Genomic DNA, 283,518 nt, shown 5'->3' on the forward strand with positions numbered 1-283,518 from the left:
CCCTGAGAGAAGTTGGCTCAAAATGAAGGAATGCCGACTATCTACTGCTAGTGAGTATGAAAGCCAAGGCATGAAGGGTTTTTGAAGGTCTACATTGGGATGTCTTGTTAGACCTTCAAAATAGACCAGACTTGGAAACCAGTGCTGTGTAGATCAGTACTACTTTTATTATAGAGTTATTGTAACATAATCTTGCAAGTCTGAATTCGCTTCTCCCCTCCCTCCCTTTATCTTCATGTGAACTAGGGAAGATCTTGTCTGAGATGCTTCCTCAGGTTCCAGTACTGGCCCTGATTCAGATTTCTTTTATCTGACCATTGTCTTGGTAGTGGCTCTTCCTCCTGTCCTTCAAGACCATTTCTCCTTCCCTCTACACTTCTCCACCTTGGAACACACCTGTCCATCTTGTCACATTGGTTCTCTCTTTGGAATCCAGGACAGGTTGAAGGGAAGCAATTGGAATTGGGACGTTTGGACCCCCCCCCCAGCTCATCAGACCTGAATTTGAGAACATTTCTCAGATCTGGTGTCTCTGGAACCTCACCTGAACTTTATCGGTGACTGTCAACCTTACGAGGTAGACCAAACAGGAAACACAACCAGATGAGCTAATTCTATTTTATTCTAAAACTACATTAACAGAATCTTGCAAGTCTAAAAGTATAGTTCTCCCCCCATCTCCTTTACAGCCCAGGTGTGATGGAATGGTATGGCGAAGGCCGCGCTCGGGGAGATAAGCATTTCCTTAGCCCCCAGAATGAGTGTGGGAAGGTGAAGAGGATGAGACTGGCACCACCCTAAGGAATTTGCAGCGTTTGCTTGCTGGCTTGCTGGGAAGTTTAGATTCAGTCTGGCGAGATTGATGTCAGGTTCAGCCCAAAGAACTCCACGAGACAGTACAGTTACAGTTCCATTGCATTTATTAGCTTCCACCTACAAGACAGAATCTCGCCAGACTGAATCTGAACTTCCCAAGCCAGCAAGCAAACGCTGCAAATTCCTTAGGGTGGTGCCAGCCTCATCCTCTTCACCTTCCCGCACTCATTCTGGGGGCTAAGGAAATGCTTATCTCCCCGAGCATGGCCTTCGCTATACCATTCCATCACACCAAGAAACTAGGGAGGGTCCCTTCTGAGCCTCTTGCCCTGCCCATGTTCCTGCTGAGGGCTCAGCAGCCTTTTATCTGACCATTCCCTGCTTGCATCTCTTTGCCCTGTCTCCCAAGGTCATTCCCACATCCCATGACACTGTTTCCTGTTTTATTTCTTTCTTTTTCATCAGGACAGAAGCACCACCAGCAACTCTGCTACCGTTGCATGGCTGACCGGCAGAGTTACAGCTGCAGAAGGAAACCCTGAGATCATAACTTCCCATATTCAGGAAGCAAGACCAATGTTCTCTCTTCTCCTTCTTAACATTTCCTAACTTCCTTTTTCCTTGTCCTCCCTGAAACCACCCAGACATTGGTTTTGAAGCATTTTTTTTAAAAAAAAAAAAAGTCAAAGCAAAGAGCAACCTGATAATGCTTTAAAAAGAAAAAAGAGAAAAAGGAAGAGGGGGGTCTTTTTGGGGGGGGGAGGCTGTTTGGGTGGCAGATTTGATAGATTATTGAACATGCAATGAGGCAATATTTTCCTTTTTAAGGTTTTCCTTTTTATTCGATGCTTTGTTATTAGATGCATCGCATGAAAGGTTGGGTTATGACAGTAAATAAATCAATCTGTTTAGGTGGCTGTGTGCGCAGCGTATCATGTTCTCCTTTAATCACAGAGCAAACGCCGGACGTATTTTCCATCGGCTTGTTCAGACTTGCTTCCCAATGCAAATACTCGGGATCAAGTTACCTGATTATTATCGTTGGGGTTGTGCTCTTCAGAACAATATCGAAAACAAAGTCTTCTATAATTAATCCCCATTCGTTGATAGATTCCTTCCCTGTTTGGATATTTTTCAGTAAATGTGCAAATTGCTTTGCGGTTTCTCTGTGTGGGTGGTTGGCTGTTTAGAAGGTTTACATTTTTTGTATTTATATTTCTTGGGGGCTTGGGGGACTGTCGCCCAAGAAACTATTAAAATATATATGACCTCTGGGAGAGGCCAAAAAGGGGGAAGTGAGAAGGCAGACCCCTTTTTTCCCCTTCTACTTTTTCTTTGTGTCCGTTTTATTTTTGTTTCTTTTTCTTTCTTTTTTTAATGTGCACAAACAATAATTAATAACCATACAGTGGTGATCTTAGTATTAAGTATGAAGCTTCAAGATAGAAAGCTGTCTTGTATAACAAATTCAATGGGTTTTGCAATGGTTTATGAATGCCACACGGAGCTCTAGACGTGAAATTTAAACAACCTGATGCTGAACAACGTTAACATTTTAGAAATCATAAAATCAAAATCATTTATAACAATCTTGGACAAGAAGTGTTCTTTTTTTCTTTCTCTTTAAAGGTTGGAGTTCACACTAACATCAGAGTGTTTACTGTATAAATAGCACTAAACCCAAATAATATTATAAAATCCAAGCAATACGTTGTCCTTCCAGATTTGCAAGATTCTGTCACTGTAGCCTTACAATAAAGTAGAATTAGCATGGCAATTCTACCTCTGGGAAGGTGGCAGAAAAGGGACATTGGCCTCTTATACACCTACTTGTCATGCAACTGTGGAATCTGTAGAAGCACCACCAGCAGGGAGGGGCAAAAAATCCCAACATAGAATTAAATCTTTGAAAGTAAAGGAAGTCCAAGTGCTTTCTCACTAGTATGTTCATCTGTGGAAGAAGAGATGATAGCAGCCTTCAGATACCAAAAAGACTAGCACAGAGAGGAGGGAGTGGACTTGTTCCTTGTCACCCCAGAGGGCTGGACCAGAACCATGGGGTTGAAACTGCAAGGAAATAGAGTCAGCTTAGATATTAGGAGGCTCTTCCTGGTGGTGAGAACTATCAACCAGCAGAACAGGATGCTTTGTCAGGTAGTGCATCCCCAACTCTGGAGATCTTCAGAAGCTGGATAGTCATCTGTCTGAAATGCCTTTGAAGATCTGCATCAAGATGATGGCCTCTGACCTCCCTGCCGATTCTGTGATTCACCAAAGTAGGTGCCCATCAGTTGGGAAATAGGTCTGAGATCTTCCAGGTGAGGTGGGTGAACTAAGGTCACCACCCACCTTGCCTGGCTTCTGGAAGGAGTCAGCTGCTTAGCTGCAGAAACCCTACTCAGAATCAACGGGGAGCGCTGCCGATCATTACTGGCTGGTGTGTGTTTTTAGAAGAAAAAAAAAGATGACGAGAAAGCCAAATCGAGTTTCGAGTCTTCTAAGTTTGGGTTCTGAGTTTGGACCGTTGCCTGAGATGCAGTCTCGCCAGCTCTGCCAAGGAGCAGATGAAAATCCTATATGGAATGAATGATTCACTGGACTAAAAAAGAAAACATCAGCAAACCTGTGAGCGGATGTGGAAGAGAAAGGCAGGTTTAATCTTTTTGGGGGGGGGAGGGTGTCGCCAACGTGCAATGGATTAATTTGAGAATATGAAAGGGTGAGGACCCACCAAGGGCAAAGGAGCTAGATCCATTTCTGCAGCGGTGTACAATAAAACATCTTGTCCAAGAAAGGGTGCTTACAACAACTCACCCTACTAGTGCAAGGAATATAGGAATTCTATGCCTTGAGCATTTAATTAAGAGTGAACGCATATTTCTTCCTTGTTTATCTTTAAGAAAGACTTTAGTGAAGTTCTCCCAATTCTTCCACCTCCTGTGTCCATGGCCTTCCAGCCCTGGACTTAATCAATACTAAATTAATTTCCCACAATCCCCTGAGGTGGCCTCCATAACTGTCATGTTCCACATGACATTCTTGTCCTTTTCAAGTCTTTGGGCAGGACTGGGGATTATCTGTGAGTTTCTTTCAAAACGAATGAACAAGCCGCCTTTTTAAAATGTCACCAGGATGATTGATCAAAGTGTAAACCCAGCTAAGATGCTGAAACATAGACTTTGTCAAAGCCAATGGATGGATTTGGAACTAACCATGGTTCTGAAGTTCTTTCTTCTCTCTGTCCCTTGATTATACAATTGTTCACCCTCCAGGTTCTTCCTCCCTTGTCACCCGGTTCTCTTTTGAGAAAGGTTTAGAAGATCTAGATATGGGAGCCAAACTTTCATCTGAATTTCTCCTGCTTTCCCTGTTGTCAATTTCAGTGAATCACCTTTCCATTAAAATATATATATATATTGGGTCTGAACCAACCACTCCCAGCCAAATCTCTCTCTCTATGTGGGACTGTTTCTCCTATCCCTTTCCACCAGATGTACCATCTCCCTGCTGGTTGTGGCATGAAAAGATGGTAGAAGAACAGGGAAGGTTGGCATACCCTAAATCTTTGCCTGATAATACTTGATGTTAGTGGGGTTCTGTATTTGGATCTGGATTCCCACAAGCCACCTGGGAAAGCTGGTGTAGAAATTGAAAATGTATTCGTTCAATGGCACCCATAACTAAGCTTGCAAGAATATTAGACTTGAGCACAGGGCATTATGTGATTAACTAGTTTAAATGGGACAGAGTCTTTGTAAGATGCCAAGGAAGCTAAAATCTCCTTTCTCCACCACTCTCCTCTGCTCCTCATCAGCATTCCTTTCAAACTTCACCAGGGTAATGATGTTCATATCATTAAACTTGGTTTTCACGACAAGCTTTCCTTCCCCCGCTCTCCCCCCGCCCCCCACTTCTCTTTTTTTTACTGATTTTCCCATCTTTTCCTGACACTCTGCGATTTCTTAATCCATCCGCATCGTTTGCTTCCTCAAGTTCAGCCTTGGGGGTCAGTGATAACGATATGGTGATGAGGACTAGCTAATCAATTGCGCTTCCCCCCCTTTAATCAGGCAATCAATCAACCCTGATCCCCCATCTCCAAAGCAACATTCGGTTTAATGCAAGGCATTCTTTTGAACCGACCCAGCGGATGCCAGAGGGCTGAGTTTAGAGTGACAGCTTGGGGGGTGGTGGGGTGGGGAAGGGAGTTGAGTTTGAATACACACTCCTGCTGACAAATCAAATATCTGCATTGTGAACAAAACATACAAGTGAATAGGGAGAGGTGTGGATCAGACCCAGTTTAATCCAGACGACTGATCTGATCCAACTCAAGTTGAATTGGGAAAGCACTTTCCATTTAATTCAACCATTCAGGAGCAGCCAAGTGGAATATGTTGCTCGATTTTGCCAGTATGGAAAGTTGATTGTGTTGGCTTGGAATATAATTACACAGTTGATTCTTTCCTCAGTCCTAGTGGCTTTAAAGTCTTGCAGTGACAAGAAGGTTACTTTTAACCTTGGATTTATTTATTTTTTTAATTTTCCTTAGCGGCTGAGCATTGGGTACCAGCCCAGCCCATTTGGAAAGTGCATGATTCAGAGCCTCCAAAATGAATTCATTTGCTAAGTAGATTCAACAACGTGCAAAGCCAACTGTAAGATAATTTCTAAAATCTAGAACTACCATTCCACAATGGTTGAAACATCTCAGTTTAGCAGAAAAATGGATGTGTGGATTGTAAGAAAATACTCAGAATCTATAATCTGGGTTAGGGTTAGTGGATCCACGAGCTGGTAAAATTAACAGCAGAACCGTTCATACCCTGAAAGGGGAGATTAAAAACATTGGGACGGCCCAATTCTAAAGCTATCTTTCAAAGAGACGTCACCTTGCCGACAAAGATCCGCATAGTCAAAGCTATGGTTTTTCCAGTAATAATGTATGGCTGTGAGAGCTGGACCATAAAGAAGGCTGAGCACCGAAGAATTGATGCCTTTGAACTGTGGTGCTGGAGAAGACTCTTGAGAGTCCCCTGGACTGCTAGGAGGTCAAACCAGTCAGTCTTAAAGGAAATCAACCCTGATTGCTCATTGGAAGGATCGATAATGAAGCTCAAGCTCAGATACTTTGGCCACCTAATGCGAAGAGAGATCTCTTTGGAGAAGACCCTGATGCTGGGAAAGATGGAAGGCCAAGAAGGGGACGGCAGAGGATGAGATGGTTCGATAGCATCACTGAAGCAATGAGCATGAAACTGAGCAAACTCAGGGAGGCAGTGAAGGACAGGAAGGCCTGGCGCGATGTGGCTCATGGGGTCACGAAGAGTCGGACACGACTTAACGACTGAACAACTCCTCATTGAAAACCCAACTTTTCTTTGAAAATTGGCCAACAGCCCTGCTTCCTTCTATCCACAAGGTGGAGCTACGCTATCACACTAACAGGATTTTTCAGGGTTGTAATAAAACCACTTTCTATACTGCGTTGGCCTTGTGAAAATGCCATACAGGATTATACAATAATAAAGTATAATAAAGGATTAACGTCTCCTGAATTAGAGAGTCATTAGATCTGTGTCAACCCCTTGAAATCTGGGGATGTTGCCCTCCTGAAGCCGTTTCAGCTCTTTAAAATGGTAGCACGCGCCCCCCTCTACACCACAACCCATCTTCCCCAACTGTTTACTGATCCCTTTAGTTTGCCTCTGAAGGTTGCTTCTTCGATACGCACGCTGAAATTTCTCCGACAAAAATTCACACTTCCTCAAAGTTTGCAGCGCAGTTTGCCAACCAGAATTTTAAAAATGTGTTAGGGAAAAGCCTGCACAGAAATAAAAATGGCAGTATTTATTTATTTATTTATTTATTAGATTGATCTCTTACCTTTCATTCATCTATAACATACCTCCTCCTATTTTTCCCCACAATAACAACAACCCTGTGAGGTAGCTTGAGCTGAGACCAGAAACCAGGTTTCCATGGTTGAGAGTGGATCAGACCCTCATTTTCCCACTCCTGTATATTTATACACAACTGTCTTATATTGGGGAATCTTTGGTTATTTTTCTTTGTTCCTCTGTTTTTATTCTACTTTAACTGTTAGCTGCCCAGAGTTATGTATATGAGATAGGCAGCCATATAAATATATGAAATAAACAAATAAATTGTTTTTGAAAACAGGGTACACTGAGAGAAATTGCAACTCAAATGTCTATGTCTGGAGAAATACACCTCTCCAAAGCCTATAAATAATGCAAACTTTAAAAAAAAGTCAAGTCCAGCATTGATCATTAGAATGAGAACTCAATGAAACAGTTTCACTCAATGAAATGGCACTCTAGAAGAACAGATCCAATATTCATTCTATCTATCTATCTATCTATCTATCTATCTATCTATCTATCTATCTATCTATCATAATATGTAATTCAATTTTGGAATTTGCTACCACGAGATGTGAGGCTGGTGACCAGCTTGGCTGGCTTCAAACAAGGTTGGACCAAGTCATGGAAGTCCTGGGCATCAGTGGCTCTTAATCTTGATGGTGGTGGGACTGCCTCTGAAGGAGATCTGCTGGAAGCCTGGTGGGCTTCCTTGTGTAGTTGATGGGCCACTGGGAGAACAGACTGCTGGACTAAACGGGCCAGGGGTCTGATTCAGCACAGCACAGCTCTTCTTCTGCTTCTGCTTCTTCTGCTTCTTCTGCTTCTTCTGCTTCTTCTCTTTCTCCTCCTTCTCCTTCTCCTCCCCCTCCTCCTCCCCCTCCTCCGAAGACCATCTGCTGGGAGACTGGTGGGCTTCCTTGTGTAGTTGGTGGGCCAATATGGGAACAGACTGCTGGACTAGGGAGGCCAACAGTCCAATCCAGCCGGGCACAGCTTATGTTCTTAATATGGGTAATGCAAGACTGGTTTCCATCAAGTAATCCCTTTGATTTACCAAAACTTTCAAAAATCCCTGTCTCCCAGTCCGAATGCACATTTGCCTGTTATCTACACCTTTCCCCCTTTGTGCAAGTCACTTAACAAGTCAGTGTACTTCTAGCTCCCTTATTTAATAACCTGCTTTGCAGCCAATGGTCTGTTTAAATTACACTGCACGTTGGAAGGCAGTGCTAATTCAATACAGGAGGTCTGCCTTCCCATCATTAGCGGATCTAATTGTAACAAAGGGCAAGTGTTAATCAGACTGGGGACGGAAACCGTTCTCGGCTTCTTAATGAGGTTGTCCCAGCCCTACCGGCAGACGGGATGAAGCAGCCCTCCTTCAGTGGTGGATATGGGCACCCCTGAAGGTGGAAGACATGGGTCAACACCTCTAGAAAAGCTATCAGTGCTGAGGCTGGGGAAATAAAAAGAAGATCAGATTTCTAAAGCTAGGAGGTTTAAGTTGGAGGAGCCATTTAGAGCTCTGGTTTTCTGACAAGACTAAAACGAAGCAATAGGTCTCCCTGGTATTTCCAGGCCTTCTAAGCAACGTTGGGGAGCAACCAGAATTTAGCGCTGCTAAAACTCTAGGGCTGAAGATGAAGATCTCGGGACCTGCTTTTGACAACAAAACAGAGGTTTAGGTGAGGTTCAGATTCACAAAAATGGAATGACTGCATTCATATAGCATTCATGCCCACTGAAATAAACCAGTTTTGGCTCGATATGATGGCCTGTTTCATAGCAAGCTGGCTTCCTCCAACAGGCTGAATCCCAAAGCACTCAACTTCATTTTAACCTAGTTGAGTGGATTGTGTGAACCCGGCCAATAATCTCTTGGGGACTATTTATGAGGTTATAAACTGGTAAGAGAAAGCTATTATCTGCCATGGGGCAGTCACAAGAAATGTTTCTCATATGCTAAAGGACAGATGTGTTTTTTTTTAAACGTGTTAGGTGCTACTGGTATTTCAGCCATTGACCAACCTACAGGACAAAATCAAGTACAATATTAAAACATTTAGTTTTTAGTTATAAATTGTACATAGAATAACTTTAGTATTAAATGCTAGCAGCTATACACACCCCCATATCCCCATCCAGAGTAACTACAAGACTAAAATCTGTAAAATGCTATAGAGGAGAAGAAAACGAAAGAAATTCCTAATCAGAGAAAAAGTCTGTTTTCTTGACAAATTATTTAAAATTGTCATGTGCTACTAAGTAGCTAACGGTTAAAATTTGACCAGGAGTTATGGGGTAGTTCCAATTTTATCACATGTCAATGGGCAGTGGGGGAACAAAATGATTTTCCAAGAAAGCCAGCTCGTTTACCAGAAGGTTACTCCAGTTAGTTACTCCTTTGTAATGATCTGCTGTGACTTTTGTGGCAGCTTGAGGCTGGAGAAATGGAGAAGAGGAAGCTGTGTCTGAGGGTTGTTACTTCGGTTTCATTTGTGTGCGTGCACAACATTTATGTGTGTTTTGCCTGCTAAGCACTTTTGTTCCCCTGGAGTAGCTGCGTGTTGTGAGTTCACAGACTCATCAGAAAGTTTATGGGCAGGAATTAATCATGAGCCCTCAGGACAAATTGGTTGAGTTTAGAGGTGGAGGCATGGTGGAAGGAAGGGAATGATAATGGAGAAATGTTCACATCAGCAAACAGCCAAAATACAGACTTGTACATATGGGTGGAGTGAATTCCAATTGCTTTCTTTTTTTTCCTCCAAGTGGATGCAACCGAAATCCAAGGTAAAGTGATACAAGAATTCCATGAAAGAGGTAGAAAACAGGCTAGCAATTTTTTTTTTCATTCTCTCACTTGATTGCATTTCTCCTATCAGGTCCTCCTCGCACACATCCCAGTTAACTTATTCACACAACCACCTTTGGAACAGATGACCTGGGAGACAAAGAAGGTTAGGGATTGAAAGATGGGGTTGTCCTGGTCCAAAATGCTAAGACTCTTCTTTATTTATTAGATAGATCTTGCCAAATCTTAATTGATCGGTTTGAAGATGAAAGTCAGCAGTTCTCCACCGATGTTAGACGTTACATAGCATTAGTTTGGGTTGAAGCGCTGAATATGCTGATCAGATAATGGTTGCATTTAATGTATGAGCACATCTCCTTCCATTTTTAAAAAAACCTTCTTAGAGTTGATAGTTAAAGGATGGAGAAGAGTTTTTTTATGCTTTTCCTGGGTTGGGTGCCCTGTTTCAGCTGCAGTCAGCAGGTCTGGCGTATTTCTGAGCAGCTTCAGAACAGCGTGAAGCTGGTTTGATCGAGCTGAGAAGGGGAAAAGCCTGTGGGATCTCTTTCAATTCTCAAAAATATCTCAGCAACTTAGCAACCCTGGTTGAAATCCTTCTGGGAATGGAATTTATCTCTCTGAGCTTGATGATAAATGGCAGAATGGGAATATCACCTCCTCAGGTGTCCAATGGCCAGACCTTGGGATAAAGTCCTAAAGTAGGGTTCAACAACTTTTCTAAGTGTTTCATCAGTGCACAATCTTACCCAACTGTTCTTCCTTCCCCCAATTTTAAAGCCACACAAAGGTCTCATGAGATTTCCCCAATCTTGTGCTCCTGAGTTCATGCCAACCTTGGACAAAAATGCTGAAGCCTTGTCTGATTTTTGCACGTCATCCCGTTGGGGCCGAACTCTTCCATGTGTCAATGCTGGCATCTCATAAGGTGGCCATCTCGCAAGAAACAGGGCCTTTTTTAAATCTCTCCCCCGCCCCCCAGTTTGTATTTAATTTGGCAGAGTTAATTGCCATCTCCTGCCCTCTGGAGTTGTGCCTTTTCCCTTCTTTTCTATAGGGAAACGTGTGACTTCCACAACAGCCTTCCTAATTGCTCCTGAACTGCCACGCTTGTTCAAGACACGCTTCCATCCTCCAACCGAACTGAACCAGGGGCTCTTCTTTCAGAAAAATATCAGTTTTGCCAGTCAAGGAATTCCAACTCTCAAGCGACTTCATTAGCAGAAGCACCTCCAGTCAGAAGTCCGGTGTTTAATTATCCTAAAACTCCCTGATTTCTCTCTCCAATCTTAACTGTAGAAACCTCATTATCTAAGACAATGTAGTCCATTAAGTGGCTTCTGTTAGCTCCAGCGTTTCAACACTCACATGAGTTTTGCAATGCGGAAGGTGTCTCCTTTAACCAGGTCAGGCTAGAGGAGAAAAATTGGGAGGAAAAGGGGAAATCAAACTTTTTCATAATTGCATAGCCTCCATGACCCCTCCCAAAGTCAAGTCCCCAAAGGGGAAACTTCCTGTAACTTTTTTCCAGTTTCAGAATTTCCAGGGCGTTTTTCAAAATACTCTTCTGCAAGAAGGAAATGTTACAGGAGGTTATGGGCCAACTAACCTTCCAGCAATGGATGCTTCCACTAAAGTGCCCAGAGATGTGTCTTCCATAGAATCATGGAGTTGAAAGAGATCTTTTTAAAGAAGAAGAGAGCCTCTCCTTTAAAAAACATCAGATATGAGAAGCTACCATAGATAGACTCTTCCCCTCCTGTACAGATCTTGCCCTCTGGAAGTTTTCCTTACATTTCCACAAAAATCTAGGTAGCTGCAACTTAAACACAAATGGTAGTAGAAGGTCTGGAAAAAGAAAAACTTATGGGGAGGACACATTCACAAGAACATCTGTGCAACAACTGATCCTTAAGATGGCACCTGGCTTGTTTGAAATGGGAAAGTCAAAATCAAAGCAGATGCTCCTGTCTCATTTCCAAATGTTCCCCTGGATGAGATGGTGAACTTTCCCTACTTCCCAAAATAGGTGTCCTTCCAAAAAGGTTGGACTTCAACTTGCATCGTTCCTAGTGAGTGGGGAATATGGGATCTGGAGTCCAACCGATCTGGAGAGCGCTCTATTCAGAAAGGGTGTTCTCATCTCCCGATGATCAAAGTCCCACTTTCCAATGTTTGTCTCCCAGTCCTTGATTTTCCTTCCTGCCCCAAGGCTGTTCACCTTGATCTTTTCCAGAGGTCGCCAAGGGTGACCATGCAGACGACTCGCCTGCTAATGTGTCGCGTAACCACTTTGCATCAATCTCATCACGTCCTCCCAGGCCGGGAATGACTCCTGCTCGATTGTGGGCCAGCGGCTATTGAATCTGAAAGATCAGCTAATCATCTTTGAGACTGGGTAACTGTTTATTATTCCTAGCCGGTCCTCATTGCCCTTTCCACACCAGAAAGCTATGGATGGCAGGCAGTAATTTTAAAAGAAACTGTTTTCTGGCCTGTTCAGGCATTCAGATTTGCAAGCTCGCTGCTGCAAAGCCACTTGTGGTCTTTCTCAGCAAGCTTCGAGGCTCCCACTATAAAGGGGTGTGGGAAAGACCTTGGGAGACTGGGACAAGAGATGCTGCTAGGGAACAGTCAGATAAGAGGGAGCGTAGCCCTCAGCTGGATAGCAGGAGTGGCAAGAGGCTCAGAAGGGACCCTCCCTAATTTCTTGGGCTGTAAAGGAGACGGTGGGGGGGAATTGTACTTTCAGACTTGCAAGATTCTGTCAACGTAGCTTTATGATAAAGTAGAATTTGCTCATCTGGTTGTGTCTCCTGTCTGGTCTACCTGGGAAGGCTGACACCCACTTAGAGAAGCCAATTTTTAAAAAATCCAGGGCAGGTTCCCTCCCAACTGGGAGGTACAGTATCTGTATCCTGTATCCACCTCCTTGACCCTGGTCACCCAGGGTGGGGCTCTGACCCACAGCTGGAATAGGTACAATTAGCTAAGGATGTCCTAGCCCAGGACTGACCACTGAATGCCCTCTGGATGTTTTGGGCTCTCGAGGCCATCAGCCCCACCTGATTCTGGGCAGTGGTGCAGCCAGGGTTCGGGCCCTAGACAAGAGGATTTCTTTTCAGCACCCTCTTCCCTGCCTCCACCCATATTTCTTTTCCTGCCAGTTCCTTTCCCCAAACATCCTTCCTTTATTCCTCTGTCTTTTTTACTTTCTATCGTTTTTCTTTTTCTCTGTCTCTACCTCAGTCTATCATCTATCTGTCTAGTGTATCTATCTCCCTATCTGACTGTCTAATCTATTATCTGTAATCTATTTGTCTGCCTACCTATTTTTCATCCACCTATCCATCCATTCATCCCCCTCATCTATTTATCTATCCATGCTGTCCATCCATTCATCTATCCATCCATCCATCCATCCATCCACCCATCCCCCTCCCTCCCTCCCTCCCTCCCTCATCTTCCTTCCTTCCTTCCTTCCTTCCTTCCTTCCTTCTTCTATCATTCTATTGTTTATCTACCTTCAATGTTTCTTTGATCCACATCTTCCTCTCTTCCTTCCTTCTTATCTTTCCCTCCATGCTGCTCCCTTATTTTTTGAAGCTGCACCCCAGATCTTGATTTTTTTTCCTCCAGGGCCTCCAGTGCAGAGGGGAGGAGAATGAGGTAGGGTGAGGGTGGTGCTTAATTTGGAGGCCAGGGGGTTACAGAGCGGCCCCTTTCATCTGTCCCTCCTGGCCTTCGCTGTCCTATTGGCTGGGACCATCTATCTGCAGGGCAACTTTTGACTGGTCAATACATTCTATCATTCTTTTCAGCCAAACTTGAAAGAATTTGGACAGCACCTAAGTGATCGTTTGTATTACTGTAAGTTTTTTTGAACAAACCACAGTTGGCTGGGTTCATATGATACACTAAACCCCAAACTATGATACAGACCCCAGCAGCTGGGTTCAACAGCATGCTAACCCCAACAAGCCACGGTATGCATCATGTATGAACCATTAGATCTGGTCTCCACTGGATCTTACATTAAGTTTAAGCAAACCATAAACACTTCATTCAGCAATCTGTCTATTTGCCAGGTTATATGTATGATGGGGAAAAACATGCTGGCTCAGGGGTCCGGAGGAAATTAGCCCCTGTCATTTAAAACCCAGATTACATGCAAATGGGTGTCTGTCTGTCTCTCAGCTGATTTGCAGACAGCATGTTAGGCTTGTCAACTGCTATCCTGAGGCACTTTTGGTATTTTCTGAAAAATTTACTGCAAACTTGGTTAAATTGAACATTGAGGGGGCAAATGAGTGTTCTGGGGCTGGACAGGAGGAGGAAATACTTATTCAATTCCAGCCCTTTCTATTCCTGCTGTTAAATAATGTATTGATTGCTGTCTTGGTATTGCTTTTCCAAATTTGCCTTGCAGATTGAGCGCCTAAGTCCTCACCCCATGGCAGATGGATGGGTCAGGTCTCCAACAGGACGTTCTCTCTCCCTCTATGATTTCTGAGTGTCACCCCCACCAGTGACTGTGAACGTTAGTCCTAAAATGGAGTGGACAGGGCCCTTCCTGGAATCCCCTTTTTTTCCAACCTCTATAAAGATGTTGAGGGATTAGCCTTCAAAGCAAATGTTGACAGGGAAATCCCATCTCAAGGGCAGAAATATCAGTAATCTAACAGCAGGGGATGATGGGCTTTGTTTTAGAGCTACCATCTCCAACCCAGAAGTCTCCAGGTGGGTTGGACTACAGGTCCCAAAAGACCCAAAAGATGAACTCTGTAAAACCAGAAAGGAAGGATCTCAGCATGGCCCGGTGGAATGAAAGTATCTCAACCAGTGTTCTTCTCACTTGGTGCCCACCAAGGATGGGATGGGAAGATCTGAAAGATCTTAGGATGACTCTGGTGGTGGGAAATGTATTCATTTATTTATTTGGGAAGCCCCTTTCATTATGAAATGTATTTCATAAATAGATGTAGATTTGAATGAGATAAAGGGGAACAAACAAGGAGAAGTCATCATAACCAATATTTGAGTAAATTAAATTAGAATTACTTTGGACCTTGCCCTGCCCACTGTTTGTTCAGGCCACACCCACCGGCCATGTTGCCCCACCCACCTCTGCAGCACCCCGTATTCAAGAATGGTAGAACTCCCAATGTAAGTCAGAGGAACAAGTGGGTTGCCACTCTCAAAAGCTGAAACATTGAAAGTCTGACCTTTTCAGCTCTCTTGGACCATTGAATACGTGTGTCGCATTTGCTTCAGATTTTTCCACACTTCGGAGGCATCACTTATGCACCGCAAAATGAATTTGCAACCGAAGGTGAAAATGGATGATCCATTTAGTTGACGTCCTTCGAAGATGCACAGCTCCCAACGAGGAAGAGGTCAAAACGCCCTTTGATAAATAGCATTGGGGGCAATTGTGTTAGCAAGCTATTTTGGTGCCTTGATTTTATTTTTCATTACTTCAAGTATTTATAGTTTAGCAAACTTGCCTCCTGCCCCAAACGTTTAGGCCTGTGCACCCGAGGTTATTTTATTTATTATTTATTTGAAGCACACCCCTTCACCCAACCTTTCCGCTCCTGCTTTTGAGTTAATGTTGTAACGGCAGAAGACAAAAGGAAAATATGATTATAAAAGAGAAAGGAAAAAATAGCAATGTCCTACATCTACCATCTTGTCCTCCACCCCCCAAAAAATCCTTGAGCTCAACATTCAAAGGATCATTACACCACCGGGTTGGCTTTCCTTTTCACAGGAATAATTGTGGTTTGTTTTAACTGTGGCTTGTTTAAGCCACAATGAGTTGGGTTCACGCAACCCAACTGTGGCCTGCACCTCCCAATGGCTGGATTCCTACAAATGCAAAGTCCAGATGAGATGATGGATTATCTTGATGCACAAATCCAATCTCTGCCTTGCCTACAGCCTTGAAATTCACCTGTACATTTGAAATGCTCCCCAAACAGACCTGGAAACCTCACCCTGCAGTTTGCCGGATGCAAGAAAAATTCTAGCCATGCCGGACGAACGATCGACTTTATTCGGACAATAGCCTTTGTGGCCGTGAGTCCACTTGGTCACACGCAATGCAGGATTTATTGTCTGTAAATGTCAGCGGGCAATCTCCCATAGGATTCCCTTTTCTGATGGATAATACAAATTCTAGCCAGTCCTTCGGAGGTTCAATGAAGTTATCAGCTGGGACAGAAAAAGGTCTTCCTGGGGTTTCTCTGTAGGGGTTCTCCAAGAATACAGTTGAATCCCTTGGACAACAAATGAATTTTTCAGAGCCTGAAGTTCACCGGAAAAAAAAATCCCAAATCTCTTTGTCTGCCTGGGTGACCATTTTCTTTGTCTGGGGAGAAAAGGAATTGTGAGCTGAGAAAGTGTCATGATGAATGGAGCCTCCCCCCTGCTGCTAACTCTGAGCTGGCCCCAGACCTTCTAGCTTCCTTTCCCCCCACCTGAACAAGACCGAAATCAGAAGGTCAGCCTTGCAAAAGGAGAAGAAAACAAGAGGGCAGAAAAGCCATCATGAAGATGACCAAAGGCGGTGGGCTGAGAAATAAGGGTTGGGGGCGCCTCATCTCATTATCTGGATAATGTGCTCCACATTTTAAAGAGAGAGAGAGAGAGAGAGATAGTAGGTAGGTAGGTAGGTAGGTAGGTAGATGATAGCTAGATATGGATGGATGGATGGACAGATGGATGGACAGACAAATGATAGCTAGATATGGATGGATGGATGGATGGATGGATGGATGGATGGATGGATGGATGGACAGATGATAGCTAGATATGGATGGATGGATGGACGGACGGACAGATGATAGCTAGATATGGATGGATGGATGGATGGATGGACGGACGGACAGATGATAGCTAGATATGGATAGATGGGTGGATGGATGGACGGACAGATGATAGCTAGATATGGATAGATGGATGGATGGATGAATGGACAGACAGATGATAGCTAGATATGGATGGATGGATGGATGGATGGATGGATGGATGGATGGATGGATGGATGGAGAGATAGTTTATTGATTAGTCTTACAACCATATCAACAAATAAAATAAAGGTAAAATACAAGATCTATTTCCAAGATAAAATAGGTCAAAGGAAATACAATAATAAAATGCATATGTGCTAAATACAAAGATATGAAATACATATATATGGCAATATATATTCTTCCCCCCCCCCCTTATTTTTTCCTTCGAGTGCTCATAAATAACAATACAGTAGATAAATAATCTAGGAGGATCACCTCAAGCTACATAGTTCCTGGACTTCCACAAACAGATGCTCTGCAGGTGTGTCGGGACTATGTTTCCCAAAACTCTTGGCCAACATGGGGCATACATGCATCCTGACTCATATAAACTGATGACACAGTCATCTGAAAGAACTTCTTGTCTGGGAGATAGGAAGTTCTACACCCGCAAAAGCATGAAGACTGGCAATCATGATCTGTCATTAAACTACCATCCCACTTTTGAGAATGTAAGGTCTTGTTGCTTCCTGACACAACCCAAGATCTACTAGATGTCCTAATAGACTTTTCTTCCTTATACAGTACAAAGATTTATATAAAAATATAAAGATATATTGAGATAGCCAGTAAGACCATGGTAGGAAGAATCATGCTAACGTTGAAGTTCTGATTAGGTAGAAGATTTAGGTCACTGCAATGATTGGAATGGGGGAGAGGTTAGTCGAGTTAGGCATCCATTCCAACTGTAATATTTCAAAGCAAGTTGATGGATGTAACTTTTTTTCCTGCATACTAACAGGGTTCGCTGGATTCAGAACACGGAATTTATCTCCCCATCCTTCTAGCATTCAGTTTCTCTAGACAAGGTTGCCCTCTAGAGTTTCATTCTAGAAAAAATGGTTTCCAGGTTGGAAAAAAGTTGTTTCCATATCTGTGCCTGGTGATAGATCTAGAATTGCGTGAAGTTCGGTCATCCACAGAAAGCCCACTGAAGGCTCGGTAGATTCAACGTATATATTTATATTTATATTTATATTTCAGATTTGGTCACTGCCCATCTCACTCACATGAAACAGACTGATTTTTTAAAAAGAATATTTGGAATTATGAATAACTTAGCGATGCGTCCGGGAAAATGTGTCCCACCGATTTTAGCAATGCTTGCTTGTAAATAGGATTTCATCTGGATTATGTTTTTCCAAGGCTATAATTTTATGATTCTAAGACGGATGGGGGAGAAAGCTGGTCGTGAGACCATAGGATTGTATTAGGAAGGTTGAGAGACAGATCTACAGTTTTCCAAGTCACTTACGTGAGGTTGGGGAGGCAACTGTAGTTAGATCTCTTCTGATGAAGATCCTGGGCCATGTTGGAAGGCATTTTCTTGTACTCAGCACCCAACATGCCAAGCCATCATGGTCTGCATGCCATGGTTAGCTTTTCCACACTGGGCTAAGCCGTAAGCCATGGTTTGCCCACAGCAAATGGCTGAGTTTTCATGCTAAACCAAGCTCAGGCAAACCATGGAAAGGTTTTGTGAAAAGGTCAGCCTAGTTTCTACCTTGCTCCTTCAGCAGCTAATCCAGCTGGGTGCCCCAAACCACCTCATGTGACTCCAGAAGGGTCAGAAGCTGCAAACTTTGACCAGCTTATGTCCTAACAAAAATGTTAGCCGTGAAGGAGCTACAAAATACTTGATTCCTTCCAATTTTTTCTGCGAAGAGGACAACGTTTGGTGGTTTTTCAAGAAGGCCCAGTTTTGTTTGCTCTGCTAAAAATAAATAAATTTTAAAAAGCTATCCTACTGGCAAGCAAAGCACTAAACACATTTTTTAAAAAAATGCAATTTGGGTTTTAGAAAGCAGTACTGTAGACCTATTAAAGCAAAAATGGTTTCCTTTTGGCTTAATGTGTTGCAAGAACACAGTTTGCCTACTGAGTTTACAATTAAGGTATTCTGTGAAACCAGAAAACGGGTTAATTCAATCATTCAGGTTCGGCATGCGGTCTCAATGCAAGTGTTTTCTCACTGTTGCCGTGACGTGAATATATCTGACGTGCAAATGGTAACACCTGTTTCTCCACTAGAGAGCAGACTTGCTCTTTGTACAACTTTGGAGTGTTTTTCTCTCATCTCGGTACACTAGACTATAAAAAGGGCAGCAAATGGAAAGGCCCTGAACTTGAAACTTTAATGCCTTCTCGAAACATCTTGATCAGTTTGGTTATTTGGGAATGAAAACAGAACCTATAAGAAACCTTGCCGTTTGGAGGGCTAATCAATTCATGGGTTTAGTCACCCAGCCCTGCCTTTCTGCAGGATATTCCATTACGTTCTCATGCATGGGGGGGGGGGGTCTCTTCTCACCAACCAACTCAACAGGCAGGCAATGTTTCCCTGGGATGGGGTGGGGAGCATGGGTTAACTTGCAAGAGGGCACACATGGATGGTGGGTTGGAAACAACCCAGCTGTGCCACCTGCCAGTTTGTGTCCTCGTGGCAGGTCCAATGTTGAAATGCTTCATCTTTTTTGACAAAGAATTATTCCTACTTAATGCATTAAAAACTAGCACTGATACTATTATTCTTAAGACCAGAAATAGATTGGAAGCTATCTATTTTTCATGTCTTTTTTTCTTTTTCTCTTATTTTATCTCACCTTTTCTTTTCCTTCCCTTTATAATTTGTATTTCCAATTTTCTTTTTCATTTCTAACTTTTAACTTTGTAATTTTAAAATCTTAATAAAATATTATTTAAAAAAAGAGAAATGCTTCATCTTTCAATCTGAGCTTTCTGGTGCGCAGGAGAGAAAAAATGTCCAATTTACCGGACATTCATAGCAGCAAGCACAGGATTTCCTTTTCATAGACAGTATTTATTGAAAACACAACTCTGGACAGCGCTTTATTTTAGCAGAAAGGATTCTTTACCCATTGAAAGGAGGCCGTTCCATCATCACCACCATCATCATCGTCATCATTTTAAATAAAGGCTCATTCACATAGCAATGCCCTCCACCCTTGGCATTTTCTCACCCAGCAGCAATTCCTCATCATTTTCATCCCTTCCTCCCTATTTTGGGTTCTTCCCTGGATTTGGCCTGGTCAATTTCACTCCTGCTTCTGGAGGGCGAAATTGACCAGACAACTCAGAGCAGCTTTGACAGAGAAGATCTCAGACCTGAGGGAGACCTTCTAAAGGAGATCTGAGGATGATGTTCTCTTGATCAACCACACATACAGTACAAACAGCGGCTGGGTGAGAGTTCCTGGAGGCCGAAGGCCAGCAGCCAGGAGACCCAACGTTTAGGGGCCAAATGAGAGGAAGTGGTCTTCCCATGGGTCAGTTAGAGCCCAACAGCCACCTCCTGATGTCAGGGTAGGCCAGATATAGGGTTACAATAACACAATCTTGCAAGTCTGAATGTGCTTCCCCCCTCCCTCCCTTTATCTTCACGAGAACTAGGAGGGTCTTGTCTGAGACGCTTTCTCAGGTTACAGTTCTGGCCTGGACTCCAGTTTCTTTTATCTGTTTTCTTGGTTGCAGCTCTTCCTCCTGTTCCTCAAGGTTATTCCTGCTTCCCATTATATCTTCATGCAACATAGAAGTTTTCTTTCACTTTTCCAGGGAAAACACCATGGTCCACTGGAGCTTCAGTGAGATGAAGGCTCTGTTGTGTGAACATGAACTTGGCGAAAAGGAACAGGGATCCAAGGCAGGGCAAGGGAACGAAACTCAATATCCAAGCTCTGAGCAGGAAAGGAAGTTCAACCTGGAGCCGCTAGAGGTCGCCCAATTTCTGCCTCTTACATTTTGGCCACCCACATTTTTAGGGGTAAATAAATATTCAGTTTAGGAAGGGGGGGGGCGGGGCTGAAAAATTCCAAAAAAGAGGCAAAGTCTTGAAAGTTAAAACTTGACATTAAAATGAGCAAGGACCAGCATTATTAAACAGGCAGTGATTCGTATGAAAGATGGATCATTTAAGAGCACCCGAAATGTTAAGAGTCACCTATTTGTAGCAGCAAAGAGAGATTTTCTTTTTTTAATCAAAATCTTTTGAGATTTCAAAGATTTCCTTGAAGAATAAAGGTGAGTTTTGACAGGCATTTGCTTTGCCCTGAGAAAAGGTGGTTTTGAAGGCCGCCTCTTCATTTAAAGCTAACATTTTGTTGAATTCTTCCCTCAAATAGATTTTTAAGAGGGGGGCGGGGATCTCATTGAGTCACAAAACGGACCAAAAAAATAGCCTGGTTTAATGATGGTTTGGGTCACTCTCTGCATTTGGCTGAGGACGTTGCGTGAACCCCACAACTCCTGTGATAAACCATGGTTAAAAGAAACTATGATTGGAGGGGATGGACGAACCTGGCTATTCCCATCTTCCACTTGTACTAATTCACCTTCCATGTTTGTCGGTCGGTTTTAAGAGCTCGGTTGCTTTTTTCCAACAAGAGGGGGGTCCCAACGGCGGCCTCCTCTATCCTCCGTCGCCGTGGGTCACCAAATGCCGTGCAGAAATTTTCTGCCAAGAGGAAAGCAGGAAGCTTGCAACGGAGGAAGATTGCATAATATTCCCCCAACAGAAAGCCTTGAAAATGGTCCCTCGCCATGGTCAGCGTGTAAGGAAACCAAATATCTGGATTCCGAAATATTCCTGGAATGAGGAAAGCAGTAAACGCCCCCAGCCCTCAAAAAAAAAAAAAACCAGCAATCTGCTACAGGAGCAAAGTCAGAAGGATTGCCTGAAATCAGGCCCCAGGAGCCCCTCAGAGACGCCCCATTGCAACCCCACCCTGTGGCTGTCGGCCAGGATGGTTGGGGAATGATGGGAGGTGTAGTCCGAGCTTCAGGTCGGGGCAAGCTGAGCCTAGCCCCCTAACATCAGAGCCCCCCAAGGGGGAGGAGGGAGATTACACTTCGTACTTCTGCAATCCCCCCTCCCCGTTCCCGCATGGCCACAATGGGGAGCCCTGTCCCCTGTCCCGGGAGATGGGGCCTGGAGTCCCTCCCTGGCTGGGCGTGATGGGAGGTCAGCGCCTTCCAGGGAGGGAGCACCCTTCTCCTCTGCCGTGGGAGATGGGGCCTGGCGCCTCTCCCTGGGTGGGCACGATGGCGCTTGGGCTCAGAGGGCACGGAGCGCGCCCGGCCCAGAACGACGGGCCTTGCCCGCCCCCCGCAGCCGGCGGAGGAAGGCAGAGGGACCTGGCTGCATCCGGCGGGGCGGGCGCCAGCCTCCCCCCTCGCCCGGGCTCGGCGGCGGCAGGAGCGCCAGGCGGGCGGCAGGGCGCGCTGTGGGCCGGACTGGCCCTGCTTGGCGGCGGCGGCGGCGGCGGCAGCACCGGCGCGGAGGGCTGGAGCAGCAGCGGGAGCCGCGCGGAGCTCGCCGGCCGCCTGCGCGTCCTCCGCCCGGGGACCTGCGAGCGCCGAGCCCGGCGGCGGCGGCGGCGGCGGCGGCTGAGCAAGCGGAGGCGCCCGGCGCGGCCGCGCCATGTCCGGCAGGGTCGAGAAAGCAGGTGGGTGGCGCGCCGGGCCGGGCCGAGCCGAGCCGAGCCAGGCAGGCCTCGCCCGCCGGGGGACGATCCGGAAGGCCGGCCGGCCGCGGGAGAGGCGCCGGCGGCCGCGGATGATGGGCAGCGGGCGGCATAGCGCTCCGGCCTCCTGGAGGAAGCCCTTCTCGGCCGGGGCGTCGGGAAGGAGGCAGCCTCGCTCCCCCCGAAGCCCAGGACGAGCGTGCAAGGCGCCGGGTGTGCTTTGCACGCGCAGCGGTGCGCTTAGAGCCCCGCGCCTTCGAGGGAGGGGGGCTTGGAGGGTCGGCGGCGGGGGGAGGCCTCCCGTGCACGTGCGGAGCGGGGCCGCGAGCCTGCTGCCTGCGTGTCCCCGTGCGCGCGCCCGCGCGTGTGTGAGTGTGAGCGTGTGCTGCGCCTAAGGTGGGGGTCGCCGGCAGGGGAGATGCCCCGCCCGCGTGCCCCGGCGGGGCAGAGGTCTCAGGGGCCCACTCGTGTCTCGGGCGCGCGTGTGCCGTGCCCGGCTCTGTAGATGCGCGCGCGGGAGGCGCGCCAGCCCCGGGCCGTGCAAGCCGCCCGCGATTGTGTCTCGTGGGTTTGCGTGTTGCATTGTGGCCGACGCCGGCGTTTGTGTATACGGGAGTTTGACTCCGTTGATCGATGTGGGCGTGGAAGGTGCGTGGAGGCAACAACTGGGTTACATCTCAGCCTTTTTCGTTTCCTGTTTGGGCGCCTTCCCCAAACATCGGCGTTAACATTTGAAACATTATTTCCCTCGTGGCAACAAAGTAACCCCGAGATCAATGCGAAATGCGGCCGGAAAGCCTTCGAGAAAAGATGGTTATGGGTCCTTTGTGGACAGCTGTTCAAGTGCAGAAGTTTAATAGATAACACTGTGTTTTATCGCTAAGGCGTGCAAATGTGCATTTACACGAACGCCTGCCTGGGTGTAACTGTGGAGAGAGTGTTCTGTATATTTGTAGGCCCCGGTTATAACATCTGTGTTCTACGCCTCTTTACCAACTGGATACCTACTTACGGGTGAAATGCACATCTGTGTGTGTGTGTGTGGGTGGGTGGGTGGTGTGTATTTAGCGTAGGAAGTGTAAGTGTATATAATGCCCGAGCCACACATTTCTGTAGGTAAGTGCATTATGTATCGACATGCGCACCTCTCAGATGAAGACGGTGGCTTCTTGGAAGAACGTGTGCATATTTGCATGGAAGTTGAATATCAGGAGCTTGGCACTTATCTGTGCTTTTTTTACATTTCTGGTTCATTGTTTTAACTGTTTTGAATTTTATGAGAGTTTGTTTTCGTAAGCCGCCCAGAGTCGTGTATGTGACATGGGCACATATAAATAATAATATTTATTTTTATTTATTATTATTATTATTATATAATTGTTAGTATATATTATATTTATTATATTATTATAATTATATAATAATAATTATTATTATTATTATTTACATGGATTGGCCACCCAAATCCGGTGGACTCTGGTGATGGATCGAAACGGAATGAAATAAAAAACTGAAAAAGATAAACCTTATCTGTGGAGGCATCTGTGTACATAATCTCTCTGTATCTATGTATCTATTGATAGACAGACAGACAGACATATACATACCTTCTGGAACATTTTACCACCGGACACCAGTTTGGCTCCAACCTGGAAGACATTAAAAACGTGCCTGTTTGTTTAGGCATGAGGATCCTGAAGTTAGTGAAGCCTGGGTGGGATTATATTATATTATGATATGATATGATATTTTTTGCTCTGGCTGCTGTTCGTTTTTGGAATTATATGTTGTGATTTGTGCCCTTCAATTTTTTTTCTTTTATTGTGGTTTTTGCTTCAGTTTTGTTCGCCGCCCAGAGTCCCTGTGGTGCGAGGGATGATCCTATAAATTGAAATAAATAATTAAAATACTTACATGCATGCATTAGTATTGTATCTGTATACATAGGTATTTACAGACATTGTTACACACCTTAATGCATGCAATTATTGTATTCATTAATCATTTTATTGGTTATTATTTATTGATTGTACATTATTGTATCTGTATACATTATATAGTATACATATGTTATACACATTAATATATGTTGTCTATACATATGTATTATTATTATTATGCCTCTAAGTCAGTCTTAACTCTTGCAGACTGCCTGGGCAAGTCCCTGTCATTGCTTTGGCAACATTTTTGGAAATGCTTTGCCCTGGCCTCCTCCTTCCTGGGGCCGAGAGAGAGGGACTGGCCCAAAGTCACCTAGTTGGCTTCATGCCTAAGGCAGGACTAGAACTCATGGCTTCCCGGTTTCGAGCCTGGTGCCTCAAACCACTACACCAAACAGGCTCTCTTGATAGACGTAGATGATTGATTGATAATATGCCGTCAAGTTGGGGTCAACGCTTAGGGGTTGGAAGACCTGAAGGACCAAGTGAAAGACAGAGAGTCATCTGTCAAAATCTATCTGTGGGGTTGCTAAAAGTCAACCCCGCTGTACAATCAATCAATGCACCTCTTTATAACGGGTTATAAATCTGTACAATTCATTCACGCTTGGCACCGTCCTGCTTCGACTGGGAAGAACTGTTTGCACCTCCCTTCTGCCCCGCCATCCATGAAGTCTTCCTCTTGGGCATGGAATAACAATTCTATCCATCTCCATAGCCCTAGGGCCTTTCGCTATGGATGAGATGAAGCGCTTTCCCTCGGTCGCTGAATCAGCAGAAAATTATACCAACATGGCATTTGGGCTGCCTGTTGCTTACTCCTCCCTTGTTCCTGGCCCTGCCTATCCCATCTTCCCTCCAGGCTAACGGATGACCAAGCCCAATGCATTTTACACGCCTTGAGCTGCGCTCAGATGGTGTCAGAGGATGATGAAAAGACAGCTTTAACTCTGATACAGCGGAAGGACAATTTAAGCCTGTCTCAGTCATGGGCTGGGGATGAGATGATGATCATGCTGTGGGGACCGTGCCGAAGAAAAGAGGATGACAGGTTTCTATTTGGTTAGTTGCAAGTGGGGAAGGCCTTGTCTTGTGGGAGAAGAGAGTTACTACCCAAATCTTATGTTATGGACTTCTGTGGTGGGTCACCTAAATCATTCAGGCTTAATAAAACTTTAAGTGTTCTTGGCCAGTTTTGACAAATGGTCTCCCATCCCTGGAGCAGGGAGTGGAGGAGGAATTATACGACACATTCAGTAACCCAATAGGCTGAGGGTTCACACAACCCCTAAGCCACTGAAAAAGCTAATCCATGTTGTGTAAATCCACCCACTCGTCAGATACGTGTTCAGATATTTGTGGGTAGTGTGTAGCAAGGGAAGGAGAGGAGTCTTGTGTTTTGGCTCAAAGTTTATATAGAATTTACTATTATAGAAGGATCACAACTGAAGGATTTCTAAGTTTTTCCACTGTTTTCAGTCTGCAGCCTGAATGGAGACATGCTTCAAGGATGGGTCGTATCTCAAGCAAATTGGGGGGAAATTATTTTTCCAGCTTTTGAAATGAAAACATGGAACAGATTTTTCCCCAACAGGAGGGGGGGAAAGTATTTCTCAGGTGCAGATCCACTGTAGTTTCTGACTTCCTCTCTTGTGGATTGAGGAAAGGAATAGATTCTAAGTGTGAACTATGCAAATTTTCACTTTTTTTTTTTTTTTTGCAAACTAAGCTTTGCAAAACCCCTGCCTGAAATCTGTTTTTGCTGGGCCTGAGAACGTTTCGATTTGTGGCACTTATTAAACAACAGGAAGCAAAGCTGCTAATGAGCGTTTTGGACAGTAAATGAAGGTTGATTTTATATATGCAAATTCATTTCGGAACAGAATAGATTCTGCTGGAATTCCACGTTTGGGTTCCTTGTTCCCCAGAGGGCGGGATCTGGTTGAGTTTTTTTGTCTACATCCTGGGGGGGAAAAGGGTTAAAAAGATGCTGTATTCCTGAACTGATTAATAATAATTAATAATCCAGTTCAATAATTGAGTTCACTGCTCCTTTTTGATGCACCCGGGGTGTTATATTTAGAGATTCAATTAGTGTTTTGCTAATCAAGCAGCACATTTATTTGGGTTCATTATGCAGCTTTTTATTGGCAGGGGGAAATCAATGTGGTGTTGTCTTCTGTGGGGCAAGGACTCGCTAGATACCTTCTTGGGGAAATGTTCGGCAATGGTGTGGTACCACACATGGCTTCTTCTCAGTTGACCAGCTGTGGCTTAGACCATTTCAGATCCATCATGGGGTTTGGAAGAATTAGATGCCCACTTTAGATGGTGTTAGGAAGTTGGGATTTCTGCAACGGCTTTGGAAATGGTCTGTGAGCTTCGGAAGGCATTCGCCAGCTTGGACAACACAGTGGAAAGCAAAACCAGGTGGAATAATCTCTTTTTTCTTTTTCTTTTTCTTTCTTTTTCTTTTTTTTCTCTTTGTTCCCCTCCCTTCCTCCCTTCCTCCCTCCCTTCTCTCCTTCCTTCCTTCCTTCCTTCCCTCCTTCCTTCCTTCCTTCCTTCCTTCCCTCCCTCGCTCCCTTCCTTCCTTCCTTCCTTCCTCTCCTTCCTTCCCTCCCTCCCTCCCTCCCTTCCTTCCTTCTCTCCTTCCTTCCCTCCCTCCCTCAAATACAAGAAGAAGGTAGAATTCCTTCCAGGTTTTTCATTCTGTTCTTTCAAGGCGGAAGGACAGAATACCCAAATCTTCAAAGCCTGTCCAAGTTTTGTTTTGTATAAAACAAAAAGACTTAATGATCAGGGATAATAGAAGTTGCTGTCCACCAGCCACTGGTGTGGATTCCATTAGAACAAGGCGGACCCATAGTGATTAGGCACTATGGGGACCGAATGAAAGTAAGGAGAGGCAGAACAGTACATCATGCAGAGCGGTGGCAGGCCGCCTCTTCTGCGATTGAGCTTTTTAATTTATTTCCTGGTTCTTGCTTGGGGGTTGCAGATCAACACGTTTGCTCTGACTTTGCTATCTCCATGTAGCAAGAGGTGCAGCGCTCAGTTCCCATGAATGTGGATGAATGTGTGATCCATTCAAAGGGCAGCAAGTTAATGAGTGATTATCTAATTTCCGCTCTCGGCCCATCCTCTACTTTTGCTCAGCCTATGCAGGAAAGCCAGAAATGATTTAGTTCTGGCGGACACTGAATGCTGGCATTTTGTGTGAGCGAACGAGGTCAGCCGGTGCTGAAAATCCTGTGGATTTAATCTAGAAACATGGCATCAGTGTGCTTTCCTCTGCATAGGTTAGGGGCCCAAGGAGGTGATGTTTAAATGGTATGACAAGGGAAGGGCAATTTTGAGCTGGTGGGGAGGGGAAGCAGGGCAAGAAGACAGCTGGAGCTCGCTGGAATGCAAAACAGCTGAGCAAAGCTTTAAGCAAAAAGCTGAAATTGGAAACAATTTCTAAATTTATTATCTGGGTGTGGACTGTCCTTTGGTTTCTGGGTCACAGAGAAGAGAGACTTGGCTCTCTTTCCAAAAAAAAATAGAGAGAGTGGTATGTCCTGAGTGGAGAAAGTTTTTGTGACCCCGAACCTGTAATTTATTTTTGCTAGAATGCTGCTTTCTGGATTTTTCACTGCTTGGAAAGATGACCGGTCCTTTTTCACCGGTGAAGCAATCCACTAACTGGGTGGTTGAGTTTATTTAGCACTTGGTTTGCATTTTTAAACGTTGAGTGGTGGAATTTACGTTCTGTCCTGTGGGCACCACGTCTAGACGGAAATTTGTGCCCTTGCTGAAGTAGCTGCTTCAGTGGTAGAAGGGGGATCTCTTTGGAATGAAGATGGTAACACACGCTTAGGGAGGGCGGGATCTCAGCTCTTCCCCAAAAAATGCTTCAGATTTTTCTTCCTCTGATACTTACTGACCCCCAAATGATCAGAAAACAATTTTTTGGAAGAGCTGAGATGATACTTCAGTTGGATGGGCCTGGGAGGGTCTCAGTTCACCCCTCCCCTTGTGCTTATGTTGATGCCTACAGAAATTTGAACACCTTCCATCTCAAGTTCTTCTTCACTTTTATTGGTGGTGTCCTGGCATTTTGGATAATGCAAGGGCAAATGGCTTGCCCTACTACCTTCTTTCTCTAATTGCTGGCACCCCCCTGGAGCTGTAAGAAATGCTCCAGGGTTCTTCCAGGTCTCCCAGGATGGGTCAACTTCAATAGAAAGTTGAGTTTCCCAACAAGGCATCTGTCTGATGACCAAGTGAAATGTCAAAAATTGGAGAGGGAAAGAAAGGTGTGAATTCTTCTCCTTCCTTGCTCCATGCCAGAAGAACCCAAAACTATAAAGTGGGAGAAGAAGGTCCCTATGAATAGGTGGGTGACAGAGAAGAAAGAAGACTTGTTACTCTGGATAAATTAATATTTGAACTGGGGGTTACCTTCTGCTGATATGATGGTCAATATATATGTTGAGTTCTGCTGTTCTATAATAGCTAGATTCTCAGTTTGCCAAATAACCCACAGTTGGCTGGTTTATTCATAGATCCTACTAAGCTCTGATTTGTTTAACTGTGGCTTGATGTCTAAGCCAGCTTGCCTGAATGGCTTGCAAACTGCATATCGCACTTGGCCCTGAACAAGTGAATCCCATCCGTCTTAGCATGATGTGGGAAGTTAAGATGGGATCAGAGATGCTGGCTCAGTCAGTTGGGGGGGGGGGGCAGGGGAGAAGATTCAGAGGCTCAGACAAGAGCTAAGTGTCCCAAACCCCAGATTCTCACATAGCTTGGATTAAAATCCCAAGGTAAGGTGTCCTGGTTTAATTTGTCTTCTGAAGAACTGAACTGGGAAAATAGAGAACAAGGGAGGAACTTATCTGGGGAGCTTTTATCTCCCAGGATTATTCCTGGGGCGGGAGGTATTCCTAGTCCTTGTTTCCCCCCAAGAAATCTTTAGAAATTGATAGCCAGCAAAACAACAGAGAAGTCATTCTGTTATTTGCAACCATTTTGAAGAATTGGAAAGATCTGTGTAGTAACTGGGGAAAAAAAAACCTCCCATTTTGGGGGGGACTTTCTTAATCTAGGGTTGACTTATTTAGTTAAACCAAGAATGGACAACATGAGCTCACATGGATATTTCCAACCACTCAACCTGTTTTGTGGTGTCGCTTGTCACCTTTGAGGGTCACGATGTCATCATCACTGTCATCATCATGGTCATCATCAGCGTGTGTTCTCTCTATCTTGAGATGGAAATCAAACCAAAACTGAGTTGAGACCTCAAGTCGGCTTGGTGTAGGTAGTCTGACCTCGGAAGCAACACAGGCTTGGGCCTGATTGGAGATGACTAGGATTTCCCCAACCTGTAAGCTGGATGGGAAAGTTGAAAAAAACCACCCTAAAACGAGTGAGTGGGCAGTCACTTCCATTTTGCTGCCAAGAAGACAAGATAGACATGTCCATGTAGCCACCAGAAGTTGACCTTTAGTTAAGAAGAAACTCAATTAACTAAACCGCATCCCTTCTCTTCCCCTCTTCACCCCATCCTGTCCCTTCCCTCCTTAAAGAAAATTGAGAAAATCCTGCCTGCCCCCTTTGCTACACTCCAAATAATCTGTGCATCCTTCTTCCAAATGCTGTGATGTGCAAACATTTTAGAAATTGCTTGGCTGTTCGCTCTCTGCAGCTCTAGCTCCTTTTAAGACAGCTAACAATTGCAATTCTTTTTGGGGGGGGCGGGGGGGGAGACTGAAAGAACAGAACAGGCTAAGAGCATTTCATGCAAAAAGAGGATAGAAAGGTCTCCAGTTGGCGCTTGCCCTCCAGGGCGGACCGTTTCCAGGTGTGTAATGTGCGTTTTCTAGCCTTGCCAATTGCTTGCAAACTTGGTCCGAAGAAGATGCACTCTGTATTTTGAATTGTTGTTTGAAGTTGCTGGCTTGACCTGCAATAAAAGTGGGAATCAATCGTTTGAAAGTGGAACTCAAGACGTTATCTTCTGCGCTTACTAGACAGGGAGATACATTTGGCCCAACGGTATGGCTCAAATACTTCGATAACAAAAACATTGAGTTTTGTTTTTAGAAATGAAGAAGGGAAATCAGCCAGCCTTCTGGTTTTCCTTTGTTTCAATTTTTTTTTAGATTTCCAAAGAATTCCTTCGCTTAGAAGTAGAGCATCTTAGAGATTGACTCATGCAGAGAGACCATGGGCAGATAGATCTTGGATTACAGTTTTGGGATTGTTCGGTGACAAACCCTTTTATCTTTGTAGTCTTCCTTTCCTCTCTGTTGGGGAGGGCAGGCTGTTAATCCCAGAGTCTATGGGTAACTCATGCAGAGATACAGCAGGCAACCTCAGGTTGAATTTAGGAATCGTTGCACTGGGTTATAGCTGGCTACTGTCATTCTAGCTCAAGCTTCTTGATGTTCTCTTTTGTTGGATGGGCAGGCTACACTGGGAGTGTTTCCATATGACTCATCCAGAGTTGCGGTAGGTAGCCTCCTCCATGGAACAGAATTTAGAAATTGCTTTGTTCGATGATAGTCTTCTCCAACTTTCTGCTTGAGGTGGAGGGAAGTGTCTTCTCTTTGGCTAGGGTGATCAATAAACCATCTCACCAAGATGTTGGAAATTAAGAAATGTACCCCGACACCCTGGAATCGGCCACCGTGGAAGAAAACAGTGTTGACACGCACAGGGGACTGTCTTCTCCAACCTTACCTGTGCTTCATTAGCTTCAGCCATAAATGCAGATCATCTGTTAAGAGCTGGAGATCCTGCCTTTCCATTTTGCCCCTGGTTTGATGGGCAGGGACAGATTTGTGCCACGCCGTCAGAGGTGATGCGAAGATCTAACGCGGGAGATCCGGATTGATTGGCTGGATCAAAGGCGTGACTGATATAAAGCTCACTGATTGGTCTCGGCCGAGTCGCTGCTTAATCTTCATCCAGGTAAGCCGCCCTCTTTCCAGCCGAGCCTCATCTTCCAAGGGGCCCCTTTGGCCTCCAACTTTGAGTTCATTTTCTGGGGCAAAAAAACCGACCATTTCTACTTTCCCCCAAAATTGTTTCTTGGTCATGATTGCTTCTCTTCAGTCTAGTCTTCCATTCCTTTTTGGTGGTGGTGTTTTGCTTCCATGTTTCCCACCCTGCCTGGCCTCACTTCTCTCATTCTGGCCTTTCCAAATTGGTATCTTCTAGATGCCTGCTGGGCTGGAGAATATGGGAGTTGTAGTCAGTCATATCCCCGAAGCACAAGGAAGGCTGCTTGCCTCATTCCCTTAACCAACCTTCCTTCCTTCCCTTCCCTCCCTCCCTCCTTCCCTTCCTTCCTCCTCTCTTTCCTTCCTTCCTCCTCTCCTTCCTTCCTTCCTTCCATCCATCCATCCATCCATCCATCCATCCATCCATCCATCCTTCCTTCCTTCTGGTTTCCTTCCTTTCTCCCCCCTCCCTCCCTTCCTTCCTTCCTTCCTTCCTTCCTTCCTTCCTTCCTTCCTTCCTTCCTTCCTCCCTCCCTCCCTCCCTCCCTCCTTCCTTCCTTCCTTCCTTCCTTCCTTCCTTCCTTCCTCCCTCCCTCCCTCCCTCCCATCCATCCATCCATCCATCCATCCATCCATCCATCCTTCTGGTTTCCTTCCTTTCTCCCCCCTCCCTCTCCCCTTCCTTCCTTCCTTCCTTCCTCTCTCCCACCCTCCCTCCCTCCCTCCCTCCCTCCCTTCCTTTCTTCCTTCCTCCTTTCGCCCCATTTTTTTCTTTTGGCCAGTTCTCATCTTAATCCTTCCCCATCCTTTCCACTTTCTGTCTCTTTTAATTCATCCAAAATTGCTTTGCCTTCATTTTGCAGCCCAATCAAAAGAATTTGGTTGGGTTCCCCCCTCTGAATTTCTCCTGGATCTTCATTGTAGCTGGCCACCTCCCTCGGCTTCTGCCTCTTCATTTTTTAGATTTTTCCAGCCGGCAGCCTTGTAGCATCAGCGCTCTGGTAGCCCCTTTAAAGGTTTCTATTAATGGTTCTTCCTCTTCCTCTTTTCCTCCTTTCTTTTCTGGTGCTTCTCTTTCCTTTTATTCCTTTAGCCTCCCCTATCGTGTCACAACAATGATTTACAACAGTATTGTTTGCCCGGCATTCTTTCTGGTGAATGGGTATCCGCTTTCTGAAACCACCCTGCTGAAGCGAAAGCATTGTTCATGGCTCTTGGGTGTGGGTTGTAAACAATTGATCTCCTCCAGTTTTTTTTTAAACTCCTTCCATTGATAAATCCTGCTATCTTCATTAAGCATGTAAACAAAACGGGCTGTTTTCTTCCTCCCAGAATGCTTCCACAGTTGTGGGGCTCGGCCATACGGCTTGGGAGTCAAAGCTAAACTGTTTTACGACTTCCTTTCGTGCCCCCAAGATGTCGTTGACAGTCTGGCTTCTCCAAGAAGAGAAAGCAAGAGAGCCTCCTTCAAAAACCAAAAGGAAAAGACAAAATAAATCTGAGCTGAACTCCAGCATTATGCATATTTGCAGCCCTTCAGGGTGGGCACTCCAAGAAATACTAGAACTCTACTTTATTGTTAAAGGATATAATAACAGAACCTTGAAAGCTGGACAGGGTTCCCCCTTCCGTCCCTCTTATACCAAAGAGAATCAAGGTGGGAAAATCTTGAGTTTCTTTCTCACACTTCCCATTTTTCCAGACTAAGCTCATATTTGGTTAAGAGTCTCTGCTGCTTTTCTGTCATTGTTGCGTTCCTCTGCACCTTACATGGACCCTTTACTATTATTTGCATTGCAACCATTTTTCTTGTTGCTCTCCCAGTTTTTTTGCTTCTTCCTTCTGTGTGTGGAACTATAGTGTCATTTATTTATGATTTATGGTTATTCGAACTCTCTCCCACCTCTTCTTCAGGAGCTCAAGCCTGTGCATTCTTTCCTCTATTATTCCCCATAATGGCTTTGCAAGTTAGGTTCAGTATGGGGATTTAGGTTCTCCCTTTCTGTTTAGGCTTCTGACTTGCTTTCTGCCTTGTTTGTATATGGATTGCATCTTTTAATCCTCTCTCCAGAACTTCTAATATTCTAGAATGCTTAATCTTGCACATAGTGTTCCTGGTCCAGACTTAGAAGCTAAGTAGGATCAGGACTGGTTAGTAATTGGATGGGAGACCACCAAAAGAATCCCAAGGAGGCAGGAGAAGGAAGTAAAAAAAAATTTTTTTAGAACAAAACAATAGCAAACCAGGTCTGTATTTTCCCAAGAAAACTCCATGGGGCTTCCGAGGAAGTTACTAAAAACCAAGTTGGTGAAGAAAGATGGAAGGAGGTGGATGGGTTTAGCCTTAATAACAGATGACCAAGGAACATTCTTCAGTACTTGGAAGGGTGTCACCTAGAAGTCATTTTCCACATGTAGAAGAATGGATTTAAGTTATAGGAAGGTAAATTCTAATGGAATGCTTGAAAAAGAAGTTGCTAATAGGAAGAGCAGTTGGGTAGCAGAACCAATGACTCAGAGAATGACTCCCATTCAGTCAAGGGACTGTAAATTTTCCCCCAGCTCAGTCAAGCATCTTCGTAGCCAGATCCCACTGGCTTTTGAATTGGAAAGTTCATTGTGGATCTTTCTCCTCCTCCTCTTCTTCCTCCCCTCCATATAATAATTCCGTCTTCTCCTTCTCCTTCTCCTTCTCCTTCTCCTTCTCCTTCTCCTTCTCCTTCTCCTCCTCCTCCTCCTCCTCCTCCTCCTCCTCGTTTTTCTAATTCAGGGTAGGGTCAAGTGACCAGAAAACCTCTCATTCTGAGAATGCATTGGGGTTTATTGAATAAATTAGTTAAACAATGGAAATCCTTGGAGGAACATTTGATACCTGATTGGGTTGCTCAAGGAGACCTTCCAGCTGCGAGTCCTTCTGCCACTCCTGAGGGACAACACCTTATCTTGAGATACCTGGGGAAGGAGCAAGGGACAATACATGTATGTCCATCTCTTGTGTGTATTCATGGAGAACCAACGAGGTTGCTTAAGGTATTGTCTCCAGCCTTACATCATGATTGCAGCTTCATTTCTGGTGGAAAGGGCCAACAACTCGCAAGACACAGCCCATCTGGGACACCTTTCCTGAAAAACCACCCAAAGTATTGTGACAACTTAACAACCACAGTCATGTATTATCCCAAAAGTCTGGGTTGACACAGCCTACCAAAGTACATACAAAGCTAACCAAGATGAAAATGAAAGAATGTAACTCTGTAGTGTGAAGGTAGCACTTAATGGCCATTTCTGAGAAAATTCACACATAAAATCACATGTGTGCTGTGTTGTTTTCCATTCCTTGTTCTTGAACCCTTTGACTTTCCCAAACCCTGGAAACCATTTTCTTGTCCAATTTGCATGGAAAGCACTCTGCTTTTAGGAGCACCAGCAAATGAACGGTGTCTTGAAGTCATCATTCCTAGAATTTCTCTTTCTGGTTGGGGGAGCAAGGAAGCCCGATTTTCTAGTACTGGCCAAATTCCATACATGAATTTAGAAAGTGTTTAGTTGTTGGATCACCAGTGGGGCCAAGCAAACATTCCAGAAAGCAGCCAGATTGTGTTAAGTGTCTTTCTTGGGAAACACCAACGTGTTTTATTTATCTGAGTCATATCTATACTTCTACACACACACACACAACTCGGGTATGTGTGTTTGTATGTGTATGTTTGGAAACATTCTGGAACCTTATAAGAAAACTGCGAGGAAGGGAAACAGATGACTAAGCAATCAGCAGTTAATGAGGTTTGCAAGGAATGCTTGGAAAATTAAGCACATTTATCATCCGAGGCGCTAATGTGAGTAGGTAGACTTGTAGGAAACAGATTTCAGTTCTGTCCTTCCATTGTTGTACTGTTCGAGAAGAAACACACGTTGCACCTTTGTGTGCGTGCTGATGGGTGGGGTTAGGTTCAGCATGGATTGTTGCAATTGTTGCATCTGTAGCTTTGCAAAAAAATGTGAGCTGCGCTATTAAGGTGACCTAGGACAGAGATTGTGGCAAACGTTTAGAGCAGAATGCAAATATTTTAAGTGAATGTATAAATATATGTGTGATTGTTTGATTTCTTTCTAAGCAAGAGAAGCTTTCTTGGTGGTGGTGGTGGCAACGGCGGTGGTGGTGACAACAGCATGCTTAGGTGATTCTTCCTTGCAGCTTCTAGTCCTTGTTTGGTAGCTCCGTAGATGATGTTTAGGAAGATGGGCTTGGTTAAGGACAAGTAGTGACAGACGTTTTACCAGTGACTGTCCCAAGAGCAGCTGAAGACTCACCCAGAAAATGCCTTTGGCAAAGAAGGTTGGGAGCAGGTATGCAGTAGGACATGTCCTAACTTATTTTAGCCCACCACTCAGCAGCTGTTTACCATTTCCATCCATGGAAGTCCCTCCTAGCTGGAGAGGATGGGAGGTGGGGTCCTGATGCCTCAGAAGAAAATCAAGTTGTGGAAATCTGATTTGTGCAATCTGTTTTGATCGCTTTCCTCAGTTTCCTGCCCCCCAATGTTGACTCTCTGGATCCTATCTATTTGCAACCAAAACCTAGGTGGTTGACCTGTGAAGATGATCTAGAGCTAAACAAACACTTTTTGGAAGACATGCTGTTTGGACTCCTTCACTTGAGTCTTTGAGGTCCATCAGGTTTGACCTGACCTGCTCTGCTGTGCAGTGAAGGATCTTCATTGCTTCCTGGACCTTCTCAGCTGAGAACATGGAACTTTTGACATGGTCCTAAGCACTGATCCCTCAAACAAACAGTTGTGGGAAGTCTTCACAAAGGACAGGTATCTTTTAGAAGATTCCTGTCCTCTTTCAGCCAAGATCAACAGCCCTCAGAAGACTGAGGGACCTGTCGACTTCCAGGTATTGCTGAACTCCACGTCTTTCCTCGTTGGCCTGGCTGGCTGAACCTTGTAGTTTAGTGATCGTGCAGAGTGCTACTGCTTTCCCACCCAATTAGGGCCTTGAATATGAGACAGGAGAACAAGCAAACAACTGACTGGTATTTGAAACAAAAGGAAATATTGCAGGTGGATTATTTTAAAAAGACTTCCAAAGAAATACTTTTACCACTAGGTGTCAAGTATGGAATATTTCCTCCATCACTATAATCTTTCTCTCAAGGTATCATGAAGCTCACTGCTTAGAAACTAACCCTCAAACAAATAAAGCAATAAAACCCTCAAACATTGATGAGATCCCGTGTCAGCTTCTGTGAGTTCCACGCTGGTTGGAAAGAATGAAAAGTGTGATCTTGATGTCTCAGAAGGACATCAAGTTGAGGAAAGCTGGTTCATCCAACCTGTTTTGATCCCTTTTCTCATCCCCTTCCCACAACATTTAAAAATCAGTGGATATTGGATTAGATGAACCTCAAGATCCCTTGGATCTAAGATTCTATGTAGCCTCTTCTATGATTGTATGACTTTTTAGATACACAAATGAGTTGGAAACTCTGCTCATCTGTAGTTACATGTAGTAGCTAACCAAAGGAACATTCGAAGAATTCATATTCACACAACCTATCTTACCCAAATACTTCATGAAGTCATTGAGTTTGCTCAATACATTGGCCAGTAAACTAACCAAGTGCCCTGTGTTCACACCTTCACATGCCTTGGGGAAAAGCAATTATCAAAATCAACATTAACCAAATTTAGCATTATGAAGGCAGCTTCAGAGTCTGAAACTTCCCTTGTTAGATGGGTTGTGTGAAGAGACTAAGAAGGTCGACTCTGACTAAGCAAAGCCAGATTTGTAACTACTATGTCCAAATCTTGATTGCTATAACAAATGCTATAATATTAATATCTCATCCAAAAGTGAAAGGAACAGAGACTTAAAAGAGCGTATATGAAGGAAGCCAGGTAAAGATTCTGAAATGCTTGGTAGCGTCTAAAAATTATACATTTGCATCTAAAAATAAGTGTGTGTTTTGCACTGAAGGGTGGAAGCATTAATAAAGTATTTCCTGCATTGTGAAGGTGTAAAGGTGATATGAACCAAATGAATAACCCAAAAGATGTTTTCCTGCAAATGGATGGTGCACAAATTCTGTGGGCAAGTGTGTGAACTGTGGGCAAGTGTGTGAACGTGCCTGGAGAAAGAATCAACCAGCATCCAGGCATGGATGACAGTGTCGTGACTCTGTGTGAGTCCCTGTTCTGGCTTTCTAAGGGCAGCTAAGCCAAATCCTGTTTCAAAGGTCTGATGCAACCAGAACATTTAGCTGGTCCTGAAAGAGGCTCAAAAGGATTAAAGTCCTCCAAAGATGTTGGATGTCTCATTGCAAAGGGACATGTAGTCTGGGTTTCTCTGAACATGGATAATATTTGCTCACAGAGGGGCAACGGCTATCAGAGAAGATTGTGCTTTATCAATTCCATGCTTCCCTCCAGATTTACAGGGCCAAAGGCAGCTTGGAGACTCTACAGAGTATTCCTGGCATAGGGACAAAGTTTGAGATCTATTTTTGTACAAAATCGGTGCATCCTTTTTCCCCACTTGGATGGTTATAGGAAATATAATAATGAAAGCAAACACTTCTGGTTTACCTTTCCACTGTCCCGTCCTGAAATCATTTTATTTATAGTGGTGAGTGGGACGTTCCTGGAATGTTGTTCCTTTATTTTTAAAACGACACCTTCGCAATTGGGGGCAAGGCTGGTTTAGTGGGTGAATCTCTGTTTTCTGGCTTTGCAGTTGGTCGAGATGTTCCTTGGAGCCCAGATAGGAAGTTTCTGGAGTTGCAGGCAAGTTTTTAAAAAATCGCCGCCGGCCACTAGATCTGATCCTGGGGCGAAAACGGGTTTTGACTTCAGCTTCTGCATAGCACAGTTTTTACGTACTGGGCGCACGTGAAGCAGAGGAGGTGGCTGTGAAAAGCAGCCCCCAAAAAGGGTCAGATGGATTTCATTGCAGAAGTGTGGCAGCTGGGTTTGCAAAAGCTCAAAAATAGAATAGATGAGGGGCCAGCTGATGAAAGTTGGAACAGATGTCTGTGAGTTGGAGGAATCGACAAATAAATAACCGTTTCGCGCTAGGAAAACACCAAAGCGACATTGTCTCATTGATTGAAGCGAGACACGACCTGAGCAAATGCGTATCGTGTTTATGACTTTGTGTCACTTTTTGGGGGTTACCGCCAGAAACACTTTACGGTGTGAAGGAACACCCTTTTCTGGGTTGTTGCTGTTGCAACGTGAGACGAGGTCTTCTCGCCGGTTGCACCATTCTGGTGGAAAGTTTGCTTGCTAAAGTGCAGGTGGGCCCTCTCTTGAAACGTCTTGGCTGGTCTTCTGCTCAGTTTACACCTTTGCACCAGTCTGCAGTGTTGATCACTTTGGGCTTTGTCAGATGTATACACACAGGTGTTTTGGTGTTACTTTAGCTAGTAACACAAGAAGGCTGCTCAGTGCTTCACATTTGAAGGCAAAAAGATGCTTCGGGCTGCACGTGGCATAAGTATAGCCTTTGTCAGCAACTCTTTAAAGCAGCCAAGTCTTTCCTTGGGATTATGCTCCAATGCAAATGTTTGCCTTCAAATCTGGAGCACTGCACAACCCTATGATAGCTTGCAAGCCATGGTTGATAATTTTAATGTAATCTGTGAATCTGTCTAGTTGTGGCTTGTTCAACAAGTTAAGGTTAAAGCAAATTGTGGTTCCCTGTGAAGTATGAACTCAGTCTCAATCTCAATATGCTTCTCATGCCACAGAGTCTTTCCTAACCACACAAGATGGGAATGGCTGATCTCCTCTCAAGAGAATAGCTTGTTCATGATCTGTTGGATTCCATGGACAGCTTCTCCATCTCAAGGATATTTTTATATCACATCCCCCAATTGTGGTTCCAAGGATTGGGAGGGTCCTTTCCCTGCTGACTTATGAGCCAAACTTTCTAGAAAGCCCCTTTTCAGGACAGTTGATTCAACCCACATTGCTGAATGCCATAATGTTTGTGCTGGTAACTCTCAAAGACTGTAGCCTCATTGTTAGTTCTTGGCCCCATAACAGCTGCTTGTACTTTGCGCACCCACTAGTTCTCACTCAGTCCACATCGTTGTTGGCATCTGGGGGTGCTATGGGCTGTAACTTTCCATCCTGAACACAGAAGAACACATCTGGGCAAGCATTTCAGATGCACATGTGTCACGGACCAGGAATCCTTTCCATCAGTGGTGATGGTAGATGGTCTAGAACTCTTTCCCTTGCTGTATGGCCAGAAATACTGGATATAAGTTGTGGCGACCTCAACTTCATTTAAAGATAAGGAGAACATTTCTGACAGCAAGAGCCCACCTATGGAGGTGGTGGCTTCTCATCTCTGGAGGTTTTCAAGAAAAGGCTGGATGGCTACTTCTTGAAGTGGTTTCATTAGTTGTCCTGCACATAGCAAAAGGTTCACCTAGATGATCCTTGAGGTCCTTTCCAACTTTCCAATTCTATCATTATTTTTTATATATAGTGGAGGACCCTGGTTTGAGAGGCAAAAGACCATGTTTGAGAGGGGCCCTGAAACCCACAAGAGGGATCATATTATACAGTAAATGTGAGTGGGGCGGGGATTTTTGGAATAGAGTTGGGGGTCTTTGTTTTTCAGCTGTGATGTCTAATGTTGGTGTGTTTCTCATTTCAGAAACTGTAGTATCCATTTTCTTGATTGGAGGGGGTATTAAGTTTCTCTAAAAGAGGATTCAGTGGCCACATGTAACTCTGGAGCAAAGTTCATCCAATTCTGTTATTGAAGGTGGGGGTTTCTCATATAAATCGGGAAGAGCAGGAAAAACATGAGTTTTATTGTGGGTGGAGTTGTAGCTTTTCTTCTCCGAAAAAATACCGGTCTGGTCCGAGAAATTTCAGGATGCCTTCTTATCCTGGGAAATCTTTCTAAAACATTTCCCTTCCTTTATTCTTCTGTTGCTGTTTATTGCAATCCCCAGATGTATCAAGGGTGTGACGGTCGTTCAAAGGGAGGGCCGGTGGGAGACCTCTAAGCTGTGTGGCTGAATTGTTTGAAGGTCAGGGTGTAGACTTCCCAAATCTCCGCTGGGCGAGATGCAATGCTTTATTTTTAAGCCAAGAAGTTGGAAACTCTTTCGGACGGTTGCCCAAACAGCTGGTTTCTATGAGTTGAACTGAATGGAGGAGAAGGGGAAAAAAATCCTTAGCATCAAACGGAAGTGGTCCCCATCTTGACTGTCTGGCAATGAAGCACAACAGCTGTCTCCTTTTGGATGGCTTTGTGTATTCGAGGCGAGGAATTCCTTAAGAATAAGCTGTGCAGTTTTTTAACCGGTCTTTGGAGTTTAGTGAGGAACCTTCCTTGCTGGCTTTAACCAACTTTTTAAAAATTTAACTGGAGTTGGGAGAGTTCCCTACAGCTACCGTGCGCCTCTCTGAAGTGTCAACCCCTTTCAGAGTCCTGGTGGCGGAAATTTTATCTGACGAAAGAATATTCTTTTACATCCTCTTTCTAGGGTGTCCCTCCTTCCTTCCAATGAAAGCTGAGAAACTTTGACTGCTCTGGAATGAGGAGATCTGGTGTGGTTTCTTGTCTTCTCTAAACCCATGTTATGACCACCAGGTCCCTAATGAAGATGGTTCCTGTTGAGGGCTGGAGTAGGGGGGGCTTTGAATGTCTACAGAAGCTGCCTGAATATGACCTTCTTTCACAGGGTCAAAAAAGCAGAAGCGAAGAACCAAACAGGAGGAGCAAGGAACAAAGTTAAACTCTGGGTAGCAAGGGACCTTATGATTAATGGATGTGGGAGCTGGCTAGAGTCTGTCTATTGCACCACCCCGTGGTGAAACCATTCTGTTGAGTCTTGCTATGATATTTAGAACAAGGTCCTTCATGGCTGTTGTATTTATGCAACCTTCTGCTGATGCATCAGTAGAGATATTTCTGGCTCTAATTTGTGGTGGAACGCTTTGTGATGACCAGTTGTTTTGAAAGAGATCAACCTCAGTGGTGACCTTTAAGTCTATTTCTAGTGCCTTTACTTCCTGAACTACAGCTTTTTTTGAGAAGTGCCTTCTCAAGAAGTCTTCTCTAAAGACATCTCGTTGGGGAAGTGTAGGTTCCTCAACTTTCTCTGTCTCTCTTCTTCTCTCCTTGCTATCCCCCAAATAAATCTACAGATGGGTCTCCATAATATGAGAGAGGTAGTAGAGAACTACTCTGACAAAATCTTGATAACTTTACAATGTTTGGTTTCCAATTCTCCTGGGATTAAGTCAACCTCTTCTACTTGTTTTACAAAATCACTTCCTTTGTTTACTGGGGTAGACAGTACACCAGTAAGAGCAGATAGAGATAAGGCAACTGAATAGGAAAAATGAAGAGGAATTGATTTCTCAAAAATCAATTCTCATTTGGCTGTGAGAGCAGAATGAACCCAATGACAGATAAATATGTGAGTAATTTATGCAGTGTATGCAGATTTCAGGTTAACCCTTTCATTCACTCAAAAGATCAATGACCATGGAGAGTGTGTTTATCTTTTCATTCATTCGTTCATCCCATTTATAGAGCCGCCCATCTCACGAACGTGTTTCTGGGCAGCATGCAATAAAAAACAAAATGGAAAAGCTGATTGATGTTTGCAATCGAAAAAGAGATCGTCACTTTGGGCAGCTGGGAAAAACTTAATTTTCCTTTGGAAGCAAGTAGAACAGAACGCATTGGCATCTAGGAGCCTGGATGGATTTTTATGACCACAGAAAACAGATCCCTTGGTATTTCTGACCTGATGCCCGAACAGTGAACTCGGTTTAAACCTGTAGAAGCAAACCTCTAATTCCATTTTCTTTTCTGCCCAGCTTTTGAACAGCTGAGAGTTAACTGCATGTCCGTTGTTGGCAGATTGAATGAAAATGGTGTCTTGATGTATTGATACTTTTAACCTGAGGACACTTTATGGAGTGTTATGGAGTTCTTCCCACTTCATTTAATAGCTTGTGACTTATTTCTGTGTTTTATTTTAGTTACTGACTGTTTGACTCAATTTCCAAAGAAAGCATTACTCGGTATGTTACTGCTAATGTTACTGCTGGACCGTCTGGGGATCACAAGATTGCCACGGGCGATCTTGTTTTTTTTAAGCCTATGAAACAGAGAACCTGGACAAAAATATAACTTTGGAAGAATCATAGGATGGAAGGGTTGGAAAAGAGCTTGGAGCTGTCTAGTCTAGCATGCTGGCTGGGGAATTCTGGGAGTTGAAGTCCATACCTACTGGCTGGGGAATTCTGGGCATTGAAGTCCACACATCTTAAAGTTGCCAAGTTAGAAAAACACTGGGCTAGTCCAGTTCCTTGCCAGGTTCAGGAATTGACGATTACAGCATCACTGACAGATGGCCGCCCAGCGTCTGTTGAAATGCCTCTAGCAAAGGAGAGTCCACCACCTTCTGGAATAGCCTGTTCTGTTGTCGAACAGCTCTTACCATTCAGAAACTCCTCCAGATGTCCCACCAAAATCCACTTCCTTGTAATTTAAGCTCCTCCTTTCTTTTCTTCTCCCATCTTCGGCAATGACATTGAACAATTCGGCCCTGTCTTCTCCACGACAGCCCTTCAGATGATTGAAGACAGCTATTGTGTCTTCCTGCATTCTTCTCTTCTCCACTTGTTGCCAGAAGCACGCTTATTGTTAGTTGTGTATTCATGGTGAGGACTTCTCCTGGTTTTCTTATTTGAGTGTCTCACTTTGGCAGCGGACATCGGGCTACTAGAAAAGTGTACTTACAGGCTGTAGAAGAGGCAGAGTTACTAACCGACCCCTCCTCCCAATGTTTCTGAATCTCTCACCATTCTAGGCATGGCTTCCAAATATGGAAAGGAGCTACAGCCGCGGCAGGGACCACAGAGAGCCTCCTTAGATGGTGAGTTATGTTGTGTTCCATCAGGAGTGATTTAATGTCCAGTCACACTCAGTGTAGAGAGAAGGGCAGAACTTCTCTGTAACAGAGCAGTAAATCATAGGCTGCATTCTGTACAGTGGGTTAAACTCAGTCTTAACCATGGCTAGTTTGTTCTAGCTTACAGGGAGTGCCAGCTCCGCCTCCCAATCAAGGTCAGTGGGTTTTGTGAATGGAGTCCTGTGGAGGTTGGTCTTAATTTGAACTTTCCTTCACATATGAATTGTCCGTTCTGTTAATTGTGGTTCGTTGGTATCAGAAGGGCCACTGGTGTCCAGCAGGAGCTATGATGACATCATATTCGTCATGACATAATTGGTGCAGTGACATCACTTGCCTCTTTACAACACCAGTGTGCATTGCTTTCTCCCTTCTGCTCTTGTTTTGATCTTCATGCCACTCCTAGGTCTACCCAGCCCGGTCTCTGAAAATGGAGGATTTTAGAGAAGCAGGTAGAATCCTATTGGCTCCCTTTGTGTGACCGGATCCTCTTGTTCAAGGATTCTGATTTGTGCAAGAGTTTTGAAAAAGGCTTGTTTACATGGTTGTATTACCACTGAATTAAAGGAAGAGCCCTTTCTAGATCCACAGGCCCATCAATTGCAGCATCCTGTTTCCCACAGTAACTGGTCCAGACATCTCTTGGGAAGCTTGCAAGCCGGATGTGAAGGAAATGTCTCCTTTCCTGTTGTTAACTCCCCGGCAGTGCGTTTTCAATGGTAGCAAATTCCATAAATGCATTTTATCTGAATCAGGGAGCCCTAAAAATAGGATGTGGCTGATAGTTGTCTACCCCATCAAGGTGCTCCAGAAGAGGGACCTTCAAGTCCTAGAGTTTCCCAGCCATCATGGCCATTGCAGAGAATTCCCAAAGTTGACATGCACCCATTTATCCATCGGGGGGGGGGGTAAGATTGAGGAAGGCTGATCTAGTCCAAATCGCTAATATTCACCATATCTTCTATTTTGGTTGGGATACCTACTTCCATCACTGAACTGCTTCTACCATTCTGATATTTTTCCTAAAATTTAGGCAAAATCTAACCTAAGCCCAGTTGATCTGGTCTTACAATCAAAGACAAAGCTTTAGTCTCCTTGGGTGTGGTATCCTGCATGGGTATTATAGACCTTCTGAGAGGTCCATTTCTCTTTGATAGGTCTTCTCCAGATGACACATTTGCAGTCCTTCCAACTGTTATTATATTGTTCTTCCTCCAAAAGAAAGTTCCTTAGATGGCATTGTAGCCATGCCTCCCATTCCCACCCTTGGCCATGATCCAACTGGTTGATTTCTAACAATCCAAGACTGTGTCTGTGGTGTGATAACTACCTTGGAACTCTATAGCCATCAAATCTGTGCCACACCTAGATGTTAGACTGGGGCATTGTGGGGGAGAGAAATTGCCACCCCCTAGCCCACACCATCTGGCCCAGAGAAGGGTGGCAAGAGAGGATTGAAACCGAAATGAATTTAATCAAGGTGGATAAATGTCAAGTCCTTGATTGGAGAAATCTTATTGAATTGAATATACGACTTCAACAGAAACTGGATTGAGTAGATTTGCACATAGGAATAAAACAATGGTTTCATTTGCACCTTGTTTTTAAGTGGGGTTATGACCCCGTTTCCCTGCAGAGAGGCTAGGAATGTGGTTGTAGTTGGATAGGGTTGGAACAGATCTCAGCAAATCAAATCAAAATCAAATCAAATCTTTATTACAAAGACCAGCATAGATCTCCACAGATCTCTTACGGTTTCTAAGTGAGGAACCTCACCGATGCATGGATGCAGTTTCTCCTGCCTTTGCTACCACGCTAATTTTTTTCCAAGCTTTGGGCATTGCTTTCGTGCAGTTGTTTGGAGACAGAATATCAATAAGAGTTTTTTGGAAGTCTTAAGGCTATTTCTGATCAATTTCAGACTTAGATGACTCTGATGGCTAGTAAAATATTACCTGAAGTTGCTTCTTGCATGATCACTCAGTGAACTGATGTTACTGCTTTCAACGCTACCCTATCTTGAAATGCAAGCTTCTTTCAGCCAGATGATCTTTCATAATCCATCTTTCCAAGTTTATACGAGCCTAGCTTTGGTTCTCATATGGTGCCCACCTCTATCTATTCAATAAACCACCATTGCATGGATTTGCTTGACACGCTGAGCCATTGTTTACAAAACATGGTTAGTTTGTATGCACTCCAGATTGGAATGGAGGCAAATGAGGGGTGCAGGAACTGGAAAGGAATATAAACCTTTTGCATAGCAATTATTTTATTGGATATTGGACTTAAGAGATGCGGTTGGTTGAGGACTGACCTCCCTTGAGCCGTGCAAAGGGTGTTGGGACCGAAAGGTCGTGCTCGGTACTAGGACCAAAAAGCTAACAATAATAATACTAAATTTGATTTCTTTCACTGGGAGCAGTCATAGTCATCGTATATTAAATTTGTATGCCACCTGACTTTCAACTTCTCTGAGTGACTCACAACAAACAAAAAAATTACAACAAAATCAATAAAACATAAAAGGTAAAGGTAAAAGATGGCAGACGTGATGAAGCTTAATTAAATTAAATTATTTGATTTAAATCAATAAAGTTCAGAAGACATGGCCACTTTGCGTCATTTGGGTTCCTCTCCTTCTGCAGGTGATTCCATCTCACCTTCTCCATTCCCTCTTTTGCCTTCCAGGGTTTAGAGGTTATTAAACCATGCTTAGTGTTGGTTTTGATGGCTGGTTCTGAAGTTCTGCAGATGGTGGGGACGCCAGCCTTACAACCTTCTTCCCTGGCCCCAGGTTGGCTCCCGTTTCCATTTGCTGCTTGAGATGAATGCTGACGTAGCAGCACATTTTGGAGTAAGCTGGTGCTTCTTTAAACATAACAATCATAATTAAATCCCTGGAGGGCTTGGCATCTGAGCTCATGGACCACTTGGGTGAGAGGCTGATTGCTGTTCCCCAAAGCCACTCTTCCCCCTCCCCACAGTTGTGTGTTTTTCTGGTGAAAGGGACCGATGACATCACCCCCGTTGCCTGGACGACAGGTAAACAGCCCCTGGCAACAGGGGGCTTCATTATAGAATCCCAGACCACGAGATGCGTTGAAATCCAAACCCAGGCTATCAGACTTGCTTTCCAAGAAGGAGATAGACAAAGGAGTCCCAAGAGGAGAATGAGACGCAGCCTCAAAAAGGCAATGGAGCCCAGATAGTCCTTTCTTCTCTTCCCTTACCCCCATCTCTGGTTTGAAGCAGATGATTCTAAGAAAGGATCAACTCCAGGCATCCTTTTCTTGTTTCTGGAGGGTGTGACTTTCCAAGCTGGTTCTTGTCCTGCAAACCCCTTCAGGCACTTCATTTTTAAGTGCCTGTGTCATCTCTGTGGTTGCCTTTTCTCGTCAGCCAGACTTCTCAACAGAATGCCCTTGAGATGTGTTCAGTTTTAAAGCCTGTCAGTCTGGTTTCTCTCCTATCTGGTGATAGCCCTTCAGATATTGTCACCATGATCACATCTCCTGTCCATCTTCATTTCTCCAGGCAAAGCATTCCTCCTGTCATTTGCTTTGCTTGACTTCTATGCCACATCTCAAGCCATCTCCCTTCCTTGAACTTGTTTCAAGAGATCCAAAAGGTCAAGTTTCTTTCAAGTTCATCTTGACTTCTGGTGATTTGATGGACAAAGTAGCCCGTGGTTGCCTTCTCTGAGGATTTCTTTTCCTGTCTTCTCAGACTAGCTTGCAGCTTCAGAAATCAAAGCAGGACTTCCGAGGCTGGTCCCATTCTCTCAAGCAGAGACAATTTTGAACTTGTTGTCCAACCCTTTCTAAAAGGCTAAGATGGACAATCCAATTGACCTTTCTACGCTCTCCAGAACCTTATTCTACTCAATGTCCTCATTTGACAGTATAAATCCCTATTAATTCAAGGCAGCAAATCCATACAATCTATACTGTAAACCCTAAAGCTAATTTTTTTAAAGTTTTTTTTTAAAGCCACCAACCTTCTCGCCACAAAAGAGGAAGAATGAAAACTCTTGCCAGAATGTTCTGAATGACTATTGTCCTTTTTTGATATGGTGATCTGTTAAGCTATCGAGTGGTTCTGGAGTCAGCACAGCCCTAGAAATAGGTTTTATGAATCAATAAATATAAATTGTGTGAAATAGCCCAGCTGATCATGGCTGCCATTTTGCTGTTATGGCCTTCTTCAAATATTAGGTGTTTCCTGTCCTTGCCTCCCAACAGAACATTGTCCCTGTTTGGCCAAAGAGGTTAAAATCACTGCATTATTTTGCCAAATTTTCATTTCGGATTCCAGGTCCTCCTCATGAGCAACAGTTTGGGGCTGTTTGTCCACTTTCTTCATTAAAAGAGCTCATGCGCCTTTTGAAATGGGAGCCCTCTATAAATTTCAGAAATCAATTAAATTGCTAGCCCAATTTATTATTAATTCAAACTTTAACCCCTATTGGGGAAGCTGAATTAGACTTACCCATATTTTTTCACTGCCCTTTTTATGGGCAAAGATTTCATAACCTCTTTAATCATCAAACGATTACGGAAGTTCAGAAGAAGAAAATGATTTTTCTCTTCTTAGCCAACAGATCAACTGCGATTTTTGAAAGGGAGGCGAAACTGCACATTTTTCCTTGTTGTCCACTCCAGTATTACAGTTTTGTGTCTCACCCCACTTCAGTTCCTTTTTTCTTTGTCTGTGTCAGTGAATGTATTTGATCCCTGGCTGTCGATAAAAAATCAGAGGAAAAATACAACAGAATCCTTCCCTTTGGTCGCCCATCCAAATCAAAAACCCGTTCTGAACGCTTTGCTTTCTGCAAACTTTGGGTATATTTTTCTCCACTTTCCCTTTGTGCAATTTCCATTGCTTTTTTCAATCCTGCTTTGTGGTCTTTTTCAACCCATCCAAGTCACCTCCCTTACAAGATTATCAGAGGCATTTCTGGGGGAGCTTTGGAGGCGCGACATAGACTTGCGTCGTTGTGCGTAGATGGTGAAAACGTGTAAGCGGAGAAACAGAGAACCCTGTTGTGTGTTTCTGTTGTTTCAGTTGGGTTGAACGTTTCATGGGGGGGGGGGGGAGATGACAGATCTAGTCCTTGTTCCTGATTAAACTCACCCCTCCATCTCATCTTCCCTTCTTGTCTAACCGTCCCACAGGGGATGGGGCTGGTCCGTTGTTGCTGCTTAAGGGGAGGAACCGGATCCAGAGGACCAGGTTCTTCTGCTACAAATAGACACGTCTCACTCGCTCCCTTGGCCTGCCCCAATGGACAGCACGCATGAAATCTCTGAGTCATCCCACCTTGCCCTGACCAGCTCGCTCCCTTCCTTCCTGGTTAGTTAGTTTCCACGTCCGAGCCAAGTAGAGTACAGCTGTGGCTTGTCCCTCTGGAAGGATGACAGCATGAGGCATAATGTCTCTCTTGTCTTGGCACCCTCTCCGAGTTCCACCCGCCTCGCCCCCTCCACCCTCTTCCTCTGGATCCCTGTCTGTTTTCCAAATAACCCCATTCCCTGGAGAGGATCTGGGGACGGCTCCACCCGAGCTACAAAGGTTCGGGGTGGCGGGTTTCCAGGATGTTTGGTGGGGACCGCTCTTCTGCTTCAAAAGAAAATCAGCCAGGCGTTGTCCAGTGGGAGCCAAGCACGGCGGCCTCCCATTGCAAGGGTGTGTCGTTTGAGACCTCCCGTCCCCGAGGTGCAAGTAATCCATTAAATCGCTCCTAGGTCCTTGTTCAAGTAGCCGTGAGCCGCTAAGTCCCTGGGGTTGGGTTTATCTACTGCGGGCTGATTTTTTTAATCCATGGTTTGTTTGCTGAAGCTCCGGTGACAGGCTTCCCCCTTTACAGCCTTGTACTTAAGCACGACCCCGTTCACCACGGGCAACCAGAAATTCCACGCAGGCGAGCGCATGGAATTCCGTCAAAGTGGTAGCGAACACGGACTGGTTCTGTGTCTGTGCGCGTGGTCCCGAGTCTGCGCCCAGCAAAGAAATGGAGCAAGTAGCTTGTGCAAGAAAGCCGTTTCCTCCCCGCTTCATGAATACTGGGTGAAAAACCAACGTGTTGGTGTTTCCTTAAAATTGGAGTTTGGCTCCTTTGCAGCCAACTGTCACTTAGAAGACTCTGTGAAGCGCTATGCAGGCTGGATTAACAATGATTTTCCTCCCCTCCCTCACCAAAGTCTCTAAATTTTCCTTTAAACCAGGGGTGGCAAGTATTTTGCATTGAGTCGGTCACTGTTTGTGGTCACTCACAAAAAGGACTTTGGGGTTTGTTTTCCTGAACTTTGAATATTATTTAGATTTATAAGGCCATCTTGAGTTTTGGTTTGGTGGCCTGATGAATCTCCTTCTCCTTCTCCTTCTCCTTCTCCTTCTCCTTCTCCTTCTCCTTCTCCTTCTCCTTCTCCTTCTCCTTCTCCTTCTCCTTCTCCTCCTCGTCCTGCTGCTGCTCCTCCTTCTTCCTCCTCCTCCTCCTTCTTCCTTCTCCTTCTTCTCCTCTTCCTCCTCCTCGTCCTGCTCCTCCTCCTTCTTCCTTCTCCTCCTCCTCCTCCTCCGTCTTCCTTCTCCTTCTTTTCCTCTTCCTCCTCCTCCTCCTGCTCCTCCTCCTCCTGCTCCTCCTCCTCCTTCCTTCTCCTCCTCCTCCTCCTTCTCCCTTCTCCTTCTTCTCCTCTTCCTCCTCCTCCTCCTCCCTTCTCCTTCTCCTCCTTCTGCCATCTTGAGTTTTGATTTGGCAGCCTCATGCATCTAATAAATTATTATTATTTAGATAAGCTTATCTTGGGTTTTGGTTTGTTGGCCTTATAAATAATGATAATAATAGTAGCAGTAGTAATTATTACCACCATCGTATTAAAAAGTTATTAGTATTGGCTGCTTGGGGTGGAATGAGTAGGGTATGAAGGAATATTTCTGTCTCCGTAATGCTTAATACATAGATTTTATATTTTATATATTAGCTTTTAACTTTCGTATTCCGATATTGGTTGGTTGTTGTTAGTTTTTGTGTTATTATTCCTTTTGTTGTTGTGTGTTTATGTCGTACACCACCCAGAGTCACATGGTTTGATTTCGGCGGCATTATAAATTATAAATTATATAGGGTAGAGTAGATCAGAGGGTGAAAAGATGAGTTGAGGTTGCAGTTACATAGACTTTATTTAAATATATGGAAAAACTTTGTGGCAGTAAAATCTACCAAACAGTAAAAGAGTCTACTTAACGGAGGTGGTGGGTTCTCCATTTCTGGAGATTTTTAAGATGCCTTCATTCGTTTGGCTGAAGAAGTGGTACTAAGTACTGGGCCCAACCTTTATGGCCACCTTCCACTTCTATGATTTTATGACTGCCCTGAACATTCCTGAGAAATCCCACCAGTTTGGCCCCTCTGACCCGTGGGTCACCCTCCCATGCTTGACCCGCCATCTCCTTCCTCCTCTGCTGCTCCCCTCCCTTCACGCCTGGCTGGCCTTGAACTCACTCCTCGGCCTCTGCTGTTCCTCCAGGGATGGTGAGGCAGAAGGACAGAGGAAAATGTGGATTGAACGGGCAGAGTTGCGTAACCTGGATGTAAGTCTCCTCTGTAGCCCCTGGTGCAACTCTTCGAATCATAGCAGGCTGGGACTTGTTGCTGAAAGAGAATGGCTCCTGAAATATCGGTTGCCCCTCGCATACAACCCCAAAAAGAACTTTGGGAATTATTACTTTTCCTGAGTTGGAAAGATTCTGGGGGCTTCCAGCCTGTAAAAAGTTTTGACTGACCTGCATCACCCTTCCTTCCTTCCTTCCTTCCTTCCTTCCTTCCTTCCTTCCTTCCTTCCTTCCTTCCTTCCTTCCTTCCTTCCTTCCTTCCTTCCTTCCCTCCCTCCCTCCCTCCCTCCCTGATCTCTCTCTTCCCTTCCTTCCTTCTCTTTCCTTTTCTCCTTTTCCTCCCTCCCTCCCTCTCTTTCTCTTGTACTGTTAAATCCATCCTGTGACTTCCCCGCACTCCAACCTTCCTCCAATAGGCGTAATGTTCTGGCGTCGCTTACTGGAAGGGCTGCGAAGGTTTGTACCCAACCATATGTCAAACTGTTAGCCAGGAATGATGGATTGAGGAGGTTAGAGAGGAATTGCTTTGACTTCCTTCTCCTCCCCCGCCCCCAATGCTCTTGTCTGGAAGTCGCCAGCTGATACTCCCCCCCGCCCCCCGTAGTCAGAAGTCAAGCGCGTGCTGGGTTGCGGCAAAGCAAACTTTAAAGCCGGGGAAGGCCGTGACTCAGCCGTTGGAGCTTGTTCAAACGCAGCCAGGCAAGGCATGCACCCTTTAGCCAAACAGACGCAATGAGCAAGGTTTCCATCCGTGTGGACCCCAAGCACGCCTCTGTGTTTGAAACTTATTTTTGGAAACGAGAAGAGCCGAAGCCGTAGCCTCCAGGTGAAAATTATCTGCCAAACCAGATCCCGCTTGGTGCCTCCTTTTCTCTCCTCCTTCCTTCCTTCTTTCCTTCCTTCTTTCTCGACTTCCAGTCTGGCCTGCGTGGTTCTCCTTTTCTGGCCAGCTTTTGAACCAGGCTTAGCACAGCCCATCCCCTTGTCCAGTTTAGAAGAGAGAGAGCAAGTTAAAATTGAGCTTCTGCATAATGACTTCACTCATCCCTCACTCAGAAAGGTGGCAGATAATAAGTTTTGGGGAGCTTTTTAAGATCAAGGAGACTGAAATGGCCTTTCTAGTTATCTTAAGAAGAGACCTGAACCAGGGAATCAAGCTGTCCCATTTTGGGGAATCGAAGGGGCTTTGGGGTGATATCAAAGGCAGAGCCACGCTATCTTTCTTCTTCTCCTTTTCTCCTTTCCATCCCTTTTGCTTTTTTTCTTCATCTCTAGCTCTTTCTTTCTATTCTCTTTCCTGATTATTGGTTTGTGTTCGTTTTTATCCTTCTGCTTTTTGAAATTTAATAAAGTTGTGATAAAAAAAAGGCAGACCCACACTGCATAAACACCACTGTATCATTTTTTTTCAAAATGTTGAAGTTTTAAATCCATCCTCAGGATAAGGAAGGCAAGGCAGCTTGTAACATTTGCAAACCGAATTTCGTCGCCTTGAAAGCGTCATCCCCAAACTGTAGAAAGGGAACTACAGAAACCGGAGGGTAAACACGAAAAAAGAAAAGAGGAAGGAAAAAAGTGGGGAGGGGAAATGCTTCTGATCCTATTGGTCAGGATTTTGATTTTTTTTTTAACAACAAGAGACTTATTTCACCATAGTTTTAATCCAAGTTGATTGTTCAGTAGAGTCCATCTTGCAGGGGGCTGAAGAATCTTACATTGTGATTTTGTGTGTTCACTGTTGAACCCGACCCTAAATTTTCAGGTTCAGGTGGGCTACAAAAATGGTCAATAGAAGCCATAGAAAACCACCACGCAAGTTGCCATTGGAGTCCTAATTGGCATAGAAGTTGGAGAGGGTGACCACCATCAAATCTTACATTAAGTGCCTTCTGTACACTTTCATCAAGGCTATCTCTACATTCCTCCATCCAAGGAGACAAAAGAAGTGTTTGAGCTTCCTAAGAAAAAAACATTTCACCAAGTTGGGAACGACTACAAGAAAAATCCTGCGGATAGGGATGGAGGGGAAAAAAATCAGTACAGGGTTATAGCGGATTGATTTTTTTTTATTAACATTTTTCAATGTAGTTTTTCCATTTTTTCCATTTTTTTCAAATTTTTCAATGTCGTTTCAATGTAATTTTTCAATGTTAATTCAGTGAAAATTAACCTATTTTCGATGTACATAAAACAAACAGAAGCAAAGATAGAAAGTAGGAAGTACATAGAAAAGAAAGAAATAAGGGGGAAAAAACCCATACTTTTATGCCTTCTACCCTTCTTTCTATCCAGGAATTATTATCTAAATCTTTTCCCCAACCTCTTTGTCCCTTTTTAATCCCCAGATCATCAATCCAGTTTTTCCTCCTTTCAGCAAAAAGTCTATATAAGGTTTCCAGTCATTTAAAAAAGTCTTTATTGTTTTTTCTCTGGCCAAACGGGTCAGCTTTGCCATTTCCGCAGGTTCGGTTAATGTTATAATCCAGTCTTCCACTGGACTGTAGGTATTTCATTGCTCTTCCAACTTTTTGCATCCAATAATCTTGCCACAGTTGCCATATACCATATGAATTTCCCGTATTTTTTTTCTAATTCCTTGTCCATAAAACCCAATAGGAATAATTCTGGTGGGTTACACCTGGTTGATCTTAAATTTCAGGTTAAGAAGATTAAGGGCCTTTAAATTTGGGCTTTTCCCAGAGGGGAGAGCTGGCCTTTTCTTTCTAAATAAATGGTAAATACATGAGAAAAGCAGATAGAGATTGCTATTCAGGTGGCAGACAGATTGCAGACTTTGCCATGAAAATACAGCTTCCTTTCCCCCCACAAAGGTGGAGGAGTTTTCTAGGGTGGTGAGAATAGTCTGCAGGTATGAATGGTCACTCTGTTGTGTCACCAAGCCTGGGATGAAACACAAGTGCCAGAGTGTGCAGTTGGTGTGTTTCTGGGTGTGCGGTGGCCACTTTGAGTGTGACTCAGCAACATCTGCTGGAATTTTGCTCAAGTTTTCCCCCTGCTCCTTTGTCATCTGGTGCCTCTGACCACACAAGGTCATGGTTTGTTCTCTGCCTTTTTCTGAGTAAGTTGGCTTGTCCTTTTCAGTTGGCCAAGAATCTGGGCCTCAGAGCAGCAGGGAGAATTGGGAAGATAGGTCGTGCGAAGGTCTTGTCATCTGCAAGGAGAAAGAATTGGCCCAACGCAATCATCCTTGTTGTCACTTTGTCTGGCTATTTAAATAAAATAAAATAAAAAAACCCAGAAAACTTGGAATTCAGGTATATTTTTCCACAAATAGGAAGTGACTTATTCATCACAAAAGTCACTCTGGGTGGTGTACGACAAGGTTCTAAAACAATTCACACACAAGAACAATTATGTTCCCATTTATTTACTGTGTTCTACTGTCCTTCTTTTCCTAGATTCTCAGCGTTCCCATCTCTCTTCTTTCACCATGAAGTTAAAAGACAAGTTCCATTCGCCCAAAATAAAAAGGACCCCATCTAAGAAAGGGAAACAGCCTGATCTAGTGGTGAAATCGCCCGAGAAGGTAGTGAACAAGGTAAGCTGGTGGGCCTCATGCCTTTGGAAGCAGAAGCCAGGGGAAGCAGACTGTATCACCGCTACTCCTGAGTTGGTTGAAGAGTACTTGGAAGGGTAGGTAAGTATCAAGGTCAGAATGAAAGCTTCTGAGTATTGTGAGACATGGGTGTCCAAGCCAAATGAGGAAATGTGTGTCAGCCCTACTAGGTAAACCAGACCAGGAAATCAATTCCACAGGAAGGCTAAAACTACTTTGATTGAGTTTGGCTATCATAACAATCTTGCACGTCTGTGCTGGACCTCCTTCTTATATTCCAGTGAATTGGGGAGGTGTCTGTCTGAGTCACTTCTGAATGTTATCTCGTGGCTCTGGATTCAAAAAAATGTTTCAGCCTCTTTGTTCTAGGGAACAGATCTTATGTGTTTCCATCAAGGTCATCTTCCTGACACTCTACAGTATGCCTGATGTCATCCCATGAATGGTGCATGTCTTTGTATCAGACGTTGAATGCAAGTTCATAATTGTGACAGTTACGTGAGGATGTCTCCATGGTTTTCTGCAGATCCTCACCCAGCCTGGATGCCCTCTATAAGTTTTGGGTTTCAACTCATCAATGGCCACATAGACTGAGGAATTCTGGAGTTGCCATCTGCCCGTTATCCAAAGAGGACCTTAGATTTCAGGACCTTGGAGACTTCCAACTTTTTATAGCCTTCCTCATCTATGGCTCCACCCACAATACCCCACCCAGATGAGGACTGAAAGTCCTTAAAGGGACAGACCTCACTTTTGTCATTAAGGCCACAATCTGTTTCCTCTTGGCTAGTCCAGCTGTACCGATAAGTGGATTCCCTTTGGAAGGGGGGTTTCCCGTTGAAACAAACTTGATAGCAAAGAGAACTTAAAACTGCTTTGGTGTTGGTTTTCTTTTTTGTTGAATGAAGCTATTCCAAAAAGTTGCTGCCAAATTGCCATTTTCAAGGTGATTCCATGATTGAGTATAAGCAGGGAAGGGAGCCATTGTATTAACTGTATTTAATGCATTTTATTTTAATTAAATTCAGACATAAATTGGATGAAATCAGATTTTTTGAGTCTTCACCCCCCCCACTTTTTCTTGGCCCTCCCCATTTTCTGGAGGACACAGCCTATAAGGGCCTTGCTAACGACGGTGGCAATTTGCCAGATGGAGTGATTTTATTTACCAAGCAAGCATTTCCGCAGGCTGGTTTTTGCAAGATCCATCTCTGAGGAGTTGGAACCCTAATCCCTTTTAACAACCTGATTTGTCCCTTGAATCAGTGGGAGGGGATGATTAACAACAGGCCGGGTGTTGCATGGTTAGCCCAGGACAAAAGCTTCAAACTAGCTTAAACACGCAAGCAGGTTGTATCAACGACTTCCTTGCATTTATTTTCAGAACCCTGGCCTGATCAACCTTGGTGCCACCTAAGGTGGAAATGGGAATCCTCAAAGCTAGTGTTGAAATGCACAATTATGCATTTGGGCATTTGGTCAAAGCTACGACACATTGACAGGCATGCTAAGCTTGTCTTCTTTAGAAGATCTGGTTCCCCGGTGCTTTCCCCTGCTGGGCCCAAAATGTGACACTTGTTCACATTTGACAGTGACCTCTGTGCGTTGGCCATTTCTCACGCACGATCTGCTTCAGAGGATTGCCGGAGGAAAACGGCGTTCCTGGAAACTCAGTGCAGCGGACGCAGCTCAGTGATGGCTTTTTCTCCAGTTTCGTAAGTCCAACTGGAGCGATGCAGAAAACACGAGAACAGCCTCAGTCTATATACTCACCTGGTGCAGACCTCTGAAAGGAGCGTCCTGCTATTAAAGGCGTTGGTGGCACACCGACACACCTCTTTATTCTGTCAGTGACCAGCAAATTTAAGAGAACCGTGACGGAGTGAAACAAATCGATACAGCAACATACCAGACCTTGCACAATCTACTGTGCATGTTTTCTAGGCATTAAATGCCCCTGGTGCCCCCAGGCCCATTCCATGACTCGCATACACCGATCAAGAGGACCCACCAAACATCTGTTGTTATCATTTGATGTAAAGTGCAAACCCTCACCAAGCATGGGGGCTGGCTGAGTGCAGAAGGAATGTGTATCAGCAGGGCAGATGCACAACATAACAGCATTCCTCTGCGTTGCTCACACAAGTCCAGGTTCCTCCAAACGGGCCCTGGAGAGCACTCATTTCCTTTTTCATGATAATTTGCAAGGAGGAAGTTTTCAGATTTCATACCGAGGCAGCTGCCCTGGGTGGTTTTGTGGGCTATAGAAGGTGTAATGGTATGTGGAAATGACCTTGGGAGTCTGGACCAAGAGACCCTGCCAAGGGAACAGTCAGATAAGAGGAAGCATAGCCCTCAGCTGCATAATGGGTGGAGAAAGGCTCAGAAGGGACCCTCCCTAGTTTCTCAGGCTGTAAAGGAGACGGGGGGAGAGATGTACTTTCAGTCTTGCAGGATTCTGTTAATGTCACCTTACAATAAAGTAGAATTAGCTCATCTAGTCATGTTTCCTGTCTAGTTTACCTTGTAAGGCTGACAGAAGGGAAGACTGTTTTGTCAACATTTCTTGGCACCTGCGTCTCTGTTGAACATGAGGCCAGAAATCAAATCATTCTTTGCAATTTCCTCTATCCATCTTTCCTGGACTGGGGGGTGTATTCGAACAATACAACTAGTACTCCCTTCCCAACCAGGTTGGTGCTGATGGAACAAAGGGGACCACTTTTGTACAATTTATTTTTGGCCTATTATTTGCATAATAATACAGTATTGTGATCTCTTTTCTTCACCTGAAAAACAGCATGGGTTGTAAAGGATAGTTGAGATCATTGCAAGCTGCTGATCTACTGGGAAACTGAGTTTGGTATTGCTTTCCGTAAAAATATACACTAACCGTATTCAAATCATTAAACATTTGAATCACCTATTTTGAAATGGCCTGTGTTCAGTGCAAAACTGTTTCTGGGTATGGTTTTACATTTGAAACGGTCTGTTTTGACCATTTGGGAACTGTGAGCTCAAAACTGCCAGGTTTCAGACATCTCAAAACATGATGGAAACTGCCTTTTGTGGGTTCAGAATGGGTTGACTTCAAATCGGTTTGCATGTCTTTACTATTCGCTCTATTAAATAGGAACCTTTGTAAAAATGCTCTTTCTGTCTCTCAGAACTTGACAAGGCTGGAAGAGAAGGAGAAGGATGTAGTGAGCGCCCTACGCTACTTTAAGACCATCGTGGACAAAATGGCAATCGATAACAAGGTGTTGGAAATGTTGCCCGGATCTGCAAGTAAGGTTCTGGAAGCCATTTTGCCCCTGGTGCAGACGGACCCACGGATTCAGCAGAGGTGAGTCATGATGTGGCATCCTGACTAAGAAGGTTGGAGAGTTTGGGTTGTCACTTTCCCCAGAATCTGCAACAGAGATTGGGGTGATCATTTCTACCTAATTCTTCCCCTCTGGATGCTTTAGGTCATCTTCAGTGTCTTACGTTGCTAAGCAGTTTCCTTAAACCACATCATATATTTGCACCAGCAAGTCTAGTTGAATTTCCACGGGTTGTGTTCATACCATACTTTACACCAAGTTGCAGCCACGTTTACAGAACTTGTAAAACTATTGTTAATCTTGCTGAGGTTTGTGGGGGGAATGTTAATCTAGAATTTTGCCTGAACTTGTCCCATTTTATTCACTTGATGTATCATGACATCACCAGGTGTTTTCTGGCCATTCCCTCATTCTTTGGGGTCATTATTCTTAGATTCTCCCATCCTGCTTCTGCTGGCCCATTGCCACCTTCCTTAAAAAGGAGAAAGCCCTTTGGGCATCTCACCAGGTTGTCCACTGATAGCCATCTCTGATGGCTGTGGTCTGCTCTGAGATCAGAGACAGCTCCATCAATCATCACCAGAGTTCTAACATCACAGAAGTCTTGTCCTTCTCCATTGAGAAGAAGGATTTGCACTGATGTGGCTTGCTTCTGGTGGGGCAACCAAGGTGATCATAGTTCCAGCCTGTCTTTACTCATGCAGGCTTATCTATTGGGGGAAGCAACCTGTGGCTCTCTCTGTGTGGCTTGGATTACGGCTCTGGATTCTTCCCATTAGACAGGCTGGCCAGATGCAGGGAATAGTCATTCAACAACATCTGGAGCACCCCAGGGAGTCTTTACCTAGTCAGTCAAGTCTCCCTTGAATTAAGCTCAACTCTAGGTGACTTCATGGACATGATGTTTTCTTGGCAATAATAAGTGGTTTGCCCTTGTCTTCTCCCTAGATGTTTCTTCAGCTTGCCAGTCTAGCTTTTATCCCTTGGGTTTCCTAGTAGATGCCCACCCAAGGACTAACAGGCCCAACCCTGCTTAGCTGTTGGAGTTCAGCCACGGTTGGGTGGATGGTGTCATCTCTTCATGGAAGCATCCATATGGTTTTCTGGCAGCAGTATGGAAGTAGCTTACTGTTGCCTTCTTCGGAGATATTTTTTCAACTTCCTAGTCTAACCCAGGATTTCCTGATTGTCTCCCATCCAGGGACCGACCCTCCTTAACTCCCTGAGACCAGCCAAGCGCTGCCCTCTGCTGTTGCTACATACCAATGTATAAATTCAGAAAGTTGACACCTGTTTAAATGCGGAGGAGTTCTAAATATAAAAAAATTCCAGAGCAGTGCATTGCCGATTCCCAGCAGTGGATACCATAATGCAAGTCTCTCTGCCTGTTCTCCCATATGATTTCTGCTTCTTTCACCTCTGCAGTTCTGCCATCACTTCCTGTTACAGCCGGGTGTATCAGAGCCTGGGAAATTTGATTCGCTGGTCCGATCAGGTGATGCTCGAAGGAATCAACGCTGAAGACAAGGAGGTGGTGAACACGGTCAAAGGGGTTATCAAGGCTGTTCTGGATGGAGTTAAGGTATGGGGTCTCCTTGGTGTGTTCCAGCAACACCTTTTAGAGCTACTAAGAGTCCTCAACCTGCTGCTCTCCAGGAATGTTGGGGCAGCTTCCAGAATTCCTATCCAACACGAGAAAGGATGACTTTATGGTTGGGTATCCCGTCAGCATCCCTGCTCCAAACTTAAGAACGTGCTAATTTCTCAGAACTGACCATTGCAAGAATGAGATTCCAATGCCCCTTGGAAGCAGCTGATCACCCAATAAAGCACACTAATGGTAAAACCCCAGGCATCATCCATGGTGGTTAAATTTGCAATGACTTTCTTTCAATCCCAATTAGTGATTTACAGGAGGACTTTCCATACTGTAGTCTATTCCATTTTTGGTATGGAGGCAACGTTTGGAGTGAAGCCCTCTCTGTTAGAGTGAGCCCTCCAAGAGCTGGGCTGTACCATTAATTTTTGTGTTGAACTGTTTAAAGATGGTGGTATCTGGTTGATGGTAGTGTGTGTTGAAAATCCAGGCAGACAGTTCAGTTTCCACCACCTCTGACCACTGCAAGGCATATTCAATTCCCATTTTCCTTCCCCGTGTTTTTACGTTTTTGCCAAGGATGGCTTACAACTCTGCTGTAACATGTTCTGTACATTGGTGTACAAAAGTAAATCTGGATTACCTTGAAGAGAGTCTACCCTGTGACTTGGCTCCTTCTAAAGCTGGAGCAACAGACCTAACCAGAAACTGAAAGGCTCACCATGTTATACAAGGTGGGGTTACCTGCTGATTTCTCCTAAACAAGCCAGGAATTGCAAGAGGAGGACAAAGTGGGTTTGCAGTTCTGGCTAGGACACAGCATTGAACACTGGGAGCTGTGGTTTGGAGAGCACCATAAACGTTCCATTCTTGATTTAATTGGGACTTTGCGACATACATTTGCAATAAGCCAGGATGTTCTAGGATTCTAGCCAACTGTTGCATCTGATTGTGGTCACCATAACTAAACCAAGTTTGGATGAAGAACCAGGCAGACTGCCTTTCCTGCAACTTCCCATAGCCTCATTCTTATCTTCCTGGTCTCTGAAACATTGGTAGATCCAAAACCAAAAGTTATTTTCTATGACTTTTGCCATTTTTCACATCTCCTTTTGCCAGGATTCTGATGCAACGCTCTGGATTCTGTGCTTGAATATTCTGAGAAGCCAATTTCCCTATTTTTTGCCATTCACTGCAGGAAGTTGTTATATTTAGATTTACAATAAAAACCGAACCTCTTCAGGAGCCAAATTGCCCAGATATTTTGAGATTGTTCATGCTACAGATTTCAATAGATATATATTTGTTCCCCCACCCACCCTTGGGTTCCTTCTACTTCCCTGGAACTTGAACTGTTAAGCTATGGAGGAAGGAGAGGTAGACTCCCATAGTGAGCTAAGCCAGAAGTCAACAGTGGACAGTGAGGTTTAAGCTTGTGTTGAACCTTAACCCTTCTGGGGCTTGATGGCATGAAGATATGGAGCCAACAATGGAAAAGGCGGGGTTGGAGGAGTGGGAGGTGAAGGAAGAAGTAAGAAATGGGACACTGAGGTTCAAGGCTGTCCAACAATGCTACAATAATACAAGTTCAGCAGCAGTGGGGCTGGTGATCCCACACATGGAAACACTATAGGTCGATCCCTTTTCTGTAGTCCTGAAGACCCCAGATTATACAATGCCACATGACAGCCTTTCTCAAACACATGGATGTTATTCATCAGAACAGCCTCCTCCTTTTCTGTCGTCAAGAAACTCTCTTCTCTTGTGCTGTGTCAAAATTGGGTCATCTTTGATACATCCACGTACTCCGCATGTGTTCCTGATGCCATTTCTGAATAATTTGTCAATGTTGTCTTGTTGCTTCCCTTATCCAGCCCCTGCTTCTCTCTTTGTAGCTGGGGTTTCCATGCAAACAACTTGTACAACATGGGCAGTTCAACAAGCCCTTAGTTACTTCTCAAATATGTCCCTGGTTCTGGACACTCATTCATTCATTCATTCATTCATTCATTCATTCATTCATTCATTCATTCATTCATTCATTCATTCTCTCATCTGATCTCCATTCTGAAGTATGAGCTTTTGGGATGGACAATTGTACCAGGTGAAATAAGGAATAAGTAAATGAGTTTTGAAGGGGGGAGTGAGGAGAGGATGGTGTCTCTGGGGGAATAAGATGGATACAACAAATTTATATATATATTTTTTCTCATATTCCATTGTTGACCAGGAGCTGGTCAAGCTCACGAATGAGAAGGAAGAACACCCCTCTCCCACAAGCCCAGTCAAGCCCAGCTTACCTGTGTGTACAGCAGACAGGTGAGTACCATGACTACCTGATGAACGTTAAGCTGGACCATCCCCCTGGCCCTTATGATTTACAGCAAGAATGAAAATGAGACAGAAGAAACAAGGGAAAAGATCAGCAGTCTCTCCCCATTAGACAAAAGGTTCAGAGGAATTTCTTCCAAAGAGTTGGGTACATTGTGGTCCTGGGGCATCACATATGGGTCCAGTGATACTACCTCCTCCCCGTGGAGGGTTTCACAAAAGGCAGGCATGAGTGCCTGGCAACCTTCCATTCTGCGAGTATCTACCTACCTCACTTTCTATCTCTATCTCCTTTCAAGTCTGTCTTTCATCTATCCATTCATCTATCCTCTCTGTTGCTCTAGCTATATCACCTGTATCTATCATCCTCTCCATTTATATCTTCTCTCTGTCTGTGTCTATCTCTATTTCTGCCTATCTTGTCTACTGATGTTGGCTGGGGAATTCTGGGAGTTGAAGTCCACAGATCTGAAAGTTGACAAGGTTGAGAAACACTGACCCCTCCATCCATCCATCCATCCATCCATCCATCCATCCATCCATCCATCCATCTTACCTACACCTATCTAAATGTCCAGCCAGCATGTCCAAAGAGACAACCATCTAAATAAACAAATGCTCAAGGACCTGAGAAGAGAAAAGCTAAGCTGAAATCTTTGCATGAGTTGGAAAGACGTGTATTCTTTTTTAAAGAAGGATTGGGCCCAACACCAGCTTTCACTGGCCACCTGGTGCCGCACACGCTCTCTCCGTGCTGCATCAAATGCGACGCAGCCTTATCAGTGTGTTACCTGGGGGGTCAACTAAGTTTTTCCCTTTTCCAGCCAGTTGGAGCTTCCCTTGACAGATCGTGAGATAGAGATTCTCAACAAGACGGCAGGGATAACTCCGACAGCAGAAGTGTTGGTGGATACCACAGACGAAGAGATTGCCCCACCGAAACCGCCCCTTCCTTGCATTCGGGTCGCTGAAAACAGGTAGATAAATCCATAAGAAGTCAAATCTTGCCCTTTAATTTCCTGATGCTAAATAGGGGCTGTTTTCAGAGTATATCCTTCACCGGGTCAGCTTGTAACAAGCTAAAGTCATCAGCATATTCAGACTTAAACCGCCTCATCTTACATACTTGCTAAAAGATATTTAAACAATGCCCAGAAGATATTTAAATGATGGTCACTCTCTTTCTAGTTCCTCCCCATCCTGACCCTAACAGCCTCTAATTAACTGAGTGAAGAATGCACCTTTGGGGTTAGCCTTTCCATCTTGTCCATATGGTTACGTACCAGATTGTGGATCACAGTGAATTTTGGATTTTATTGAGGAGATGAACTGGTCTAAAGCAATGGGGAGGGGAGCGGGATCCATGGCCACCACTGAGCATTATTGATTAAACAGGGTGGGAAGTTTGGAATCTTCAAGAAATTGTGGAATTAAAATTTCCAGTTGTTCAGCAGCAAAGCTTGATCCTTCAGACACTTAACCCTTTAGCCAATTGCTTGCTTTGGGGCAGAAGGTTCACACGCAACACAGACCGGTCTCTTCACTGCAAAGTAAAATGAAGCCATAGTCAAGCAGAAGGTCTGCCCCACCCCAACCATCATACACAGGAGTGAAGTTCTTCCTTCTGTCTTTCTGAGTTCACGGATAATTCATTGTCTTCTGCCAACCTTGGGAAAACCTCATCTGGATTGATGAGTTCCTGTCTCACCAGCTCTATTGTTTGCATCAACTACTAAAGTGATGTTGGCAATTGTAGTTATGATTTCTAAAAGTCTACAGAACTGCCATAAAATATTTCCCAGCTTTCCTCCTCAGCCCTGGGGGAAGGATCTGGAGGGCTGATCTACTTTTATTGGGGGAGTTCCCAAAGAATTGCTCTATTTATTTGTTAATTTGCAGAATTTTACAGGGCCGCCTCTCTCGTAGAATCCCAATCCAGTTGAGTTCTCTCACCCTGACTCACCGCGATGGTGATTGTAGAAACTACTTGGCAAAGGGCAATGGGCCAGCTGTCCTTTGTCTCACTGTAGATTTATTTATTCTTCATGAATTTCACTGGAGAATGGACATAGAAACAATACGTGCAAAATTGCAGGCATGGACGGTGCTCTGCAGCTGATTTGCAACCTGAGGTCAGGGTTAAGGGGAGAGAAAGTTAGAGACCCTCTAACCACCTGCATTAAATTTACAGGGTGTGTGTCAGCCAGTGAATGGGAGCAGAGAAAACCCTCCTGTTTTCCATCTCGCCTTTTTGTTTGAAGTATGCTAGGAAACGTACGAGCACCGCGGTGTGGTTTGCTAGAAAAGCGTGGGAGGTTTGAAAAATTTCCAGCCGTGCCCATGTTCTCAGCCCTCAAAAGTAGCTGGAATGCCCCAGAAACTGAGACATTTGCTCCTATGGCACCCCTAGAAGGATCGAGACCCCTTGACCTATCAGCCCCCTTACAAAAGAGTGATGCAGTCGGAGGATCCCCTCATAAGCATTGGATAGGACCTTCAGAAACCTCCCCATGTTGTCATCAAATTCTGATTCTGAATGGGATGAAAGAGAGACCTGATTACAACAATGATTGAAGAGGAACTCAATCTTCTAAATTTAGTTATAAGGCTATGGAAAGCTGGGGGAATCAAATGTAGCATTTCTATGGAGCCTTCAAAATACAGTTGGATATGTCCGTCCGTCCCTGGAAAAAGGTGGACGCCCCTTCCTTAGGAACTGTGTTTAGGTCTTCTGAGATGTTTTACTTTTAGCCAAAGTTTGATGCACAAACCCAGAACATGAGTTTCATTTGTTTGCAACCCATGGAATTAATTGAATTTTAATTTTAATTAATTCAACAGGTAAGGAGCAACTGCATATGTTCAAAGAATATCCCAGGCTTGTTGTGGAGTAATTGACTCCACTTATGGTTCCATGTGATCTGAATCTGGATTCAAGAGGGGGTAATTGATTGTTAACCCCCCTCTGGATATCAAGAAAAGAGTGTTCTTAAAATCAGCTATTATAGCCACAGTGTCACTACTGTGCCCAGTTCAGTTTCAGTTTTTACATCCTGCAGGATGAAGTAGGGTTAGACCAGCATATCCTGGTTCTATGCCCCTGGTTTTTAATTCTCTTTTTCCAACATCAGCAAAGTGAACGTTCAACGTTGAGTTTATTCAATAAACTGTGGTTAAATAAAATGTGGTTCACAAGTTGCAATGGGGCTTGTTTGGTCTTGGTTCAGCATGTGTGAACACAGTCATTCTGGCTTGTCCAGCAAACTGTGCCTCAAACAAACCATGGATCAACTTGATGTGGAAGCTCAGATAGGAGTTTCAGCCCAGACTCAAAAACATGGTTTCAACTCAGGCTACAAACCAAGTTTAAAATCAAGGTGGGATGCTAGTTTCGTAGGGTAATTAGTACACCAGAATTGTTCCTGTCTTGCTAGTGATGTTTGGGGCAGAGAAATAGTGTTGCAAATGGGCTGCTGTTGGTGTACCAGCCTTTGGTGGATCTCCATGAAGTTCTGGCCCTTGTGTTGGGAATGGTATTGGAATTCCTAAGCCTGTTGTTTCTCAGAGAAGCTGGTCTGCCTGTTCTGAACTCCTGTGGTTTGTTATGATTCACTCATGGGGTATGTTCGCTGTTCTTTCTATATTTTTCTTGTTCTTCATCTCATGCAGCCTCCCTCCTGCCCTGCCACCTAAGAAACGTCAGTCAGCACCATCTCCTACACGAGTGGCTATCGTAGCCCCCATGAGCCGGACAACCAGTGGCTCCAGTTTACCCATTGGAATCAACAAACAGGTAAATTACCAGCCATATCCATCAAAAAGCTGTCCAGGTAGGATGGTGTGTCCATATAATATCTCTCTCCTTAGTACAAAATTCGGGTACCGAACTTGACGTACAAATGTAAGATCATCTCCTCCTGCCACTGCATTTTCCATTGGTTCCATTTTTCCAAAATAACAACTTCCTTTCTGGATTCAGACATTTAAAATGCACCCATCTGTGGCCCCATTCATATCGAGAAGATTGAAGCGTGTTGTAAGAACACTCGTCCTGTTTTGCTTCCAAGATCTTCCCATTGACTAATTCACTGTTTCTCAACCTTGGCAACTTTATGATGTGTGGACTTCAACTCCCAGAATTCCCCAGCCAGCATGTGTGGACTTCAACTCCCAGCATGCTGGCTGGAGAATTCTGGGACCTGAAGTCCACACATCGTAAAGTTGCCAAGGTTGAGAAACACTGGACTAATTTACTAATTTGGTCCCCTTTGACAAGCAACAGCTTGCAAGTGTCTGTGCTCGTTTTTCAGGACGGGAAATCTTACAGGGAAAGAAGAAGGCAGGGATCCCAGAAGACCCAACATTTGGGACTCAGCTTCTTTTAAAAGATGGGTTTTCAAGCCCCCTTTGAAAATAGGAGGCTGGCGCATCTCTGGAGGGAAACCAGTTATAAATAAGGAACAGAATGGGAGGGAAATGAACAGCAGGATAAAACGTGTATTCTTAACTGGGCAACTGTGAAAAGTGTGATTGGGATTTTTGGGGCAGCTGAAAAAGCTTCATTGACCTCCACAAATCCCAGCCGTGCTGTTTGAAGATAAATGATTCTCTCTTGTGTAATACCGTTCGTGGCGACCCAGGCTAATCTTTTAGCAGCCTGGCTATCAATGGAACACATGACTAAGAATTGTGCCTTTAGAAGATGCCAGATTGAAGATGCCTTCCTGTCTCTCTCTCAATCTATTCTTTTCTCAGCTGCTTTGCCTTAATGCTGTCCCCCATATTTCTGGGCTTTCTGGTTTTTAATAATGCTCAGTTTTGAAGTGTGTTACAGATTTGTGCCTAGCACCAAAAAGGAGTTGTCTTTCTGTTGAACAGGATTTCATTTTCATCTATTCCATTTTTTTTTTTTTTTTGGCATGCCTAGCTAAAAAGAGGAATGACAGCAAACATAGGGAGAGGGCCTCTGTCAAGGATCCGAAAGGAATCAGTTGTTTAAACGAGTCAGCCTAACTCATACCCCTTCTCCTTCCCACCCCCAGGATTTTGAAAACGATGGCTATCCCCAGAGGAGGTTGTCGGGGGGCAGCCAGTCTTACGGAGGAGAATCCCCCCGCCTGTCGCCGTACAGCAGCATGGGGAAACTCAGCAAATCTGATGAACAACTCTCCTCATTGGACTGTGACAGCGGGCAGTGCTCTCACAACACAAGCTGTGAAACATTAGGTAAAGACTTGGGGCATCTCCTCTTGGCCATTGATTGGCTGAGCACGTATTTACCTTAAGCCGACAGGTGCAGTAACCCATTGAACCCCATTCGTGATGGGGATCGGAGATTGCAATTATTATCCGAGAATGAGGATGTCTGGGGCTGCATTCCTGCTACCCTTGGCCACTGCATTGTTGGAAATATGATTTCCAAACCATGGGAAGTCAATATTCCACCCTCCTCTGTGTTAATCAGACCCTACCCTCAGTACCGAGGGCCGTTCTGGGCCCCACAGTTTAAGAAAAGATGGAGAGAAACTGGAAGAGGTTCAAAGAAGACCGTTGAAAATGATGGAAACCGGGTTCTCCAAGGAGAGATTAAGGGGAATGGGGTATGCTTAGTTTTGAGAAGACTGCAAGAGATATGATAGCACTCTTCAGATATGTGAAAGGGGGTGTCACACAAGCTGATGAAGACCTGTTCTCTATCATCCCAGAGCAGGGTTTCTCAACCTTATCAGCTTTAAGATATGTGGACTTCAGCTCCCAGAATTCCCCAGCCAGCATTTTTGGCAGCCATGTAGGTGCATTTTGTCCAGGACACTCTGTCAGGTTCAGCCCAAGGAACTCCACGAGACGGTTCTGGAATTGCTCTGTTCTTTATTAGCTTGCACCTGCTAGACAGAATCTCGCCAGACTAACTCTAACTCCCAAAGTCTGCAACTAAATTCCTTAGGGTGGTGCCAGTCTCATCCTCTTTGCTTTCACACGCTCAGTCTGTGGGCTGGGGAGATGCTTCTCCCCATGATCTTGAACCTCCTCATCCAAGACCTCCATCACACACTCTGTCCCCAACCTGGTCCCACAGATCTTCCCATAATGCACCCATTGCCGCTTGAAACAGCCCATTGGTGGGCCAGAAATATTGGATGGGATCATAGAATCTATATTTGGAGAGTGCAAAATAGGCCAATGGCTCTAACTTTTTATTCACATCTCTTTGTTTCCTGACCCCCTCTCCAAAATGGTGGCATCTCCTGGTAGTTTGAATCTGCCCATGTTTGATACCATCTTGACTTGTAGGTTCTCTTCTCTGCCTGTTTCGTGCTTTGTCCCATGGTATTTTTCCCTCTCTTTGCTTTCATTTCAGATCATTATGATCCTGATTACGAGTTCTTGCAGCAGGACCTCTCAAATGCTGACCAGATCCCCCAGCCGGGACATGGCGTGCTCAGCCCTTTGCCGGAGTGCCTGCGGGAATCCGCCTCCCCGTTTCTCGGACACTCTTTCCAGCTGCCAGAGCATTGTATCTCCTCAACAGCTGCCCCGGCAGCTGAGATCCCACCGGCTCTCCCGGAGAAGAAGAGGAGAGGAACAGCAGCCTCTGCTTTTGACGTTCCCAGCTGTCGGGTCCTGCTGGAGAGACATCCTTCGCAATATGACAACATTTCGGAGGAGGACTTACACATTCCTCCGCTCTTGCCCTGGGTGTTCTCCACCCCTTTTGCGGCTGTGCTGCCCTATCAGCCTGGGAAACCACCACCCCCTGTTGAATTCCTCACGGATTTTGCCAGTTCCAATGCGGCCAGTGAATCCGAGGAGCCCCCTCCCCTGCCCGAAAAAAAAAACAAACACAGTAAGTGCTCCCTTGATCCTGATACGTTCGGCTACTGCTGTAACCCCTGAGAACTGGAGAATGGGACAGAAGCATGCCACACTTTCAGTCACTGTGGTCAGAGGTACTTCCAAGGGTCACAAAAAGGTGGAGGTGCCTTCCTGCTTTAAGGAACATAAGAACATCAGCCGTGCCCTGCTGGATTGGACCCCTGGCCCAGTCTGTTGACACAGTGGTCAACCAACTGCCCAAGGAAGCCCACTAGTCTCCCAGCAGATGGCCTTCAGAGATAGTTCTCTTCCCATCAAGGCTGATAGCCCTTGATCCCTAGGACTTCCATGAATTGGTCCAACCCTTGTTTGAAGCCAGCCAAGCTAAGTCTCCAGGGCCATATCATAAAACCTTTGAGGTGTTAGAAAGAAGTCTTAGGAAGTTCAGGCTAGAGTATTTTCCCCCACCCACCCCTTTCTCTTTTACTTTCCATCCGTAGCGTTTCAAAGAGCAGCCCCAAACTTCCTGCCCATTGTGTGTTTTTGAAACCATGACGGGGAACTTCCCCGCCCCCGCAGAATTACGACCAGCTAGATAAATGTATGATTCACTGCCAAGATCTGAGTGATTACCCCGATGTTGACAGGACTACAACCCGCGGTTTAATTTTAGAGAATTTCCCTTTCAAGAAACACATAGATTGTATGATTACCCAGGACTTAAAAAAAAAAAATTTTTAGCTAGCTTAGTGTCATTTTCTGCACTGGGCCCCCAGATTTGCCTCCCCCCTCCGCCTTTAGCTGCTGGTTTAATCACATGGCGAATCCCACTTAATCCTGGCTTGTTTGGATGTTTGCTTAGCAGTTAGTGGACTTGATTCAAGGGAGCTCATAATCCTAAGAAAAGAGAGGCGAAAGTGTGTGAGCCTGTTTTACAAACCCCGATGAGAATTTACCATCTGGGTTAACAGTTAAGCCATTGAAGGATATTTACATTGGATTGGTTGAGTTTGATTCTCATTTATTTATTATTATTTAGATTACTTTGGTGCTTTATTTGACTTGGGCTTCGTGCAGAGTAAGACCCCAACCGATCCTGTTTGCAAAGCAAGGTTCAGTGACAGAGTATTGAGGCAGGAGTGGTGGCCATCTTTGGGCCTTCAAGCAGAAAGACCCCTCCCCAGCTAAGCCATTGGGCTTTAAAAAAATCAAATTTAGTTGTGATTTGCTGCAGGACCAGCAGGAACCTCGATGATGGCTTAGGGTGACACAATGGGTGGGGTGGACCTGCATCCAGGAAAAACGGCAGACTGCTTCAGCTAGAACTGCCACTAGAAGGTAGCCAAGAGAAGTTCTCAAACATCAAACTGTGTTTGCCGCCCTCCAGTGGTGGTCCAGATTTCTGTGTCCACATCTGGTAGTTGATGCAACCCACCACTGCTAGGAGACCACCATGAAGTGGTTCTCCATAGAGGAACAGTGGTCGGAGCAGCACTTCATGGTGGTCCTCCAGCAGTGGTGGGTTGCATCAGCTACCAGATGTAAACCCTGGTGCCTTCCAGAAGGGTTGGACTTTAAATTCCATGATGTCTAGCCAACATAGCTTTTGGTTGGGTTTAAGGTATTGGACTACAAACTCCTGCACATACATCAGCTCTCAGAATTCTCTACGACGCTTGAGAATTCTGGGAGTTGGTCCACACACTTTAAGATTGGCAGATACATGTGTATCATTGCTGTTTCTTTATCTAACATACCTTCATTTGGTGAGTAAGATGGGTGATGGGAAACCAATCTCACTTTGACCTCCTTATCCCTGGAGTAATTATACACACGAGTTGAATGAGTTCCTCACTAAGTCAAAAACTACCAAGCCCAGGAAGTTCTATAGAAGGAAACTGCGCAACCCAACTGCACCCCCTTGGCTCCTACTTGTAGCATTTGACCCATAATTTAGGACACACAAGCTGGTGCAAGGCCAGTTGAGTTTTCCTTCTGTGCCTCTCTGAATCCATCAACCCAACCAGGGGACAGGAAGAGGGAGAGAAAGTTCTCCAAACATCTCACCAAGACAGTGACCCCCAGATGTCCTTTCTCTGTTCCAGTGTTGGCCTATATGCAGTTTGTAGAAGATTACTCTGAACCACAACCTTCCATGTTTTACCAAACACCGCAGAACGAACACATCTACCAACAGAAGAATAAGCATCTGATGGAGGTGTATGGATTCAATGACTCCTTTAGCAGCGCAGACTCTGGCCAGGATCTGGCCCCACCTCCTGCCCTCCCACCAAAACAAAGGCAGCTGGTGAGTCCTCTTATTGTCCTGTTTCACCTCAGTTGAGTTTGTCTGCTGAGAAGAAGATTGTAGCCCCTGTTTTTGCTTCCGGTCATCATACGGTCATCATAAGTTTTTGCTTCCGGTCATCATATGTTAATTTGCTCTGGGGTTGTGTTTTGTAGGGGGGGGAAGTGCTCCTTGATTGTATTTAATGTTCATGGTTCATCCCTCAGCTGGTGCCTTCCAAACACGTTGAGTTCCACCTCCCGTAACTGACGATCTCCTAAGGAGATTCGGAGGGAATATTTCATTGAAATACCTACACCTGGAAGAGTCAGGTTTGATTCTAAAAAGGGAACAAGCAAGCTTTGGATGGTGAAAAGCACCGGGATGAAATTAACCAGGCTGTGGGGAGGGAGGGTTATTCTCTGACTTGGCTGTGAGTTTCCCCAGCGATTTGATCTTGCAATCAGCATTTTGTTACTCCGTTTCTTCTCTCCCGTGTTGCTCTGCCTTCTAAGGACTGCCTGCAACCTCCCTTATTCCTTTTCTGCTTTCTTTCATTTGGGCTTTTCCCCTTTCAGTTCAGTCCCTCTTTGAAGAAGATCAAATCCTTACTCCTTCACCTTTCGTCTCTCGCCACGGGATCAGAAAGCAAACAACGTTCCTTAGGCAACCCATTGCCTTCGCATGAAATGGCTGGTTTCCAACTGCCTAATCCTATTTCCCCCAGTTGGGTAGAAGAAGAATCTAGAATTGTAGGGTTGGGTGGGGTCTTTGAGGTCCTCTAGTCCAACCCCAAGGCAGGCACTGAGTTCTAATCTCCCATCAATGCACGTTGTTCCTTTTTCTTTCGTCTTTCTTCCTCTCCCCTCTTCTTTCTCTCCCTCCTACAGGCTTCTTTCGCTGCTTCCTTCTCTTCTGTCTCCTACTGTGTCCAACCATCCCAAGGGCCCCTGGGCTCTGAGGAGACCAGCACAGTTCAGGGCCTCAGCGTGTCCGTCTCTAATTCCTTCCTCCATCAGAATAGCTCCTTTCCTGCGCACTCGGTGAGTTACTAACGGAAGACCTTTCTTTTCCCAGCTTGCTTTCTCTCACTCTTTTGATTAGGGGATGAGGGGAAGGGGTGTCACTTTCAGGGGTCCCTCCATTTTTAAATATACCAGGAGTTGTGTCTGTCTAGATCAGTGTTTCTTGACCTTGGCAGCGTGTGTGGACTTCAACTCCCAGAATTCCTCATTTCCCATGCTGGCTGGGGAATTCTGGGAGTTGAAGTCCACACATTTTCAAGCTACCAAGGTTGAGAAACACTGTTCTAGTTGCTGTGCACGGTGGTGCAAATGTGCCCAGCACTTGGGGTGGGCCAGGGGAGGAAAATGCCATATATATTCACGGATAAACCCATCCGTGCATAAACTGATCCTCGAATTTTTAACTAAAATACCATGAAAAATGTGCCTCCCATGGAGAAGCTGACCCTTAAAATGTTTGTATGTTTTAATGTTCACAATTGGCTTATCCGTGGGTAAACCATGGATTATCCAATTTTCATGGTATTTTGGTTAAAAATTCAAGGGTCAGCTTATCTATCGATGGGCTTATCCATGAGTATGTACAGGATATGGGGGATTTTTAAAAAGTATTACCATATATCCTTGTGGATAACCCAATCTGCGGATAAGCCGAATCCAAATTTTGGGGTAGATTTGGGCACCTAAAATTCTCAGCTTATTTGCAAATATATACAGTAGCTAAAATGTTGCTGGACCAAAAACAACACGCAAAAATCCCACGAGATTTCGTTGCTCCCATCCCTTTTCGCAAGATTTCGGCATTCTTGCCCCAGATGGTGTGAGATTCGGCATTCTGATGAAACCTTGGCCATCTTGCTGGAATTGGGGCATTTTTAAAAATGGTTTGATTGATGAGTTAGACAAATGCCATCCATGGATGTTGTACGTGACTTGGGGTCCGACGTCTGCGATGGACAATCTGGTGGCTTTGGAATGCAGGTTGAAATGTCAAAGGTAATTGAAAATGTCTCATCAAGGGTGGAAAGAAGGACATCGCTTCTCAATGAAATAAGGGAGAGGGGGATGTTTCTTCTCTAGGTAGGAATTAGCAGAAGGAACCAAGGGGACCAGTGAAATCTTGAGATGGCTCCATTACTGTCGTTAATATTCATTCTGTCTTGTGCCTTGTGTTTTTTTAAAACATTTTAATGACTGTTTTTTTTATAGATATTGATTGTTTTAATGAATTGCTGTATGCCACCCAGAATCACTTTTTGTGAGATGGGCGGCCGTATACGTATGATAAATAAATAAAATAAGTAAACCAAACTTAGATTCAGGAGTGAGCTACAGTTCACTGGGTCTGCAGGTCAACATGAACAGCAGCTTGTCTGCTGCCAGGACCTCAGTTCCTAACCAAGATTCCCCACTACCAAACTACCCTGATAGGCAGATCAGTACCAGGTGACTGGGACTTTCTGCCACTTTGATTTCCCACAATGCCCTAGCATAGGCTGGCCAACAAAGGCATTGTGGGAAAGCAAAATGGCAACCCAAGCTGGAAGCTTCACGCCCTTTGGGGCATCACAACGTGCCCCAAAGTCTACTACCAAAAATGTGGTTTAACAGTGATTCTGTTTGCACGGCATTGTGGGATCTGTAGTTCTGAGAAGGGGATGGGTCTTCGAGGGCTGTTAGCGATGTTGCTGGACTGCAATTTGGGGAATGCGTTCTGGAAGCCATGATGGATGGAAAACTGAAGAAAGATTGTGGAATCCTCCCTGAGAAGTCACCTATTTTGGTTATCTTGGTTTTTTTGGCTTCTCAACCGGTTCAGTTCTTTTCTTGCTCTAGGCAGAGTTGTCTAGTCTATGACATCATAGGAGTTGAGTCCTCGTACATAAGGAAGACTCAGATTTCTTGAAAGCAAAATCTGAAGGTTCTCAGTCAGAGGCTGGAGGGCCACATCTCCTGTGATGAATCTGTGCATCTATTAAGATTCCATGGAACATTCCATCTGTCGAACATTTCCCCTTAAATGCCAATTACAAAAATAGGATATTATATCTCTCTCTTGTTCTATCTTGCTTTAGCGCTTCCTACAGCAGCTGGTTAATTATGGTGAGGAAGGATGATCCCTTTGGTTTATCTCTGTGGTTTCTCTGATCCAGCCCATTTGGTCTTATGTGTTGGGGTAGGGGGAAGCAACATTTCTGTCCCTGTTTCCCATTTGTGAAGTTGAGAAAAACTTACAGGCGCTTTCGCAAAATGAATAGAGAACATAACCCCTTCCACATCTAATAATCATTCTTCAGCAAATGAGTCCTATATAAATCCTTTCTCCTACAGCTTCAAGTTGAGTCAGATTAGATAGTTGCACCATTAAGATGAATCCCAAATCTTCATACCCACCTTGGCACACGTAAAAGTTTAGCTCCAGACTCTATTAACAGGGCTGTATAAATTCTGAATTTCTATTAGTTTCAAACATTGTGGGTTGTGTTTGGAAGCTAAACAGGGTTGACCCTACTTGGATGGGACACCACTAGGAAATCCCAAGAGTGTGATCTATCCCAGAAGAAGGCAGTGGGAAACCATTTCCATGTTGCTGCCAAGAAAACTGCATCTTTGATTTCATGAGATATTAGTTGGACTTGAGGGCAGCTCGACTTTTGGAACAGTGGTGGCCAACTTATGAAGTTGCAATTTATGATTATTAGTACTAAGAGCAGTACCACCAGTTTTTGGCAACATGTCACCCAGATGCAACCTTGGGATGCCTAGCAAGGAAATGCAAACTCCAGGTTGTCTTTACCTTGGCAGAGTTCTTGCACTTGTATGGAAGGCTGACCTGATGTGGGCAGTCTCAGCTGTCCATCAAGTGAGCCCAGGCCATGATTGAAATCAGCTGGATTTCCTGGTCTGACTGGGGAAGGCTGGTGTGGGCTTGATCATACCTCTGTTTCTCCCACTAAGGCATGCAAACTGATTCATGTTTCCTGCTGGCCAGTTCTTGGAGCTAGAATCAGACTATTTCCTGCAGTGACACCCAGCTGAGGTTTCTGGGCCCCCCCACCAATATAGCTTTTTTTCAGTGGCTTGGTTTTGCCATCCAGCTGTGCAGCATTTCCCCTTTGGTTGGGAAATCCCACTTTCACGTGCCATCAGCTTCCCAGGAATTATGCCATCCAGCCTAGACTCTGGAATCTTTCACATTGTCCTTCCCAAAGGAGGGCTGCTATGTAACACAGCTCCCTGAGTATCCAGAAGTTTGTGAATTCTCTATATTGGGCAGTGGGGGTGGGCGGCAATCCTAGAAATGTGTTTGCAACCATGCGGGGACAGTGTTCTATGTCTATATCCTTGCTGGCATGTTCAGTTCCTTCTGCAATTATTTGCGAAGTGTCAAGACCAAGCTTACATAAGGTTTTTATTACTGTTCAAAACATCTGAACAGAAAGAGTGGGGTAGTTGAATTATGGACGACCGTCTCTCATTGTTCTGTGATTCTTTGATTTCCACTGTGCTTTTTCAGGCACTTTGACCATTCAAAGTGGTATATAAAATGTGAAGCAGAACTGGACGAGCCAGTGGAAAAATAGGATGCAATGAAAAGAAAGTGGGATCATCTGTAAACGAGGACAAGAAATAATGGAAAGGGAAAGAGAAGAGGATTTTATTTCTAAACAGAATAGGAGAAAAGAACAAATGGGGAGGGGGGTGAAGCCCAAGGCAGAGAAGAAAGAGGAGGTAAGGATGAGAGGGGAAACTCGTTTTCTCAGCCCAACCATCTTTTCAAGGTTGTTGTGGCAGGAAAATGTGGATGGGGAAAGACTCATTATTCTATTTTGGACTCCTTGGAGATGCCCTCGGATGGGTGGAAAGGAAGAGGTATGGAGACACTGATGAGATGTTGGTCATCCATGTCCAGTGTTCCCTAGATGGAGGAGAAACAAATTTTCTATCCTATATTTAAGAAGCTATCTAGAAAGTCTCTCACATCCTTTCACCCCGTGTTGCCAAACAAAAAGAAATGGCATTGATTGCCAGTTAAACTTCTGCAGTTTCAAATCTCAGCCGTGGGAAGATAGGGTGGAATCTTCTGCTGATCATGTTCATTGCTTGCCCAAAGAGAGGGCATTTCTTCGGCTCCATGGGGAAAGAACACGGGCAGTTTCAAGGATTTTGGAAGTGGTCGTTCCATATCTCTCAAGGGCACCCAGTTTGGGCACCCAGTTTCATACCCACAAGTTAAATTTTCTTAGATCAGGGGCTTGCTTATCTGTGGAAAACCAGATTCAGCTCATCCTCCGGTTCAGTGTCTAAATGATACCCAGGACAAGAGAGAAGAAGGGAAGAATGAAAATGGAGAAGTTCGTTGTGAACCTGAACCAGGTCCAGTAGGTACATCCAGGTTTTTATAGATTGGCCGGCCATTGAGAAAGCAGGGAAACCTATCACTGGGGACCAGAAACATTCCTTCCTTGCCCCACTTCCCTTTTCTAATGCTGCCCAGGCCCTGGACTTGAGCAAGATCTTCACCTGTACTGAATGGTTGAAATCTCCTCGCTCCATAGTGTGGCTTTTGCAGAACGACTTTGGAAAGAACGCCCTCCTTTTCTAAAACTTCTCTTCTGCCTTGCCTTCTTCCCATTTTCCCTGTGGGATGAGCAGCGGGCGGGGACTTTTCTCTGCTGTGTCAGCGGCTGCTGTCACCTCTCTGACCCGAGGAGCAGGGCAGGCGTGACGGCAGTGGGGAGAGGCAGACGCCAGCTCGCTTCCAAGGGAACTGGGAACGCTAAGCTGACGGTAATTCTGCAGAACGGACTCAGCCTTTCTTTGGCCTGGGGTCCCCAGGGGGATCATCCTTGAAGTGTGGAGAGCTGGGGGGAGGGTCCACCGAGCAGAGCTCTTGGCCGCGGTGTCCGTGGGCTGAGCTGGGCATCCACCAAGACCAAAGCGAAAGGCCAATTGCTTGCTTGCTAGCTTGCTTGCAACAAGGGGTGGACTTTTCACCCTACGCAACGTGCATTTCCAAGCAGTTTGGTTAGCGTTTGGCACTGGGCCCAGCATGATTGCATATTTAAAATCCCGGCACTGCTTCCAGACATGCTGAGCAGAAGAGCCAAAGAGGGCTGGCGGGGCCGGAAGACGGAACGTCCAATTTCGTAAGCCTCGTTCCATCAGACAAAAGAGCAATTCCCTGGCCTCCAGCCACTTGCAGATGGACCGCTTCTGCTAAAAGCCTTTATATGCTTTCATAATTCATTCTAGATTTTTGAGGTCTCCTTTTTCCTGCGAGGGAGAATCTAAGTCAGTTCTCTTCATGGCTTTGGCCTTGGGGTTCTTAGCAAGCGGGTCTGCAACGTGGAGGGGCTCAGGTGCCAGTCTACCCCAGCTCCTGAAGATGCTGGGGTGAAACTTTCTTAGCTAAGACTATTGCAGAGTTGGGATAATTCAGCTACCCAGGCTGATGTCAGACTGGGAAAGAGAGAAAACACTTGAGACAAGGAACTCCGGAGCCAGAAATATCTTTCCATCTAGGGCGATAATGTTTGCGGCGTCATGGATTAGAAGCAACCGCGTTTCTCTGTTTGATGAAGTTCAGGCATTCCGTTGTAGGGATTTTTTATGGATTTATTTTATTAAAAGTATATAGCCGCCCTTCCTAACACGAGGGGCTACAGTTCACGCAGTTGAGATGGCTGGAAATCCTAGGACGTCTGAAGGCCACCAGAGTAGGGAAAACACACTCTAGAGTCTGTAGAGCTACCATGAGGAAGGTCAACTGAAGTCAAGGGTTCATCAAGCTTTGCTTGTAGCTAACCTTCTGTTACTGTGTACGTTGTTCTAATTTCTTTTCTCTGTCTTTTTCTCTCCTCCCCTCCCCTTCTCCCACTCATCTGCTCCCCCCACTTTGTCCTTTCTCGTTGGCTTGGTGTGTTCTTCCCTTCCACGTCATCATTGTCCCTTCTTCTCCCACCACCACCATCACCGCCCCTCTCAGTACAAATCAGTCTTCAGGTCTTTCTCTCAAGACTCTGTGCCACGGGGCCAAGTTTCCATCACTCCCTTTCTTTCATCTACCTCTGCCACTTCCTCCTCTCCTCCTCAGCCTTTTCCACCTGCACTCCAGTCTCCGAACTCCGACCCGAAGGCAGGGCCAGCCCCGGCTGGCCAGCCCCTTGGCACCGTGGAGCGGGCTTCCTCCTCCTCCTCTTCCTCTTCTTCTCAGGACAGCAGCATAAACAAGACTGCTTCTGTCTGCCTTCCTTCTGAACCCTCTTTCACTGATTCTCTCCAGAAGTCCTCGGTGAGAACCCTGATGGTGTACAGCTGTCCCTGTGGGTCAGGCTGTGGGGAGCATGGCTCAGCGTCCGCTGGCTTAGCTTTCTGTGGGCAGTTGGGACATCAAGTAGATAGGAGATTTCCCCATCTGGTTGCCTTTGCTGGGACTCTTGGTCATCCCAGGTGACTACTGTAAGAACATGGCCTGAGTGAGAGTGAACACCTGCGAACTCTGGCTTTTTGATAGCTGAAAACGGTTTCCTTTCTAGAAATGTGGGATATGGGCCTCCAAACAAGCCCAGCTGTTCAAATTTCAAGAACAGGTTTCCCCTGAGAAGTCATCTTTTCTTCTCCCCAGCCACTCACCCACATTTTGAGATGTACCGTTAACGGGCAATACTCTTGCAGTTATAATTCGGGTGGTGGGCTATTAAGACGCGTCCAGGTGGTTTTAGGAACCTGTTCTAAACACCCCCTCGTGAGTTGTCCCAGAATTGCTTTGGGAACAACTGGGACCTTTTTTTAAAAGTGGGGGGGGGGATTTTTGTAGCATGGGTGGGGGGCATGTCCCAAACACTGCGTAGGTTCCTGCCTGCTGTCTCCAAATAGCTGGGAATGTCTCAGTCTGTGAGGCCATCTGGTGTCACTTGTCCCATCGTGCTTTGCTGGGGGTGCTGCGTTCTTCCTGCAAGGTGGGGTCATCCCTCTCCTTCCCTCCCCTTCTGTCTCTATAGAGTGACAACGTTGGCGAGGCGGCAGGGGAGGGTGAATACGTCAATCTATATTCCTCGGGTCAAAGCAATGGGGAACTTCTCCCTCCCCGCTCTGAAGGAGTAAGTAAAACCAGGCTGAGCATTTAAGGAGTAAGTAAAACCAGGCTGACCATCATTAGTGGCTTTGCATGCTTCCTGGAAACCAGGAACAGGAATAATACAACTACCTTGGGGGGGCCTTCTCCAAAATGAGCGTGTTCCTTTGGTTGGATTTTCTTGCTCGGTAGAACCGGGCCATAGTGTAAATTGTGGTCTTGCTTCTGATCAAGCCTTGCTGTTGGGCATGGACTTCAGGAGGTGGGAAACTGTAGAAACTTAGGGCCGGAAGGAGCGTTAAGACTTGGGGTGCAATGCCTCGAATGGTTTGAAATTTAAATTAACCCGCTGAGGATATGGGACGGTAAAAAAGAAACGGCTTAATATGCTCATCTCCATGGGAAGGGCAGGTCATGAGAAACACAGAGCACATTTTAGAAAAGCTGATGTCATCTGTTGGCAGAAGTCTGCAGAAGGATGTCATATCTTTGGATTCATGAAAGGACAGAGACTTGGACCATCTATATCAGTGTTTCTCAACGTCAGCAACTTTAAGATGGGTGGACTTCAACTCCCAGAATTCCCCAGCCAGCCTGGGAAGTTGGGGAGTTGAATTCCGGGAGTTGAAGTCCACCCATCTTAAAGTTGCTGAGGTTGAGAAACACTGATATATAGTAACAAGATAGTCCAATCTTTGGAGATTAAGACCCTCATCATTCTAAATTCGAAGGGCTCATTCGCTCAGTTTTTAATTCTGCCAGAAAAGTGCCACCTTGGTGCCCCGAGTCTTTTGATTGCCGTGTCTAAAAACTCAATAAATCAAACTAAGAAGTATTGGCAGGCCTTGGGAGAAGTCCTAGACCTGCAGGGTGTAAGAAAGAAGGACGTTTAAGAAAGGGAGGATCAAAAACACCCCAAGGGGATTTAAGTATACTGAGTAAACATGGAAAATAAGCCGAATCAGGAATGGGTGGCAATGTAGGGGTGAGATGGATGTCATGCAAAAGGTGATCGGTGGCTGGCTAGAATCTGAAATAATCTGTTGTTGTTGTTAGCCTGTTTCATTGGAGATCCCCTGTTGAATCCACTTCCAACCAGTTGTGTTTCGTATCTCCCTCTATAAAGATCTTTAGCTCCCAGAATTCAGAATTCCTACCCAGAATGGGAAAAGCATTTTTTTTTCTTTTAACCACCTCTGCTAAGGACTTTCCTATCATTCTCTGTGGACTTGAATTCCCCCTCTGTCTGTTGCACTGCGTGTTTCCAGCTAGAAGATGTAAACTCTGTACTTTAATGTCTTTGTAGAAGAATTTGATGGATTTGATTGCTTGGGGATGCGAGAACTGAAGAAGTCACCAGGTTTCTCAGCAAAGAGAAAATTGGGTTCATCTACATCCGTGTATTTCAGCCTTGGCAACTTGAAGATGTGTGGACTTCAACTCCCAGAATTCCCCAGCCAGTATGCTGTCTGAGGAATTCTGGGAGTTGAAGTCCACACATCTCCAAGATGCCAAGTTTGAAAAACACGGATCGACATCTTCCGTTTCTAGAATGCATTTCTGGCCTTTTCAGCAGGCAAGTACCGATGTAGGAATGAAATTGTGTATTTGCTGAAACAAATGATTTGAATTTGGGTCGGCTTTGAGAATTGCAAGAAGGTAATAGGTGCCTTGAGCAGAATTATTTTCTTTTTTTAAGAGACAGAATAAGTGTTTGATGGCTGGCAAGTCCTTGCATGATATGACACACATAAGAAACCCCCTTCCGATTTGTGATTATCCATTCTAGAGCAACGGTCATGCTAACACCCCGGTAGCTAGCAAAGAATTTATTTTGCTAAAGCAAGGGTAACATTCTGTTGCAACAGCAGCTCGTACATATAGCACCGCTTCTCACAAACCAGGTTTATATTTTTCCCTAAGCTGTTGGGTGAGGGAAGAAGGGAATAAAAACCCCAAATGAGCAGAACAGTCTTAACTCACTAGACTGATGGTCTAGATCTTACTATGCCTAGAGAAAAGATGCACTCCCTTGAGATCTGAGTCACCTTCTTCAAATAAAACTGGTCCCTAACTACTTGTTGTAAAGTTCTGGACCTCATCCAATCCTAGTTTGCCACCTAATACATCCTAGTTTGATTCTGGTGGGAATTTTTTCCCAATAAATACGCTGATCTGTACAAGAGAATAAAGTGTCAAGAAGACGAGACAGTTCCTACCCCAGTCATCTCACATCAAACCATCAGTAGTTTTGTGGAATGTTTTTGACCAAATCTGTCCAGTGAAACATCTGGTGCAGGGGAAGGACTGGGGAGGGAGAGAAATTAGGCTAAAAAATTCCCCCCATACACACACACACAACACACACACACACCCAAGCCATCTGTCCTGCTTCGATGTCATCTCCCTGTTAGGTGACTCCTTTTGGAGACCCTGAAATGGAGGCTACATTTCCAGCCAGGTCTCCGCTCTCCTCCAGTTAGGAGGGGTTTCCCCAAAATAGGGTTGGCAAATCCAGGTCCAGGATTTTGTGTGTCCCCTCCCTGAGATGCAGCCCTTGCGCTGGCTCTGGATCCCCATCCCAGGGCAACTGCTGAAAACAGGTGGCACAGTTTTGCCCCCTTTTGTGGTAAGCGATGCACAAAAATTCTAACGGCAGCCCATAGCCTGTTGTCTATCAAGCCAGATTCTTCTTAATCTCGTGAAATATTTTGCTGGAATGTATGTGTCAGCCTTGAGAGGTATTCCAGACAGGAAGTATGGCTAGATGAGCTAATTCTACTTTATTATACGGTTACATTAACAGAATCTTGCAAGTCTGAAAGTACATTTCTCCCCGTCACCTTTACAGCCCAAGAAATTAGGGAGGGTCTCTTCTGAGCTCTTGCCCTTTCCATTATCCAGCTGAGGGCTAAGCTGCCTTTTATCTAATCATTCCCTTGGCTGCGTCTCTTCTCCCTTCTCCCAAGGTCATTCCCACATACCATTAAAGTATGAAAAGTTGGCAACTCTTTGGTGTGGATTTTCTTTCCTAAGGATTTGAAGCAGAAGAGACGTTCTGGGTGAAGTTCTAGCAGGTTCTCCAATTTGCCTTTCTCTACTCAGTTCAGAAAGGCCAAGGGGAGAACTTGCTCAGAACTTCACCTGGAGTTCTGGGTGGTATCCTCAGACACACCGGGCTAATGATACAAGTCTCCCCCCCCCCAACTTTCTTCCAGGAATCTCCAGTAATTAAGGATGACCATATAAAAGATTCTGCATCTCTGAGTGGGACCCCAGGGAAGGAAAACCATGAGAATGAAAGGTGAGGTTTAACATTCCTGTTGACGGGGCTTAGTGCAGACATTTATAGGTTTACCGCAACACAGGAGGAGCAATATTCTGATGCCTTTCTCATGAGTCCTCTGCAAACGCCACATGAGAGAGTTCGGTCTTGATCCCGTTGGCTCTCCCATGTGATCTCTTTTTTCCAGTTTGTTACGTTTATCTTTTTGTTCTTTCTCACCACCCGTCTCCCCCCCCCTTCCCCAAATCAGCATTTCCACTACCTTTGTTAAAACTGAAAATTTTAATTTTTAATCTTTTTATCTTCGTGTTAAAATTTCACAAAGATAAAAACGAGGCAACCTTGATAATGTAATACGTGTTTGTGTGTGTGTTGATATTTTTTAATTGTTTTATTTTAATTTTACTTTTTTAATTTACTTTTTTTTATTTTACTTCTTTAAATTTTAATTTTAAAAAAGAAGGGGGGAAAAAGATCCATATTAATATACCGCTAGCTTGGTTCCTTGACATGCTATTAAATCTAGACCGTATAAAAACATACTACTCCATCTTAATTCTACCAGATAAAGACATGTAAAAAATTGACAAAGAGCACATCTCTTGAATCCACTCTTCAACTTCTGGAGTGTTATTTCATTTTCACCTGCATAGAATAATTATCTCAGCCAACCCCAGGCTCAGTAGATATATTTCTGGAATATAATTTAGCATCATATTTGTATCTCTGACTACTGAGTTTTCCCCCACAGTTGTACTAAAAAATGTGATGACTTGAAGCCAAGAAGGAACATGACCAAATTGTATGAGTCATTGTATTTTTTTAGAATGTCAAAACATACACAAATATAATATCCATCTGTTTTTAAGCATTCTCTGGGGGACTCTAATAAACACAAAGCAAGATTTTCAGATGAAATCCACATTTCCATGGTTAACCTTTGGCCTGTATTCAATTCCTTCCAAACACCATGAGGACTAGAAACCTAGTGATGATAGGCTTTCTTTCAATGCAACACATCACTTTTGTCTTACATCCAGACCACATAAGTCACTAGAATCTTTGGAAAACCCTCAGATGGAGGAAGAAGTGGATGAATTGTCCCTAGTTAACCACAATGAAATCATGTCCAGATTGACGTTAAAGCAGGAGGTAAGTCTCCTCTTCCCCTTTTGGGTTGTTTTCATGCTTTCAGTTTTGTGCTTGAAACCAGGCTAGATTAATTATAAATGGCAAGGAAAGAAATATTGGGCTGAACTCAGGTTCTGCACAATGTGATTGAGCACCTTCCTCCTCCTTTAAGAACCCAAGTTTCTAGGAAGGAATATACAGTTGGTTTATTTGATCAAGATTAAAATAGATCAGTTGTTATTTCTGGCAACTCCTTAATGGACTTTTGCTGACACCAGGACTGAAAGGACAGTGTTTATGGATTTGTTTATGGATAAGAGATGGGACATGGGATGAAGAGATCATGGGTTGCAAATGAAGAGGAGGTGAAAAGTTACGAAAAGTGTTTATACTTGTGATGAAGGTTGGAAGTCACTTTTTTATATATTTCTTTCTCTTGACCATATCTACCCCATGGCCCAATCTGTTCAGGAAACAGGCAGTTAGAGTGTCAAAAGAAAATTTGTGCATCATATCTTAGTTTCTTTGGGGTTCTCCCCCATCGCAGGGTGATGATGGCCCGGACGTACGTGGTGGATCAGGAGACATTCTTTTGGTGCACGCGACTGAGACGGCCACTGTGGAGGGGACGGTGAAAGGTACGATGGAAGGAATGTGGGTTAGCCCTGGGGCAAAGCCCTCACTCCCAGCTTGATGCTTTGCCCAGTTAGATTTTGGCAGACGAGAGACAGAGAGGCTGGAGGAAGGATTTTTGAATGGGATCCCTGAACAGGAGCTGCTGAGCTTCATTCGAATGAGAAATGGACCAGATCACCTGCTGGAAAGACAATCTCAGCGGTGGTTATTGTTGGGTGTGCATATGAGGGAGAGTGTCTGTGAGTGTGTGCATGGGGCAGGGGGTGTTCAACCTCTTACATCCACCCTCTGTCTGCAACCTGAGCTAGCCCATGATCTGGAAGGCAGAGGGATCATCTGAGATTCCTACTAATGGCTTCCCTGGTTGCTGTTTGGTTAAAATGTGCAGTCTTCTCTTTGCCCAAACCTCATCGCTCTGGGTGCTCCTGGCCATCAGGGTCACAGCGCTTAGAAACTCACCCTGGGTGGGAGTGGTGATGCAACCAACCCCCCCGGCCCCCAGGGGGGTTTGATCTGATCTGTTTGATCAGAAGAAGGACTCGCTGCTCTGTCTGCTCTTTGCTTCCTCCCTCCACCAGACCTGGTGCTATACTGTGAAGCCTTCTTGACGACGTACCGGACGTTCATTTCCCCGGAAGAGCTCATCAAAAAGCTTCAATACCGATATCCTTTTGGAAAACTGGGCGGGTGACTTTCTCCACCCCAGGATCTGGAGGTCCACCCTGAGAAGCGTGTGGTGCCGGGTATTGTAGGGTGTGGTTAGATGATACATTTTTTCCTATCCTTCTGCCCCGAGGGATCATGAAGTAGCAAGTGATAACGAAACAAAGCAAGCTCCTTCTCCAACAACTTTTGTGTCCTCCGGGTTGGACATATTTCAAAAAGGACCTTTATTTCACAGGAGGTCATGGTCCCGCTGATTTCAACAGCAATGTACGGTGGTACCTCTACTTACGAATGCCCCTACTTATGAATTTTTCGAGATACGACCAGCTCCGGCCCCAAAAATTTACCTCTACTTACGGACTTGCCTCGACTTACGAACCAGATCCGTGGCCATTTTCCGCCCGTTCCACGTGGTCCGCAGCCATTTTCCACCCGTGCCACGTGGTCCATGGCCATTTTCCGCCTGTTCCACGTGGTCCACGGCCATTTTTCCGCCCTGCCGCGTGGTCCACGGCCATTTTCCTGCCCGTTCCACGTGGTCCGTGGCCGTTTTTCCGCCCTGCCGCGTGGTCCACGGCCATTTTCCGCCCGTTCCACGTGGTCCGCAGCCATTTCCACCCGTGCCACGTGGTCCGCGGCCATTTTTCCACCCTGACGCGTGGTCAGCGGCCGTTTTTCCCCCCCTGACGCGTGGTCCGCGGATGCCGGAACGGATTAACGGTAATTACATTGAACCTTATGGGAAAATTTACTTCAACTTGCGACCAAATCGACTTGCGATCAGAGTCACGGAACGGATTAAGTTCGTAAGTAGAGGTACCACTGTATTTTTCTGGTCACTTGACCCTACCCTGAATTAGAAAAACGAGGGAGGAGGAGGAGGAGGAGGAAAAAAGAAGAGAAGGAAAAGAAGAGGAGAAGGAAGAGAAAGGAGAAGAAGAAGAGGAGGAGGAGAAGGGGAAGGAGAAAGAGTAGGAGAAGGAGAAGAAAAGTCTTAATCCAGACTCAACTGAATGATTCCATGTGCATATCAGTTTACTTTCTAGGTACCAATATGGAACTGGTTTGTCACTGTCTTCTTCTAAAATGTTTTCTCACTTCCCAGCATAGCCTACAGCCTTGAGGAAATGCTGATGGCTTCCCACCCAGGGACTGACTTCTTGATTCTTTTAAAACCAGCCAAGGTTGGCTGGATGTTACCATCTGATGTTGCTTCTTTAACTCACCCTCCAACATATGAGAAATTCTGTCACTGTCCAGACAACAATAAGAAACGAGTCAGCAAGAACACATTTTTTGTCCTGGTGCGAGTGGTGGATGAATTGTGGTGAGTGGGGGCCCTGTTCAGTATGGTTGGGTGGGATTTGATTTGGTCTGCAGAAGAAGAAGAAAGTAGAACCAGTCTCTTGGTTTAGGTCAGTACACATAGGTCAGTGTATTCCTGTATTCAACTCTACCTCCTGTAAAATGAACATAGTATATCATCAGTAGATGTAGCCGGTGGGCTGTTGAATTTCCTCCTATAACCATGAGGACTAACACATTGAAGATCTTGTTTAAGATCAGTGAAAACTCAGATTCTCAGGACCCCAACTGAGCCTCCACCTTGGTGATCCACAAAGGTGTCTCGTCACCTACTTCTGGGTGGATCGGAAAGGTCTCACTGGAGTCGTTTTTTTCCCAGTTTGGTAGAGCTGACCGAAGAGATCCTGAAGCTGCTGATGGAGCTGGTCTTCCGTTTGGTCTGCAATGGAGAACTTAGCCTCGCCCGGGTCTTGCGCAAAAACATCCTTGACAAAGTTGACCAGAGGAAAATGCTGCGTTACGCCCACTCGGTCAAGCCTTTGGCTGCTCGATGGGTGGCAGCCAGGTGAGATGGGTGATGGGCTCTGCAGGGCAGAGCAACAGAACGAAAACCAGGATCTTTACTAAGAAACTATAGTTCTTGATGTTCAGATTCAGCGTGCCAGGGTAGAGGTTCTCCAACATCGCAGTGCACGGCTGCCACTTGCTAAACCGATCAATGACTTTTGTGACATCCCTGTTCCCCGAGGAATAAAATTAATGGTTTCATTGGAGTTGGGGTTGAGCAAGAAATAAATATCCCACTTACAGTGGTACCTCAGTTCACGAACTGAATTCGTTCCATGATTCTGGTCGCGAACTGAATTGGTTGCGAACCGAATCAAATTTCCCCCTAAGGTTCAGTGTAAATAAGGTGAATCCGTTCTGACCCCTATGAACATGGTCGCCAACCGAATCAAATTTCCCCCTAAGGTTCAATGTAAATAAGGTGAATCCGTTCTGAACCATATGTGTTTTCTTTTTAACTACAAAAATATGAGACAAAGTACAGTACAGTACAGTAGGAAGAGAGAGAACACTAACCTTGCTTGAGGCGACTTCTGGCGTGGAGGACAGGAAGGCGGGTGGGGAGGCGGTTATGGTTTGGAGGGAGAGTCCCCCTCCATAAGGACCGCGATCTCGCCTAGAGGAAGCCACAACCACGTGTCAGAGCAGGGGAGATGGCCGCGGGTCGTGTTTGTCACCTGAGGTGGAGTTCGCGAACAGAAGCAAAATTTTGTGAACACTGCTGTTCGTGAACCGAATTGTTCGTGAACAGAAACGTTCGTGAACCGAGGTATTACTGTATTTGTAATGGTGCCAAGATCATCTATGTATCACGTGAGTTCTTAAACTCTGTGGTACTGCAGTTGTGCACTGCAGAGCTCCTCCACTAGGCAGTCAACATTTGGAGAAGCGCATTTTCACAAGGTGGTCACCTGCGCTGGGGAGCAAAGCATTGGAAGTGATTGAACCACCCTGAAGTTCACTGAAGTGCTTAGGCCTATCCAGGTTATCACATTCTGGTGTGTGATTCCCTGCGCTCGGGAAGATAACTTAGCTAACAGGAGAGCAGGCCTGTTAGGTGGAATCCAAGCTATGAAAAATTGGGGGGCATGAATTTTGGGATGAAATGTGTTGGTTGGAGTAGTTGAACACATCTGGGGAGCATCCCATGGAGAAAAGGTGGACAGAAACAGTGTATTTAAGGCACAACAAGTGATAATGCAGTGCTAAAGTTAGAGTATTATTTTTACATCATCTGCCCCAATCAGTTGCAATTCATCAGCATGGATTTCTGACTTCTACTTCATCATGATTTTACACATTCAATGAAGGCAGAAGGTGGTTTGATTGGGTTGGGTTTGGTTTTGGTTTTTTGACTCAAAGTTCTGTGCAAACAAAGCCATGCTGGATTATTTAACAGGTCTTTAAAAACCTGGTTTAATGTTGCCTGCCAATTCAGGCACTCACCACACACTGCTCTCATCCCAACCTTCAAATCAGTTGTGGAAACGACAAACCTTAGATGTTGAACTGAAAACTGAACGCTGCTCTTTTTCCGGTCTTCTACATGTTTCAGAGCTCCCAATTCCTGATTCCAAAAACCTCTTTTTTGCACCAATCTGAGTTGATGTTCCTTTTTCCTAAAGACTGGCTGATATTCCCAATTACGTCGGCAGTCGAATGGACGAGATGTTGAATGTCATGCTCAGCCCCTGATTTCATGTTTTTTTCTCCCTTGGAAGAGCCAATATATATCCATCTGGGTAAAAGTCATTCCCTTTCTCATCTTTTCTGTTTTCCAGGCCCGGCACCCTCCATGATTTTCACAGTCACGAGATCTCTGAACAGCTTACTCTCCTAGATGCGGAACTGTTTTATAAGATTGAGGTATGACGATGATGCGTTGAACTTGCCTCCGACGTATAACTCCAACCATCTCTTAAGAGTAGATGTTCTCTTTAAAAAAAATAAAATAAAATATCAGTGGTTCTATAAAGTCAAAATCCTCTCCCAAAGGAGGGTGCCCGTTGCATCTCTGCACGATGTCCAGATGTTTTGAGCTTGCTTCCTTTCAGAACAAAGGAGTAGCTGGTCTCGGAATAATTTTTAGTTCTTCCTGCCACAGCAACAACACAGAGGTCCCCTCTCTCCAACCACCGGTTGCATCTTTGCATAACCCTCTGCTTAGATCACCTACCTTAGATTACCTTGATTGTGGCAGGGCTCTGAAGTCACTGCCCATAACTAAGAATGGATATTTCTGGCTTCTAAAAAAGATTTTTTTCCAAGTCTAAGGACAAGAGGGTCTCTCTTTGGGCTACACTCTGGCCAGAGGGAGAGGAAAATATCTCTCTGCTTTCTGAAATTCAGGAACGGGTGGCCAAAGCCCATATGCCACATCCAAGGAGTAGGGAGAGATCCAACAAACACCCCTGAAGTCTTTCTTCCCCATCAGAAATAGGCCCACGCCAACTTTGGGGATATATTGGTGAAAAGCGGGAGGCAGACTTTGAATGGAAATAATCGCTCATCCCCATTAGAAGTTTCAGATCTTGATGACCAAATAATGTATCGTTTCTTTCCAGTTTTCTGGAGCTTTTCCTGGAAGAAATCACAGGCCTGATGGGGTTGCAAGGGGAGGAGATAGACAATCAAACTAAGTTGGAGACTTTGTGTATCTGGCTTAGGTTTCAATTTCCCAGATTGGAGAGCTCTAAATTTGCTGTTGGGGTAATGGAAGAGCTACGTATCTTTTCTAAGTTCCCTTCATCCCTTTCAGATCCCCGAAGTTTTACTTTGGGCAAAAGAGCAGAATGAGGAGAAGAGCCCCAACTTGACGCAGTTCACCGAGCACTTTAATAATATGTCTTACTGGTAAGAGAAAACAAGGGATATTGTGTCTTCTCCCACTGAGGTCTTCATAACTCTGTGCAGGAGCTAATATCAAGTTGTGGGTTGGTCTGCTGTCAAGAGGCTGGACACCAAACATATCTTTTGTGCTGTTCTGGAGCGTTTAATATAAGCTGGATGTTCTCCAGATATATGTGGTCACTCCCTGAATTCTCAGCAGTGACCATGCTGGGTGGGGAATTCTGCAAATTGAAGTCCATCCATCTGGAGGATAACCTTCAGCTCCCAGAATTCTTAGCAGTGGCCATCTTGGCTGGGGAATTCTAGAATTTCAAGACCTCACATCTGGAGGTGGGGGAAAGCTGGTTGATAGAAACACTTCCAACTTGGTATCTCCAGGGATACCAGACTTCAATTTCCAGAAAATTATTCTGAATGACCTTTTTTAAAGACTGGGTTAGGTCAAATTGCAAAATAATGTTTCTCTAGAAAGATAGAATGAGAAAAAAGCACAAGCAAAAATGATGGAGAAAGATCTGCTGGTGACTTGATGAATGTATAATTTCATTCATAATAAAACCTAGGATTCCTGTCATGGCTGGGACCAGAACCAAACTGGTCTTTTGAAGAACATCTAGAAGAACATCCAACAGGTGTCAATAGGGGGGTGGGGGGTGGGGGGTGAGGAGTCAGAACAAACATTAAATGTGGTTTAATTAAAATTAAGTTACATATAGTTAATTTGATGGTTCCCTTTATTTAATAGCAACTTTGGGGGTGTCCCAGATCTACCACCAAAAATTTGGGGACATTAAGCTGCAGAAGTCTAAATTAAATCTTCAGGGTTCACTATTTCCATCACCCCACTTTTCTTTGATTCTTTTTGAACCCAAAACTTATAAAGGGAGAAATCTAAAACTTTCCCATAAACTTCTTAAACCATAAACAACTTTGTTCTGAAACATCCTACCAGGAAGAATAAGATCAGGCTCTGAGAGGCGAAGCTGAAGAGAGAAAGGAATCATGCCTCCTGTTTGGGGACAGCTAGGACTAACGGGCCAGGGGATCCTGCAGACTTTTTTTTTTTTTTTAATGTTGAAATCAGTTTTGTCTTGTACAACAAACTATCTGAAAGTTATGCTTCTGGTGGATCTCTCCCCTTTGCCAATCCACAGGGTCCGTTCCATAATCATGCAGCAGGAAAAGTCACAAGATCGAGAGCGGCTGCTACTGAAATTTATCAAAATCATGAAGGTAAAGATCCAACTAGGGATGCCCTGGGGAGGGGCACGGAGGTAGAGGCCCAGCCCAAGGAACTTATAATGGTATGTGGGAAAGTCCTTGGGAGCCTGGACCAAGAGACACTGCCAAGGGAACAGTCAGATAAGAGGGAGCATAGCCCTCAGTTGGATAGCGGGTGGGGCAAGAGGCTCAGAAGGGACCCTCCCTAGTTTCTCAGGCTGTAAAGGAGACGGGGAGAGAGATGTACTTTCAGACTTGTGAGATTCTGTTAATGTAGCCTTACAATAAAGTAGAATTAGCATATCTGGTTGTGTTTCCTGTCTGGTCTACCTAGTAAGGCTGACATCAATCTTGCAAGTCTGAAAGGACAATTCTCTCCCTGGTCCCCTTCCCTTCAATCCCAAGGAGGGACCTCAGGAGGGAGCTCCTTCAAGGGGGCTATTTTAGATGGGAAAACAAGGGCTGCCAGGGAGGCTTCACAGGTTGCAAAGATAAGTCACAGAACGCAGTTGCCATGACTCTTCCTTTTGCTGCAGCACTTACGGAAACTCAACAACTTCAACTCCTACTTGGCCATCCTCTCTGCACTGGATTCGGCCCCCATTCGGCGCCTCGAATGGCAGAAACAGACCTCTGAGGTTGGTTGGTTTTACTTTCTTATTTTGTAGGCATATTTCTCCTACCTGTATACGTATGTATGAATGAATGAATGAATGAATGAATGAATGAATGAATGAATGAATGAATGAATGAATAAATAAATAAATAAGAAAGAAAGAGTTTGGTGCTATCTCAGAAAGTTCTTCCAAGCTAGCCCATCACACCTTACCAGCTCCAAGGTTGAGATGACCAAAGTAACAAGAATTGGAGGTTCATAAAAATCAGCCCTTGGCTGTTGGAAATGCAATTCAGACCTTAATAATGTGCTCATACAGTTTGGGCTTGTCCTTCCCTTTTGATCAGAAATGTGTAGGATTATCAACATGAGTGTTTGTGGCTTGTCAGGGGCCGTGGAGTCTTCTTGGGAAATTTTCTTGAGTTGTTTTCTCTACGGTAGAAACTTTGGCTCCTTTTTTTTTTTGCTTTCATTTTGAGTTTCTTTTTTCAACATCCGCTTTAAATCATCCAGAGCTACGATGGGCTCTTAATCCAGAACATTTAGACGATTGAAACTTGTAGAGCACCGTTTTGCTTTGTATATGTGTTGTTATTTTCTGTGTGTAACGGGAGAGGGTGGGAAGGGGGGAAGCTGCCATTTTTAATGCCAGCCCAGCTCTCGTTGTATTCTCAATGCAAACCATGAAAGTAGCAACCCCCGAAATCAGAACTGCCTTGAGAAAGGTCAGTCTCCTTCAGCTCTGTGTTGCTATTCTGAAGCTGGAATGGATTTGTGAATAGAATTTCATCCTTGAGAGTTAAGGTTACAGACTACTTTTCTTCTTCATTTTCTAGGGCTTGGCTGAGTATTGTACCCTGATTGACAGTTCATCCTCCTTCCGGGCTTACCGAGCTGCTCTTTCTGAGGTGGAACCACCTTGTATTCCTTACTTGTGAGTAGCTTCACAGCCCCTGCCATTATTCATATCTTTGAAGAACATCACAAAAGCCATCTGTTCAACCTGAGCTAAAGCATGCTTAGCAGTTGGTCCTGCTAAGGGCTGAATGGTCCTCAAGAAATTAGTCCTCAGGTTCATCCAAAAGTTCTCCTCCTCCTCCTCCTTTGCTTTAGTCTCATCCTGTCCAGCAGCAAGGAATGCTTTGCTTTCTTCTAAGTAATTGGCCCCAAGCATCTTTAGAATACTTGTGTGCTCTTTGTTTTTTCTCTTCTCCAGGTTGAACGTAACTATTTCTTTTGACCTTGCCTTATCATTTCCTCTTTTTTTAAAAAAAAACCCTGTTCAGATGGATTTTTTCTCACCATCCCTGCCTGTTCAGCAGAGAGAAGTATTTGACACTTGCAGATATTCCAAATGAATCAGGGTGGGGGGTGGGGGGGAGAGAATCATGGATTCTATTCTCCAGCCATATAACAACCCCAAAGTTGCATTTTCACAATTTGTTCGACCAGACCCTGAAAGATCTAGTCATCGCATTGTATGCAGCAGTGCTAAGCTTAGTTAGTATTACAGGTCATCCTTGTTTAGCGACTGTTCGCTGTTATGACAGTGATGGAAAAGTAACTTTATGACCAATCCTTGCATTTACGACCTTTGCAGCTCTGTAAAGCATAGCCGAAGTAAGATTGTAAAATCATGATGTTTCATTTAGCAACTGTTTTGCTTAATGACCAGGTCGCCGGTCCCAGTTGTGGTTGTTAAATGAGGATGACCTGTAATTTGGCATGACGTATTTCTCTGTGGGCTTAAGAGGTGCAGACCAACCCACTTCCTTAGTTTATGATTTACCAGCTTTTGCAGAACCAGAAAGTTCTCCATCCAAAGCTTGTAGCCCCAATGCAGCCCTTTTGCCTTCCAGACGAGTTGCTCTTCTAAGCCATAACTGGAAGCTCTTCCCTTTCTCCTCTCTCCTGCTCCAGAGGCCTGATCCTACAAGACCTGACCTTTGTGCACCTGGGAAACCCAGACTATATTGATGGCAAAGTCAACTTTTCCAAGCGATGGCAACAGTTCAACATCCTGGACAACATGAGACGCTTCCAGCAAGTGTAAGGCACCTCTGCTCCTCCCATGGCTTTGTGGTCCCCAAGCCCATGTTTTGGGGAACTGGGCTGAATGCTGAGAACTGGGACCATGCTTCAGGAGAGGGCAAGCAACTCATCAATCATAGAGCCAGGAAATAAGGAAGCTGTGTCTCTCACAATTGGGTTGTAATGATATATGGGAAAGACCTTGGGACACTGGACCCAGAGACACTGCCAAGGGAATGGTCAGATAAGAGGGAGCATAGCCCACAGCTGCATAGTAAGTGAGGCAAAAGGCTCAGAAGAGACCCTCCCTAGTTTCTCAGGCTGTAAAGGGGACAGGGAGGAGAAATGTCCTTTCAGACTTACAAGGTTCTGTCAATGTAGCTTTACAGTAAAGTAGAATTAGCTCATCTGGTTGTGTTTCCTGTCTGGTTTACCCGGCAAAGCCAACATCAGTCTTGCAAATCTTAGAGTACAATTCTCCCCCCTTCTCTTTTGGTTGATATCGGCCTTGCTGGGCAAACCAGACAGGAAACACAACCAAATGAGCTAATTCTACTTTGTTTTAAAGCTACATTGACAGAATCTTGCAAATCTGAAAGGACAATTCTCCCCCCATCTCCTTTATACCCTGAGAAATTAGGGAGGGTCCCTTCTGAGCCTCTTGCTCCACCCACTATCCAGCTGAGGGCTATGCTGTCTCTTATCTAACCGTTTCCCAGGCAATGTCTCTTTGCCCAGTCTCCCAAGGTCTTTCTCACATACCATTACATGGGCTGAATGATGACCCCCAGCACCCCTGCTCATGCGGTCAGTGGTTCAGGATGCTGGGGGTTGGATTCAGAATGACCAGGAGAGATGCGGTTTTACAAGCCATGCTTGACATTCTGGATGTACGTGGCCTATTGCCTCCTGCACTGTAAGAATCTTAGAACTGAGAGGAACACATAGACAGCCATTTTTCCCCTTTTTAAATTGTATTTAATAATTTTTTTGGTAACAAACTAATCTTTAATCTTAAAGAAAAAATAGAATATTTAAAAAATTAAGTTTATTTAGGAACCTGGAAGTGGGCGGTAGACAATCATTATACCTTTTGATGCACATAAAGAATGCTTAAAGCAAGTAAAGTAAAAATAATCTTCTGGATCATTGTGAAAGTGAGATAAATTTTCCCATTATTTTCCAGCATGTTTGCCAACTTTTGGAGATATTCAAATCATTTCTGGTTTCCCAGGATCTTAGCTTTCCCATCTAGCTGCAGTCAATAAGGAAGCTATCAATTCTTTTTGTTTTAAAAGTGTCGTTTGGGGTATCACAAGCATTTAGTGAGGCCAACTTAGTGTCTAATATAATTGTCTGAGGTTTTTTTTTTAGTTTATAATTTTTTATCGCTTTTTAATTAATAAGAAAAAAAACAATACACAAAAATAATAACACACGGCCAAGAAGAAGAAGAAAACGTTAAAAAGTGCTAGTACAAAACAGTGGCCAAAATGTAGGAATAAACAAAGGGAATAAAAACTTGGCATAATGCATCGTCATAACAGTAATTGTCGGAGGTTTTTTTTTTTTATTAATGTTTGTTAAAACTTTTTACATAGCCAAGAGACAACTGCAGAAATATATAAAGAAAAGAAAGAAAAAGAGAAAAGTGCAGAAGAGAATGTAGTTAAAGAAAGGAAAAAGGCATTTCTGCCTTCTTTACTGCAGTTACAAACAGATTATTCCTCCTGAACTTAATCGCCTGAGTTAAATTTGTGTTAAAAGAAGACAAGTCCAAATTCTTTACACTTTCCCCAACGTGTGGGGCTTACCCTGCGCTCATTTTATAACCCCAGGGAAACGCAACTTGATCCGTTCCGGTCTTAAGCAGTTTCTTCCTCTCTGATCTTTGCAGCCATTACGACATCAGACGTAACGACGACATCATTTCGTTCTTCAACGACTTCAGCGACCACCTAGCCGAGGAGGCGTTGTGGGAACTATCGCTCAAAATCAAACCCCGAAACATCACGCGGCGAAAAACAGACCGGGAGGAGAAGACTTAGAAGGGGGGAGCAGCGAGGCCGTGAGCATCCATTTGGGAACTTACACAGAGGGCAGAATCCTAAGCCTTGGCACGCTGACCAGATCTCCATCACCTCCTGAGCTGGTGGTGGGAGAGTCTCCATGTCCTCCCCTCCGATCTTTTTCCACAGCTGTCGGGCCATCGTACATCAGCCTCCCAGTTTGGAAAGAGAAGGAAGGAAAAGAAACCGAACTGGTGACTTTCTGTTTTGTCCAACGCCAAGTTTTACTTGCGCGCGGGGTGGGAGAGAGAGAGGGACCCATCCAGCGTACATTTTTGCACACTCTTCAGAGGGACGCAAAGCAAGATCTCTCGTGTCGTGCCAAGGTGTAACCAGCCAGGATGGGTTTGGTCAAGGGCGTTTCCTGATGACTACTCCATGGAGAACCATCTCAGATACTTCCACTCTATGAGAGAACCTGGAAAAGGTAGAGCCAGGGAGGCTGGGTGGGGTGGAGATAAGCCCTGGTTCTCCACCTTCCTTGGCAGAGTTTGTGTTTACACAGCACCATCGGATGAAGTCGTTGATCTAAAGCCCTTATGAACAGGGACAACAGAAGTTGGAGGATGGCTTTTCTGACCGTTCTTCTCTCAATCTCTTCCATAAACTTGGATCGCTTCCTTCTTCAATCCGGGACTCTGGCATCGTCTCTGACCTCCCCACCCCACCCCAACTTCCTGATTTCCACCATGGAATGGGAAACGTCTAATTTAGTGATGGTACTAGCTTGTAACGCAGTAAATATGTAGAAAAACACAGCCGCCTGTACATACGGGAATCTAGAACTGTTCTGTTTTTGTTTTGATGTGCATGTTTCAATGGCACGTGGACTTCTCCCCCCCCCCCCCCTTTTGGCTGTTTGTCATTTGGTTTGGGTTGGTTTTTGGGTTTTTTTGGCAAGGAATTATTAAAAAAAAAAAAATGGATAGGAAAGACACAAACAGATCTCTACTCTGTGAAGGCATCAGCCCAGGGTCAGAATGGAGGTGGTTAGGTGATCGCTGGACTTACATCAAGCCCACCATGGGCAGGATTAAACCAAGATGGTTTGGATCTTTGGGCCCCAGAGGTGATGGCCAAACATAAATTTAGCCCCCCCCCATGAAAATAAGAGGCAGAATCCCCCCGAATATTCTATTCCAGCACACCTTTCAGATATGTTGGACTACCACTCCCAGGCTGCACTGCCAGCATTTTTATCCTTCCTCCGCTTCCCTCAAGGTATGTGCTGGAGAAATTTCCAGGATTCCCCCATTCTCTGCTCCTTGAAATCAGGCGCCCAAAGCTGTTTGCTTCCCAAAAGTGTTGCCTTTCCCATGTGGGAGAGTTCAGGGTTTCTGGCATGAAAAGAAATAATAGGAAGCCCATTCCTGCTTTGATTTTCTCCTCCTACGCAGTGGCCAAATCTGGAAAATCTGAGGTTTCCTTGCTTCACAAATCCCCTATCTCCTTCTTCATCACCACCACCACTACCACCATCATCCAATCTTCTCTCTTTTCCTTCTCCTCCATCATCTTCATCCCTTCTTCTCTTTTTCCTTCTCCCTTTTCCTTCTTCATTTCTTCCACCAGCACCACCACCATCATCATCCCTTCTCCTTTTCCTCCTCCACCACCACCATCATCCCCCTTTCCCTCCTTCCTCCTCTTCCTTCCTCTTCATTTTGCCAAGGCTTCCATGGGCAAAGAATCCTGCACAAAGGAATTTGCACAGGATTTGGAGCGATCACCAGCGAAAGCAAAATAAAACTCTCCTGTTCTGATGTTCACCTCGTCTCACTTGGCTGCTCTGTTGCCCGTTGATGAACAAGCCGCCCATCCTTGGCCGTGTGCAGTCAAACGAGGAAAAATCCCTTCACATCCTTCCTTTAATTCCATCTCCTTAACATGGGGATCAGAACTGTATTTTCAGTGGGCAGAAAATAACCTCCCACATCTGAACTGATTCAAATTTTCCAAGAAGGGCTCCCTTTGTTCTTTGTTCTGGACAGCAAACAATGTCTGGTTTTAGGAACTGGACACCCTCCTGGAGAAAATCAGATTTGCACCATTCTGTCAACAAAGCTTTTTGATTCACGAACTACCAACACCACCTTCCCTTTTAGGGAAGTAACCAGCATTGTCTTGAAAAGTCTGTGTAATATTCCCCAACGGATGCAGAGAATTTTTCCAGCTAAGTGCTGAGTGAGATGATGATGGTGATGATGGCATATGGCATGGTGTGATTGATACAGTGTGCAAATAGTGTGTTTGGCCTTTTCACTCCTGCGTGAACACCTACTTCCTTGGTTGAGCGTTGTTTAATGAGAAGCTTTTGGCAAATTTTCTTTTAGGGAGGGGGACATAGGAACATCATGGCTACTACCCCAAGCCTATCTTCCCCACCTCATCACACATCATCTCTAACCACTTGGTGGCAGAAGGCCATGTTGGAGAACAACCCAGCAGGTTGGATTTCACACAAAACTATCTAGGAAGCTGTGGGACATAGCTGATCTCTGAACCTTGGAGGTAGAATGGACAACCAGTGCTTAGTCCTGACATTTGAAATGTTTGGGGACATAGGAGATGTTCTTGCCAGAGCCTTGACCCAAGATCTCTGTGTTCCAACATCCTGATAATGCAGTTAAAGTCAGATAATCAGTGTCGTCCTATTTTGTATCTTCAAGGCCAGCTGGATCACTAGATGCAATGAGAGATGTGGTCCAGGCAGCAAATCCTGCTGACCAGTTGGAGGACAGGGCTATATGTATCCCACCCCGTTAGGCATGATGGAGGACGTTACTCATGAAATGAAACCTGGTGGGACAGGAGGAGGACAGGCCACCATCTTGGCTAAGGTCTCAAAATGTCTTAGGGCTACCCTGCTGTTTTCAGTAGTGATCCATGTCCAAAGGTCCTGCCCGGTCCACTCAGGAAGAGCAAACAGGTGAATGGATCCAGATGAAGATCCATCTTCCTGAGTGCCATGGGTGCATCTTAAAATGGGGAAGAAGGACATGAACTCACCTGTGTTCACCTGAGTTCATGAACCAATGAGCGTAGCCTTGCCCAACTCGAAACGAAGGCCATATTTGGTAGGGGGGATTGTTTGCAACTCACCAGGATGTCGTGTCTGGAAATATATCTCTATTCCCTAAAAACTGCTCTGAATTAGTCCCTGTTTCTGAACCTGATCCAATGGAGTTGCTTTTCTTTTTCCCTTCTTCAACTTTCCTACTCCTTAACGGTGGCAGCATCTTACTCATTTTCTGGGAAGCAAAAGGTTTAAATCGGAGTTTGGCTAGAGAGACGGGCCGTGAGGAAGGAGAGGAAAAAGGGTAGGTTCAGTTCAGTTGTGGAAGTCAACAGGGGAACCTGATGAACCTTTACAAAATTGTCCTCAGTGATCTTAACTTGGCTGACTCACCTACCAGCTCTCCTGAACTTGACACTGTATTTATGGCTCCACAGTTTAGCATCCCCAACTTGCAAATAAAATAAACCTGAAAGCTGTTACTTGCTTTTTTATATTCAAGGGAGACAAAAATAGGGAAAATAAAGGCAGTTAAAGAGCCGAGCCTCTTCTTGATCGTGCTGCTTGATCGTGCATCAAGGTTACAGCCCCAATCAAGTCCACGGTGACCTGTTTGCATTTCTCTAGATGCCATATTTAAGGTGCTAGTCCAGTCTGAGGGGCGGGGTGGGAATGAGGGTAATCCACCATTTTTATTTTCCTTTGCTTTTCCTGCAATTTTGGCTTTATCTGTCATTTTATTAGAATTCAGGTCCTCATAAAAGATCATTCCTTGTCCTGTCATCATCAAAGGTAACAAGGTTTTCAAAATTACACCCATGAAGTAAAAATGCAAATGTATTTCCACACGTTCCAGGTTGAATACAAGTATTTAGAATCAGCGCTGAGGAACACCGGCCTAAAATAAATTCATTTGAGCCCTTGCCATTTTTCAAAAGTTGGGGCCCTGTTGGGAACGCTATAGAGAAGACGGTTCCCACTGGCACTTCCAAGACCTTCGATCACAGACTTTCTACAAAGAAAGGTCTAGGTTACAGCCAGGGAGGACAACAGTGCTTCAGCAATAGCCTCCAATTCTACTTGGAACAGCCAGAGGCTTGGTATGCTGAAATCTGCAACCAGTTGTTTGCAGAATTGGACATTGCTGGTTGTCAGAAGAACGTACCAGATGGTTATATTTTTGATCAGTTGGCAACTCTAACATTGCACAGAATCAGGTACGCCGATCTTACAAGTGCCCTTGTTAGAAGGCCTATCTATCTATCTATCTATCTATCTATCTATCCATCCATCCATCCATCCATCCATCCAACCATCCATCCATCCATCCATCCATCCATCCATCCATCCATCCATCCATCCATCCATCCATCCATCAATTGCCTCTATCTATCTATCTATCTATCTATCTATCTATCTATCTATCTATCCATCCATCCATCCATCCATCCATCCATCCATCCATCCATCCATGTATGTCATCTTTTTCCATCCATCCATGTCTTCCATCCATCCATCCATCCATCCATCCATCCATCCATCCATCCATCTACCTACCTACCTACCTACCTACTATCTCTATCCCTGTTCATCCATCCCCATTCATCTATAACCATCCATTCATCCCCTCTCTGTCTGTCCGTCCGTCCGTCCATCCATCCTTTGCCTCATCTATATATCCTGTCTATCACCTATCTATATCATCTGTTTCCACCATCTATCCATCCTTCCCCTCTCATCTATAACCATCCATCCATCCATCCATCCCCTCTTATCTATCTATCTATCTATCTATCTATCTATCTATCTATCTATCTACCTACCTACCTACCTACCTACCTACCTACCTACCTACCTACTATCTCTATCCCTATTCATCCATCCCCATTCATCTATAACCATCCATTCATCCCCTCTCTATCTGTCCGTCCGTCCGTCCATCCATCCTTTGCCTCATCTATATATCCTGTCTATCACCTATCTATATCATCTGTCTCCACCATCTATCCATCCTTCCCCTCTCATCTATAACCATCCATCCATCCCCTCTTATCTATCTATCTATCTATCTATCTATCTATCTATCTATCTATCTATCTATCTATCTATCTATCTATCTATCTATTCAATCTTCTACCTTTCTGCCTATGCAAGGAGGTATTCTGGCCCGATGAAGATCAGCTGCTGACCCCTATTATAGGTCAGTGGCCAAATGATGGATATGAATGAGCAAAAATCTTTGAACATTTGTTCTTTCCTAAATCAGCATCCTAAACGGACGTTGGTATGGACTTTCTGATGTCTTAACAGTTAAGTGCCACTAATTTGATCTCAATGCCTGGAGACTGCATGGACAAATGTTCACCCTCTTGACCCGTCCCCAAGAATAACCTGTAGCTCTTCCAAGGACAGTCCTGTAATTTTGTTAATCTCATCCATCAATCTCACTGCCTTCCCCTTCTGCTTCCCCCCGTCTTTCCAAGAATAGTTGTTTTTTCTAGTCCTGCATGACATGCACAAATTATATGAGCTTTTCTAACAGACAAGTAAAAATAGAGGCTCTACCTCGACCTCACCAACGTGGATCACCGCCCACGTGTAATTGGACCAGACTGTTCATGTATTCTTTGAGTGGCAAAAGACAGATGAAATAGTAATTAAGTCTGCCTTAGTAAGTTCTGAAAGAAGACACCAGTGCTTTGCACTATGAAGCCCCTCTTTCCAGCTTGGGGGTCTTGTCACTTTAGGGCCATCATTTCTTCCTGAAAGATGTCAATGTGGTTGGTTTTGTGGAAGAGACGTAAGAAAGCGCCAGCATGAGGAATTGGTCCCAAAGTCGCACACCAGCCAATGAAGGCTTCATACCGACTCCAAACCCTCTTTGTAGGAAACCATAAAGTTCATCCCAAGCCCCTGATCACAGATAGAGGGTCACCAGAACGTAGATAATCCAACCAATGGACACGAAGACTCCAAAGGAGAGGCTGAAGAAGACGAGCAAACGAGCTTTCCGAGAAGCCATCGTGGCCTGGATGAAGTCCCCTCGGTTCAGCGCGGCTCGTGTCTGCGTGAGAAAGAAAATGGAGAGCCTTGGATTGGTTTCCACTTTAGCTGGGTGACAAGTGAGAAAGATGAACCTCCGATCAACGTTCTTCCTTGGAAGCAAGGCAGAATAGATGTCCTTTTCTTCCGCTACTGATCTAGCAACACTGATTTAAATTCTAAGAGCACTTACAGTCACTGAGAGGTGGGCAGGATGCCAAGCTGAATATTTGTTTGGAAGGAAAAGTGCATGACTTGAAAATGCTGGAGAGTCACAGGTTCGATTAGACGGGACATTTCCTCACTAATGAGTTGGACCATATTCTGGCACCACCCAGCCGTCGCTGCCCTGTCCTCACGGCTACCGTGCTGGCTGGATGATGGTTTGATGGCACTGTAAGATGCTATAAGGCAGGAAATAGCCAAGCGGGAGGGAGTTCTTAAGAGAAAACAGCCGGCATTTAAAGAGCCGTTGCTGGCTAAAGCAGACAAAGGGAAGCAAGCAAAATCAATTTGGCCCCCATTTAAAGCAAGTTCATATGTGCGAGGAAATGTCTCTGCAGCACCTGTATGGGTTAAGCCAGTGTGTTTCTCAGCCTTAGCAACGTGAAGATGCGTGGACTTCGACTCCCAGAATTCCCCAGCCAGTATGCTTCCATGCATCTTAAAGCACGCTGGCTGGGGATTCTGGGAGTCAAAGTCCATGCATCTTAAAGCACGCTGGCTGGGGATTCTGGGAGTTAAAGTCCATGCATCTTAAAGCACGCTGGCTGGGGATTCTGGGAGTTGAAGTCCATGCATCTTAAAGCACGCTGGCTGGGGAATTCTGGGAGTCAAAGTCCACCCATTTTAAAGCACGCTGGCTGGGGAATTCTGGGAGTTAAAGTCCACGCATCTTAAAGCACGCTGGCTGGGGATTCTGGGAGTTAAAGTCCATGCATCTTAAAGCACGCTGGCTGGGGATTCTGGGAGTTGAAGTCCATGCATCTTAAAGCACGCTGGCTGGGGAATTCTGGGAGTTAAAGTCCACGCATCTTAAAGCACGCTGGCTGGGGAATTCTGGGAGTTGAAGTCCATGCATCTTAAAGCACGCTGGCTGGGGAATTCTGGGAGTCAAAGTCCACCCATTTTAAAGCACGCTGGCTGGGGAATTCTGGGAGTTGAAGTCCATGCATCTTAAAGCACGCTGGCTGGGGAATTCTGGGAGTTAAAGTCCATGCATCTTAAAGCACGCTGGCTGGGGAATTCTGGGAGTTGAAGTCCATGCATCTTAAAGCACGCTGGCTGGGGAATTCTGGGAGTTGAAGTCCATGCATCTTAAAGCACGCTGGCTGGGGAATTCTGGGAGTTGAAGTCCATGCATCTTAAAGCACGCTGGCTGGGGAATTCTGGGAGTCAAAGTCCACCCATTTTAAAGCACGCTGGCTGGGGAATTCTGGGAGTTAAAGTCCATGCATCTTAAAGCATGCTGGCTGGGGAATTCTGGGAGTCAAAGTCCACCCATTTTAAAGCACGCTGGCTGGGGAATTCTGGGAGTCAAAGTCCACCCATTTTAAAGCATGCTGGCTGGGGAATTCTGGGAGTTAAAGTCCATGCATCTTAAAGCATGCTGGCTGGGGATTCTGGGAGTTGAAGTCCATGCATCTTAAAGCACACTGGCTGGGGAATTCTGGGAGTCAAAGTCCACCCATTTTAAAGCATGCTGGCTGGGGAATTCTGGGAGTTGAAGTCCAAGCATCTTAAAGTTGACAGGGTTGAGAAACATTGGCTTAAACTAAGTATTCCCGATCTATGCCAAAGTTAGGCATTATGATGTCTGCTTTTGACTGTCCCCATCTTACCCAAGTCCAGATTCTTTAAGCCACTAATTAAGCACCAGTTCTGATTAACTACCAATCCTTTAAGCAGCTAATAGCACAATTGCAGAAATGTCCCATTGAAAGGGCATCAAAGCCGGGATATTTGAGCTTTGTCCATAAGCAGCTCGTACCTCGTGGGAATAGACAACCGCGATCAGTCCCGTGAGCAAGCAGCAGAAAATCGTCACCAGCACGGATTCCACCATATAATCTCTGGGTGGCACTCTCTGGTCACCAACCGGGGGACCCTCGCCAGGCCAGGCACCGTGGTACTGAAAAAAGAGCCAAAATTTTGACCATCTCCTTGAACTGGAAAGCACGCCCATCTCTTTATTTGATTGATATACATCCCATCTTTCCGCAGAAACTCAACGTGGGAAACCTAGCGCTGCTTCCTCCAATGTTCCCACACAACAATCCTGTGAGGTAGGCTGGGCTGAGAGAGAATGGCTGATGAGCGTCCCCAGGGCTAACCCAACCCCCGTTGGAAACCAGCTGCACGTCCGCTTCCATTCCTGGTGCTGCAGAATTCCTGGTAAATGTAAATTTAAAACACAAATCGGTGTGTCAAAGAATTCCTGATCAAAGCCAGGGCAACACAATCCTTTGCAGCCAGAGACCTCTGTGAAATGTACAGCAACTCTGGATTGAGCCCAGCCGGAATTTCAACGGGACAAAACCAAGTTTGGGGCCCGTAACACGGAGGCGTGAAGCCCGCCGGGGAATCTGGCACGTCCCTTTCTAACGCTCGCTTTTTAAAAAGAGGACGCGAAGAGCTGCCTCGCCAAAACCTGCCGCTGGATTTCGGCACTGCAACGTGACCGTTGCAGACGTGCGGTTGAGCATTCCCTGAAATGTGGTAGGAGGAGGAACCTTTCCAGTCTTGCAATCGAGTCCTTCCTTTTTACTCCCGCTGCCGAATTACACCCTCGGGTTTCCTTCCAAAGCCCACCCACCGAACCTTTGAAGAGGCTCCCTGGGAGAGGCCGAACTTCCCCGTTGCCTCTTCGGAGGACTGAAAGGTATCCTTGGTTTGAGCACAAATGGCCCGCAAGAAAAGATCAGGGGAAAAACGAGGGGTGGGAAACCTCAGCAATTGCATTTGCTCTTTGCCCTGGTTTACAACTTACAATAGTGAAAGGATGGGGGCCGGGAAACACATTCGGCGGCTGGCTTAGGACCTGCGGTATTGACGTCGGCTGGTAAAAGATGTGACTCTGTGGCGAGACGTCGGCTTGGAATGGCGAATACAAGTGAACGTCTTTGGGGTCTGGTGGAGCGTAGGGTGGAGGTTCTTCTACGAAGCCGGCGTTGGTCACTCCCGTACCCAAGAGGCGATCTGATCCTGCTTGTTGGTCGGCCTTGGACGGGGTCTTCTGCACCCCTGTGAACTTGGCAGAGGTCGCATCTCCTGGAGAAGTCCGGGCCTCTCCTTCTCTTTCAACGTCCCTTCTGTGATCTGCAGCCGGCCTCAGATTTGGCTCTTCTCCGTCCATGTGGGCGTCCTCTAAACTCGATCTGCTAAGCAGAGAGGTGTTTCCTCATGGCCTGGAACGAAACAACAGCCCCCATAGCATGGATCATCAAAAGACCCTCGGTTTCGCTTCCTCGCCAAGTTGGATCATTTGCCAACTTCTCAAAGGAGATCACCTGCTCCTTTAGCCTCAGCCAGATCCGGCCAAGGTAGAGTCTTGAAGTCTTTTCTAGGGCAACTGATGTTTTTAGGCTTGGCTGAAAACGTCCATATTTTTAAGAACTCTACATTTGGTAGTAGGATTGGAGGTCAAAAAAAAGAAAAAGACAAGGGGGAATTATAGCTTGGGGCCATGGACCTTCCAGTTCTTATTGGTGTGAAAAAAACTTTTAAAAGTACACATTTTCTTTAGCTTCCCACCCTGGGGAGAGTTCAAGTTTGTCTTGATTTGGTAAAGCCTCACATCACCTAAGAAAGATACTGCCTGTATCTGACTCTTAGATTTATTTGGGATTTTTTTATTTTACTCATTCTGAATATCACTATTATGCCACCTGTGCTGGGGAAGTATATGTTGGATATGACTTTAGAAGTTATGCACAAATAGCTGCACAGATCACGGGTGTGGGGTTTTAAAACAGTCCCAGCTGGCTGGGGAATCCTGGGAGTTGAAGTCCGCGCATCTTCAAGGTGGCAAGCTTGAGAAACACTGGTCTGATCATTGTTGGGTTTATAAGTGTGGATATAAACACACTACTGGACCTCATGCAGTATGGTTTTAGAGCATAACGCATGAAAAACAACCCTTCAACAGATTTTTGTTTCAGTTCTTTCTATATTTTATATTTCTATGTTTTATTATTGTCTCAGTTCAGCCTGGGAAAAGACTTTTTAATCCTTTTTTTAAAGAGTCCTAAAAAGGAACTGGTTGCATTTATCTGCCTGTTGTAGATCAGGAACCAGGAGGATGACTTCTCCAAGGCTGTGGGTTGGAGAGAGGACTTGGAAAGGCGGTGTATATTTCAAAATGTGGCCAGGCCAGAAGAGAAAGGGAGATTACGCTGCGCATGGCGTCTGCGTTTGCCCCAGAAGCGAGCATTGCAAGACCCAACCGACAACGAAACCGTTGCACTCCGTGATAAAACCCAAATCCACTCCTTAGAACTTCCTGATGTTTGGCTACTACGTGAACAACCCAGAATGAGCCTTCATTTCCTAGGAGGCAGCTGTTTCCAGATGTTTTGCTCTTGTGCGCAGGGGGAGGACGCGGAGCGTTAACGGCAAACGGCCAGATATTTATGCAGAAGCGGCCCCAAAGCGCTGGCCGTTTGACTTGAACTGCACCTCGCCTCATCGCAGGTAGACTGCCTTGACTCCCGGAGGTTCTGTTCAGCCCCAAGGACTAGAATTCAAAGCAGCAGGAAGCCACAGGCTGTTTGGCTGCAAATCTGGGACACTGCCTTATCTGGGCTCTGCCTTCTGTCTTAGGAAAGAGGAGAACAACCCGCCCCGTGCCCGTTCTCGGAGTCTATATTTGTAGAAAGGATCAGCTGCCGTTACCTGACTTCTCCACGGCCCCTTCACTCCTTCAGGGACCTTTGCTCCCCAGCCAGATGGGTGACCCTTCCTCCCTCTGTCTGCCCCTTGCCATCTTCCTCGCGCCGACTGGAAAAGAATGACGGGGCCCCTGGGCACAGTCCGATTCATCCCTCCGCTGGGATTCGTTTCCAGGGTTTTATTAATAATTGACCCGCTTGTTTGCAGAGGGATGGCTGGGTGTGCCAAAAGCCAAGGATGTCGAAGGGGCGGGGGACGGGGGGGGCAGCGGGAAGCCGCCACCAAGATCCTGGCTGGGCTTGGCTGTGCCAGTGTCTGCCAGGTCAGGGCGAAGGGCAGCTCTGCTCCCATCCAGCCCTTTAATCTGGCCCATGGACTGTTTGCCAGAGTTCTCTTGGGGTGGGATTGCCGAGACCTTTGCTCTGTCAATAAAGGTTGGGAATGACTCGGTTTCCCCAAAGTAGGCAGCCAATCCGTCGTCCCCAAAGTCTTCCTGGGCCGTTGCAGAAGTTTTTCTGCATCCATAATTCCCATAGGCCAGTGGGTCTTAAACTCTTTGCTCTCAGAACCCCTTCCCCTTTTTAAAAATGAGCGAGAACCGCCCTCCCCGGCTTTGGTTTGTGTGGGTTACATTTATCCTTGTTCATAAATGTTATTAAAATTCCACAGATAAACATAAAAAAACACAACACACAAACCGATACGAAAACATAAACCTGCAGATTCAAACCAAACATCTCTCCTAAAAAATAGACAATTTACTTCCGCCCCTCATCGCTACACGGATCCATGACCCATTTCCTATTCTTTCATACCGCAGCAATCCCGATTTAAATTTTCCATTAGCGCCCCTTATTTAATCTATAAAACCCTTTATCATCAAGCTGTTTTTCTCTCCTTTTATAAAATCATCCATAAACCAACTCCAGTCTTAAGAGCCTCTGTGGATTTCTCTCTCGTCAGTTATGGCCAGTTTTGCCAACGTTGCCCCGTCACTTTAAATATCCTTTCTTCCTCATTTGGACATCTTTATTTTTCCATTTCTGCGCATATAATCATCTTGCCGTAGCGACACGGTGCTTTTTACTCAGCTCTTCTTCCATAAACCCTAATAGAAGTACAGTTCTGGTTTCATGTATGGGTTTTATTGATCGATATTGACCACATTAAAAGTGAAAATGGATGCACTCGCAGTCTCTCGCACTTCTCCCAGTGGTTTGAGGGATTTTTAATATCGTGTTCTTTTTCAGCAAAGAAATTAAATTTCCTAGGACCGCACTTTAAGAAACACTGTCTTAAGGATTTATGGTTGTGTTAAGGGCGTGGACGCCTGCTTGCAGGCCAGGAAGAGGACCCAGATGTCTGGATTTTTACTCCAAGACCCAGGGCTTAAGGCTGCAGGTGGGGTTTCAACAGGATTCCCTCCCTGCAGAAATCTAGCATTTCAGGGACGGAATGAGTCCAGGAGGGAACTGTGTGGCTATAACCATTTTTTTTTTTTTATTGAGATCTTGCTCTTTCTTCAAGATCCTGGCTTCCTCCACAAACCTCTCCTGCTTTGTTTCCTGCTTATTTTTCACGGCGGTGTTGGGAGCTGGGGATAATGGGGACTGGAGTCCAAGGCCTCTTGCAAGTTTATCCACCCATGTAGGAAATGGGGATTAAATTGGGCGGCCTTCTCCACCAATGCCTTGTCGAAAAGCGAGGCTATAACTGCAGACTTTGGATCTTCAGTCTTAGGAAGGGTGGTCAGACGCCCGGTCAGAGGAGGACACGTCCTCCTTTTAGTCCGCACGTCCTCCGTCTAGCAGGCCTTAAATTCAAATATTGTCCGGCTTTTTGAGTGTTTTTTTTAAAAAAATTGGACTGTTTTTCAAACTTTCATGCACTGTAACCGTCTAAACTGTACGCTTCTTTCTCTCCTGACGTGACAGCCGAGATCAGTGTTTCTCAGCAACTTTAAGATATGTGGACTTCAACGCCCAGAATTCTGAACAGCCCTCCTTTTGGAATAAGCCACCTTTGACCGGGTTCGCACAGTCTTAAATCACAGGTCACAGCAACGAAAGCCTGTGATATTTCGCTGCGAGGCACTGCGGCTTCTGCATTAACCCGCTTTCTGATGAGGAGCTCTGCGGCACTCAGAAGCTCACACGCTTGGCCAAGTTCTAATTACAGGCTGAGTTTATTGATAAGGAAAGAAATTTAAATTTAATGAGTTAATCGGTTAAATCTAATAATAAATTTAAATTGAATAAGGAAAGAAATTTAAATTTAATGAGTTAATCGGTTAAATCTAATAAATTTAAATGTAATAAGGAAAGATATTTATAAATTAAATGACTTAATGGGCATGAAAACGTTGGCCAATATTACGCTTTAAATATATGCATATCCTGTATAGTTAAATATGTGTATTTTAAAATTTTACTTCAAATAAAAATGAAAAACTCAATGGAATTTTAGAATTTTTTAAAAAATGGAATATTTTTAAAAGTTTAAATATCAATATTTGCACCATTGCAGAAGTATATACAGTCAGCACGGATAAGATGTAGCAATATTCTGCAAAGATCAAAGTAAATCGATACATATTCTGCGGAAGCCCCGCCCCCTTTCCACCAAGCCCCGCCCCTTCCCCCACCCAATGGCAGCCTGTCATGTGGGCGCTTGGAGCGGCGTTCGTTCGCTCGCGCCTCCGTGGCCGAGGAGGACTTCGTTTCCCAGCACGCCCCGCGCCCCGCGGCCGCTCCAGCGCGGGGCCTTCCTAGCGCGGGGCCTGCTGGGAGGCGTAGTTTTTTCCCGCTCTTAGCTTTCTCGGCACTGCCCGGGTCATGGCTACCGCGGGTATCCACGCTTCCAGCTGCAGCCCGGCCGGAGAAGCGGAGCGGCCTCACCCGCGGCCCTTCCTGATCGGGGTCAGCGGGGGCACCGCCAGCGGCAAGGTAAAGCGGCCGAGCTGCGGGCGCCCCGTTGCAAAAGCAGCCAGAACCGGGCGTGCAATGCATTGCCCCGGGCCGGGGGGGGGCCGCGAAGCCCAACTCACCCGCCCCCCCATGCCTAAACGGGGACAAGGACCCCTCGCCTTGCAGCTTCGTCCGTGCATTGCAATCGTGCCCGACCCGGAAAGCTACGTTTAAAAAGAAATCGTTTAAAAATCAGGGACTTCACCCCCCCCCCAAAAAAAGAGAGAAAAAAACCCTCTCCTCCTACCTGGCCGAAATGCCCGAAATAAAATGCTCGAGGGGGGGGGACCCTTGCGCGATCCTCTGGGCACGCAGGGGGAGCCGCGCGAGCCGCCGCCGCCGTTCCGATGTTCCTGCGCGGCTTTCCGTTTGCAAAGCTGGCCGAAAAGCCGAACCGAAAGCCAGAGGGAGGGTTCAAACTCCGGCCTCGAGGCCCTCTGGCTCGCATTGCGAGTGCTTGCATGGCGCGGAAGTCCTTCTCCGAAACCCGGCTTTGCGGGGATCGCAAGGAGAGCGGCGGGCTTGCCGGGTTCCCCTGTATCAAATCACATCCTTGTAACACGCGTTCAGAATCATGCCACGTGTGATTGCTAACGAGGTCCCCCTTGAGGGGCAACGTTGCCCCGTCAATCAGGTGGGTTTCGTTCTGTCTGGTCTGCTAAGATTTGAATTTGCCTGACTTGCCTATGAAAAGAAAATTCAAACCTGCAAGAAGGGAAACCATTGATGGACTATTTGCAAAAGGAGGGGGGGGGCGAAGCTTACAGGGGGATTTGAAGATTAGTTTATCAATGTAACAGGATATGTTTAGACAAAGAATGATTCCTGTTTAATGTATTAAAAACGAGCACTTACGATAGCCTTATTATTTCTGAGCCCCGAGATAGATTGGAAGTTCTCTGTTTTTCATCTCTTTTCTTCTTTTCCTTTACCTCGCTTTTCCTTTTCTTTTCCTTTTCTTTCTATTTGGTATTGCAAATGTTCCTTTTCGTTTCTAACTTTTAAATATGCATCTTTAAAATCTACATTTAAGATTTGAATTTGCGACGGTTTGGAAAGGAACAAGCTTGTCCGTTGCCTAACGGAGGGTGGCCTGGCGAATCAAGGCAGAACCCTCTTGAGTTTCTTCCTCACTCGCTCTTCCTTCTTGGGGTTAAGGAGATATTAACTGCCCTTGTGTTCCTTCTTCAGGTTTAAGTTGATATTCCTCTACAAGTTCTTCATAAAGTGTTATATTCCATAGTTTGAGGGTATAATCCAGCCTTTCCTTTACATCTTTAACTCCTATAGTTTCCCTTAAGGGAATGACTTAAAACCCAAAAGGAGTCGTAAAGGAATGTGATCAGATCCTATCAACGAACCCTCCCATTTCTTACGACACCAACGTAAGAAATCTGATAGCCAACTTTTTAAAAATGTATTGGGAGGCATCCTAGAGACACAGAACAAATTTTCTGATGAATTAACTGCATCTCTAAATGGAAACTATATTTTATATTTCTTAAAACTTGGACCCACTGAATTTCATAATTGGAGATTCCAGTTCCATGGCTCAGATAGAACACCAATATTAGCAGCCTTCATTCTACTTTTTGATTTGATATAAAATTGCATTGTTGGTTTTGCTTCAAGTACGGCGTGTCCTCAAGATAAGAATATACTGGGTACCTCTGAAGCTGTTAACCATACTTATTTATTTATATTTATTTGCATTTCAGCTTTGTCACCGCCCATCCCACTACAGAGCGACTCTGGGCGGTTTACAGCAAAAAACAGAATAAACATTAATTAAAATAGATAAAAATTAATTAATTAATAGATACTACAAGAACAAACTTCCTATATAATACTTCCAAGAGGCTGATGTTAATTAGGTGTTAATAAACTCAGGGGGTGTTTTCAAGGCGCCAGCCATCCCCAGGGTTGGTTGTATCGCTTCTCGCCCCACGCAAGTTGGCAGAGGTAGGTCTTCAGTTCCCTCTGGAAAATTGGGAGGGTAGGGGTCCGCCTCACCTCTGGGGGGAGAGTATTCCATAGGGTGGAGGCAATGGCAGAGAAGTTCTGACTTGGCTAACTTTCCTTCTTGGTCTGTCTGTCTGTCCCCTCCTTCCTCCATAGTCAACAGTATGTGAAAAGATCATGGAGCTGCTGGGTCAAAATGAGGTTGACCATCGTCAACGGAAGGTCGTCATTCTCAGCCAAGATCGATTCTACAAAGTCCTCACTGCAGAACAGAAAGCCAGAGCCTTAAAGGGGCAGTACAATTTTGATCATCCAGGTACGTGGTGGACCCCTTTGGTTGCACTTGGAAGGGGAGGTGGGAGGAAGAACCCCAAACTAGGGATATGGTGGCCAGGAGTGATCTTGTTGCAGCAAGCACTCCAACTCTCTTCTAAAGCTTGAGCGGTTCCATCTTTGAGATGGAAATAAAGCTAATTATATCTGCCCACCCCACTTGGTCTGGCAGAAGGGGCATGTTGTGGACCCCACCAGTCAAGGGATTTTGGCTGGTGGGGTCTGGGAAGACAGCCTTTTCTGCCGTGGCCCCCGCCCTGTGGAACAACTTACCATCTGAGGTGCGGTCCTCCCCACTCTCCAGGCCTTCTGGAAGAGGGTGAAATCTTGGCTATGCCAGATGGCCTGGGAGCCTGATGGGGGCTCGCATTGTTGGAATTGGCTGGTGGGGGAAATGATTCTGCCCCCCCGTCATCTTGAATGGTACATAGTTTTTTCCTTTCCCTCTCTCTCTCTCTCTCTCTCTCTCTCATTACTTTTTAGCTAATTTAATATAGATATTCATATTCTTACTGTTTTTAATGTTTGATTTTAATTGTGAGCCACCCAGAGTCCCCATCTGGGGGAGATGGATGGCATATAAATTTAATAAATAAATAAATAAATAATGAATAATTACTCTTACTAATCACCATCATGAGGAAGGACCAATTTCTTAACGATCTGATCCAGCACAATTTTATGAATGATCTAACTTCTATGAATCTTCCTCTCTGTCCAGATGTTATTGTTATGGTCCATCAAGTGAATCCTTGTGGCTGCAGGAACAAGCACATGGAGTTTTCTTGGCTGTGTTTTCAAAAGTGGTTTTGCCCTTACCTTCTTCTTCCTAGGGCTGAGAGAGAGGGACTGGGCCAAGGTCACCCAGCTGGCTTCATGCCTAAGGCAGGACTAGAACTTGTGGTCTCGTGGCTTCTAATCCAGCACCTGAATCACTAGACCCAGTGGGCTTTCTACAGGCATTGGGGGTGCTCCATAAAATTCACTTGCCTAGAAGCATTTCTTCTGGAGTATTTGTCACACAGGAAATACGAACCCAACCTAGATTAGCTGCTACCTTCTTGGAAGATTTTCAGTTCTCCTCTTCTCTGTAGATGCTTTTGACAACGATTTGATGGAAACGACGTTGAAGAACATCATCGACGGTCAAGCGGTGGAGGTCCCGACGTACGATTTTGTGACCCATTCCAGGTCAGTGTCCATTCCCTGGATCTGGCAGGTGAACATGGTGACCCATTTTTTCCTTGCAACTTCTTGTTTTTCATCCCCACTCATAGAATTCAAGAACTGGAAGGAATGTTCAGTGCAAGAATCCCAATGAAAGTAACCTGGTGCATAGTTGTCCATCCTTTGCTTGAAGACATGCAGTTAGGACAACCTGCCAACTTCGTTGGTCATTAATTCCCCTGTTGAACTGTTTTTACTTCAAGGAAGTATTTCCTAACATCAGCTACAGCCTGCCTTCCTATCACTTCAAATCATTATTCCTCATCTTTGCTTTTTTGACATCCCCTTCAGATGTTTGAAAACTGCTACTCCTTCCAATCTTCTTTTTACGGCTACCCCTTCCTCAATTTTTCAGTCTTGCCGTGTAAAATTTAAGGTGTCCAATCTCTCGTTCATCCTCCTTTCTGAACTTGTTCAAGTTTCTCAGAATTGTTCGTAAAGTACAGTGCCAAAACTGGACTCCGTGGCCAGTAAGGTCTGAGCAACGTCGAATGAGTTAAACAGTGATTTGCTGTGATTTGGAAAGTAGCCACAAAGTATGTTGATCTTCTTAGCCCCTGTGTCGCATCTTCATCTCCTATTCAACTTTGGATTAACTCCAATTCTGAGATTCTTTCTATCCATGTTTTTCCCGAAGCCAGGTTTCTCTTATTCTGCACCTTTGTATTTCATTCCATTTCCCACGCAAAACAAGTTGTGGCTTGTGTTTTTTAAACTGAATTCTGTTCTCTTTTTTTAGCCCAGTGCTCTAACCTCTCAAGATCAGTTTGAATTTGGTTTCTGTCTCCTGTGGCTTCTCTCCTGTGGGAGAAGAAAAAAGGATTTGGGGAGGATTCACAGGCCAGATGGAGGTGAATTGCTAGACAGGAGTTTCCCCAACATGTGATTAGAACTAGGTTTGCTTTTGTATTATAAAATAGTGGATAGCCGTTTTTGCCAGAAGGCAGACTTGATGAGATGAACCCCATTTCAAAATTTAGAGTGCTAATATACAAGGCAAAAGCATTTTCTATTGAGCTTCACTCCCGTTGACTTGGTGGACCCATCCAGGAGTTTTCTTGGTGGTGTTACAAAAATGCTTTGCCGTTATCTTCTTCTGGGCTGTTTTTGAATTTCTCAGTCTAGCTAATAATCTTGGGGTTACCTGGTGGTCTCCCTTCCAGTTAATAATCAAGCCTGACACTGCTTTGCTTCCAAACGTAGAATGGATCAACCTGATGTTGCTACCTGCAGAGAGTTACAATAATGTACAGTAAAATGCAATAATTGTTTTGCTTAACTAGAGAATTCTGGCCACCATAATATTCAGTAGGGTTCGTGCAAATAATCTGTCTGATATCCCCTCCTTTGCTGTAATTTTATTCTGTGTTATTGCATACGTGTTATCTTGTGTTTGGCACTAGAATAAGATGTTAATGAAATGGGTGATGTATAGAAAACTGTAGGTAAAATAAAATTATTATTCCTATGTATGCAAGACCAAAGATACGTTTGGAGGGCTGACTCTTCTGATCCATTTATGCTTTGCTATATGCGTTGGACAATTATTGTTGAACAATTACATTGGCACAGATTGCCCGAGACTACTATGGTTTACCCTGCCGACGTGCTCCTGTTTGAAGGGATTTTGGTCTTCTACAATCAAGACATCCGAGACATGTTTCACCTCCGCCTCTTTGTTGACACCGATTCGGATGTCAGGTTGTCTCGGAGAGGTAACAAGTTGGTTACATGCCTTTAAGTGCTTTAAAATGTAAAGGAATGTAGAGCTGACCTTGGGGAAAGGAAGGGATGAACTGTTAGAGGAGGAGAAACAGCAGTTGATCCTGGGAAGAAACTCAGAGTATTGATTTTGTTTGGTATAAGACGGAGTAGAGAGAAATTCTGGGAGACTTCAAGATCGATGGGATGGGAGTCCAGAAATGCAACTTTATTGTTGTAGGGTATGATAATAGAATCTTGAAAGCATGCCAGTGTTTCTCTCTACTACATCTTATACCAAACAGAATCTAGCGGGGTTATCTTCTTTTCTCATGTTTTCAACTTTTTAGGACTAAGTTGCTGTTTCTTCTCCTTTATTGGTCCATTCCCTTCATTCCCAATGTCATCTCTACATTCTTTTACATAAAAGGACATAAAAAGGGGTCATACAGTTGGCACCCTCCGAGCTCACTGCTCTATTCTCAGACAGGAGATTTTGGATCTCACTGCAAATGGCTGACGTGTGTTACCAAAAAACTTAAATGAAAAACACAAGGGAAACTTTTGCTGGGCTGCTAAGTTAATCTTCAACTCCCCAATAACTGCAGCTTCAGAATTTGGGATGTTAACATGGAGGAGGATACCAGTCTGGAGATCAACAGGCATGAAAGTTGCTGCTTTCTAAGTAGTTTAGACAGGTGAAATCTATTTCTTTTTTTATTATTTCTTTTTTATTATTGAGAAGGAAAAAGAACACATAGAAAGTGCTTTAACAAAAAAGTGGAAATACAACAAAGAAAAAAATGTTAATATGTCATAACAGTAAACAATTACAATTCTATATATACTTGTCTAATGCAAATATTATTCAAGTACATATTTATTTCTAATGCATTTATATGACTATCTTTTTTTTAACTACTGTATTTTGTATAAATGAGTTTAGACAGGTGGAATCTATTTCTTAGGCGTCAGATCAGACAAACCTTTCCTCGTTCTTTCAAACCATTTCCAACTTCCATAAGTTACACCCAACACTAAGCCATAATGGCTGGGCTGGTGTGTAACGTTAAGCCAAAATGAGCAAACCCAACCTGGTTTGCTTCCTAGAGGTTCCCACCCACCCTTTCCAGTCCCCCATCCTGTCCTCAATGCTTTGAGAATCTCCAAGATGGTAACTTTCTTAACTGGTTTTCTGTTTTCCTTCTGTGTCAGTTCTCCGGGATATGAAGCGGGGAAGAGACTTGGAACAGATTTTGACCCAATACACAACTTTTGTTAAGCCTGCCTTTGAAGAATTCTGTTTGCCGGTACCAAAACCCTCCCCTCCCCTTTAAAAGCTGTCCTGAGTTTTCAAGAAATGTTGGTGGAGAGTTTGATGTATTTTATTGCCTTCAGCCCTCTTTATAGGAATATTTTATAACTGATTGAGATCGTTAGGCCAGAGTTACGTATTTTGATCCTCATTATCTCCTTCTTCGGAAAATGCAAAGTCACCTGCTCAGAGAGATTCTTCAGAGCAGTTTCGCAGATTGCTGATCAATTTTTTCTCTATTCTTTTCTACTTCTTTGTTTTTGGTTTGGAAGAGGGACTGGCTTTAGGAGAATCCCAACTATGAAGGCTGAAGGGGGAAATTTGCAAAGCAACTTCTCATCATTTGAATATCATCCCGTATTCCCAGAAAGATTGGAATTCTTCTCTCCATTCCCAAACTCAGTAATTTAGAGTGAAAATCCTCTCCCCGTCTCAGGTGGTATTCTAACCCTGAATAATTACCCATTTCCTGCAATTCTTGGGTCCTGCCCCCTTAAAAGCAGCTGAGGATTTTTCAGATACAAAATTGCTTCCATTTCCCAATAAAAATGCCCCAAATGTTCAAAAATCTAAGTGTATTATGTACAGGGAGCACCACATGTTAATGGACCACCCCTAGTTCCATTCATTCAGTATATTTCTTTACCATTGATCTGATCTGTGGGAAAACCAGAGTCAGCCCTAGATATAATATCATATGTAATCACATATAGGCCGAGAAGTTTTGGCTCCAAACTGCACCCCAAAAATTGGATTTGGCTTATCCGCAGACCGGAGCTCAGATCTTTTTGTAATCACAGCTTTAAGTGATGCCATAAAAGTTTGTAGCTTTCTGCCTTTCGCTTCGCACGTTTCCAGTAGATGGGTGATCATATGTCTGGAAATCACGAATGGTTATCATACAATGCAGCTTTCAAGCTAAAAGTTATTAGTAGAGCGGAGGAGACAAACAATTCTGTTGCTGCCAGAGAATTTGAGGTACATGAAAAACAAATCTCTCTTTTTCCTGGGATTCTGGTTGCAATTTCGTGGGTCGGCTTATCCGCGAGTGGCGCTTTTTTCCTGGTATTTTGGTTACTTATTTGCAGGTGGGCTTCTCCATGAGTACAGGTAGTCCTCATTTAGCGACCATTTGCAGTTACGACGGGGACGAAGAAGTAACTTTATAACCAGTCCTCGCATTTATGACCTTCACAGGGCTGTAAAGCCAAGGAAAGCTGAAGTCAGATCGTAAACACCATTGCAGTTTCACTTAGCTACTGCTTCGCTTAACAACCAGGTTACTGGTCCCAATTGTGGTTGCTAAACGAGGACGACCTGTAGACACTGCGGGAGATGGGTGGCATATAAATTTAATAATTAAATAAATATATGGTGAACCGTAATACTGACACAAGTTGAGGCTTGTTAGAAGAAATATAAGCCTATTTCCTTTCTCTCTTCTGGCTAAGTTCACATCTGAGTAGATATTTTCTTAGGCGGGGTGATTGACTTTTGAGAATTATGACTCTCCTTCTCCCTTACAGACCAAGAAATACGCAGATGTGATTATCCCTCGAGGAGTGGATAACATGGGTAAGAAGTGTGCCTGTCTGAGCGCGTAGAGCTGGTTGCCAAAAGCCTGTCGGGACGGGAAGGGAAGGGAATTGTCCGATTCTGGGCAAACCCAGTCTAGTGAGAGTCATGTAGTTTGTGGAGCTGCAAGAAATCTTGAGAGCTTCTCACGGGTCTTAAAGGATGCTGTCATCTTCTCAGGGGGGTGGGGGGTTGACAGCAATCTAGGCTTGCAATAAACCACGTTCCCAGGTTTGCAGCTTGGTAAAAATCAGAGATGGTTCCACGGACTCTGTAATGTTAGAAGATGCACGATGCCCTCAACGAGGGAAACGCCTCTCAAATTGAGGCCCGTGAGGGCACAGTGTAGGCATCTAATGGGGTTTGTTTCAGTGTTTTCAGCGCTCTCTTTTTCTTTAAAAGTGGGTTTCCTCAACCCGTTGGAGTATCTTTAGTTACAGCCTTGAAGGCTTCTCTTCCTAGTCATCACGCTCTGATGCAACATTTTTGCCCTGCTTTATTAGCTGCTGAAAGTGCTCTGGACAAGGCTTTGTTTGCTGGGGGTGAAGATTGTGCTTTGGCGGGGTGTGGACTTGCAGGGAAAGGAAACTGAGAAAAGCTTCTATAAATAAAAAGATGCGGCATCGCTCCGTGATTCACTCTTTCTCAAGAATGACTAATAACAACAAATGGCTGGGCTGACCAAGGGCGAAGGATGAGAGCTGGATCACGCTAACTTCTATTTCTAGCTGCCTCTGAACGGGGTTGATGCAAATTCCTTTTTTCAACACACACACACGCACGCAAAAGTAGTTCAGGGTGTGAATCAGTTGCTTTATCCCAGTCAGGATATTTGAGACCACTAAAAATGGCAGCGAAGATCCAAATAATGCCCTTCCTTCCTTCCTTCCTTTCTTCTCTGATCTCCTTCCTTCCTTCCTTCCCCCTCCCTCCCCTCCCCTCCCCTCCCTTCTTCTCCTTCCTTCCTTCCATCTATCTTAACTTATCCCTCCTTCTCTTCTCTTCTCTTCTCTTCTCTTCTCTTCTCTTCTCTTCTCTTCTCTTCTCTTCTCTTCTCTTCTCTTCTCTTCTCTCTTCTCTTCTCTCTTCTCTTCTCTTCTTCTTCTCCTCTCCTCTCCTCTTCTCTTCTTCTCCTTCCTTCCTGTCTTCTTATCCCTCCTTCCTTCTCTTCTCTTCTCTCTTCCCTTCCCTTCCTATCTTATCTTATCTTATCCCTCCTTCCTCCTCCTCTGCTCTCCTCCCTTCCTCCCTCCCTCATTCCTTCCTCCCTTCCTTAATTACTCAAAACAAAGATACAATTTCAGAAGCTATAATATCAATCAATGGGCAAAGAGAATGACTAAAGTTATACCATCAGTGCTCAGTATAATGTTAGTAAAGGGTTGACCATTATTAAAAGACAAAGTACTTTTCTTAGGGTGGGCAAGAGAGAATGTCCAGTGTATTTTATTTATTTGATTTCTATCCACCTTTCGTTCAGGAGCTCCAGAGGCTGCGTAACAGTGCTCCTCCTCCTTTTCCCCATCACAGCAACCCTGTGAGGTTGGCCAGAGGGGGATTTTCATTGCTCCTTGAACGCTTCACGCCCCGTTTCGCCACTTAAAGAAAGCAAGGCGGTCTTTATTTTGGCAGAGAGTCCGAGATCCTCAGCTGAGTGGGGTAGGAGGAAACCGTAACTCAGGCTGATGGTTTGCGGAGGTTCGCCCTTGGCTCAACTCTCGGTCTCCTCCTGTTCGTTCGCAGTGGCTATAAACCTGATCGTGCAGCACATCCAGGACATTCTCAGCGGCGACCTTTGCAAGTGGCACCGTGGGGCGGCGAATGGGCACGGCCGCTCGTCCAAGAGGCCTTTCCCGGAACAGGCCGACAGCATTCCCCTCCTCGCCTCCGGGAAAAGGTCCCACCTCGAATCCAGCAGCCGGCCCCACTGACCGGCTCAGGAGCTTGGGATGCTCCTCCACACCAGCTGGACTTGGCAGACGCTCTGGGGGTCCCTTAACAAGCCAGCCCTTCGCTCAGAGGGTGGATTAGCTTTTCTTCCCCAAACAGTACCTAAACGAGCCCCGGTTTGTTTGGGACGAAATCCTGAAGTAAACTGTGGGTGGATCCGTCCTCCCTCCCTCTCCTTCCCTTCTTTTCTTCCTTCCCTCTCCCTCTCCCTCTCCCTCTCCCTCCCTCCCTCCCATCCATCCATCCATCCATCCATCCATCCATCCATCCATCCTTTCTTCTGCACTCTCATTTCCTTCCTTCCTTCCTTCCTTCCTTCCTTCCTTCCTTCCTTCCTTCCTTCCTTCCTTCCTTCCTTCCTTCCATCTTTTCCTTTCTTCCTCCCTCCCTTCTACACTCTCATTTCCTTCCTTCCTTCCTTCCTTCCTTCCATCCATCCATCCTTTCTTCTGCACTCTCATTTCCTTCCTTCCTTCCTCCCTCCCTCCCTTCTACACTCTCAATTCCTTCCTTCCTTCCTTCCTTCCTTCCTTCCTTCCTTCCTTCCTTCCTTCCTTCCTTCCTTCCTTCCATCTTTTCCTTTCTTCCTCCCTCCCTTCTACACACTCATTTCCTTCCTTCCTTCCTTCCTTCCTTCCTTCCTTCCTTCCTTCCTTCCTTCCATCCATCCATCCTTTCTTCTGCACTCTCAGTTCCTTCCTTCCTTCCTCCCTCCCTCCCTCCCTCCTACACTCTCATTTCCTTCCTTCCTTCCTTCCTTCCTTCCTTCCTTCCTTCCTTCCATCCATCCATCCATCCATCCATCTTTTCCTTTCTTCCTCCCTCCCTTCTACACTCTCATTTCCTTCCTTCCTTCCTTCCTTCCTTCCTTCCTTCCTTCCTTCCTTCCTTCCTTCCTTCCATCCATCCATCCATCTTTTCCTTTCTTCCTCCCTCCCTTCTACACTCTCATTTCCTTCCTTCCTTCCTTCCTTCCTTCCTTCCTTCCTTCCTTCCTTCCTTCCTTCCTTCCTTCCTTCCTTCCTTCCTTCCTTCCTTCCATCTTTTCCTTTCTTCCTCCCTCCCTTCTACACTCTCATTTCCTTCCTTCCTTCCTTCCTTCCTTCCTTCCTTCCTTCCTTCCTTCCTTCCATCCATCCATCCTTTCTTCTGCACTCTCATTTCCTTCCTTCCTTCCTCCCTCCCTCCCTCCCTCCTACACTCTCATTTCCTTCCTTCCTTCCTTCCTTCCTTCCTTCCTTCCTTCCTTCCTTCCTTCCTTCCTTCCTTCCATCCATCCATCCTTCCATCCATCCATCCATCTTTTCCTTTCTTCCTCCCTCCCTTCTACACTCTCATTTCCTTCCTTCCTTCCTTCCTTCCTTCCTTCCTTCCTTCCTTCCTTCCTTCCTTCCTTCCTTCCTTCCTTCCATCCATCCATCTTTTCCTTTCTTCCTCCCTCCCTTCTACACTCTCATTTCCTTCCTTCCTTCCTTCCTTCCTTCCTTCCTTCCTTCCTTCCTTCCTTCCTTCCTTCCTTCCTTCCTTCCTTCCTTCCTTCCTTCCTTCCTTCCTTCCTTCCTTCCCCCTGCATGTTATCTCTTCCCTCCCCTCCCCTCCCCTCCCCTCAACACCTCTTTGCTTAAAATTAACAGTGTTCTACGTAGACCCATCTCCTTGGCTGTTTTGCAGTCCCTGAAAAAAATATTAGATGCTCCAGACAATTCCTTCACTTCTGGAATTGGGTATGGTAGGTTCAGCTCCCTTCTTTCAACGGGGAATTATTAAAAGAATTGCTGAGTATCCTTCTCTCTTCCAGCAAACTATTTTCCCAGTCTAAGATCTTCCCTGTGGGGTCGGGAGCTGTCTTCCTTCTGTGGGAGAAATCAATCTCCCCATAGATCTTTGTTATAAAGCGCTATAATGCGTAGAAAGCAGGAAGCACTATGTGCAAATCAGCTTGCAGGCAATTGTCCTGAAATAACCTTTTTCCCACTGCCTTCATACGAACACGCTTAGAAATTTGCCCACGTTCATGTCTTCTTCCTTACCAACCTCAGTGTCCAGACCCACTTATCCATTCAAATCTTTCTAAAATTAGAGAATATGGCTTTGGAAAGCTAATGTAATCTTTATTTTTTTGTTCCTCCCCCAGCTTCACTTTACAATAAATCTGGGTGGAATTTTAAAAGTTTAATCCCCAAAACTACTTCCATTTGTTTGACTTTGTTAAAGAATTAAAGAGACTCAAAATGACCCGTGCCTTTGTTTCTATTCTGTTTTCTATTTTTTAAAAAACAAATCCATCATCAAAAGAATAAATACAGCACCTTCATTCAATAGGAATTCACAGCATTTGTCAAATTATAAACTTACATTTTAGGCAGACTTTTCTGCCAAAGTGCCCAGCTGCAAGCAGGACATCTAAATCACTTGATTTTTATTAACTTACATATTTTTCTAAGCTGTCTAGCTCCATTTTCTAAACTAGGAGTGATCATACCTGCTCTGCCATGCTTCGAATGGCCACTAGGGGACAACAAAATGGTTTTCTGCGTGGTTCTGCTGCCATCTAGTGGCGATCTGGATGTTTGCAGCCTTCAAATGCTACGCTTGCTTTGAACAGACAGGCTCTCTGGCCATCGTGGTTGCTAGTGCAAAATAAATGGATGCTTTCTGACATACATGGGGAGGGCGAGATAGTCCAAATCTGTGCATGCTTTGTGGGGAAGCATCCACTGCTTTGAAGGGTGCCAGGTAAAAGGTTGAATTAGGCAGTGGCATAGATGGGAGAAGGTGGAAAAACCAGCCCTGCTTACTCCTTCATGTAATTTGGGTTTGGCAGACCTTTGGGGTCCTTCGTAAGGTCACAGAGAAAGACTTAAGCTTCTGCAAAAGGAACTTGACGGTGGACAGCTTTTACCAGACCTGAAGTTCGTGTCTGTAAACCCTCGCAAGTCTTCCTGATCTCCCACAGCATGTTGGCCACCCACTGTTGAGACCTCTGGGGGGGCCCACAGCAATGCTCCCTGGCTTCGTAATGGTACACATACCAAGAGATGGAAGCCCCGTTCCTTTTTATGTCCTGACGTAAGTACGAGTTTCACATTTGGATTTGTTTCTCCCTCCTCCCCTTTCACATTAACCCCAGAGGTGGCTCTGCAAAACTTCAATGTTCCCAAACGTTTATGGCCGCAATGAGTCCCATCCACGTTGAGGTGGTCTCTGGCTAGCAAGACCTGTGCATTCTTTCCATGCTCAAGAGCAGGGGGTGGATTCTCCCCGCTTGTCTGCCCCCAATGAGCAAAAGTGTGCCTACGTTCCTTTCGCTCGTCCAAACAGCTCTCACTTTGCTCAGGGATTTTTCCTCTGCGGGAGAAGCAGGAAAAGATGTCCAAACAACCCACAAATCCTCCATTTCCAATTCAATAATACTGTTTCAGGGAACGTCAGAACTGGTCCAAAGTGGAAGGAATTTATAATTGAGATGAATTCTTTCCTCCACCTTCCTTTTCTCGCTCTTCCTTCCAACGCAGACTTGCCCATCCATTTCTTGGCCTTGGTCAGCGTTTGCGGATCAAAATGTCCCAGCTGTCCTTCCAGCGCAGGGCCTGCAACTCGCCTTTGGGGAGTGCCGGCTCACCATAGGTGAGCGGACGGAACGTGTGGTATGTAAGGTAGACGGAAGACAGCCAGGCTGCGACTAGAGCACTGTGCATGCTCTTGGAAAGTTTGGACCTGTCGTGGAGAAGAGAGAAAGAGTAAAACACGCTAAGCCCAGCTGCGGGTTCTGTTGTCTCTTACGTGACCCTTCCCTTGGCTGTGCCTCTTTGTCCAGTCTCCCAAGATCTTTCCCACATCCCATTACAGAGACTCATACAGAGAACACTGGGCAGACCCCTCCAGAAAAACAGCCTCTCTCAATGAGGAGAAACTCAGAGGGCAAATCTTTCTAGAAAGTGAGAATGCTTTAATTCAGGAGAAGACTGGGTTTTCGCTCCTCAAATTTGGATTAACGAAGATTTAGGGTTAACTAGCGGTCAAAAATGCAGCTCCAGCATTTCTGCAGAGGGTTTGTTCAACACAACCAAGGTCAACCGTCTATGGCAGAACAAAGGCAGATGACTCCATTCTGGCTCTCCTACCTGCAGAGGAAGTCGCTCGTGTGCTGCAGGATGATGGGGATCAGGAGGATTTGAAAAGTAATAGCCGGCAGATAATGATAAAGGAAAAGCGTCTTCTCCATCAGGAAGAAAGGGAGATAGTTCACAGCCCATCCACCCACGCAAATCACTCCGGCCAGGACCCACTGCTGCCACATCTCTGCCGAGAAACAGGATGGGGTGGGGAAACAGACATGTCATTTCTCAGGCTGGGACATGCCAGAACGAGCACCCAGGAGAACAAGAAGCCTGCTGCGTGCCTGGAGGCACTTTACCACCTCCAGGATGGGCACGGTGAATGCCCACCTACAGGCCCGAGGGGGCTGCCGCACTAGCAAGGGAGGAGCAGAATGCTCCCCAAAGTCTTGAGAAATCAGCAAAATGCTGAACTGGAGATCTCCTTGAGTGAAGCAAAATCCCAACAGGAGCAGGAGACAGCTAAGGCTTCAGCCCTACGACTGGTCTCCGCTAACCTAGTTAAGAGGTCTTGGGTGAAAGACTGGGATGGGGTGGGAGGTGTGACCCTTAAAAGTCCAGACCTTCAGGGATATCCCGGATGTTCCGCTGTCGCCGCAGGAGGTACCCCAGGAACAAAACCACGTAGACGACCGTGGCCACGTTGGCCGACGTCCAGCTGACGACATTGCCCAAGAGATGAATCTGAGCCTGGCCAAGAAAAATCAAGGAGATGCTTTGAACTGTGTCTCGCACAAGCCCTTCCTCATTCGGTTACCCTCCGAGAGTTATCAAAATGGCAGCCTTTGTACTGAAAGGTCACCAGGGAAGCGGCGTCTACGCCATCCCAGAAAACGTGGTTCGAAGCCCGCATAAAAATCCAGTAAAATCACCCCTGAGCTGGAATGGAACCAGTAAGCAATGTTGGTGTCCATGGTGATCCAATCCAAAGGGGACGAACTGTATTTATGTTCCGTGTCCTCGTTTTTCAGAGTGAGTATCTTCCACTAGAACGAAACGAGAGAGTCGGGTTTCAGGTCCGTTCCTGGGTATCAACACAAGCTACTAAACTGAGTGATGCAGCCCATAACCCCAAATGTCTCTTGTAGACTATCGCTGCAAGCTCTCGTACCGGTGGGGGATGTACGCAACACGCTTAACCGTCTGGCTTGTTTAGGGTTACGTTCACGTGACGTCCCGTGTCCAAACAGGTAACACGCACTATTTCAACTGTTCTTTTAAATGCTGTTCCCCACCCATTTGTTGAGAGGAGTGGCCAAAATAAATAAATCAGTCTCAATTCCCAGAATCCCCTGGACCAAGATGGGCACTGCTAAGAATTCTGGGAGTTGAAGTCCACCCTACGAGAGGGCTTTGAATTGATGGGTCACCATTCTGACCCTTTCTTTCACCTGCAGTTCGGTGAACTTGGCAAGGAAGGTGAGATTCTGGCTGATGTTGATCTGAGTGGGCAGATGCAATTCCACCTCCCTCTCTTTTTGTTCATGGCCTGGAAAACATTGAAACAAAGAGATCTGAGAAACCAGGTCAGTTGAGGCCAACATTTCTCCCATAATGCTTTGGGGCTTATGGTGTAGACCACTGCTCACAGAAGACAGTATTTTCTGCGCTATCAACCCTCCCCATAAAGTCTCGAGTGGGACTTCTGAGTCCCTCCTCAAAAGGAAGACAGCCCTCGCAACCCTCCAGATGTTGCCAAATGCTACCCTTTGATCTTCCTTCCCTAAGCCTAGCTAAGGGGGTCCAGCACATCTGGAGAAAGACACCTTGTTGAAGCTTGCAGCCCAGCACCTAAAAAACACCAGTTGGAGAGTGCGGGTGGCCAATCAAAGTACAAAATTCAAATCTTGCTGCTTGACCACCTCCCATGAAGGTGATTCCCCATCCCTCCCATAACCGCTGCCATTGTTTTTAGGGTTAGGATTTTCTGCCTAACACATCCTGGCTTTCCCAAACTCAAAAACAGGACTTCAGACTGAACTATCCGAAGCAATGTAAGATACAAGAAGACAGGACAGGAGCTACGGAAAAGGCTGAGGACTGATATTTTCGGCCTCCCACTCCAAAAAACCAGATTTCTAATCAAATTAGGTAAATAAATTGGGCCACAACAGCCTGTCCCAATCTGGAGCTATTTCTTACCACTGCTGCTAACCCAAGCTAAGGAGACAATGTGGAATCTTTTCCAAAGCAAAGGATGAACGTGGCCAAGAAGAAGCTGGTCTCTGCTCCTCACCCAGAATTTAACTCCCTTTAAAAACCACATGAGGAAAAACCCTGGAGGAATGTCCAAAGAGGCTTTCTTAAAACTGACTTTTCCCGTATCGGTGCTCTTCCACGTTCCACAACATGCTTTGGTGATAGCCCTTGGAAATCTTTTCGCCAATGACCTCCAGTTGACGGTACCCCCATTCGGGTAGAGAGGCTCCGCTGAGCTGGCGGGGAAGAACGGAATGGTTAAAAACGCGACTTAAAATGCCAACGGGGGTTGAAGAGGTCGAAGGGACTGGGAAGCCCCATCTGTCTGAATCAGTGGGGTGATGCTCTGCCAGCCCTTCAAGGTAGTCCAGACAAGAAGCACCAATCATGGGTACTAATGCTACCTTTATTGTAAGGTTACAATAAGAGAATCTTGCAAGTCCCAAAGAACTCCAAGAGACAATGCAAGTACAGTTCTGTTGCGTTTATTAGCTTCCACCTCAAGACAGAATCTCACCAGACTAAACCCAAGTTCCCAAGCCAGCCAGCCACAACACCGTGAATTCCTCAGGGAGGTGCCAGCCTCATCTTCTTGAACTTCCCACGCTCCTGTTGGGGGCTAAGAACATGCTTATCTCCCTGAGCCTGGCCTTCATAAGTCCATTCCATCCCACTGAAAGCATTTCTCCCCTCCTTTTCTTTTACTTTCCAGAAAACTAGGGAGGGTCCCTTCTGAGATGCTTCCCACGCCCCTTTGCCTTCTGGGGGCCGAGACACCTTTTGCATGATGGTTGTCTCGCCTGCGGCTCTCCCTCCTGTCTCCCAAGGTCATTCCCACATCCCATTCCATGCTCACATTCTTGAGTTTTCAAACCCATTCAACAGCCATCCACAAAGAGAAACTTCCTGCGCTTTCTCTGTACCATCGGCTACAAGAAATTTAGAGCAGTGTTTCTCAAACTTGGCAACTTTAAGATGTCTGGACTTCAACTCCCAGAATTCCCCAGCCAGCATGCTGGCTGGGGAATTCTGGGAGTTGAAGTCCAAGTATCCTCAAGTTGCCAAGATTGAGAGACACTGCTTTAGAGGCTGAGTTTTCAAACCCACTCACCTTTAACACTGCCGACGTGTTGACGTGGACCAGTCTGACTTCAGACAGGATTGTCTTCCAAATGTCGTTATCCGAGTCGCGGTTCACAATTTCCTGTGGGTTTGAAAGGCACATTTCTTGCATGGTTCCTGCTGCTGCAGTTTGGCTAATGCTTTGCATGTATTGTTCTTGCTGTATCATCGCATTCAGCATTGGAGGATAACTAAATTAGGCAAGGGGTTTAGATCCAGGATTTTTATTTTTAGTTCAGCCCTTTAGGGGGTGGAGGGGAGGGGTGGGGAGGGGAGGGGAGACAACTCTTAAAAATTCCTTTAAATTCTCAACCATCTAATTCCATCTTCCACACTCCCCTGGAGCAAACTCCCAGGGGACATACTGTAAGTAACTTATCTGTGTGCATGTATTTTGACAAAAACTGCCCCTTCCTCTGTCCCAGAGGAAAAGCTCCTTGAAATGAAAAAGTTCCCAGCTCTTTGCATGAAAGAATAAACGAAAGCATTGTTTAGAGGTGTCGGAATGACCTATCACCCAATTAAAACTGTGCAAGACATCCCATTTGGGAAAGGTGAGAGATACCGTCCAGAGTCACTTTTTCGTGAGATGAGCGGTATCCAAATTTGAAATAATCAATCAATCAATCAATCAATCCCAGGCAAAGGAGACTCCGTTGGGTTCTCTTGAGCTTGGCATTTTTGCTTGCAAATGTTTTCTTACCTTTCCTGATGTCAGGGAAAAAACCTCATTAAACACGGGAGACAGACACACCATATAACAAGTCACCTCAAAGTTCTAAGTTCTTCAAGAGCTTTATTTAAAGTTAGTTCAGCAAGAGAGTGCAATCAATAACATACTTAGATACACATTGCAATGCGGACCGACAGGAGCCAGCCGTCACTGAGACAGCTTGACCATGTGGGTGCAGACCCCCAAATTGCGATCCTTTTTATCCTTTAAAACTGCAAACCACAATCATGACTCTTAGGATTTTCATAACGTTCCCAGAGCTAATTTCACCACACTTTCCTGTTCCCTCTGTCCCTGCCACGTCTGTTCCCATCAACAAGTTTGCTTATTTAACAGTCTGCTCTAGTTTCGCAAGTTTTATTTCCTGTCAGTGCCCTGAAGGCTAGCCCTCTTTATTATTAAATGTGATTAAGCAACATATATCTATATCAAAATAAGTTTTAGGCTACTAGCATTTTTCCTCTCACACTGATTACGTCATCAGTGCATGGCAGAGGAAACGTATCCCCTTTGCAACGACGGAGCTCAGCATCGAACGGTCAGGTTCACAATCTTCTCAGAACCTGGCATTCTTCTCGCAAGACCAAAAGAAGATCATGAACCCAACCCTTCATTCAACCCCGAGCTACATATATTCTCCATTATTGCAAAGATGGTTTCTTTCAGTGGCAGGTGCTGGGGGGAAAAAGTGGAAATGAAGCGCACTTCTACCTCCCAGGAGACATCCTTGTCCTTCTCGGATGTTCTCTGCATCCTTTGCAGAGGAGAACAGCAAAGGAGCATCTTCACGCTCTCTTGGCAACCCCCAGGCACTTACCACTCTCCAGAGATTCTGCGCGGGCATGGAAATGTTGTAATCGATGTAACAGGACACCTCTTGTGAGTGTGGGCTCAGGGGCGCAGCCACATCGTGCCTGCGGAACGGAGAAAGCCAACATTGGGCCCAGGTCCCTCCAACCATGTAGAACGGGGACACAGGAAACCTATATTTTTTCAGGGGCGTTTTTCTTTCCTTTTTTCCTACAAAGAACCTGTTCTTTAGGGAAACAACATCCTGCATTAGATACTCATCCAGAACACTTAGTATGAAGCATTTTGCACTAAGATGGTCTTCTTGAACATCTGGATGGCATCTGGTTGTCAAAATATCTGGCTGGGTGGCACTTATCTTCGGATTGCTCTTCCACTAAACTCAAGAACTGTGTAATTCCTGCAAAGCACGATTTCTCACCGTGAAGACCTCCTGGACAGAATCTTAACTCGGTTTTTGTCCCCCCCCCCGCCCCCCGCCTTGCATTTTAAATCAAGATAATTTCTTAACGTTTGAGCAATGATAAGATCAGCATCTTAACTTTTTAGTCTTCCATTATAGACAGCAATACAGGATGACAGTCTTTTCACGGTTAGGTATCTCTTGAAAGTTTAATCCTTTTATGCACCTTAGTTCTCCTCTGTCTGAGTTTTAACTCGCTTTTTAAAAAGCTGTGCTGTTCGCTTAACTACTTCTCAACTTTCTCTTAAATAGGATCCTACATCTGAGTCTTTTAACTCGCTTTTTAAAAAGCTGCGTTGTTTGCTTAACTACTTTTCCTCTTTCCCTTAAATTGCCACCATTTCTGTTTGCTTCAATCTGATCATGGACTGTTACAATAGCAGTTATTACATTGCGACCAGCGCAAAATGAGTAGAGCTCAAATACCGATCAGGCTGTAAGCAGTTTCCAGAAGACACGCGGCTGGAAGCCAAGGGGAAAAGGGCTTACGTGTTAAGGTAACGGGTGGTAATTCCGTGGACCAGTTGCACAATGTTGCCGTGCCGCACGGGCCGTGGAGGGTTGCTAGCTACCAGCTGCTGCCTGTTTGGAAGAAGCAGAAAAACAGAGGCTTTAACCAGCAAAATCAAACTGGAAAAAGCCTTCCCTGGCCTCCACTGGGATCTGCAGCTTTTTCAGGGCACGGGACCTTTGCGCGCTGTTGGTCTTTGTTCATTTCTCCAATTAAAAAAGAAAAAAACTAAACCCTAAAAACTTGAATGAGCGTTGACCAAAAACACCCAATTTGGTGCCTGGGAACGCCTAATCTGTTGGTAATGTTTTACATGATGAACGGTTGAGAGCAGAAACATTAATCTTAATTGGGCCCTGGTTCTAGACATCAAGGAAGCATCGGATCCCTTCAAAATCAGGAAGGGAATAAGGGCTGAGAGCAAAAATACCAAACCGAACCAATTTGAAGAGTCAGGTGAGAGCCCTCAGTCAAGGCTAGCCCTGCTGCCTTTAATAAAAATAAGATCTCCTTGGAGCTGAACTTGCCTCCTGCTGATTCCACCCACACATCCGTGTCATTTTCTCTGCAAGAATCCAGAAGAGTTTTCCCACTGAGTCGTCCGATATATTTTTCCAGTTTCCCAATCTGGTTGACAACCCCAAGATCTCCTCGTGGTCTCCCATCCAAACACTGACTAAGCTTAGCTTCCCGGCCCAGAGGAAATCAGGGCTACCTTTAACTGAGAGTAACCGGCCATAGAAGGCGGCAGTTTGGCGTAGTGGTTAAAGTGCTGGATTAGAAACCGGGGGGCCGTGCATTAAGTACAGAAGCTGGTGAGGTGACTCTCTCTCAGCCTGAGCAACCTCACCTGAGCTGTACAAAATAAAGCTGGGATGAAAACCTCAAGTGCTCGACCCATGACGCAATACAGCTGCAAAATCGGTACCCATATTTGGGGATCAATTGTGCCAAACCAGAAGGTGAACCCAGAGACTTACCTCCCGGGATCCTTGACAATCCACCAGTTATTCACATCCTTAAAAGGATAGCAGGTCACCTGTTGCTGATGGGAACTGCCCCGTCCGTTTTCATACCTGGAGAAGACATGGTTGAAGCGCGACATAGCCGTCTCTGTGGCCAGAAAGGGATACAGTGAAATTAGATTTTCCCCCCCTCCTGCCATGCCCAATTCTGGAACGGAAAGAGAATTTCTTAAGCCTTAACCCAGCCCTCTCTTCAGCCCTCTGTTTGTCCTGAAATTGCAGATGAAATTTCTGAAGGGGTCTTTTAGGGCACATAAAACAGATTTCTTTTCTCCATGTAATAGGAAGAGAAGATAGAGACGCCAGCCCGTCCAGATCAGCCAGGTCAGGAAAAAGACGAAGCAAAGATTTCAGGAATGCAACTTTATCGTTGGGGGGTATAATAAACAGAAACTTGAAAGCCGGACAGATTTTCTTATACCAAACAGACTCAGGGCAGTGTTATTTTGAGATTCTCGCTTATATTTTTGCCTTTGCAGGACTGAATTGTATCTTATTTTGCCTGAACTGCCCTGAAGGCCTTCACCCAAATTATCTATGGATCCTCTGCAGGAGACCATTGCCACCACCTTTCTGGGTATCTGTGACTACGATTTCCATCCTAGCTTGGCATCCACAGAATAATAAAGGATTAAAAATATTTATTCTCCTTTTCTCTCCCCATCCTCCCTTCCTTCTGTGATCTGTGGTCTTCAGTTGTCGATCCAAAGATGTTTCTTATTCAATAAGTCTTTATCCGAAAGATAAATACTTTGAATGGATGAACACAGAAGAACATTTCTTCTGCTCTTCATCCGAAAAGAGCTTAAAAAACTGGCCGGTAAAACTATTCATACAATAAGTACCCGATATCATAAAAACCTCAACTATAACAGAATCCAACAGGGAAAGCAGAATTTAAGAACCCCCAAAAGACACAAACAGCATAAAGACCCGGAAATTTCATCTACAATTTCTGGAGAGGGGGCTGAAAAGAGTGTTGTGTTAGGGCTTAAGAAATACTCTTTCCGTTCCAGAATTCGGCACTGCAGGAAGGGGAAAAAAATCTAATTTCACATAGAGACAGGGTACTAATTCAATCCAGAATACTTTGCGAACTTTTTGGATTTAAAAAAGTAGAAACTCCTGAAGATGTCCTACAGAGATGGGATCAGTTGTGGGACAGGCAGGGGTTGCGCGCAGCATCCCGTGTGTGAAACTCAACCCTTCCTCTCACCTGATGGGGTAGGTATTCCGGTGGGAATGAAGCCAGCAAGGTAAGGGTTTGCCCAAGATATTCCTCAACGTAATCTGGGACCCATAAGCCACTTCCAAGGGCTGCCCCTGAGTGATGCGAGAAAGACCCCCCTAGAAAAACGCAGAGAGAATTCGTCACACACCAGAATCCAGAGGTCCAAAACCACCAGCCGAATTATTTTTTTAACATTTAAATATTATATTGGTAAAGTGTAGCAACATCAAGATATGATAAAGTACAACGAAAAACATAAACACGGCTGACGTAGTCAAAAAAGAATATACCAAATAGTAATCACAGGAGTGACATTTGAAGAAACTACAGACATATCCCTAAAGTGTTAATAGAGAACTACCTCAATCTTTATTATTAAATCTAGCCATGTAGACCATCCTTTACTCCATCTTCTCAGTTTTAATATAGTCTATTATGACACTACAAGGATATTTATATAATAGATTCTTAATATGCTGCTATTTCGATAAGTGGATATTCTATCAAAATTATTGACGGTTTCAGATATTAATGGGACAAGCGTGATGATTATTTAACCTTCTCTTCAAGATTAAACATAACATTGGAAACGAATGAGAAAATAGAAGAATCCATCAAGGGACTAGTTTTATAATAAGAGTTTCGGTCTTAAGGTAAATTACTTGATATTAAAGTCTCCATCATATCGAGTGTGTGTGTGTATATATATATGTGTGTGTGTGTGTGTGTATTTTTTCAGTCGTTAAGTCGTGTCCAACTCTTCGTGACCCCATGAGCCACATCGCGCCAGGCCTTCCTGTCCTTCACTGCCTCCCTGAGTTTGCTCAGTTTCATGCTCATTGCTTCAGTGATGCTATCTAACCATCTCATCCTCTGCCATCCCCTTCTCCTTTGGCCTTCCATCTTTCCCAGCATCAGGGTCTTCTCCAAAGAGATCTCTCTTCGCATTAGGTGGCCAAAATATCTGAGCTTGAGCTTCATTATCGATCCTTCCAATGAGCAATCAGGGTTGATTTCCTTTAAGATTGACTGGTTTGACCTCCTAGCAGTCCAGGGGACTCTCAAGAGTCTTCTCCAGCACCACAGTTCAGAGGCATCAATTCTTCGGCGCTCAGCCTTCTTTATGGTCCAGCTCTCACAGCCATACATTACTACTGGAAAAACCATAGCTTGATTATGCGGATCTTTGTCGACAAGGTGACGTCTCTGCTTTTTAATATGCTGTCTAGGTTTGCCATAGCTTTCCTCCCAAGGAGCAAGCCTCTTTTAATTTCATGGCTGCAGTCTCCGTCTGCGGTGATCTTGGAGCCCAAATAAATGAAGCCTGATGGTATGTAAAACACATATATCCATATTCATACATACATACATACATACATGTATGTAGGTATGTATGTATGTATGAATATGGATATATGTGTTTTTTATATACCATCAGCCTAAAATTGTAGCACCATGCTGAAATGTCCAACTAGAGCAATGAAGCTGGGATGGGAACCCCACCCTTTCTCTCTGAATGCAGGGTGCAAAGCCATCGTGTTAACTCAAGCCATCGCATTAAGCCACAACGGGGTTATCTGCTTGGGCATCTCATGCATAGGGAACACCCCAGCGGACCCACATTTCATACATTGTGTAAAGCTAGCCAAGTCACACCTCCCATCGGCCGTGGATTATGGTTATTTCTCTGTTTTTATTGATGGCTGGTCAGTTATCGGGTTTGCTGTTTGGACACCGCTTTTATTGCTGGGAGCCCCCTGGGGTCACGAAGGTGAGACGGGCGGCTATACAAATGGAATGAATAAATAAATTAAGAGGGTCTGCAAGTCAGCTAGCTAGAAGAAGCCCCAATAATCTAGCAATTGGCCTTGCCCAGGTCAAGAAGGTATCTTTGGGAGGTTCACCAGTAAGAGAGGGGGACGGAAGAGACAATGCTTTTCTGCAAAACTGCCCTGCACAGATTAAAGCCTGTTGGCACTGAGTTTCTGCAGGAAACACAGCATGCGACTTCCAAACCTGAGAACTCAACCGTCTGTAAATTTATCCAACCTCTTTCAAAATCTTCTGCCCCTCCAGCAAATCCCATCTCCTACTCGAATTCCTCTCCACCAGTTATTTACGCCTAACGTCTTCAACTGTTCTGGGAAAAAAAAAAGACCCCCAAAGCTCTCCCTTTCTTCCAAAACAGCCCTGGATGCAACTTGGCCTCACCTCTAAGCTGGCTTGGAAAGCGCTGCTCATGATTTGGTCGTGGGGCCCGGAACGGTACAGCAAAAGCAAGTGGATGTAGAAAAACGAGAGATACAGCGCGACTGGGATGGCCAGAAGAGCAAATCCACGAGCTACGATGTGCCACAGCAGGGAGATCTAAAAGGGAACAGGCAACGCTCAAGTGTTGCTTCTAAAACTACAAATCACCAGCCGGGGCTGCGTCTAGCTGAGTTAAGACCAACTCTATGGGCCCTAAAACTTTAATAAGTTTCTGTGGGCGTGTCATTCAGAATCATGGTTCCTTATTTAAATCCTGGTAGCAAAAGGCTACCTACACAGCACTCCTCTTCCTATTTGCCCCCCAACCACAGCCCCAAGAGATAGATAGGGCTTGGCGCCACCATTTGAAGATAGCTCAGTAGCTTCCATGACTAAAGGTTGACTTGAACCTGGGTCACGCCAATCCTGCTCCAGCTCTGCCCTGCCCACCACGCTGGTTGTCCAAGATAAAACCTACAGGACAATATTTGAGTCTCTGTGGGTCAACCTCACTTGGGGAAGAAATATCTCTATCTGATGTTGAACTACGTTCCTCAGAGAGGGAATCTGTCAACTTTCGCCCGGGGTACAGCGAAGAGAACAATTTGATGGAACTGCAAATCAAGTCACTCTCTTGATTTTAAGCCACAGGTCCAGGATAGAAGTTGTTGACCTGTTTTTGGAAAGGCTCTGGTGCTCCAAAAATGAGAAGATGACACATTATATTGCAGCTTAACAACCGATTTATTTATTTATCAAAGATATATGGCCACCCTTCTCACACAAGGGGATTCTGGGCAGTGTACGTGAATGAATTCCATATAGAATATTATAGAGATATTTTTTTTCTGATCACTTGCTGTTGTTGTTATGGTTAGTTCATTTAACCATTATAAAAATTTAGGGGTTTTCTGCACTAAAAATGAAATCTATCAATCTATCAATCAATCAGTCTATCTCTATCTATCAATCAATCAATCAATCAATCAATCTTTGGAAAGGACAGCTCAACTCTAAGTTAGAGAGCCTAGCATCTGACTTAACTTACCAATATTCCCAATTTTATAATCAAACTGGTATGGAAAAGCATGTTCATTGCAACCTCTACCTAACAGGTTCTAGGAAAAACTGCTCCTTCAAAGTAGAGTCACCTGATTCTGAATTCAAAGATTCTCCAGAAGGGCTGGACATCAACTCCCACCATCCCAGAGTGACAATATCCTACAGAATCTTCCGACTTACGTTGGACAAGGAGCGATCGCCAATCAGTTGCCAGCAATGGATTCCCGCAAGGCTCAAAATGAGGACGTAAGTGAAGAGGCCCATGTATTTCACCCTGCGAACCAAGCAGGAAAGGCCACCTGAACCAAGTCCACAGGAAGGAGAAGCTGGTTGTGTTGGCGCATCACCTCAATTGGGGTTTAAGATAAGGAGGAGAATATATAGACAAGCCCTCTTGGAAACGGGGCAGAGAAAAGACAGTGGAGACCGCCAGAAGATCTAGGATCTACGAGATAACTTAGGAGACCATCAAGACTCATGCTTACCCAACTGCACAGGAACAGGAGATCCCTGTTAGCAACAGCCAGAGCCACCACCTTGCAGAAAAAGGACTTGAAAAAGAAAGAGAAAGTTAAACACCTCAATCACAGGCCAGCCCCTAATCCCCAACCTTTAACTCCCCTGAACAGCTCTTTGGAGAGAAGAAGACCCCCACGTCTGACGTTGCTGCCCGCTTCAACTCTGCAGAATATCTACAGTCAGGTCCAGAAATATTGGGACATCGACACAATTCTAACATCTTTGGCTCTATACACCACCACAATGGATTTGGAATGAAACAAACACAATGTGCGTTAACTGCAGACTGTCAGCTTTAATTTGAGGGTATGTACATCCAACTCAGGTGAACGGTGTAGGAATTACAACAGTTTGCATATGTGCCTCCCACTTGTTAAGGGACCAAAAGTAATGGGACAATTGGCTTCTCAGCTGTTCCATGGCCAGCTGTGTGATATCCCCTCAGTACCCCAATTACAATGTGCAGATAAAAGGCCCAGAGTTCATTTCAAGTGTGCTATTTGCATTTGGAATCTGTTGCTGTCAACTCTCAAGATGAGATCCAAAGAGCTGTCACTATCAGTGAAGCAAGCCATCATTAGGCTGAAGAAACAAAACAAACCCATCAGAGAGATAGCAAGAACATTAGGCGTGGCCAAAACAACTGTTTGGAACATTCTCAAAAAGAAGGAATGCACCGGTGAGCTCAGCAACACCAAAAGACCCGGGAGACAACGGAAAACAAGTGTGGTGGATGACCGAAGAATTCGTTCCTTGGTGAAGAAAACACCCTTCACAACAGTTGGCCAGATCAAGAACACTCTCCAGGAGGTAGGTGTATGTGTGTCAAAATCAACAATCAAAAGACGACTTCACCAGAGTGAATACAGAGGGTTCACCACAAGATGTAAACCATTGGTGAGCCTCAAAAACAGGAAGGCCAGATTAGAGTTTGCCAAACGACATCTAAAAAAGCCTTCACAGTTCTGGAACAACATCCTATGGACAGATGAGACCAAGATCAACTTGTACCAGAGTGATGGGAAGAGAAGAGTATGGAGAAGGAAAGGAACTGCTCATGATCCTAAGCATACCACCTCATCAGTGAAGCATGGTGGTGGTAGTGTCACGGCGTGGGCATGTATGGCTGCCAATGGAACTGGTTCTCTTGTATTTATTGATGATGTCACTGCTGACAAAAGCAGCAGGATGAATTCTGCAGTGTTTCGGGCAATATTATCTGCTCACATTCAGCCAAATGCTGCAGAACTCATTGGACGGCGCTTCACAGTACAGATGGACAATGACCCAAAGCATTCTGCAAAAGCAACCAAAGAGTTTTTGAAGGGACAGAAGTGGAATGTTATGCAATGGCCAAGTCAATCGCCTGACCTGAATCCCACTGAGCATGCATTTCACTTGCTGAAGACAAAACTGAAGGGAAAATGCCCCAAGAACAAGCAGGAACTGAAGACAGTTGCAGTAGAGGCCTGGCAGAGCATCACCAGGGATGAAACCCAGCGTCTGGTGATGTCTACGCGTTCCAGGCTTCAGGCTGTGATTGACTGCAACGGATTTGCAACCAAGTATTAAAAAGGGAAAGTTTGATGTATGATTATTATTCTGTCCCATTACTTTTGGTCCCTTAACAAGTGGGAGGCACATATGCAAACTGTTGTAATTCCTACACTGTTCACCTGAGTTGGATGTACATACCCTCAAATTAAAGCTGACAGTCTGCAGTTAAAGCACATTGTGTTTGTTTCATTCCAAATCCATTGTGGTGGTGTATAGAGCCAAAGATGTTAGAATTGTGTCGATGTCCCAATATTTCTGGACCTGACTGTACCTTCTAAAGCCATTCGTTTGGCCTAGAACTAGAGCTGCAACACACATTAACTCCACCAAACCTTGTCCCATTCTGGAATTGCTCCCAGGGCTACAGACGACAGCCTGTCCCTTCACCAGAAGGAAGCTATCAGCAGGTGGAAGGAAATTCCAATTTTGCAGAAGTATTTTATAACCACAGACGGAAAATTAAAAAAAACACAGCATGGGGAAGACTATGAGAACGGCAAACGTAAAGAATCCTTTACCTTTGTTTCTGCGAGTTGTAAAACTTCAGGTAAGATAATACTGCCAACAGGATAAAAAAAATTAAGATTGACTCCAACAGCATCAGTCTGGACTGAGTAATAAGTGAATTTTCTGTTAAGACACAAAGGAGGACTGTTTTGAACATACGGCGTGTTCCTAAAGAGCCAGCTGTACTGGCCTTTTTATAGCAAGCAAATAAACAGATCAGGATTCTTGAAATCAGGCAAGGAAAACTGGCCAGAACAAGTTTTTAAAAGTTGGAAAGCAATTGTCCCAACTTCTAAAAACCCTTTAAACAAAGGCAAAGCTTTGCAACGGCCGTTTAAACATCCTATCTCCCCTCACTGCCTAACTTTAGTTTATTTATGATTTATCAGATTCATCCCCAACGCAAACCGACATGCAGTGATTCATAACATCCATTAATACAAAGTAATAAAACACCCGTGGTAAAAACAAACAAAATAAGGAAACATAATAAACAGACTATTTTCTGCAAGGAGATCTCAACCTGTTAATAATTAACAGGTGCAATCCTAGCTCAAAAACTTTGCTTAGGAAGTATTTTTGTTGGTCTGCTTGCAAAGTAATTTGACAGCCCAACAATTCACAAACATTCATTTCAGGTGTAAGATTTTAACAGCACAACCTTGAGCACCTTCTGTGATTTTCACAACCCAAGAAAATGAAATTAGGGTGCATAAAAGCTGTCAACTTACTGATTTTAAAGTGCCCAAGGAATATCCTATGGATGTTTACTGGTAACCAATAAGACAAAGATGAGACAAAGATCTGCCATGCCAAAAGAGGATTACTCTTCTCCTTCTACTGTCTCAACTGTATGGATCAGTGTCACAATTGGTATGTTTTTTCCTCGTCCCTCCGCACACTTTCTTCCTTTTGTGCTGTGTCTCTTAAATTTATTCATTTCTTTATAATTACTTTTAAATTCCACTTTATTTATTTATTTATTTATTTATTTATTTATTTATACATACATACATACATACATACATACACATACATATCTATCTATCTATCTATCTATCTATCTATCTATCTATCTATCTATCTATCTATCTATCTTCCACTGTAGGTATTTCAAAAAGCTTTTCCAACTTTTTGCCTACGATAATCTTGCCACAGTTACCATATACAATATCAATTTCCCACATTTCTTTTCTAATTCCTTATCCATAAGACATAATAGGAATAATTCTGGTTTCCTCATCGTATTAGTCCGCAGTATCTTTTGCATCATTGTATGGATTTGCAAAATGCCCCTCCATTTCTGAAGATTACAAGTAGCTTACAATTAACAACCTAAAATAAGAGAATCACCAGGATAATCCTTACGGGCTTGCAGATCACGGATTGTACGAAAAGCTGCTCCAGAAACCCTCTTAGCTAATAAGAGGGGTCAACGTGGCTTTGAGAAATAATTGAAAGGAACAATAGCTTACCGAACAAAATCAGGACTGCAGCCCCCAGGGCAACGAAATGGGTGAAACGTAGCTCGACCAATATTTGGTATGCCAAGGGAACACATAAGCCACCGGCTACTGCTGGTAGTAGCCGCAAAGCCCAAATTGGCACGTTGGAGCTGTATTCTAGGATAAAATAAAGAGAAAAATCAGCACCATCTGAGAAGCCACCATCAATTGCAGACTGCTTATTTGCACCTCTCGTCAATTGCATGTTAGACGTCATGCAACTCAAGAGCTTCCTCCGTGCAGGGTGTTGGCAGGATGGGGTCAAAAAAGTCAATACGAGTCCCACCAAAGCTACGCTTGTTTTAAAACAGTATTTGGAAACTATATTTCTAGGGACCCAGCCTGAAATCACATCTGCTCTTTTAGCAGCCCTGTCACACAGCTCATTCATATGCTTAAGGGAAAAAGTGGAAAATTTGGGGGAGGAAATGCAAAAAATACATTTTCCTTTACTTTTCCCCTCCAATATTTTTCCAGTTGAATTGGTGGTCAGGTCCTTAGCCATGATTAAAATCAGAAACCACTTTACCTGCTCCTATCCTGTTCCACAAGAAATTTCCATCAAATCCACCCAAATAACCTAAAACAGAAGGGAAAGAGAAAGATTCAAAATTAGACCAGCCGGTGCATTTTATGGCATCCCTTATACAGTGGAACCTCAGGTTACGAACTTAATTCGTTCCGTGACTCTGGTCGCAGCCCGAATTGGTCGCAACCTGAAGCAAATTTCCCCATAAGGTTCAATGTCATTACCGTTAATCCGTTCTGGCGTGGAGGACAGGGAGGCGGCTATTGCTTGGAGGGAGAGTCCCCCTCCCTACGACCACGTGTCAGGGGCGGAAAATGGCCGCGGACCACGTGTCAGGGGCGGAAAATGGCCGCGGACCGTGTCATGGGAGGGAAAATGGCCACGTATCCTGTTTGTACCCCGAGGCGGAGTTCGCAAACCGAGATAAATTTTGCGGCCGGAGCTGGTCGTAACCCGAAACGTTCGTTAACAGAGGCGTTCGTAACCCGAGGTACCACTGTATAGGGGTTTTCAAAATGTTTCAGGCCACAGACCCTGTTGATTTAAAAATAAAAAATCCAGCAACTGCTGATTAAGAGGCAAGGAATAGAAAATTGCTGCATTCAAGGAATTGGGAGTAGGATATTTTTCCATAAAACCTTATCAAGTCTTTGCAGGACCTACATTCCCATGGAAGGCAGTTTGAAAAATCCTGCTTTAATACACTTACTACACCCCCCAAAAAATCCATAAAAACAGGTAAAACCTAAATTGCAGAGATACCCCAGACTAAATCGATCTAATGTCAATCCAACAAAACAAAATAAGGACACAAATACGTTAATCCCAGGCCTGGGATCCAAGCCAGGTCCACAAGGTGTGAAATTCTGACATTATGACTAATAAAAAAGGGGAGAGGCCGATCCTCGGAAGGAAAGAACAGAGCTAAACTATATAAAGCAGTTAATTGTGACAGGAATGTCTTTCCTCGGGGCAAAAGTCTTGACTGCATCTCTCCTCCTGGATTGCAGATAAGAAAATGAACTTGAAGAACTCCCAAACAAAGTCAGATCAAGTTTTTTCTTTTGAGCAATCTGCCGTACTACATCGTGAGAAAGAAAAGGCTGTGCTCAGGTACAAAAATGCATTTAATTAAGCACCAGCGTTTTGCATTCTGGTGGCACCCTTTTTCTATTTTCTCCTACATGTGTAAGTGAAGTTTGTATTTTGCCTTTCCCAACAATCCCTTTCTGTTTGTTCCCCCTCTTTGCATAGTTTCAGCAATTTGTCAATATTTAAATCCATGACAATACGGTCGGGGTGGAGAGGCCTCAATCTGTTCTTGCAAGGCAGGATGAATGCTTACAGAAGTTTGCATACCTCCAAAAGCAAAAAGCATGTGGCCAAATGGTGGGCCGCTGTCATCTACAAAAAAGATCCGCTTCATGTACAAGGAGAGGAACTGGCCATAGTAAACTTCATCAAAACTGGAATGCAATAAAATAAAATAAAAAAAAGACATATTTCTCATTAAGCGCTCGAGGAATTGGATTGTCAGCATGCCAGAGAAACTCACTAGGTTTCTGTTCGGCAGAAGGATCAGACAGCTCTAAAGTCTTATTCTATAGGCTGAATTGCAAAACACAAGAAGAAAAATAATAAATATTATTTATTTAAAATAATAAAACCACAAATAATAATAATAAAATAATAAAAACCACAATAGCCAATTAGCAGATCACTCCGTGCAGAAGATCTGGGGCACTGCTAAAAATCTTCAAGTTGAATTTTATTTACTAGGAAACTTTTAGAAACTTTTCAGCCCCCAAAGCATTCAGGTTGGCTACCGGTAACATTTTAAACATATTAAACAAATATCCAAATGTAATTATATATCCTAAACAAAATGCATCATGAAGTCAAATCGTAACCTCAGTATGCCAGTCTTGATCGTTTAGTTCGTTCATCAGGTCTCATTGGTGCAAGATGTAATCTTGGTTAGTGCTCATCTTAATTAGTTTTCCAGGCTTAGCATATTCTTCAAACCCCAAAAGATGGACTGAATAATACGTTGCATGTTTGGGAAAAAAAGATGCCGAAATGTAGTGGTGTGGTCTCCTGCAAAGCGTCTAAAAATTGCAGAGAGAAAAGTTTCTCTTTCATAACTGGAAGAGACATTGTCAGTATGGACACTTTCAATCTACTAAACTCACAATATACGTATATATTTGAATTATTTACTCACACCACAGCTCTCGGATAGGACAGCGCCCACAGCCGGCTTATTAATCCGATCACAGCCAAAACCGCCAGGTTTACATTGATCTCCACCGAGAAGACAATGGGCTGCTTTAGGAATCCAAGCATTTTTCTGAATGTTCCAGTGGAATCTAAACGGGGGGAAATTGGTCCCCTTCGTGGGAAAAAAATGCTTTCAAATTCTGGCACGCTCTCCAACTGTTGGAAAAGTTGTGTCCCCCACCACGTCTCGGAGGCCGCTGGTGGCAGCCAGAAAACACAACCCTAACCCTCCAAAGTGAAGTAACTGTGGAGTCCTTGGGGCTCCCCGAGCTTGGCTGTTTCCTTGCAGACGTTGCATGACCCAGCTAGGTAGCGTCATCAGGGCTACTGAGGGTGGGGTTTGCTCCCTGTTTAGGAGCTCTGAGCCTTGCAGAGGTTGCATGACCCAACTAGGTAGCATCAAAAACAGAGAGCAAGCCCCACCCTCCCTCGCCCTGAATAAATAACCGGCTTCTTCGTTCACATCCTTCCTAAGCCCCCTGCAATATTCAGTTCCCTTTTCCTTCTCCTTGCCTCCCCCCTTCCACATTTTGCACCCACCCCTGTTCTTTTCTGCTCCTCCTTCCCTCCCAAGGGCTGGTATGCACGCAAGAAAAAAGTCTAAATCTTAGAAATAATACCCGGGGTCGCCTTAAACCTTCCTCCCAATTATTTCGAGAGCCTCACCAAATCCCCTCCGCTCCTCGCTCGCCTGCTTGGTTCAACCTTCGTCCTCCCCCCCTTTTCTGGAATGCGCTCGCCTTCGTGCCGCTATGCAGGCGGCGGCGATGGGACGTACCAATTATAAAAAGGGGAAGGGAGGCGGCGGCGAGCACGTGACCCCGCTCCACTCCCTCTCTGCCGTGGCGGGGAGAGCAACGCGAGACCGGATGTGACCTCACGAGCCCGGACAGTTGCCATAGGAACAGGAAATCATAGAGGAGGCCATGTGTTTTTTTTTTTCTGAGATAGTCTAGCTATTTCCAACCTGGTTCTTTCCAGGGGTTGAAACTACAGCTCCCAGAATTCCTAGCTACAGGCAATGCCAACCCTTCTGATTTAGGCACATCTATTGAAGCCATCAAAGCCACAAATGGCCCTTTTAGTTTTATACACTGATAAATCAGGCAGATGTTGCCATATGTTTACACTACATCCCCCACGGTCCTTTGCCACTCTGCTAATGGGTTTCTTGCCCTAGCCCCAGATTACTCAACATCTGGCGTGTGCTGCAAACCTATTTTTATTACCCAAATCTGTAGTTACTGCTTGCTGATCGAATGTCCACCTGACGAAGTGGCCCTTAATAATATTACAATATAAAATTCCCGTTTTGTTTCTCTTGTGCATGACAGTATGAACCCTAGTGAAATCTTGCTTTGTGACAAATACCAGATTGCTAATTGCATTGTTGCAGCAATTTAGGGATTGATCTGACCATCTAGGGAACAGAATATAGAACCCAAACCACTCATTGGTTAATGCAAATTGTTGATTTCAGAGGGGGATTTTTAGATTTCCTTTTTCTTTTTTTTCACATTTTGCAAGGCATACACGTAAACAATTCACAAAGCACGCACGGGCATTCTTGCATACGCTATTTGCTTTGCACAACCCCCTGGAACTGCGGTGCTAAAGCCAGGGCAGCTGAGCTAACTGGGGAAATGAAGCATAGCTCCTTTCCACTCAACTACGCATCGGGCATTATTTTCTTTTCTAGGAAAATAGAGACTTAGCCAACCACCACCAGAGAAACTCAGAATCTCCTTTTGGACTGCCTTGATGACGCCGATTAAATGTGATTTTGGAAACCTCCCTGGAATTGATCAGCGCCTCGAAGGACTGAATTATTTATTTGAGGATGTTTAAGGGCTGCTTAAAACCACTCTGAAGTGGTGGGATTGAGCAGGAACAACAAATCATCTACCACAAAGATGTTCCCCTTTCAGCTGCTTCAACCCATCTTCCCTGACCACACTCAGCCCTGACTGGACCAGGTGAAGAGACCCTTCCTTTAGGAATCCCCCCACCCAAAACAGCATTTTTTTTCAAATCTTCCCCTTCTGCAGTCATTCCAGTATCCTCCAGATTGAGATGTTTGAGATGCTGGGGCCAGGTATCGTCTATACTTATTAAGCCCTGTTCAAATCTTGGCCTCTTCCCATCAACTTTATACATACAATTTAAACGCCAACCCAAAAAGCTGGGTACTTCTGCAACCCTGGAAGTGAACATCTAAAATAAAACCATCGCGTCAAACGGGTGTTTATCCAATCTCCCACCATCTTCATCCCTCCACTGAATTTCTATACAGTGAATTTTGGAAATGCAGGTTGGGTCTATTTATTTATTAGCTTCGCTCCAGGAGTTCAAGGCAGAATACACAAAATAAAATCCCATTTTTTCCCCTAACAACCCTGCCAGGTGAATGGGCCTAAGAGATATTCCCCCAATTCACCCATGACCTTAATCTTGGTGATTCTTTCATCTCTTTTCAATGTTGTTTTATCCTATTTTACAGTTATTATTGATAGATTTCTCATCTCTGTGTTTCTATACACATTGGATATACATATTTGGTGTGTTTTCTGCCTATAAGGCTGCGATAAAGGTTAACGTTCAACCTGTCATCTTTCACGGCAAAATGGGATATTTCACCTGCATCTCTCCCAATTTTTAACTCCTGTCCCTGCAAAACTGTGCCAAAAAGAACACCAAACACCCTCGCTTTTATTTTTATTTTTTTAATTTAAATAAGGATAATTCTTTCATATGGAAAGAGCTAATACAATCACATATTTGAAAGGAGAAACCATACAAACTGGGGGGGGGGGGGGCGGGGAGGAAACAACCCAAAAACGAAATGAAAACAAAAACTCAGAAGGGCGAGCAGGAACTGTTGCTAGCAGTTCTCCGAAAGATTTAAAACGTTATGGTGTGTTAACATATTTAGTCACTGTTTGCCCTTTCAAATATCTGCTCTACGTGAAAAGACAAACATGAGGAAAAGCCCAAAAAACAAAACAAAAAAACTTTACTGTACAGGTTTGCAAGATTAAAACAGGAACAGGTACGATATCATCTTTTTTTAGAAAAAAAAGAAGGAAGGAAGGAAGGAAGGAAGGAAGGAAGGAAGGAAGGAAGGAAGGAAGGAAGGAAGGAAGGAAGGAAGGAAGGAAGGAAGGAAGGAAGGAAGGAAGGAAGGAAGGAAGGAAGGAAGGGATTTATACAGGAGAGAAGGGAGAAATCTGGCTATGAACAAAATCTTGATTCAGCCTTTTACCATCCTTGCCCAACTAGGCCGATAAGCTTTCGTCGACTTGTCCGAGCGTGCGTTAGTGCGCACGATACCCACAATTTCCAGCTGCAGTTGGAGTCCAACGTCGCTGGAAAACAGCTGGCGGGAATTCTTGCAAAAGCCGCCGGACAAAGGAAAATCAAGGAATTGGACCCCGCGTCGCGCTTTTCTCGGCCTGATGACGGCTAAATGAAAGATTCGCCTTCCCCCCCAACGGTGTTCTCCGAGGTTAACCTCAGACTTTGAAACGACCCTTTGCCCCAAGGGACACAGAAAGAGAATTACGTTTTTTGCACCACACCGAAGGCTAGAGAACACAAAGGGAGGAACAAAAAATCCAAATGGCATGCAAGAAGGGTCTTAAGATGAGACTTCAGGTGGTGATCTTTTCAATCTAGACCCCCCCCCTTGAAAAAAGAGGAGCCAGAAAAATTGGGGGCCCTTTTGCAGAATGGAACAGGGGAAGAAATCTATGTTAACCTAGTACCCTAGGAGGTCCACAAATACAAATGTGTGTCAGTTCATCTTTAAAAGCTTAAGCCGTCGCTCTTCCTCTCTTTCACATCCAACCCTCAACCTCAGCTTAAAGAATCTTTTCGGAGTTTTTACAGGGAAAAGAAAGCCAACCTCAAAACGCAACGGAGGAAGGGGTGACAGTGCAGAAGTCAACTCTATTTACACGCATCCGTAGCTAAAACTAAAAAACCCAACCCCACAGCTGAAACCATTGTTTTAAAACCACTGTGGCGTTGGCCACTTAAAAAAAAAAAAATAATAATAATAATAAAAGCATCGCTTAAGCTGGTTACTGGGTTATAAATGGACTGCTGTTCTTTCATTCTCTACGAGGATCGGACTTTTTCACCGTGCAATGCACAAGCAGAGCTCGATTTGACAGGTGGGCGCTTGAAGGGCGATCTGATCTCCTTTCTTTGGTGGAACAGCGAGAAAAGCATAGCCGTTGCAAATATTCGGCCCTTGGCGTTTGCACTGTTCATGCGGGAGAAAATTGCTTGTGCAAAACCACTCCCCCCTTCTCACCAGCACGTCGGTCAGGACCAAAATCACAGCGGCTGCACTCAGAATGTGGTCCAAACACTTCGTTCACTGCTCAACCCGAGGGCGTAAGGATTCCCCCGTACCCATTCACAGAAACAAATTTAAAAAAAAATTGTGGAGTCTGCAACAAAGAGAGACGGGTTTAGTTTCTTTCAAGAGCTTCGGGAAGTGCCACAACGCTCTGTGCGATCGAGTTTTTGTTCCAGCAGAAAGAAATAGAGCGGGAAGATCGAGCCACAAGAAAAAAGAAAACGGGAACGTAAAACGGGTTCTAGGAAAAGCTTCAGGACTGAAAGCAAGTTCTGGCAAATAGAAAATGATGGGCTCGTTCTTGGCCTTTCCTGCACAGAATAAATTCAGACATCATATAAATAGAGCAGTGAAACATTAATTTTTTTCACCTACAACATCAAATACGTATAAATAAATTCTAGTGTTTTATTTTCACCGGAGGAACAGAAAGGGCTGGGAGGGCAGAGCAAAGGGATCCCTTGAGAATCTTTTCTATCGTAAGGGTTGCATTTCTGATTTAAATTTCTACCAGAAGGTCTTCTATGATCTTTTGCATCTAACCATCAATCTAGCTTCCCCCACAACTGAAAGACAAATGCATCCCCCCACAAAAAAGGAATATATATATATATATATATATATATATATATATATATATATATATATCTCACTACAGGTGCAAAGCAGCTATGCCAGGAAGAACCAGATGCCAATTTGTTAACCTTTGCACGGAGCTGGCCAGGCCAAATCAAAATGTTTTTGAGACGATTTGCGTGAGAAATTCAGCGGCTTGTCCTATTTTTCAAGCAGATGGCTAGAACGAAGCCAAGGAGGGGAAAATCACAGGGGGGTAACAAAGGCCCATCTTCAAAATAACGGAAATCTTTGCAAAATTCAGGAGGCAAATATCTGACACCAATATTACTAAATTTCCAACAACTAAAACAGCTAGAAGCAGCACTTTGGCCCCCTCCCCAAAAGTTAATCCCCTTAAGAAATGACACCTCCCCAGCAATGTACTTATTTCATTTAAAAGCACCCTCAACTTTAAACCCCTAGAGATGGTTATTTCTAGGAAGGGACTCAAACACACCCTGGCGAAGCAAAGAAGCCGGAAAAACCCGAAGGACGGTAAAGCTTTTGCAGCAAAAATGAAAAAATAAAGCCTGTTTTGACTGCTAGCTGAATAAAAATTCAAAACTGCCTCTTTTTGAGAGCCTGTGAGTCAAATCCTGCATGCAATATTGCTGCTTTTGAAATACATTCTTTTTTTCAAAATGCGGTCTTTGGAACAGCAGCTAAGAAGCTGGTGGGACACCTTGATCTAAAGGACCAGATTGCATTTAAAGTTTATCAGACTCTCAGCCACAGCCTTTCCTGGTTTTCGGCCAAACTTGTCTAAACAGGAGGACATCTGGAAGATGCTAAGCTCGCTGACAACATCTAGCATCTTTTCCCCCCCCCCCCAAAATATGCAGAGTTGCCCCACTAATCTCTTTTCTAGCAAAACAGTGATGGAGCAAGAATGCAAATTGTCACTTTCTGCTATCAAAAACATCGTGGTGGGAGGGGGGAGAAGAAAAGAAAAACGTTAAAACCTCTCTGCATGCTATGTTATTTTTTTTTTATTATTATCTTTGAAGGGATAAAACTCTCTTATCTGCCCTGATTTATTACCAAGACAGTGTTCTGGTCAGTTTCTGCAGAAACTGACAGTTGAAAGCAAGATAGGAAAGGGGGATGAAGGTAAGCCTACTCACCTTGCAAATAAAAATAAAATGAGAGCGCAGAGAAGGAATACAGAGCAATGATGAACCGAGGGGGGAGGATGGGGAGGGCAAAAAACAGAAGAAAAGGGGGAAGGAGGGAGGAGAGAGAGAAAAAACATACGTTCCAAGCTCAAACCACAATCATGTAAGCATATGCCTTTACAGCGATCCAGTGTTTCTCGGCCTCTGCAGCTTTAAGATGGGTGGACTTCAACTCCCAGAATTCCCCAGCCAGCATGCTCTAAGACCTGCAGACTTCAACTCCCAGAATTCATGCTGAGAATCATGCTGGCTGGGGAATTCTGGGAGTTGAAGTCCACGCACCTTAAAGACACGGAGGTTGAGAAACACTGCTCTGGTCAAAGCAACTCTCCTAGCAGAGCCAAAAAAAAAAGCCTGAGAAACTTACGTTCCCACCCCTTGTCTAAAAATGCCATGAAAATAAATCACAAATAAAAATAAAAACAACTGCAAACTCGGGGGGGGGGGTCAGATTTGGGAAGATCCCTTACGAGACGTTCGGTGCCATCTCTCGAAACGGACGCAACACGTTGGGGGTTTGGGGACTATGCAAAGGCCTAGGAGCGATGGCCGCTATGACTTTTCTGACCTAGTTGACTTCTAACGCTTGGTCTCTCGTGTAAAAGGGAAGGGGAAGGGAGAGCGCGTGGTCGAAAACGCCTTCAGGTCAGGAGCCGAAGATCCAGGCTAGACGTAACTTCGTTGCAGAATGGAGAAAGCTGACGTAGCCTGCAGGAAAACTCTCTTTTGCTCTAGCCAAGAAGAAAGTCCATCCGAGCACGTGATTTTGGGCTTGGCAAAAGTTTCCTTTCCAGGTGAGTAAATAAGGACAGAAAGAAGAAATCTAACCAAACATGGAAAAGTTCAACTACAAAATGAAAGATGCAGCGTCCTGGGGTTTGGGTTCAAAACCCTGGCGGGCTTAGAAAAAGGAGGCGGAAGGGGAGGTTATTATTATACAAAGAAAGAAGAAGAAGAAATTGGGGGGAGGAGGAGGAGGAGGAGCAACACAGGAGGAGGACGAGAGATAATCTAGCATTTCCACTATGCAATGGGAAAAGCTTAACTCCTTAATGCTTGCTGCTACTTGCAGGTGGAGAAAACTAAAAACGGCTGAATTCGACAGGGGACTTTGAATGTTTGCTGCTGATTCTGATGGAGCTGTAGTCGGTGTTTATTAAAGCAAGCAGGCCAAGGACGAAAAAAAACCCCACAGTGCAAGAAAACATCTCGGCGTAAAGCATCTCGGAGCATCCAGCCACAGGAGTCGGGGAGGCTGCTGGGGAAGGGTGTGAATTGCAAAGCCTCTCTCTCTCTCTCTCTCTCTCTCTCGAGCAGGAGGACTGGCAGGCAGCTTGGGGGGCCCCAGAGCTTAGGCCTTGCTCTCCTCCACTTTGACAGCCTGAGGCTTGATTGCTCCCGTACGGACTGGCTTCATCTGACCAGCTGAAGGAGGGTCCTGCAGTTTCACAGCTCCAAGGCTTTTGTTCTCATCCACCCGCTGTTTTGCCTGTTTACCAATGAAGAAGGGAGAAGGGGCAGAAGGGAGAGAAGGGGAAGGGGAGAAGGGGAGAAGGGGAGAAGGGGAGAAGGGGGAAGGGGGAAGGGGAAGGGGAAGGGGGAAGGGGAAGGGGAAGGGGAAGGGGAAGGGGAAGGGGAAGGGGAAGGGGAAGGGGAAGGGAAGGGAAGGGAAGGGAAGGGAAGGGAAGGGAAGGGAAGAGAAGAGAAAAGAGAAGAGAAGAGAAGAGAAGAGAAGAGAAGAGAAGAGAAGAGAAGAGAAGAGAAGAGAAGTGAAGAGAAGAGAAGAGAAGAGGGAAGGGAAGGGAAGGGAAGGGAAGGGAAGGGAAGGGAAGGGAAGGGAAGGGAAGAAGGAAGAAGAGAAGAAGGGAGAAAGGAGAAAGGAGAAAGGAGAAAGGAGAAAGGAGAAAGGAGAAAGGAGAAAGGAGAAAGGAGAGAAGGGAATGGGAAAAGAAGGAAGGAGAGAAGAAGGGCAAAGGGAGAGAAGACAAGTGAAGGGGAAGGGAATGAAAGGAAGGGAAGAAGGAAGAAGGGAGAGAGAAGAAGGGGAAGGGAAGAAGGAAGACAGAACCAAGGCAAGGTTATCTTGAGTTTCTTTCTCCTGCTTTCCATGTTCCCAGGGCTGAGTTGCCATTTCTCTCCCCTTCCATTCCTTCCTTCCCCAAGAGGATCCATTCCTTTCCTAAGGTCACCTCTACAATCCTTTACAGAACTTCAGATACTGCCGAGGGGTGAATGGAGAACGGTGCAGATTAAGTCCTGGACTTCCGCAACATCCAGCCGAGGGAACAGTTCTCGTTCCCCAGAATCCCCAAGAAGTTAGGGGACCGAGAGGACCAATGCCAAGCCATCATATCCTACAGTCATCAAATTTTGCTTCACTTCTCTGCCTCTGCCTGGTGGGAAAGCCAGGTTTGATTTCACAAGCTAAGTTGTTCAAGGGACAACTAACTCCCTCTTAGGACACCATGCCTACGTCCACGCCACAATTTTACCTGTTGAATGTAATGCCTTTGTACGGAGCTCATGTTGACGGCCGGTCCGGAGGACTTCCCACTGGGGCTAGCAGAACTGGGCCTGGGAAGGGAGGAGAAGGGGATGGTAGTGGAAGATAAGAAACAGTAGAGAGAAGAACATGAATCATCATTTACAGTCAAGAATGGATTCACTGCACAAGCTTGGTGTGAAAGCAATCAACCTTTCCAATAATCCTCAATGCTCTATGAGCTGAATTCCCAACGTAATTTGAATCAACTTAACTTCTCAAGGCAATTCCCAGCTACTCATGGACTCTATTTGTAAATGTTGAGCTTGCAGGGGAACAACCTCCCTTTTTCTTGCCTTGATTTTACAAGGGCTTATGCTGTAGGATAATCAAGCCTCCAACAAGGAAGAAAAAAATGTTCTTGCGTTGCAACAAACCACAATTTGAAAAGACTTAGACTAGTGGGATGGGAGAAGCCAGCCCATCTTCCCTTTCCAGGGTCTTCTCTGGTACCTTCTGCAGATGAAATGGGCCTACAATCCAACCAGTGGAGAAGACCCCTTTTAAGGGGACAATCTCGCTAGAAATAAGTAAAAATGCATTTCTTACAGCTGGAACCCCACTGCCCTCTTCTTCCCAGCCAAATAAATCCAAACTTTGCATTTCACCTATAAGCATGAGAAGACGGAATGGATCCTCCAGGGACTATGTTCTGTTTAGTGTCTGTGAAGGGGAATCCTTTGATTTCCATGTGAGAGGACTAGAAGAAAAAAGTGAGCAAAAAACAATGGTTTATCTGCAGGAAAGGGGACGTTAGAGACATATGGGCTAAACCTTTTGGTGTCCCACCAAACCACAGCTCAACAGCTTTTTTTGAAATAAGCTTTCTGGAGCACCGCACCCGCAGAGAGGTGGGGCATGAAAAACCGGCTGGGGAAAAGGGACTGTTCCGTTTTTTTCTAGTTCCCCAACTCTTAGGGAAGAGCGTCCAGGGTTGTTCAGAATTTCAAATTTCCGAAAGCCAAAATGTGAGCTCCGTGCCACCTAATTCCATTCAGATGCTTGGAGGTTCTAAACCTGCATCTCTAGAAGGTGTTCACAGGCATGCGGCCAAGGTAGGCCCCATGCAGCCTACACTGTAGTAGCCAACTCTCAATGATAGGAAGGTTTCTATTGAAAGGAACCCTCACGAAAATGTTATTTTAAGAATAACTAAGGCATACATGCACACAGACACAGAGTCACGACTTACCTCCCTGTTTGTAGCAAGGACAGAGGGCTGGGAATTGGGAGACAGGATCCTACGCGGAGCTCCAACTGGGAGGTTCTGGCCTTGGGGCAGTTGGATGGACTGTGACAGTAAGAGAGGCTGTTGGCCAGAACCGTAACGGGCCATCGGAAGCTGGGATCCCGGAATTGACATTGTCAGCTGTGGGTTGACAAGCAGAGAGTCATTCTACGGAAGGCACCCGTTTGACCAACCACTGAGTTTGGGACGGTGCCCAAGTGCCACTGGCATGAATAAATGTCATTCAGCTGTTGTCTCTCTACAAAAAGGAGACCCCCTTTCCGCTCGTGGTACAACTGGTGAAAACTAGACCACCTTTCTGTAACTCCTCAAGGATGGTTTGAGCTTCACGACGAGATGTTTTCTCGCTGGGCAAAGTAACAATTAGTCTAGTCCAGTGTTTCTGAACCTCAGCAACTTTAAGATGGGTGGACTTCAACTCCGCACGCTGGTTGGAGAATTCTGAGAGTTGAAGTCCATGTACCTTAAAGCAGGGTTCCTCAACCTTGGCAACTTTAAGACGGGTGGACTTCAACTCCCAGAATTCCCCAGCCAGCCTTGAAGTTGAAGTCCACCTGTCTTAAAGTTGCCAACGTTGAGGAACCCTGCCTTAAAGCACACTGGCTTGGGAAGTCTGGGAGCTGAAGTCCATGCATCTTAAAGCATACTGACTGGGGATTCTGGGAACTGAAGTGCGTGCATCTTAAAGCATGCTGGCTGGGGAATTCTGGGAGTTGAAGTCCACACATCTTAAAGCACACTGACTGGAGCTGAAGTCCACACCTCTTAAATTTGCTGAGGTTGAGAAACCCTGGACTAGTCGGTACAACTTTGCTGCTCGGCCACCACTTAAGACGAAACTCCGCGGAAAAAAGCGATGGCCACGGGAGCCATCCTGACCTGTGTCAGCTGCGAATCCATCATCTGGGATGCTCCCATGGCAGACGCCTGGTTGATCTGACCCTCGTAAACCAGAGCCTGGCTGCCATTCACCGGCTGGTAAGGGGACCCCGACTGCGTCTTCACCATCTCCAAAGGCTGCATGCCCGGGAAGGCGGAATAGGGCGGTTTCAAAGCCGTGCCTCCTGCCAGGACCATCGTGCTGGGCTGGGATAAGCTGGGATGCATGTACACCTGAGACCTGGAGGAGGGAAAAGCAGGTGCATCAGGAAGGGAGGAGGCCGAAGAATAGCCCTCTTGGCGAAAGACCGCTTCTGCCGATTTTTTTAAGACCAGGGAAAACCTGAACCCAAGCACACAGGTTGTTTTTACTGTCTAAAAAACAGGCAAGCAGGTCGCCTTTGCTTTACATTTCCTGTTTGCTCTGGATCAAGCAAGTATTTGAAAGGCAACTTTCCCCTTATCACCACCAGGAGGGTGCAAAAATCAACTGGGGGAAACTGGGGGAAACTCTATTCCTGTTACCACCAACGGGTCTTGCTCAGAGACCAAGAGCTGGGCCTTTTCAGTAGCCAGACAGTGCTCTACAACTACTGTCATATTATACACCAGATGGGCTTCACTGTGGTTTTTTTCCCCCCGTATACCACTTTTGAAGATTTCAGAAGGAAGACCAGAAGAAGACAAATAGAGGAGAAAAAGAACAATGAGAAAGAGGAGGAAGAGAAGAAGAAAGAGGAAAAGAGGAGGAGGAGGAGAGGGGACGGAGAAGGAGAAGGAGGAGAAGGAGGAAAAGAGGAGGAGGAGGAGGAGGAGGAGGAGGAGGAGGAGGAGGAGGAGGAGGAGACCACGACAAACAAGAGGAAGAAGCCAACTTGGAGGAGAACCCCACCCCACCCCACCCCCACCCGCTCTTTCATCTTGACAATTATCCTACTAGGGCAGGACTGGAAATGGTGCCTCCAGTGGTGAAGCCAGGGGGCTGAACAGGGGCTCATCCTGTCACCTGAAGGGAGGGATGGAGCTGTAGATCTCCTGGGACTGTGAAACCGGAAGGCCACCCCTCAAGCCGAGCTGAGCCTGGGCTTGCAAGGAAGTGTGGAGGGAGAGTGGGATCTGCTGAGCAGCAGCAGCAGCCGCCTAAGAGGGGGAGAGAAGAAACACCGAGGATGAAGTCCAAGCACCAGGACAGGAAGGTCCGTCATCCGAGAAGACAATCCCAACCTGAGGTGGATGGACGTAAAGCCAGAACTCTCAGCCGTGGCCAGGCTGGTTGAGGAATTCTGGACATTCCGAAGTCCACCTCTGGAGAGCACCCATGTTGGGGAAGGCAACAGTTTAAGGGCCCTTCCCACAATCCTGAACCAGCATTTCCCATGGTTCCTATTGCTCTCCAGGCCTTGGATCTCTGAATTAAAACTAGATTAAAATTAAAACTTGATTAAAAAAATAAACCCACATTTGATTGGTGGAGGTGCTAGTCTTTACATACAATAGGCAGGATGAGTATTCACCAGGCGTATGCCTAAGCTTGCACACATTCACACACACACGGACACACACAAAGCAGTGACTTACCTGTTGATAGCTTTGTTGCTGAGGTATTGTCGGGGGAACAAGCCGCGGTTGGCTGGCAAACACATGGCCATCTAAATACAGGGGTGTGATGTGGTTACCTAGAACAGGTTGGGAGAGAAGCGAGACGTTAATCTCGTCCATACCAGAAGACAGTTGAATACTTACCAAACGTCTGCTCTTGATCTTCCTTCTACTTGAAGTTGCAAAAGTCTCTCCCTATTCTGAACATGGCAGCAGGACCAGGAGTCTCTCAGCCGTAGAATCTCTTCAAACACCCTTTGGCTGATTGCACAGTAAGGGGTTCAGTAGGATCCATTGGAAACATCACAGAGACTGAGGAACCCACTACAACAGTAAGCTTTCAATATAGCTTGCACGAGCTCTTCTGTAATGATATGTAGGAATGACCTTGAGAGACTGGGCCCAGAGGCACAGCCAAGGGAATGGTCAGATAAGAGACAGCATAGCCCTCAGCTGGAGAGTGGGATGGGCAAGAGGCTCAGAAGGGACCCTCCCTAATTTCTTGGGCTGTAAAGGAGTCGGGGGGAGAACTGTACTTTCAGACTTGCAAGATTTTGTCAATGTAGCCTTACAATAAAGCGGAATTAGCTCATCTGGTTTTGTTTCCTGTCTGGTCCACCTGGTAAGGCTGACACCTTCTCAAAATTCAAAAAGGCCTGGGAATATTGCAAAAAAATTCCATCCAGCACTCCAAGAACAGGTTGTCTACTCACTCTGACTGGGAACAAGCAAGCAACCTAGTTCCTCTAAGTAACCAAAAAGTCACGGGGATGACATCATCTTCTCAAATACCAGAGGAGTTGGACAAAGAAATGAGCATTCAGGGGAAATGAAGAGATTTTTAGGGAGGCTTCCTAACTCAGTGATGGATTACCTCTCCTCAACCCCAACTGGGTTCCTTTGGACCTTTTAACCAATTCTCCTGCTTAAAAGGTTCAAAGAGAAGCAGAAGTCACCAGTTCAAGACGAAGAACAACACTTCAAAACAGTAAAAGGAGTCCGAAAATGGAACCACCGGCTTCACCAGATGTAACAAGAGACTGGACAGCCATCAGTCAGAGGGGCTTTATTCTGGATTCCTACACTGTTTGGAGTCCATGGCTTTATGAGTTCTTTCCACCTGTCTACAAGTCAAAAAACGGACGACCCACCTGGAATTGAAGCAGAAGGTGCGACAGATGCCACGGGCATGGGTGAAACAGAAACCCCACCAAAGGAGCTGTAGCTGACCCCACTGGAAGCCCCGATGCTGGATGGAGGTTGAATGCCAGAGCCAACGCCTCCAGGGGAGCTCTGTTCGGGAAGGTTGGGGGAGTTTTCCCATGCTTTTCGGGCCGACTCCATCTGCGAGGAGAAAAAGGGACAGGAATTAGTGCCATAGCATCCAGAAAGGACTTCTGCTCCAACAGACATCACTGAAAAGTGGGGTGGGGGGAGATAAAGTCATCCTGGAGGCATGGATTGAAAATCTCTCTTGCAGGGGAGAGTGGCAGATGCTTAGCCCTGCAAGGGACATCAGAACCCCCTTTCCTTGGATGTTCAGGTTTGGTTTGAAAACCCACCACCAAACCAGACTAGAAAAAGACTTTTTCATAGAAAGAAAAGCAGATGTAACAGTAACATGTTTGGCTGAACTCTCATTTTGATATCCTGAGCAACTTAATGCATCGGATTATTTCGATGAATTCCAAGGACCTATATTGGAATCCTGCTCTTAGATAAAATTGCACCTCCAAGGAAACCTCAAAACAATGTATCTGCAGATATCTGGTTACCCTGGTTAAGGCTCTGAGGATGACAAATCAATGTTCTGAATAACTGTCCATCATCACTGGCTGCAACCAAAATGCCCACCCCCTTTTTTGCTCTACCCCAATCAGAAAAAGCTTACTTTAAGAGTGAGATCTGCTGTAGGATAAGACATGTTCAAGCTGATGCACCGGGGAAGTTGGTGATCTCTTCGAATAACAGGAAGGGACTGTGTTAGTCCAGACTGTTGAGACATAGATGGAATAAAATTAAACGCTGTTGTGTAATTCCCCAAACGACTTGGAAGACCTCCACCTCATTTCCAAAAGAAGGAGGAGATGGAGGAGGAAGAAGTAGAAAAGAAGATGAAAATGGAGAGGAATAAAATAGGAGCAGAAGATGAAGAAGGAGAAGGAGAAAATGAAAAAGGAAGGGAAAGAGGATGAGAAGATGAAGGAGAAGAAAAAGATGGAGAGAGAGAAGGAGGAGGAGGAGAGGAAGAGGAAGAAGTGGAGAAGCTGAACGAGAAGAAAAAGATGAAGAAGGGGAAAGAGGAAGAGAAGATGGAGAAGAAAAAGAAAAAGTTGGAGAAGGAGAAGGAGAAGGAGGAAGTGGAGACGGAGAAGCTGAAAAGGGAGAAGAAGAAGGTAGGAGGCGGCGAAGATGAAGAAGGAGAAGGCGGAAATAGAGAAGATGAAACAGAAGAAAAAGATGAAGAAGATGAAGAAGGAAAAAGAAGAAAAAGAAGAAAAGGAGGAGGAGGAGATCAACAGCAAAATATTCTTACATTGCTGGCTAGGACATTCTGTAATTTTGCAACTGGGTTAGCTGCTGTCCCAGGGGCCGAGCCAGGGGGGAGGCTGAAGTCCGAATCCTGCAACAAATTTGTCTCTTTGATCAATCAGTCCTCAACACTGCAACTTGGTTTACTGGAAAGCAACAATTATAAATCTCCTAGAGGGAGGGGGTGGAGCAGAAGCATCTTTGATTTGTTGTTCCTCCCCCCCCCCCCCCGTTTCTTTAGAGAGAAAAAAGGGAGAGGAGGAGAAGGGGGGGTTGGACCAGCAACGAAACCGCAAAGCAAGGGAACAACCCCCTTCCGCTGGGGCACCCGGACCTCTCTCGGCAGAAGCCCAGGTGTAGGAAGAAGGGAGGAGGAATGGCCAGAGCGCAGATGTCAAGAAGCCCAAACCATCCTCACTTTAGGATTCACTCCGAATTCAATGGGCGGAACGGGAAGAACCGAGTCCACATGAATCTCCACCCCGTTGACTGGTGGGATGTTGCCCTCAAGGCGCTCTGCCCCTTCGGAGCCTTTTCGGTTTTTCAAGGAGCGCTCGTTCCCGATGGGCCCCGGCTTGTGGTCCTTGGTTTGAGACAGGGCCAGTTCCGAATCCTGAACGAGAAAACAGAGAGACCGAGATGGATGGATGGATGGATGGATGGATGGATGGATGGATGGATGGATGGATGGAAGGAAGGAAGGAAGGAAGGAAGGAAGGAGGGAGGGAGGGAGGGAGGGAGGGTGGAGAAAGAGGGACAGACCAAAGGGAGGGAGGGGAGGGGAAAGAGGGAAGGAAAGAAGGAAGGAAAGGAGGAGGAAAAGGGATGGGAAAAGAGAGGAAGGGGATGGAAAAAGAGGGAAGGAAAGAAGGAGAAAGAGGGATGGGAAAGAAGGAGAAAGAGGGATGGGAAAAAAGGAGAGGAAGGAAGGAAGGAAGGAAGGAAGGAAGGAAGGAAGGAAGGAAGGAAGGAAGGAAGGAAGGAAGGAAGGAAGGAAGGAAGGCAGGCAGGCAGGCAGGCAGGCAGGCAGGCAGGCAGGCAGGCAGGCAGGCAGGCCGGCAGGAAACAGAGAGATGGAAGGTGGGTGGGTGGGAAGGAAGGAGGGAAGGAAGACGAGAGAGGGGAGGAAGGATGGAGGAAAGGAGGGAAGGAAATGGAGAAGGAAGGAAGGAAGGATGGAGGATAGGAGGGAAGGAAACAGATGGAAGGTAGGAAGGTAGGAAGGAAGGAAGGTAGGAAGGAAGGAAGGAAGGAAGGAAGGAAGGAAGGAAGGAAGGAGGGAGGGAGGGAGGGAGGGAGGGAGGGAGGGAGGGAGGAAGGAAGGAAGGAAGGAAGGAAGGAAGGAAGGAAGGAAGGAAGGAAGGAAGGAAGGAAAACAGACAGACAGACAGACAGACAGACAGACAGAGGCAGGGATAAAGGGAAAAGGGAGGAGAGGAAGGTACTTTTCATTTCATTTTTAAGACAACCAACAGGCCGAAACAGAACCCCAGATGAAAAAGGCCACCCTCCCCTCCCCATAAATGGATGGCCCTGCTTTCATCCTCCCCTTCCAACTGGGGGCTTCCACCAGACACCCAATAAGCCCAAGACCCCCCCCAACCCCCTCAGCCCCCTCCAACTCCAGTCAAGCTCCACTACTCGGGACTAGAACCAGGGTTACCTTTTTATCCAACTGCTTCGGAGCTGGCTCTTTCGGGCCGTCCGCCTTGGCCTCCCCCAGACCATTTCCACTCATCTCCTCCGGCTTGAGGGTGCCGTACGGAGAACTGCGCTGAGAAGAGGTGGCTGAGGACTCCCGCGACTCTGCGCTCAGGTCAATCCCGCTGTCTCCCTGGCTGCCTTTGAACCCCTGTGACCAAGAGGACGAGAAGGGTCAAGTCACTGTTTTTCAACCTCGGCAACTTTAAGATGGGTGGACCAACTCCCAGAATTCCCCAGCCAGCATGCTGGCTGAGGAATTCTGGGAGTTGAAGTCCACCCATCTTAAAATTGCCGAGGTTGAGAAACACTGGGTTAGAAGGAGCCCTGGAACGAAAAGCCAGGGCCAATCAGAAAACAAATCTTCACCATCCACAGCAGAAAGAAAGGTGTGCAAAGTTCCCTTTTTGGGTAGGAAAAATTAGAAGGGGTGGAGGGTGAGGGGGAACCATACCAGCCAGCAAAAGGAGGTCGGTGGATCAAAAGTTGAACATGTGCCAACTTGTTTTAGTTTTTATAATAATTTTATTAAAATTACAAGAACAGATAAAACTAAGACAAACTATAAAAAAGAAAAAGGTAGAAAGAAAAAATAAAATGCAGGGAGGAAAAAGAGAAAAAAGGAAAAAAGGAAAAGACAAGAATGAAGTCGCTCCCCTCTTCGTTCCCGCAAGTATATATAATTTTACTGTCCCTTAAAATACAACACACAATCTCTTCATCCTATATCTCACCTCCTTCTCTATAAACAAATCTTTAAAACTTCATCCTCCCTCCTAATCAGCCAAAGTCCATTAAGGGTTACCAGAAATAACGACCTATCTATTATAAACTTAATCTAATAAACTCACTTGAACTCCTCCCTTTTACATGAATACCTCATTTTCTATTTTTAAAACAAATCCCCCAAACCTCATCATTCAATTCCAATCTATAAAAATCCAAGAAAAATGACCAGAAAGAACAACATAACTATTGTTAACCTTCATCAGATAAATTTAAAATGCAACACATAACTTCTTTCCCATATAACTCTTACCTAGGAGCAAAATCTTAAAACATCATCATCCAATTTCTGGCCATTTTTAATGGATTTTTGTGGAACATGAGCCAACCTGTGTGATGCTGCTGCAAAAAAAGCCAAGGCAATCTTTGGCTGCCTCAGGAGGAGCCAAGGTCCAGAGATGTTGCTCTGACTGGCTAAGACCAGCTTAGCAAGACCCTTGTCCCAATAGGTATATAGATCATCAACTCTCCTTGGCATGAGAGAATCACAGATTGGGCACCACTGACCTCGGCAGAGCTGGACTCGTTACCGATAAAGGTGCCAACGGGTTTGCTCCAGGAATCGGGACCAGCCGACTGAACGGACAGCGCTGCCACAAAAGCAGAGAGGTGAGATTTAGAGGCGGGATGGGAGCTCTGGAAACCTATGCTGCTCTAGAAGCGTAATAAAGATCTGATTGATTGCATGGTGGCATCTGGCTTCAAATGCCAAACGGTAGGACCGGCTGTGACCTGGGTTCACCTGCACTATTGGTCTCCCAGATCTCCGTCCCCAGGGTGTTCCGAGGCACCGAGACGTCCCCTTGTTCCAGGCACAGGCTGTTCTGCTTCTTCGCAAACCGAGGTGGGATGCGGGATTGAAGGACGCGGCCTTTAGATGGAGCCTACGAAATGAGAAAAACGCCGGCATTAGGACCCTTCCCAAGCACCATTCCTCTGAGTTTGGAGTTCTCAACTTCATGGACCCTTTGGGGATCCATGGGTAGATTTCAGGGGGTCCTGAAAACATGGCAACTTTATTCTCACTAACTGTGAAGGAATGGTTGGATGAAGGCCGCGCTCGGGGAGATAAGCATTCCCTTAGTCCCCAACAGGAGCGTGGGAAGGTTAAGATGATGAGACTGGCACAACCCTAAGGAATTCACGGTGTTTTGGCTTGCTGGCTTGGGAAGTCAGAGTCTGGAGAGATTGATGTCAGGTTCAGCCCAAAGAACTCCACGAGACAGTGCAGATATAGTTCTGCTGCATTTATTAGCTTCCACCTCAAGACAGAAATCTCTCCAAACTGAATCTAACTTCCCAAGCCAGCAAGTCACAACACCGTGAATTCCTTAGGGTGGTGCCAGTCTCATCTTCTTAAACTTCCCACGCTCCTGTTGGGGGCTAAGGGAATGCTTATCTCCCCGAGCGCGGCCTTCATCCAACCATTCTTTCACACTAACCTCTAAGTGAAGTTTAGCATTTCATTCCATGCGGTAGGCGGCAAAGTCATTTAGGGCCTCCAGCCTCCAAAATGTTTGCTAGCTTCAAAGAAATCACACTATCTACCATTATTATGCCCTAAAATGTTCATGGATTAATAATGAAGCGCATATATCACAGTTCGACATGTATGTTATTTTTTTTCCCCTATTTGGAGAATGACATTGGACCATAACTGGTCTCCTTTGCAATACAATCTCAACCTATGGATTGGATGGTATGTATTTAAATAGATTTTTCTGCGAAGGGGCCAGTAGATTTGCCCAAACTCTGCAAGAAGTCCCAGGCACAAAAAAAGAACTTCTGACTTAGTGGGGGCTTACCATTTTTCTTGGGACCAAGCAGTATTTTTTACGGAAAAGGAAATGATTTTTTTTTTAAAGTGCAAACAATAAAATAAGGATCGAAAAAGAGCATGTGTTGCTCTGCCCCTACTGATTCGGGGGCTGATTTTGGGATGATCTGCTACTGTCCCCATCCTGTCCTCTTTGGGATGGGAGTTTGGAGGGTTTTACGTGGCCCCCGAGGGCTCCCCAAGCTCTGTATCTTAGCTGTACCCCCACTCCCAACTGCTGAGCCTTGATGCAATTCAATTTGAGACCGGGGTGCAAAGCGCTCCTTTCTCGGAGGACAAGCAGGGCTAGATCCAGGGGAATGCGCAAAGCGACATCGAAATGCATTTGATGCATAACAATGACAGAGATTTGATCCTCTGACAGCCAGAGCAATTTAATTTAATAATACGAGGAGGTAATCATTTAAACAGATGGGGAGCCCGGCTAGGGCAGCTGGAGTTCTGCAAATCCACGTAACAGAAAAGAAAAACCCAACACATCACCCCCCTCAAGGACATTTCTTTCCAGCATTTCTCACCTGTACGGCTTGCTCCTTCTTCCTCCGTTCCTCTTCAAGCAGGCGTCGTTGTTTCTTCGTCAGGACCTCAATGAACCCTTCGCTGCTCATCGGCCCCATTTCATTCTCTTCCCCAGGTCCAGGCCCACGACTCTCCATCACGCCACCTGAGCAACGGCACGCAAGCGTTTCAGCAAAGCGTTAGTTCTGCTTTTTCTCTTCCCCTTGAAACATTAATGCAACTAGGAAACCTCCCTCTTGGAAAGCGAACTTCCGCTCAGCCCTTGAAGGCTGGAATTTGGGCTTGGAAAACCGAGAAGGGAAAATGAGGGGTTGGGAAGAGCAGGCCTGGAAACTCCTCGGGAAAAGTTGAAGATTGAAAAGGGTTCGGGTTAGAGATGGGGTGGGGAGAGGGGAAGAGTTGTACTTTCAGACTTGCAAAATTGATGTCAGCCTCGTGGGGTAAACCAGGTAGGAATCACAACCAGATGAGTTAAACCTATTTGATTGTAAAGATACATTGACAGAATTTTGCAAGTCTGAAAGTACAATTCTCCCCCACATCTCCTTTACAACTAGGGAGGGTCCCTACTGAGCCTCTTGCCCCATCCACTATCCAGCTGAGGGCTACGCTCCCTCTTATCTGACCGATCCCTTGGCAGCGTCTCTGGGCCCAGTCTCCCAAGGTCTTTCCCACATACTATTACAAGGGCAGATCCCTTGACTACAACCTATCTTTGTTCTCAGCACGAGCCTCCAACAGGTTCTTTCTGCAATGGAGTGCTGGTTTCTCCCCAGGACCCTTGAAGGAACTTACTTCCATAGCTCAGCTCGAACGGATTCAAGGTCTCTCCCTTCTCGCTGACCTGAGGGACTCCAGATTTCAGATCCCTCTCTTGCCGTTTCTCCAGGTTCTCGGCACCATTCAGGTTGGAGTGGGAACCATATGTTGAGTGGCTCCGTCCAGGACTGCCACTATCAAGAATGCCATTTTCTTCCGGAGATCTGCAGAAAACAGTGGAGAAGAGTCAACTGAACTGAAAATCAGAGAATCTCCAAGTTGGAAGAGGACACCAAGGCCACAATTATCTAACCCCCATCCAGTTCAGGAGTCCAAATGAAAGCATTGCTCTCAGATGGTTGTTTGGGGACGTGCTCCAAAAAACCCACTGTGTGCCATGACAAACCAGCCTCTCATTCATGCCAGTTGCAATACAATCTTTCATTGGCTGGCTCCTGTAGAGAGTAAGGAAGATGACCTTGACAGAAATACACAAGAAATATGCCTAGCAAAAGGGGCTAAAGCATTTTTTAAGTCCAGAGCAACGAGATAACATTCAGAAGTGATGCAAATAGACACCTCCCTACTTCACAGGAGTGTAAGAAGGGGGAGAAAGTCCAGCACAATCTGATTGGCATGATTCTGTTATAGTCAATTTCAATAAAAGTAGTTTTAGTCTTCCCGTGGAGTTGATTTCCTGGTCTGGTCTACCTAGTGGGGCTGACATCAGGGAGGTGTCTACGTGAGTCACTTCCAAACGTTATCTCGTCCTTTTGCCTAAGTAACAGTTCTTGCACATTTCCATCAAGGTAACCTTCCTTATTCTCTAGAACTCCCCTTTAGTATTAGGCACAACACATTTAGATTTGAATCGTTTCAAAACACCCGATTTCAAGTTCAAAGCCTCCTGTTTCGAGGGCAGGCCCGGTCATGTTCTCAAACTGGGGGGGGGGGGTTCATATTCAAGATGGTTCAAACCAAAATGTGTTGCATTCATCACTGCTCTGGAAATATCTGATCATTTCACGGATAAGCATCAAAAATTATGATGCAGCATCAACATTTGGAGAACATATTCAAGATTCTGGGGAACTGATAAGGCCCTGCCTCCATGGGTCATTTAATAAAGAGAATTTATGTAGTTCAGGGTTGAACTGTTGGGTTCTTGGTGTTCTCTCAGCTTGATCGTTTTCCTGCAGATGTTTCATTGCTAGGCTAAGTAACATGATCAGCGTGCCAAGCATGAATTTGCAAATTACGATGGTTTTACAAGCATTATTTAAGCCACTAATCACACTTCCTTGAAGCAACCTTGGGTTATGTTTCGGAAGATAGCCTATGTTTCGGAAGCATATGTTTCGGAAGATAGCCTTTTAATGGGTTGGGCTATGAGGTCCACTCTGTATCTAAATACAGTCTCTTTTCTTAAGTGGAGGGAAAGATACAAGATGGAGGGGCTTACCTTTTGCTTTTCATCTGTAGCCCGTTCTGCTGGCTTTCATAGTGGGATGCTGGCCTGTTCCCACCAGCTCGTACGGCTTTCTCCCCAAATCCTACTGGATCAGATTTCCGGCTTTGTCGATCTACAACGGGCCTCTGGCTGGAGAAACTCCTCTTGGCCAGATCTCTCTTTTCCCCCAAGGTGCTACCGGGAAGCCCGCCATCCAACGGTGCCTCGTTCTCTGAGGTCCCGCCGCCTCCACCCCACCTCTCCCGCCTTTCGCTGAAGTCGCTGCTCTCAGAGGCAGTCTCCCACTCTTCATTGGCATGATCAGAGGAATTCTGATAGGACAGTTCTGGAGATCTTCTGGTAGAGGGGCCGTTATAATCAGTCATGATCAGTTTGGCTCTCCCGGGCCACTGGCAAGCTACGAGATTGGCTCCACCATCTTCGGGGTTCCACTGACCCACAGACTCGCGCTCCTGCCTCAAGCGCCTGAATCGGGGAGGTTTGTCTTGCCGAGGCGGACGCCGTCGGCGGAACGGCCGGTTCTCAACGTTTTCAGGATCACCTCCGTAGTCCTCTTCAAAAGGCCGCCTGCTAAACGAGTCTGAAGCCTTGTAGGACTCTTGGCTGTAATCCCTCTCGGGCGGGCGCCTGAATCCAAAGGTGTCCAGAGGGGTGTTGTGGCCGTATTCCTGCCAAGTATTTCCCCCATTTCTGCCCTGCCATTGGGAAGGCTCCTTGGAAACGAAACCTCGTCGCCCGTAACTGGAGTTGCTCAGTCTTGGTGGCAGCGATCGCCCAAAAGCTCGCGGGGTCCTCAACTTGGCATCCAGGGCACCCTGCTCATCTGAATATATCTTATTGGACCTCCAGGAGTCACGGAAATCCCCTTTCTTGAGGTCACCCTCTTCTCTTTCGGCAAGGGAGCCCTCATTATTATTCTCAGAGGCCCGCTGACGCCGGCGCTTTGGCAGCTCTTCATACTCGGAGCCTTCGCTGTGGGTCTCGCTCGCAATCCGGCGTCTGGGCTTCCCCCGTGGGAATTCTTCCACCTGATTGAACTCTCTCAAGGCTCGTCCCCTGCTGCTTCTTTGGGGACCGCTCACGCTGCTGCTGTTATAACCTCCTCTGAGATTACCACCACCAGCACCACCACATCCCACTGTGTTGCCACGGCCTCGGAACGTGAATTCTCGGAAGCCACGGCCTCGCCCTCGTCCTTGTCCCCGTCCACCAAAGGCCTGCTCCTCATCAATGAAGATCCAATTATTTCTTTTGGTTGGGGGCAGGTCAGCAGACTCCCTTGACTGATGCTTGCCCTCCCAGTCCTTGACAGTCTTCTCATTCTCCTCTTTGCTAGCATCCACTTCTTCGTGAGGTCTCTCAGGGTCCTGGACAGGAGTTCGAGGGGAGCATTTTTCCTCCAACAAACGGTAGTGAGCAGAGTGGACTGCCACTCCAGAATCGACCTCCTCTGACACCTTCAAAGAAGGGGCCTTTTCTTTAGCTGGATGGGAAGCCTCTTCACTCTCCACTTTCACCTTCTCCAGTTCTTTCTCCTTCTCCTCAACTTTGAGAGCTTTCAGTACTGGCTTCTTAATTGGTCCAGATCGACGAGCTCTCCCCGTTTGCTCTTGCTGCTGTTGCGGCTGACCGTTGGCGTTTCGGTTCTCTGGAGTCGTCCATCCTGTTCCAGGGGTGGCTGGCTTGCTAGATGATCCTTCTTTCTTCCACATCTCAGAGCCAAACAAGGAGTCATCCTGGAACACTTCTTCTTTCCTTGAAGATGGCACTTCCAAAGGTTTCGGATAATGGCTGATCTCCCAGCCGTTGTATTCAGACTTCTTTTCATCAGCAACGGCACCGGACTCCAAAGGAGAATTCAACAGGCTCCTGTCGCAAGGATCGGAAAGGTCAGAAGCACACTCAGGGTGCTGAAAGATGCACTCTTGTGGTGCCCTTTGGGCAGGACTGACACACCTGTCAAAATTTCTCTGGGGTTTCTTGTCAAAGGAGTTTAAGTAGTCTTCTCCAACTTCTTCAAAGAAGTCACGCTGGGTGTTTAGGCCTGATGGTGCAGAGTAAGAACTTTCAGCCCTGAAAAAGAATCCCAAAAGAAGGAATTTGATGGAGCCAACAGTAAAGAGCTGGGAATCTGGAAAAATGGTAGTTTTGCATGGATACCCCACTCCTATCACCAACACTCCCCAAAGTGGTTGCCAAATTACAGCTGTATTACAGTAGGAGGGAGAAATAAAGATGTGAGAGCAGAGGGCTCATATGGTCTCTACTGAATTGCAGATAAATGCAAATGAAATCAATTTTAATTTTTGCCCGTACAGGTAGCCCTCGCTATCCGACCAGGATAAGGACCGGAATTTAGGTTGCTAAGTGATTTGGCCGTTAAGCAAATCAGAACTGCTGTTACCTTTTTTAAGACGATTAGGGCTAAGGTTGAATTTACACAGGGGTCATAAAGCACTTTTCCCAAGGCCGTCATAACTCCGGACTGTCGTTAAATGAACGGTTGTTAAGAAGGACTACCTGTATTGTCAACAGCTTCAATTTGGAAGGGCACACCACTCAAAAGGCCAACATTGCATAACCCTCTTCTAAAATTCTTAGATTTGTAGGTGAGAAGAATTAATGCCTTTCTTTCTACCTTCTCATACTGGAGAAGCAAATTGCATTAATACAATCCAGGGATTAGCAGTTTTAGCACTGAGCAATCTTCTGCAACAATGCTGCTCTTTATATCTAATTTATGTAATATATAAAAATGTTTTATTTTGGCAGCAGGAGCACCAAAGAAAATAGTTTACTTAATTATTTATGTCAATTTATACGGTGGCCCGATTTAACACTGTTTTTTAGATATGAAACAGACTCCTTTGAATCAAGTTTGATACATCCATGTACTTTCTTTTAATAAAACAAGATTCGCCCTTTCTCTTCTTCTGGAATTTTTTTTGTTTTTAACTTTCCAGTCCAGCTGACAGCCCTGGAATTCTCTGGTTGTCTTCCAGCCAAATGCTAACCAGGATGGACCTGGCTTAGTTTCCAAGCCTAGGAAGGTTAAGGAGGTGCTACCATAAACCCCCCCCCCAAATCTCCTAAGATTTTAGCAACCTCACCCCCAAGATCATAAGAACACTGCATGAAATGTCACCATTTTTGCCTGGCATTTGGTGAGATCTTCTGCACAATACCCCAATCTGGGAAAGTTGACAAATAGAAAATGGGCAGGAGGAATCATTTTGAAGAACAGGAGAAAGAGTCACAACCACAACAGTCAAATAAAAGAAATCCGAGTCCCGGGCAGAACTGTAACCCGAGAAAGCATCAGACAAGACCCTCCCTAGTTTTCACGAAGATAAAGGGAGGGGGAAGCACATTCAGATTTGCAAGATTCTGTTACTATAACTTTATAATAAAAGTATATCAGCTTGCAGGATTTTGGTTTCCAAGTTTGATCTATCTTGGAGGACTGACACAAACCGGCAAGATATAGGTTACTGTTGAAGTGCCATAGATGCCAAGATGGTCACACTGCCAACCCTTGGCTTTACTCAACCAAACTGTACAAATATCTATTTAGTTATTTGCAGGATTGATATGCCCTCCTAATCAAAGATTCTGGGTAACTCCTGCAAACGTACAAATATGACTGTTTCATTAGAAAATCAGTATTATCCAAAGCACAGCCCAACCATTAAGATCACCCCCTCATTAAAAAGCAAGAAATAGAATTGACAGCAACACCATACAGGTAGCCTTTGTTTAGCGACTGCCTCATTTAATGACTGTTCACAGTTACGACAGTGATGAAAAAGTAACTTTGCGAGCGATCCTTGCATTTACGACCTTCGCAGTTCTGTAAAGCAAAGCTGAAGTAAGATCGTAAAATCATGATGTTTCACTTTGCAACTGCTTCGCTTAATGACTGTTTCACTTTGCAACTGCTTCGCTTAATGACTTAATGTTTCACTTTGCAACTGCTTCGCTTAAAGCTGAAGTAAGATCGTAAAATCATGATGTTTCACTTTGCAACTGCTTTGCTTAATGACTGAGTTGCCAGTCCCCACTGTGGTCGCTAAACGAGGATGACCTATATTTAGCATCTTAAATTCCAAGACAATTCAATCTTGGTGGGCCTGTACTTACCTGGCACGTAATCCTTCCTCCGTTACACACTCTGTTTGCTTCGGCTGGGAAACAGAACAGCTTTTGCTCGCCAAGGGGACAAAACTTTCTGGACCCCAGATGGGGGCGGCTTCCCCCGCAACTGTTTTTCTCTCCTGCAGTCCCATAGGTGGGCAGCTCTGCTCCTCCGACGGGCAGCCGCCCCCATTCACGGAATCTGGTTGCATCGCAGACTTCATAATCCCTAGCCGGGTTAGAAAGGGTGAAAATATAAATCAGAAAGCATTCAATGATGCCTAGTCATAAGAAACAGAGAGGAAGTTCCAGCATTTAAACTCTTTCCCCAATGGCACAGAAGCCAAGTCAACGCAAGACAAGTCAAATCAAACTAGACTTTATTATAATTATAGACCAGCACAGGTACAGAAGCCAACAGACAGACAGGCAAGATAGATAGATAGATAGATAGATAGATAGATAGATAGATAGATAGATAGATAGATAGATAGACAGACAGACAGACAGACAGACAGACAGACAGACAGACAGGATGGATGGATGGATGGATGGATGGATGGATGGATGGATGGATGGATGGATGGATGGATGGATGGATAGATAGATAGATAGATAGATAGATAGATAGATAGATAGATAGATAGATAGATAGATAGATAGATATGAGGGTGGATGGCTAGATAGATAAGCCTTTCTGAAAAAAAGAGAAACAGGAAAAGAACAAACAAGAGAAAAGAGAAAAAAAAATAAAACACAGTGAATGAACAGAGAAAAAAAAATAAAACACAGTGAATGAACAGGGAACTTACAAGCATCATACAATTAAAATTTTCCACATTTCATTAATTGGTTTTTAAGTGACTGAATATATTATTTTGTTCTGAAAACTACAGGTTGTTATAATATATAATACTTTGACTATAGATATGTATGTGTGCATGCGTGTATATATATATATGTAAATATACACAGACCCATACATGTTTATTACACACACACACACACACGATATGTATATTTTTACTGTAAACCCCCCAGTCACCCCACAGTGATGGCAAATTTGAAATATAAATAAATATAAATAAAATAAATAATATATAGCACTACATATAATTAACATCTCCTACAAAGGATGTGGCTACATTGACAGGAAAGGAGGGGATATGACCAAAAATATGCTGTTTTTTCCCCTCACTTCTGGGGATTCAGGATAGGGATTTAAATTGGAAACAGGAGCATTACATTTTAAGAATACTTCATGACCATTCTGCTTGTTTGTTTCTTCCCAATTGCCAGTGACGTGACTTGGGAGGACACCAAAGCTTGGGTGTTTCCATAATTTATTTGCTCTGAATCATAGGTAGCCTAAACAGAAGCGCCAACTATGATTGGGTTCTGATAGGACTCAGAGAAGCTTTGATTTGGAGATTTGTTTCTAAGACAAACAGACTGAATTTCTGAATCAAGGCCCAGAATTGCAGTGATGATCGGGAAAGATGCTGGAAAGACTTCTCCTGACTCGATTGTGAAAGAGGCTGGATGTGTACGAAGCCCCCTGTTTTTCAACAGAGTCCATTCGGAACCTCAAAGCTATTTAATCTGATTTTCGGAGTAGATCTGAGCCGTTGCATTGGCTCGAACCAATAACGGGTGTTGAATTCCCACTTGGAGTTCTACAAAGGCTCTCTGCAGCATCTTCAGATCTCTAAACTGTGGTTAGTGTAAAGAGCACTTCGCGTCGATGCACAGATATGCTTTACCTGATGGATGGAGGGTTGAAGGGTAGAAATCCACAGGAGGACGTCCTTGGGGTACCCGTGGGTCCATGTAAGAAGGTATCATCAACCATCGGGGATCAAACCCCAACATCTGTGGGTGGGCCGGGTAGAAAGTCCGCTGGGGGTGGGAAGAAGGTGGGTAGACTTGTGAGGGCTGCCAGTTCTGCATCTTGTAGAGCTGGTCCTGAAAAAAGACACACGAAAAGCTAACATATCGGTAGGACGCAGCTCCTGGACTGAAAATGAAAGGAATCCGACGAAAATTGCAACAGACAAGTCTTCATGGGCGAGACTGGGAGGTAAACAGTCTCGGGGACCCTCTATCTCTTGAAACTATGGACTATGATTTGCTCTGGGGACTGCACTTTTTAAAATTATCTTTTTCAGCCCACAAGGACCCCACCCACCACCACGGCAGGGCCTCCAGACGGCGGAAAGCAGGCTGAAATTCCCACCCTGTTTTTGGCTGAGGGCATCCCAGAGGTGGCTTCAAGATAAAACAGACACCTAACCCCCCCTCGGTGATTCCCGTCTGCGAAACCTAAGCCGATCAAAGTGGTGCTGTCGAAAAGCTGCAGTCCTCGCTAAATCCAAGCTGCCGGCAGACCCAGACAGGGCTCACCCTGATGGGACTGCGCCAGGAGCTTTGCAACAAACCCCAAATGAAGGGCAGAAGAGGCCCGCCCTAAGTCCCGCTATCGAAACGGACACTGTTTTGTTTCTCTTACTTGCTGCTTTCGCTGGAATCGCGGGGGGAGAAGCTTGGGGAACTTGCTGAACTCCTGAACAGGAGAGACTGTTTCTCGTAGCTCCTCCTCGCTGCTACTCCGGAGGGCCGTTGAGGCAGCAGGGGTCTCTTCGTCCGGGTAACCGGAAGGGGCTTCCTGGGTATGAAACTCGGGGACTGTTGAGGAGGAGGAGGAGGAGAAGGCAAAAATTGAAAGCTCCCTGCAATGATGGCACCAGTTGGGTTAGACCAGTGTTTCTCAGCCTTGGCCATGTGAAGATGGGTGGACTTCAACTCGCAGAATTCCCCATCCAGCCATGCTGGATGGGGAATTCTGCGAGTTGAAGTCCACCCATCTTCACGTGGCCAAGGTTGAGAAACATTGGGTTAGACCCTAAAAAATATCATGGGGCTAATGACAAATTCACCCAATGGGATGCATATACAATTTTTCATCATGTTTTTTCCTAGACAGAAAGTTACAGCATCCGGGTTCCACCAGAACGGCTGAACCGTTCCCCTATCCATAAGCCCCTACCTCTCCGGGCCGCGTGGCTGTTCTCCAAGACGGCGTTCTTCTCCGAGACCGAGGATCGGGTTTCATCGCTCTCGTGCTTGTGGCCGTCACCTGATTTCTGAGCCAGCTTGCATTTCTGATCGAGCTCCTTCAGTTTCGCCGCGCAGGCGGCCAAGCGCTCTTCTCGCGCTCGCCGCTCTTCCTCTTCCCGTCGCCGCCTGGCCCGCTCAACGGCTTCGGACATTTCCGAGTGGACAAACTTCTGCCTCAGCGGCGGCTTCTCTTCTTTTTCTTCAGAGCACTGCTGCCGCAGACACGACAGGGAGGGTTTCTGGCCGAAAAAGAAGAACCCCAAAGCACGAAGTGAAATGAGAAAGCGGAAATTCACACTGCAAGGGAGAAGAGCGACGGAGCGAAGCGACAGATTTTTCTTCTCGTTCAAAATCAATCCGTGCCGATCCACTGGTAGCCTTACATCCAAAACCCACCATGTTTTCCCTTATACTTTTTGCATGAAACAGAAAAAAATGTAATTTATGGGTTCTGATGATCAGGCAGGACAGATTATAGAAAGAAGAGAGTTACGTTGAAACCATAGAGTAAGAAGTAAATTTATACAGTGGTACCTCGGGTTATGAACGCCTCTGTTAATGAACTTTTCGGGTTACAACCAGCTCTGGCCGCAAAAATTTACCTCAGTTTGCGAACTCCGCCTCGGGGTACAAACAGGATACGCGGCCATTTTCCTTCCCGTGACACGGTCCGCGGCCATTTTTCCGCTCGACACGTGGTCCGTGGCCATTTTCCGCCCAACATGTGGTCCGTGGCCATTTTCCGCCCGACACGTGGTCCACGGCCATTTTTCCGCCCGACACGTGGTCCGCGGCCATTTTCCGCCCCTGACACGTGGTCGTAGGGAGGGGGACTCTCCCTCCAAGCAATAGCCGCCTCCCTGTCCTCCACGCCAGAACAGATTAACGGTAATTACATTGAACCTTATGGGGAAATTTCCTTCGGGTTGCGACCAATTCGGGGTGCGACCAGAGTCACGGAACGAATTAAGTTTGTAACCCGAGGTTCCACTGTAATTATAACTGCCATAAAGAAGATTGGAAGCTACTTCTTTATATCTTTTTTCTTTCTTTTCTATTTTTCTTTTTCTTTTTTTTTTTGTTGTTCTTGCATTTTTGGCTTTCTCTTTGATTTCTTTCTTTTTCTTTTTCTTACTTTATAGTAGGTTTGAATTAGTTTGGACCTTCCTTTTTAAAAAACCTTTCACAAAAATTATATAAAAAAAGTCGAATCAAAATAAAACCAACCGTGTTTTATTAGCCAAGCTCCAATATATGGGAGTTGGATGAGAATTTTCCTTGGCCTCCACGGCTTGAAGGTAGGAAAGGCTATATAAAAGAGGGGAAAAACAGGGGGCAATTGGCACGTCTAGGTGTAGAATCGGGGGGGATTCCAAATTTCAATTTTTTTTTTAATTCCTAGCAAAACCAGAGAATTAAAGCTGCATTCGTTCACAAGCAGCTATGGCCCCAGTTCAAAATACCTGATAGTCCGGAAGGGGACTCCAGCCGTTCAGCTTCCTTGAAGCCGGTAGACCTTCCTGCACTTTACGGATGGACCGGGACAAGCTGGTTGAGTCGTTCCAGTTCTTGGTTTCTTCCAAAGGGTGTCTGACATCGGTGTTTTCTCCTGAGCTCAGCAGGGGCTGCCTTCGGGAATCCCAGCTGGTCCTGCCAACGGAGGCATTGAGGACGTTAACGTACCCCACTGCAATTCTGAACAACAGACATTGCTGATGGGAAGAAAGAGAAAAACTCACGGGGAAGACAAGCCAACCTTTCAACTTCTTCAAGAAGATACAGCTTCTTTAGCCCGGAGAAGCTGAAGCAGAGAGTGTGGTAGGAAATCAAAAACTTCCCTTGATCCTTCAATTCCCTCGATCCTTAAATTCCTCAAACGATTCCCTTCTAATTCCCTGTGGCTGAATCTAGCTCAACGTTTGGCACACTTCAGAGATCTGCTTGTATAGGGTTAGGGTTGACCAACACCAAGCCAAGGTATTGGTCAGCATTTTGTAAATGGCCACCATCATAAAGATCATGATTGCTACCTGCAGTTTTGAGTTATCTCATTTCTCTCTGACTTTGAAGCTGATATTGGAGGCCAGAACCTCGTGATTTAGCAGAGACAGAACAATTTGTATGTGGGATGATGTACGCAAACGTTAACACCCAGGTTCCCCACATGCTACTTGAGCAAATCAGGCCATCTCATGGAAAGAATCTCTTTTATTTCCATGTGTGTGTGTAAGTGTGTGTGTGTGTGTGTGTGTGTGTTATTTTCCACTGAACATTTTTTTTAGAAAAAAACACAACCCAAACGAGATAAAATGTGTAACGAAAGAACAAAATGCCAATAAATTATCTAAATCATCACAGAACCCACTATTTTCCAATATGTTATTAATTAACAATGGTGTTATAAAAGGCATCGCGTCCATTTTGGGAAGAGAAACCGAAAAACCTCATTAAGGCTTAGATGAAAGATACTTGGTTGACACAGGATAAGTCACTAACTAAAACTACAAATTCAGGGTAAGTTACTAAAATGATAAACTGCAATACCTTTTTAAATTTCTAAATAGAGCACTGGGCCCCACAGAGAGTCCAGAAGGTTGGGGAGAAAGCCCACGGTTGAGGTGAAAAAGAAAAAAAAAATTTTTTTTTGTGAAAAACTGGTAAAAAAAAAATTGCGAAGATAATCTGGAGAGCGTCCTGCAGGCTCAAGGCGCTGGTGAGATGCGATCCCACTTGCTTGGCTAAATGGGTATTTCTTACCTGGGCATGCCCACCGCAGCAGACATTTTGTGAGAGTGCCAACAACATAGGCTCAAAACGCCAAATATGCCCACTGATCCCCAAAGGTTGGGATCTTCTACCAACATGTCAGTCTTTCAAAGACTGGGCGATCCTTTTTCTGCAAGAGATGTCGTGCCCCACGGGAAGCGGATCAAGCACGGGATTTGCAACCTCTCTTTCCATTTACCATTTCTGTCTTCCATCCTTGGGGGTTTCTTCCTCCTCCTCATCCTCGCTGAACTTCAGTTTCTCGGAATAATCCACTTCATCGTGAATGCCTAAAAAAGCAAGGAACCGGGACAAGGAGAAAAGAAGCTGACGGCTGCGGCTGATTCGGGGTGGACTCACCCACCCTCTTCCCCAAACAAGGAATCTGTTCGTTAGGCTCTTCAGCAGGAAGCTAAAACCAAAAGCCATTCATTTCTAAGTCTAGCCTAGCCTAGCGTTAATCCTAATACAAACCTTAACCCCTAATCTTAACTCTAGGCAAAAACCATGTGTTTCTAAGTCTAGCCTAGCCCTAAGCATAAGCCTAAACCTAACCCCTCATCCTAACCTGAACCAAAATCCATTTAACCTAACCCTAACTATAACCCCTAACCCTAACCCTAATTCTAACAAAACCCATTTGTTTCCAAGTCTAGCCTAGCCCTAAGCCTAACCATAACCCCTAACCCTAACCAAAAGCCATTCATTTCTAAGTCTAACCTACAGCCTTTGGTGGCTTCCATCCAAGCACTAATCAGATCTAACTCTGATTAGCTTTGGAGATCAGCTGAGATCCACAATGGTGCTACCAGTCTGTAGGTGACAATGTTAGATAGTTGTAAACCACAGTTCATTAGACAGCATAGTAAAACAGGGTTTGCTTAAACCAGGAAGTCCAAACCAATGTGTGCAAGAGAGAGTCTTGAGTCTGTAGAATGGGACCTAAGGGTGGGCATTGATCTGCTCACCTGCCCAGCCGTCCTCAGCATCGTTGTCTAATTCATCCAACCCTTTCAGGTTCTCTGCATTAATGATGGTGGGTCTGGGCACTCGCTCCCCCTGTGGCCGGACTGGACGAGCTGGGCGTGGAACCCCAAGTCTTTTCTCTTTTCTGCAACAGAGAGAGTTATTGCTTGGGTGATTTGGGAACACCTTTTTGGCAGAGAAAGGAGGAGTGTAAAACCTCTCAGATGGGACCACAAGCAGAAGAGGCCAAGACAAGACTGGGCTGATGTTGTTCAGCATATTTCCAACAAAGATCTCAAGATCTTTGGAGATCAAGCGCCAAGAAAGAGGGGATGAGTGACTAGATCTCCCCATGTGAATCTGAGGATTGTAGGTTCATCTCAACAGGAACGTTAACAGTTTGTTGAAGGTGATGGCAAAGAATGAGGAGGACAGATAGGCCCTAGTGGTTTAGGATAAGATCAACGCCACCACTTTGGTAATTTAACTCCTTCTGTCCTATGTAATTCTCTCCTTGTCCCTTTCTTCAGAAGTTGCTTATGAGTAATGACCCCCTTACCACCAAAGAACATTTTTAAAAATTGGATACTAAACTTGCTGGGTTTAAGAAGGCACTTTGACTCACATGATTTGGTCATGTCTTTCTATGGCTCTTTTTTGATCCCAGGTTCTTACACATTTACACAACTCTGGGGAAATACACAGTTGACAAAGATGTAAACATGGAGTTGAACTATATTCTAAAAATAGGGAATTTGACATTTGATGGAAAACTTTGGCTCTATTGTGCCTGAGATTCAGCTAAGAAAATCATTCTATACAGGCAGAACTGCAGACTTCAAAGGATAGGTTCAAGAAATGTCTTGTTATTGTTGACATGACTTTATATTGTAGAAATGAGAAGATAAAGCACCATTTCTAAATAGTCTAGACCAGTGTTTCTCAACCTCATCAACTTTAAGAAGTGTGCACTTCAACTCCCAGAATTCTCCAGCCAACACACTTTAAGATGTGTGAACTCCCAGATGCTGGCTGGGGAATTCTGGGTGTTGAAGTCCGCACTTCTTAAAGTTGCTAAAATTGAGAAACACTGGTCTAGATTTAGTAACATGTGGACTGAACTAATTGTACAGTAATGCTAGGTGCATCTTTCTTTTTTCAGTTTTAATTTATTGTTATCCCCTATGAAAGATACTTTTTTTGCACAGTTATTCCTCCTGTTTGCTACATTCACTAACAAAACATACAATTAAAAAAAATTAAAAGGCCGAACTCTAAGAATTATTGCTAAAAATTCTTAGGAACAACACCTGGAAGTCGCAAACAGACACCACAGCAAACAACACAGCCTGATCCACAAACATCTTGCACAATGCTACACACTCTCTACGGCCTTACCCATCTTGGTCACTGGACTGATATTGTCTGAAGGGGACACGGGGTTCCAGACAAAACTGTGGGAGAGGGAAGGTCCCCCGTTCAGGCAGACCAGGGGTCTCAGATGGCGGATTTGAACACATCTAGGATGGGGGGGAAAAAAACAAGGGTTATAAATCGTTACGCCCACCGCCTTCTTTCTTGACTCAGAAGACTACATTTAATGTATTAAATCTCATAAATAACATTCGTTTGAATACCAAAAAAAGGGAGAGGAGGAAAGGAATAAGATCGGGTTGCCATCAAGTTTCATCAAAGTTTCAACTCTACTACTCCCATTTCTACACCGAATTTTGACTAGAAAGGCCCTGCTTGTCAAGATAATTAAGCTCCCCCCCCCCCCCCCGCCTTTCAGGACACTTTACAAGCAAGTTAAGAGAGATGTTTAAATTCTCCAAGGCAAAATTGAAGCCCAGGCTGCCGGGCTCATGACCCAACGTGACTCCGGACGGTTGCCAAAACATGCCCAAGTTCCTTGCCCTACCCAGTCAGACAGATTTGAAAAAAGGGTTGTGTTTAGCAACAACAACAACAAAATTATCTAAACGCAAGAATCCTCTCTACTTCTGACACAATCTCAATTTAGCAAACCTTTATAAAGTGGACTTTGGATGCAATGTTAAATTTCCACCCATCCCTACCTCTCCTTCAAAGTAAATGGACAAACTGGGTGCACCGGAAGGAACCTGGATGTAGCAGGTAATTTTATCTTAATTTTATGAGATCTGCCATGACTGACGTCATTTACAATGCCAATGACGCCATTTCCCAACAGCCTCCGCCCCCGTGCCAATGGCGTCCTGTTTGCCATGGCACTGCAACACGAACAGCGCCATTGGGGCACAACCTCCTTTTGCAAACGAGGTAAACAGCCACAACGGCGTTCCATTGTGTTTCACGAGCAACGGTCCAAACGGTTTGCTAAAACCAAACGCGTTCTCCCAACGAGAAACCAAAGACAGTTGCCTCCGAGAAAGTGGTTTAAAAGTTCTCTGCTCCATAAACACGAAAGGAACAAAGGTGGTCAAGGGGATGAATGAGAACTGTTGCAATTTTATCGGTGGCAAAACAGGTATTTGGCAACTGGCCAGGCCCACCGTAGCACCCAGTTGCGCCCATCGCACGTTCTCACCGTTCCTAACACGCCCCTCCATATTAGGTCAGGGACCTCCCTGCTGCAGCGGATTCATTTTTAAGGAGCTGGGGAACTTACAAACGCGGGAAGCATGTCGTGGTAAGTGGGTGGCTGGTACGCATTTGCCATAAACGGGGACGCCCCTTTGCGAAGAGGCACAGTAGGACGGGGAGAAGGTCCCTTCGGATCGCCACTGTTTGCTGAGGTGGGAGCGTCATCTTCTGCGCTGGAGGTCTTGGTACCCAGCTCAGTTGGGTAGGGGGACAAAGAGGTGGCCGAGGTGCTGTTTCGACCACCGCCTTCCCTCCAACTTGTGACATCTGAGCAACGAAGAAAGAGGAAAAGAAAGAAAGAGAGCAAAACAGCCAGCAATGTTAGGGTATGTTTTTTTTTCAATGATTTCAAGCATCTTCCTATAAATAGGGCCAAAAATTTGAGAGCTGTTGCTTTTTCCCAAGTTCCAAATATCTCTATTTATTTACTGGCTCTCCATCTCCCATCCTTTTGGGAGCATTCAATTGAATGCTCAAGGCTTTTATTAGAGGAGGAAGGGAAGGGAAGGGAAGGGAAGGGAAGGGAAGGGAAGGGAAGGGAAGGGAAGGGAAGGGAGGGGAGGGAGGGGAGGGGAGGGGAGGGGGAGGGGAGGGGAGGGGAGGGGAGGGGGAGGGGAGGGGAGGGGAAAGGGGAAAGGGGAAAGGGGAAAGGGGAAAGGGGAAAGGGGAAAGGGGGAAGGGGACGAGGGAGGGAGGGAGGGAGGAGGAGCAGGAGGAGAAAGAAAGGGAAAGGGGAGGGGGAGGGGAGGGAGGGAGGAGAGAAAAAAAGAAGATAAGGAAGGAAGGGGGGAAGGAGGAGAGAGAGAGAAAGAGAGAGAGAGAAAGGAAAAGAAAGGCAACTAGTAAAAAAAAAAAAAAAGCCCTAGCATTTAAAAATCTGATGTACTCAAACATTCCTAAACAAACCCACATGGGGAGCTAAAAATAGAAAAGAATTTCGGTTTGGATCAGCTTTTGCTTAAAGGCCTTCTATGAGCGCTTTTTTTAGAAATTCCTATCCTGTTCATCATCCTGGAAAGAGGATTAAGACCATGACATCTGATGGCAAAAAGCAGCAGACTAGAAAAGAACGATGCTTTTTCGTCCCAGAAAAGAAACTGTTGATGGACCAAGAAAAGAATGACTGAGATGCTGAAAAGGGTCTTTTGTGTAGGGTTCTGAAAAACGGAATAGTCTTGGGGAAAGTCAGAACAGTTGTTCTAGACTTGAAACAGGGTGTTTGGACCTCCAAATGTTTTGGAACTTTTTGCAGACTACTAGTCTGGAAATCAAGGCCCAGAAGGAACCATGGAAGGAACTAGATGGGACCTATCTTGGAGAAGACTAACAGGAGACACAGACACTGTCTCTGGACCTCTGAAAAGTCATCTTGCAGAAGACAAAACCAGATGTTGTCCTTGGTTGTCTCCAACAGAAGTATTGGGATCCCCAGAGAAAAATAACATGGAAGCAGAGCTGGACAACATGTTTGGAGGAACCTTCTCCTCTGTGAGAACTGGTCGGCAGGGTCCAGCAGTGAAATCCGGGCAACTATTGCAGTTATCTCCACAAAAACTAGGATCGCAAGGCCAACGTTGCCAGCCACTGACTACTCCAAAGACTTAGCTTAGTCTTGTGCATCAGCCCAGAGGGGAGCTTCAGAACCCCAATTCCATCAACTTGGTTCAGCTTTGGATGTTTTCCTAGGCTGGCTGTATCTCTTGCCTCCCAATGTTCTTGTCCAAGCAACAGCCAGGTCCCACTTCTTCTCTGGTCCCTGGACGAAGCCACATCTCCATCACCTAGCAACAAGCCTTGGATACCTCCTCCATCAACACGGCAACAAAACAATCGCAGTGCTTCTCTCTGGAGCCTAGTCCCACATCTTCTACAGAAATGAACCCAAGTGGGTTGGACAATACTCTTGGTACCCTGGTCCACCCTCTAAAATTTGCACATTTTCTTCATCCAAGGGCACAATTTTCAGTTGGGTAGTCCAGCTGGCTGGAGTGACAGGTATTTTGTAAACTGCAAAATTAGCAGGAGATGGTCATCCTAGGACAACGGATCATGGATTGCTCAGGCATGGAATTGCCTTCAGGGGTTTGAGTGGTCACTTTCAGACTCATTCTGAGTCCTAAGGATTGCAAACCAGGGCTCACAATTTTGGGAGGTGAGATCCAGGCCCACGCTTCTAAGTCTGGGGGACTGAAGGAGAATGTGATTCATTTCTCCTAGAAATGAATAGAGATGGATCTCTTTATGTCTCTGAGATGCAAAACAAGCTTGCATTCCAGCCATCTTTCTCCAATAAAACCTCAACGTGGGTTAAACAAGGTGACTCTGCTGCTAAGAGAAAGCAAGAATCAGCAAAGGAGTAAAGGATCTGCAATTTAATAGTGAAGCCCAAGTGGGAAGTTCTTTGGAGAAGTCAAGAAGCTTTGAGAAGCAGAAGACTTTGGAGATTATTTTTTGGAACCTTAACTTGAGGTGTTGGCGAGCGATACACCTACACAATTTTGAGAAAATAAGAATGAGGATTTTCTTCTAAAGACAAAGGGAAGAAACATCACTGGCATCAAAGTGACAGATTTGGGTATTTAAAGAGAAAAACGTGATGCCACAAGAATTAAGGCAAATAACTCACTGACAGATTAAAGGCACTCATGCTGATTTGCTCGAGAGGCATTATTCATGTCGGAGAGAAACAATTGGCTTAGCGCTTCCAACCTGCCAGAAAACCCAACTCCTCTCTCTCACATTTTTTTTAAAGTGACATTTGAAAGTCAAAAACAAGAGATAGGGTAACGTATAAAAGAAAGGCAAGCTCGTTTCGATCAGTGTGGCTTTCAGTTTTCACGGAGACAAACAGAATTGCTTCTATTGGCAGACCAACGGTTTGCAGCTCTGGCTTCTAAAAAACGGAATCATAATGCAGATTTCTATGAAGGCACAAACATTAAAAAAAAATAAAGGAAAGGCAAGTCCTTTCAAATGCAACTTCCTTTGGTTGATCTTGCAAACAGAAAAAAAAATGTTTAGAGGCAGCAATTTGCTACTCTGGTTTGTTGATAAAGGTGGCTTAAAGAAAGTCAGAGAATCTATCTATACTTTATACCAAATGAGACATTGTGATGGGTAAAACCCGGCGCATTGCATTCACGCACGCTAAGGTCGGTGGACAACTTGCATCGTGTTTCCAAGGCCAGTCTTTCAGTCGAAAAAACTATGAAGGGACACTCAGCCGTCCCACAAACCCACCATTGGAAGACAAGGATCTGAGCTGTCACTCCCCAAATTGCAAAACGGATCAAATTACTTTTTCTCAAGGCCTGCAAGCCGGGCTGCCCAGTTGCAACGTTTGAACTCCGCGCCCCGTTTTTGTGCATCAGCATGAGAGAATGCAAAAAGCTGAATTCTTGGAGACTTCCAGGAAAAACAGCCCGGGGAAGCATTCAATTCCTGCCTTGGGTGTGGGGACTGTGCTGTTCCTGTAAGGGGATTGTGTTCTCTCCTGTAACAGCCTGCAAGAATAATTTTGAGAGACCAGGAGAAGAGCTGCAAAGCAGACAACCAGTGTGTAAAAGGGATCTCAGCCCCCAGAAGGAAAAGGGGCGTGGGAAGCATCTCAGAAGGGACCCTCCCTAGTTTTCTGGAGAGTAAAAGGAAAGGAGGGGAGAAATACTTCCAGTCTTGCAAGAATCTGTTAATGTAACCTGACTATAAAGATAGCATTAGTACTCATATTTGGTGCTTTTTGTCTGGACAACCTCGAAGGACTGACATCCACCTTGCCAGCTCTGAACCTTCTCAGATGCTTCCCACACCCCTTTTCCTTCTGTGGGCTGAGACACCCTTTGCCCGACGGTTGTCTCGGCTGCGGCTCTTCCCCGTCTCCCAAGATTATTTTCACAGGCCATTAAACCTCCCAGGATCTGAAGATCAACCTCTCCAACACCCAGCAAAGAGGCCAACCACCCTCCACTCCCTTCCCACACACACACGCGTGTCTCTTTCTAGGCAGTGAGAGGTGCAGCCGGGCTCTCCCTGGGCAAGGAGGCGAGGTGGTTCCACTACATACTTGGTGGGCGGAGGCTTGGTCCGGGCCCATACGACGGATCTAAGGCGCCCTTTTCTTTGCCAGACTTGTCCTGCTCGCCAGCTGCTTTCAACGTTGGAAAATCCTCGGGAGAGAAGGATAACAGTCGGTTTGAGACCCTTGAACCTGGCGGGAGAAAGAGAGGCCAGGGATCAGAGCAGGCACCGTCTTCCAGCCTTGCCCTTCCAGCCTTGAACTGGAAAGACGGGCATGCCCACACATACCCCGCCCGCACACCAGCTGTACCCACCACCTTCTGGTCTGGCTGGCTTTCCATTCAGCTGCGCCCATGATTTTACTCCACCGGCTACTGAATTTGTACTCTGCGGAAGAAGCGAGAATCATGAAGATGCTCCTGTAGGTTAATAACCTCATCTACCACCAGTACCTTGGAAGATAGTATGATTTACGCACGAATGTGGTTTTTACTGTATTTTTATTGTATTTTAATTAATATTTATTCTTGCTTTTACTGCAAACCGCCCAGAGTCGCTCCTTAGCGAGATGGGCAGTGACCAGATTCGAAATAGAAATAAATAAAGAATAAAAAAAATTATGACACGCACGTGCCACCCAACTCTCAGCGACTCTGGGCGGTTCGCAAATCGTGAAAAACCTTTAAAAGCAAGGCAACAGCCCAGAACACATAGTAACAACGCAAAAGGAGCGTTAACGATAATGATAATCGATTAAATGTAGCGGTCGCCTGACTCCCAGCAGCTCTGGGCAGCTTACAGATCGTTAACATTTAAAATCAAGGAAACAAGATGAAAAACAGAAAACAAAAGGAATAATAATAATAATTAATAATAATAAATTAAATTTACATGCTCCCCAACTCCTAGGGACTCTATAATAATATATGATGGTATTATTATGGCTTAGAGGGGTGCAAACCCAACTTGTTACATTAATATACGACAGCATTATTATTATTATTATTATTATTATTATTATTATTATTATGGCTTAGAGAGATACAAATCTAATCGGTTACATTAATATATGATGAGTATTATTCTTACTGTAGCTTAGAGTGGTATTATTATTATTATTATGGCTTAAATGCAAATCCGACCTATTACATTAACATACAATTATTATTGTTGTTGTTGTTGCTGTTATTATTATTGGTTAGAGTAGTGGTATTATTATTATGGGTTAGAAGGATGCAAATCCAAACTTAAATTAATATACTGATGTACGATGCTAACTCAAAACCTGGGTTTGTTCAGTAACCAGGTTACTTTGCAGTGCCAAGGCAGCCTCTGCCCACATCTGCGTGTAACGCTATGCCTTGATTTCTCAAAAGTCCCAGGGGGCCTCCGGCCTAGAAAACATCCTGTTCTAACCACGTTGCACTGAACATATGAATGAGTCAGATTTGGTCTTGCAAAGCAGCCATATAATCATGGCTTGTTTGCCTGCTTCCTGGTTTTTCTTCTGCCAGCAGACAGGACAATCAGACAAACCAGGGAGAAGCCAGGATTCTGGTTCCAGACATAACCACTTAAAGCATGCTAGAACTTATAAGCCAACAAGAAACCAGGTTTCCAATTGGTGGGGGGGTTTCAACTCCGGGACATGGCTTCGCACATCAAATGAAGCCAAAGCCCAACCAATTTTGACGCCAGCGTAAGTTGGAAACCGCTGCTGACATAAATGATCCCTCTTGAGCACAGGTGTAATCTAACCTAGTGAGGTTTGTAACTGCGTAATAGAGATTCCATAGGCAGCAGCAGTCTATCTTGCACCGATCTCCATCCTACCCACCTCCTGGCTGATTGACTGTGTCCGCTTCTGCAAATTGGAGACAGATTTCTGCAAATCCGGCTGCGGCAGCAACTCCTGCGGCTGTGCGGCTGTGCAACTGGAACTGAACGAGACGGAGGAGAGTTATTGAACCGCCCGACGACCTGGATCCGTTCAGAGGCTGTCCCAGATCCCCTGAATATCGATTTATATAAATCTTGGTTGAGCTCAAATCCCTAAGGAAGGTTGAGCAACGGACAGGAGACCACAGGGAAAGCCAAGCCTGCGGACGTTGTCAAGTTTAAAAAAAAAATTCCCGAAGATCGTGGCAAACAAATTCCACGTTGTGGCCAAGAAAACGTCATGGATATGTCTTACAGCAATAACATGCAGAACGAGCAACTTTTTCACCTCCTTGCAAAGGGGGGAAAGAGGAAATTCGGTTATTATACCCTACAGCAATAAAATATCATTCCTGGAATCCTTGTGATGCCTCTTTCCTGACATGGCCTACCTCGAAAGGCTGACATCGTCGATCTTGATGGCCTGCTAGTTTCTCTCGGCCCTATCGCGTACCAAACAGAGTGAGGGCAGGGGGATTTTGCGGGTTTTTCCCTCCCGCCTTCCATATTCCAAGGACGGAGTAGCCATTTCCCTTGAATACCTCATCTGTTCCTCCATCCAAGTTATTGCAGAGGAACACAGAGCTTATTTTGAGAAGGAACTTAGCCCCAGGAAGGAAGACGGGGTGGGAAAGAGACTCAAGATTACCCCACCTTGATTCTATTTGGTATAAGAGAAAGCAGAGGGAACACCGGAAGTCTTTCAAGATTCTGTTTATCATACCCTACAACAATGAAGTTGAGTTCCTGTCGTCCCCGCAGCGTCTCACTCCTGACCTGGCCTACCTCGGAGGGCTGGTTTTTCCAAAGAAAAACGGGGAAGCGCCGACTTACCTCTTTTGCTCTGGAGGGTCCTGTTTGTTTGCCCATCCTGTTCCGTCCTTGGGCACGATGATGATGTTGGGGTCGTTTCCTTTGTGCTCCGACTTCAAACTTGGCAAGTTGGCAGGAGGGGGCATACGCCGCGCGGAAGCAACTTTCCCAAGACTTTGTAAGCCATGTCTAGGAATAACTAGCCAGGGAGGGAGCGAGAGAGAGAGAGGGAACAACAAGAATTGATCTGGATCGATTGTCCTCTGCATTTATCGCAACGAGCACCCGCGACTGTCCCAGATCCGTAAATGGGCACCAAGGTGGGACACACATGTCCCAGCGATGCTGTTTTAGACCAAATCTCCCTGTGCATTTTATGCATTCAGCACTCCCTTTTTAGTAACTCTGCTTAAACTTCTTGCCACGCCAAGAAGCAAGAAGTTAAGGACAATGAATATTTACGAGGCAGCCAAGAAGGGCCACGCACGTACGAGGCTCAGTGGAATCGCAAACACAGCCCACGGATCCGTGGCCCCCGAAAGCAGAGGAAAATGTAAAAGAAGGGCACGCTTTTCCCCAGATGCTACTGAGAAAAAGAAAGGTTAGCGGTAAAGACGCTCGCGTGTTGGCTCTTTTCGACTCCAAGGGACAACAACGTTTTTTTGTTTTAATTCCCAACAGAATCGCCAGCTTGGAATTTCTGGGGGTCTCCCCACACAGCCAGGTTCAGAAGAACCAACAGATGCCAGATGGTACCCCGTGTTGTGAGTATACAGAGTGACGAGCCATCCGGCAACTAACTCAGTTCTTTCTTCCCGTTAAATTTACTAGCAACAAAAAGAGGCAACAGGTAAAGATGCATTCGAGCTGATCTCAACGTGTACTGCCTCCAGGGACATGACCGTGCCAATTCCTAGTCTTCCGCTGTGGGATCTCCTGGTGGTGTCCCATCCCTCTCATATCCAGCTTAGCTTCCAAACCTAGATCGGCAGGGGCAGCCAGATTATCAAAAGATGGCTGCTTTAAATGCAAAACCTCCCACCCTTGTGGCTAATCCGTTCCACCCCACTTACCTGTGCTTCTGACTGTTTCTACTGACTTTCCTTTATATTTATCAAACAGGCTGAGCGTCGCGTACTTGCTTTTCCCATCCTTTCCCTTGGTTATTTGCCCCGAACGATCGGACATTGCGATGAAATGTCATCGAGTAAGGAAATTTCTCTGCACCGCTCCTGATCTGCCTGCAGAGAAGAAGGGGGTACGAAGAGGACAAAAAGAACAGATGAAGAATACACAGCCATGTTTTTAGAAAGTGCTAAGAATTCTGCACGGAAAGAAGATGGAAAGTGCTGCCGTCATGTTTCGGGAACTACATGCTAGAGCAAAGGAAGCTTTTAATTAATTGTGCACCAAACCCATTTCTGTAATTCTCAAATCTTCTCTTGTTAAAGAGATGTCTGTTTTTCTACTTTAGCCCTGGGAAGCTTGAGAATTTCTTTCTAATTTCTCTTAGGGGTGTATTTGAGATTCCTTGGCTGCTAGAAGTGGCAGAAGGGCGACTTCTGACAATTGTGCTTTCTAGCTACTGCTTTCTTTCAACTGTTCGTATTGCCTGATCTGAAAATGCCCCTTGGGAGGATGTTTTCTAGCCTAGGAGCCAGGAAAGGCGCATATCCCTGGAGAGAGAAGCATGCAATGAAAAGATAACATGCACCCTTGCTCCACATGTTCCACCTGATTGCTGAATTAACCCATTTTTCTGAGTTTTTGCAATACTTTTGAACCGCCAACTACCCAAGCTCCTTGCCTCTGCACAACATTTTGCCCCAAAAAACCAGACCCAAATTAAAACCAACCACATTTTGCACAATGCATGGAGGCAGTGCCACATGGAGCCCTCTTCCCACCACAGACATTCCCATCTCCTTGGAAAAGAATCTGAAACGCCAATTCTTTTACTAAGCTGAAAATCAGTAGGAAAAAATGCTGAGAGTTGTTCTCCGGAACATGGGTTTGAAATGCAGGATTTCGAACGGCAGATGCCGGGGAAACTCACACATCCCAGGTTTTGAGGGGTATTCCGGGGAGGAACACACACAAGCCTTATTGGGTATTGTTGGCACAGAAATGATCTGGGGCTGCAACTCCATTGGCTATAGATGATGGGAGTTGCAGTCCGTGAGCAGGAAAGCTGCCACACATTTCATTTCCCCGTAAACTCTAGGAAGCTAGAAGGGTGGGGAGTTTGCCCTTTCCGCCACAAAATCAATTTGGGATTTTGGAATCTAAGCATGGCATCTCATGTCAAGCCAGCCACCAGCCAATAAGAGAAAGTTTAGCGGAGGAGCTCTCTGGGAGCTTGCTGATTCAATCTGCAAGCATTTGCCTGCTTAAAAGGCAATTGGAGGGAGGGTAGATAGGTAGATAGATAATATGGAAAACTGAAGGAGAAAAATGCCAAGAGGGAGGGAGGGGAAAGAGAGAGATAAAATATGGAAGATAGAGGAAGAGTCTGAGGGAAGGAGGGAGGGAGGGAGGAAGGGAGACAGGGAGAGAGAAGGAAGGAAGGAAGAAAATAAGAAAGGGAAAAAAGAGAAAGAGAAGGGAGGAAGGAAGGAAGGAAGGAGAAAATATGGAAGAGTGAAAGAAAAGGGAGGGAGGGAGGGAGGGAGGGAGGGAGGGAGGGAAGAGAAATATGGAAGAAGGAAGGAAGGAAGGAAGGAAGGAAGGAAGGAAGGAAGGAAGGAAGGAAGGAAGGAAGGAAGGAAGGAAGGAAGGAGAAAATATGGAAGATTGAAAGGGAGGGCGGGAGGAGAAATATGGAAGATTGAAAGAAGGATGGATGGATGGGAGGGAGGGAGGGAGGGAGAAAATATGGAAGATTGAACGAGAAAGATGGATGGAAAGTTTTTCTCACTTTACAGACAACGCAACTCTTCCTCTCAACAAACAGCCTCAGAAAAGGAATTCTCGTCTAAGGCGAGATTTCTACCTTCATCCTTCAAAACACTCCATCAAAGAATCTGGACAAAGGTGTAAACATCTTCCGTTCAATCACCTGGGGACAACCGTACCCACCAACTCTGCACACTCAAAGTTGAAACTAGTCATTCCACAGAGAGATCTTCTATCGAAAGTGTGATTGCACCACATAAGCTTCATTCTACAACCCAGCAGTTTCTTCTCAGGTGTGTAGGACTATAACCTCCATCATCCCCAAGTGACACGGCCAGGACATCTGAGGAACATCAAGCTGACCAAAGCTGCTCTCAAACATCTCCCTAAGGAGAATACAGAGGAAAATCACACCAGCTGGGGATGATGGGAGCCTGGGTACCCCACCTCTGGGATGAAGACAGCAGGTCCAGAATATTTGGGAGCAAAATCCCAAATATAACCATTACAGGAGCTCCATTTGCAGAAGGCAATATTTTTTTTAGCCCGCAAGTTCTCTCCAACGGTTCCTCGGTGTTAAGAAAATGCTCCGTCAAGGATCAACTGGTTTTCTTTCTCAAATTTAATAGCTCGCCTCATCGTGGGGCTTCATGAAGTTTATTGCCGAAAACACGCACAACTGAATCCACTTGTTTTCAAGCAACATCACACTACACCTTAATTGCACTGCACATTTCAACATCTGCCACCTAAATCCAGATTCGCTTAGACGTATCACTCGATAGAGATGTGGTTGCTAAGACTGGGCTTAGTGATCCTTCTCAGGCCAGCAAAACCGTGATGGGTGAACCAGGCATGTTCTATAAAAAACTGAAGCCATCGTATTAATATTTAATAGGAGCATGCACAATTTTTCAAATCAACCTGGTTCGACACAAAAGCTTTCTCGTTTGGGAGTGCAAAACCTCCATTTCGATTTGAGCTTCCAGGAAATGTTTCGAGCTCCGAGAACTGCAGCGAGACTCTTCGATGTGCAAAATTGGAAGGATCTAGAAATATCTACCGCCGAAGAACGGATATTGAAAAGAATGGAAATGGCGAAACTGACTATTTCGCTTAAAGAAAGGATATTGTTTAGCTTTGTTTCTCATTGGAAACCACTCTTGGACTTTTGGCTTGATGCCCAAGAAATGCAATTTTGGTTTTGGGATTTGATGACTGCTTTATTTGATACCTATAGAAATATCTTGTACTAATATCTATTGGGGAAATAGGTTGATTTGATGACCTTTTTGAATGTAAGATTAAAAATTATTTTTTTACTATGTAAATCTTTAGATGTTAGAATAAGAGGTGAACATATTCTACATTTATACCTGCACCAAAGAAAGTCGGAAGCTACTTTTCTTTTTCTACGCTTTTTCCTTTCTGAAGTTGCTTTTCTTTTGACTTTTTTGTATTTTAATCTTTCTGAATTTTTTTTTTTTTTAAAGGAAATGTTTCAAGCTCCATCCAGAAATGTCCTGCTCAAAACAGTTCAAATCTAAACCCTTGGCACCTCTGTGATATTTAATTAATTTATTTTGGGCTCCCACCTGTTTTTCAAACTCTCTTCTACAACCACGCCATTCAAAGTTCCTTCCCTCTGCACCAAACCATCTTAGCTTGTTAATTAAGCTACAATCAGCTGGGTTCACTGGCCACACTGAGCCAGGAGCAAATTCTATCAGGGTTTAATGCAACATGAGAAGCCAGTCATCACAATGCCCCTTTTACCCAGAAAAAAAACGGAACCCCAAATTCTATCATGGGGTTCAGAGCAAAGGGCACAGAATTCAGACCTTTTTTGCAGAACCCTGGAACCCAATGCAAGTTTGGGGTTGTCTTTTGTCCAAAACTTCTCCCCCGTTGCATATTTGCAGTTCTTTCACGTACCTGTTACAATGAACTATGGGCAGTGAAAGAAGGAAAAAGGAAATTAAGTTGGGAATCAAAAACTTTAAAATCCACACCAAGACTCCCCAAACTTTCCCCTCTCCTGAAGGATAGCAAAGATGTCAGAATTGGCGAAACTTTTGGTCAGGGATAAAAGAGTACACACTTTTCTAAAAGTCTGGAAACCCTTGATGGACATTTTGCTGAAAACAGAGAAAAGTGATTTATGGATCTGATGACTGAAAAAGAATTAAATACAGGACTGAAGGGATTTTTGAAATACTAAGGAGGGAAGCTGGGGGATGAATGTGTTAATTTCTGTTAGAAAGAAGGTCGGAAGGCAGTTATTTCTGTTTCTTTAGTTAATTTTCTTTTTCTTCTTTTTTTCCCTTTCTTGTTCTTCACACGTTTCCTTTTCTTTTAATTTGTCTTTTATGGTTTGGAAAACATTCTCAATAAACATTATTTTAGAAAGAAAACCAGTTTTGGTGGGGCTGAAATTCTGAAAGCTGGGGGAAGTGAGGTAGCCAGGAAAAACCTGAAGTTAAGCTGATCTGGATTCAGTTTATGCGGGCCTAGATGGCACCTAAGTTAAATCTCAACCTTTCTTTAAGCTCCTCAAATGAAAAGGATGGTGTTGGGCATAAGAAAATCCTGTTCCCTCTGCATATTTATCCTCCCACTTGATTGCAGCTCTCTGCAACAGCTCTTGATATAAAATATTTTGTTTTGCTTTGAAGGGCCTGCTTCAGCCCTTGCCCAATAAGCTACGAAAACAGGACAAAGATATAGATGATTCACATTTGGGGCAAAGAATGTCGAGACTTTCCCAGTAAATCTCCAAATATCAGACCACAGATCCGCTCTAACCACAGCTTAATGTAATGATAGTTCCAGGAATTATGTGCCTGTTTTGGTTTATTTTAGCACCAACCTCATCAAGTGGAAAGTTGGCCATTCCCACCTCTGTTATTAGGTGGATTCCAAAATCTGTGTATTGGCCAAGGGAATCCTCGAAAAGATACAAGCCATCGCGATCGATGTTAACAGGAAAACATGGGTTGGTGGGAAAGAGACTAATATAGAGAGGATTATGAAATCTCCTGCGTAACGTCGCAGGATTGTCTGTATTCTCGGAGTATATTGGGGAAAATGTCCAGTTGAACTGATGAAATAAAAACACGGTGGCCTTGCCTCCAGGGAGGCTGGAGCGTTAAAAAAATAAAATCCTTTTTCTCCATTGTGGAACCCCACTGCTGCATAATTCAAGCTGGCATTTCCCAGGTCACCAAAAAAAAAAAAAAAAAAAAATGGGGAGAGCTATAAGAAAAATAAATAAATAAACCCAAATCTATCTTTATTTCTTAGGCCAATGGAAACTTCAGAAAACATTGCAAGCTTAGTTTTAACCTCGCGCTGTCAAGGACCGCCTTTTGTCTGCCTTAAATTTCAGAGAATGATAGACTGGATAGTTGTCCAACCTCCTTCCAGGGCAGGCATCTTCCGCTATTCAATTTCATTTCTCTGAATGACTCCACTGGGCTCCCCAACAGTCCAATTTGGCGCACTCTGAATTTCCTTCATGCCCCTTTCAGCCCCGTTTCTAGCATCCGGCACGTTAAATCCGTTCTTTGTAAGATGACAGCCTTGTAAGATTGTCCAGATTTTATGTAGAGAAGGACGGACGCATGGCTCCAATATTAGCTCTCGGTTCACCCACCGCTAAACTCAAAGGTGGCTTGATTGTATCACAACCAGAAAGTGTCATCTGCAGAACATGAATGATAGTTTAGGACTTAATCTCAGTTTTTGTAGCTTTTCTAGCAAAGCAGAGCTAGAAACCCTATCGTGACACAATACGTCAACCTGGTCGCTCGGTTATCTAATTTGGCAGCGTCCAACCCAACCCAGTGGTTACATTCGCACAACCATTTGAACTTAGTTTCTGAATTAACCGTTTATCTAGGTCAGTGTTGTCCAAACTTGGCCACTTTAAGATGAGTGGACTTCAACTCCCAGAATTCCCCAGCCAGCATGCTGGCTGGGGAATTCTGGGAGTTGAAGTCCACTCATCTTAAAGTGGCCAAGTTTGGACAACACTGATCTAGGTTCATGCAAGACACTGAACCGCGAAAGCACCAAATGGGTTGGATTTGAGGACCACGGCAAGGTTGGCAAGGTTCCAACGACTAAACTAAGCTTATCCTCAACCAAGTTTAGCCTCCTGTCCAAAAACACAACTAGTAAAAGCCTGTTGTGTGAATAAGGTCATGGCTTTCTCTCCCATTCATAACACGAAGACGACAACACATCCCATCTTTGCACTAATGACTCCGCAACGTTCTTCGATACAAAGTTCTCGCCGCACCGTGTCCATTCCCAGCAAGACCTGGTTCCCGCAGATAACCATTTGCTCCTCTTACTTTGCCATTCAAAGCAAAGAGGGTTTCCCGTCCCAACCGCCAGGAGAGTTTTGCAACGAACGATGCTGTACGCAAAATGCCACGGGAGGATCCACGTTTGCAACCCCCAAGATTAGAGAGAAAAAAGGAACAAGAGGATTAACATCAGGATGGGGAAGAGGAAAAATGCCTTTGGACCGATCCTAAATTCAAAAATGCATTAAAGACTCTCTTCCAGCTACATTTTTCTCGGTGGCTTGAGAGAAGTAGTCAGTCACTGCCTCCTGGATTTTTTTTAAACCTAGATTCTCCTGGTGGCCTCCCATCCTAACCCCAAATGATATAGCTTTGCAGGATAAGCACCTGCAATTCTTTCCCCCAACGGAGAGTTCTGTAGAAGCCAAAAAGTTGCACTCTTTTTACGATGAACCTAATCACAGTTTTAATTTTTTTGGGTCATGGACCAGCCTGTCTGTGTCGGCTTTTCCAGCATGGAATCCCACATCGATCCATAATATTTGTCATGAGGATAAGAAGACATGGAAAAACTAAGATCAATGTTTAGCCAACCTACCAGAAACATCTCTACGTTACATGGAAAATACCACTTGACCAATCCTAGCTTATTGGTGAGAAGCAGCAAGGTTCATATTTTTATCAGCTATTTCTCCATCAACAGCTAAAACTCAGGTTGAGTATGCGTGTGTACGGCACCAAGAAAGCCATTTAAAAAAGTAGTTTATTCAATGGGGGTGGGTGAATCAAGACAATGGTGCACAGCCTGATTAATAGCAAACCCCAAAGCACAGACTCAAACCTTTAGGGCTCAGCCAACCCACGGTGGCCCCGGCGTCCCAGTTGACAAATCCGGCCTAAAAAACGGAGCCCCCACGAATGAGAAACGGCCCGCTAAAACTTTGGGAGAAAAAAAAAAAATCAGAGCGGAGCAGAGAAAGCCTTGCAGAAAGGACAGACCATTCAAAAACACAGCGCGAAAATGCCCCCTGGGCTTTTAGCATCTCAAGAGACTGATACAAATATTAAAGCATTACATTTTTGGGAACCACGAGCAAATAAAGAAACATGTTGCAACAGGAAGATTCATCAGCAGTGGCCATCTTTGCAAAGAGTTGCATTTAGGAAATATAAACATAAACCTATGTTGCTATTTCTTTGTTTATTTGTTTGGTTTCTATTCATGGATAAGCTCCAGGCGGCATACAGAGAGCTGCCTGCCCTAGAGGTTTCTCCCTAACAACCCTGTTGGGTGGGATCCCTGGCCCGAAGACCCCCCACCCCAATGAGGCTCCTCAGCCAAGGGATGATTTGGACCCGGATCTCCCTGGCGTTAATCCAGCAGATTCCTGAGCCCCACGGATGCGCAGGGTGGTCCCGACCTAAGGCGAAACCCCAACAAGCCACGTTACGGCTCAGCCCACAATCTTCACCCAAGGCCACCTCCATCTCAGGCCGACTGCAACTTCCCAACCTTCTCGATGTGTCACCACCTTTTCCAGGCGAGAGGAAGGGCCCGCGCGGGGATCCGGGGCCTTCGAAATCCGCCGGGGCGGATCCCGTGGCTCCCACCCCCCAGCAGATCCCCGATGCAGGGGACAGCGGTCCCTTTCCCCAAAAGCAGAGAGACAAAGCCGCCAGCCCCGATCTGACAGACGTGCGCACACACGCATGCACGCTTCCATGTTTATCACCCCACACCGGCGCACTTGCCGCATGTCCCCGAGACCAGCCGCCCCCTCCCACCGCCCAATGCAAGAGATGAAAACCCCACGGGCCGGAGCATCCCCGTTCTTGCTCTGCCCCCCAGACGCTGCTGGCTGACGATGCCGACCGGTCGGGTCGGTCTCTCTCTTTGCATTTGCGACACGCTGGGGGGGGAAAGGACGTGGAAGCCATTACTTTCTCGTCTCCGAAACGCCAGGTGTGTCGTAGCGAAAAATGGGCACAGCGGCTGGGTTCCCGAGATGCTCCCGAAAACGCATCCGGTGGTGCCACAACCTGGCCTCCCACGACCTCGGTCGCCTCCTCCGAAGCCACCCCGGGCGGAGGGAGCCTCGCCCGGGCCTGCTTGGCCGCGGCGCCCCACCAAAACAATGGGAGCTAACCCCGGCTGGGGAAGCAGCGGGCGCCGCCGCCGCCGCAGCAGCGGGGCACAAAATGGCAACACACGAGCCACAAGCCCCAAGCCCACAGGGCAGCTTAGAGCCACAGGGCCCTCCCCTCCAGGACCGCCTGTTACACCGAAGGGGGGGAGATGCAATTAGCCAGGATTAGAATTGGGGGGAGGCAGCGGGGGGGGTCGGGGAGGCCCTGCCAGCCCAGGGCGACCCCCAAGGCCGCCCTCCCCAGATTTCAGGGGGGCCTTTTGCAAAAATAAGCAGCGGGGGAGAGCTGGGGAGGGGGCAGAAGGGGAGAGGCCCCTGCCGAGCAACGCCCTTGCAACCCCCTCCCCTTTGCAAAGCAGGCAGCCCCCCCGAAATGCACCCCTCCCCTCCCCGTCCCAGCCCCCCCACCTTTGTGCAGCCGGGCAGCGGCGGAAAGAGGGGCGCGGCGCCGCACCGGCCCTGGCGTCGCAATCGGGGGGGCCGGAGGGAGGGAGGGAGGAGAGGGAGGGAGGGCAGCGCGCGGGCCGAGCGCGGCCGGGCCTGCTGCGTCTCCATCTTACCGCCGCCGCCCGCCTCTCCGCCCCGGCGCCCGCCCCCGGGAGCGCCCCCCGCCCGCCGGCGCCCCCGCTGCCCACCTGTGGTGCTTGTGGGGAGCCCGGTGCGCCTGGGGAGCCGCGTGGGGGGCGGGCGCGGGGCCGGGGGCGGCGGATGGCGGCGGATTGCGCGGCGGCAGCGGGAGCTTCGCGCGGCTGCCTCTCGGCGTCTCCTCGACTGGCCCTCCGCCTCTCGCCTCTCGCCGCCGCCGCCTCCTCCTCCTCCGCCTCCGCCTCCTCGGAAAGGCCTGCCAGTCCCCGGGCTGGAGTGAGCAGCGCTGCCCGCCGCGGCCAGGCCGGCGGAAGGGGACAGCGGCGCCTGCAGGGCCCGCCGGGGAGAGCAGCGGAGGAAGAGCGCGCGGAGGGCAGAGGGGCTCGCAGAGAGAGGAGCGCGCGGAAGAAAGGACTGAGAGAGGGAGAGAAGGGAGGGGAAGAGGAAGAGAAATGGAGAGGAGGGAGGAAGGAAGGAAGGAAGGAATAGAAAGAAATGGAAAGAAGGAAGGAAGGAATAGAAAGAAATGGAGAGAAGGAAGGAAGGAGGGAAGGAAATGGAGAGAAGGAAGGAAGGAATAGAAAGAAAGGAAGGAAGGAAGGGAAGAGAAAGAAATGGAGAGAAGGAAAGGAAGGAAGGAGAAGGGAAGGGTTGGGATGGAAAAGAAGGAGGAAAGGAAGGAGGAATTGGAAGAGAAAGAAAAATGGAGAGAAAGAAAGAAGAGAAAAATGGAGAGAAGAAAAGGAAGGAAGGAAGGAGGGATTGGAACAGAAAGAAAAATGGAGAGAAAGAAAAGGTTTGGAGAAGAAGAGGAAGACATTTCAAGGGATGAGAGGAAGGAAGGAACGGAACAGAAGAACAGGAAGATCCAGAGACTAGGGAAAGGAAAAGCAGAGAAAAAGAATGACACAAAAAAGAGAGGGCATGAATAAAAAAAGGAAAGGAAAGGAAGTAGGGGGCACAGAGGAGAAAGGAAAAAGAAGAAGGAAAAAAAAGAAGAAGGCGCAAGAAGGGGGGAAGATGAGCATTTGGCAGATACCGACCCAAAGCATGAATGGGCGCCATCCAGCCCAAATTAACCCCTCTAGAGCTCCCAGGCGGGCTGATTTCTGAGCGAAGGCACGTCAGAGGAGGCCTCGCGCCCTCCAGAGACCAGGAGATGAGGATTGGCCCACCTTCAGGAGGAGATCTACCCAGCGCTGGAGAAGCACCATGATAGATACCCCACAGAAATCCCCACCCCATGGCCTCCAACCCATCCTTCTGATCCCTTTGAAAATGGCGGGGGATCCTTTTCTTGGACCGCTTTCAGCAGAAGTACGGGGGGCGGCCACCGAGGAGGAGATGCCAAGGACAAGGAGATGTTTCAGAGCTTCATTTCTTTATTTTAAATTCTTGCTCTGCTGTACCAACTCCCATATCGACCCTGGGTGGGGCGTGAAAAGCCGATATAATGACCCCAAGGTTATAGGACAATTGTCTTACTAGGGGGATGGTCCTTGGGGAAGAGGAATAGGAGAAATAGGGAAGACCAAGCTGGAGAAGTTTCCATGCCCTTGTGAAACTGATCCAAAGACATTTCTGATCTGATTCGGATTCTGATTTGGATCAATTCCTTGTGAAACTGATCCAAAGCAATTGTGAAATTGACTAGCCCCGATGAAACTGACAAGAGCGGGTGAAGTGAAATGGATTGCAGAATCGTCTGATTAGGGGCTCCAGCCTCTCTCTCTCACCTATCCCTCTACAATTTTATTTTTAAAAATAGATATATTGCAGTTTTAAAGCCCAACTCGTCTTTTTCTCCTCGCTTCTAGAATTATTCCGAATCTATTTTCTGTCTCCACTCAGGGAGGGAGGAAACAGTGATTCGCAAATTGCACCCAGCACAGTTTGGAGTGCTGCGAATCTCCAGGCAAATCGTGGCTGGTGATTTCAGCTTTCTGCATAAAAGAAAACCAGGTTTTATCCAACAAACGATGGTTAAGCCCATCCTGGATTTTCCTTTCCACAATAGACACCGTCCACGATGCAAGAACCTCTTGCTTTTGCTATATCGTAAAAAATGATATGCAGAGAATCAAATCCTTTATTTTGACACTTATGCTACACACCGTCTCCCAGCCCGTTGCTATAAATGGAATATTCTCCAGAGATCTATACATTTCCAAGGCAACCTATCAAACTCAGAGAACAAACGGACGTAGTATTTTGTGCAAATAAGTAGAGTGGGGGGGAAATGCACACCAGAAAATAATAATAAAAGGTGTGTTTTTACATGGTGTGTGTACATAATATACACTTTAACAAGACACAATTTAAATCATATTTAAATAGTGTGTATGTAATGCACACTAACAATATACAATTTAAATATTTAAATTGTGTGTATATAATACATACTCTAACAATACACAAATAATATTTAAATCACGTGTCTATCACACTTGAACAACACAATTTAATATTTAAATGAGTATATAGTGCACATATTAATTTACAATTTATTTAATATTTCAATGGGGCGTATATAGAACACACCTTCGAAATACTCAGTTTACATAAAACTGAGACCAGATTATAATTTTTAATGGGAGGGATATGATCGTACATAGAGAATAAGCGTATTAATCTCAATTTAGTTCACATTTTTGTTTCTGTCTTGCGAAGCAAACAGTGACGAAACTTGGAAGAAGTCTCATTTTGTTGCCCTTTATTTGCCATGGCTGAAGGATTGTGAGAATTAAAATCCAACCAGTCTCTGGAGGATATCAGAATATGGACAATTGCTGTGTTCATGTTTTATTTCTTTGATCCTGCATCAGCTGCTTTACAGAACTGCTATTGCAATATCCATGCTGAGTTAATGCCTTTTTTCTCATATCCTACTAAGGCATGGTTTCTTCTTCTTCTTCTTCTTCTTCTTCTTCTTCTTCTTCTTCTTCTTCTTCTTCTTCTTCTTCTTCTTCCTCCTCCTCCTCCTCCTCCTCCTCCTCCTCCTCCTCCTTCTCCTTCTATGTCCTTTTCCTCTTCCCCTTCCCCTTCTCTTCCACCTGCTCATTCATCACCATTACCATCATCATTCCTCCTCCTCCTCCTCCTCTTCCTCCTCCTCCTCCTCCTCCTCCTCCTCCTCCTCCTCCTCCTCCTCCTTCTCCTTCTCCTTCTCCTTCTCCTTCTTCTCCTTCTCCTTCTTCCTCCACAACATGTCCATAGTCCATCTGAGAGCAGCATGGGATAAATTTCAGCAGAAACTCAACAGCTTCTCTAACCAGAGAAAAAAGGATCATGTTTATCTTCCCAACACAATGGGAGGCAGAAGAGAAGAAAAAAGTGGTTGCAAGTGAGATGACACCATCACTGCCCGGAAGCTGACTTAGATGCCTCTCAAGATTCTTTGCAGTTCTTCAAAGAGCTGAACAGAGAAATGCTGGTTGAAGGTTTTTGAAGAACTGAAGGTGAGATTTACTGCATACAATAAAGCAAGAGTTCTTCCTACTTAATTTCCTTCCCAGAAAGACATTTTATGCCTGGCCTAGACAACGGAGCGATCCAGACTATTATTTTCTGCACTCTGGCATGTGTGAGCACAGGTTACCAGAACCTAAAGACTGTGTTCATACCCAAACAAGGAAATCAGATTACAGCTTGAAGTTCGTACATGTTGAAACCGAGCATAAAAGAAGATGTAGGACAGCCTGGAGTTCACGCCTGATGACTAGATGTTCATGAAGTTTTCTTGGCAGGAATATAGAAATTGTTTGGGGGGGGGGGAGAGGTTGACTCCCCAATGAAACTTAAAGCTCTTTCCAACCAGATGCCTCTGTAGGGCTCTTAAGCAGAAGCGGGAGACCTTCTCCTCTCCCACTGTTGGGATTTGGAGACAGGCTGGACCCCAGCTTGGCGATACCATGGAGTCTTCAAGACCAACATCCCTCCATAGATGCATTGATCCAATCTCCTTTGACAGCTGGCCAGGTTTGAGCCCAACGCTGTCTTGTGATCCTGAATTCCCCAGGTGAATTATGGAATGATCTCATCGAAAGAATGACGTGCCTGTGGACCATGGCTATCAACAGAGGATCCATTTTTTGTTTCTCCAAGACATAGTTCCATAGGAAGGGAGAAAAAGTCCTCCAGAAGTCATCAGCATGGAAATATCAATCCCCGAAGGGTCCCCACGGATGGAGGAGGGAGAGCCAACTTCAGCTTAGTGATTCAGAAGCTGGAAGAAACTTTTCACCTTGTTGAGAAATGGTGCATGCTGCAATGTACAGGAGAGACAGCAGAGGGAGGCATTTAGCTATAACCAGAGCTACCCGCAAGGATGAAGAGTTGGGTATGAGTCACATTTTTCTCACAAGGAGGAAAAGTTGAGGTATGAAAAATCACCCCCTAAGTCAAAGAGCTCCTTAGTTGCAAAATCACAAGAACTGAAGGTCTCCTTTTAAAAAAATAAAATAAAATTCACCCTTCCCTCCCTCCCTCGGTGCCTTGTTGGAGAGCAGTGGGAACGCAAACCACAGCAGGAACAGCTAAACAACTGGGCAATCTCTCTAGCACAGACTTGAGATTAAGCTATTCTTTCCTCCAAACACAGGTTGCACTGAAATTCCTCTCCTTCCCAACCACCAAACACATCTGTGGCTCAGGAATGGCCAGTTTGAAGTGAAAGCAGAGAAAACAAGAAATGCTAAAGACAAGGGTGAATCTGAGCATGTGCTGAGTGCTTTTCCTTTCACTATCAAAGGGCAATGGGCAAGAGATTCAAATAACCTCGGTCTAGGAGGGAGACTTCTGGGGCTCGAGAACCATCTTTGCGTACCAAAATGGAGATTTTAGCCCATCTGAAGAGCACCAGGTTAGAAGAAAGTGATTTCTGCCATCACTTTCCAGAACTGCAAGCAAAAATCTTTCTTAGCCCTCCCTGGAGATGGATGGCACCAAATATTAAAGTCTGCTATTTTACCACTTAGCTGCTGCAGACTCTTTCTATTCTGCCTCCCTGCTTTTCAAGGAAGCCGTGCCCTTCCAAGCAGAAAAATAAAATAAAATAAAATAAAATAAAATAAAATAAAATAAAATAGGATCATTGGGTGTCTCCACAAGATGGAGTACTTGGAAAGCAGTGCCAAAGAGCTAAGAGTAGAGCAGAGTGACCAAGGAAATTGTTCAAGAGGTTGATTTAAGATGCAAGATTTATATAAAGGGAAATATAAACCATCACACCAGACACGGCTACCATCTGCTCTCATGGGATCATCCTGAGTTGTCGGAAAGTGAACAGGTGGCACGTCATCCTGGTCATTCCTTCCAGGCAGAAGAGAAGATGCTTCTTCTCAAGAAGGTGCTCTTGCATTTCCCTGGATAAATCTTTGCTTGTCTCTGGGTTATCATGGTGATGGAAACAACGCAAAGATGGCAACTTGCCTGATTACTAACTGAGGTTGGTGATGGTCGGAAAGAGGAGTCTTGCTTCCAGGACACAAGTCATGAACGCTGTTTCCGTGGTAGTATCTCTCAACTCTTGTCTTATTGCCCCGCGTTAAGGCAGAAGAAGAATAAAAAAAAGCAATGGATTTTTAAATAGATGTTGAATCATACTGGCTGTCTTACCCTGATTTCATTTTATTGGTCATTTTCATTTAATTTTAATTGAATTTGATTTGGGTTTTTATTTATTTTTTAATTTAACGTCATTGTTAATCTAATGTTCACTTTTGTGTTATTTTTGGTGTTATTTTCATTTCATTTTTAACTGGCTATGTTATTTTGATTTATTTTTAATTGCATATTTTGTTTATTTTGTTTATTTTCAAATGCCCCTTTGAATGTCTTTCTCTTTGTAAGGGAACGTCCAACCTGGGCCCAGAGAACATCATGTTTATGTAAAGAAGACACCTCCATTGTTGATATCTCTCCGTAGGAAGCTTCTTTGTTCTCTCCTGGGAAATGCGAGCTCCTTCACGCCACCATAATTTCTCAGATGCCTCCAAAGTATGATTCCAGCTTTATGCTGATTCAGGCTGAAAGCTTTTCTTGCTCAGTGGCCAATAATATCTCCCCTTTTGCCAACCGGCTCCTGCTTAATCTGCAGCTGAAGCAAACCACCAACTCATACCTCTTTACCCAACTTGAATTTCTTTTTCGGCCAGCTTGGCATCGGTCCCGGCGGAAAGGACACTGGTCAAGGAGGCCAACAGCACTGTAGAAGCTGGCACCTTCATAACGTGCTTGCAGATCCCACACTTCCTCATGAATTCCTTTATTCTGTGCCAGCCCCATAGCGTTCATTGATTTCCACCAGATGGTAACCTTCTCCAGATCCTATTATGGGGCTGGGATGAAGAATACCAATATGGATAACTTGAAGCTTCTAGAGCTGTCTACCTGAAAGACACCAGATCCAAAGAAACAGGTCCACCAGCCGTAGTGGATTGAATAAACCCCCGTTGCACTATAATAAATCTCTTGGCTGCAAAATTCTTTCTTGCAAAGGTTAAAATAGGCTAAAAACAGGGCTATCTTAGTGACACTCATTTCGATGGAGAGAGAAGAACGGAGGAAAGAAATCAAGCTGTTGTTTTTCATCATAGCATCACGGTGTTGCAATTTCTAGGAGGCCATGCTATGCAGTCAAGGAATCTCAAAGTCACCCAATGAAGGATTCGTTTGCTTATTTATCACACACGTCACCGTCGGTTGGGTTCCCCCCTCGTTCAAAACCCAAAACAAACACAGGGTTTATGGGATTATAAGTGAACCCAATACGGAACCAACATAAGCTGCCCCAACACGTGCCCCCGTCTGAAATGCTCTTGGTAAGGATGCAGGGTGGTCTTGGGGCATAACATCCAACTCATCAAGGCCAACTTCCACTTTCTGGCTAGGCCAGACAACCCCTCTAGCTGATCTATACATTTTGTAAATAACTAAGTTATAAATCAAGAAGGCCAGGCCAAGGATGCTGGCTTGAAGTTCACAACTCTTTGGGGACATTTGGAAAATGGGAATCCAGCCACCCAAAGCAGATTCTCCTCAGTCGTGCCCACCCCTCTCCTGCTAGTTATCACCACCGAGGTCCGGTCAATTTCCGCGCATCTGTTCCGTCTGCCAACACCAGATTAGCAGCCTGGGGTGAACAGGAAGGTGGCAAACTGCACAGGAAGCTTGACTACAGCTTCTGTTGCTTTTGGAATCCATGTCCCCCCCCCTCTGGCCCCCTGCCTTGCTTCCCCCAAACCAAGAGACAACAGAGGATGGCGAACCTCTCCAAAGTGTTTTGTTCACTTAGGCACCCATGTTCCTTTCCACGTCCTGGAGTTGACGACAATGGGAGTTCAAAATTCAGTTTCATTTTGGCACTGGGAAGGGTGTGCTTTTCCACTGCAGTGAGTCGGGGGGTTCTGGATAGGCAGAGAAGGTGCGTGAGGTTCCACCTGAACTCTACCTGCATCTTTCACTCAAATCCTGGGATTGCAGAGACTTCCTTCCCACCATGGTTCACTCCTTGGGATGGGATCCAGCACCAGAAAAAGGGAATTGCAGCCAAATCTGATACATTCCAATAACATCCAATGTTTGTTTCCACCAGGTGCTGCAGGATATTATTATTATTATTATTATTATATTATTATTATTATTATTATTATTATTATTATTATTATTATTATTATTATTATTTAAATTTTTTTGGCCACCCAACTCCAGTGGAGTCTGGGCAGCATTCAGAACGATCAAAATCCGAAAAACAGCTAAAAACATTCAATCAAACAGCCCAGACTAAAATGATCTCATAAACCACAACACCATCAAAACCAAAACAGGGGCCATTAAACAAATAATAAACATCCTCCTATAAATAAAATAAAAATAAAACGTCGTTCCAATTCAGCAACAGGGGAAGGAACTGTTTTTCCCCCTTGATCCATAACGGAATTGCTCCCTTCGTTCTCCCCTCCAGTTCATACGGTTTAGATATATAAATCCATTTTTATTCCTTCCACGTTCGATTGCATTTTAAATAGCACAGGATTTTAATAGCGCTCACTGCCTGGATTCATAGGGTGTGACAAGTAGTAAATAAACAGGCTAAATGAATAATCATTAAGCGTTGGCTTCTCAGCACAAGCCTGCACGCAATTGCTTAGTGTTCTGGGATTAAATCCTTTCGGAGTGCATCTTTTTGTTGGATAATACAAGATAGTAAACATGGAGTAGAGTGTATCTCATAAGAAAGTAAAGCTCTTGATAAGTATGTTTATTGTAAGAACTAGGAAAGCTGTTAAAGATTCAGTAAGGTGGACCAGATAGGAATCATGACCAGAACTAATTCTACTTTACTGTAAAACTACATTAACAGAATCCTGCAAGTCTGAAAGGACAATTCTCCCCCCATCGCCTTTACAGCACGAGAAATTAGGGAGGGTCCCTTCTGAGCCTCTTGCCACTCCCACTATCCAGCTGAGGGCTATGCTCCCTCTTATCTGACCATTCCTTTGGTATGGCCTCAAGTCATCACAAGGCATAATTACCACCTGGATGTTTTCCTATCAGTCTGAAGCATGGAATAAATGAAAATTGTTGGGCAGATATTAAAAGGCAAGTGGTCACACCTAACCCAACTGAGCTGATTTCAGAAAAAGTTAAATGGAATGAAGCTAATGCCCCTGACCTACTTCTCCTCCCGTAAGGTAGGAGAAAAATCCAGGAAAAAGCTAACAGCTACCATATTGTTCCAAGAAAATGACATAGTATTAGCAGGAGTTGAACGCAACTCAAGGGAAATTTCACTTTGTCTGGAGGGAGAGATGGCGTAGAGAGAACCTCAGCTGATCCCCAAATGCTAAGCAGGTTCCTTGTTGCATAATACTTGGATGGGAGGCAACCCAGGTTGGAATTTAGACTGAGAATTAAAAATGAAGGCAATGACAAACTACTTAGTGTACATCCTGTTGCCAAGAAGAACATGTCCATGTTTGCAAAGCTTCCAGGAGCTCAACTCAAGAGTGTCATTATCTCCTTAAGTGGCTTAAGATGGTTTGAAAAAACACACACATTCCAACCTCCTCTTTAAAAAAAACCAGGGAAAAATAACAACATTTACACATACCATGTTTCTCTAGACATTTTGCTCCGGCACCCTACTGCCAATCGATGACCTATCTTGCTGTAAAGAAAACTGAGTGAGAAAAATTTCTTTCTCTCATTTTGGTAACCCCAAAGGCTTGCAAAATTATTTGGTGAGATGTTGGACTTTGCAGATCCATGCCTTGGAAATGAATAGCCCTGGTGAGCTTTGCAAGGCCATTTCATGATTCTTTCAGCGCCCATTGAGCTAAAATTAAAACGTATCTGATGTTTTTTCAAAGCATCGCCCATTGATATCCATGGTTGGCTGACTCGCTTCTCAGTTGTATGAATTTTCTTACTGGGGTTCCATCAAAAGAAAGATCAAGAAATGTACATGGCTAATGGCTGGGTATGAAGAAAAAACATGAGGTGCTAATTAAAGTATTAAAACTCACCCGTTGGAAAGCTCATTAAATAAGTATGCATTAGTAAGAAGTAAGGAACAGCATCTATTAGATTTTGACTTCAATCTGAGGCCTGTTGCTGAAGCAACATTTGATTCTGTTCAGAATTCCCACCTTGAGCTGGTCAGATGCTGTCCAAGGTGCTACTTCCACCCAACTCATCTTATCAGAAAACTGAGTTGGTCTTGCCTTCTGTTCCAAAACCAAGACTAAATTCTTGCTTAGGTCATGGGTGGAAGCTCCCCAAAAGTGCTGCTGAACTTCAATTCCCAGAATTTCTGGCCTGATGGGAGTTATATTTCAGCAACATCTAGCGAATCATAAATTTCCCATCCTTGGCTTCCAGATCGCTACAGTGGTGGGAACCCCATCAGATTGAGACCACAGGGTTAAGAAAACAGATAGGCAGGGTGTTCTCTGCATGGTGACTTGACATCATCTAGAGTTTGTGGAAGGATATCCCTAGAAATTCCAGCTCTTCCAAATTTTTGAAGCATAGTCTTCCAATCCTTGGCCAACATATTTTGAAAATCTGAAAAATAGCATGCCAAAGCCAATTAACATTCAAATCAAATCAAACCTTTATTATGGCCATAGACCAGCATAGCCAGTTAACATTATTTTGGAGGGCATAGGGCCTTTCCAGTTAATTGGCTGTGGGCTATGCAGAGGTGTTACAAGCCCCAGAGCAATTCAATTCAATTTGATTCAATTGCATTAGCTTCGTTCAATTTGTCAAGGATATCCCCCCGCCCGGTGGGCACAGAAAATCCAGATGCTCTTGGGTGGATGTTCCAAGCTGATCAACTCCGATGATAAAAGCATTATAATAGAGTTATCCCTCCATCTGCAATGGTTGCTATAGAGACAGAAGCAAAATTCCTTCTTTTGGAGGCAAGTTGTGTGAACCCACTGATGTTTCTGCACAATTCGACTTGACTAATCCTTGGAGATTTTGTTTTTCTTTTTGCCAGACTCCAGAAAGTGATCTTTCAATCCTGCTTCTGCTGAAGCACAGACTTCAGTAGGAGCAGGCTAAACCATGATCTTTGTCTCTTTCTGCAAATAAGTATTTTAATTGCTGCATTTGTTTCTGGCTATGCTTCTCCACCTTAGCTATGCATATGCTATGGGAGCCAGGGCAATAGTCAGATAAGAGACAGCATAGCCCTCAGCTGGATAGTGGGAGGGGAAAAAGGATCAGGAGGAACCCTCCCTAGTTTCTCAGGCTGTAAAGGCAACAGGAAGAGAGAGGTGCTTTGAGACTTGCAAGATTGATGTCAGCCTTGCAAGGTAGTCCAAACAAGAAGCACACCCAGAAGTACTAGCTCTAACTTTATTGTAAGGTTACATTAACAGAATCTTGCAAGTCTGAAAATACCTCTCTCCCCCCTCGCCTTTACAGCCCAACAAACTAGGGACGGTCCCTTCTGGGATGTTTGCCACACCTCCATTGCTCCTCTGGGCTCAGCTGCCCCTTATCTAATTGTAGTCTAGTCTGCAGCTCTTCCTCCTGTCTCTCAAGGTCATTCCCACATCCCATTTCAGATGCATACATTTCCCTCTGAATAATTTTCCCCTTCTGTCCCATGAAAGATTGGGGGACAGCTTTGAAGACAACGTAGGCTTGCCCACAACTTTTGGAGGGTGTCTAATTGGGCATCCCTGATACGACTGAACTGTGAATTTTGGGGGGCACTATTAGTGCTGCAAGAGAACAGCCCGTGTGATGTTTGAAACACATTCAGGTCTAATACTGATAATTCAGGTCATCCTGAGGTGCAGGAAGTCTTTGGTTCCTCATTCTCAGAGCTGAGGCATCAGCCCCACTGGGTAGACCAGACCATGAATTTGATTCCACAGGAAGGCTAAAATTACTTTGATTAAGATAGGCTATAATAACAGATTCTTGCAGATCTGATTGTGCCGGACCTCCTCCTCCTCCTCCTTATACTCCTGTGAATTAGGGAGGTGTCTATCTGAGCCACTTCCAAATGTTATCTGATAGTTTTGGACTTAAAAAAAAAACGTTTCAGCTCCTTTTCCCTAGGTTCTTGCCTATCTCCATCAAGGTCATCTTCTTTACCCCCTACTGTGAGATCATCATCCATCAACCTCTGCCATGAAAGAACCAACCACAATTGTAGCTGAACATGGAGTGGGACCCCAGGCATCAAAGTAACTTAAAGCTACAAGTGAAGAGATCTCAAGATAATCTCTTGTATCAATCCCAGCCAAGGATGAGCAGAGGGGCTCTTCAAATATTGTGGGATTCTGGTTGATAGTTAAAGCCATTCTTGCAGGACTCTCCTTTCTTGGTCCTCAACAGGACAAGATGTGCCCTGATGTGACTTGGCCTCTCTGTTTTCTGAGATTCAGCTTCTTCTGCATTTTTCATCTCAGCTAGGCCTCAGTCTTGTGAAAAGCACCAGGTCAGATCGGTTCCTAATGGCTGCACCCAACAAGCTCATAGCTTCTCCATCTTTTCTTGGAAGCCCTGTCAAAAATATTAGAAGGAACAAACAAGGCCAAACTTGTCAGACCCTTTATTACAAGTTAAAATCCAGCTTTATCAAATGATAAAGACTGTAAAGATCACTACAACATCCACCTGATGCCTTCTAGATCACCCAATGTAATGGACAGGGGAAACAGCCATATTTAACCCTAACTTGTTATTTCATTATTCTACCTGGCTCTCCCTCAAAAGAAGTTGACAATGCTTCATTCACCCCCATTTTAGCCTCACAATGCCTCTGTGAAGTTGGTGATATTGGTTGACTTCACCTATAACATTAAGCTATGGTTCACCTAACCACAGTTTGAATAAGCAAGCCATAGGGGCCTCGTTTGCATAAACGCCACCCTGCATGAACCATGATTTAAAAATGCAACAGGGTTGCTTAAATGAATCCTAAGTCAGGGTTTCTTTAAGCATGATTAGCACATAAACCACAGTTTACTTGTTTGACACATCATTTGGTTATAAAGTAGGGTTTACAATGTCTGGATTCACCCTTCACGCCCCACAAGCGGTTGGCTTGGTTTGACAAATTCAGCCATTGTTGTTCCTAGTTTATGGCTTAGCATCTTTTGTGAACTTGACCACTGATGGTACAACAAACCCCACTTAAGCATAATGTTGGAGCTCAACTTTTTCCTGCCCTTATACATCTCTCTAAGCCATAGATTCATTTGTTTGATTATTGTTCTGCACGATATGTGAATTCAGCCACTATTTTGTAAATGAAGGTTTACATCGGGGCATCCTGTGTGTGAACTTGGCTACTGACTTGTGAATTTTGCAGCTAATGATGATTTGAACTGGAGTACTTTTTCCACCCTAGTCCACCACCCTACCCACTGACTCTCTCACTGCTTCCTTCCCATCTGCCAAGCAGAATTTTGCTGGGTTAAGAAATGAGCACTAAAATAAGGAAAAATGTGTAAGAGATGCCACAACACTCTTGTGTTATTATCAGGAATTTATAAGGCATGGTGTGAGTCTTTCCCCATGGGGCACCCTCCAAATGCATGAACTTCAGCTTCTAGAATTCCCAACCTGGGAGTTGAAATCCACCTTTCTGGACGGTGCCCTTGAGCTCCCAGAATTCTCAATGAGGACCAGATGCTGGTGAGGAATTCTGGGAGCTGAAGTCCATACATGTTGAGGATGCCCTTCCCCTCCCACAATTCTTAGCAGTGACCATACTGACTAGGGAATTCTGGAAACTGAAGTTCACACATCTGGATGATGCCCAGGTTGGGGAAAGTAGGCATAGAAGTGGGGTTTCCAAGAATGATAGTCTCCACACAACTGGCAGACACCTCAACTTGAGGAAGGAATCTCATCCTATATTCCTCAACCTCCATGACCAGACATGCTACAACCGTCTCCATATTAAAAGGCAAGAGCTGTGAGATTTCAGAGTGCATTGTCTCAACAGCCAGTTAGCAGGAGAATGCAATGTTGTCCTTGTTCATTGAATTTGCTTTCTGGTTGGGAGCCATGGAAAAAACAGCCAAATACATCAGCCAGTCTCAATGTTTCCCAGAAGATATTCCCAATTAGACCCAACTGTCTCTTCAGCCTCATGAGGTTCAGCTTCTTGGAAGAAGATACTCCATGGTTCCTTTGCCAAACACCTCCCTTTCTGAGAAGTCTCTCGCCTTGTCTGTGTCTTAAAACAGAAAATGAAAGAAAGCTGAGGGCGTCACTCCTCCTCACCACATAGAAATCAGCATCTGACACGTGTTAGAAGACATCCACAGAATTTCCACCAACCGGAACTGGATGTAACCAAAGGCAAAGCCAGAAAGGACGTCGGTGACGTGGTGGCGTCCCACCATGATTCGGGAGAGTCCTACTAAGAAGGCCCAAAGGACCAGTAGGATTCGAAGCGGGACTGCCAGAACCAGGTGGTTGAGGAAGAACTTGGAAACCATAGCAGCTCGGCTAGCGTGACCCGCAGGAAAGGCATAGACATCCATGGTCAGGTAGTCCAAAACACCTGGACTGACATCATAAGGACTTTTCCGTTTTGCCATTTTCTGTAAGCCAGCTACAATGATAATGTCTAAGAGCAGGGCTAGAGGGAGAGAAAGAAAGAGAAAAGGAGGATGAGCACAAGTGTAATAATAAAAAAGTAAAACATCTGAGTCTGTCCTTATGAAATCAAATCTATATTTCTTCCTCCTGCCTCCGTCCCCACTAAACTTTAGCAGGCCACTCCAAAGTGAAGTATGGGCCAGGAAAAATACATCCCCAGTTTATTTTTTCCTTCATTTATGTATTTTTCTAAAAAATATATACATGCATAATGATCAAAACGATCTTTAAACTTAAAAAAAAGCTTTTAAAAAATGGAAGAGAGACATCCCATGCAAACTAAAAATACAAGCTAAGAAAAAGAGTGGAATAAAACTACTTTGTACTTATCAATAGTCCCTGGTTTCCTAATGCATACACTACCTTAATAGAATCAGTGCAAAAGATCATTGTAAAATATCACAAAATCTCTGCCATAGGAACACAGATTGCTGCATCCTTTAATTAGTAGAATATATTGCCTTTTCCAAAACACAGAGCTCACGCATTTCCATCGACCCTTCCTTAACATCTGGAATAATATTACATTTCCAATTTCTCAATACGACCCCCCGGTTAGCGTGTTTTATGAACCACCCAGCCAATGGCGGCTTACTGTTAAACTACGATTACATCAACGATGGCTTTGCACAAGAGGTGCCTGTGGGCTGGATCGTTTGTAAAATTTGGGGAGTCGGGGGGCAGAGTGCCGAGAAGAAAAAAGGGGTTCGTTTATAAATGCACTCTGCAGAAAATATGTGGGTGGGTGAATCAAGGAGAAGACTTGACGATAGTAAGGCATTAACCTCTCTTGTTCAAAACAAGGGTCAGGAGGGACACTAGAGTCCATCCAAGGACCCTCCATTTCTCCTAAATGCCATGTCCTTGGGGGGTTGGGGGGAAACCAGTTTGCAACCCTGAACTAGATACTTTAGCGTGGCTTCTGCCCAGATTTCAAGAACGTTCATCCAGACAAGCGCGTGCCAAGAAAAGATCATGTTGCAAGCAAGCTGGTTTCCCGCAGAGCAATTTCAGTTGGGTTCCAATTTGGAAATTACTGTGATCCTAGAATAGCTTCCTCGGGATTCACAATACGGTTCCCTTTGCATCATATTCAAGAGATAAACTCAAAGAAGGAGGGAGCCAAAACAGAACTCTTTGTAAATCCAAAAAGTCTCAGTTCATTGGTTTATTTATTTGGCAATCTTCAGAAAGCTGTAATTTTTCATATCAAGGCACGACATAACTTGGGAATTCCAGAATCCGATAATTTTTACTGAAAGTTTTAACAACAGTAGTAAGAACGGATGCAAGCTATCAGTACAGTTATATTTTAACCTCGCTCTCTAAGAATACATCTTGATTCTCTTCTTTCTATAGTCTATCCTGTCTCATCATCAAAACCATCAATCACAAGTTCATTTTTTTTCTTTTTTACACAAAAAAATCCATCAGGGGCTTCCGGTCACCAGTTCTGTCATCTTCATCAACCATTCCTCCATGGTAGATGTTGCCAAATCTTTCCATCTTTGAGCACGCAATAATCTTGCTGCAGTTATCGTATATAAAAACAGTGTTTGCCGTTTTTTCGGAAGGCTGTGATAAATACAAACGGAATTGAAGCAGAATTCTTTGCAAAACGGGAAATTCTCTGTTCCTTTAGTGCAATAGGTGAGCCTCGTCACATTTCTGATTCTGGAATTCCCAACTTACGTGGCGCCTTGCTACGGAAGCATTGGTGACCCCATCCAAAAATTGTTGTAATCCCTAACTTTCATGAATCTTTCTCCTGTCTTTTTCTGAACTAGGAGGAATTGCATCTTCCAGCAATACACAGCCTTCTTACACATTGCTTAAAGGCACGTTTTCTTGCTTCAGTGCAGAACGGGTGGAGTATTGAAATATTTATAGGTGAGGGCGTCCAGCTATGGAAGAATATTTATTTTTTGACATATGCCCAGCAATCTGGCCTCTCATCTTGCAGCAAAAATCCTTTCCCCTTCAAGATACCTCCTGAATATTTACTGCTTTTTTTCCCCATCTTTTCTTCCCAGCTCATCCTTGAGTCAGTTTACATTAGACAGGCTGATCACAAGAACTGAATGCTCTCCCCTTTCTATTGTCAAATTGCTTTTCCCACCAAAACATTATCTACTTCTTCATCCCCAGGAGAAATTCCTTGCCAGGAAGGTATAAAGACTTGGGAGATGATTATTCCTTCTCCAAGGGCCTCCCCAGGTTGACTGAATCACATAAGTATCTTTTAAATCTTCTCTTCTGGATTTATCTGGAGAAATCTAGTTGTTCAAGCCTGGTCTGTTCTACCTGGAATTGTTCAGAGAAATTTATCTCCAGTATGGGGACAAACAGAAAGGTGAGCTTTCTGCTTTCTGTTGGGGCCCCTTCAAGATGCAGTAGGTCTCTGTTAGCACCCGCTTTCCATTTTCAGTAGCTTTCAGTACCAGGTCTTTCTCTGACCTTGGGCGAAAGAGTTCTTGTGTGGCTTCATCCGAATAATAGCATTTAAACTGTTGGTAGTTTAAATCATCCATCCGGACCCCATTGGGCATTAGGTCCCCAGCCCTTAGTATGACTGCAATATTTTTTTCAATATATTCCTCAAGATGGGCCCATAGTCCGATAGCCTGGCCATCAGATTTGCTTGGAGGGAAGTACAGATTCCATCAAATAATAAATAAGGTAAATTAAGCACAGATTAAATAAGAGAACTTGATGATTTATTTATAACTTATTTATTTGCAATTGTCAAATACTCTAAAGGAGATCTTGGGATACAGTGAGCACGTAGATCCATGCAAGGTAGAATGGCTAGACCCCCTGTAGGTCTCCCACGCCCGCTGGGCTGTGCCAGGCACCGATTAGCATAAAACCCATTTAAATCTCACAGCTCAATTTAGGTGTAGTTCAGAACCCAGGGAAATGTTCTCTGGCTAAATCTTTCCCAATAGAAGCTGCAACTTCCATTGGAAAACTAGCCAGCATTTGAGAAAGCGATAGTCCGGGGAACCAGAGGAGACCTGGAAGAGCTGAATATCTACCCCCTGATCCCAACTCTCAGAATGTCTAGCCCAGAGAGCCAACATGCTGGCTGGAGAATGCTGGGAGTTGTAGTCCTAAGCCATTTGGAGGAAGAGCAACTCAACAGAGGTTAGAGAGAACCCCAAAAAGATTATTCACTAAAAATAGGGGGCTTGCCAGAGTCAAGGCCTGACACTCTGATCTCCTCATTTTCAGCTGTTCAAGCTTGTAGGAGTTGGGTTGGGTCTATCATAGCCTCTTATGGGAGGGCTCTTATTGTTCACACCATTCTGCAGATGGGGTTAGTGTGGCTGAAACAGGGCCACTTTTCAACAATGAGTTCACAGGCCAGGTTCACTTGGAACGTCTGCCTTCCATCCTGCTAGCTACTATACCACGATTCCAGGGTTATTTTTTTAAATTTCCAACTCTAGCCTCCAGCCTTGGGATGTCCTCATGGCTTCCCATCCACTGAGAAAGAAACCACAGTGGAGTGCCAGAAAGAAAATGGTGGCCCAACCATTGTGGGTCCCAGACTTGGTCCAGATACCTTGAATCTCTGTGGAAACCTTCAATTGCAACCACTGGCATTCCGTTCCATCCTCAACAGATAATTCCTCCAAGAATATACTATACAAGGAAGGTAGTCCTTCTCCTTTTTCTATATGGTGGATCGTTGAATGGATAGAAACAATCGTGACACATTGTGGTATGGGTAAGGAAGGAGTAGGGAATGGAGCATCTGCTGGCAAACATCCAAGCTCAAAGAGCACCAAGGACTCCACATTATGATATCTTCTGAAGACTCAGTGCCAGAAGTAGACATCTCAACTTACGATCTTTAAGATTCCAGGAAGGATGAGAAGCCATGATGGACCAAGGTGGACATGATGTCAGGTTCAGCCCAGGAACCACAGCGAGACAAATCCAGGAACAGTTCAGTTACTTTATTAGCTTACACCTATTAGACAGAATCTCACCAGACTAACTCTAACTCCCAATGACAGCAACTAAACACTCTGAATTCCTTAGGGTGGTGCCAGTCTCCTTCTCTTCACTTTCACACACTCTGGTTGAGGGCTGAGGAGATGCTTGGGATTCCTCTCCCCCTCCCTATGACCTTGGACCTCCTCGCTCATGTCTTCCATCACACTGTCGGGTCTGCTACGTTCAAATCCCAAAGAAGAAAAATGGTGGGTGGATCTAACAGTGAAAACTCAACAACCCAAGCCCAAAGTTGGCTTCTTCCTCCTACGATTCTGAGCTCTCCCATGAGATGTTAGTCTTCCCCACAAGCTGAAAGTCCAAAACTTTCATTTTAACATTCAGCCTGAGTTGAAACCAGACAGTTGTGCTGGAAACCACAGATGATCTGTAGAGAACCATAGAGATGAATATTCAGAAGTCCTTATAGAAATAAGAGCAGAAGCATTCCTTAAGCCAGGGGAATGGAGGTAGTGTTAGGAAGAGGCCCAGGTTGGTTCCTCCCTGATTCAGTGGGGTATAGGAGGGAGGGAAGGTACAACACAATCATGCTTGGAAGATTCTGTTACTATAGCCTAGCTCAATACAGTGTAGTTATAGCCTTCCGGTGGGCTCCTTTTCATAATTTGGTCTTCCTTGTAGGGCTGATATCAACCTTGCAAGTGTGCTTGTGGGCCTCTTCCTAACACTACCTCCTTTCTCCTGGCTCAAGGAACGCTTCTGCCCTTATTTCTGTAAGGGCTTCTGAATATCCCCTTCAAGGCCATCTCCATGGCTTTCCACAAGATCTTAAGGTCCGTTCTTATGAAGGTAAGGGGTGTGTGAATCCCACCTTTACATACAGTGGGTATGACTGATGACTGCCTAAGAGAAGGGGAAGGTCTTCAGATCATCCTTGAGGAGCTAAGTTAGCGGGGACACGGTGAGGTCTTCAAATTGCTCCCCGTTCTTCAGGAATGGCTTTCTTTGATGGAGCCAAGAAGAAAAGGAACAGAGCTAGGATTAAAATCCAGCTAGCTGTATCAAATCTCTCTACGATCCTAGGATGGTCTTTCTTCCATGAGATGGACCCAGACTTTTCTCATCATCTCAACTTCATTTGATTTGATATGCCAGGGAAGAAACTCAATGTAAAGTCATCTCTGAGTTGAACTCAACCCCCTGCGAGCACAGTGGATACATCCAGGGACTTTCCTTGGCACAACAAGAAAGTGGAATGCCTTTCTGACTTCCCAATATACCATCCCTGAACATGGAGGTTCTACATAGCTATCCCAACCAACTTTTCCTTAAAAAACCCGAAACCTCAGCTTCTTGTGGCTGTGAATTGTGCGTAAACCAATGCTCTCCCACCTGCATTAGACCATCGTCTCAGTCCTCCACAGCCAGGCCTACCTTGCATGATGAGTCCTGTGATTAACCCATCAGGAAGACACCAGATGGTGGGAGACTAACACAACTTTGTTCAACACAGACTTAGGTTCCCTGAGGATTTGTTCATCCAGCCCTGAACTGAACTACAGGGGCCGACCGATTTAAATCTTTGCTTGCCTCTGGTTCTGCTAGGGATCTCTGCTGCTAGAGAACTCCCAAGGATTCTGTTTGACCCTGTCTACAAACAAACTGGGTGCCATTGATGATTATTATACCCATTTTGCAGATGAAGGACTGAGTCTGAAAAAAACAATGCAACCGGGGGCCTAAGGTGGGGCGAACAGGGGAGTAAGAAAATAGGTGTGTGGACAATGAGGATTATGGAATCTTATTGTATAGGAAAACTCATTGTATAAATAGGATAAATAGGAAAACAATGAGGATTGTGGAACTGAGGATGTTCAGAGCGGGCAAGAGGGGGAAGATGCAGGACTTGAAAGTCAGCTGGAAAGTGAGGCTAAAATTACTCACCCAAAAGCAAGTTCAGGAGGACTTCTTGGCCAGCTAGGGTGCTGCTTTTGACCAAGCAGATGAGCGTGCCCCCGATCCAGGGAATGCCATGCCCGGTGATGCCAATGAGGTTGATCATGGAGCGGGCATTGCCCCACGCCGCGGCATTGCTGGCACACACCCCGAGCCGTTTGGAGAGGGAGATGTCAATGGCCAGCAAGGAGTTGTAGGCGATGCCTTTGAAAGTGGGGTTCAGCTGCATACAGTCTTCTTCGGGCAGCTGCTGAGGCTGGCGCGGCTCCTTGGCCCCCTCGCTCTGGACCGGGGCAGGGCCCCCTTGGCTGTTCGCCCTCCTGAAACTCCGAGATTCCTGGGCACTTTTCAAGGGCTGGTTGAGGGAGAGAAACTCAGCTCGGTTCAAGACATTGTTCCTCTCCCGGGCCCTGGCCCGGTTTGGAACGGCCGGCATGGTGGCACGTTGTTTCTAGAGGGAAAAGGAAGAATTCAGCGGTGGAAGGCAAATGGCAGAGCGACCCCCCACCCCACCCCCGGGCTGTTCTCCCTCCTTAAGCCCAGGGTAGCCTTTGCGTGCCCCTCCTCAAAAGTCATGAGGTTGACAAGCTGCCCAAAACGCTGATCAGCGAGTTAAATATAGATGCCGGAGGGGACACGCAGATGGCCATAGGTATTTACTTTACGAGCCCACCAAGCTTGGAAGGAGGGGAGGAGAAAGAGGAGGAGAAGCGGGGAATCACTGACAGCCGGATCAGCCACTCTGGCACCCGAGAAAGGCCTGGGCATCCAATGGGTAGAGGGGAAGGAGGGCTGTGGAATCACCAAAAAGTTCGGTTGCTTCTGGCCTGATCTCTTTCCACCGTCCAAGTGTTTATTCTCGGGAAAGGGGGTGTCATCAGAGGATGGGAAATGCAGCTCCCTCCCCTTGCCACTTCCGACAGCAACCTGGTGCCTTTCAGGCATGCGGGGCTGCAGATCCCATCCTCCCAGGCCGACAGGGCTGGGATAATGGGTTCTGGAGTCCAGGATGGTTGGAGAGGAGCTGGCTGGGATAGGCAGCAAGGGGATTCTTCCCTAATCTATTGGCGAGCTGATTAAGTGCCGGAGAAGGGAAGAGGGGGCTTTGCATCCGTCTGGCTTCTTTTTCCCCCCTCTTCATTTTTCTATTGGAGTTCTTTCCATTGCAGCTTTTAAATTAAATATGAATGGGGGGGGATGGGAAAATCCCATCTGCTTGGTTTTGCTGTCAAGGGGCAGTTTTGTCAGGGAGGGAGGGAGGAAGGAAGGAAGGAAGGAAGGAAGGAAGGAAGGAAGGAAGGAAGGAAGGAAGGAAGGAAGATGAGAAAGGGAAGGAAGATGAGAAAGGGAAAAAAGAAGAGAAAGAGGGAAGGAAGGAAAATGAGAAAGGGAAAAGGGAGGGAGGGAGGGAGGAAGGAAGGAAGGAAGGAAGGAAGGAAGGAAGGAAGGAAGGAAGGAAGGAAGGAAGGAAGGAAGGAAGATGAGAAAGGGAAGGAAGATGAGAAAGGGAAAAAAGAAGAGAAAGAGGGAAGGAAGGAAAATGAGAAAGGGAAAAAGGGAGGGAGGGAGGGAGGGAGGGAGGGAGGGAGGAAGGAAGGAAGGAAGGAAGGAAGGAAGGAAGGAAGGAAGGAAGGAAGGAAGGAAGGAAGATGAGAAAGGGAAGGAAGATGAGAAAGGGAAAAAAGAAGAGAAAGAGGGAAGGAAGGAAAATGAGAAAGGGAAAAAGGGAGGGAGGGAGGGAGGAAGGAAGGAAGGAAGGAAGGAAGGAAGGAAGGAAGGAAGGAAGGAAGGAAGGAAGGAAGGAAGGAAGATGAGAAAGGGAAGGAAGATGAGAAAGGGAAAAAAGAAGAGAAAGAGGGAAGGAAGGAAAATGAGAAAGGGAAAAAGGGAGGGAGGGAGGGAGGGAGGGAGGGAGGAAGGAAGGAAGGAAGGAAGGAAGGAAGGAAGGAAGGAAGGAAGGAAGGAGGGGGAAAGAGGGGGGAGGGAGGAAAGCAATCAGCCACACAGCATTATTGTTTCAAGGTGTAGATACTAGTTGGTGACTCTCTTAGACTATATTCGCACATTTAATTCACTAGGTCAGGTCAACTCTGAGAAACTGCATTTGCACAATTTGTTCAAACGTTGGAAAGGAGTGTGTTTTTGTGTTTTCTTTTGTTCTGTTTTGAGATTGCCTTGCAGAAACCCAGTGTGGTGGATTAGCTTTATGGTTCAGTGCTTTGCAGAAACCCAGGAAAAGGCCTATTTCAGTATGCAGGTCAACAGCTTGTGTGAATGCTGCTGAGAATGTATTTTATTTATTTGTCCATCGTCCTTTCATCCTGTACCCAAAGACAAGAAAAGTCAGTGGGGGAAGCCGGATTCACTTAATGACCACGGCAAAAAGGTGGTAAAATTGTGGATGACTCACTTAATGACTGCACTGCTTAGCGATGGAAGTTCCAGTCCCAATTGTGGTCATAAGTCAAGGACTCCCTGTATACAAAGCTTTATCAGGAAGGGAAGAAGCATCTTGAATGATCTGACCGTCTGATTCAGAAACATCTGGCAGTTCTATAAACTCTGAATTTATAGAGTGTAAGTAGGAATGTCCTTGGTGTTGAACAAATGCCTTAATGAAAAAGAATAGAGAAAGCAACCGTAGACCAACATGGGTTTGTCTCTACACTGAGTTTTTTAGTCTGGGATCTTGCTCAGACCCGTGTGGAGAAACTGGGGGTCGGACCTGGGGATTTAGAGCACGCAGAACATTTACTCAGAGGCCCAGCTACGGCTTTCTGGCTGACCTTTCCAAACCATCTTCAAGGGCTGCCCCAGAGAAGGCCCGCTGCAGTAGTCCAGCAAGGACATTTCCCAGGCTGAAAAGTCCACGGGTGAGCATTTAAGCATCCATTTCCTGTGTGGCACCCTAGACTCCTTCTGCAATAGTATCGATAATAGCATTAGAAGTCTGGAAGCTGGAGGAACCAAGGCGTAGGATTCCTCTCCTCCTATCATCGGCCCGCTCTCAGAACCAGCCACCAACCGGGTTTGCCTGGCTGTTGCACTTCTCGGTTCAGATGTCCAAGGTGGCGGCGACGGGCTGTCGCCACTGCCGCCCCTTGCTATTTTGGTCCTGCAATCTGATCTCTTGCCGGCGTCTATTTTAGCACCTTGGACAACTCCCAGTATAGAAAATTCCAGGAGTTGAACATCCCCAACCGGCCCTTTCAGGCAGGGCTGCACGGCGCCCTGAAACCCAGTGGGCTGCTTGAGGGGGTCGCGAGAAACAGAGTTCCTGCTGCCTGAGCCCATGTTCAGGATCAGAGCAGAAATCTCCAGGGTGTCCTACGATATTTAAAAAAAAAAAAAAACAGCGCTTGGGAGAATAAACAATTTCAACGGCCGTTAATAGGGGCTTAATACGTTTTCTGACACAGATCACAGCAGGCCCCAGTCTACCCTGCCCCTAGGAATGGACGTAAAAACGGGGTTCCCTCCAGGGTACGTGGTACGTAGCAATTCTTTTGCACGGTGGTCTTCTTATTCCTCGCTTTAATCTTTCCGCGGCATGAGAGCGGAACGTGGCTTCGAGGTCTTTCCAGCCAAAACGGCCTGGACAGTAGGGTACAATAAATAAATAACTAAACAAATAAATAAAGTATGTCTCTAGGGTGGAACATGGGGCAGGTACACAGTGGTGTAAACGCTCCAAAAAAATACATAGAAAGAGCAGATGAAAGATGATTGAGGGTAGAGGAAACAGAGCTCTGGGCTTCTCTATGCTAACCAGGTCAACCCGGTTTGCATGACATTCCCAAAATCAAAATGGCACGGGGCTGGCATTGGTGCCCTCCCTGTGGAACATCATCCCTGCAGAGATCAGACTGGCCCCCACCTTGATGCTCTTCCGCAAGGCCCTGAAGGCGCGGTTGTGCCGGTGGGCCTGGGGATCCAGGTCGACCAGGAGCCCATCAAATGGCTGGGGTTGTCGCCAGGGGGGTGGAGCGGGTTTTGAATTGGGATTTTTATTCTTGCAAGATGCCCGGAGTCCCCGTGAGCGAGTCGGGCGGCCATATGAATTGCTTAAATAAGTAAATAAATTGCCCTGCCACCCTCCATGGGGAGCAAGGGGCTGGAAAGGAAAAACTGGCCTATGCTTTTCCTGCGTTCAGCTGTGTGCGGGATGGACACACACCCCACCGCCCGCTGCATCTGGGTGGGCGGAGGGTTTGAAGAAAACCAGGCTGGCTCTGGGCTGATAGAGGCAGACTTGTTGCTGTGATCAAGGGTCTGGGATGACCCCACAGACCAGCTTCTGTGCTCCACACCTGAGATCCAGAAGACCTTAAGTGCCATTCTAGGTCACTCTATATCCTTTAAAAAAACTATTTTCCCATGAGGTTTGGCTAGCCCTCCCTTCGAAACCCACAACAGGCATGGAAATAAATGGCCCAAGGTCGTGGAGCCAGTCCTCGGGCATTAGGACCCAGCCTTCTCTTAATCCCGCGCCAAGCACGACTCAGCAGGGCGAGGATTGCACATCCGCAGCCGCGACTCGCGGGAAAAAAGAGAGACAAGGTTTATTCTGCAGTGGGGGGGGGGGGGGGGACACACGAAGGAATTAAACTACAATACCCAGCATTCCTGAAAACCTTGGAAGGAACTGCCCAGCCAAGTGCTGCAGTTTGGAGACAGAACAAGAGAGAGGGCAGGGGGTGGGTCCTCCGTTAGTTCGGGACTCCGCGTCAGGGCGCGAAGCCCAGAGGGGGGCGCCGGCTTGGCGTTCAGGACGGACTGCGCCTACAGAGTTGCCAAGAAAGATAAGAAAACGTCCCGGGTGCGAGAGGCGCCGAAGTACTCTATATGCACAGATGATAGATAGATAGATAGATAGATAGATAGATAGATAGATAGATAGATAGATAGATAGATAGATAGATAGACAGACAGACAGACAGACAGACAGACAGACAGACAGACAGACAGACTTTTTTTTTTTGCAAAAGTTTGACCGTCGGTGCAGCCCATGAAAGCAGACGCCTGCCTGTCGCCTCCGCTCGCCCCCTGCAAGCGATCGGCGGACGCCGATGGTCCGCCGCCCGCCTAGGAGAGGCGGGGAGGGAAGCGGGCGAGGCGCGCAAGCAGGGCGCAAAGGAGGTGGATCCCAAGCTGCCGGCCCGGTTCCTCCATCCAGAAGCAAGAGGCGGCGACGGCAAGGCCGGCTGGGCGGCAGGATTGCGGCGCGCACCTGCCCAGCGCGCGGCGCGGGCCGCTGCGGGGCTCGGAAGACGCGCCGCCGCCTTTGCACGGAGGGTGGCCGCGGAGCAAAGCCGGCGAGACCAAGACGCGCGCGCTGCTCCTTGGCGGGCTCGGGGAGGGGAGGGGGCATTCCCTCCCCACCCCCGGGGTGGCCGAAGGATGGGGGCCGCCGTGCAAACGATCTGCCCTCCCGGGCGCTCTCCCCGCCGGCAGCCTTGAAAAGCCAGCCCGCTGGCTCTGGCCACCGGCAGCGAAGGGTGGCGCGGGCTGCGCGCGAGCCCCGCAGCGAGGCCGTCCGGAGGTCCCCGGAGCAGGAGGCGGCGAGGCTGCTCGGGGCTGAATGAAGGGCAGCGGCGGGACGGGCGAGCCGAGCCAGGGAGCCGCACGCCCCGCGCCGCCAAGGACCCTCAGAGGCGGTCCCAAGGCTCCTCCGCGGGCGAGAAGACGCACCGGCGCGCGTGTCCTCGCCAGCGCCGCGCTTCCTTGCGCCTGGCTCCGCCGCCGCCGCCGGGGCTGGCCAGACGCCACGAGGCAGCGAGCGAGGGGAGGCAGAGGTTGGAGCGAGCGAGGAAGAGGAAGAAGAGGCGAGGAGCGACGGAGGGCGAGGAGGAAGTGCGCCGGGGAGGGGGCGCCAAGGAGAAGCCCCTGCCCGGCTGGCCGCCCGGGCCGCCTCCCCCCACCGCCTCTCTCGGGGGGGGGGGCCCGCCCGCCCGGGGAGAACGTCGCGGGCGGCGATTGTGAGGTGCGCCCTGCGGTCACTGAAGGCGCGATTGATGCGCAGGCGGGCGGGGGGGGGCCACACTAGGGCGCCCTGCAGCCGACGGCGGGGAGCCAAAGCCGGAGCCTCGGACCCGGTTTGGGGGGGAGAAGGAGAGAGAGAGAGAAGGGGGGAAAATTGAGCGCCCGCCAGAGAGAGAAGGGGGAGCAAAGCGAGAGAGAAAGTTGAAATAAAACTTTCCCTGCCTGCCTTCCAGCCCCGACTTCGCTTTTGGAGGGGGATGCGTCAGAGATAAGGGGTGTGTGTGTGTGTGTGTGTGTGCTGAGTGCAAAAAGATTATGTGTGGCATAGCAATTCCAATGTACGTGTAAATGCTTTTTGGGGGGGGGAGTTGTCCAGCTGTGATTAGGGCTTCTTTCAAAGCCCCTCTTTTAGAATCTAGGAAAACTTTTTAAGAAGGGGACTGGATGTGGACTGCATCATCATCGCCATCATTATTACTATTATTATTATTATTATTAATAATAATAATAATTACAATGTTCCTGCCCAAAGGTAGGTGAAGGCTTTTGACTAGGGGGTCTAACTCGAGCAAGATTCTATCCTGGATCAGAAGTAAGGTAAATTCTGAATTAATGGCTTTCAGATGGAAATTTTGCTTTTAGCCCCCCTATTTTTGTCATTCTTACCCTTTGCGGATGTGACTAAAGAATCTACAAAGACGGAAGGAAGGCAGGGTTTATTAACTTAAGAACTGTAAAGAGAAGTCAAGAATATGTTTAACCCTCTTGTTTGCTTGCTTGGTCCGAGTAAGACGGCATCTTTCTAAAATAGTGGCCTGTTACAGCAAACCCCCAAATTCTGAGCCACCTTGAGAACCCATTGTATTGCCAGATTTTGAGAGTCAAAACTGGACGTTGACCGTTTCTGTCCCGTACGTTTTAGCAGCTTTTACGGTTTCCCAAATCTGGTTTGTTACTTCTTTAAACCAGGAAGTAGGCATGCTAACATATATTTCTTAATATTTCCACTTTGAACTCATCTCTGATTTTCCCTTATAACTGCAAAACAGGGCAAATCTGCAGGACCAGAAAACTGTGACTATTCACCGAGCTATTTTTGAGTGGTTCTTGTTCTTTTAAAACTGGCCAAAGGTTTTTCGGTAGCTAAAAAAGGAGGCAGATAATGGTTAAAGATGCCAAAACCTACCCATCTGGCCTTTCATCTGGCTGATGTTTGAAAAGCAAAATCAAATAATGCTTTTTCCCCCTCCTTTTTTGCCTTCACCAAGGGGAAGTTATGAATGACTCTCCATCAGGAAGTGAAAACTTGACACTGTCACCGAGAAGCTAGAACCTAGAGATGAAACAGACAAATTTATTCTTCGCATAGACTTGTCTTCATCTTGCTTAAAAGATTAAAACAAGAAAAAAAAAACCCAAAGAAATATATCAAAGGAAATATAAGGCCAGTTGACGTTTGATTGTAACGAACAGATCAGGGAAACGAAGCCAGCTTGGAATTGTCTTTCAAAAATCAAGGAAAACGATTGTTGGATTACGCAGCGAGTTTAACCATTCGGTTGCACAGAAAAATCTACCCCAAGAGTTCTCTGCAAAGAAAATTCTGCTGGGTCGATTTACGCAGCAGCACCCCGGCCTACACACCCCTCTATACACTGTTGGAGTCTTCTACCAGAATGCGTCTTCTATCCTATGGATATCGGTTTTGAGTTGACAGATGAAGAAGACTGTTGGTGCCTTCTTGCAATTGCGCTGGTTCTCTGGGCCATGGGCTGTATCCACAGCGTTAGCTGCAAAGCAAAAGGATTTCGGGAGAGCATCACAGTCTTAGAAATCAAGGCTTCCATCGACCCGGTCCCCACGAACATCGACGAGTCATCCAGCGTGGTGTTGAGATACCGCACCCCACATTTCCGCGCTTCCGCTCAAGTGCTGTTGCCTCCTTTGCCCAGAAAAGAGACCTGGATCGTGGGGTGGATCCAGGCTTGCAACCACATGGAGTTTTACAACTACTACGGCGACCGTGGCATGTGAGTGACTGTGTGTCGGGGGCATGACGTGGACACGGTTGGGTTGGCCAGCCCCGTGGCGAGCCAAGAGGCCTCTCTGCATTTGCAGGACACGGCTTGGGGTTTATTGATGGGTTAGTGTGTTGTGTGAACCCAGAATGAGTAGGCTTAATAGGTGGGAAAGAGAGGAGGCGGAGGAAGAGTTTTGCACCATCAGCATCTTGTCTGCTTAACTTCCTCCTGGTCTACTACAGGAAGCCTCTGGGGGACCAAGAGACCAAGTGACAGAGTTTGAGAATCACCCCTGCCAAGCCCAGTAAAACTCACAACTCTACAAGAGAGGTCAAGATCCCCCCCCCCATTTCACAGCAGGGCAAATAGAGATGATGATCAGAGGACAGTTGGCCTTTTTAAATCCCAAAGGCCCCCCAGACTGGATTAGGCTAGGCGACAGATTGTTAGTTCTCACCTTGCTAAGGCTTTTAAATGCTGGGTTTTCATATTTAACAAAATGTAAAGTCATTACCTTCCTAAGAAATCCGTCTTTTTTTAAAAAAAGCAGAATTTGAAATATCTTCCTAGCCCCCAAGGGACCATCCTAGAAAGTCCAGACTGATTGTTTTTAAAAATGCAGTTGCACTGTTGAGTCCATAAATTCATTTTCTCATTTTCACAACTTGGACTCCTTATTCTTGTCTGCCGTTCTACTTAAAGAAAAAAAAACTTTAATTGCTTACCTCTTCTTCATTTATCCTTTTCGAAAGATCAGTCCTACCCTCAGGCAGGCAGACAATTGTTCAAGATGTCTGATTCTATCCACTTCTTCCAGTTATTATTCTTGTCGTGGTTAACTGTCATGGGAAGAGAAAAGCATTTTGAGGATGATGGTTTCAGGTGCAAAAATTCATTACTGGTTTGGGGGATTCTGACTTGAATGACTTCTTTTGCTTTCGATGAACAAAACTCTTAGGTTTGCTGTGCATTTTCATTTCTCCCCCCTGGGCTTTTTGAAATGGCATTGATTGGAGGTAGAATATTTGGAATAAATGCTGGATGGGCTACTGAACAAATTAGGGAGCCTTGCTAATGCTTGCAAGAAACAATTAGGAGATGAACTCAAGAACGAGGCAGAAAGAGCCAGGTACATGTTCATCAAAGCCATTCTTAGCACCCACAACAAACCTTGTTGATGTCATGCTGAAGCTTGATGCAAGTATGCAACTCCCAGAATTCCCTAGCCAGCATATGTGGATTTCAACTCCCAGAATTCCCCAGTTAGCATGTGTGGACTTCAACTCCCAGAACTCCCAGCTAGCCTGTGTGGACTTCAACTCCCAGAATTCTCTGCTAGCATGTGTGGATTTCAACTCCCAGAAGCTAGCTGGGGACTTCTGGGATTTGAAGTCCACATGTCTTAAAGTTGCCAAGTTTGAGAAACATTGGTAGAAAGCTAGAATGAACAAGATGAAGCATTTTGCTGGCAAACTTTTCTCCCTTCCATGCTAGGTTTCTTGGTGCAGGGCTTTATTTCTTTATAACCACTTTCCCCAGGTGATTGGGGGAATCGTCCAGTCTCAATTTGCAGCCAAGTGAGCAAAAATGGGACCATTGGCAGCTGTTTCCCACTTGGGGAGATGGCATTTCCAAAAGGTTTAATGTCTTTCTGGATTTTGTTTGGGGTTTTTTTTGTGGGGCGGCATTGTTTAAAGTTAAAAATGGCCAACGATATTATCCCAGTAACATCCAGAGCTGCGGGATTATGATTAACGTCAGCCCTGAGCTGCAAGGAAATGCGGGGTGGGAGGGAAGGCTGAGTTTGGAGAACCGACAAATTAAATTAGTTTAGGCTTTGCCGGGCTTCTTAACGTGGGGTTCCCCACCCCAGGCACCTGCCTTGCTCTTAAAACAGGAAGCAGAAGAGGAAGCTTGATTTAAATAGCCCAGCGATAGCCCAGCCTTACCAGCAGAGCAGAAAGGGAAGTTAACAACAGCCAGCGTTAGAAAGAAACTTGGCCATCTGCAAAAGAAGATTAGGCGTCCTCTCTGTTTAAACCTTGCTGCCTCGTAATGAAGATTTGGGTTTTTGGCGGATGGAACAAAGGGCTCCATCCAAAACCAGGGGGGGGAAACCCATTTTTTTTGCCCTGAGTTTCTCACACTGCCTTCCTCGCCTATGAATTAGCCGCCTGTTTGCATGGATCAATAAACGGGCCAGAAATGCAACGGCTATGGGGACCCCCCAGCCCAGGTTTCCGGGGGTGTGTTTTCAAACAAGGCTGCTCCAGGGCCCCTCAATAATCGGGGTGAGATTGGGCCTCTACCCCCCATTTCTGGGATGCTCTCCCCAGAAAGACCTGCCTGGTGCCCACATTAGCATCATTGTGGCACTCTGTGGAGATCTTTCTGTTTTCCCAGTCTTGGAAATTGGATTTCCATTGGCTTTAAATTCATACGGTTTTCATTTCGCCTCACAGCTGCCTAGTTTATGCGGGGGGGGGGTTGCATTCTGTTTGTATATGTTTTTATTCGACTTGCATTTTCTTGGTGGGCTGTATTGTAAGAGCGTTTTGGTTTTTTTCTATCTCCTTTTTTCCTTGTTCTTTCTTTTCTTTTCTTTTCTTTTTTCTTTTCTTTTCTCTCTTTCCTTTTTTAGACTTTTTATCCTGCCTTTATTATTTGTTTTTAGAAATAGCTCAAGGCGGTGAACTTCCTCCTCCTATTTTCCCCACAACAACCCTGTGAGGTGGGCTGGGCTGAGAGAGAGGGACTGGCCCAAAGTCACCCAGTTGGCTTTCGTGCCTAAGGTGGGACTAGAACTCATGACCTCTCGGCTTCTAACCCGATGCCATTAACCACTACACCAAACTTTTTCACATTTACTATATTTTCTTTTCTTTCCTTTGAATGTATTTTTTATTATCGATGTAAAACCTTTTAATAAAAACTTTAAAAAAATGACGAAACGGCCTGCCCACCCACTCTCTTTCCAACCCTGGTCATCTTAGTTTTCTGCCTCCTGGGCCTTCGCCCTGGGTTCCAGAGTAGGCATAATTTGGGCAGGAATTAAAGAGCGAGAAGGACTCTCTCCTGGAGAGTATTTTTCCCTGATTCGGCACCTCCCAGAATCCCAGGTCACCCTGACCAGGAATCTTTGGGAATTGCAGTCCCTAACCCTACAGAAACCTCCAAATGAGAAAAACGCCCCTGTGCCAAGACCTGGCATTCCTCCGGTGGCACAAATCGAGATGACCACAGGGTGTCAGCAGGGAGCTAAGCTCTGCTGAATCTCTTTGCTGACTCTCTTTGCTGCCATCTAACAGGCGCTTTGAGAGCAACACCCCTGCTAGGTGGGTTCTTCTTTTGGGGCCCCGACCTGCAAGAGAGGGACGACAAAGGCGGGGCAAAAAGACAGGAGATCAGGTTGGAATAACCCTGGCTTTAGTTTTGCCTTGTCTGTCCAGGTTCTTGTTTTGTACATGGATTGCTGTTCGGAGTTGCACACCCGCACTGGGGAAATACCAGACTAATGACACAAGAGTGCCACGCAATGTCCTTCCTGGCCCCTCGTTCCCAGCCTCAGCAAGTCTGAGGGTCTCCAGAGGGTCACGCGAAGCCCCAGCGTGGCTTGGTTAGGGCTGAGCTTCAGCCTGAAAGTCCCATTTCCTGCCAAATGTCAAAGAGACTTCCTAAATTTGCAGAAACAGATGAGTTTGTAAGATCCTAGACGAGCAAAGGGCTTTAGGTCTGCAGATGTATCTGCAGGCAGAAAGGAAGTAACTTGAAATCTGCTAGGAGATCTGCAAGGGCTTATGAAAGACGGTGGTCTGGACCCAGCGGGTTGTTGCAACTTTGAGAAAAATAAATTAAAAAAGGTCATGGTGGAAGGCAGCTCGTAGTCACTTGGGAAAGACTTCCACGTAGCAAACCACTGAGCGTTATTGGCGGGTCGAGAGATGGTCCTCCGGGGAGAATTCCCATGGTGGACGTTGTAGGAGGAGAACTGGCTAGTCGATCATCCGGCGGGATCTGGCAGACCTTCGCCAACTAACATGTTGGACTGAAAGGCATCAGCTTTCCTGAGCAGCACCTCAGAGGCACGGAGTATTTACTTATTTATTTGGTTTTTTCTTTTATTTATTTAGCAGGGTGTTTGCTGCAGGTCAGGAAAGCTTCTGCTTTTTAAACAAATCCTACTGATTTTTTTACACAGGGGAAGAATCCCTCTCTTTTTGACGTTGATTTGGCCATCCAGTTCTGGGGCAATTAGCCTAAAATAAATAAATAAATAAATAAATAAAATAAAATAAAATAGACACACACATAAACATGCATGTGTGTCTGTGTGTTTATTTTATAATTTAAATATAGACTGCATCCTGGACCTCGTTCATAGATGTTAGGTTGTTTTATAAATGTATTTTAACTTTGTCTTAAATTTTATTTTGTTCATTATCTATTAAGATATCGTTCACTTTTAATTTAACTCTTCTAAAAGATGAGGATTAAACAGTGGTCTGGTGTGCCCACTGCATCAAGCCATGGTTTGGTTGATTGATTATGTGCAATCAAGCTGTTTTCAACTCCTAGCAACTGCATAGATAGATTTTCTCCATGATGATCTATCCCTAACCTGATATTTCAGGTTCCATGGTTTGGTTGAGCAATGCTTACAGGTAGTCCTCGACTTACAACCATTTGTTTAATGACTGTTTGAAGCTACTATGGCACTGAAAAAAGTGACTTATGGCTGAGCCTCATACTTACGACTGTCGCAGCATCCCTGCAGTCATGGGATCAAAATTTGGGTGCTTGGCAACCAGCACAAATTTATGACAGTTGCAGCATCCCAGAGGCATGTGATCGCCATCTGCGACCTTCCTGGGGGGCTTCCGACAAGCAAAGTCAATCGGGGAAGCCGGATTCGCTTAACAACCATGGCAAAAAAGGTCGTAAAATTGGGCACGACTCACTTATCGACCGCATTGCTTAGCAATGGATGTTCCCGTCCCAATTATGGTCATAAGTTGAGGACTACCGGTATTCAATAAAGCTCAGGTGGTTGGTTGGGTTGACGAGCCAGTGAAGCTATAGTCAACCATGATTTTCAAATCACAGTGGGTTGGATTTGCAAAACACACTGAATTGAAATGGATAAACCACGGGATTCATTAGCATTTTGCATCTCTGCCCTGCTACGAATCTAAAAAGAAACCTCCACAGATTGCAGGCAGGAACTGAAGCAGGAAGAGAACCTCTCCTTCAAATTCAGTTTGGCACTGGAAGAGCAAAGCATTGTGGCCTTCTGAATTTGCAAAGCCCTTTTTTGGCCTTGCTAGCCAAATACGAGGGCCGTTGTGAAGTCTGAGGCTGAGCCGGTGGGGGGATGAGTTAGGGCTGAAGACTAAGAAGGCGCTATATCCTAGGGTGCAACTTAGTGGGTAAGACCTAGTTGGCCTCTGCTAAGCAGGGTTGGATCTGGTTAGCATTTGGATGGGAGACCACTAGGAAATTCCGCAGCTGTAAACAAGCAACCCTTGGAGGTAAGGGCTGAAGGTGAAAAATGGTTAAAGGTGAAAAAGACGCCTTGGATAAAACAGTGGGAAACCATTTCCATATCGTTGGGAAGAAAACCTCATAGAGGTGTCCATAAGATCTCACTTTCTTGTGAGATGGGCGGTGTCTAAATTCAAAATATAAATAGATAACCAAATAAAATCATCAGGAGTTGAGTTTCACTTGGCCAAGACTACCTTCAATCTACTTGGACGGGACGGGTTATCAAGGTGGCGGATCTCCGCCAGAATGAGCTCTGCGGATTTTCACTGAAGGCTGAAAAAGAGAATTAGAATTAATCCCAGGTTAGGGCGGAAAACGAGTTTAGGATTCTTAATCCACTGCGATGGGAATTCTTTTAAGGGTGCAAAATACATTGTCGTAATTGACACGCCGATCGCCAATATTCCCCTATTTTCCCCCATGAGGGTTAAGGAAGATTCAAGAAGACTTTTATCTTACACAGAGGGAAAGAGATCTAGATGTTAAAATGGATTCAGGAGAGGTGTCCTCTGTCCATTTCTGGAGGGTTTTTGCATTCTAAAAATAAAGCGATGGAGCGACAGGTTTCCATAAGGTTTAGATTGAATAATCAGTTTAACGATGGAATTAATTCTGCATCGACATCATTTGGATCCTTTGTTTTTTTTCCCCCTCTCCTCGTTCCCTTTTCCCCCATAAGTCTTACTTTAATGTCATGGATTTGCGTTGTTTTTTGGCATGATCACTGATATTTTTTGCTGTCTTTTACTAATGCAAACCAATACCCTTCTACAAGACCAGAGATCAATAGGAACAGACCTTAATTCTAGGGTTTCAGCTCTTCTTCCGCCTGGCTGCTGGCCACAGGTTTTGCAAAAGTGTTCCTTGTGGGCTCACCTAGAATGTGATTTTTCTCACCATAGGTGACTAGCCCTTTCAGGGTCACGCCGTTTCCGAACCCCATTTACTGGGTTGGGATGAAGTCTCAGTTAATAAGAGGTGGTGGTGGAGTCAGACCTCCCTGTTTTTTTAATCCTATTAACTAGAGTTGTCAGGATCTTTGAAATGCAAAGCGAGCGACTCTTTGCGCTGAATTCGAGCATTGATCGCTCAGTTGGGGTCTGCCCACTGATGAATCGAATGGGTTGCTGCTAGTTAAAAGAGGCTGTGCCACCTTTTCGAGGCCAAGGGTGCTTTAAATGGTGCAGGATCCCTTCCTCAAAGTCCTGGAGGAAACCAGGGAGGAGGAAAATAAATAAAGTGAAAAAATAAAAATAAATTGCATGCTCTGAACGTTGAGTTCGATTTAAATAGCGTTCTTATGGCCACTCCGGGCACGCAGTTCATGTTTGTCTCTTTGCTTGCACCAGCAACCCCAGTTTGGAAGCCTTGGTGGGGCCAAGGATGTTGAAGCACCACCGGAGGGGCTGATGGCAAGAAGAGAAAGTTGGGGGCCAGATTGGCTTCCTCATCAGCCATTAAAAGGGGGGGGGAAGAAAAGTCTTTTTCTGTCCTCCCTTTGAAAGTTGGGGGTGGATTTAATTGCTAGGAGAAATCAGCCACGCAGAGCAAGCTGAAAGAAGGCCGAGAGGAGTGGGCATGTCATTTTTCTCTCCCGCGCTGGAATGGGGCCTGTCGCTTGGGGACCATCTGCATCTACGCCCCTCCTGTCCGCCCTTCTTTTCTCCAGAGGATGTGCTGCCCTTTCACTGCCCCCCCCCCCCGTCCTGATCCCCCAACTGATGAACCAGCCTGGTCATCGAACGGGGGGAACGTATAAATAAATGTAGAGTAAACCCCATCTGTCATTCTTATTAGGTAGACCAGATAGGAATCATGACCAGATGAACTAATTCTACTTTATTGTAAAGCTGCATTGACAGAATCTTGTAAGTCTGAAAGTACAATTCCCCCTCACCATCTCCTTTACAGCCCAAGAAACTAGGGAGGGTCCTTTCTGAGCCTCTTGCCCCTCCCACTACCCAGCTGAGGGCTAGGCTGTCTCTTATCTGACCATTCCCCAGGCAGCGTCTCTTGGCCCCGTCTCCCAAGGTCTTTCCCCCATCCCATTACACCATCACTGCGGCTGCATTCACACATGCTAAACCCCTTTGATGCATTCATGCCATTGGGCTGGATTTGCATCGTATGCAAACTTGCAAAACATTGTGCCCATCCCAGTTTTAACTTGCTGGATTTCAAGCATTGTACCCAGCCAGGTTGGGTACAGCTGGCACAAGGACACTTGAAACCAGTGGAATTCCACTGCGTGAAGAACATCAGGCCTATTACCATTAATTAATTAGGGGGCAATCAAATAGCTTTATAACTCCTAGTGGGTAATTGCCAGAGCTTTGCATCACGCCGGCAATCAAACTGTGCTATTTGTTGCTTGCAAAAATCATTTCACTCTTTTTGAATGTAGCTTGGACTCCTGTGGGATCTCTCTGTCTGTTTCCCCAGACCCACTCTCCATCTTCATAGCTGGGGTCACACAAAACCCTTGGCCAACCCAGGACAGAACTAAGCAAAGATATCTGCACAACTTGATAAACGTGGTTAGGTTCATCTGGGTTTGTTTGGCCTTAAAGATCCCTGTAGACTAATGGCCTTCTTGAGACTTAAAACCATACGTTCACCCTTTGAAAAATTAAATATAAGATGAAGGTCCAGACTGGGAGCATTCCAGGGCATTACTTTTTCAATCCAGTCTTGAACGTTGCTTGGAACTACAGGCCTGTGTGCGGTAAAGCTTTTATAAATCCTTGTCCTTTAAAATAAATGAAAGTCTGCTGTTTAGTCATCTGGGAAGCTATTTTGAGTGTGAATCCAAGGATGCAGTCAGCTCATCGATGACGAACGGAGAACCGCTTCTTTGCAAGGCGATGGCCGCCCATTGGATGGTAGTGAGAGGTTGAGAAGATCAGGATCCAGTTTCAGGCAACAATGCAGGCTGTGGTTGGTTTAACTGTAGTTTGTGGAACAAACCACAATTGGAGATTTTGCTCCATCCAATAAGGCAAAACTAAATAATCTGTATGCTTAGAATGGTGCCAGATATCAGGCAGTGAGTCAAGATGGCTATTGATCATCTCCAGGCTCAAAGACCGCATGTCTTACAGTGCAAATTGTGGGCAATATTTGTGGGAGAGGGACAACAAACGTGTAGCTTGTTTTTCATTCCAGGCTGTCCTCTTTGGTCTTCTTCATGCCAATCCTCCTTAACCTGGCCCTCTTCTCTCACTGTCTACCCAGGTCAAGCTGGGAGCTTCCAGATCTCCTTGAAGGCAAGATCCAAGCCATCAGTGACTCGGACGGTGTCAATTACCCCTGGTACGGGAACACCACCGAGACGTGCACCATCGTGGGGCCCACCAAGAAGGAAGCTAAGTTCAGCATCAGCATGAATGACAACTTCTACCCCAGCGTCACCTGGGCTGTCCCAGTGAGTGATAGCAACGTGCCCCACCTGACCGGCATCCACCGGGATCAGAGCTTCACCACGTGGCTTGTGGCCACCAACACTACGACCAACGAGATGGTGATCCTGCATACGATCAAGTGGCGGATGAAACTGGGCATCGACGTGACCCCCGGCAATCCTCTAGGGCACCGTGCCAAGCTGAGGGAACCCTCTGCTCAGGAGCAGCCCCAGGTCCTGAGCAAGAATGAGCCAATACCACCGAGTGCCCTTGTGAAACCTAATGCCAACGATGCCCAGGTACTTATGTGGAGGCCCAAAGATGGTCACCCTCTAGTGGTGATACCCCCCAAATATCGGTAATCAGACCCCTGTGGCACAGGGAGAAACGGGAGGGGGCAGAGGGAAGAAGAGGAGAAAAACCACTTCGTATTTAAGGGGAAAAAAAATTCAGCAAAAACAGAGGTGCACTTTTAAACTCATTGATCAAAAAAAAGAAAAACGAAAAAAAATGCAGCCATTCTGCCTTCTCCCATCAGAACGGATCTCACTGTGCTAGCGAAGCTCGAACTGAGGACTCCCTTCAAGATTTCTAAAGTGGGGGGGGGTTGTGGGAGGGTGGTCAGATTCCCAGCACCCGCTCTACTTCCAGCTTTTTAAAAATGCATTTTTCCGCCCTTGGTTGTCGTTTGATGTTCAGTCTGGTGGACTAAGCTCCAATCGCTTATAGGGAGAAAGAAAAAGAGAGAGGCTTTGGTGGGGTGGGGGAAAGAGGGGAGGGGGGATCCAGTCGCGTTGGTTTGGGGGAAGGAAGGAAGGAAGGAAGGAAGGAAGGAAGGAAGGAAGGAAGGAAGGAAGGAAGGAAGGAAGGAAGGAAGGAAGGATTCAATTCTTTCTAAACCTTTGAAAGGGCATTTACAAGGAGGGAATCTGAGTCCATTTGGACTTGACTTCATCCAAAATAAAGGGAAAGGGAAAAAAGAAGAGAAGGAAGGAAGGAAGGAAGGAAGGAAGGAAGGAAGGAAGGAAGGAAGGAAGGAAGGAAGGAAGATGAGAAAGGAAAAAAAGAAGAGAAGGAAGGAAGGAAAATGAGAAAGAGAAAAGGGAAGGAGGGAGGGAGGGAGGAAGGAAGGAAGGAAGATGAGAAAGGAAAAAAAGAAGAGAAGGAAGGAAGGAAAATGAGAAAGAGAAAAGGGAGGGAGGGAGGAAGGAAGGAAGGAAGGAAGGAAGGTGAGAAAGGCAACAAAGATGAGAAGGAAGGAAGGAAAATGAGAAAGAGAAAAGGGAGGGAGGGAGGAAGGAAGGAAGGAAGGAAGGTGAGAAAGGAAAAAAAGAAGAGAAGGAAGGAAGGAAAATGAGAAAGAGAAAAGGAAGGAAGGAAGGAAGGAAGGAAGGAAGGAAGGAGTGAATGTCGCTGAGTTTGTGGAGCAAAGATACGGACTTTCGATTTCCGTGGACGAGGGTAAGGTTGATGGGTGAAACGGAAGCCTGTTTTTCTCTTTCAAGATATCCCAAACTGCAATTTCAAAATGCGCGGCCTTAACGTCGATTTTTGCTTTGGGTTGCCAAATGTTTGCCTTAAACTGTGTTGGGTGTCAACGAGCTGCGGGACAAGAAGGGAAACCTACAAGCAATTTTGTGTTCTGTTTTCTTCATCCTTTGGATCTTAGTGGGAGAAGCTTTACTCTAGGGGTGAGAGGAATGGTCTGAGGCGATCCCAAAAAGTCTTGGAAAGGAAACGGTCACGTTTCTGTCGTGCTGTTCAAAAGACTGTAACAGGCTGAAATGACACTCATTTCAGCCTAAACGGCATGATTTGAATTTCTGCCTGTCACAGAGAATCAGGTCCTTTCCACACTCACGCATGATCACCCCATTATTCATTCCTTGTTTCCTGTGAATCCGCACAACGATGCTGACAAACGGTCCTATTCCAGTGGGGTTTTTTTTTCTGTTGAACTTTTCGTATTTATTTTCTCACTTTTTTTTTTTTTAAAAAAGAACACTTGACACTTTGGTTGGTTGGTTGGTTTTTTAGAACGTGGAGGACTTCTTTCTCTTTAATTAAAAACTTCCTGTTTAGAGATTCCATGTTTTGCTGCTTCATGCCAAGCACAGCGGAGAGCTTTTCTTTTGATTTGCACAGAGCAAAACAGCCCTATTTTCTAATTCAAAAAAGAAAAGAAAGAAAGTTAAGGGGAGGAAATCAAAGTTGGAAACCTCTCCTAGACGTATCTGTTACGAGAACAAAGATCCAGGATGCGGAGCAATGAAAAGATAGTTTTCCACTCACTGTGCTCAAGGAAGTATGATAATCAATGGAACCTGCAAGGAACAAGCTTTGGGTGAACAGTGGAAGAGATAAATGATAAACTCAACTTTCTTCGGAGTAAATATTCCAAAAGGTTCTTCGCCAAGGAGAAAACCTAGCATAAAAATTTAGCGTAACGCAGCAGCATCAGCTTGAATGTGGTTTCTTGCTTGTTTGCTGAAAAACAGTGCCTTGGGTTTGTAATAGGGTGCAATCGTGGAGCAAAGAAGTATCTTTAGTGCCAGGATTTGGGTTGGGTTGGGCTGGGCACGGTCTGCCCTTTTATCCAAAAGCAAGAACTGCTGCTTCTAAAAAAAGGAGAAAGATGTCCTGGATTTGGCCACTCTGCTAGGGGGAAATTGCTGACCTTGGATATCCCAAAAGATCTCGGCAGACCCTTGGAGAGGTTCTTGGTAGGGAGACCACCGGGAAATCCTAGGCTGGGAAAGGGATATATTCTATCAATAAACTAGGGCTTCTCGGAGACGATTTCCCCCTGGATTTCCAAGAACTGAACTCGGTTTCTCCCCCTGGCATTGTGAACAGCAAAATGAATTTGGTAACCCAAAGCTGGCTGAGATGCAAGGGCATCATTTAACTTAAAGTGCAAAAGAGGCTCACGGCTTTGTCGGCGCGCCCTGTGGCCCCGTCCGAACGCCTCCTTGCTATTTCAAAAATTCTCTAATAGTAATGACGTTTGTGTCGGTAGAGACGCGTGGGTGGGCAGCTCATAGGCGTGATAATCACACTCAGAGGCACACTCAGAATCCTAGGAGGTTGACCCATGGTTCTCCTTGCAGAGCTTGGACAAACTTGGTTAGTTTTCCCCCTGCTTTTGATCTCAGAGGCGAAAAGATTTGGGCTCTGGGCTTGGAAAGATCTATTTTCCTCTCCCCTAATTGCTTTGGGGCAGGCCAGAGGCCCCCCAGCTGCTGCGTTGTCTGAACTTTCGCAGCTCGCACAGACTTTAAAAATAATCAGGAAGCCGAAAAGCCTCTTTCTCGGTATGCTTTTGCACAATCTGCCCCTCCAGTCCCCCAAATTAGACCGCAGCTATTTGAAGGTCGTGCTTGTCTAGCACCCGATGTAAGTGTGCAAGGCCCTATTCAAAGGCACCCTCGCTTGCACTCTTAGCATGCCACTCGCAAAACACACACCCCTGTTCAAGTCTGGAAAGTCGACTGGGGGAGGACAACAGACCAACCACAACGGAATTCTTTTTTCTATTTCAAAGAGGAGGACGGATCATGTGTTAACGCGGTTCTCCACTCATGGGGTTTCCTGTTTTTCAAAAAAGAGAATCAGGCAGGCTTGTTCTTAAGAACATTTCAGCCGGCTCTTTGTCAGTCCTGTTTCTGCACAAAACCTGCCCGAGACAGGAGCGATGTTACACACAATACAACAGCAGATGGAAAGGACAGGTGTGGCCAAGACACTGGGGAGGATTAAAGACAGTTCCCGATAAGGCTGTGCCAAGTCGCCCCAACCTAGTAAAAAAGGCCCTGTGCTGCTCCCTGTTCCCGACTCTAAATTTGAAGATCAGGCTTGGAAGGGATCTTGAAGATGATCTGGTCCACCAGTTCTTGAGACGTCTGTTCCATTAGTGAACAGCTTCTACTGGTAGGACTTATTTCCTGATGTCTGGCCCCAAACGACTCCTTTGTAATTTAAACCCACAACTTCTTGTCCTGTCTCCTGGAACAATTCTGAATCATTGTCTTCTCCATCCTTGTCCTTGAGATACTTGAAGACCACTACCGTGTCTCCTCAAAAACTTCTCCTCTCTAGGCTAAATGGTCCTAATACCCAGCTGTTCCTCCTAAGTTTATTCTTCCAGGCCCCTTGTCTTCTTCGTAGCTGATTTTATGTCAGAACTTCCAACACCCAGATGTATCTTCTTGAAAGGGACCGATGTACAACATTGGTGACAGCCACTCCTAAAGACACCTGAACTGCTCCTCATGGGAGACTCCAGCTTTCATCAGCCACAGCCAGTTAGCATGATGGGAGTTGCAGGTGGACCACATAAATCTTTCTCACCATGGTTTTCTCCCTGAACAATGGTGGTCCTTTAAAACACTACGAAATCCCAAACGTGGCCTTTTCTGTCTCTATAGGGGGAGGGCAAAGTTCAGGAATCAGAGGTCAGTACTCTCATCTTGGCAACTAGAAATGGGTGGGTGGGTCTCACATGCCTCCCCCTGCCCCAGTTTTATCTTAGCATGCTATCCATGAGATTCAGGAGCCTTTTGAGGAAGTCCCTCTCAAAGCAATTCCTTTACAGTTGCATTTTAGCCCTGCTGGATTTCCATCTCTCCTTGTTCCCTGGGCAGACTATTCCGCGCTCCCACCATACACACCATTTTTCCCCGACTTAGGCCAAAATGGTTGTGCTCGGGGGGGGGGTTGGGGGGGTGAGGATAGCGGGAATTGTCAATACTTTTTCTCTTTGCCATGGCTGAAAACTGCAAGCAGTTCTTTTTTCTGGGCACGACGCTCAGGAAAGTCTGAAGATTTATTGAGATGGAGAGGAAAGGAGTTGCAAGAATTACAGCAATTGAATTAGTTCCCTGTAAGAAGTCATCTAGCCCCATAAATATCGAGGCAGAGTCTTTCTGATCCTCTAGCAGCCTTTCACGGCATGTCTTTTCACTGACAACGGAAACGTTTGCAGCTGGCATTTATATGACAGTCTCCTGAAGCTTTATCAATCTGGATATGAATCATTTAGGTTGGGAGGGCTGGAGAAAGGAAATGCAGGTGAAATGGGGGGCAAAGAGTGAAGGTTCCCTCGGACCATCTTCAGTCCCAGACATGATAGTATAAAACAGTGTTTCTCAAACTTGGCAACTTTAAGATGTGTGGACTTCAACTCCCAGAATTGCCCAGCCAGCATGCTGGGAGTTGAAGTCCATGCATCTTAAAGCTTCCAATTCTGGGCATTGAAGTCCACCCATCTTAAAGCGTGCTGGCTGGGGAATTCTGGGAGTTGAAGTCCACGCATCTTAAAGCATGCTGGCTGGGCAATTCTGGGAGTTGAAGTCCACCCATCTTAAAGTTGCCAAGTTTAAGAAACACTGGTAGAAAAGATTCAGCCTCATTTGTTCTTCTGAGCAAGAGTGACCCAAGATCCTTTTCTCTTTCACTGCATCACTGTGAACCGTTTTTGATTTGGACCTGCCAGCTGCTAAGCATCTCCTAGGTACCAGTTCACAAAAAATGCTTTGGGAGAGAAGGGCCAAGGAATTCAGCCAGAAGGTGGAGGGTTATGGGAAAGGCACATCGGCTTCATTCGGGGGAAAGCAAAGCCCGTGAAGAGGAACAGGATGAAAGGGTGGCCGTAACCCTTCCACGACCAACCTTCTGCCTGGATTTTGATGCAGCAATAAGAACTGTCTTTTTTTTTTTTTTGCAAAAATACTGTGAATTTATTGTGTGTGGGTTTTTTTTAAGTACCAGGAATGGGCACTTAACAAGAGATGTTGAAATAATAAAAAAGAAATAAAGACAAAATGCCACACCTCTGCTTTTAGGGAAATAAAAAAAAAAAAAGAGGAACATTTCAAAAGAGCAAAGAAATAAAGCAGATTTTTTCAAAGAGAAACGGACTGAAGTGATTTGATTTGCCCGTTAAGTTCTTGCGAGCGAAAGAAAAAAAGGAGGAAGAGGAAGGAAGGAAGGAAGGAAAAAATAAAACAGAGCCTGGGAGAGCTAGATCAGATACTTAAAGCCGTGAATCTCCCTCGCTTGCAAGTCTACAACTTTAACGCCAGTTTCCTAACCTCACCCAGTCAGTCCTCCAAAAGAAAGAGTTGGAGATATAGAGTGGCTGAGAGGTGGTAGAACCCGGCAGAACCCAGCTGTGCCCACCCATGGTTATCATCTAATGAAGCTTAATGCCTGTTCTGTCCTGGTGCCAACTATATCATGGATTGTAAGATACCTCTGTCCCCAGAATAGCAGGGTTGAGAATGATTTAGTGAGGTTATGGGCTGCCTATACCCGCTAGTAAGGAAATTGAACTGAGTTAGATCAGTTGGGTTACCCTACCTTGCGTGAACGGGGCCAGCAGGTGGGATATTCGTGGGAGCAAAGGCTTGAGACCAAGGATCCCTTCCCATAGAAAACTAGCATGTCAGGGAAGGTTTCCCTTTAACGTTTTGATTTCTATGAGCAAGGAATCTCATTGCACCCCAAGAATTCAGAAGGGATGGTGGGACAGATAACTCAGCTCAACCGAGGAGAAGCTGGCAATGGAGACACTGAAGAGGACAATCTGTATTTTCTCCTACCCTTCTGCTTCCTTGACACGATTACTCAAGATCTTATCAGAGCTGCAGCAAACTCTGTTCTCTGCCTAACAAAGAGTCTCGTCAATGGTTTTCATGACACTGTTGACAGGCCCAGATTCCAACAGCATGCTAAGTCTGAGTTACCGAAACAGTTATGTTCAGATTATGCACCATGCCCGAACAAATAAAGCACTATGAGCGTCTTAAGAGAATGACCTTGTTCACACAGCTGGTGATTAACACCATCCTGGAATGTGCTGAATCACAACCCCTCCAACCTCATTTTAATCGAGTCTAACACATTGTGCCAATCACCTTCCCCGTTTTGCAGAGATGATCCAACGTGATGGAGTGTTTGTGGTCCTGGAGCCGGTCTGGTTTGGCACCCTCCACCCCAGAATAGTTGCGGAAGTTCTCAGCAGGAGCACCAGAAATAATGACAGCACCTTGCTTCATCTGGTAGGGTAAATGGATCTCAGAAGCAGTCCAAGATGGTATGAGGACTCTTGCTTTGGGCAGGAGGTTGGACTAGGAGATCTCCAAGGTCCCTTCCAACCCTATAATTCTATGATTCTATGAAATCTAGAACACGTTCAGCAAGCATGTATTCCTCAGGGCTCCATATACTTCTAAGTTCCACCTTTGGGGAGTGATGGCACGTTGGCCAAGAATCCTGGCTTAGATAATGACAGTTTGTTTTTTCTGCATGGTGGGCAGGAGATCTTTGACTCTTGGGCCATCTCATGCTTTGAAGTCTCAAGTCAACTTTCCAGCAAGCCAAATGCCCTTTTCCTAGCAAGATAGAAAGAGGTAGGGAGGGTTCACAGAGAGGTCATGGTGTGTCCCACCAAGACAAAAACAGGAGAGTCTTGCATACACAAAATGTAATGAAGAAGGAAAAGAGCAAAGGGTTGTCTGAGAAAAGAGACCAGGGGTATCATACAGATGGGAAATATCAGAAAGAAGTATAGAACCGGGATGTCACCGAGGAAAATGATGAAAGTAGAGAAGGGTTGGTTCCTCACACTTTCCACTCAAGTCCCACCTATCACAGGTAAGCATCAGGTTTCCGGAGAACATCGAAAAAGATATCTGGATAATATGTAGCCAGAGGAAGTCTTTAGTCCAAGGATCTACGTTTCACCTGTTGGAGCTCAGCTTGGAGATGTTTGCGGGCTCTTCTTTGCAGCGAAAACCTGTTGAAGGCTCAGCAAACAATGCATGGCATCTTGAGGGCCCACAGACTTGGCTGGAACACATTTCTATTTATAACGCCATTACGAAGGCCCACACAAGAAGTTGGTGACCGGGGTTTCATCACCCCTCTGCCTCAGCCGCTGTTGACAACTGCCAGATAACACTGGCTCCTCTGTACAGTTAGACTCCAGAACACCTTGGACGGAAGGATCGAAAAATAGGACAAGGAACCAAGACAGATCAAGAGGAGGCCGTCGGCAAATGTTTGGAATATTTGATTCTCCTTTATCATCTGCTTGTCCTTCCACCTCCATGGCTCAGTGAGAGACATTGGAAGGGCCCGAAAGTCAAGATAGGAAGTCAGAAGCAACTCTGTTTGGGCCTCAGATCATAGCCACAACTGCAGCTAGCAAACCAATAACAAGCTGTGGTTTGCATGGTGGTTTACTGCCCTAAAAAACACAGTTTTTTTTTCCATGCTAAGCAAAAGTCAAAGAAACCTTGCTTTGGTTTAAGCACAATAGGTCAACCTGTCAAGGTCCTTCAAGGCTTCCAGCAACAACATCTCAAGCTTTAGTGGACCAGCTTTGGAGGACGGGGCTGTCATCTTCTGCTTAAGTATTAATCCTTGAGACTGAAGTCATGCAAGTGGACGTAGGCCAAGTTATTTTCCATCTGGAGTTTGAGGGCAGCCTTTAACCAACACTAACTGATCTCAAAAAATGAAGCAGGATTGAGCTTGATTAGTCCAGAGATGAGAGACTATCAGAGAGAAATGGGAAAATTTATCTTGGGAGAAGTCCATGACAAATTCTTCCCAAGAAAATTACGTAAATCCATGATCACCATCCATGAAATCGTCAGAACCTAGTTCAATCCAAAGGAGCCTTTACTTGATTTCTTTGGTTTCCCATCAAAACAAGGGCTGACAATTCCCCCAAGCATGGGGCTAGGATGGGGGGGTTAAGTTGTAAGGATGTTCGATCTGGCATGGGGGTGGGGGGAGATGGTGTATTTTTAATGATGTTTTATGGATTGTTGAGAGCCTCCTGGAGACATTGCATGAGGAAGGGGCCACAGAACTCTTGCAAATAAATAAATGATTGACAAATAAATAAATACTCTTCTGCTGAACAGATCCCATTTGGTCTTGCATACCAGGGATGCTAAGGGGAGGTGCGACTGCGTCTGTAGCTCAGATTAACTGTCTGACGATAACTGGATCCCCGTCAGCTCGGTGAGGGAGCAGCTGCTGAATCGGAATGCCGTTTGGAGACCTCCAGCTTCTGCAATTGGAGCGACTGGCGAAAGAAACCCTAGACTCGGCCACAAAGCCGCCAACGTGGATGCGTGTTAAAAATACGCAGCTCCAGACCTCACGCCTCCAGCGTGTGGCCGTTCTGGTGGGAAACACACGGCCCTAAGATTATGTTGGAGAGGAGGGAGAAGGGAAGGGGCAAGGAGATGGTTAGGAGGACTTCTCCCCTGAATTAAAAATTCACAGCCCAATGTTCACCAGAAACATCTCCTGGATGGCCTGCATCACTGGGTCCCTCTGGGCTCCTCATTGCCCCTTAGGGTCTGAATCTGGGGGCCTGTGGTGTGTGCACAGTAGCCACGACTGCCCTCAGGGTGTATGTGTGTGTGCGCACATCCATTTTTCTCCTCCAGCCACGGAAGGGGAAACTGAGGCTCTCCACATCTTCCCGACCCATGCTCCAGATCTTAATGAACCACATCTCGCAGCAGGGTGAAGGCTGAAAGTTAACCATGTAATTTTGGGGTTGAGTTGCGGTTTCACAAACACACCGGAGTGACTTCTTGCAGCAGTACTTTTCTTAGCAAAACTTCCAACTTCCTAATCTAGTTTTGGTGTGGGAGATTAGCCAAGAGCAGGTAAACACTGCTTCCAGCTGTAGCATGCTGGAACGTTGCATTTAGTAGCAAGGATTAAAGCCCAAGGAGAAGGAATGTCCTAATGGCTTTAGAAAGAGTCTAAAATAGGACCAACAATGTCCTAGATTTGAGTCTCCACCATGGACCTGCTCTAGCTTCTAACAAGTGTCCACCCTATCCATTCTGAACCTGGTTTCTACTGCAGTCCATTCCAACAGCTTCCCCTGAAAGCTCGAGTTGACATGAGCCCTTAATACATGCTTGAGATATCGAACTATATATACATCATTTCACTTACTCTGCTCTGAGATTGCCCATTAATATCCTGCATGTATGAACACCGACCCTGGTTTTTGCATCGCAACAGCTGTTGGAACGGTTGGCATTCCAAGCATTCCTGAACCTCATAGCTTGCTAGAAGAATGATCGCTACTAAACGATAATCCATTTTGTGGAGTCCTCGGTGTCCTCTGAGCTTGGTTGCTTCCTTGCAGACGTTTCGTTACCCAGCTAGGTAACATCTTCAACACTGAAGATGTTACCTAGTTGGGTAACGAAACGTCTGCAAGAAAACAACCAAGCTCAGGGAACACCAAGGACTCCACAGTTCAACCCTGAGCTACAGATGTGCTCTTTTACTGATAATCCATGTTATCAAATCCCAGAGGGAGATCTCCAGGAGTAATCAGTAGCTGGCTTCCGACCCCATTTGCTTAGCTATGGCTGGTTCAATTGACCCAACCCGTGAAACCGAAAGTCCAACTTTACAAACCACAACCACGAGGTCTACTCAACATTTCAAGCCACAATGCAGCTTCTCGTCTGTTGCAATCCAGGGGTTGGCTTTTAAGATCCTGCTAGGCTTCTGATGCAACAGGGCTTCTCTGAAAATAAGAGGTGCAATTCATCAGCCTGCTCAAAGGGGAATAATTTGCAGGCACAAGTAGATTTTCCTTAATATAATCATCTCACCTGAGTTTTCAATGCATGTCTCTTGGCTGAAGTGCGCACACATGCTGCTGTTGGAAAAGGAGGCAGTTTTTGGATTAGGTTGATCTCTGGATAGCATCTTCCATAATTCCAATATCTTTTCCAGCTGGAAAATGCATTCATTTCATATACCTTGCTTTACAGCTGGTTCCAGACGCGCCGTTAAAATCAAATGAAAACCCAACAGAAGAAAAGGCTGGGTCATAAAGAGCAAACTCACCATTTGAAAAATGTCCATTAGCCAACCTTGGTCTCCTACTAAGGAACAATCATAAGCAAAAGAAAATACAATATAAATAAAGCCACAAGGTGGAAATACCGCCATCGGCAAATTAAAAAAAAAAAAAACTTTCAACACATCAAGTATGAAAATAAATCCAGCCTAGGACACAGTGAAAAGCAGAGCATTAGAAAGAAGAAATGTAACCATGGATTCAGATGTTGTTTTTCCTTGTTTTTGCTGTGTAGAAGTGATCATATTTTCATATGTGATGTTTAGGGATGAGGAGCACAGAAAGAGACAGGAACCAGGGAACTGTGGATGGAGAAAACCCAACCCTTTTCTTAAAAGCTTGAACGATTTTCCAAGCCAGCAAGGGGGCTTTTGGGTCTCACCAAAACCGATTCCTCTAGCTATTCTGTTTTTGTTTTTTTTTAAAGATAGAAAAAGGAGCTTTATCAATTTTTTCTTTCCAAGGAAAGTCCCCGAATCTACAATTTTGGAACCATCTTAAAAATGGACTTGTGGGAGGAAATCCCTCGGTGTTCAGGGAAGTTTACTTCTAGGGAAATATGTGCCTCCAACGGTTGGGGGAACCAATGAACCTTCAGCTGAAACAACAGAAGGGGTAAGAGGACTTTGGGGTGGGTGGGTTGTATTGCCTGCCATCATCTTGCCCCCCCACCATAGACTGCAATTTGCTGGCTTTTTCTGCAGGGAAACAAATGGGGCAATTAAAAAAAAATCTATACAGGGAGTCCCCGGGTTAAGAATGCCCGGGTTACGGACGACCCATAGTTAAGACGGAGCCTATTGTAGCAAAATTCGAGTTAAATACACAATGATTTGAGTTAAATACACCATGGTTTGAGTTCATTACACAATACTACTTCTTCAGTATGATACAATCATACTGTTCCAGCTTACATACAGATTCGACTTAAGGACAAACTTTGGGAACGGAGCTCGTCCTTAAAGCGAGGACTACCTGTCTATTTAAATTTGCAGATATGCTAGCACCTGTACGGATGAACTCCTTCCCCACTTCTAGCAGTCAACAGCCTAAACCTATTCATTCTACAATTAACGTTGCCGAAAGAGTTGCGGTTCTCTGCTTTTTGAACCATTTGCTCGAGCTGACCCTGAAAAACCATCAGAATTGGCATGTCAACAAACACTCCAAGGTGGAATCCATTCAGCAAAGCGAACCCAAATCTCCAGGCTTTGTTCACCTCCTTTGCACTTTTTCTTTGGACCCGTGTGATTTTTATATTTATTTATTTATTTATATATATATAAGAATTTTTCAATAGAGTAAACTTATATAAAACAGAAAGTAAAATAAGGAGAAAGAGAAAGGAAATAATAAAGAGAAAGCATACAATTATGCCTTTCACCCTTCTTTCTGTCAAGTAATTATCATTTTAAACCTTCCCCCAATCTCTTCGTCCCTTCTTAATCCCCGAATCCCAAAATCATCAATTCAATCTTTTCTTCTTTCAACCGAAAGTCCATATGAGGCTTCCAGTCTTTCCAAAAAAAAAAAAAACTTTCTTGTTTTTTCTCTAACCAAACGGCTCAGCTTCGCCATTCCCGCAAGTTCGGTTAATTTTAAAATTCAATCTTCTGCCGTACGTAGGCATCTCGTGGCATTTCCGACTTTTTGCATACAATACTCTTGCCACCGTTACCATATGCAATATTAATTTTCCATGTTTCCTTCCTAACTCCTTGTCCATAAAACCCAGTGGGAATAATTCTGGTTTCATCATGCTAGTCTGCAATATCTTTGGCATCGTTGGAGGTGTGATTTTTTTCAAATAGTTGGCAAAGCCCCCTTTTCCCCTCCCTCTGATGGTTCTGTTTTAATGACACACTGCTGCTTCCCTTCCTAATCACAAAGAAAATTAAGAATATGAGAATACAGAATATCACAAGCTTCGCAGAGATGCTGACTAATGTCTCTCAAGCCGATGTCTTCGTGCTCGGATTCTGTACCGAAGTTTCGGCAGAACGCAATTCCTCTCTCCCAAATGGACAACGGCCCCGAAATAAGGAAAACCAAAGAGCTGTTAATATTCTCTTGAATTGGAGCGTTTGCAGGATCAGAGCAGCTCCTAGATGCCAGAATAATACAACTGTTTGTGCTCAATGGCCCTCGAATTATTTGCATGTAGGTTTTGGTTTGGATTCGGGGAAGACGCGCCCCAAATGCACCATTACTTCTCGTTCTTTTAGCGTCAGAGCCAAGTTGTCCACAGGGTTACAACGTGATGGCCTTAAAAAGGACAGCAGCGAAGCAATAAAACAGAAGATCAGTCCATCAGTGTCTCTTCTTAGAAAGAGTGAATTTTTTGCTTCGATCTTGGAGGGCCCAGGATTCTTTGGAAGAGTGATTAGTGGGGCTTAAGACACCAAAGGTTAAGAACTACGGAAATAGTCAACATGGAGAGGATTTTTAATAGATGCCACTGCAGACATAAAAGGCCAGCTGCCACAGCTGTCTTCCGTGATAAACTAAAAAAAAGAAAGAATCCCAACCAGAGAAGAGCTGCCTTAAATATAGCATGGGAAGAACAAAGCTGGAAAAATCAGACGTGCCATTAAAAGGGCTTCAGATCAGATCTTGATTGTCATGCGAACCTGCGAGTTCCCCTTTCTACAGGTTGCTATTTTTAGGAAGAGAAACCAGCATCCGTTCCGTGCCGCACAAGGAAACTCGTGAGTGTCTGTACCCATGTCTTTTTAAAAAAAGGCTTCTAGACCTCAAGGTTTTGGAAAATGGGGAAATCTGTCGGGGGGTGACAGTGAACGCTCTGGGTGCTGAATTTGCCGTGCCTTCGTTCCCGGATAACATACCAACCTTCCCCAACTGAAGTCTGAGCTGTTGTAAAATTGCTCAAACTAATGGTTAGGATTTCCAACTGTTTTTCTTTTTAGAATTTTTTTTATCCCACCTTTATTGCTTTTATAAATAACTCAAGGTGGTGAACATATCTAATACTCCTTCCTCCTCCTATTTTCCCCACAACAACAACCCTGTGAGGTGGGTTGGGCTGAGAGAGAGGGACTGGCCCAAAGGTGGGATTAGAACCCACCATCTTCTGCTTTCTAGCCTGGTGCCTTCACCACTAGACCAAACTGGCTGTCTCTTTTTTACCAACTTCTTCTTTCACCCCCACCTTGGACTGTTATTTGGACCTATGCCGTGGCAGGAGATTGTCATGCCCAGGCGACCTTGGCTGATATTAGAAAGGCTAAGATGGTTTGGATGTGGAAGGGAGACCACTAGGAAATCTCGGGATTGGAGCCAGACTGGGAAGTTGACAAAACATCCTGCAAGAACGAAGTGACAAATGCTTTGGGGTGATGCCAAAGAAACTATCCAGATGTATCTGTGAAGTCGCTGGGAATTCAACTTTACGGAAGGCTTTATTTTACTTTACAACCCTGAGTGGCTGTTATAGGAAACAAGATCACCAAAGAGAACTGCGATCGGTAAAGGATCCTGCTCCCACCTCCCTCCCTGGCCCAAGCAACCCAATGGATCCCTATTAAAAAAACTAAACTAAACTAAAACACCTCTCTAGACTTTGAGATTTGCAAACTTGTAATCCCAAGACCAAGAGCCTCGATGCAGACAAAATAGTTTTATTTAGAGAGGCCGAGTAGCGTTTCTGCTAACAAAAAATAGGCAATTTCCCAAGGCTTTTTTATTTGTTTGGTATAAAAAGTTGGAGGAAGTGACATTAAAAAAAAAAAAAAGTCCCAGAACAGCAAAATTGCCCCTTCAGCTTCTCCAGCCGCTGAATCCGGAGGTGGATCTGAAAGACACGGGGGGGGGGGGGGAATAAAAAATCAAGCTTCCAAAACATGAGGAGTTGAGAATAAAAGTTGGTTGGCTAAGACTGAACCCACTCAGTTTGGACGTATCTCCCGCTGCGCAACGGTCACTGATGGCTCTCTAACAAAAGGAGCGATAAACCATCTAAGTTTATAGAAAAGCACCCCGGGAAGGTGAACGAACAGAAGTTTTCTAAGGCAGGATCAACTCCAGGGAAAAATTGCCAGCTAGATCCTCTCCTTTTTCATTAATGCTCTTACAAGAAGATAGGAGAGAATCAACAAAGCCTGCCTCTCCTCCTGCTGATTAAAAATTCAGCAAGGATTAGCATGTTTAATACGTTTCTCCCCCAGAAGAAGCTTTTGCGTACAGAAAACTGCCGCTGGAAAATACATACGGTGGGATGCCGACTTACGCGTTCGACGATCCGAAGCCAAACCCTACGGGAGGAAACAGAGGGAGAAAAGGAAAGGATGACTGAGTAAGTTGCAAATACAGAATACGTGACAAAAAGAGAGGAGAATGGGTTTCGAAGTGGGTTCAAAACGTCTCCCTTTCTACAGAGGAAGCCGGATTTAATCTCCTGCCTTCCCGATGCTTCAAAGCTGCAGGTTTTAACCCCGGGGGTTAGCCCAAGGCTCAACGCCGCTCAACCTGGTTCACGCGTGCTTTGCCATCAGTGTGTTGAAGACAGCGAGAACCAGCCAGGTTTCGAAAGTGTGTGAAGCCGGGCACAACAGTGTGGAAGCCACAAAGCCTGGGTGGAGCTGGGGGTCCCCTCTTATGAAGTTTAAACCAAGCCAATCAGGGGATAACGAAGCCTAATCTTAGTCATAATGAAGAAATGTAGGAAGCTGACTTTAATGACCACCACCACCACCATGGTTCATTTAGCCTAAGAGAGTCTGTTCCGGCATGCAGAAGTTTAGAGGGAAGCACTCTCTTTTGCCGTGTTTTTCATCCTTGGCAACTTTAAAGTGGGTGGACTTCAACTCCCAGAATCCCCTGGCCAGGGAATTCTGGGAGTTGAAGTCCACCCATCTTAAAGGTCTATGCCCTTGTGCCTCCACACCTTTACACCTTTTCTATTTTCCTCTTAGCTTCCTCCCAGTTTTCTGCTTTTCTATAGACGCTCTTATCTTCCTTTTGTTTTTCCAAAATGGCTATGGAACCGCAGGGTCGAAACATGTTTGGGAGGATCCCAATCCAGCGATGGTTTGCTGTCCCCCCAAACTGGCGTTTGAGATCCTTAAAAATAAGAAACGTTTGAAGCCAGGAATGAGAATCAGGGGTGGGAAAACTGCCTATGGATGGTTTGAGTTGGTCTTTGCCAACCTTTCTGGACCATGTTGATGCAGCCTATGTAGGGGTGGACCACAGTCTCTCTCTCTCTCTCTCTCTCTCTCTCTCTCTCCCCCTCCCTCTCCTTCCTTCCTTCCTTCCTTCCTTCCTTCCTTCCTTCCTTCCTTCCTTCCTTCCTTCCTTCCTTCCTTCCTTCCTTCCTTCCTTCCTTCCATCCATTTTAAAGTGGAAGCAATTTGTGGTGTTCCAGAGAGGTAAGTTTACACACCTCTTCTGCCCAAGAAATGGGACACACCGAGAGATTTGGGGATATCAAGATTTCTAATTGTTGGGGAAACTTAGACTGCAGAGAAGAAAATGACTAACAAAAGATTTTTTACTCCCCTTCCTGCTCCATACTGCACCACTAACATTCAGCAGCAAAATGGCTGCGGGGGTGGGGGGGCTGAATTCTCTGGCAGTGTCCTGCCAGAGGCCTCCTGCTCTCCTTCCGTCCACCCCTAAAAGTGAAAAAACAGCCCCCCACATTTGACCTGGCTCTGTGATGCCATTGGAGCTTCCCAGGGGCTCCTGGGAATGTCAGAAAGCTGAAGGAGAGCCCTTAATTTTTGAAATTGCCTGTTCCTACTGTCAGAAAACAAGGAGGCATTGGTTGAACATAGCCAGTTTCATCCCCTCCCAATGCTGTCTCTGCTCCTTCCGTTTGCCATGAATTCAATCTGGACAGGCCAACCAGCTCCCCCAGAGCAGAGGCCTGAACCTGGACCATGTTGATTGCTCGGCAACAGGGCTGCCTTGCCCCCCTCCCTCCTCGACCCCATCGCCTACCTCCTCCGCTGGACCCGAAGCCAGAGAAGCCGCTGCCCTGTGTGCCAAAACCCGTAGACTGCTGAGAGAGGGAGCCGAAGGTGGGGGTGTTCTGACTCGCCAGCGTGCCGAACGAGACGGTGCTGGCCGTGCTGCCGAAGCTGCAGGCCGGAGAGGGAGAGAGAAGAAGGGGGTTAAGAGGGCCTAAGAGGGTGCCAAGAGGGCTCTGCTGGACTGGTGCACAACCCCTTCTTCTTATGTCCTCTTGGCAGCCCACCATGGTAGACTGGACTAAGAAGCCAATGCCATACAGATCAGTCTATTTTTATTGTAACGGCTGTAGTGACAGAATCCTGTAATTCTGAATGCGCTTCCCCCTCCCTCACTTTATCTTTGTGTGGACTAGGGACGTTTTCTCCAGTTACTTCCTTGGTCTGGGCTCAAGCCCGTCTTATCTACGCATTCTGTTGGTAGCAGCTCTTTCTCCTGTCCTTCAAGGCCACTCCCTATTCCCTCCACACTTCTCCACTTCCTAATGCAGTGTTTCTCAACCTGGGCAGCTTGAAGATGGGTGGACTTCAACTCCCAGAATTCCCCAGCCAGCATGGCTGGCTGGGGAATTCTGGGAGTTGAAGTCCACCCATCTTCAAGCTGCCCAGGTTGAGAAACACTGTCCTACTGTGACTAGACCTTGCATGGAAGCCATCTTTTAGGGCAGACTTTCTATCATCCTTCCCAGCTTCCAGGTCTACTGAGTTCTGGACCTTAAACCAGGAATGGCGTAAAGGGCCCGCTTCTGCCAAATCAGTCACATTGGCAGGGGACAGGAAGGGAGGAATATATCTTCCTAGCCTTTTACCTCCCGAATCATGTGTCATGTTGTCCGCTGAACACAGCTGTCCTATTCTGTCAGATCTGAGTTGCGTGCTTTAAACTAGCTAAGATCTTCCACTCCCAAATCTGCTCCGTCCCTATTTTTCTCCTTTTTAGGCTAGAGAGAGTAGGTTCTTGACAAACCAGCTTCTCAATGCATGGTGGATTCCACTAATACCTTCCCAGTGCCATTATCTCTTCTCTCTGATGACTTCTCCATGGGTTAGGCGATCCATGGGTTAGGCCTCCCTGCTGTAGCTTGATCTATGCCATGTCCTTCTGATTCAAAATAACGAAAACGGCAAGCTCTCTTCCCTTTCTTTCCAGAGGCCCACCTGGAGTGGAGACCCCGCCATGCGCTTAGGGAGTGATGGGCGTAGTGGCCGCAGCGGCCATTTTGGGAGAGCGCCCACAACTCGCTCTCAGAATCCCAACAGGATCCAAGTGGTTGACTCACCTGGGCACTGTAGGAGGACAAGCTGTGTTAGTCGATTGGTGGCAAGCAGCTGGGAGGACTCTGGTGGCCCCTTTTCGACTAACACTTTTGATAAAAAGGCAGACGCTTTTGTGAGCTATGGCTCACTTCATCGGATGCCCGGAGGACATGGCAGTAAGCCGATCCAGGGGTGTTGTATTTTCTCGCGCTACCACAGAATATTCCCCTACTTACTACCCCAAATCCTAAAGCTTCTGAAATCCAGCTTCTTTCTCACCTCTAATCTTTTGTGACAACACACGTTAGCAATTAAGAAGGCAGCCTGGGGTGTTGTTTTGCATTATGCGCCTGCTTTTTAATTGTTTGGGAATTTCAGCTTTTTAAAAACCGGTTTGATTGCTTTTTTTAAAAAAAATTTTTGTAATTTTTTTTTACTGTTTCTGGAAACTGCCAAGCAAATCACAGGCTGGGAATAAGGGATGTTGGTTAATAAACGCCCGGGTGAATAAATGCGTGCACGGTGGCTTATCCTGGCAAAGATGATGGCCTGATGTGTACAAAATGTCGCATCCCTTTGCCAGAAATGACAGCCACCAACCTCTCTGGGAAGCTGGATAAACCTGCTTAAAGGTCCACCATGACTGAAAATGATACCACCTGCTTTGCTGGACAGATGCCTGATCTGTGACTCTGGACTGGGACGTGTGGATGTGAAATCCAAGCGATTAAAACCAGCAAGGAAAAAAAAATCACATCAATTTAAGGAACTTTCGGATGAACGGGGCAAATCTAACCAGGAAACCAAGTTTTTCCAACCGTTTTACAGCTGACACTGTAAAACGTGGGAAGACTTAGGCAAAGCCTAAATTTGATTGATTACATTTAAATTAAATAAAACATTAATATTACCACCCCCACGCCACTCAATAGTTCTCATTACATTTTCTGTTACGTTAAGAGCTACCATGAGGCGGAAGAATGTTTTTTTCAATGGCAATTTTGGGGTTTCAGGCTGTGTATGCTAATCTATAGTTCTCAGGTTCTTTTAGTTTGGTCAATGATTGAATTTAAGAAGACTCAGTAATACAAGCGTCAAACTTTAGGGTGATTGTTTCAGCCACCCTTCCTTTAAATAGCAGCAGGAAGCCGTGATGACATTCAGAAGACCCAGCAAAGACTGAAAAAAATCTGAAAGGGAAGGAGATAATGGTCTTCTTTTCTTTCTAGCACCACCCCATTTTTGATAGGGACCAGCCAAGGAAAATCACTGAACTGACATTAAACCTGGGGCTGATGAGAACAAAACAGGATCTGTTAGACAGGGGCTGAATATTCCTAACTAAGAAATAAAGAGGCTGGTTCTTTAGTGGTGAGTTAGTGCAGCTAGTGAGCCTGGAACAGAAACCGCCCATTTGCAATTTCTTTTTTCAAAGCAGGCGACGTGTTTAAAAGATCCAGGGTCTGCCCAGAGCATCTGACTGTATTTTTCCAACTTGTTTCGTGGTGTTTATACCCTCCCCTTTTTAATGGGGAAAGTGGACTTCGCTTGGTTGTTTTCTTGCTGACGTTTCGTTACCCGTCTAGGTAACATCTGAGCAAACTCCACTCCCTTTTAGCACTGAAGATGTTACCTAGATGGGTAATGAAACGTCGGCAAGAAAACAACCAAGCTCAGAGGACCTCAAGGACTCCACCGTTCAACCCTGAGCTAGAGATTCTCCTCTATGGGTAATGGGGAAAGGTCGCTTAATACAGCCCCAAACTGTTGATACTCATCCCTGCTGCTAAAAATCCTTGCGTGAGGGACCCGTGAGCGGTAGGAAGACCACAATGCTTTTTCGTGGGGGTGGGTCGAGGACTGAAACAGTGGCAGCGCCCAGGGGCTTGGTCAGAACGTGGCGTTGCAACGCTGCAATCCAAGCGCCGCTTCTTAGATACGCCCGTAGGACGACGGAACAGAAAGGCAGAAGGGGCGGAGCTTGGGCTGGGATGTCACAATGCTCCTGGCCGGCCCCGCCCTGCTCCCTCCCAGGAAAGGGGATGCGTCCAGGGGATGGGGTTAGAAATGGCCTTTCATCCTTGGGACAGATCCCGGGGGGACGAAGGCGAGGCAGGGAGACGGGTGGGAGAAGGGATGATGTGCATGTGGGGATCGGTGGAAGGATGGGAGGTCTGGAGGCCCCGAGACCCTTTCGCTGGCTTACCCGAATCCGCCCGTGTTGGCCGCCGCGGTCCCTTCACCGAACACTTTGCCTCCCGCCGAGCCCAGAGGACTTGAAAAAGCTGGGGCTGAACCGAATGCTGGCACCCCTCCGAACCCAGGGGAACCCCCAAAGGTGGGAGGGCTGCCGAACACTGGAGCAGCTCCGAAGCCACCTGAGCAAAACAGAGGCAAAAGGGGCAGAAGTAATATAGATACACATTGACAGACACCAGACACACACCACCCAAGTCCACCATCAGCCCAGGAGAGAAAAGATGCGGGGGAACCACAGGAGGGCATCGTGCGGGGCGCTCCTGCCATGAAGAGCCCGCTGGCGATGCCCGCAGGCTGCGTCTTTTGACCCCTAAAAGTGGAGGAGTCAAGGAAGGGCCAAAGCCACTGGGGTTTCGGCCGTGGGGACTGCCGGAAGCTAGACCCGGAGCAGAAGTGCTCTCCCCCACCCCACAACTCAGCCTTTTCGATTCCCCACCAGGGCCTGGGAGATTCTTGCAGCCGAGCTTCAATCGAGGGGGCCGAGAGAACCAGGCCTGAGCTGGGTTTGATGGACAGGGCAGAGGCGCGCCAGGAAGCGGCCAATTCTGCCGGTGGCGCCTCTACCCTGGCATGGCCTGGGGAGGGCCCCCTGATGCCCTGCCTGCCTTCGAGAGGCCGGGGGGCAAGCGTCTCCCCCCCGTCAGCAGGCAAGCACGGACCAAATGCGGTGGGGTGGGAACCCTTCAGCCTCCACAGCCCCTACGCCGCGCCCTTACTGCCGACAGAAGGGCCGGGCTCGGCAGGCATGGTCCGAACAAGGAATCCTTTGGACATGAATTAAAGGAAGAGGTCAAGGACGTTGGCGCCCGCATGCGAGGAGGGTGACGGCGCCGGCAGCAGAAGCCGCTGCGGCCTGCAGCTTTCAGCCCAAAGGAGGGAGAGGGAGAGGGAGAGAGAGGGGGAAAAAAACCCTGCAAGCAGTTGCTAAGGCAGCAATTCTGATGTCGCCTGCAAAGCGGCAACCATTTCAGCAAGGCTGGAGGCTGCCTGTCAGAGGGCTCGACCTGACCCGGGAAAACCACCCCGGCTTTCAGGCTGCAGCCGCCTCTTCACAAAAGGGGCCTCCCCCTCCCTCCCCTTTTTGGGGGGCCAGCCGGGCCAAGAAATGCGACAGTCCACAGCTTTTGAAGCCCGGTCTCTTTCCGTAAGAGTCCGCGTCAGCCCTGCCCGGGACATTTTGGTTTTCCTTTCAGCTGCCAGGCACACGGGCTGGTCCCTTGAGGCTGGCTGCTTCTCTGCAAAGACGTTCAGGCTTTGTCCTTTTGAAAGGAGCAGGAAAGGAAAACTTTGGGAGCCCGGCTTTGTATTTCTCCAGGGCCCAGGAAAAGCTGTGTGATTTTCTACCATGAACACCCCTTCCTTTCTTCCCTCTTTTTCTCTCCCTCCCTCCCTCCCTTCCTTCTCCTTCCCTCTTCCTCCTCTCTTCTCCCTTTCCTTCCCTCCCTCCCTCCCTCCCTCCCTCCCTCCCTCCCTCCTTCCTTCCTTCCTTCCTTCCTTCCTTCCTTCCTTCCTTCCTTCCTTCCTTCCTTCCTTCCTTCCTTCCTCTTCTCTCCTTCCCTCCCCCTCTTTTTCCTCCTCCTGCAAATTTATATAGCTGTCCATCTCACAAAAAGTGACCCTGGGAGCAGCAAAGAAAGACCTTTCGATGCTGCGGGTGATTCCTTTGGGGAGTCCTGCTGAGCCTGGCTTTGTATTTCTCCAGGGCCCAGAAAAAAATGTGTTTTTCTACCTCCAACCACTCTATTTATTTATCTATCAAATTCATACAGCCACCCATCTCACAAACAGTGACCCTGGGGGGCTTACAAGCAGAATATCAATGAAAACCGTATCCCCATGTAATAAAAAAAAAAAATCAGACATCAATCCCCCAGAAATAAAAACGTAAAGGAGTAAAAAACACAAAAGAACCCCACGGTAGCAGGAGGACAACCATCCCCTAGCCTCGTTCAACCCCTTTGCAGGTCCACCACGGGATCTCCAGGGCTGACGGAAGAACCAAGTTTCCAGAAGGCCAACAGAGATGGGACTAACCTCACCTCTGGGGGAGGGATATGTCTGAGGGTGGGGGCTACAGCAGAAAAGGCACATCTCCTGGGTCCCATCAGATGGACCTCCTTAGCAGACGGGACCCAGACCCTACCTCTTCTGCTGGACCTGGTGGGATGGGCAGAGTAATCGTGGGAAGATGGGGTCCCTCAACTGACCTGGTCCTAACTAGAGGCTTTTCTTTTAGGGCTAATGGAAAAAAGTCATGGAACTTTGTTTTTATATGTGAAAATTGCAGCGAAATTATTATATGCTCAAAAGGGGGAAGGTTCGGCACTGCCCACGATAGAGGAATGGTGGGTGAAGACGATGGAACTTGCAGAGATGGTTAAATTGACTTCTTGGATCAGAGAAAAGACAGTGTCTACGTTTATTGCTGACTAGAAAACCCTGATGGGGTTTTTGCATGAAATGGGGAAAAAAATAAACTGACAATCTGTGGTTTTGATGATCAAAAAAACAACAACTAGATAATAGAAAAAAGAGAGCTTTTCTTTTTGTAATCATAGAGTAAGAGATAATTTTGTAATCATACTTGTATTTGCTGCAAAGAAAATCAGAAGCATCTTTATATTCTTTTCCCTCTTTCTTTTTGCACTTCTGTCTTTCCTCTATCTTTCTCTTTTCCTTTCTTCTCTTCCTTCACTTTATATTAGTTTTTATCTCCTTTTAAAAACTTTTAATAAAATTTCTATACAAAAAAAAAAATAATAACCTGGTCCTAAAGAAGTGAACTCCATGTGTTAATTTTGCATGCCCCCCTCCCATTTATTCTCTTCGAATTTAAATCGGAGGCTGAGGGTGGGGAAAAGGGGGGGGAACAAGGCACCTGTGTTCCTCTCAATACAAAGAATTGCCTACATCTTTCTTGCAACACCTCCTGATTCCAAAAACATCTCCTTCCCTGTTAGAAAACCCCAGACAGCTCTCCTAAGAGAGAGAGAGAGAGAAAAAAAAGGAACTGGAGGACTTTGGTAACCCGTGTTATCTCCCAAACCATCCTCTGATCGTTTCCCAATTTTTATTTTTTACCCAACCCACACGCCGGTTCAAGACCTGGCAAAGGATAGTTCTTCTGTTTGACTGGGGATGCGTTTAATACCCCTGGGTGAAATTTCAGTCTAGGCCAATGTAATAGATACCATCTGGCTGTAAACACAACTATCTGGAAAAAAATAAATAAATGAAAGAGAGAGAGAGAGAGAGAGAGAGAGAGAGAGAGAGAGGAAGAGAGGTCAAAATAAAAAGCATGCCAGTTGAATTATTGAAGGGAATCTGGTTTGCTCTTGTCAAACAGTCATCAGGTTCTGTAGTTTGTGGAATCTCCTGGATATTGTAAATTAACAGACATGATATGGAAGGTGCTAAAAACCACCATTTATAAGGAATGGGAATGGGAAGGACAGTGGTGCACCAGATTCAGTGCGAAGGGGCCAAGATCTTATCCAAGATCAGTGTTTCTCAACCTTGGCAACTTGAAGATGTGTGGATTTCCACTCCCAGAATTCCCCAGCCAGCAAGGCTGGCTGGGGAATTCTGGGAGTGGAAGTCCACACATCTTCAAGCTGCCAAGGTTGAGAAATACTGCCCTAGATATTTTAAGATGGTCACTTTCTCTAATCCTAGCCTCTGAGCTCTTCCAGATACACTGAGATCACGACCTACTGCCCGAGTTAGAAAATAGCCTGTTTCTTTCAAATGATGGGGGCTGAAGTCCCAACACAACACAACAGAGTGGCCAGCTTTAGCCACCTGAGCATTTTCATCTCCATTCTCAATAACAGAAGGGAGGGATTTCTAATCCTGATGACCACGAAGGCTGGGGACAGAAAGGGCAAGGTTCGGTCCTGTCCGGGGAGGGCCGACCTGACCGACGCAAAGGCTGTTGATTTTTGCAGGATTGAGAATTGAGGCCCCAAACACGCACACATACACACGCACCGCCTCCCAAGCAACTCCAGAGGCAGAGAGATTCGAAGCATTGCCCCGACATCTTGCCCGTCCCAGAAACCCCTGGGCAAACCTCAGCACCGTCTTCACATTCGCTGCAGCTTGGTTTGCTTAAACCCTCTTCCCGCAGTCCTGCGATGGGCGCAAGCCCTGAGGATGAGGTACCTCCCTCCTTTTTTAAAAACCCAAGTTCCTGCAGAGCCCAAAACCTGAGAGATGCTCAACGTTGGCCCTGCTGCAGCTTTGACCTGGCTCCCGAAACGGAGAGAAGAAAGTCTCCTCCGCCGACAATCGATCTCTCTTTCAGGCATCACAACAAGACGCAAAGAGAAACGTAATACCTGCTTTGTTCGGGCTGGAGAACCCGAAGCCCTGGGACGCTACGCTTCCTCCGCCAGAGCTGAAGGTGCCCATCGGCTTCTGCTCGCCAAAGGAAGTGGCGCCAAATCCAAAGCTTTTGGCGCCGCTGTTTCCAAAAAGATTTGACGTATCTGCGATGGAGAGGGGGAGAGGGAAAAAAAAAGAGGTTTCTCTTCCTTTCCTACCAGGAGAAAACAACCCTGTCCTGGTCTCAAGGGAGGCAGAGGAAAATCCTAAATCAGGCCGGGCATTTAAACAGCTTACACATAATGTATACATTGGATTTTAACTTAGCTAGTCACCTAAGGCGAGTAGCAATCACCTGCGGGTGAACACAATTGTTTTGCACGTGGAGGGGCCGAGCGCTCGGCTCTACTTACTCTGAGGGGCTGATGCGCCAAAGCCGCTGCCGGTGCAACCGAAGGGGTTTTTGTTGGCCGCCTCGTGACTCGGCTTCCCCCCCAGGCCGCTGAAAAAGCCCCCCGTTCTCCCGCTGCTGCCGGACCCGAACAGACCCCCGCCGGAAGAGGACGGCTGCGGAAGACAAAAACGAAGAATGTCGGACAGGCTCCGACTGCCAGGCACTCAAGCACGAAACATCACAAGGGCTAGTAGCTTTGCCCTGCGGCTCGTGGATCGAGAAAGCACGACACGCAGGGCGTGGAGGAGCGGAAACAAAATGAAGCGGGGGGACGGACTGATTTACCCGTGTTTGAAAGCCAACTGAAATGACGGCAAGTGGAAATTAAAAATGGAGAAACAGCATTCATGCAGCTTTGGGGGTGCCTGGGGAGGAAACTTTAATAGTCTAAAAAGAGACATAAAAAACTCGGTGACTGTCTCCAGAGCTAGGGACAGAGTGCAACTTAATTTTCATCCGCCGATTCCAAACTTTAAATTTGCGGCGTATCAACAGAGTATCGATTTTATCTCATTTGTATTTTTGAATGGGGGACGACACTGGTCATCTGTCCTTGCCACAGGCCACGTGGGGTGCAAAGTTTCAGAAAAGCACAAAACTTTCTTTTTTATCTGCCAGACTGCATGTAAGAGATGCCGGGATCAAAGCGGGGACGGCCCCTCGTGTTGAGCTTATGTTGGTTTTAAACTTCTGAAGGCTTGTAAGCGGCGACACAGCTTAAAAATCAGGGGCAAAATTGCCTTTCCTTTACAATTGCTAACCATTCAGGGTGGCAGAGGTGCAAATCACTGCGCTCTTTCGGCAGGTAATATAAATTGAGGTCATGTTTGTTTGTCTGTTTATGATTTTTGTCGAAACGTTTAAAGAAGAAGATAAAAACTCATACAAATTAAGACAAAGGAAGGAAGAAAAAAAAAAAAGACATCGAAAAGAAATCAAAAAGCACAAGGAAAGAAAAGATGAAGGAAAATAGAAAGAAAAAAGATACAGAGAAGTGGCTTCTAATCTTCACAGCAGTTATAAGTACAATTATATTTTAACCTCTCTTTCTAAAGTTACATCGTGACTCTCTACTTTCTATAATCTATCCTGTTTCATCATCAAAGCCATAAATCACAAGTTCATTTCCCCCCCTTTTTACGCAAAAAGTCCGTAAGGGGTTTCCAGTCACCAATAAATGTAGTTAGTGTCTTTTCTCTAATCGAAGAAGTTAATTTAACCATCTCAGCAAGGTCTGCCAGTTTCACCAACCATAAACAACAGAACAGCAAAGAGGCAAGCCATCTAAGAGCAACCTAGGGCCGAAAGCTCATTCAGACAGACTAGCCTTCAACCTTTGCACAAAATAAGCAAGGTTGGGATCGCCTGATCCCCCAGGGAGAAAGCGTTCCAAAGAATGGGGCCACCAGTGAGCAGGACCATCACCTGCTCTGCACCCCAAGAACCTGATGAAAAGAGGGGCCCTCAACAGCACTTCTGTACATGTCCAGACTGGTGGGCAGATTCTGTTCTGACAAGGCCACGCCTGTGATACCTTGAACAAACAGCTCTGTTTTCTCCTGACCCAGTGCAATTTTTGCCCATAACAAGGAAGACAGCTGGTTTGGAAGAATTACCTGGCCGAAGAGGCTCCCACTGGTGTTGGCAGCCTGCCCAAATACAGCACTTGGGCTACTGGAACCAAACGCTAAAAGAATCAGAGAGGGGAGAAAAAACAAAAAAAGGCAGAGGGTTAAACAGCTTGTGAAAACCAAACACTGTCATTTTTACCAATAGGGTGTATTGCTAAGTCAGTGTTGACTCCTAGCAACTACATAAACAGATCTCCTCCAGGATGATCTGTCCTGAAGACCTGGTCCTCCAGGTCTTCCATTGCTGGTGGAGTTCCTTCCACCTTTCCCATCATGATGGTCTTCTCTAGGGACTGTATGGCTTGCCCAGATAGAGATGGATGGACGGATGGATGATGTGCTATCAAGTCGGGGTCAACTCTTAGGGACCACATAGACAGATTTCCTCCAGGAGGATCTGTCTCCAACCTGGTCCTTCAGGTCTTCCAATGGTACACCCATCTCAGCTGTAACTGAGTCCATCCTCCTTGCTGCCAGTCATCCTCTTCTTCTCTTTCTTTCCACCTTTCTCAGCATTATGGATTTCTCCAGAGAGCCAGGTCTTTGCAGAATTAGAGTATTTGACCTGCTGCATGTTAGAGGTATCATTAGCCAACCCACCACCCTTGTTCTACATCATGTTGACAGTGATGAATGATAGATCTAGCATGTTCTTTCTAAAAAGCTGGACATGTTCCTTAGCATTCCTGTCCTCATCATAATGGGACAAGATATGGATGGTCTTCCAGTGCTGAGGATCAAACTGCCCCCATACTGAATTGATTTCTTTCCATTCATTTTTTAAAGCAAGTCCCTACGAAATCCCACGTCTCTTCAGCAGGGAGAAACTCGGCTTTGTTAATCACATGTTCCTGGGAAAGATAATGAAATGTTTCGATTAAGAGGAATTTCCCAGCGCTCTTCCCAATGCACGTCTTGCAGTTATAATTACAGAGCAGAGTTCATTCTTAAAATATTCTTTTGTCCCAGTAATTAACAGGAGACTCTTTCCAAAAATGGGTATCTTATACGGTTAACCTGATTAGACTTCCCATATGGGTGCAAGGATTCACGGGGGGTTTTTTTCCCCCTTTTTTGTCCTGCTCCCATGCAAAAGAGGAATGACCAGAGCAAGGTCCTCAGCTTAAGCAAAGCCACTGAAAACAGCCAGTTTTAAAAGCATCAAATTACACAACTTTTGCTCAAAATTAAAAACTGCCTAAGCTTTTCTGAGCTGGGGATCACATTCAGAAAAGGGGTCGGGCGAGGTCAGGATAAAAACTAAATTTATAAAAGCCATCCTGGCCGCTAATCTCTCTGCTGTTAGCATGTGGGACTCAAAATTTATTCCCCATCCCATTTTAGTTTTGCCCATTTTCATCTCTGCCAAAGTGAATTGTTATTCTTGGGTGACTGTGAAAACTTTAGGCACAAGTTAGGCACAATAAGTCTTTCATTACTCTCCCCTTTGCTGATACATCACTGGATAGCTCCAGAAGAGTCCCCAAATTCATGACAATTGCCACCACCATCAATTTTGCTAACTTCAATAACCATTCCTGTACGTGCTTCTATCTAACTCTCAGTAGCCTACAATGGGGGTCTTCTCTTCTCCAGAATGCTTGCTCTGGTCCTTTGATCATAAAATTAAACCTATATGTAAGAGAAATATTATTTTTAAGATTCTTTCTCCAACTCAGTGGCTGTTTAGATGTGCTGGACCGCGACGGACATCGTTTGCAAGCCCGTTTTTTGATACAACGACAGCCCTCAGAAAATACTAGAGCTGGAGAAAAGAAAGATTAGTAGGTAAAATTAAACTGGCACCTTTTGGTATGTTGGATTACTACTCCTATGGTCACCCAGAGAGGTACCATCCCTCATCCTGGAGGGCGCCAGATTGCAGAAACCTGCTTTCAGGTGCCCAAACTCTCTTTCTTTAGCCTGCAACCCCAGAACTCCACCCGACACCTGTTGCCTTACCAGAAGCTTGGCAGAAGCTGAACCCGGCGGAAGACGTGGGGGTGGTGGTAGTCATGGAGGCAGGACTCGCAAAGATGGCCCCGCTCTGTCCAAAGGTGGAACTCTGCCCGAAAACAGGAGTGCCGGTTTGGCCGAAAAGTCCAGAAGCAGTAGAAGGCTGCCCGAAGGAGAAGGAGCTGGCAGTGCTGGTGCTGGACGCTGCCCCAAAGACGTTTCCACTGCTGGATGCTGGGGTGGCGGAAGAAGCTGTGTGCCCAAAAGTGGGGGCAGCTCCAAAGCCCGCCTGGTTGAACGTAAATCCGGTTGACGTGTTGGCGGGCTGGCCAAAAACGGGAGGTTGCCCAAATGCGGACTGGCCGAAGCCTGGGGTGGCTGCGGTCCCAAAGGCCGTGGTGCTGAAGCCGGTAGCGATGGCAGAGGAAGACGGCGAGGTGGCCGGCGGTTGACCAAAGGGAGAAGCCACTGGCGGGGCGGCCACGGAGACCTGGCCGAAGACAGGTGGAGCAGACGGGCTTGTTAAGCCCTCGCTGGTAGGCTGGCTGAAGGCCGAGCCAGAGGAAGAAGAAGTGGGCGCGGGGGGCTGCGCAAACCCAGACGGGGTTGAAACCGTGGCTGTAAAGGCGGAGGCGCCGCTGGCTGGTGCCTGGATGCAGGCGGTGGCGTTCGGGGAGGAGGAAGAAGGTGTGCTGGTGGATTCTGTGAGTTGTGAAGCGGTGGCTGCTGGAAGTGAGGGGGCGGGTGCTTGCTCCTCTGCCGGAGCCCCCTCAGCCTTGGGCTCGCTAGGAGCCGTGGTGGAAGAGAGGTCTTTGTTAGACGCGGCTCCCAAAGGAGGAGGAAGGGGCCCCCCTTCCACCTCTGTTGGTGGGGGTGCCGCTGAAGGGGGCACTTCCGGGGGAAGCTGCTCAGGGGTCACGGCAGACGGTTGGGGGGCGAGCTGTGCTGTGGGCAATGTGGCCCCCTCATTCAAAGGAGGCTTTTCAGCCGCTGGTGGGGCCGTTTTGGCATCCTCTTCTCCCTTACTCGCAAGGGCAGCCGTGGTGGCCGTAGAACTCAAGAGAGTCCCAAATGAAAGGGTTGCGGTTGATGGCGGAAGGGCCAAAGATGGGGAAGGTGACGCTTGGGGGGCATTGGCCTGGGGACTCCCAAAAGCAAAAGGAGACTTGCCACTGCCCGCTGGGGCTGCGAGGCTGAAGACGCCCGGAGGACCAGCGCTGACCAGATGGACGTTGCCAAAGATGCCACCAGGGCCAGCGGGTGCGGAACCAGTCCCCGTGGTCAAGGTGGTGGTGGCCTCTGCAGGCTTGCTCGCCGACAGAGCGTTTCCAAGAGAAAACCCAGAGGGCTGCACCCCTGGCGCGTTGGCGGAGGGCGTCTTGGCAGGGGCTGCCTTGACATTCTCGTCAGCTTGGCCAACCCTCAGGCCGGAGAAGCTCCCCAATGTCTCTCCGGCTGCAGAGCCCTGGAACATCTGATCGCCTTGCTTGGGGGAGAGGTTCTCCAACTTGGTGGAGCCTGCAAAGGGAAGGGGAGTCTCTGCCACTTGTCCATTGCCCTGGCCTGGATCTCCGGAGCTGGCGCTCCCGATGACAGAGGCCCCTGAAAGGGTGGGGGGTTTGGGGGATCCAAACGGAAACGAGGTCTCCGGCGTGGGGGCAAATTTCATGCTCCCTCCAAGGGAAAAGGCTTCAGGCTGGCTCAGCTCTTTCGCTGGTGCGGCTGGAGCTGCCAAAAGAGAAGAGTCAGACTCAGAAAGGAATGTGCGTGGATTTTCTTCCCCGAAGCAGACCAGCATTGTCGTGGCGGTAAAACTGCCTAGCGAGCTACTGACCTCGGATTCAGAAAGTTCCTTTCTCCCAATTTAGGGGAAAGGGGAAAAAAAAAAAAAAGGAATAGAAAGGAGTGATGGGAAAGACCATCAATCACGGCAATTTGGATGGATTTGTAGATTCCTCCACCAGGGGAATCTATTGATTTGTTAGATTTATATTCTGCTTTTCCTCCAGGAGCCCAAGATGTATGTCGCCCTTCCTTCTCTGATTCTTCCCTGTAAGATAAGTGGGGCTGAAAGTCTGTGAAGGACCCAAAATCACCCCATGAGCTTCCAAGGCTGAAGCTCAATTTGGACCTCTTCAGCCCTGTTCCAACGCCTCTGCCACTCACTCCACCTTGTTAGGCAGGTTTGGGTTTAGTAGATTGGGTAAACCTTGCCGCTGTGGTTTAGAAAAGATGGTTTATGCCAGAGTGGCCCAAACAAACTCAGCCCACTGAGGCTTACAGGCAGTCCTCGACTTATGACGGCAATGGGGACCGGCATTTCCGTCGCTAAGTGATACGACTGCATTGCTTAGCGATGGCAATCCCTGCAGTCCCGGTTGCCACCATTAACTGAACCCCACGGTTGTTAGGCAAGGCAATTTCCTGCCAGCTTCCCACAACCAAAGTCAGTGGGGAAGCTGGCAGGAAGTTGCAAGTCCCAGGCTGGATGGCAGGTAAGTGGCTACTGCTGCTGGATGGGGGAGGGAGTGAGGAGGTGCACGGGGGTGTGGGGGAGGGTTGGGAAGGGTGTGTGAGGATGTGCACAAGGTGCCCAGGGGCTGACACACAGGAGATAACCTCTGGAGCCTAACAATTGTGGACAAGAGGTTATTAACCACCTTATCCTGTCCTCCATCCCTTGCTCCTTGTTCCTCAGAGAACTCAGATTCAGATGGGGACAGCAGGCTGACACCGATGCTGATCTCCTACCTAGTATAATGGTATGTGGGAGTGACCTTGGGAGACAGGAGGAAGAGTCACAGACTAGGCAATGGTCAGATAAGAGGCAGCCTAGCCCACAGAAGAAAAAGGGGCATGGGAAGCATCTCAGATGGGACCCTCCCTAGTTTCTTGGACTGTAAAGGCGAGAAGGGAGAGATGTCCTTTCAGACTCGCAAGATTCTGTTAATGTCACCTTACAATAAAGTTAGAGGTAGTATTTCTGGGCATGCTTCTTGTCTGGACTCCCTCACAAAGCTGACACCCAGGTCCCGTCCCCCAAACACTTCAGCTGTGCAACGTCTGGCTTTCTTTTAGGCACCGAGCACGACATATTTGAAAAAAAAAAAATCCTTACCTCCCAAAACAGAAGAGCCTGATGTTGTAGCAGCAGCAGGAACTGCAGGAAAGTTAAACCCAGGCCTAAGTTTGAAATAAAAGAAACATGGCATCCCATTTTAAAGAACTACCCTGGTAGACAGGACAAGGTTTATCTTTTACTTCTTCTATCAGACCAGGACCCTGACATATTTTTCCAGGTCGTCTGATTTTGGGCCACCATTTGCTATACCTGTCCTACCTACAATTGAAGATTAGGCCAAATTTTGATGATTGCCACTGTTATCTGTACTGATTATTAATTTATTTTGACGTATTGTTATTGTACTCTCTGGCTTCTTTTTAGCTTTATTCATCATTACAGGTGTATGTCTTTTGATTGTAGCGTTCTCTGGCCTAAAGGCCATATTAAAGGTTTTGATTTGAATGAGTCCTGGGGCAAAACGTGCCCAACCCCTGAACTAAACCAAGATTTGGTGAGCAGGGCCCAATTGGCGGGTTGACACACTACCTTAAACCATAACCCAGGATTCATACGATATAAGGGATTTTGCGTACTGAGTAGTCACAAAACATAAGGCCTTTTTTATTTTTAAACCACTGGTCCCCAGTTTTCCAACACTGGCGATTTCTGGAGGTGTGGACTCCCTTTCCCAGGATTCTTTGCAGAAGCCATGCTGGCTGTGGAATTCTGGGAGTTGGTGTCCACATCTCTGGAAGGTGCCAAGACTGAGAAGATGTGCTTTAAGTTCTTATCCTGCTCATGACGTCACCGAAGAACTGCTCGACTCTCTCTTGTGGACAAGCTTTCTGGCAAAGCTGAAATTTGAGCCTCTCGATCACAGCTTGGTGCCGCACCCACTTATGGGCCACCCCGTCAAAATGCCGCACAGCATTAGAAAGGAAAGGAAAGGAAAGGAAAGGAAAGGAAAGGAAAGGAAAGGAAAGGAAAGGAAAGGAAAGGAAAGGAAAGGAAAGGAAAGGAAAGGAAAGGAAAGGAAAGGAAAGGAAAGGAAAGGAAAGGAAAGGAAAGGAAAGGAAAGGAAAGGAAAGGAAAGGAAAGGAAAGGAAAGGAAAGGAAAGGAAAGGAAAGGAAAGGATGCAAAGACAGTCGATACAGACCCTGAGGGGGCAAATGTGAAGTCTTTGTTGAACTGGGAAGCGGCGGGCGAGATGGATGTTATGGTTGATGAGGTTATAGCTGCAACCGTCTTCGTGGATCCTGGGTTGTAAGAAAGGTAGTGAGAAACAGTCACTAAAGTGAGCAGATAACCGAAAGCCAGAATCCTGCATTTCACCACCAGCATTCCCAGGAGAACTCTGAGTGAGTGATTGATTTTTATCTATCTATCTATCTATCTATCTATCTATCTATCTATCTATCTATCTATCTATCTATCTATCTATCTACCTACCTACCTACCTACCTACCTACCTACCTACCTACCTACCTACCTACCTAAAATATTAATTTATATAGCCACCCATCTCACAAGAAGTGACTCTGGGTAGCATACAACCAAGATATAAAACCATAAAATATTCCTGTTTTATGTACGATTATGTTTCTTATCCCAGGAACAAAATGGGATTGCTCTGCAAGGTGTGATGGCGGTGAGAGCGGATCCTCGTGTCACCAAAGCAGCCTGTTTCGTACAAAAGAGAAGTTTCGGTAGATCCCGGGGCGCCCAAGTTTACAGCCACCCGCAGACGTTTAAAAATATCAACATTCCCTAAGAACAGATTCCCCCACTTTCTACAGTGCGCTGAGAGTTGCTAACAGTTGGGGACCGAGAGCAGAAAAGCAGGAGGATTTCGGTTCTCTCGACTCGTTGAACATTGCGAGATTCAATTGTCCTCTTCCTCAACCTTCCTGCCTCGCTGAGCTATCGACCCCCAAATTTCACTTTCTTAGGGTGGCTCTCCCCAAAGCATTCTCTCTCTTTTATGCACCTGTGCATTTTGCTGAGGGCACTGCAAAGCCCCGAAGGGAGGGCTGAGCTGACACATGGCACAAAAGCTGCCTGATCTGCTTAATGCAGCTTAAGCGCATAATCGCTTTTGCCCACACGCTCGTTTGCAGAGTTCTCGTCCCAGAATTTCCTACGCCTGTTCCGAGCTGCGACATTTCAACGGTCTGTTTGCCACCCAAGGTCTTGCAAAGAGAGAGCGACGGAAACTTTCTCCCTGTTGATTGGGGCTTGGTAAGATAACCAGGATTACAAAAAAAAAAAAAGTTTAACTATCCTAAATGGGTTCATTGATTGCCCGTGTCTTGCCACGAGCTATAACTCCTGCATTATTAAATAAACAACAGTATATTTTAAATAAAGACTAGGCTGGATACGGCTGTCATCCCAGAGGCTAGCTAGAGCTTTTTAACTGCAGACAAAAAGTGCAGTTAATTTCATAAATGCCTAAATTTCAGGCCAACCATTTTCACGATATGGTCACCATAACAACAAGCATCAGGCCCTGTCCGATTTGATACCCAGCATTTCTAGGTGTGGCTGGATTTAAGGAGGGAGCTGTGCCTTCTTCAGCAGAGAACGGATGCAACACACGCCCGTAGCTTTGGGGAAGACCATTCTGGGGGACAGGACTAGAGAAAGACAATTCTTTCTGTATATACAACTTTCAGGCAGCGTCCAGACCCTGAAGGCAGGTGACTGCAATTTACAGGAAATCAAAAAGTTTGCCAGACTTCAACAGAAAAAAAAAAATGAACTCAGTGGGAACGGAACGGACAGACTATTAATGGGGGAGAAGGCAGAAGGAGAAACGGAAAAGGATGCGGCTGGCTGATTGGGAACCTCAACCTAAACGTCTCTGCTTTACAGCCCCTTTTAGGTTTCTGTCTGCAAATCTAAAACTTCAGTGCAAAGAGGTGGCCCGGGCTTGTGAAAATATCTACCTCCTGGCAATAAGTACGCTGGAAGAAAGAGGCAAGGGGTTTAAAATGACAGCATGACCGCCCTGGTTCATAGAGTCTGGAACATGGTTTGTTCCCAAGTTGGGCATTTATAGCTTCTCTCTGAAGATACAGAGGTTACATTATGTCATACCCCCATGTATGGGGTTTTACATGATTCCCACCCCGTCATCTTGGAGGGGGGGGATTAATCTATTTTTAGGCAGTGTATATCCTGCGGGGTGTTTTCTGTTACGCTGACCATCCGGAGGCAGGCAATAAAGGACCCGTTTTGTTCTGTTTGGGGCTCTTCGGACGTAGGTCGCCAGATCTTGTTCTACGGGGTTCAAACCCTCACCAAGAATTGAGCTTAGGGATCCTTGCCCTTCCGAGGACTATTTATCTATCATGCAGTAGCTCTGGGAGATATCCAGGTCCTGGCCCTCGGGATTTGTAAGAAGAGATTATGCTTAATCTATCCAAATGGTATGCAATTGAAAACGCAGGATAATAGACCACATCTGGCCAGCCCCCCGCCCTTTTAGCCTCCTGGAAGGCCATAAAGACCCGCTCTCACCCAGACACTGGAGGAAAATGAGGCCTGGGGGGGTTGTTGGGGGCCTCCTGGGAGGACACGCGAAGCACTGGGTGTTTAGTTTCTGTTTTTATGGTTTTAGAGTCTTTGTTTTATTGCAGTTGCAAGGCAGCCCTAGTTGGGCTTCCAGATGGGCGGCCATACAAGTCTTTTAAAGAAGCACATTTATGGCTGTTTTCATATGCCAGCTACCAGCTGCGCTGACTGGTTTCAGCCACTCCCTGAGAAATTTGAGACCAGCGAGGTTGGGGATTGCAAGAGGTTAAACTTCATCTCTCACCTTTCAGACAGTCCATATTAATCTAATAAAAAGGCTCCCTTGTTTGCCTGTGCTCCTGCCTTTCCAAGTTCTCTCTCCTCCCACTTCCATCTTTTACACTTCCCAAGTGTTTTCTTTCTAATTCCTCCTCCCCTCCAAACAAAAGGAATCATGGCGAGACTGCATTCTGGCATGGGACCCATCTTTGCGGACAGCCTGATCCTTTACTGTGGCTGTCAGAAGAGACAGAGAAAAAGCAAATCGGACGGCGTCCTTGGCCTTGGTGGAGTCCGGCAACATCAGGAGAAAAACAAAAGATTGGAAGGACGAAGATCCCAGCAATTGAAGTCTGGATTTTTAAACGTTTTAATGCAAGGAGGCTTGGACAATTTCATGGCTCTGAATAAGGAGGGGACCATAGTTTGTTCTGAATCCCTGCCCCCAATATAACTGCTGTCTCATCCCAGCCAGCCTGAAATGGGTGTTCGGATTTAGCTGGGGAGGAGGGCAGGGGTGGGACAGGATCCAAGAGGACTCCAGGTTAAAAATAGCAAGTGGGCAGGATCCAGCCAGGGGGCCAGAACACGCCTGCCAAAATGCAAACGTCAACATGAGATTCGCCTTCCCCTGATTGTGGTTGCAGGAGATAATAGCCCCTAGCCATGTTGGCTAACGCCCCCCAAAACACAGCAGGGTGGGGTTGGGTTAATACTCAGAGGGGAGACTACCAGAGATCCGAGGGCTGCGATGTAGGCAAGGAAATTAAAAAGAAAAAAAGAAGATAAATCACTTTGGGCAAGAAAACAACATGCGTCCATGGAGACGCCAGGAAGCAGGAGAGTTTTAACTTTCCCTTTTAGCTATGTTTCCTTCCGCCCCACAAGTGCAATGGGCCCACTGGGCTTTGACCCCCTTCCCGTTGCCCTGAACTGACCTGAATTCTTTTTCCCCACGGATGTCTGGCTGACGGATGCTCCGGCGACAGCTGCTGAGCTGGGCGGGGTCAGCATCTTAAGGCTGCTTGATGGAGGTCCCTAAAACATTTAAGCAAAAGGGTCCGGTCAGGGAGCAGGCAGGACCGACCGGAGGCAGGGCACAACGCTGCCCGAAAGCAGAAGAACAGAAGTTTCCATAGAGGGTAGCAGCGTTTGGCGACAAGTGGGTTTACATGCAAAACCAATTCACGCAAACAATCCTCTTCCTTGCATGTAGAAAAGCAGCAAGTCAGGAAAAAGCTAGGTTAGACAGCTTTTCTAGCATCCTACAAGCCTCGAAACAAAGCTTTGGAAGATTCAACTTCCTTCCAGTTATCCATCATCTCAACACTTAATCTCCTGCAGGGTAAAACAGTTGGCAATAATCACAAATCATTACAGTGACCATATGTCCTTTATTATGCCAGAAACAAACCAGCGTCTGTCTCACCGATCTCTTTATTTCAGAAAGCGGTCCTTTAGAATTCTTTATTTTTCAAAGACTCACTTTTGTCCTTTAATTTGGTGGTTTAACTTTCACCGTACAAACGGTGCTCCTTAATGCACAGTCTTTCCCACCCATGTGAAAAAGATGGAAATTGAAGGGTCTTTTTAAAATACATTTACATATATGGTCTGATTTTAGATCTTTTTATTTGAACGTGCGTTTTGGTAAAGTTTTTCTTGGTTTCGCTCTCGAATTTGCCTCGGTAAAGCAAAGTTATAAACATGAACAATTCATTTTTTTTATCCTTATGAAGCCTGTTCAGATTTGCCCCCTTTTCAGGTTCGGCCTTTCTTTGTTCCAAGAAAATACGGTCACTGTATGTGTCATAGATCCAAAGAAGCACAGGAAGACTGAACGCTGTCTCCTAGCCCAGCGTGGATTTTAGAATGTGGACTTTAAGATGAGTATGGTTTATTTATTATGGATCGTTTACTATTTACGGGACGTAGCTTACTACACAGCGTAAGATGTTCCCCCAGCTTCATCCAGAGAGGCAAAAGTCACATCTGCAGTCTGTAATCACCAAGTGGGGTGGCGGTGGAGATGTGCACTTATTAAGTGAGTAACTGAACTCAATCAATGCCTGAAAGAAGTTGGACCCATGAGTGGGACTTCTTTTCTTGGGGACACCCAACCATCCAATTTTCCCTCTGTTAAAGCTTCGGATTTCTCCCATCCCTGGGTTTTGCCCAACTCGGCCAATTTCTCCCTCACCCCCATGGGCTTTTTGGCTCTCTAGCATGGGGAGATTCTTCTTCAACCTTCAGGAACAGAATCTAGAAAAAATAAGAGAACGGGAAAGACTGTTCTTTTCCAAGAGATCAGCCATACCTGGTTGGTTTGATTTGTCGCCACCGTTGCCAAAATTTGGTGGACAGCTTGGGCAGCTGTCTGAGGAACGGATGACCTGGAAGAGGAAGTGAAAAGGATGTTAGAACCCAACCAAACAACCCAGAACCCAAATGAAGCTTATCTTCTGCTCCATCCTCTACTTTCAGGATGGGAATCTACGCCAGAAGCAAACCAGAGTCAGTCTCACCAATCTCTCCCTGAAGCCCCAGGTCTCGACAAGCTAGTCTGTTGCTGCAGAACGATTCCCCCTCTGTTTGCAGAAACATAAACGCTGGGGCAGACTTTACCAGACGACTATTGTCTAAAAGGGTTGGGATAACGACATCTGGAATTCTAAGGCAAGTGGGAATTCAGGCAACTGCTGCAGCCCCCAAACATCTGGAGGGCGTCTGGCCGGAAAAGGCGGCGCTAGATGGCGAGGAGAACAAATCAAATTCTGGAAGTTGCATAGCTAATACTGCCTGCTGCATCCTTGGTTATTCACAAGCATCTTCTTGTTGTATTGGGCTATGATTTATCAAGACGTTTCTTTCCTTCTATTGCTGCCTCTGAGAAAATTCAGAATTCAATGCATGAGATCTCCCATTTTTATTCTCATAACAACAGGCCTGTGAGGTAGGTTGGGCTGAGGCTAAGCAGCTGGCCCAAAGTCCTGGGGTGAGGACTGTGGCCAAGCAGGGACTTGAACCTGGGTCTCCCCGCTCAAAATCTGATCTTTACACTGAGAATTGCAGCTTTTTGACCTAGGAACTACTGATACAGATACAGCTAAGAGTAGTTAAGTCGCTTCAGGGCAGATCTCTCTGCAGGGAAATTGGGAAGGGAAAAAAAAAGTCCGTTGGCTCATTATCTGCAACTCCTGCCAAAACTGTCAGGGTCAGCATAAAACAAAAGATTAATGGATTCGCCCCACAGTGGAGGTACAAAGAGGCAGATTTACAGTATCGCCAAGGCAGGAGCTTAGCAGATACACGTTGTGCAAGTTCACACAGCCCCTGATTTACTGTCTACAAAAAGACAGGGATAATTCTGGACCGTCCATAGAAAGAGTTTTGCATCTTCCTTCCAGCTTTGGCTCACTGCTGAACTGGAGATGGAGCATTTGATGATTTTCTGTTTCTGGTGTAGAGATCGCTACCGGGGACCGGCTCTTCCTGAAGTGGGAAGAGCCAAGACTAAAACTCTAAAATTCCAAACTAGCCTAGCCCAAATTAAGAGTTACCGATCTGGGAGAAGATATCATTTTTCTTCTCATTTTCCCCCCTGCCTTAACAAGTTTGCCCAACAACTGGGACCTGTTAAACTCCTAGAAACTGCATGCATACAACACCTTGGGAAGTGTTAATTTCCCACCCACCCCTTGTTATGTTGAGCCATCGGGCCCATGCAGGACCAATCCCCATCACTTTTCAAGCCAACATCGGCTGGGAGGGGATTATGGGGCCTGAACTGCAGCACATCTGGTGGGAAGAGAAAAAGAGCCTTCTTGTTACTATGAGAAATCACTGTCCCTCATTGTTCAGCTTCTTCAAGGCAAAATGTCCAGGTATCAGCAGATTTTCGCTCCGCTGAGCAACATTTTGTTTAATTGGCCTTTGATAACTGCTAAGGGAAAAGAGATTCAAGGGCAAATTCAGTGGGAAAAGCTACTTGTTATGGCTGGAAAGCTGGAGGAAACACACTTGTGGAAGGTCAAACCCCCCCTTTTTTAAAAGAAGTGTCTTTCACTGAAGGCTGCAAAAAGATCTCTCCTTATAAACACCTGTTGCAGCCAAGAGGTTAACAAGGAGTCATTTCAATCCACTCCCAATATTTTTGCTTTATAGGTTTCCATGAAGAATCTATTTCAAGGGAATCAAGTTCTTGCTTATTCATTGACTTATACATTCCCTTGGAGAAAAATCTATCCATGTGGGATATAATCAATCAATCAATCAATCAATCAATCAATCAATCAAATCAATCAATCAATCACATCTATTGTATGGCACCTCACTGCAAGACTCTTTGCATTGGCAAACATTTTATATAACGCTGATACAGGTCATCTTGCACAGATGCTGAAAAACTGCTTAATTTCCCAACCCCCCTTTTTTATAATATGAAATGAGAGCATATTCCATTAAAACTGCTTAATTTCAGAATCAGGATGCTTACGCAGCACCTAAACCAGCCCAAATGACTCACGGCATTTGGAATGTATTTCTTCTCATCTTAAGACTACAGTAATTTCTAATAAAATAATAAAGAGTATAACTAAGTCGAATGTTAGTTATTTGCTAGGGTTCTGGTTCTTCCATATTAACCAATCAATGACTAAGGGTCATAAAGAACATGAAGCATATTTCTCACACTCTTTACACAGGAAAAATCCAGCATTTTTTTTTCACATTTTCGGGACATCCAGAGAATACTTTAAAAAGGTTGGTTGTCAACCTCATTATGTTGGAAATGTAAAATGGGTGTAGCAACTATTACTCATATGATATGGACTTCTGAACTACTGGTTTCACTTAACATCCACAGATTTGTTAATATGTCATTACAAAGATCAATACGGTTTAAAGACCAAAATGCAGCTCTGAATTACATTCCTCTGAACTGATCACAATATGAAGAACTATGGATTTATTGAGCACTGCGGCAGGGGGGCGAGCTAGCAAAAAAATCCCTTTTTTCAAGGTTGGAATGTGCCTTTGTGCAGATTTATATTCTCAGATCACCAATACGAGCTCGCTTTTGGTTTACGAGTCTCTCTTGACCAAACAGAAAGGTGGATCAATATTATTTTGCGCAGTCACTGTTTAATGGCGTGTTTAAAAATTTGGCTGAATGATTTCCGATATGGAATATAATATGGCTTTTTTCCTTTTTTCTCCTTAGTGTTCCCCCCCCACCCCCTTTTCCAGATATGGAAGCATTTTTTTTTAATATATACAATTTCTCAGCATTTGTACAGAATGCCTCAACGTTTCAAAGCCCTCCACGTGCTAACCGATCATTACTGTTTTCCTGATGGTTAACCAGGATTATCCTAAACTTCGCAGAGGAAGGAAGGGGTGGTTATTCTTGCTAAGTATCCAGCAAATTGTAGCTGGAGGAGAAGCACAAACCTTACAGCTCAGCCCTCGTGCATAAGCAGGATCCATATTTAGCCAAGTGCAAAATGCAACTGGAGAAATCAGGAACTTAAATCTTGCCCTGTTAAGGGAACGGCTCGTCATTGGAAAAATAATATGGGAAACAGCCCGGCTTTTTAAAAAATCAGAACCCATTTTTTTAAAAGGGGAGCATTTGTTCCCTTTGAAGTTTGAAGGGTTGATGCATGATACATTCAGTCCCATGTCATTAGGTTTTTGGCAATGTAAATGCACAGTTCTGTGCCTTCTGGGGTATTCACCTGTGACAACGGGGCTATCTAAAAATCTTAACAATGTCAGAAGCTGTGAACGTGTCAGCCCTGGAATATCTCAAAGAGATTTGCACCAACTTGTCTAAAGCTAAAAAAAAAAAAAGTATCAACACAAATAGATTTGGCCTAACCAAGAAGCTTCAATCTCCCTCGATCTCTGCACTGGTAGCCAACATTTAACATTTAACACTTCAGCAATTTGGTATCCCAACATTTCTGCAGAGTAACCCCCAATCAAATTCATAATTGCACAAGAAAAGTTCTTTCTTTCTTTCTTTCTTTCTTTCTTTCTTTCTTTCTCTCTCTCTCTCTCCCTCCCTCCCTCTCTTTCTCTCTCTCTCTCTCTCTCTCTCTCCTTCCTTCCTTCCTTCCTTCCTTCCTTCCTTCCTTTCTTTTTCTGTAGGTTTTTTTGTTTTGTATTAGCTTTTATATATATAAACTTTAATAAAAAATATTAAAAAAGAGAGTAATAATAAATAATAAAAATGATTAAATAAACAAATAAATCATTAATATAATTTTAATTATTATAATAAATAATGATTAATGATATAATAATACAATAATTTAATATAACAAATAAGTAAAAATAAATCAATTAATTAAAAAAAGATAAAGTAAGTAATGCAACTGTTCCAGAAGCTGGTGTAACCTTCCCCATCTTCTGCAAATGTAGGGAAAAAGTGTCCTCAGATGATCTCTTTCCCTCTGCACGAAAAAGGGCTGAAGCTTGAAGAAATGATACTCCAAGCAAACATTGGTCTATTTACAACAGAGGCTATTAATTTCACATCCCTTTTGCTATTAAGCAGCCTAAGAACCAGCGGTTTTATTTTAACACAAAACCTGATGCTGGAATTCCAGACTACGAAAGGTATTTTGCCCTTAAAACAAAAGTCATCTAATGGAACTTCAGAACTCCACGTCTTTATTTCCCCAAAGCAACAGCACCGCCCTCTGCTGATAGAGAATTTTTCTGCAGGCCTGGTCCAAGGAGAAAAAAGTCATTTGAAAGGGAGAAAGAAGAGTTTACCTACCCCACTGGTGCAGAAACTGTAGGAGGAGAAGCACTGCTTTTCAGCTCTCGGACATTTACCACTTGGGGGACATTCTTCAGAGTTGATTCGGTCAGGGAGGTGCTCACAACTATTAAATAAGCGTAAGAGAACAAGAGATGTTACTCGTACAAGACTAAGTCTCCAACTGGGCAAAATGAAATGCTTAGCACGTTCCCTGTGACACTCAATGGAAGCAAAAGTTGGACTTTGAAGAAACGGGAGAGGATTGACACTTTTGGATTTTGGTGTTGGAGAAGACTCCTGAGAAGACCATGGATGGCTAAGAAACTCAAGAAATGGATCATCAAAGATATCAACCCAGAATTTTCACTCAAGCCACCAATGGCCAGGCTCAAATGATCTACTTCAGACACATTATGCGAAGACCCAGCTCTCTGGAGAAGGGTCTGATGCTGGGGAAGGTGGAAGGAAAGAGAAGAAGAGGATGACCAGCAGCAAGGTGGAGGGACTCAGTTACAGCGGTGATGGGGGGGACATCTTCATGGACAAAAACTATCTATGTGTCATCAAATCTAGAACTGACACTGATTTGATGACACTCAATCAATCAATCAATCAATCAGTCAATCAATCAATCTCTATCCAGGGAAGCCATACAATCCCTAGAGAAGTCCATCATGCTGGGAAAGGTGGAAGGAACTACACCAGCAATGGGTGCGCTGTTGGAAGACCTGAAGGATCATGTTGGGGACAGTTCATCCTGGAGAAAATCTATCTATGTAGTTGCTAAGAGTTGATGCTGACTTGATGGCACATAATCGATCAATCAATCAATCAATCCGGTTGGATTTGGACTGTTATCACTTTGCAGCAGAGAAGGAATATTGTATTTTGTTCTGTTACTGATGATCTTAAACTGTATGCAAGGGTTGAAAAAAAGAGAAGGCATGTTAATTCCTCCAGTGGTGCCATCTGATGGGAGAGAACCTTTGCATAAATTGGAGGATGCAACTTCTAAACTCCACAGATCAGGGGTAAGCAGCCTGCAATCTTTGGGCTAAAAAAGGCGGCCTTCAAACTCTCTGTTTGCAGGCACGAATCCCCCTCTGACTCCATCACTGAGTTTCAGTTTCCTGTCATTTTTCAGGCAGGAAATGGTGGGTTTTAAAAGAGGTGTGATGCGGTTTTGACTAAAGAGACAACACCCACCCCAACTGCATCCTCCAAAACAGGAAAGGAAAAAAAAGAAAAAGAAAATACAAAGGTCTGCCCCTGGTTACATGCCTGACTCCATCACGCCTATTTCGCACCACCCAAACAAGTGTAAGTGTGGCCTTTGGCCTCTAAACCTCGTGCCACAGCCCCAGATGATGCTACAGGTCTCCCTATAAAATGGGTGTCTTCTATGAGCTGGAGAGAACAGCACCAAAGAGTCCGGATGGGGCTCACTGTCTATTCCACCGAGCTGAATACGAACATGAAATCTTCATTTTCTCAGTGACAATTGAATCAGAGGAAGGAAACAGCAGATTCTGCCCAGTTACAAGCAACGGAGGTTTTTAGATTGGGGACCAACCTAATGCCTGGAGCTCACCTGGGTTCTGGTTCGCCATTTGTCTCCTCAACGCAGCTTCTGCAGCGGCTTGGGGTGCCGGGAGAGTGACGGAAGGAATAGGGGCTCTGTGCTTCACTGTCTTCGTTGCCAACATTGCGTTCTCTGCTCCAGGTGGGACGGGTTTAGGTGTAGACACTGGAAGAGAGAAAAGAGGTCTTCAGTTACGATGATCTCAAGACTCAAGAGGGTGAAGGAAACAGTCCTAGAAGGACTATCAAACTAGGTTGAAGAAACCTGCTCTCACTCCACCAAGCTCACTGGCCAGGTTCGTCTACTGCATTAAACCACAGCGCCTGGATTTGGAGGACTTCACTTCCCAGCATCCTCCAACCAGCATTCACTCCTTGCTGAGAATTGTGGGAGTTGAAGGGCACTCTCCAAAAGTTCTGTTTTCAGTCCCCAGAATTCCCCCAGCCAGCATTTGTCTGCTGCTACAAATTCTGGGAGTTGACCTGCCCAATTTTACTGCCCAATTGGGGAAATCTTTGTAAACCTTGAGATTAGCCTCCACATCAAGCTAAGCCAGAATCAATCAGTGGTACTAGTGCGGAGGGCACCAGCTTAAAGAAGACATTTAAATTCCTTGGGAGAATGAAAAAAAGGAAAGAAATGTAGCTATGTGTCACAAGGCTTCCCTGCCCCTTCTTGCAGCCAAACGTTTTTGCAATACTCACTGAAACGCGGATTCTTTAATAGAACAATATCCCTCAATATCATTTTAAGATCATCAAATAGTACTAAGCATTCAGTAATCTCTACGTTGCAGTGAAAACATTGTATTTTTAACTGGTATTTACCTCCTCTCCCTGGCCAAGCAGATGAGAAAAAAATCACCAAGATCAACCGAGGATTCAGCAGCTCCCTTAATTATCCATAAGGTCTATCCTGAATCCTGTTGGGGAATGAATTCCCTTTCACCTACAAAACTGCTCTAGACATTCCCTTTCAGCTTCTAAAAAAATGTCCTAGAAGGGATTTCTGTTTTCTTGACCAGGCAAACGCTCAGTGTCCTTTAAGCCGTAGGACCATGTTCTCTATTCAGCTGGATCCCGGCCACGGTTCAGAGGCTGTCTTTATTTTATGACTGCAACTCTACACTCTCAAACTGAACGTAAGCATTCCTCCGAGGGCACTTACACTAATTATTCCAATATACGAACCGGACGCAATGCTGCCACGGCTTAAGACGGTTTCCTTTTCCATTCCAGAAAGCAGATTAATCCATCTAATGGAAGAAGCTTGTTGGCTGAAAACAGCGTTCCCTAATCGTTTGGTCATGCACATCAACCCGTTAGATGGCCAGCATTGTGCAAGGCCAATTTTTATCTTTTTTTTTTTTAAGTATCTTTTTTAATTCTGGGCTTTATGGTTACCTGTGGTGGAGCCAGCTAACAAATGAACAGTAGCCTCAGGAATGGTTAATTTTAAAGCGTGTGTTTCAATTCTACCATTATAATTACCCCCATAGTTTTCTTTTGGCTGAAGAAAACTTCCTTAAAAAATGCACATGCATTTAGCATGACGTGGGGATGCTTCTCACAATTGAAAAAGGCTTTAAGGTTTGACTGAGCTCTTCTTAGATAGAATTATGTCATTCCTATTATAGAGATAGCTATCTCTTCCAGCTTGGTTGCCTTTTTATAGGCTTCTCTTCCAAAACAGTGAGGTTTCACCAGCCTTCTCCATTTGATATTTACCAAACATGCTAAACTACAACTCCCATCACACACAGCCAACACGGAATAAAGTTTTTAGGCTAGGATACTCCATGGTAAATTCCCACGTACCTCTGAAATTATCTTGCGTCTGCTGTCAATTTAATTTAGTGTTTTTCAAACTTGGCAACTTGAAGATGGGCGGGCTTCAACTCCCAGAATTCCCCAGCCAAGGGGGGAAGTTGAAGTCCACCCATCTTCAAGTTGCCAAGTTTGAAAAAACCTGATATAACTTATCTTATTAACAAGTTGTCTCTATTTCTGTAGACTGCCCTGGATTTGGATTTGACTAAAAAAAATGTAGAAATAATTGTGATCCAGGCATTCTACAATTCAGAAATTCAAATCCTGCAATGATTCGATTTATGGGACATGTGAAGGCTTCAGATTTGGCTTAGAAGTGTGGTGTGGACCCAGGCGCTGTAATTCCTCAACTATGGTTTATGGCTTAGCATTAAATGCAGCCTTAGCGAAAATAAATCCCTTGCTTCACACCTGATTGTGACTTAATCTAAGATTTAGCACAAGAGGAAGCAATGTTTTTGGACTGAAGATTTTTCCTCTCCTCTAAGGACCACAGCAGGCATAACGGTGACCTCACTTTGGGGATTTAAGACAAAATAGATGCATTAAATCAGCAAAGGCTTAATGCACCTATTTTAGATTTTCTCTTATTAGATTATGAAGAGCTAAGCTATGGAAAATCATTGTTTCAATGCAGAATTTGGAGGCGGGGGAATTCTCTGGCCACAAATATGTGTAATGCGTTTCTTAGTGACTGGGAAACAGGATGGTGGTTTGCAAAATATCATGAGTACACAAGCGCAGAACATTCACACATTTTTCCCTGATTAGGAAAATGGGAAACCACTCCCAAATGCATGAGGATCGAGAAATCCCTGCCCTAACAATTTAAGGTCCAATAAGGGGCTAAATTTCCCACATCCAGCTGCCAAGGTTTCTGTAATTTAATTTTCTATTCTCGTTCAATCAATCTAGTTAAAGAAGACTCCATGAGAATCTTGATTTTGAGTTGTAAGGGGCTGCTAAAGGCTTATCAGGTTGGTGGGGGGTCCTGGTTCAGCCTGCGGTGAAATCCTAGTAACTCGACTATCAAAAAGCAGAAACAAAGTGGATATGGAAAATACGGAGAACAAAGATTCAGGGCAGGGAGAATTTAATTCCCCAATAAAACATAACTTTAATTCCTCAATAAAACATAACTTCAACTTGACAGGAAGAGAATGGACCAGGTTAACAGATCCCATGACAACCATGCTTGTTTTATGGACTGTTGAACAAGACATTAGTAGATTTGATTAATTCAGACTGCTGGGTCCAGAAGTCTTGTTTGCAAGCTACACTGGATAGGTTCAGAAAATACACAAAGCCCAAACCTCACAAAGGATGAGAATGAAGGACAAAGTTATTAAGCAGGATCAAATCACTGCTTCCCCTTCATTCCATATCTTGACTGCAAAGCACAGACCAACCTGTCAGCCTTACTCGGTAGACTAGACAGGAATCACAACCAGATGAACCAATTCTATTTTATTATAAAGCTACATTGACAGAATCTTGCAACTGTCTAAAAGGACAGTTCTCCCCCCCCCGCCCATCTCCTTTACAGCCTGAGAAACTAGGGAGGGTCCCTTCTGAGCCTCTTGCCACTCCTGCTATCCAGCTGAGGGCTACGCTCCCTCTTATCTGACTGTTCCCCAGGCAGCGTCTCTTGGCCCAGTCTCCCAAGGTCTTTCCCACATACCTTTACACAACCAGATCAAACAAAATGATGTTCTGGAATCTACTCACTTAAAGTGCCCATTGTGATGTGGGGTTTGCCAAGAGGCAGGGGCTGTGACAACAGGGCAGGCTGGATCGAAGGAGTCCGGACAACAGGGGCGTGACGAGGCCCTTGGATAGGTACCACCTCCTCTTCCTCCTGATCCACCACCTCAATGTCCTCATTCTCCAGGGACTGGGCAACTGAAGACACAGAGCTGATCTCATCCAAGTCTTCATCGTATCTCAGAGACAGAAAAGCTGACTGGGCCAGAGTAGCTGCAAAAATTTGGGGGAGGGAATTATTAATAATTATTTCAAGGGAAGCAAGAAAAGAAAGTTACAGGAAGCCTATTATGGTGACAGATTGGGGTAGCCGTTCAGAAAAACTTTGGAATAGAGTTGGAATGTCCCATATTGACAAATCACTGTTTATGGGTCTTGAAGATCATTAAATATGTTTCATACGAGCTTAAGAGGAGACTCTTTCAACAAAATATTTTTTTTCACATTTACTGGACATTTCAGAGAACGTTTAAATGTTTAAGAAAAGGTTGGCTGTCACCTTTAACATGATGGAGAGGACACTTACACATACGACATGGGCTTGTCCAACTATTAATTTGTTGGCATGATTTTGAGAAGATTAATCTGGTTTAAAGAAGGGAATGAGATTCTGAATTACATACCCCCAAATTGGAATGAATTGTTATCAAGAAAAAGAACAGATTTAATAAGCATGGAGTGAGCAAAAAGTATTCTTCTTTTAGGATGGAAAGGCTGTCCCTATGAATGTATTATCTTGGATTGATATCTTTGTTCTTTTTTATGAACAGGTTTTTCCCATGTACGGGAAAGAGTGATCAATATTATTCCAAGTTTACGGCTAAGTTTAAAAACTGAGCAGGTTATTTTTCTTTGTAATATATGCTTCTGTTTCATTTTCTGCTATCCCCCCCTTTTTTTTGTAAATCAAAGCAACAGATCTTTAAAAAAACCCTGATGCCCAGTAATCTTGTTTTCTTTTCCCTCCTCATCCTCTCTTCCTTTTAGGCTGTGCCTTTTTCTACGGCATTAATGGATATGTGGCATTGGAAGCCTTTCAGGTCGAAGCGCAGGGAAAAGAGGCTTTCAATAATGAACCAAACACAGACTCTCCACCCCTTTGGGGGGCAGCTTTGTAAATCCGCCTTTGCGGAGTGCGAACTCAGTGACCTTGAGAACGATAGGGCTGAACGTTAGCTAGTAAAGCATACGGGGAAGCCAAAACAGGGAAGGTGAGAAGTAACCAGCTTGCTCAAACCCCTTTTGCTCCCATCGTAAGGCAACATAGTTCCCTCCCCTTTCCCCATAGTGAAAACAGAGTGCAAAACGTTGTCGTAGCTCCCACTGATAAAAACCTAGTTGCTAAAGGAGGGTTAGTGAAAGGGAGAAGTTTCTTCCCCGCAGCTCACTTTTGCCCTGCAGTAGAAACTATTTTCAATTATCTTGGATACCTGGTGCAGTAGAGTGTACGGGTGGCACTTTCCTCTTGGACAAGAAATTCCGTAGCTGGGTCTGCTTCGCAAGAGACAATTTAGCTGCAAGTGAAAGGGAATGGGGAACATAATGATTTTTTGGGTTGTAATTCCATATACGTCAGGGTTTTTCAAACTTGGCAACTTTAAGAGGTGTGGACTTCAACTCCCAGAATTCCCTAGCCAGCCTGGGGAACCAACTCCCAGAATTCCCCAGCCAACTCCCAGAATTCCCCAGTCCACACAACATACTAAGATTTTGTTGGAAAAAAAAGTTTTGAAAAAGTAGCATTACGGCTGTCCCTTTGAAATGTATTTATTTATCGATCAAATTTATATATTTTTAGAAATAATCGTGTGACCGATATACTGTAAAGAGACAGTTTGGTGTAGTGGTTAAAGGCCTGGGATTAGAAGTTGGAGATGGTGAGTTCGAGTCCTGCCTTAGGTGCAAAGCCAGCTGGGTGATTTTGGCCCAGTCCCTCCCTCTCAGCCCTGGGAAGGAGGAGGCCAGGGCAAAATGTTGCTGGGAAAATTGGGAGTACTTGCCCAGATCATCATCAGACTAACTCAAAAACACCAATACAAAAACAAAAACATCCTATAAAAATTGACTCAATATGGATAGCAGTAATCACTGCTACAATTGTGCCATCGCGGCTATGATCCTATTTTAAAGCTGCTTTTTCCGTGAATAAAACAGGCAGTGCAAGATAGTTTAAAAAAAAACAGGCAGACCCAGAAGAGACTAAAGAAAATAATTCTCCACACATTACAGCCTACGAAGCAATAACTCTGTGCTTGTAGCTGATGTTCAACACAACCGTGCGCACCGCCCGATGTGCAAATGCGGTGTGCAAGAAAACACACCACCGAGTTACCGGGTGACGGGGACGAAGCTTTGGTGCAAGATTCCAGCGTGGCTTTCGTCAAGGCGTTACTCAGATTCTCCAGCTCGCTCTCTAAGCTAAGGAAGGAAAAAAAGGCACAGAAGAGGGAAGCAGAGTTGCAACATCACTGACAATCCGAGTGCAAATTTTTTTTTAAAGGACCTGAAGAACCTAACACATATTCGTTCATCCATCACAGATGTGATTCAGCACCGTTTCTCCTCCTCCCGGGTCTATTCTCATTAAACTCAGCTACAAATAGAAGGGGCCATTCATAGCTCTTGATGACAATGACCAAAGTATCTCTTAGTTTGACGTAAGTGCTGATAGGAAGAATTAACAAGAGTTTATTGGCCAGTAGCGGGGGGGGGGTGGAGTTTAGATTAAATCCTGCCAACCTGCTTATCTGGGTTTGGGGCTGGTTCAGGCACTTGGTTTCCCAAGCTGATTTTTCTCTTTTCCCTCCCAAGCACCAGTTCCTGCAAAACCCATTTCTGAGGCTCCCCCTCAAAGATGGGAGTTGGCATGGGGTGGGCAGACAAGGGGACCCTCATATCTTCCATTTGTGGTGGACTGTAGAAGAGAACGAGGTTCTCAAGAAGGAGGGGGTACATTCCAAGAAGGGCAGAGAGACAAGAGACAACACAGTCCGGAGCAGGAGCGTGGGAAGCAGAAGAGAATTAGGATAGCCACTCCCTAGAATCTCCCAGGGAATATCCACTAGTTGCAGTAGTACAGATTTAATCTGGCAAGATTTTGTCCATATGGTGTAAGCAACAAAAGAACTGAACTTGGTTGAACTGTTTCCCTATGGTTCTTGGGCTAGGCCTGACAATTGCAGGCTGGTTTTATTTATTCGTTCCATTTTGAACCCCCCTCCATCATCTCAGAGATGTGCCACGTATTAAAACCATAAAGCAAGCAGGGAAAGAGCAACTGAAAACAAAGCGCGCGCGCGCACACACACACACACATATATATATATATATATATATACACACACACACACACACACACACACACTTATATATTTTACTATACTGGGGAAGCAAACATCATCAATCCCAAGGAATAATATCCCTGTATCACAGTAGGATTTCCAAATTGTCCTGCCCTGCTAAAATAAAGACCACATTTTGAGGGCTTATGGTAACAAGACCGAAGCTGTGCACATTTGGGGGGAATCCTACTCCAGAGGGTGCTGGGGGGGCACAGAAAAGGCACCTCTTTGAGGTCCTACCAGGGAGTTGAAGGTATCTACACAAACAGTGCAAAGCAGAATAACATTTCTCACATCATCCATGAGCTGTAATTTGCAACTGATTTAACGAGAGATGTGGTCAGGGGGGAAAAAAAGAAAAAATTGGCGTTGCAGAAAATGTTTATGAAGCCTTGTAAAATTATCAGCAATATCTTGGTGGTGGGGGGAGAGAGACATGATAGGATCCAAGTGGGAGAATTCTCAGTCTTTTATAGCTGACATGCCTACGAGTCACAACTTCCTCCCTAATTCACGGGGTGCATTTAAACTTCAAGGATGAGCTTTCTTTCCACAGAATAAAAATGCCGTTCCACGCCAGTCCAGAAAGAACACTTCCTTCCAACATTTCCAAATGGATTGAGACAGGACACGGGGAAGAAGAGCGCCTCTGGGGAATTCCTCGGCAGCCCTCACCTCTGGATGCTGGTGTGAGAGGAGCTGGGAGTCGACACGTTCCACTGAGACACTTGGTTGTACAAACGGAGTTCGTACAAGCTGTCCACCAGCTTCTTCAGCCTCTTCCTCTGCTGGTTGATGATCTCCCGATTGTTAGTGAGGGCGTTGAACAGAGTTTCTCGCTCGGGGACTGCTAAACGCCTATTTAAAAAGGATGGAGAGAGAGAAAGAGGTAAGGCATAAAGGCAGAACAGGCAGATATAAATGAATTCAATTAGGCATCTTTAAAATCTGAATATAATCCCTGGGAACAATGCAGAGAGCAAGGAAAATCAATATCCTTAGGGCTAGCAAGGTGTGCCAAGACCACAGCCATTAAAGGATGCTGAAACATCCTTTTCTGCAGTCTAAATGTTCAGGATGTCCAAAACATTCCATAAAAGATCATTTGGACCTCAGCACAATAATTCAAGCTAAATTATTTGGGAATGGGTCAGATCAGCCCATTCTGAGGTTAGAATGCTCTGTGATAGAGCGTTTGGAGCACAGCTACTAAACCCTGATGATGCTCCAAGGCTACCGGGTCCAACAATGTCCCTTGCAAAATGCCCTTCTGACAGATGCTGTGGGATGGAAGGAAAGAGCAAAGCTATAATTCACCTTTTGGGGAGGGGTCAAGATAGGTTAAGAAGCAGATTTCTTTTGCTTCGGTAACTACAGAGGATTCAAGTCAGTTAAGGAAAATCATTTAAATGAAGCATAGCCTATGGACCAAATCAGGAAACACATCCGACAAGCACTGCTGAAACTCTATTGTTAAAGGGTACAATTACAAAATCTTGAAAGTCTGAAAGTGATTCTCTCTTCCCTTCTTACACCCAAGAGAATCAAGGCCAAGTAATCTTGGGTTTCTTTCTCACTTACTCCTCGCTTCTAGGGCTAAGTTGGTGTTTACCTAATGGCCACTGAATTCCTTCTTCAAGGCCATCTTTGTACTCCTCCACACTACTATAGAAATTATGGAACCTATTATGATGACCTTCTTCCTACAGAAGACACATCTTCTAAGAAATCATCCATGGGATTTATACCAACTGACAATGGTGATATACCATGAAGGACAGATAACTAAGTGCTCAAATCATCTCCAAGGGGTGGGGGGATATGTGTTAATATT

At 45.5% G+C, this 283,518-nt stretch overlaps 8 protein-coding genes and 1 non-coding gene across 24 annotated transcripts in view; 3 read left to right on the top strand and 6 right to left on the bottom strand.

The window, feature by feature from the left end:
- Positions 1-21,728: 21,728 nt before the first annotated feature.
- On the top strand, positions 21,729-98,201 carry RAPGEF1 (Rap guanine nucleotide exchange factor 1). Of its 7 annotated transcripts, none has more exons than XM_088147067.1 (26): positions 21,729-22,054; positions 53,997-54,136; positions 57,322-57,500; positions 58,906-59,062; positions 61,308-61,396; positions 62,233-62,385; positions 65,078-65,201; positions 66,451-66,634; positions 67,767-68,252; positions 70,327-70,529; positions 71,399-71,551; positions 77,523-77,828; positions 78,538-78,636; positions 81,830-81,915; positions 82,938-83,049; positions 83,576-83,666; positions 84,243-84,327; positions 85,565-85,657; positions 86,015-86,200; positions 87,984-88,068; positions 88,961-89,055; positions 90,207-90,285; positions 90,810-90,911; positions 91,726-91,823; positions 92,810-92,938; positions 94,818-98,201. In XM_088147067.1, exons 1-26 carry the CDS (start codon positions 22,030-22,032, stop codon positions 94,966-94,968), a joined length of 3,690 nt encoding a protein of 1,229 aa, XP_088003193.1. In that variant the 5' UTR covers positions 21,729-22,029; the 3' UTR covers positions 94,969-98,201. The 7 variants fall into 7 exon arrangements, with proteins under 7 accessions (XP_088003193.1, XP_088003191.1, XP_088003196.1 ...); XM_088147065.1 differs by lacking the exon at positions 21,729-22,054 and adding an exon at positions 24,870-25,074; XM_088147068.1 differs by lacking the exon at positions 21,729-22,054 and adding an exon at positions 29,833-30,975.
- Positions 98,202-98,824: 623 nt separating this feature from the next.
- On the bottom strand, positions 98,825-109,285 carry PRRT1B (proline rich transmembrane protein 1B). Of its 2 annotated transcripts, none has more exons than XM_088147074.1 (4): positions 109,151-109,285; positions 104,037-104,454; positions 103,038-103,178; positions 98,825-101,069 (listed from the first exon to the last, which is right to left on the bottom strand). In XM_088147074.1, exons 2-4 carry the CDS (start codon positions 104,400-104,402, stop codon positions 100,923-100,925), a joined length of 654 nt encoding a protein of 217 aa, XP_088003200.1. In that variant the 5' UTR covers positions 104,403-104,454; positions 109,151-109,285; the 3' UTR covers positions 98,825-100,922. The 2 variants fall into 2 exon arrangements, with proteins under 2 accessions (XP_088003200.1, XP_015746622.1); XM_015891136.3 differs by lacking the exon at positions 109,151-109,285 and adding an exon at positions 105,941-106,089.
- UCK1 (uridine-cytidine kinase 1) lies at positions 108,724-120,518 on the top strand. 2 transcript variants are annotated; one of them, XM_007422305.4, is made up of 7 exons: positions 108,724-108,882; positions 111,022-111,181; positions 112,293-112,389; positions 113,998-114,140; positions 115,342-115,436; positions 116,968-117,016; positions 118,760-120,518. In XM_007422305.4, the coding sequence occupies exons 1-7, from the start codon at positions 108,772-108,774 to the stop codon at positions 118,945-118,947; spliced, it is 843 nt and encodes a 280-aa protein (XP_007422367.1). In that variant the 5' UTR covers positions 108,724-108,771; the 3' UTR covers positions 118,948-120,518. The 2 variants fall into 2 exon arrangements, with proteins under 2 accessions (XP_007422367.1, XP_025033120.1); XM_025177352.2 differs by lacking the exon at positions 108,724-108,882 and adding an exon at positions 109,350-109,537.
- A 739-nt stretch (positions 120,519-121,257) lies between these two features.
- Positions 121,258-142,188, bottom strand: POMT1 (protein O-mannosyltransferase 1). Of its 3 annotated transcripts, XM_007422306.4 has the most exons (20): positions 142,054-142,188; positions 141,332-141,499; positions 140,467-140,573; positions 139,108-139,158; positions 138,549-138,695; positions 137,085-137,196; positions 134,976-135,041; positions 134,671-134,764; positions 133,390-133,545; positions 131,164-131,294; positions 129,903-129,998; positions 128,901-128,993; positions 127,956-128,052; positions 126,395-126,487; positions 125,399-125,519; positions 124,476-124,573; positions 123,957-124,070; positions 123,648-123,774; positions 123,091-123,268; positions 121,258-122,683 (listed from the first exon to the last, which is right to left on the bottom strand). In XM_007422306.4, the coding sequence occupies exons 2-20, from the start codon at positions 141,451-141,453 to the stop codon at positions 122,509-122,511; spliced, it is 2,178 nt and encodes a 725-aa protein (XP_007422368.2). In that variant the 5' UTR covers positions 141,454-141,499; positions 142,054-142,188; the 3' UTR covers positions 121,258-122,508. The 3 variants fall into 3 exon arrangements, with proteins under 3 accessions (XP_007422368.2, XP_088003198.1, XP_088003199.1); XM_088147072.1 differs by lacking the exon at positions 133,390-133,545; XM_088147073.1 differs by lacking the exons at positions 141,332-141,499; positions 142,054-142,188 and adding an exon at positions 141,018-141,327.
- Positions 142,189-144,471: 2,283 nt separating this feature from the next.
- On the bottom strand, positions 144,472-194,045 carry PRRC2B (proline rich coiled-coil 2B). Of its 2 annotated transcripts, XM_088147077.1 has the most exons (33): positions 193,784-194,045; positions 184,867-185,034; positions 183,815-183,992; positions 182,880-182,982; positions 181,357-181,429; positions 181,089-181,232; positions 177,054-177,295; positions 175,802-175,923; positions 174,406-174,548; positions 173,637-173,727; positions 172,135-172,321; positions 170,601-170,910; positions 170,064-170,239; positions 169,318-169,519; positions 167,561-167,783; positions 165,377-165,493; positions 163,412-165,289; positions 161,986-162,173; positions 161,190-161,335; positions 159,577-159,718; positions 159,342-159,424; positions 158,011-158,199; positions 156,766-156,960; positions 156,352-156,438; positions 155,707-155,808; positions 154,967-155,159; positions 153,795-153,892; positions 153,223-153,356; positions 152,217-152,457; positions 151,281-151,457; positions 150,697-150,788; positions 150,039-150,120; positions 144,472-149,035 (listed from the first exon to the last, which is right to left on the bottom strand). In XM_088147077.1, exons 2-33 carry the CDS (start codon positions 184,979-184,981, stop codon positions 148,898-148,900), a joined length of 6,591 nt encoding a protein of 2,196 aa, XP_088003203.1. In that variant the 5' UTR covers positions 184,982-185,034; positions 193,784-194,045; the 3' UTR covers positions 144,472-148,897. The 2 variants fall into 2 exon arrangements, with proteins under 2 accessions (XP_088003203.1, XP_088003202.1); XM_088147076.1 differs by having other exon boundaries at positions 163,412-165,493; positions 193,784-194,044.
- Positions 154,041-154,127, bottom strand: LOC112543183 (small nucleolar RNA SNORD62). The gene has a single exon (XR_003086572.1). It is a non-coding gene; the product is annotated as a small nucleolar RNA SNORD62 (small nucleolar RNA).
- Positions 194,046-205,798: 11,753 nt separating the features above from the next.
- On the bottom strand, positions 205,799-214,407 carry PLPP7 (phospholipid phosphatase 7 (inactive)). Its single transcript, XM_007422311.4, has 2 exons — positions 213,786-214,407; positions 205,799-207,858 (listed from the first exon to the last, which is right to left on the bottom strand). Exons 1-2 carry the CDS (start codon positions 214,231-214,233, stop codon positions 207,494-207,496), a joined length of 813 nt encoding a protein of 270 aa, XP_007422373.2. The 5' UTR covers positions 214,234-214,407; the 3' UTR covers positions 205,799-207,493.
- Positions 214,408-218,525: 4,118 nt separating this feature from the next.
- FAM78A (family with sequence similarity 78 member A) lies at positions 218,526-232,734 on the top strand. 3 transcript variants are annotated; one of them, XM_088147079.1, is made up of 3 exons: positions 218,526-219,780; positions 220,829-221,809; positions 230,579-232,734. In XM_088147079.1, the coding sequence occupies exons 2-3, from the start codon at positions 221,472-221,474 to the stop codon at positions 231,105-231,107; spliced, it is 867 nt and encodes a 288-aa protein (XP_088003205.1). In that variant the 5' UTR covers positions 218,526-219,780; positions 220,829-221,471; the 3' UTR covers positions 231,108-232,734. The 3 variants fall into 3 exon arrangements, with proteins under 3 accessions (XP_088003205.1, XP_088003204.1, XP_007422374.1); XM_088147078.1 differs by having other exon boundaries at positions 221,048-221,809; XM_007422312.3 differs by lacking the exon at positions 218,526-219,780 and having other exon boundaries at positions 219,868-221,809.
- Positions 232,735-245,286: 12,552 nt separating this feature from the next.
- NUP214 (nucleoporin 214) overlaps positions 245,287-283,518 on the bottom strand; it is a 60,191-nt gene continuing 21,959 nt past the window's right edge. For 2 of the 3 annotated variants that reach the window (XM_088147081.1, XM_088147080.1), the window contains exons 19-36: positions 282,360-282,542; positions 280,676-280,761; positions 279,774-279,857; positions 278,308-278,556; positions 274,760-274,915; positions 273,184-273,292; positions 268,714-268,789; positions 267,335-267,434; positions 263,758-263,857; positions 262,655-262,719; positions 259,543-261,264; positions 257,566-257,636; positions 255,909-256,062; positions 255,510-255,659; positions 251,117-251,288; positions 247,625-247,764; positions 245,910-245,934; positions 245,287-245,474 (exon numbers count right to left, since the gene is read on the bottom strand). In XM_088147081.1, coding sequence (XP_088003207.1) covers positions 245,441-245,474; positions 245,910-245,934; positions 247,625-247,764; positions 251,117-251,288; positions 255,510-255,659; positions 255,909-256,062; positions 257,566-257,636; positions 259,543-261,264; positions 262,655-262,719; positions 263,758-263,857; positions 267,335-267,434; positions 268,714-268,789; positions 273,184-273,292; positions 274,760-274,915; positions 278,308-278,556; positions 279,774-279,857; positions 280,676-280,761; positions 282,360-282,542 — 3,676 coding nt within the window. In that variant the 3' untranslated portion in view covers positions 245,287-245,440. Of the gene's footprint in view, positions 245,475-245,891; positions 245,935-247,624; positions 247,765-251,116; positions 251,289-255,509; positions 255,660-255,908; positions 256,063-257,565; positions 257,637-259,542; positions 261,265-262,654; positions 262,720-263,757; positions 263,858-267,334; positions 267,435-268,713; positions 268,790-273,183; positions 273,293-274,759; positions 274,916-278,307; positions 278,557-279,773; positions 279,858-280,675; positions 280,762-282,359; positions 282,543-283,518 lie in introns of all 3 variants that reach the window. The other variant, XM_088147082.1, reaches the window with a different exon arrangement.

Source organism: Python bivittatus, unplaced genomic scaffold (assembly GCF_059951505.1).
Source record: "Python bivittatus isolate LINGU-HERP-01145 unplaced genomic scaffold, Pbiv_v1 ctg000160_np1212, whole genome shotgun sequence".
In the NCBI taxonomy this organism is placed as follows: domain Eukaryota; kingdom Metazoa; phylum Chordata; class Lepidosauria; order Squamata; family Pythonidae; genus Python; species Python bivittatus.

Coding starts and splice junctions, on each gene's coding strand:
- PLPP7 (XM_007422311.4), bottom strand. CDS start 214,233: ATGCCGGCCGTTCCAAACCGGGCCAGGGCCCGGGAGAGGAACAATGTC. Junction 207,859..213,785: donor CCTCCTGAACTTGCTTTTGG/GTGAGTAATTTT, acceptor CTCTCCCTCTAG/CCCTGCTCTTAGACATTATC.
- FAM78A (XM_088147079.1), top strand. CDS start 221,472: ATGGATATCGGTTTTGAGTTGACAGATGAAGAAGACTGTTGGTGCCTT. Junction 221,810..230,578: donor TACTACGGCGACCGTGGCAT/GTGAGTGACTGT, acceptor CTGTCTACCCAG/GTCAAGCTGGGAGCTTCCAG.
- PRRT1B (XM_088147074.1), bottom strand. CDS start 104,402: ATGGACGGAGAAGAGCCAAATCTGAGGCCGGCTGCAGATCACAGAAGG. Junction 103,179..104,036: donor GCCCCCATCCTTTCACTATT/GTAAGTTGTAAA, acceptor CTCTTTTTTCAG/TACCACGGTGCCTGGCCTGG. Junction 101,070..103,037: donor CGGTTGTCTATTCCCACGAG/GTACGAGCTGCT, acceptor TTTCTCACGCAG/ACACGAGCCGCGCTGAACCG.
- RAPGEF1 (XM_088147065.1), top strand. CDS start 24,927: ATGGTGTCAGAGGATGATGAAAAGACAGCTTTAACTCTGATACAGCGG. Junction 83,050..83,575: donor GATTGACGTTAAAGCAGGAG/GTAAGTCTCCTC, acceptor CCCCCATCGCAG/GGTGATGATGGCCCGGACGT. Junction 88,069..88,960: donor AACTGTTTTATAAGATTGAG/GTATGACGATGA, acceptor CATCCCTTTCAG/ATCCCCGAAGTTTTACTTTG.
- PRRC2B (XM_088147076.1), bottom strand. CDS start 184,981: ATGTCCGATCGTTCGGGGCAAATAACCAAGGGAAAGGATGGGAAAAGC. Junction 159,719..161,189: donor AGAAGGAGCAAGCCGTACAG/GTGAGAAATGCT, acceptor CTCATTTCGTAG/GCTCCATCTAAAGGCCGCGT. Junction 150,789..151,280: donor TCCTTGCTACAAACAGGGAG/GTAAGTCGTGAC, acceptor TTTTTCTTCTAG/TCCTCTCACATGGAAATCAA.
- UCK1 (XM_007422305.4), top strand. CDS start 108,772: ATGGCTACCGCGGGTATCCACGCTTCCAGCTGCAGCCCGGCCGGAGAA. Junction 108,883..111,021: donor GGGGCACCGCCAGCGGCAAG/GTAAAGCGGCCG, acceptor CTTCCTCCATAG/TCAACAGTATGTGAAAAGAT. Junction 117,017..118,759: donor TCGAGGAGTGGATAACATGG/GTAAGAAGTGTG, acceptor GTTCGTTCGCAG/TGGCTATAAACCTGATCGTG.
- POMT1 (XM_007422306.4), bottom strand. CDS start 141,453: ATGCTTGGATTCCTAAAGCAGCCCATTGTCTTCTCGGTGGAGATCAAT. Junction 140,574..141,331: donor TCCTATCCGAGAGCTGTGGT/GTGAGTAAATAA, acceptor ATTGCATTCCAG/TTTTGATGAAGTTTACTATG. Junction 135,042..137,084: donor TACAACTCGCAGAAACAAAG/GTAAAGGATTCT, acceptor TTCTTTTTCAAG/TCCTTTTTCTGCAAGGTGGT.